The sequence below is a fragment of the Canis lupus genome, chromosome 1 (genome assembly GCF_048164855.1).
Source record: "Canis lupus baileyi chromosome 1, mCanLup2.hap1, whole genome shotgun sequence".
Taxonomy (NCBI): Eukaryota; Metazoa; Chordata; class Mammalia; order Carnivora; family Canidae; genus Canis; species Canis lupus.
The window spans coordinates 41518982-41807339 of record NC_132838.1 but is presented as its reverse complement, the minus strand read 5'-3'; the positions used below and the strand labels follow the sequence as shown (position 1 = coordinate 41807339).

Here is a 288358-nt window from a genome sequence, read left to right as displayed (position 1 = left end):
CAGCCCGGCTTTGTCACTATGATAGTTCTGTAATTCCGGGCAGGTCGCTGTACTCCTCTGGGCTCCCATTTCTTCAGCAATTCAACACATTTTCATGTAGCAGCCTCTGTTCTAGGCACTGAGAATATACAGGTGGACATGACTGATACGATGGCTTAGAATTTAGTCTGATTACGGAGATCATTAATAAATTAGCTTAAAACACCAGTGCGGGGGGACTTTTAGGAGAACAATTTATAATATCTAATTGAAATATGAATGCCTGTGACCCAGAAATTCTACATATGTGTGTGTACCTTAGAGAAATTCTTTAACATTTGCACAACCAGAAAGAATGGACATGAAAGAATTTAAATGCCAACTCACCAGAAAATGGATAATGTGTGACGTATACACAACTGTGCATAGCGGTGAAAATGAACAACATGGATATCTCATAAATAACTGGCTGGAAGAAGCATGCTGCAGAAAGATATGTAAAGGACAAAGCCATCTATGCAAAGTTAGAATAGGCAAAATAATATTACATATTATTAAGTGGCAAAGATGTATTTTTAAATGTATGGGAATGAGTCGCGCCAAATTCAGGTTAGTGCTTTCCTTGCAAACAAGGGAGCCCGCCAGTCTTGTGGCTGCTGACAGAAGATATGAGACATCTGGGTCAGACCACAGATTTTATTATTCACGGCAGCAGACAGTGTGAGCTTTGTGTTTACACCAGTTTTCCCTCCTCCCTTCTCAAGGGCACTGTTCAGAGATAGAGTTGGCAAGTCATGCTGATGGATTTGGATGTAGAGGATAAGAGAATGATGGGACTTTAGGATGCTTTCTAGATTTGGGGCTCCACCCAAAGGAGTTAAACTGAGGGCCCAGGCAAGCAGTAACAAGGGTGCATAAGTACTACTTGGAGTATATAAATGTAGAGATGCCTAATAGACACCTCAGGAGAGGTGCAAAAAACCAGTTGGGTGTAAGCGTTTAGGGGAGAGGTCACAGCTGGAGGTGTAGACTGGGAGGCTCCAGCAGATGGCAAGTACTTACAGCCCTGATATAGATGAGCCCACAAGAGAATGCTCTCCGTGCTTTCCTGACTCATCTGGTCAACAGAATCTCCTGGAGAACTTGTTAAACACGCAGATTCCCAGGTCCTGGGCAGATCTTACATTCCAAAATTTTATGATATACAGCTTATGTCATATATAAATGGTATATATTTATGACATAAATTGCATAAATTGTTTCACCAGTATTTACTGAGTGCCTCTTATGTTTCAAGTTCTGTGTTACATTGTGACAGGTAAAACTATAACAGCATTGTGTGGCCCTGAAGAAAGGCCTGGAGAGCCACCAAGATTTCATTGAACTGATGAACCTACATCCAAACTTGTCATTCTGGGGAAAAGATAATCCCTCTTTATTTAAGCCACTATAGTTGGAGATTTCTGCCCAAAACACTAGAAGTTAATATGCATGTTTTATTATTATATTTATAGATCTAGTAAGTGTAAATAAAATAAAAGTAATCACTTTGGGGAAGAGAGGCTTTGATTACTGGTGGACTAGTTGTATAAGCTAAACTACCTTAAACCATTAGTTTCATTTACAAGGAGCATTTTGTCAAAATTTTTTAAACATTTTACACTCCTTGGATAGTCTTATCATACTTGATTTTCTGTTTTAGCATTTGAAATAATTAACCTGGCAAGTCGAGAGCCAATTAAGCCAAATATTCTCAGATATTTATTTAAGCATCTTTTCTAAACCTAATAAACTTATAGTGAATTTGTTCCTTTTTAATTTATTTTTTAAGATTTTATTTATGTATTAGAGAGAAAAAGAGATAATGAGCAGGGAGGAGGGGCAGAGGGAGAGAGGAAGAGAGAGAGAAGCAGACTCCCTGATGAGCAGGGAGCCTGACTCAAGGCTCGATCGCCAGAACCCAGAGATCATGACCTGGGCTGAAGGCAGACGTTTAACCAACTGAGCCACCCAGGCATCCTGTTCTTTTTTTAATGTATAGATAATTTTTAAAACATTTTTATGAAAGTACAATTAACATACAGTGTTATACTAGTTTTGGGTGTACAATATAGTGATTCAACAATTTTCTGCATTTCTCAATGTTCATCAGAATAAGTGTTTTCTTAATCCCCTTCATCTATTTCACCCATCCACTCTCCTTTCTGGCAACCACCAGTTTGCTCTCTATAGTTAAGAGTCTAGTTTTTTTTTTTTTTTTTTAAGATTTATTTATTTATTTATTTGAGAGGGAGAGGGAAGGGAGTATGAGTGGGAGAGGCAGAGAGAGACAGACTCTGCACTGATCTTAGAGTCTGGTGTGGGGTTCAATTTCATGACCTTGAGATCATGACCTGAGCTGAAACCAAGAGTCAGATGCTTAACTTACTAAGCCACCCAGGTGCCTCAAGTCTGAGTTTTTTTGGTCTCTCTTTCTTCTTTGCTTATTTGTTTTGTTTCTTAAATTCCACATATGAGTGAAAAATCATATGGTATTTGTCTTTCTCTGACTGATTTACTTAGCATTATACCCTCTAGCTCCGTCCCTATTATTGCAAATGGCAAGATCTCATGCTTGCTTTTTTATGGCTGAGTAATATTCCATTGTGCATATACACATCTTCTCCATTCATCTCTTGCTGGATACTTAGCTTGCTTTCATATCTTGGCTGTTGTAAATAATGCTGCAAAAAAAATGCACAAAGGGATGCATGTATCTTTTTGAATCAGTGTTTTGGTTTTCTTTGAGTAAATATCCAGTAGTGGAATTACTGGATCATATGGTAACTTTATTTTTAATTGTTTGAGGGAACTCCCTATTGTTTTATAGTGAATCTGTGCTGGGTGGGGCACTGAGTGGTTCAGTCAGTTAAGCAACCAACTCTTGATTTTGGCTCAAGTCATGATCTCAGGGTCATGACATCAAGCCCTGAATTGAGCTCCATGCTCAGCACAGTCTGCTTGAGATTCTCTCTCTCCCTCGGCCCATCCCCCTGCTCAAACTCTCTCTTAAAATAAATAAAATCTTAAAAAAATAATAGTGAATCTGTGCTAATACTGTTAACGAGCACAATCAAATTTTCTTATACCTTTCAACTTAAAAGCACAAGCCTAAAATCAATTTCACATTTTAAATTGGCATAGTGAATTTTGTAAACATTTAAGTCACTTAAATAAGAAATATATACAAGATTATTCCTAAAATTAACATGAAAGTATCACAATTATGGGTTTATTTTCATCATCTCCATAGTTAATTCTAAACATTCCCAGATGTAAAAAAGTCACTTATTCAAGAAGAGAACAGATTTTCTACCTCAGGAGAGCCAAAGTTCCCAGGTCAAAGACTCATGACATCTCAGATAAGCCAACTTTGCATAGGAACCAGAGTCAGAAGGAAAATGAGCACGTTTGGCCCTTTTTGTGGTCTCTGTGACAACATGGAACCCCTTTTAGAGGTGTTTGAATTTAGAACTTTCATTCCAGTTACCTCTTAGTTTTTCTTTATTTTTAATTACTAAAGAAGGGAGACTGCAACTCCACCTTCACCCAAGTTAACAAACTTCATGTATTACTTCATTGGCTTCTATGTTTATTTGGCCCTCTGCAGACATCGCTAGCATTTTTTCTTGTTGCTCTAAGGGCATTTTAATGCTGTTCAGTTTAATCCTGAACATTGGTTCCGTGCCATGACTTTAAAGTCATGATAATAACGCAAACCATTCCTCTTCCTTGTGACTTTTTAGGAATTCCCAAAATGAGATTACAGCATCTCACATTTCATCAGAGCTACTGCATTTAACTGGACAGGATCTCTGCTTTGAGTTCTGTTCTCCCTGAAGCCTGTCACTGAACATCCTCTAAGCTAGCTGAGGCCACCCAAGGGGGATGCTGATCTGGTCTCAACCTCCGATGCATTGGCCCAATCTCTCCACTCCAGTGCAGGGAATCTACTCACCATCCCCACCTCCCATTCTTTTCACTGTGTGAAAGGTAGATAAGTACTTCCTTTTTGAATGTCTAGCCTCCTTTGTGTGAAACTTTGGGCACCACAGCAGGAGAGAGGAAGCAACAATTGTTTTAGACCTTTTATTGTTTGTAGATATGTGTGGATTGAAATATTACAGCTGTTCCCAGTTCTCCAAATTATCATGGAGCACTCTGCTGATAAGTTACATTTCTCATTACTCTCAGGCAAAATATTTGTTGATAACTAAGTTTCTCTTCCTGTTATAAATATTTCTAAAAGAAATTTACAAAAGGGTTTTAAAATATCCTATCAGTTTGAATACACTTTTGAAAACTGTAATATTTACAGATATCCTTTGGTGAATCATCTTCCTAAGGTGACTCATGCCCTTCTAATTTGCACATTGGACCTAGAGTGTCCTTTGTTTGGGTCTGAACATGTGCAATCATCCATTTCCCCTCAATTTCACTAATCAGAGAAGTCCCTTTCCTTTCATAGGGTTGAGCAAATAAGAAGCGAAAGTAAGGACTTGCCTTCTGTACCTCAGAGAAGTTTCTCTTTTCTGGGCGGAGGCAGAAACATTAAGGAAAAGAGAATTTTACTTCCTTTCTCTACATACTTGTATCGATTTCCTTGGTCCAAACTGACCCTGTATCTAAAAGTGGCATATGACAAATGTCAACTATCTCAATGTTAACCTTTCAGGAGAGAATCTTCATGCCTTTCACCATTTTTTTCAACTTTCCATCTCCCTCCTTTTGTTGTTACATCCAGCTTTATTCCCTAAGTTGAAAGTTCCTTGTTCTTAGGGAAGAGACTTCTAGTGCCTGTACACATCTGGATCTCCTCCCCTTCCAGGCACAGGAGAATGACACTTCCCCACCCTTTGGTGAGACCACGTAACTAGTCCCGGTCAATGGGCTGTGAGAGTGAAAAAGTCACTCCTGGCCCCCTCCCTGCATAAGAAGGCAATGTGCTTGAGGAGTGCTAGAGGTGGTGCGGTCACAGGAGAGCTGAGTCACCTCTATGGAGAATGATTGTCTTGGAGGGTTTCCAGGGCCTACAGAGGACTTTGCTTGCCCAAGAAATACAATTTTAGCATGTTTAGTCACTGAAGCGTTGGAGTTGTTAATTGCCACAGCCCAGTGGTTCTCTAAGTGTGGCACCTAAGCAGCAGCAGCATCACCTGGGAATCTGATAGAAATGCTGTCTCAGGCAACACCCAGTCCTACTAAGTCAGACACCCTGGAGGTGGGACCCAGCCATCTGCACCTGAACAATCCTTCCAAATGGAGACGATGCAGGCTGGCGTTTGATGACCACTGCTCTGACCCATCCTGGCTAAAATCGCTCTCAATTACAAATATCCTCCCGGCAAAGTGGGAATCCTCAAGTGAGTCCTATCAATGAGACACAAATTATTTTCTAAGTTTCTTCATTAACTACTCTTTCTCACAGTGATGAAATAACCCAATTATTCCCCCTCTGTTAGGGTCTCAGAACTACGAGAGGATCTATAATACATCTGCCAGATTACTCTTTCTACTTTGAATACATCAAGTAGAAGTGGTTACATGACTGCATTTAATGAACACATAGAAGAAAGGAGAAAAAAGTTTGAGGTTTCAGAGAGAAGAAAGAAAATTATCTTAACTTTTCCAGGCAGAGCTACTGGCTGGGGTCTATGCTGATCTGCCTAGATTATGACACAGCAGCAGAAATTAGCGTGGGGTGTGCTTGGGGCAGTGGGAGTGCCAGATATAACCGGTTTCCCTGGAAGGCTCCCCACCCCAGGAGCAGGCAGGATGAAATGCATTTTTACTTTTTTCCCCAAGTTCTTCTCCCTTCCTTTACTATCCAATAGGCTCCCTGCAAGCAAGTTAAACCTCCGGCCTTATTTCTCCTATGATTCCTATCTTTTCACCTTCAACACATCTCCTTGGGGGTACTCCAAGATAATCCAAGGAAATAAACTTGATCTCTGGTGCCTTCAGTAAATCTCGAACTTAACAACGGACTTAGGGGGCATTTTTAGACAAATGGTTTCTATTACTGAAAAAAAAATGCTTATTTATATGCAGCATTTCCATTCAGGTTTAATTCTAAGTGGTTTTGTTCCTTCATCTTTTTACCTTGAAAAATTCCAAGCACACAAAAAATAAAAATAGAAGTATAATGAGGGAGTGACATCAGCAAGGTAGCCAAATAACTATCCCTCATTGTATCCGTCCCTTCAACAAAAACAATTTAGCACCCACCCATGGGCAACAGTGCCTTTTTGGGAGCTGTGGGGTCACACTTTGAGTAGCAAGGATAGAAAAGTGACCTTCCTGGCTTTTCTTTTCCTTCATGACATTGACTTGACAAGAGTCCAGGCCTATTTCCTGTAAAATGATCCACATGCTTGGTTTTTCTGATTGTTTCAGTGTATCAATTAACTTGTTTCTCTAGCTTCTGTATTTACAGGCACACCTCATTTTATTGCACTTCACTTTTGTGCTTTGCAGATACATCATTTTCTAGAAATTGAAGGTTTGTGGCAACCCTGTGTCAAGCATGTCAGCATCATTTCTTCCAATAGCATTTACTCACTTCATGTCTCTGGGTTACATTTTGGTCATTCTCATGATATTTCAAACATTTTCATTACTATCATATTTGTTGTACTGATCTGTGACCACTGATTATGACTTGCTGAAAGCTCAGGTGATGGTTAGTATTTTTTAGCCAAAAACTATTTTTGGATTAAGGTATGTACATTGTTTTTTTTTTAGACATAATACTGTTGCACACCTAATAGACTACAGTATAGTATAAACAACTTTTATGTGCACTGGGAAAAAAATTCATTTGACTTGCATTATCATAATACTCACTTTTTTGCAATGGTCTGGAACCAGACCTGCAATATGTCCAAGGTATCCTGTACTGTAAACTGGAAGTTAGATTTTTGGGCTTGATTAGGTTCCCCTTGGACATTTGGGTCCAAAACATGATACTGAATCCTCCATATTGTATCCCAATGAGAGGCACTTAATGTCTGTTATCTTTCCATTTGGTGGTGTATAACCATTGAGACAATTAACAAGTGGGTCAAGGTGACAACCACATCCTCCCATTGTAATTTTTAAGGAAAAAGGTTAAAAATACATACAAACATACAAACTAAGTGCATGTCGAGTTGGTAACATTAACCACGCAGAGAAAAACAGTTCCCAGGGGTGATACCTGCCAAGGAGCTCTCTGACACGGAGAGGCTGATGCCCTCTGGGCCAACTTCAAATGGTTCTGCAGCTGCCACCTGAGCCCCAGCCAGGCTTCTCCTCTGAAGAGGAGGGCGTCTGTCTCTCGCCCACCCTTCTTACCTTTGCTCACCTAGGGATCCCAAAGTAGGACTGCCTTGTGATGACAGTGGTGCCAGCCATCACCACCACCAAAATAAAGACACCACCAGGTAGGAAAGCTGTGTACTAGGCACTGTACTAAACTCTGCGAGCTAAGTATGATTACCTCCATTTTTCACCTCTGCTAAGCAAGTTGCTCTAGGTTACCAAAGAAATAGAGGGGTTTTTTTTTCTTTAGATTGCAGGTCAAGCAGGGATATAAATCCAGGCCAGCCCCTCAGCTCCTGTGCCTTTTACACCCACTGCCACCCTTGTTTTACAGACATGACCGTGAGGTGATACTGCCACACGAGCCTGCACCATGTCCTCGTGTCTCTCTGATCTGCTAAAGAAAGTCTCCTCTCACCTATTATTATTAGGCCTTTATTACCAGGATCAGAATAATGTGTGCTGGAGGTGGAGGTGAAGCCTAAAGGAGGGGGAAAACCAGCTGAGTGGATGATGCTGAAAGATGAGAGAGAAAACCAGACCCCACAAGTGGAAAGGAACAAGGACTACAAGAGGGCCTGTGTAGGGATAATTTGTGGTAAAAGCTTGAGACAATTAACAAATGGGGAAGGTATACATTGGGTGCATCTACTGTACATTGTTGGTTAGATACCTATTTAGAGGATGATGGATAAGAGGGTTTTAAGTTTTGAAATTTCCTTTGCTGTTTTCTCAAATCAGACAATAAAGAGAGTAATCATTTATCAGGTATTATTGTATAAACGAGATCCATCTGATGTTTCTTTGTCTGCAGCCCTACACACCACTGGATTAAGTGGCTGGGCTGTATACACATCCCACTGGCGTCTTCAGGGAGCAGCGTCAGGCGCTCTCCTGGAACATTCACAAGAGTCTGTGGGCTTGGTATCTATCTCAGGGACAGACTCCAGGCCACATTAAGGTTTGTCTCATTAAATAGACCCCTGCAGAGTTATCTAGAACCCAATCAGATATGGCTAAAGTCAAGCCTAAATCCTTAAAACAGCCCAAGCTCAAGCTAAGATAGCAGATACATTTCTTCTACAGTTTAAGACCACTTAGTGCATTAAAGACAAGATTCTTAAAAGGTGTCATTTTATTTTCTTTGCCAAACATGCATAGTACCTAGTATTAATCATTGTAAGACTAACACCACTAACAATAGTAACAGCTAGCACTCTTAACCTACCATGCTAGGAACTCATGTGGCTGGGTTTTCCCTTAAGTGATTGTACTTTTTTTTTTCAGAATTTTTTTAAAGATTTTATTTATTAATGAGAGACAGAGAGAGAGAGTGGGCAGAGACACAGGCAGAGGGAGAAGCAGGCTCCATGCAGGGAGCCCGACATGGGACTTGATACCGGGACTTCGGATCACACCCTGGGCTGAAGGCGGCACTAAACCGCTGAGCCACCCAGGCTGCCCTTTAGAATTTTTCAAAAAGATTTTATTTATTTATTCCTGAGAGACAGAGAGAGAGAGGCAGAGACATAGGCAGAGGGAGAAGCAGGCTCCCTGTGGCAAGCCCAATGTGGAACTCGATCCTGGCACCCCGGGATCATGACCTGAGCCAAAGGCAGATGCTCAACCACTGAGTCACCCAGGCATCCCTCAAGTGACTCTGTACTTGAACGATGGCACTCAGACTCCCTCCATTGGCCAGATTCACTCTCTACCCTACATTCCAGAGGCATATTTCCCTTGTACACCTGAGTCCCCCCTGCAGGGTGAGTGAAAACCAGCACACAGCTCTCTGGTCTCCAACAGTCTCAAAACAGTAGCAACAGAAGTTTATAAATATAACGTCACTTTCTTTGCATTGTAATGCCAAAGTGTGTTTATTATTCTGGTACTTGGAACTCAGAATATCTTTTTCCTACTAAAAACAATCTGAAATACAGTGGTTGGGCTCCCATTCCAGCCCATGTATGTCCAATAAGGCCACAGTGTAGTTAAAACAATGCTGATTGACAATCAAGAGTATGGAGCAAATACCAGTCACAATACTAAAGATTTTTTTAATAGAAACACGATGTAAGAAAGTTTGCATTTTTAAAGTGTGTAGCCTTCAGGAAAGCACATTTAGAGAAAAACAAAACTACAGATGGAAGATTTTGAAGATTCTAAAGGAAACTTCTAAATCCTTCAAAGGACTTCAGAGGTTGAGAGCATAGGTTCTTGTAATATCTGATTATATTTTAAAGGAAAAAAAGTGCTCCTTTTCTGTGATACAGATTTGTCACAAGCTCTGACTCTTATCAAAAGTATGGGGCAGCCTGGGTGGCTCAGTGGTTTGGCGCTGACTTCGGCCCAGGGTGTGATCCTGGGGACCCGGGGTCGAGTCCCGCGTCGGGCTCCCTGCATGGAGCCTCTTCCTCCCTCTACCTGCTTCTCTGGCTCTCTCTCTTTTTCATGAATAAATAAATAAGATCTTAAAAGAAAAGTACAAAAGGCTTTTCCTAGGCTGTGTGACTCACATGAGGACTGAAAGGAAGCAGGAGATATTTTTTTTTTTCAGGAGAGATTTTTCTTGAGGAAGCTGAGAAAAAAATAGGAAGGGATAAAGAGGCATGTAGAAATTGCAAGGTGAAAAGTCATCTGAGCTATGAGTGTGCCCGTGAGTGCAACACCCCGGGAAGGGAAAGCAGGGTGATGGGCAGAAGCCAAGGTCTGGCATTCCCAACCTAACACCTCATACCCTACCTGTCCCAAATCACTTGACTGCCATCTGGAGAAAAGAGAAGTTTTTTATGGGCTGGAGTAGAAAAGAGGGGAGACGCAGTTTAGTGCTATGTATGGGAAACATTTTTTTTTAAAGATTTTATTTATTTATCCATGACACACACACACACACAGAGAGAGAGAGAGAGAGAGGCAGAGATAGAGGCAGAGGGAGGAGCAGGCTCCCTGGAGGGAGCCTGCTGTGGAACTCAATTCCAGGACCCTGGGATCACGACCTGAGCCAAAGGCAGACACTCAACTGCTGAGCCACCCAGGTGCCCCTGGAAAACAGTTATTAGGAAAAAGGAAACAAGCTCTGATTTGTAGTATCAGCCAATTGCAGTGGTAATTCTCCCACCAGAGGCGTTTTCCAGCCACAAACAGTTTAATAACTGACTGACAAAATTCCCAAGTACTTAACAACCCGCCTCTAGAAGCTAGTGTGAGCCAGCTCCAACACACCACTCGGTGATGCAACCAACGCTTTACACGTTCAGAGGGTTGCCAGTTGGATCCACCTACCGGAGCATGTGCTTCTTTGTTCTGTGACTGTGACATTTTAATTATTTTGATGGTTACTTATTAAAAACTGGCAGGATAAAAAAAAAAAACTGGCAGGATATCCATGGGGCTTAGTAAAAGAGTATAACTCGAAAGCATATTCTGGCCGAAAAGCCACCAGAAGTCAGAGGGCGGAGGCTATTTGATGAATCTAAATTTAAATCCAAGAATGGTCACAGCTGAGTTCTCAGGGCTACATTGAATGCTCTGATGACTCTTTACTGCTTAAAAGCTTTTAAAATGTAAGAGAAAAAAATCACCAGTGATTTTTCAGAAACAATTTTTAAAACTCAAAAACCAAGGCCTGTTCTTAGGAAAAGTTTAATGCATTTCCAGAGTGGATGAGAGTACCCGTTGCCCTCTTAATATATTTGTTCACCTAATCACACTCTTGGGAGCAGGGCTTCTCAGACTCCAAGAGCCAGATGATGTGGAAAGATTTCTTGAGCGGAGTGGAACAAGACCTAGCACCCATGGACAGAGCAGCCTGCAGACCCAAGAGAAACAAGAGAGGACCAAGGCCATCGTCTGCCAGCATCCCTGATGGGCTTCTGCCTACACGGTCACCATGATCTGATCCAGAGGTTTCCGTATTAGGTCGGGCACCGTGGCCTCCTGGCTGGGGTACCCCACGGGGAGCAGCATCAGCAGCTTTTCGTTTGCGGGGCGACCCAGGAGCACCCTCAGACGGGGGCCACAGTTGAGAGGAGTGGTAGTGACAGTCACCAGTCCCGCATTCTACAACAGGAGGGGAGAGAACACATTGGCAGGTCAGTGGGCGAAGTCACGGCTTTTTTTGTAGTCTGGGGACATTCTGGTCCCTATTAGGACTGCTTGTCCCATCACTTCCCTGAAACTGCTACCTTGGGCAATTGTATTTTGAACCTTACATCCTCTCCTCAATCTCCCGGTCCCACATTCTTTTAACCAAACAATGAGAAGCTTCTTGAAGAAGAAAAGTACTAGTCTGATTTTTTTCATTGATGGTTCAGAAATAGGAATGGTTATTTCGTGGAAAGAAATGTGGGGAATCCAAAGATACCAAAGGAACGGCCCCCAACCCAGGGAGTTCCTATGCTTCTAAAACCAACAATGGAGGCGGAGCATCATCCCCAGCTGAAAATACCTATTCCCAATGTCAGAAGACCCAGTGGCCCAGGGATCCGTTGGGGGGGGGGGAGGGATTACTCCATCAACTTCTCCAGATAATGAGCCCCTCTAGATAATAACCACCTAATAAAAATCATGTGCAGCTTCAAGATGCTTCCCCAGCAGACTATCTCCATCCTCTCTGTTTTCCCAGCCAGAGGATCACTGCTAAACCTGAGCCAGACGGAAGTTCTGGAACTGACTTTGAGAGTCCCACAGGAGAGGCTCTTTGGTCCATCACTATTCGATCTGTGCAGATGGAAACTTCAGCAAGATTTTCCTCTTTGCTCTCACAAACAGGACCTCCCCTCAGATTTATGCCAGAGGGGACACTAGAGGGCAGCAAACTCAACACTAACGCGACAAGGCTGCTCAGCGCTCAAAAATCTCTGTGAACTGAGCACCTCTTGCGTGACCCCAAGATGAATGAAGGGTGGGGCGGTGTGGTTCGACATTGCTCATCATTTCCTTTACTGCATGCTCACAGATCAGAAAGGAATTAAGACGCCACCTCCTCCAGGCCGACTTGTTGAGTAATCGAAGAGTGTATTTCATTTTTGCGTAACAATGACTATATTCTACAAGGTGTTTTCAGAATACACATTTCTCTTGGAAAAGCAGGTAAGTTTTTGGAAATAATTGTCCCTCGAAAGTATGATCACTCACTCTTCCAATCTTGTTGGCTTCATTTGTTTTTCTTTTGTGTGTTTCCTGTCTCTCTCCACCCCGGGACAGCAGTCCCCATCCAGAATGTGCACACAGTTCACAAGGCAGAGATCCCCAGCACCCCACGCCCCGGGGCCTGTCACACAGAAGGAGCTCAGAAACTATGGGTTGAGTGGATGAACTGAATCGTGTAAACGGTATACCTCAGTCCTGCTCTATTTCACACTTAACATCGCTCTAGCTACTCCGTAGCAGTTGCAATATAATGTCAACTCGACTTTCCAGGAAGAGTTCTATGATGGAGTCCTCTTCACAGCCTTTAATCATTCCATTGACGTAGACAACGTGAGCACAGCTAGGCAGTGTGGCCCCGGAAACCCTTGAAGCTTCTTGTCTTTACAGATGAAGGCAAACACCATGACCCTCTTTCCCAGCCTAAAGTGATGTCCTAAGTGAATTTCTGGAAGAATTCCAGCTTGTTGCACTATTATGCCCACCGTGTACCCAGGTTTCCCAGGTCACTTTTCACACCAGAGCCACCTTACCTAGGAATTCAACTTTAGATAAACAACTTCCAAATGTCTCCAAACTAGAAACTCAGCTGAAATTTGTGAATAAGGCCACTGTTTGGCCTTCAAGCACCACTTCTCTCTTTGGGGCAAGGTGGAGTGGGTAACAAACCTGCAGAGCAGCCAGGAGGATGCCGCAAGCAATGGAAACACTGATTTCATTGTAGTAGTGGACCTTTCTTTTACCATTTGCAGCAAAACCATGTACTTGTTTGAAAATCAGAATCAAAACAGGAGCTGTGTCCAAGTACTCCTTAATCCAGTTGGTTCTGAAGGGGACAAAAGATAATCCAGAGACAATTTGCTCTTAATGATTTTTTTTTTTTTTTTTTTTACAAACTTAGCTTATTTACATCTAAAATAAAAGCATTTTCTGGGGACATCTGGGTGGTACAGTCAGTTGAGTATCAACTCTTGGTTTCGGGTCAGGTCATGATCTCGGGGTCCTGGGATCAAGCCCCATGCTCAGCAGGGAGTCTGCTTGAGGATTTCTCTCCCTCTCCCCCTATCCCTCCCTCTCTTGCTCTCTTTCTCTAAAATAAATTAATCTTTAAAAAATATAAAATAAGAGCATTTTCTTGTCTTTCATATTTCAATTGAAAAAAGCAAGATTTTTATTTGTTTGTGTTTTACTCATATTTTTCTGTCCAGGCTCATTCAATCCTATGAAAATGTGTTAATAAGGGTGTAGTATGGCAAGGCACATGAAATGCTGAAAGATACAAAGATGGATCCTATAACCCAACAGGAAATATGTGAAATTTGGCAAACTGAAACCCGGTAAGTGGAATTAAAGAAATATAAGTCCAGTCATTAGGAGCCCTCCAAATGAAGTGTTGATAATTTTTGAATAAGCAGATTAGAAGAACATTTCCAAGTTTCCCTTGAGGTGGGGCACTGAAGACAGGATGAAAAGGGGGCACTGGGGAGGGCATCCTTCGAGCCAATGAGTAAAGGTCAATTTGGGACAGAGGATGATTGGCAGACCAGGGAGTTTTCAGAAGCTGGTAGACTGGAGGGCGGGGTGCATGGTGGAGCACAGGTGGCCCAGCAGGTTACATACAGACTGTACAGTTTCCTGGACTTCATTTGGTAGATAAAGGAAAGTGACCATAAGCTCTGAGCAGAAGCATTACATAATCAGCTCTGTTCCTGAAAAAGGCAGACTGGTGTGGGCAAGGGACCAGGAGAATTTGGGGGAGGTATAGAGGCTGGAACTGACAGGTCTAGTACAGGAACAAAGGAAAAGAAAAAGATGATGGCGAGGCTTAACCAAAATCACAGGTGCAGAGATGGTAATGCTGTCAGTCCGGTTGTGGAGAAAAGAAGGAGAACTTTCTGGGAGTGGGAGATAATTCGTGTGAGGTGTAAATATTAAGTTTAAATTTTTGCTTTCCATCTCAGGAGTGTATATCTTTCCCGATTCCATTACATTTGGCAAAAGCTTTATTCCAGCACAGATATTCAAAGTAGGACTCGTGCAATGTTATATATTAGAATTTTTCTTAGGATATGGATACATTAGGTAATTAATTAACAAGAGATGATTTCATTTTAAGCCTAGTTATGCTTCCCTGTTTTTTTTTTTTAAAGATTTTATTTATTCATTGATGAGTAGACAGAGAGAGAGGGAGACAGAGGCAGGGGAGAGGCAGGCTCCCCACGGAGCATGGAGACTGAGGTGGGACTCAGTCCCAGGATGCTGGGATCACAACCTGAGCTGAAAGCAGGGGCTCAACTGACTGAGCCACCCAAGCATCCCTGCTTCATTGTTTTAAAACACACTAAACTCACTTGTGCAGTTTTCCATGGTTCTTCTTACACTCTTAACTGCTACAGGTTACATTTCCAAAGTTACCCTACCATGCTTCAAGAAGCTTAGTCCCATTGGGCTATTACCAATCCTTTGCTCCTTACAAACAGGAAGAATGTTCATCATTAACCCAGAAGATAAACTCTGGACCTGATAGGTTTTGCCGTGTTGGGCCACCTACTGAATTTCCTGCGACTCAGTTCCCACATGTATAAAAGGCACTATGATATATTCACCTCATACAGTTATCATGAGACGGAGATAAGTAAAAAATATAAAGTGCTTAGAAAAGTACCCAACCTAGCACATACTACTGTGTGTGTGTTAGTATTATTACTACTATTATTATTTCACAGTGAATAATTTTTTAAAAATCTTTTAATACAAAATGAAGATTAAGCAATATACCTTGGTTCAAAGGCAGATTAGTAAGTAATTTTTAATGATTTTTGTACTTCTTTTTTTTTCTAGACATACATTGGTATCTAATGTTTCTGGTTTGTTCAATTTTACAAGAATTTATTATGACATCACATTAAAGCTAATCAAAATACAGCAACAAGACCTATGAAGAAAAGGACAGATAGCACCTTCTGCCTGGGGTGGAGGGCTTACACCAGCAAACAGAAAAATATAAAGTTTGCCAGGCGGGTTGGACCTAGGTTGTATATTGGGTCTTTAATGACAGCTACTGGTTTCAGAATTGACTCAAATAGAATGTCAGGACATATGTTCATTTGCAGTTCAACAAACATGTATTCAATTACCTACTATGCATCAGCACTATGCTAGATGGTATAGTTTAAGACATTTTAAATCTGGACCCCTAGAGTTCTTATGTATATATGTATGTGTACATATTGCCTGCAGAGAAAGTCTATCAGCTTCCTAAAAAATGGCCTATAAAATAAGAAGAAAAGTAAACTAATAACTAAAATGCTATGTGATAGAATGGCCACTTTCTTTTTTAAAAAAGATTTTATTTATTTATTCATGAGAGACAGAGAGAGAGGCAGAGACATAGGCAGAGGGAGAAGCAGGCTCCCTTTGGGAAGCCTGATGTGGGATTTGATCCCAGGACCCTGAGATCACACCCTGAGCCAAAGGCAGATGCTCAACCACTGAGCCACTCAAGTGTCCCCAAATGGCTATTTTCAATGCACAGAAGGTGTATATTAAGTGTTTTGAGCACAGAGATGAGAGAGTGACTAATTTTGCCTTTGTTGGGGACTAATTTTGCCTTTGTTGGGGAAATTTTGCAAGGGCCCAGCAGCATTTTGTAGGCACTGTGCATGCATAGGGCAGGACATCTCTCTAACTTAACTTTTACCCATCCCATTTTTCCCCATGAATATGCATAAGATTTTTATGTTTATTATTAATATCCTGCACTAGTTCCAGAGCATGAAAATAAGTTACAACTCCATGAGGCATCAATTTAATAGAATTTAAATATCTTATGAAAAAATATGTCCTCTGGAGCCAAATAAATGAAACAGGAGCAGAGCCAAGACATCCTCTTCCTATCACCCAGCCCTTACTGCTGAAAAAGAGGCCTCCCCTTCTCCCCAGGACTGCAATCTCATGGCCCTTTCTAGTATCACAGCCTCGTGTCACACTGGGATATCAGATAACACTCCAGAACTGGCCACTAACAGCCCATAGCTGAGATTCAGCAGCATGAGTGCCTCAGCATTTCCACTTCCAAGGATAGAGCAAGCTTCTCAGAAGTAAGAACCATCATCACTGGCCACCGTCCCTCCTCCCACTCAGCCTCAGAGCACATGGGAGACAAAGGAAATGGCCTTTTGGGGGGAGGCCAGTGTTTGTAAAGAGCTCTCGCTCGGTAAATGACGCCAATGAAGAGGATGAGTCTACACAACTGAACGGTGACTATTTTATTGACAGAGGTGACTGAACAGTTATGGAACGCGTCTGAGATATTACGAAGGCTGACTGCCCCTCAGTGGGGGAAAGAGGACTCCACAAATCACTCTTAGTTGCAGCTACTAGAAAAACTGAAAACTCGCTGGACCTACCCTAGTGCACCAAGGCACTGCATTAAATCTAATTACAGTGAGTTTCACCCCACTTCCCTCCAGAAGATAAGGAAGCCCACACGGTTACTAATGCCTAATAAATATTACATATGTACTAAATTTTTACTCTTACTATGTACTAAAACTAAAGCCTACTTAGTAAGATCACTTGGAAGATGTTATCACTTTAGCAAATGTAATCTACTTCAGTCAAGGTCCTGAGAAGTATTTTATGATCTTACATTCCAGATGGGAGAAAAGTGAAGTTCTCAAAGTTTTATTTACTATTACTTGGGTCAAAGCCTACTTATTTACCAAAGATGCATATGGCATTTACTATGTGTCATCACTGCTCTACATGCTTGCAAACATGCTTACAAATGTCATTTTCATAATGAAGCAAATCCTAGACATTCCCATTTTACAGATGAGAAAAATCAAGGCACAAGAGGTTAATAAGTCCATTAACATTTTGTACCTCAGCTTCTTCAGGTCTGTAACCCACTGGCGTCCCATCCTTTTCAAATAGTTTATTTCCTCCTCCTCCTCAATGATCTCTCGAATCTTGTGCTTCACATCCAGGTCTTTCACAATCACAAAGGTCCAGGGCTCCGTGTGGGCCCCACTTGGGGCGGTCCCTACCATCCATTAAATTAAAATCAGAAATTAAAACACAGGAAAATGTCAGAATGCTCATTAAGAATAAATATAGTAAGTCATAGTTGCTCAAAATGAAGTTCGATCACCTAGGGAACAAAGTGCTTGGCTGCAGACACTGCTATGTTGCTGCCACTCTGTTTCATTCTGTATCATTTAGGGGATGCAAACCAGCTAAACCGAGGTCAAGACTAGTGGTTCTAGGGTTATGGGAATTTACCATCACTCTCTATGTGGGGGAAACATTCCTAAATAACCGTACCATGACCACTAAGGAAACCCAGAAAGGAAGTTCTGACAGCCCAAATTCTCCAAAATGTTATTTGTTTTGATATTTTTAAAAAAAGGAAAAAGTCATGAAGCTTCTTGAAAATGATAAAAATGTAAATGGTAAACTGGCTTTTAAAACACTTATGAAATGAGGCACCTGGCTGGCTCAGTCCATTAAGCATCTGACTCTTGATTTCAGCTCAGGTCATGATCTCAGGGTAGTGAGATCGAGTCCCACGACCAGCTCCATGCTAAGCTTGAGATTCTCTCTCTCCCTCTGTTCCTCTCCCCGCTCACTCTCTCTCTCTCTCTCAAAACAAAAACAAAACTCACCTTTAAAATAATTAATTAATTAATTAATTAATTAATTAAATCTCTCATGAAAGGTAGCTTAACTGTAACTTGTTTGGTAGCTATATCAGAACAGTGAGTGTGGCATTGTGAGGTTTGTGGTCCTGCTGGGGACACATGAGATCTCTTGGCCCTGGTGCTCAATACACATAAGTCTGTCTTCAGCTCTCATGGGCTATGGGAACCCTCAACCCACACTTGGATCGGTTTCAGTATTCTGGGACAAAGCTTCCTAGTGTATCCCGGTACCTGAGGAGCTTGAATTCTCTTTCATATTCCAACTGGGGCCAGCTTCTGATGTGGGTATAATTCTGCTGTCCTAGAGATGGCCTGCTGTTCCTAATGAGAACCACAGTCCTACCCACAGGTAGGATATTTCAGAAGCAACTATTCCTATCTCCCTAGTGAATAATTTGATAATATAAACTCTATACCAAGGGGGTCAGGACTGCCTGCTTCATGGGGCTCTTGTTTACCTCCCACTGCTCCCTATGGTTGAGAGGGCACGATTGGATTGTGAAATGCAAGTCAAAAGCTAAACATAAAGCCCAAATTTCTGAAAAGAGTGATTCCAGTTCCCTTTGTATCCATGTTATTTGTTCACTAAATATTTGTGTCATTACACATTGGAAATCAAGTGTTCCCTAATGTTTTTCATTATGGCAAATTTATCTGCACAATATATGTATACACACACATATATAGACACATATATACACAGAGGGAACTTAGTGACTGCTATTGGTAGATACACAACTAGCCAGTGCATTTGCACTCTTAACTGAAATGAAATGCTTTATTGTTGCTTCCTTTCAACTTGAGCAATGGATTCACAATGGCCATATGATAATTTTTGCAAATGAACTTAAATGTGATTTATATAGGAATAATACTCCAATGCTCCAATAATACTCAAATAGAGGGATTTCTCTTACATCTCCTCCCCCTTTTTCCATAACTCTTTTATTTTCCTCTGTGGAGCTATCAATTTGTGTTGAAGATGGGTTTGCCTTGCTGTGGTTTACTTTGCAAATTCATATAGGTAAATGCCACTAGTTTACCTATACCTAGTTAACGGTACTAAAGCATCATGGTATGCAATATAAAAAATTTGGTTCCAAAAAGAGAAATGCATAAATATGAGTGTGTGTGTATGTGTGTACATGTGTTTCAAAAGGAGGAGAAAGTAAAGGGATGTTTCTCTTCCAGTGTATAATAGTATGCTCAGGAATTTTTATTTTTAATAAAAGAGCATAATATTAAACAATTTCAGAAGTTTTAAACTGTTGTCACAACTGCTCCCAGGAAGTTTGTAATAGTCACTAGTTTGTAGAAAGTGGACATCATTAGGCTTCTGGCAGCCAGTTAACACCTGGGTAAGACTTTATAGATAATTGTATCACTCTGGGCTTTATTCACTAAGTTTAAACTTTATTGCTCCTATGTTGTCACTTGCAGCTGACATTCTTAAAGACACAATGTGCAATTACAGACCTGCTGATTTGATGACATTATCAATGACTTCCATGGGGATTTGTTCATTACTTATGAATCTGACAGATCGTCTTTTATTGAGAAGTTCGTAAAATTCCTGGGATCTCTTAATCATTTCCTTCTCAGGATACCGGGTGTGGGAGAATGGAATATGTTCAACATTTTCCTCTGACTCTTGCCAGTCATCAACATCTGCAAATAAGAACAAGAAAGGCAGCAAATTAAATGATCTCTCTTGGTCATGAAGGGGAGCAGGGGATGCTGCACCAAAATATGCCTTTTTCGCATAAGGATAACATTGAGCTGATAATTTTTAAGAAACAACAGATGCAAGAGAAATTCTGAAAACCAGAGTAAAAGTTACCTTTTTGTAAGGGACATTTACCTTTACAAAGAATACTTCCATTCATAAACCTTCTCTGTACCATGAAGAAAAGGATGATTCTCACAAGAAATTCTTATCAGTGGAGAAAATGGACTTAAATCTGCACAACAACCTTACCCTTGTTTAAAATACTGTGCTCTCCTTGATAACTTCCCATAACCGGGCCCTCCTCCCCCAGCATCTTTCTTTTGTTGTTAGTTGAAGATGGTATTTAAGGTGGTGGCTTGGGCTATTTCAGGGACTTACTCAATTTTCCTGGGTCTGTTCCATGTATACAGGAGGTATACATACTATTAAACTCCTATTTGTTTTTCTCTTAATTTGTCTTTTATTGGGGTGGGGGCAGGGTCTCATCAAGAACCTAGAAGGGTAGAGGGAAAAATATTTTTCCTCCCCTACAGTCACAAGGTGGCCAATGGGGAGAAGGAAATAAAGTTCTCAAAAATGTTTGCAAGTTTATAATTTCAAAAGCATCAAGAAAAAATGAAAAGAATGGGTCTATAGAATCCTGAATTCTGATCTTGACTATTGACTACCCAAATTCCACACTGGTTATAAATCAAGAAAAAGAAAATTTTACCTACACAAAGATGAAGAATGAAAATTTCTATTAATGGTGAACTGGTATACTTGAAACACAATATCTTGTTAGCTGAAAATCATTAAGTCATGAAATAAAGTATTTTTAAAGTCTTTTAAAATATTAGTGAACTGCTGGCAACATAGTAAGAAATTCCTAGGCTAAAAAGGGGAATATGAACCTGCAGAGGCAAGTAAGCACAGAAGTCACATTTCCCTGATAGTATTTGACAATCTCTACATATTTGAATTTTTATTTTTATATATTCAAAGATTGTGGGAGACAGGAATCAAAACCTAGACCCACACACAATGGGAAGGCTAATAAGCTGGGACCCCAAGGGTACAGCCTTAAAGAAAGCATGGATCATAAATATATCATCCCTCAATGGTTTATATCCTTTGGTGGGTCCTGCCTTGAATGTGGCATTTAATGGTCCTGCCTAATACCTCTGGAAAATACCTCCATGGCCTAGCAGAAGCAAATGCCAATATACAAATAATTTTAAGTACAATTACTAGCAACCCACCAAACACAATCAAGCATAAAGAGAAAACATATTGAGCAAGAAACAACAGAAATGATATTTAAAAACATCTCCAAATATTAGAATTATCCAATTCAAAAGATAAAACAATTATGATTACTATGTTTAGAGGGGAAAAAATACAAACATATCTGTAGGAAAAGATAAAAGGTGACATAGAAAATATGAAAAAATAAACCTCTAGAACTGAAAAGTAAAGTGATAGAATTAAGAACTCAATGGATGGATTTAAAGCAGGATATATATACCTAAAGAAAAAATCAGTGAACTGGAAGATAACTCAGGAGAAAATATCTGGAATGGAGCAAGGAGAAACCAACAGATAGAAAACATAAAAAGCAAAGCAGGGTGAGGTATATATTAGAGGGAGACAACCGTTGAGAGGAAGAAGGAAGAACCATTGAAAACTCACTGCAATAGCCAGGGTGGGATAATGTGCAAAAAAAAAAACGACAAATTCTTGGAGTATCTTGGAGATACAAATCATGAGACCTGCTAAAGTGTATAGCTTGGAATGGTGGGAGAGAGGGACTAAGAATGAAGCCCAGGTGGTGGGCTTTAGCATCTGGGGAGACAGTGGGACTGTCTACTGAGATAGAGGATAAGTGATGAACCATCTGAGGGAAGAAGAGGTAAGAATCAGCAGTCCATCACATTTGAGAGGCTGTGAGCTGTTCAAGCAGAGATGTCTAGTGTGAAAGTAAAAGTCTGAGTCCAGAAGGTGTGATGTCACTTTGGGCACCCTCACATAAAGATGAGAATGACAACAGGAACAGAAGAAAAAGAACAAGAGGATCCAGTGCCTGGCCCTGACGATCTCGAACATTCCAGGTGGAATCCAGGTAAAGGATTAGGTTTCTCCTGCACTTGCATACACGTATTTCACTCTGAGTCTCTGAAGATTGACCAGGGAAGGGAAAGGCAAGAAGGAATGACTTCAAAGACACTGAAAACCTCAATGACAATACCATGTCAGTAAGTATCATGGTTTGCTCATTGCTGTTAGTGACAAAATTCCTTATACATTTTACTAGCCAGGGCAGCTTGGACCCAAACTATACACTATACACATGAGAAGGCCCAGTTACTTAGTTAAAAGGAAGTGGGTGTGATCGGGGAGTGGCAGCAAACACCTATCAGCTTTCTAGCAATGAATTCTGAACCGAACCCAGGTGTCAGTGTCAACCCTGAACTTATCAAATGTGTCAACAGAGACTTTCAACACCAGCATTACCTTCTATATCATTTGTTATGAAGTCTCACGGTCTCTGTCCTTAGTAAGTGGTAAATGAGCAAATGCATGAAATGCCTCATTAACTCTTTGAAGGGTAAGTTACCAACTCTTAATACTCATTCAGCATGTGTATAAACTTAAAGGCAGCCTAGGTGCATGGCGTGGCAGTTTCTGTAGTTTCAAAAATCCAAGGTAGGGGATGCCTGGGTGGCTCAGCGATTGAGCGTCTGCCTTTTGGTTCAGGATGTGATCCTGGAGTCCTGGGATTGAGTCCCGCATCAGGCTCCCCACAGGGACCCTGCTTCTCTCTCTGCCTGTGTCTCTCTCTCTCTCTCTGTCTCTCAAAAATAAATAAATTAAATAAATAAATAAATAAACAAACAAATAAATAAATAAATAAAATCTTTAAAGTCCAAGGTGAGCGTTCCCACTGTAGCAGAATGAAGCAGCTGCTGCCTGAACGTTGTCAGCAAGCAGGGCAGAGGAATGGCCTAAGCAGTGCTGGGTTGGAGTGTCCTGAAAGGCTTGCTCCTGGTGCTTCTCCCAGGGCAGATGGTCTGCATCTAGCCTGGTAAAGGAGGCAGGCGAGCCAGGTTAGGAGAGAAAGCACCCAGGGAATGGCAGGGCAGTGAACTGATACCAAAGGTACTACTTTTCTCCTTCCCCTTGACCTCTTAACTGCTCCAAGAAGAAAGAGAACAGCCTCTGTAACTCGAGTCATTCTGTTTCCATGCTAGACCAGCCAAGCCACTCTGGGGAATTCCTTCAAGCATAAAACCCATCTATTTCAAAACAAATGCTTGCTATTATGGTCTACTTTTTTGCTTTAAATCTGTGTTGCCACACTTGGGGTTTGCTGTTGACACCAGGAACAACTCCTCTTTTATCATTGCTTTAATGCCAAGGAACCCTTAACTGCACCATAATTAGGTTTGACAGCCAAGAAGTTCTAGGCCACGTGTATTCTCTAATGTTTAACACAAAGGTGGGTTTTGGGGCTGCATCTCTGTGTAAGTGGCTTTTATGTTTCTGCACTTCCACTTCCAAACCTTTGCAAATGAGCCAAATATTTTCTAGCTATGAAGCTTAAAGGCTAATTTGTGTCATGTCATCCTTGTTCCCTCCTCAGAATTTTGGGAAACATTGAGGAGCAATATTAAAGCTGAGGGTGATGCAGCTCAGGCAGGAGACAGATTCTGAAGGTGGAGACTGAGCAAGGTCACAGCTCAACCCCTGCTCTGAGAACACTTCCTTCCCAACTGCCTCAGCACTCATTCTGTTCCCACATGGGCCTGTCAGTCATTCAATTCCCTGCAGTATATTTCACTAGCAGCTCCTGAGGTGTGTGGGAACTGGGGAGTCTGGGGGTGTTCAGATGGAAAGTTTCTGGATAGAGCAATGCTATTGTAGGGGTTTGGGGCAGGCTGCCCCAAAAGGTGCCACAATGGCATATTGATTATTTGGAATTGAAGCTACTTGGAAAATAGCTGGTACAAGAAGGACACTCTGACCCTCCTCTGTCCCCCTGAAAGCAGAAAATAAATCTCTCATGAAAATAGAGAGAGATCCTTATCACCAGAGACAGGGACTTTAGAGCCAAGAAAGCTGTATAAACAAACCTGTTACTTTCCACTTGTCTACTACCTCAGCCTAAATTTTGTTTAGACTTCCTTCCTAATTGAAGGAATTCCTTCCTCAAACATTTGTTTTCTTTGTCCTGTCACTTCCTCTCAAATTTATTGTCTGTCTAAAATGTATAAAATCAGCCTGCCTTGGTCATTTCTTTGGGTCTCAATTTTATTATTGGGCCTCCGTGCATATGTAATTATTGTGGGGTTTTTTTCCTCCTATTAATTTGCCTCATGTCAACTTAATTCTAAGACCAATTTGAAGAACTTTGAAGGGTAAAGAGAAATTTTTCCTCCCCAGTACTATCCTAAATGAATTTGACAGAACTTGTTTCTGAGCCCCATCATCTCTTGCGGTATCCCCAGTGCCCTCCACCAGTGTTGATCCTCACTCTCCCCTAGGACCCATCCAGACTTGATCTCAAAGACAACGTCTCCATGCAGGTCCTTTCCCTTTGACAATTTCTCTCGTCTGAATTTACCTGTCCTTTGCCCTAAAGTCTTAAGGTCTTATAAGAGTCTTGGTAAACCAACCATTTAGAATTAACGATGTAAAAGTATTAATGGCTGTGTGTGTGTGTGTGTGTGTGTGTCAAAGGTTAATGAAATGAAAAGACAAAACTAAATTTATTGCTTCCTATGGCAAAGGAGAGTCTCTGTGAACACAGTAGAATGCTGACCTTTTATAGTGTTGTTGGCAGTGGTGTGCTACTAAACCAGCCCTAGGAGGACTTTGGGGAACCTGATTAATAGTGCTAGCCAATTTCCATTATGGAAATACTCTAATCATGTCCTGATTTCAAGCTGATGATTCCAAAATGGCCCCCCAAATTCCTGAATATTTAACAACTGGTCTTGTTCCTCCCGTTGGCTAGCTCTAGCACACCACTTGGTTGAAAAGCTTGGCATTCAGGGATTGGTGGACTCCCAGGAATGTAACAGGATTAATATAATCTGAGGGGGGCGACTGGGGGGAGTGTTACTTGTTTGAAACTGTTGTTGATTGATTGGCCCTTAGAGGGGCTGGTACTGAAGTGATTTCATCCCTGATTGGTTGGTTTTCAGAACAAGAAGAGGCCACTGATTGGTCAGTTTGCTAAACTTTCACTGATGTGAGTTGTCATTGATCTATTGAATAGGTTTGAAACTGGCTCTGACAGCTGCTTATTACCTCAGGCACATAAAAAACCGTCCTTTCCCAAGTCTGTGGGAACATTTGAATTCTCAGGGGTTACCCACACTACCCACACTAGATTATTTTAACACAGGCCTCTTTTTTTTTTTAATGGCAAACTACAAACTTTAAGGATGTTTATTACCTCAAAATATATATACAAATATATCATATATATATGCACACAGGGATGTATTAATTTGTGTATGAAATTTATAAAATCATATACATACACATACATTCATACTTATATACATATATCTACCCTTACCACTGAATTCACTTGTCTAACACATGCTTTTCCCTTGCTTCTGTCCTCCACTTCCTTTCCTGCCTTTCATTGTTATGATTGAGTTTTCCCCATTTTATCTTTCACTTGGAAGTTACACAGTGTATTAGGTTGAACCATATGAAATTGCTAACACAAGCCTTTCTTAGTAGTGATTGGACCATCTGGGACAACCAAAATTTCAATTAGGACAATAGGTTTTGAATGGTCCATAAGACTAAGTGAAGACAAATCCCCACCAACATTAAAACACATCCTGATGAGATGTGTTCCCTATATCTTCTCTTATTTCCATTTCTATGCACTTCATTGAATCAGGCCTGACTAGACTATGTTTATGCAGGATTTTTAGCTTGTTTTAGGGACACAATCTGAGGCTTTCTCTTTGTCATCTCTCCTCCTTAGACCTCTCCTACAGTTAAACAAGAAACTGAAAATATATATATATATATAAAAGAAACTGAAAGTAATAGCAGAACACATGTTTGACAATTGCCAAAGGAAGTCTGTCCTGAGGCCTAGTAAACAGAGCCACTCTGCACCCCTCCCAAGCTTCCCATACACATGCTGAATCAGATCTATGAACCCAGAGTGGGAATTCTTTGTGAGCCAAAGCTGGAGGAGGTTGCATTGGTACCCATTATTTTCCTTAACACACACTAGAATGGCTTATAATACTTATTGTTTTGTCTCTTAAAATTAATTTTCAGCATGGTTTGAATCTGGTATCCATTTGCTGTCATCAAAAGCAACTCCATGTTTCTTCAGTAATGGAATCATTTCTCTTATGTCCCACTCAGTCCTCTATAAGCCTGCAGTACCAGCAGTGAATCCTCTCTTAGACTGTGTCCACCCTTCCAGGGGTCAGGAGCAGGGAACTGGGTGGCAGAGAAGCCTGGGTTTAAATGTTGCTTCTCACCGATCACCTATGAGACCTCAGCAGGTACCACTTAAGCGAACAACAAAAATTCCAGCGAGAAACTGAACTCTACATTCAGAGCAGAGGTGCCCATGGGTGCTGAGGAGGCCACTAAATGTTCAAGTTATTCTTCTGTGTGAGGACTAGAGAATAAGAGGCAGAGGATTTTGCAAAAATGAATAAGTAGGCAGAGGACAGAACCAGATGGAGCCATATAGCTTTGTTATGTGTTCCCAACCTTTAGGCCCAGCCCCAGGTCCCTGCTTCCCCACCAACCTCACCAATCCCTCTTGTATCCCCCAAACTACCTCTGATCTCTCAGGAAATTTGAGAGCCTGCTGGTGGTCTCCTGCCCACTCTGTTCTAGCTTATTCTCCTATTAGAAAGGCAACCTAGCAACTGGCTGTGTGCCTGGACTACAGAGCAGACAGCCTGGGTCCTGGCTCTACCACTATCTGCTTGAGCAGGTAACTTAGCATAGTTTAGCCCCAATTTCCTTATCTGTAATATGGGAAAATAATAGTGGCTGCCTTGCTGTATTGACGTAAAGACTGAGTGGTTTACTATACATAACGTGTGATGCTGAGTAGACACAGCCCGTGTTCCATAGGAGCCTACTGTTGTCATTATCCTGGAGCTCCTTCCCCAGATGGTCTTCTCCGTGGTCCCTTTTTCACACCACAGGCCCTCTTACCTGCAGGTGCCCCAGATTCCCCTCAGCAACATCCCCTTAGGGGATTCATCAGTTTTCCAAGTTTCAAGTATCACCCTGGGCTGATGACTGTCCAATCAGTATCTATGGATCTCTCACCTGGACCACCTTTCGCTCTCTGCTTAGATGTGTCATCTTCTCAAATCCAGCACGTCTTTGTGTATGTTCAACCTCTTTTCTATGAATCCTCTCCCCTCCCCCATTTATGATAGCGTTGTTGTGCCTCCTCCAGCCTCCAGCTCTCATCCTCTCCTCCTCCCTCTATCCAGTTTATTACCAAACCCTGTTGTTCTTCCTTTAACTTTGCCCTGACTCACTCCTTCCCCTGCATTTCCACTGCCACCATCGTCCGGGCCATCCTTACCAGGGCAGACCATCACAACTGCTTCATAATGGATGTCCCTTTGTTCAGGAAAAGTGCTTCTCAACTGGGCACTTTGCAGAACTGACATTTGGGTGGGATGTCCTTCAGTGAAAGAAGGAGAGGCAGGCCTGCTAAGAGCTGCCTTGCTTGAATCCTGTGCAGTACCTTCAGCATTGCTGGCTCCCAGCACGGAGTGCCAGGTGAACCCCCGCCCCATATCCTGAGATTAGGGCAACTCTGAACACACATACGTGCACACAGGCACATCAGCACACTCACATGCATGTCCAGGTGGTCTTTTCGGAGGGCAGGAGCATCACTAGTCCAGCTGAGAATCACTGAGCCTCTTCTAAAATTGAATCCATCCCACCAACCCACCTCAGATGAATCTCAAACACCGATCACTCAAGCCTCCTCCAGAACCTCTCCCTGCTTGCCTGCTCCTTACCACCTCTTCATCCTCAGGTCAGCCACGACCGGGCCCATGCTCACCATCCCATTTCACATCCACCCTTCCCCCACCAGTGAGATCCCATCTTCTCAGCAACTTTCCCAGGAGTTCTGTCCCTGCTTTTATGCTCTTTCTGCTCCTTTTAGCTGAGATGCATCCTAACCATGACCATTCCAGTCCTATTAACTGGCCAGGCCTGACTTGTCCTTTCTCTGCTGCCCCACCACACCCCTGTGCCTCCTGGAAGCCCCTGATGATCAGTTTGGCTCTTCATTATGTTGCTTGTTTATTGGCTTGTCCTCTAAGTTGGACACCCAGCTTTGAGGACACAGCTGACGGGCCTCTCACCCACAGGAAGGGTAGAGAGCCCCTAGACCGATGCCAACTTTTACATTTCTAAGTGCTTGATCCAACCTCACCACCTCCCCCGTGACCACCATGAGCCTGTGATGTGCCCCTTCGGAAAGATTTAACAGCCAGAACAGGGTCAAGGAGAATGGCAATCTCGCCACAGCTGTTTACTGACTCTTTATCCAGAAATCAATCGGAGTGGTGCCAGCAGGTGCCAAGCCGACCACCTGAGAGAAATGATCTGTCTCTGTCACATGCTAATCCGCACAGCAGAGGGGGCTGCTGAAACAGACCTGCACGTGTTTCCTGCCCTCCCTAAGCCCTGTCACCCTCTGGCACCCATCAAAACAATGCAGAAGGTGGCAGCTATGCAGCTTTGCCCGTGTCCTTACCTTCTTCTACTTGCTGGAGGTCAGTACTGTCCTTTAGGTCCTCATCCACCCAGGGACGAGTCTGGGCCCTGGCTCTGTTCTCCCCCTTCCTCCCCTCCATGCTTCTTCCATCAGCATTTTTAAAGATCCATGCAATCAAAATGCAGACGACTGCTACCAAGACTGGAGTCAGGAAAAACATGGTCTGAGACCGACTCTAAACGGTGCACACTCTTCCCACACGGAATTTAAACAAACAGAGCCAGGAACGAGGAACGGTGGGGGCTGGGGTGAAGGAAGAGAGAGGTGTGCTGCCGGGGGAGGTGAACTCTCTGACTCAGGACTTTGCAAAGGAGCAAAGATCATGGCATGTGCATTCAGGGTGTGTTGGGGGGTTGGTAATGCACAAGTACATTCATTTTTTAAAATTGCGCTCAATCAGTATATTCTTAGACAATAACTGCCAGGATCTGAGTAAACACTTTAAGGCACCAGACCTTACTAACAGTGGTTGAAGGGGTTTGATCTTCCCGTTTTTCTCCCAGAGCAAGGTGCCTTCAACTTGCCTGAAGCTAGGAATCACCTGGGGAACTTGTTTTTAAAAGAGATTTTTAGGCACCAACTCAGACCTAGTGAAAGAAAATGTCCAGGAAAAAGGACTGGTGATCTGCATTTTAAAAACAGCATATTTGTAAAACAAATTCAAAAGGTTTTGAATTTTTTTTTTTAAATGAAGCCTGAGACAACAGATAGAGCAAAGACATTTTTGTGTTTTGCCTTAGAGAAATGCTTTTTGATCCAGGAAAAGTGATCCACAATCATTAAAAATGATGGTTTGGTTCATTATATGACTTAGGTAGGGTTTGTTTGTTTGTTTTTGTTTTTAAGCAACTGTCAGCATTTGTTTAGCAAATGTTGATTTGGGTCTGTGTAACAAAAATACCATAGGCAAAGCGGCTTAAACAGAAAATTTTTTCTCACCATTTTTGAAGCTGGGAAGTCCAAGATCAAGTGGGACCCAATCTGGTTCCTGGTGAAGTTATTCTCCTGACTTGAAGGTGGATGCTTTCCTCCTGTGACCTTACATGAGGGAAAAGGTAGACCATCTCTCTCATGTCTTTTTTGCCACTGTTGCTAATGAGGGCTCCACCCTCATGACCCCACAGAAACCTAAGTCACTCCCAAAGACCCTGCCTCCCCGTACCATCACATGGGGTGGGGGAGTCAGAGTTTCAACATCTGATTTTGGGGACAGGGGGACAGAAGCATCCAGTCTATAGTAGCAAGATACCCTACTATGTATAATACGATACCACTGGAATGAAAACAGCAGAAAATACCACATATTTATATGTGCTTATATATTCATAACATTTCATGAAGGATTATTCCATAAATTTAAAACAGTGATTATATCGGGACTTCTCTGTACTAGTTTGGCAACTTCTTCTGAGTCTATATTTACTTTTAAAAAAGTTTAGGAACAACAGTGGCTACTTCTTTTGGATGGACAGTGGTATTGGATAAAGTGGGGGACAAGGGTGGGAGAGAGAATTGTTACTGTATACTATTCTATAACGTTTAAATTTTTTAACTGTTATCATTATATTACCTATCCAAAAATTAAAATTATTTAAATAGTCCTTTTTTATTTTGTTTTATTTTATTATACATTTTAACTTTTTTTTTTTGTAATAGACAACTATTCTTTTGATACATGTTGTACTGGTTCTAACTCCAGAGAACTGTGTAAGATTGTGGGCCAAGTTTATGATGGAAAAACTGGACTCCATAGGCAACACTGTAGTTGGGATGGTACTACCTGCCTTACTCTTTTAAGGGAAGTCCCCTCCTGAGCTCCTCTGAAGGGACATCAGAGGTGGCCATGTGTAGTCCAATTTGATCCAACCCCACACCTGACCCAAGGCAGCTGGTCCACGTGATGTGTGGCAACCCATGCTGTGGCCAGCTCATCTTTTCATCCCACCAAAAGTACAGAATAAACAAACCATTCAGTAGCAAGAGAGGCACAGACCAAAAATGCAGACAGGCATAACCTGGAAGGAATAAACACCTTACAAGTCAAGAGGAAAGATAGAGGGGCCATTGGTGGTGAATGTCTCGGTCCCTGGTAGGTCCCATGTCTAGCTTTGTTTCAGCCCACATGGCTCTTATACTCAAAGAATAAGAGTGATCCTCTGTAATCACAGAGCCCAACTCATATCAGTGCCAGGACAAGATGAAGTCAAGGAAATGGGAGGGTGAGAATTTAGTATAGCATGGTGGTAGGTACAGAGCATGGGCAGCCGCAACCTCTTATCCATTTCAGGATGGAGCACCAATAGCACATGGTATGCAGTGGCTGGTTGGCTCTTTAAGGTATTCCTTAAACCTCCTTGGTTTCAGACCATATGCCCAGCAAAACAAGTCTTTAGGAGAACCATCAATAACCCTAAAGGATAAAAAAAACATAAGGACAACCATAGTAGATAGATATTTTTCATCATACTTGGCAACTAGCAGTGGGAAAAGAAAACTCTTACCCTGGATTGCTTGGCTTAAGGCAGAGAAGAAAAGTAAGATTATCATTTGTTCCCATATTCATTTCCTCATTCATTCATTCAACATATTTTTGAGGATCAACATGAAAGGTATTGCATTAGGTGCTAGCAATAAAATGGTGGGCAGAACAGACAATACATGCCATGGTGGAGCCATGGGCTAAGGGGGAGGCAGACAGGACCAAATGTCACAAATTAGTGTCACATTCCAACCCCAGAAGAACTATTTTTTTAAAAGACTTTTTTTTTTAATCTATTTATTCGTGAGAAACACACACACACACACAGAGAGAGAGAGAGAGGCAGAGACACAGGCAGAGGGAGAAGCAGGCTCCATGCAAGGAGCCCAACATGGGACTCGATCCCAGGTCTCCAGGATCACACACCCTGGGCTGCAGGCGGTGCTAAACCGCTGTGCCACTGGGGCTGCCCCAGAAGAACTATTAAGGGACAAACTAAAACTCTTTCAACTTCCATAGAACTATTAAGGGCCAAATCAGTAAGATCAGAGGTTTCCCAGAGGATGTAACAATTGAGCTGAGGTTGGAACCATGAGTGGGAGTCAGTTAAGTAATGAGACGAGGAAAAAACCTTCCAGTCAGCAGGGCACACATGGGCAAGGCCTGTGCTTTGGAAGGAGGTGGCACCTCTGGGGATTGAAATGGCAGCAGACACAGGAAATGCAGGGAGTCGATTGAGGTTAAGAAGTAGGTGCTAGATGATGCTGGGTTTTGTGGGTCACATAAACAAATTGTCATCCTTACCATAGATGGAATGGGAAACGGGAGGTGACAGATCAGCTGAGACTTATCAAGTGCTCACCAGTTCCTCTTGGCACTTTATACATATTAACTCACATATGCCTCACCACGACCTGTGCAATAGATGCCATCGTACAAATGAAGAAAAGGAAACACAAGGAGGTCAAGTAATATGCCCAAGGTCAGTGTTATATAAATGGGCCAGGAATAACCTCTGTATGTTAGCCTGAATCCCTCTGTGTCATTTACTTTTCTATAGCAAGATGGGATCATTAACCCAAAATGCACTGGAGCCAAACTGACTTGACTGGGGAAGGGAAGGTGGGATTTTATGAATTGAATGTTCATATGAATTGAATGTTCACACTTCTATGTGTGTTCCCTGCCCCAATTCATATGCTGAAACCCTGATTCCAGTGTGATGGTATTTGGAGATGGGGCCTTTGGAGGTAATGAGGCCATAGGGTAGAGTTCTTATTATGAGATTAGGGCTCCTCGAAGAGACCACAGAGCTAGCTGGCTCTCTCTCCACCATGTGAGTACACAGCATAAAAGTGGTTTATCAATGAACCAGGAAGCAAGTCCTCACCAAACACCAAATATACCTGCTCCTTGATCTTGGACTTCCCAGCCTCCAGAACTGTGAGAAATAAATGTTTGTTGTTGTAGCCCCTCAATCTGTGGTCTTTTTGTTACAGCAGCGTAAGCCAAGAAATGGCTTCCCATGGCTCCTGCTTAGCTTAGGAGGAACACAAACAAGAGGTTTAAAAATATGTACAACACAGAATAAAGGAATTTGGCAGGTGTTTTCAGGTAAAAGGTGAGAAGAAACAGTGCAGAGGGGCTGAGGCAGTGAATGGTGGTGCTATCTGAACGGGGGCACACAGCTCCCAAGCTTCAGGACCCGAGCCACCTTTTATCCCGAAGCACTTTGCGGTGCTGGAGTCCAAAGGGTAGCCTGCCTAAGACTCCTATTCTTATATTTCTGTGTAAATATCCCCATTCACTCAGTGTGAATCCCTACAATAGTCACCCGAGCAAAGCTGAGTGGATCTTCACGGTTCTTTACAACCAACACAATCCCATGATGAGGCTTCCCACTCATCATAAAGTCAGGACAGCAAAATTCTCCATAGTCACCATCAAGCTTTATAGTAAAGGTTTCTGGTAATATCATAGTTTCAAATCAATTTTACTTTAGAAACAGAGCTTGGGGTGCTAGGAGACAGAGATGACATGTTGATTTGGGGGAGGCCCATCACCTCTCTATTTTGAGTAGTCCTAAAGCATCCTGGGATAATTCTTGTCCCCATGCTTCACCTTATCAAGTTAGGAGGGGGGAATGAGTCCCGAGGGTAGATGCCATGCAGCATGGTATGAGACGCTTTACGCCATTTATGATGATTATTTTTTATTACTCACTTCAGATTCATTTTCCGTTTTAATTATCTCACTTCCACAGAGTGGCAGAAAACTTAATTTCACTATCAAGACAATTCAACCTATACCATTTTAAAATGGAGATGAGGGATCCCTGGGTGGCGCAGCGGTTTGGCGCCTGCCTTTGGCCCAGGGCGCGATCCTGGAGACCCGGGATCGAATCCCACGTCGGGCTCTCAGTGCATGGAGCCTGCTTCTCCCTCTACCTGTGTCTCTGCCTCTCTCCCTTTCTCTCTCTGTGACTATCATAAATAAATTAAAAAAGAAATTTTTAAAAAAAATGGAGATGACTAGAAATGTCTCTCTCCCTTCCTTGGCCTGGGAACCCTCAGTGTGTCCTGGTATCAGAGGAGAGCCATCTGGGCCTTGGTGTATGCCTTTTTCTTACTGGATTTCCCCAAAAAGTACAGTCTTAGACAACGGGCATGGTATGGGTGGCCTCCACATGAAACATCCTATCTCCCTCCTTCTGACCTCTCTCTTCCAAGCCCAGATCACAGGGCCCTTCTGGTTGAACCATTCTCAACCAATCTCCCTGCTCCTTTGAATAGTTCTAAAATCCCCTGGAATAGTCTCCTGTGCTCCTAGGGACTGGGGGAAGGATTACCTCTCTCATTCACTGTTTGCTTTATATGTGTGTACATCATTTGAATTTTTTTTTCAACCAGCATGTACTATTTTTTATTTTAATAAAATATAATAACATAAAACTTGTTATTTTAGCCCCTTTTAAGTGTATATAGTTCAGTGGCACCAAGTACATTCACAATGTTGTACACTCATCAGCACTACTTAGAAAACTGTTTCATCATCCCAAACAGAAACAATTAAGCAATAACCTCCCACTTTCTCTTTCCCAGCTCTTAGTAACCTCTACTCTACCTCTTGTGTCTGTGATTCTGACTCTAGATACCTCGTATAAGTGGAATTGTACAATATTTGTCATTGTGTGACCATTTCTTTCACTTAGCATAAGGTTCAAGGTTTATCCATGTGTTAGTAGGCTCAGAATGTCATTCCTTTTTATGGCTTATGTGTGCTATTTTTATAATTAACAAATAGATACTAAATCAATAACACATAAATGCTTTGCGAGATTTTAAAAAGACTATTATAATACCATCAGGTGAGTGCTATACCACATATGCTCTCAGGGTCCCTCATTCAGCCTGAGACAGGACAGGATTGCTGGAAAATATAAAGCTTTTACTGAGTTTTGACAATCTGAATGTTTTCTGGGACAGTGCTACTCAAGGAGCTTATGCCAGAATGATATAATCAACACATTGTTCTCTTCCTTTAGAAAGTCTTAATAAGGGACGCCTGTGTGGCTCGGTGGTTGGGTGTCTGCCTTCAGCTCAGGGTGTGGTCTGGGGTCCCAGGATCAAGTCCCATGTTGGGCTCCCTGCATGGAGCCTGCTTCTCCCTCTGCCTATGTTTCTGCCTCTCTCTCTCTCTCTCTGTGTCTTTCATGAATAAATAAATAAAATCTTAAAAAAAAAAGTCTTACTAAGAAAACAAAACAAAAACAAAAACAAAACAGTTACCCTGAATAGTGTGTATAGTAACTTGGTTGGTTTATCAGAATTCATATTCTAGTGTGTGCCATATATCCCATTTTATGACTGGTAATCAAGAGTGGATGGGCTGGCCAGTCTGCAGAGCATACTGTGAATAGCACTATTCTAGAAAACAGTTTCCCAGGACATGAGTTTTCATTTTCAGTGCTGATATTAAATCTGATTAATTCTGTCCCCATTTACTTCTGCTTCCCTAAGTCAAATAAGGTGAAAGAGAACTTTCCAGGAAAGTATTTTCTTGGGGCATTGAGTGAGGAGGTAACACAGTTCTAATGGTTCACACAACTGTTATCAAGCATTTCCATCACATGCTCATTCAGCAAGTGTTATAGCAAGTGTTGGAGCTAGAGGTTTAAAACAGGATGTGCCTGTGTCTACACCATAATCATATCTCAGTTTAAGTGTGAAGTTGGGGGCGGGAAAGGATTCAAAAATATTTATTATTTATTTATTTATTTATTTGTTTGTTTTTAAGTAAGCTCCAATCTCTCTACATCATCCACAAGAGTAAAGTACTGTAACCATCAAATGTTTATTGAAACTTTTTCCTATATGATGTCTCAGTAAGAACAGTAACCTGCACATAATTAGCTCCCAATAAATATAAATTCAAAGTTTTAAGAGTGGAAGTGATGCTTTTAAAATTGTATTAAGGAAGATTTGTATGACCACAAAATCAATGCCGATAAAGCCGCCAGGAAGGCCAGCTAAGCAGTGATTGCAGCCTCCCCAGAAGATAGCTCACAAAGTCTCATCCAGGGGACCCTGGGGCTGGGAAGGGCAAGTGGCAGCACACAGTATGAAGGAAGTGGATGTGATAAGGTCCCGGTATGGGTGTTAGAGAATGAGAATCAAAATTTACAATCCCTCTTCTGCAAGTAAATCACATGTTCCACCCATGCTTTTTTCTCACTCCTTCCTTGGCCTGGGGAAGAGAATGCGAGATTTCACAGGCTTCTTGTGCCATTTAACCCAGTGAGCATTGAAGTGGAGTCACTCATGATTTCCCTGAGAGAGAGAGACGCTTCATTAGAAAGAACTCTCAGGAAAAGAGCTTGAAAGAAAACCTGGGTATTGTTCCAGAACGTGATTCATAGAGTGAGACTGTCTCTGCCCCTATCAAAACAGAACTTCTGAGTTGGGGATTTTCCAAGTGTTTCTTTTCCTCCCCTAAGTAATATCCATGTGGTAGCACCAGGTCATGGATTGGAGTCTACAAGAGAAAGATAACGGGAATTCTCCAACCACTGGATTATGTTATCTTTTCAAAATCATATCTTTATTTGAAAGAACTTAGCTACAAACAAAGTACATCTATTCTAGACAAGATGACAAAAACTTTGTGATATTAGTCACAAATTTTTTAATAGAAAATGGCATGTTCCAGAGCTATATTATGTAGCATTTACCAATTCTTTATTTGCTTTCCCAATAGACATTTATTATCACCTTTCTGCAAAGTAAAAAACAAAAAAGTCAGAACTAGTGATTGTTTCTCAATCTTACTTCTCCTCTGAGAATAAATTATGCAGCATTATTTTAACAAAACAAGGTGGCTCTTGATAAAGGCATTGGTTGCTTGGCATTTAAGGTAATGCCTGGTATATTAGTTTCCCAGGATTTTTGTAACAAAGTACCCTAAATTGAGTAGCTTAAAACAACAGAAATGTACTGTTTTATAGTTCGGTAGGCTAGAAGTCTGAAACCAAGGTGTCAGCAGGATGGTGCTCCCTCTGAAGGCTCTAAGGGAGACTCTGTTCCAGACTTTTCTTTTGGCTTCTGGTGGTTGCCAGCAAACCTTGACACTCCTTGGTTTGTAGGCACTTCATTCCATTCTCTACCAACGGATATACATGGTGTACTCCCTGTGTGTTCTTACATCATCTTCCCTTTATAGGTGTCTGCCACTGTGTTTCTTCTTCTCTTTCTTAAAAGGACACCAGTCAGTTTGGATTAAGGCCCACCCTAATGACCTCATCTTGACTTGATCACATCTGCAAAGATACTATTCCCAAATAAAGTCAATTCACAGGTTCCAGGTAGACATGAAGACATCTCTTTTGGGACATTTCAACCTATAACACCTGGTAAAATGGAAGCAAAGATACTTCAGCCTGTTTCCTTTGAGAATAAGTTCAGTGTGAACTCTTAATCAGATCATGGAGTCTCCAGGTTTTAAGTTTTTCTCATAGTAAAGTGGGGGGAGCAGGAGAAATTGCATTCATTTCTCTCCTTGAAGACAAGGGTGTTCACTCAACCAACTTGTCTGTAATCAGATCCATGGAGGGTGTTAATCATCTTCAATGATTAACCTGTGCAGCTGGGACTTTGAGATTGCTCAATACAAATGTTGCCCATTTTATCAAGATTTTTTAAATGTTGGATTTTATTGGATTATATATTGGGTTGTATATTGGATCATATAAAACTTGATGTGAAGCTTGATGTGATTTACAATGTCCCTTTGTAATTGTTTTAGATATCACCATAGTTTTAATTTTGTTTTTTTTTTGTTGTTTTTTTTTAGTTTTAATTTTGTTAAATTGTGTTTTTAAATTTACATTTGCTAGTGTACATTTTATTTTTTCTCTAAAGAGTTAAATTTAGTATTTATTTAAAAAATAAATTTGTTTTCTAGAGAAACGCTTAAAAGCTAAAACACAAGAATTTAAAGGTAATTGTAATGATAAGGAAAAAAGCAAATCTCAGAAAAATTAGTCACTTGCATTTTATAATGTTTTCTTGAGAATCAGATCCTATGCATTCATAGCAACCAATTTTGGAATCGGAGTTTCAGTTTCTCAAATTGAACTATACTGTTAGTAGTGTTAAGAACAGTATGGCACACGGGGCACCTTGGTATCTCAGTTAAGCGGCCAACTCTTGCTTTTGGCTCAGGTCACGATCCCAGGATTGTGAGATCAGGCCCTGCATTGGGCTCCAAATTCAGCAGGGAGTCTTCTTGAGTATTCTATCTCTCCCTCTCCTTCTGTCGTCCTCCTTTAAAAAAAAAATAGCATGACACAATAATAAATCTTGATAAAATGGGCAATTCTCTGGAGAAAAAAACAAGACTCCAAAATTGATCAGGAAAAGGCAGTGACTATGATAAAAAATTAAAAACATGATCGAAGAATTTTGTTTTAAAAAAATGTATTCTAACTCTGATGGATCTTTTTAAACAATCGAAAAATAACATTAAGTTAAAAAATACTAAATATTAAATAAAAAGTCTCAGTGGATATATAAACATGAAAGCTATCCAATTTATTGAACAAAGTAGTATAATCCTGTTAACGAAGTTCAACAAAGATAGCAAACCAAATAAAAACAACAGAAAAAAAAAACTAATCTTGCTTATAAATTCCACTTGGAAATTTACAGAAAGAATTAGCAACTTAAATGTATTCATACATTTTATTTTATTTTTTTAATATTTTATTTATTTATTTGAGAGAAAGAGAGAGTACACGAGCTGAGGGAGAGGCAGGCTCCCTGCACAACCTCTGTCCCACACTGTGGCTGCACTGGTTCTGGTGCCTCTTAAAAAGAGCATCCCAGGAAGGAGAACTGCTGGGCCACAGAGTTGGCAAATGTTCAGCTTTACAAAATAATGCCAAACAGGGTTCCTGCAATACTATCAGCAGAGTAGAATGTTAAACAAAAATATTATTCCAGCATTTGTGGAAGACTTTATTAAGGTACCACTGCAGTGATGGTTTTGCATGAAGGGAGAGAGACTGGGCTCCACTCTGAATACAACAAAGACAAGTGGGGATTGATAGCCAGGATATGGGGTGGCTCAGTGGATAGAAAATTATTAAGAAAACACAGCAAGGCTAGGGGAATTCTTGCTAGACCCAAAAGGATTCTTGCTGAAGGCAGGCACGTGCCAAAGTTAGGAGATATCCAGGGTGGCTTGAAGAATTTGATCAGAAAGCAACGGTAGGAGATTTTCGCTAAACTGACCCAGCAGGATTCTTTCTAAAAGTTGGACTAAGAGAGTCAAGGACACAGCCCCAGATCTGGACCTGGCTGAAAAGAGGGCTCAGGGTAACCTGACTCAGTTTTGGTTAAGGAGAGAATCTTTGTCAATAAGTTTCCTTTATCCACATTTTCATCAACATATGACTCTGTCCTCATAGGGGACACCCATGGAGCAGTGTACACTTGCCTGGATGAGTGAGTTTCTGAAGGTCAGGTAGGAACCTCAGAAGGTATAGGGGACCGAAGGAAATCAAGCTGGAGTTGGTCTCCCCATTTCATGACCACCTCTCACCAGGGCACCTGGACCATAAAACATGTTTTATGTAAGAGAGTCATACAATAAATCAAGAGAAGAAAGTTTGATTAAATGGTTATTAAAAATTGAAAACAACTATATGTCAAAATAGCATATACAAAATTGAAACAATTAAATCAGAACACAGTTATCATGAAGATGACCAAGAGAAAATATACCTCACATATTAAAAGTATGAACAAACTGATACACAAAAATCAACTAGATTCAAATAGGCGAGAAAACAAGGACAGAAAAGTAGCACAGGAGAAATGTATTAGTCTAGAAATATAAGGAATGTTCAAATTCAATAGTAAAGTAATATAAATTACCAATAAGACACCGGGTTTAATTTACCAAATCAGTACACCAACCTGGCCAGACCTTAGCCTCCTCATTTGGACCATATTAAAATATGATACTCAAGTTTGCAAGACTAGGGTAGTCTTTCTTGTTTCATACACATCTAAGGTATTTCCAACATTTAGTAAATGTCTTTTGAAGAGTCATTTTAAACTAGAATTTTCTCTTTAAGAGTCAATCTTACAGAATCTGAAATACAGAAATAACTGTTTCTGCAAATTTTCATTTCACTATTATAACAAAGGATTAAAAACAACAATAAGCAAAGATGTACAAGTGATTAAACAAGCTGTGATATTATTAAAAAACAAATGAAGAGGTGCTTGGGTTGAGCGTCTGACTCTTGGTATCAGCTCAGGTCGTGATCTCAGGGTCATAAGATTGAGCCCCGTGTCTGGCTCTGCACTGAGCACACAGTCTTGAGGCTCTCTCTCCCTCTCCCTCTGTCCTCCCTTTGTGCTCTCACTCTCTCTCTCATAAATAAATAAATAAATAAATAAATAAATAAATAACAAATTAAGATCCTGTTTTATGAGTATTTAATAATATGAGCAAATGAGTAGGAAATCATATAAGTAAAATACATTAAATTGAAAAGAGTATTAAGTGAAAAATATATTACAAAATTTTAAATATAAAATATATTATAATATAAAATTTTAAATTACACTCTATGTGAATATTAGAAATATGTTAGAAAACTAAAGGATCAGAATGTTAATATTGATGATTTCTGAGTTGATTTGGTTTTTCGTGTTCTTAGTTATATTTTCTACATTTTCTGTATTTTCAGCCATCAATATGTAACATTCCTATAAGTTATAAGGGCTATATACTCACTAAAATATAAGCCTGAATACATAAGAATTCCTTTCGTGATGTTCTAGGATCTAGAATTACTTAGAAAACAGGTGTCACGTGATGGAGAATGCACATACTCTGCACCAAATTGCCAGGGTTTCAGTCCTGGACTCGCCACCTGCCAGCAGTGTCCTTGAGCAAGTTACTTCACCTCCTTGGGCCTCAGTTTCTTCCTCTGTAAAATAGGGCCAATAGGAGTCTGCACTTCCTGGGGTTGTGTGAGGAGTAACTGAATTAATACATGTAAGGGGCATAGAGCATGCGCTAGGAAAGATAGCTTTTATTATTATACAGGAAAAGAAGGAAGAGTTTTAGCTTGCATGCTCCTTGAAAGTAAGGCCAATTTCTCTTAGTTCTTTTTATCTTAAAACCCTCCACCTGCTCCCCAACCAAAAACCCTGACAACAGTGTGGAATCCATAACAATGTTCTCATAAAGTAAAGGGTTAGTAACTTCTTGCCATTCCTCATACTCCTTCACTTGAGCATTGCCAACCTCAGAAGTGACCTGCCTGGCACGGGCAGTCACTGTGTGAACATAGCTCCACCATCATCAACGTCACCTTCCTGTTGTAACATAGTACTATTATTCAAGATATTCAATGAGATATTAATGAAAGCAAATCTCAAATCAGCCACTTTGCTTTTCATGAGAATGTTCTGCATTTCTTTTGCCCTTAGATCAGCAACAATACCTGCTGCCTACACAAGGGCTGGATGTCAAGGGCCTCTCATTGGAAAAGAGCTACTTGGTCATGGGTGCTGGCAGAGAACCCTAGAATGTGACCCAGAAAAGGCGGTAGGAGTGTCTGCTATGGATTTCAAAAGTTGGTGAGCAGTATGTGAATAAGATCACATCCAAGGGGAGATGCTGACATCTAGAAGAGAATCAAGTTATCAGCGCAAAGTGACTTTGAGGATGGGCAGTAGGGAGCTGAAGTGGGGGAGGGGAGGGCAGAGAACAACATGAAAATTGTGGCGTGACATGAGGCATTCCCTTTTGAGAGTCCTGAGGGTGCTGCCAGGACTCAGCCCAGCTATCAGCTCTGGTTAGTCTTGCCTAATGTCACAGAGTCCACACCCAGTTGTCAGTTGGGCAGAGATCCAAAGGCTTGGGCCTCCAATCCAAATCTGGACAGTTTTGAAGAGTCATCCATCCCATCTTGATTCCCTGTAGGGCATCTCTTGAGATGGCATCATGGCCCAATGTCCCCCTCTGCCTGTCATGTCTCTCTCTCCCCCCTTCATGGCTGGTCCCAAGAGCTCCCCGATAAAGGCCTGCAGGAAAATCTCCACCTCAGAGTCTAGGACAGTCCCCCATCCACTCCCACAGAGCTTACACCCTAGTGGGAGATACAGAAAGTGAGCAAACAAGCAAGCCAATCAATAACTTCAGAAGAAAATGAGTACTAAAAGGAACATGAAACAAGGAAAATTGATAAGCAGGGACAGGATTGTGGGGGGAGCCAGGGACAGCCTCTGAGGAAAGGATTTTAGGTTGAGACAAAAAGCACTGGAGAAGTCAAAGGTCGGGACTAGCAGGTGTTTGCCTTGAGTAGAGTGATCCAGAGCAAGCTGGGGAACACAGAGGTAGAAAGAGCCTTTCCACACAGGAGCTGACAGGCATGACAAGGAGTGTGGGTTTCATCCTGGTTGAATGAAAAGACCCAGGAGGGTTTTAAGTGTTTCAGAGACCTGATCTAATTTAGGTTTTTAAAAGATTTTCTTGCTGGTTGGTGGAAAATAGATTGCAGAGAGGTAAGAATAGAAGCAGGGAGACTATTCAAGAGATTTCTCCTTGATCCAGGCCGCTACTTCTCAAAATACAAGTTGCAGCCCATTAATGGATAATGCAATCAGTACAATGGTTTTGAGCAAACTTTTTAAATGACACAACCTAGGCTAGATTTGAATAGAATAAAATAGAAGAGAAAGTTGAGTGTGTGACATTCAATAAGAATAAATATCGCTTCATGATACTTAATGGGGTTAGAAATAATTTTATACATGTTTATTGGCTCAAAATTAATTGATTGATATCTACAGGTTGTGTCAATCAACCAAGACCAGAAAAAATGACTTAAAAAGGAAGAAGAGTTGACAAAGGTCCAAGGGAGTGTGATGTCCTAGAGGAGTCAGTGGGGTCAGAGACACCTGTGAGAAGTAGCAGGGAAAACAGCACAGGGCCCAGAGGTATGAAGACCAGAGTAAAGACCCGAACAAGATGAAGTTGTCTGGGAGGGTAGAGAGAGGCTGGAGTGAGTGGCTGCCTCCATTACATTGGGCTTTGAAGCAGTATCAATCCCAGCAGAGGCAAAATGCTGTATTATTTAACAAAAAACAAAACAAAAAAATGAGGGTCTTGCTGGGGTAAGTCTGACCCAACCACAAAGATGGCAGACACAGATTTAGGGAGGGTCCCAGTTTCAATCCAGACCCACTATCTAAGCTCACTCAAAATGCAAGAGGAGCCCCCCGCTGTGATGGCAAGTTCCATGGTTCTCCCAAAAGCTGAAATGGAAGAGCAGTGATGTCCCAGGTTGCAGGACATGAGAGCCCTGTTGCTGGTAATAGTCAAGGCAAACTGAAGAACTCCATGAGCGGGCATTCCAGACGCTGAGGGGCATTATTTCACAAGTAAGTGTCACATGTCATTCATTCCACTGGATTCTCTTTTGTGAAAAAGTGCTTTGGACACATAAGTGGGAAAAATCTGGGAGCCTGTATCCTTTCTTGTGGGTTAAACTGTATGCCCCCAAAAGATAGGCTGAAGTCCTAATCTACAACACCTGACATGGTTTTTAAGTAGGATCATTCATTGTGGATGTAATTAGGTAAATTAAGGGGAGGTCACCCTGGAGTACAGTGGGCCCCAAATCTGATATGACTGGTGTCCTCAGAAGAGGAGGAGAGACACAGAGACACAGAGACACAGGAAGACAACCTGGTGATGACAGAGGCAGGCATATGAGTGATGTTTTCAGGCCATGGAAGGCCATGGATTGCTGGGAAGCACCGGGATCTAGAAGAGGCAAGGAAGGATTCCTCCCTACGAGCATCAGAGGGAATAGGGCCTTGCTTTCAGACTCTTGGCCTCCAGTGAGACAATAAATCTCATTCTGTTATTTTTAGTTCCAATACTTTGTTAAGGCAACCCTAGGAAATTAATACACTAGGCATCATTTTGGATGCAAAGTAACCAATGCCTTTTGGAAGGAATAGAGCTCTCAAGAGCCACAATTTGCATAATGCATACTGAAGACCTAGGAAGTCCATGCCTTGAGACTCACTGACTTAGAATATTACTTAAACTATTTTTTTTTAGTTGTTGGAAACAATAATAAACATTGACTATTTCACACACTTTCTTTGGATCAGGAATTTAGGAGTGGCTCAGCTGTGTGTTTATGTCCAGGAAGGGTCTCTCATGAGGCTACTTACCTGGAGTTATAGTTGGCTGCAGTCTGGCTGGCCCTGGAGGATCTTTTTATAAGATGGCTCACTCACAGGGCTTAGAGCAGGAGGGCTCAGTTCACTGCCATGTGGATCTCTCCAAAAGGCTGCTTGACTATTCTCTTTGGCAAAGCCAAAGACTGGTATTTTGTTTGTTTGTTTGAGTTTTTATTTTAATCAGCCTGTGCTCATCAGGCCAAGTACACTCTTTGCTCCCTATCACCTATTTCCCCAATCTCCCTACCCCCTCCCCTCTGGTCACCATCAGTTTGTTCTCTATAGTTAAGAGTCGACTTCTTGGTTTGCCTATCTCTCTTTCTCTTTTTTCCCCTTTGCTCATTGTTTGTTTCTTAAATTCCACATAGAAGTGATATCATATGGTATTTGTCTTTTTCTGACTGATTTATCTCACTTAGCATTATATACTCTAGCTCCAACCATCTCATTACAACTAGCAAGACTGCATCCTTTTTTATGGCTGAATAATAATCAATTGTATATATATACCACTTCTTCTTTATCCATTCATCAGTTGATAGACATTTGGGCTGCTTCCATATCTTGGCTACTGTAGATAATGCAGTTATAAACATGGGGGTACATGTAGCCTTTGAATTAGTGTTTTTGTAAACACCAATTAGTGCAACTGCTGGATCATAGGGTAGTTCTGTTTTTAACTTTTTGAGGAACCTCCAAACCATTTCCACAGTGACTACCCCAGTTTGCATTCCCACCAACAGTGCATAAGTGTTTCTTTTTTAACCACATCCTCGCCAACACCTGTCATTTCTTTTGTTTTTTATTTTATCCATTCTGACAGGCGTGAGGTGATATTTCATTGTAGTTTTTACTTGCATTTTACTGATGATAAGTGATGCTGAGCATCTTTTTCATGTGTCTGTTGGCCATCTGGATGTCTTTTTTGAAGAAATGTCTGTTCATGTCTTCTGGCCATTTCTTGATTGGATTATTTGGGGGCATGAGTTTTATAAGTTCTTTGTATATTTTCGGTTACTAACCTTTTATCAGATATGTCATTTGCAAATATTTTCTCCCATTTGGTAAGCTGCCTTTTAGTTTTGTTGTTTCCTTTCCTGTGCAGAAGTTTTTATTTCGATGTAGACTCAATAGTTTATTTTTTCTTTTGTTTCCCTTGCCTCAGGGGACCTATCTTGGAAAAAGTTGCCATGGCCAATGTCAGACAAATTACTGCTTGTACTTTTTTCTAGGATTTTTATGGTTTCAGGTCTCACACTTAGGTATTTAATCCATTTTGAATTTATTTTCATGTATAGTGTAAGAAAGTGGTCCAGTTTCTTTCTTTTGCTTGTAGCTCTCCAGTTTTCCCAACACCATTTGTTGAAGAGACTGTCCTTTCCCATTGGATAGTCTTTCTTGCTTTGTCAAAGATTATTATTTTTAAAAGATTTTTAAATTTATTTATTCGTGAGAGACACAGAAAGAGGCAGAGATATAGGCAGAGGGAGAAGTAGGCTCCTGCAGGGAGGCCAATATGGGACTCAATCCCAGGACCCTGGGATTACAGCCTGAGCCAAAGGCAGACGATGAACCACTGAGCCACCCAGGCATCCCCTGTCAAAAATGAATTAACCATATAATTGTAGGTTTGTTTCTGAATTTTCTATTCTGCTCCATTGATCTGTGTGTCTATTTTTGTGCCAGTAACATACTGTCTTGATCACTATAACATAAATTGTAACATAACTTGAAGTCCAAAACTGTGATACCTCCAACTTTGCTTTTCTTTTTCAAGATTGCTTTGGCTATCCTGGGTCTTTTGTGGTTCCACACAAGTTTTAGGATTATTTGTTCTAGCTCTGTGAAAAATGCTGTTGGTATTATGATAGGAATTGCATTAAATGTGCAGATTGCTTTGGGTGGTATAGACATTTAACAATATTTATTCTCCCAATCCATGAGCAAAGAATGTCTTCCGATTTCTTTGTGTAATCTTCAATTTCTTTCATCAGTGTTCTATAGTTTTCAGAGTATAGATCTTTTACCTGTTTGGTTAGGTTTATTCCTAGGTATCCTATTATTTTCAGTGCAATTGTAAATGAAATTGTTTTCTTAATTTCTCTTTCTGCTGCTTCATTATTGATATATAGAAATGTAACAGATTTCTGTACATTGATTTTGTATCTGCGATTTTACTGAATTTGTTTATCAATTTTAGAAGTTTTTTGATGGAGTCTTTTGTGGTTTCTATATATAGTATCATGTCATCTACAATTGGGAAAGTTTTACTTCTTCCTTACCCATTTGGATGCCATTTATTTCTTTTTCTTACCTGATTACCGTGGCTAGGACTCCCAGTACTATGTTGAATGAAGGTGGTTAGAGTGGACACTGTCTTGTTCCTGACCTTAGGGGAAAAGCTCTTAGTTTTTCCCCTTTGAAGATGATGTTAGCTATGGGTTTTTCATATATGGCCTTTATTATGTTGAGGTATGTTCCCTCTAACCCTGCTTTGTTGAGGGTTTTTATCATGAATGGATGTATGAATGTACTGTCAAATGCTTTTTCTATATCTATTGAAATGATCATATGTTTCTTATCTTTTCTCAATATATCACATTGATTGTTTTGCAAATATTGAACCACCCTTGCAACCTGGGAACAAATCCCACTTCATTGTGGTGAATGTTTTAATTTATTGTTGGATTCATTTTGTTACCATTTTGTTAAGGATGTTTTGCATCTATCAGAGATATTGGCCTGTAGTTCTTTTTTGTGTTGTGTCTTTATCTGGATTTGGTATCAGAGTAATGCTGGCCTTATAGAATGAATTTGGAAGTTTATCTTCCTTTTCTGTTTTTTGGAATAATTTGAAAAGAATAGGTATTAACTGTTCTTTAAATGTTTGGTAGAATTCACCTGTGAAGCTATCTGGTCCTGGACTTTTGTTTTTTGGGAGCTTTTTGATTACTTATTCAATTTCATTGCTGGTAATCAGTCTGTTCAGATTTTCTATTTCTTCTTGCTTCAGTTTTGGTAGGTTATATGTGTCTAAGAGATTATCTATTTCTTCTATATATACCAATTTGTTGGCTTATATAGTTTTTCATAACATCTTTTATAACTATTTATATTTTTGTGGTGTGGTCTCTCTCATTTGTGGTTTTATTTACCTGTGTTCTTTCTCTTTTTTCTCAGTAAGTCTGGCTGGAGATTTATCAATTGTATTGATTTTTTTTTTTCAAAGAATCAGCTCTTGATTTCATTGATCTGTTCTATTATTATTTTAGTTTCCATATCATTTATTTCAGCTCTAATCTTTGTTATTTTCTTCCTTCTGCTGGTTCTGGGGTTTTTGTTCTTCTTTTTCTAGCTCTTTTAGGTGTGAGGTTAGGTTGTTTGAGATTTTTCTTGCTTCTTGAGGTAGTTCTGTATTGCTGTAAACTTCCCTCTTAGAATAACTTTTGCTGCATTCCAAAAGTTTTGAACTGTTGTGTTTTTGATGTTATTTGTTTCTATGTACTTTTTAATTTTCTGGTTGACCTATTCATTGTTTAGTAGCAGGTTATTTAACTCCATGTATTTGTGCCCCTTCCAGATTTTTTCCTGTGGTTGACTTCTAGTTTCATAGCATTGTGCTTAGAAAAGATGCATGGTATGACTGTGATCTTTTTAAATTTATTGAGGTTTGTTTTGTGACCTACTATATGATCTATTCTGGAGAATAGATCCATGTGCACTTGAAAAGGAGGTGCATTCTGTTATTTTAGGATGTAATGTTCTGAATATATCTATTAAATCCATCTGGACCAGTGTATCATTCAAAGCTATGGTTCCCTTATTGATTTTCTGTTTAGATTATCTGTCCATTGATATAAGTGTGGTGTTAAAGTTCCTAACTATTATTATATAATTATCAATTTGTTCCTTTATGTTTATTATTCACTGTTTTATGTATTTAGGTTTCCCTATCCTGGGTGCATAAATCTTTACAATTGTTGTATCTTTTTGTTGGATTGTTCCCTTTATTAATATAGTGTCCTTAAACTATTCTTTAAAAACATGTTCTAATCCCAATATTTATCTTCTTTTCAGTTTGAATACTTTATTTGGTATACCACTTATATGATTCTGTATCCAGGTACCCATCCAGAAGGAAAGAAGTTAAACGGACAGTATTTCAGAGAGAATCCTGTAAAACTCAGAGGTTTGGATTTATGGCCTCAGACCAAGCTTCCACACTATTTCAAGGTTCACTAGGCAGTAATGATTTCTTTCCTTCTCCCTTGTCACCTGTCAGCGAGGCTGCCTGCCCCATTTGCCTGTTGGCAGCAGAGAACTCACAAGAGAAGGCCCCTCAATGGATAGTGTTTATGTCTTCACTTCACATCCTTAATCTGGGTAGGAAGAAGGGCAGAAAAGAGATCTTTTTTCTAGAGTGTACACACGTGAATGACAACAATGAGAACCAGGAACCATCACCCAGCAGATCCCAGTAGAATAAAATTAAATCAGAGGGTAAAGTGTTTCAACAGCCTGATAGAATCAAGCTGTCTTTTAACTAAGATGCTTCCGGATCATTCCTCCATCTGTTTAATAGAGCATTTACATCAATTACCACTGCACTGCGGTAAAACAGGATGCTAAAATCAGGACTGCCCCAAGAGATGGGGACAGTGTTGCTGAGCAGGCGGGCAGGACCAGGGCTCCCAGGAGCTGATGGTGGCTCCTCACTCAAACAAATCCATTTCCTCACAGGGATTTGAGATGGAACTCATAACAGGAACTTATTTCTTTGTCTGTCTTTCCCTTCTGGGGACTGAGGGTGGTTACCATAGAAATCAAGTCTATTCAGGAACTTGAAACTCATTACTGATTGCAAAAAAAAAGTTAGTTTTTAGGGTCAGAAACAACATCGGCAGGAGGGTAACTGAAGGAAATATAGAGATGCCTTCAGGGGTGACATAAAGTCCAAAGAAACCGTAGCATCCAGAATTCAGACTCTATAGCACCATGTTATCACTCACATTCTAAAACGACAGTTTTCCTAAGGAAGAATTACCAGTAAAGTCATTTGTAGCTCTGCAAGACCTACAGGAGCTGTCTGCCCTGTTGTAATTAGGCAGCTTGCCAGCAGCTCATGACAGAGCCAGAGCTTAACTTTGGATTTAAGCAGTACAAATTACTTAAAGAGGTTTGGGGCGCTGGGGGATTTTGCTGATTTCCCAGTGATTTTTTTTTCAGCAAATCTGTACTTATAGGAAAAAAATGAAATCTCAGTGGAAAGTATTACCCTGTATTCCTAATCTCCATACCTGACACTTACTGAGTGGGGATCAGTGGGAGAGAAAAGTGGATGGACGTGCTTCCCACCACCACGGTCCCAGAATCTTGAGGATCCCAGGTAAACCCAACCTCTCACTTACCCGTGACAAGTGGCTCACAAGGGTTGAGGCTCACACCATCTGTGGCCTGTAGACCCAAAACCTTAATCAGCTCTTCTGATTATTCAGCCCTGGAGATGAAATTCCTGCTCAGCCACTTACAGACTGTTTGACTTTAGGCAGGTCACTTAACGGCTCCAAAACCCTCTTTTTCTTATCCATAAAATGAAGACAACAAAACCTGTTCTTTCTTCTTGCCTCACAGATGATTGTGAAGCTCAAAGGACATACGCAAAGTAAGCGCTCCTAACTGGCAGACATAGGTACAAAGGGAAAACATTATCATGACTTCTCTGAGGGCAGGACTTCCTGTCTGCAGGCAGGACTAACCATCTCTGATGACGAATGAGGGGACGGCAGGCCAGGGCTCTTGAGTTCCTGTCAAGGAGATGCTAACAAAAATACCCAAACACTTTGGTCCTTTTTTTTTTTTTTTTTTTTTTTTAATACCTTAAGTTGCAGAGTTAGGGATGTCAGGCCACAGGTAGCAGAAGACTTAGAGTTGGTTCCCACAGCTGTGTTATCCACCTTCCTGAAAAGAAACATGTAGCCACATGTAGCTTCCCTTTTCCTGCTTCCTCCAAGTCCTCAGGCTCTTCTCATCAGCGCCCCCTCCCTGCCGGCCCCACTAGCACCTGCCAGCGAGGCTGCCTGCATCCCCTGCACCATCATTCCTGTTGCCTATCATGTTAGCCAGACTGGCATCTTCACCTAAAATGGAAGAGAAAGGACAGTTGCTGTAAGACATTCACAGTCTTCCCTGGATTTCCACTTGCTCTCTGTAAAATAGTGCCAAGAGTGTATCCATTAAAAAAAATATATTGTGAAATAATAAAGAAGCATTGCTATCAGTGTCATTATTTATGATGACGCCTGAGTAAATATATGAGCTAGGTGGTCATCTAGCATAATGCCTGCCATAATAGGCACTCAATAAATATTTATTGAAGGAATAAATGAGTGGGGAATATTCATGACTTTAAAAATATTTAGTAGTGAAACAATTCATTTAAAAAACTTTTATCTGGAACTCCAATATTTTGCTCAGCCAATTCAGCCTCTCAGTTCCCTACAGAAATTCCTCAGGCCCCTTCCAGGTGCCTCAGAACAGATAGAAAACCTATGACCTTATAGAATTATTAACATTTTTATTCTTGTATTTTGGCCTTTCCTCCATAATGAGATATCTACTTTTACATTTAAAAATTCGTCAGTTGGACTTGTTCAAAGAATGTTTTTGGCTTGTACCTGACACATTTTATCAAATTAGACTCTGAATTCCTCCATAATAAGTGTCACATAATTACACACAAATTGTATGTTCTGCTTAACATTCCTTAAAGCCATCCCATTTCACTGAACTTGTTAATAGAAGTGATTGTCAGAAAAACCAGAAAGCCAAAGGATCCTATCATGTGCCCAATTTTGCCAGGATTCTACAATCCTGTACTGATCTAAACAAGAAGTAACCCTATTTTCCCATGGATTCCAAATGCAGCAAGGGCACTTGAGTAGTTTCTTAAGCTGGATGAAAATATTTATATTTTTTGTGTGTCTTGGTAGGGAGCTGAAATGTATTCTCATGCTATTCATTGCAATGAAGATTTATACAATAAAAGAATTTCTTTTGCTGAAGGAGAGCTCAAGGGGGCCCTTTATCCATTTCTCATTCAAAGGCACAACAGTAGACCCTTGGCATTTGAGGAATTCCAAATAACAAATTCCATTACTGACTACGATTTCCTTCACAAAACTGTGTTAGTTCAATAGAAAAGAGCAAAGTGATCTCTTTGGACCCTTCCAGATGGCTGTCGCAAGCGAGGCAATAAATGGAGAATAGTTAAGTCCAGTAGAAATGGAGATGCTGGTAGTTAGTTAGGCTCACTTACTAGCTATGAGATTTGTTCCTACACGCCAGCTTTAAAGCACACCGATCCCTATCTCAGCCAATCTAAAACTTACTACATACTATGGGCTTTTCAGATCACTTGCAAATAATTCAAACTATGGAGGTTACATTTGAGATAGAGGTCTACTTTATTCTAAAACAAAAAATCATCTGAGATCCCATCCAAAGTGAGTTAATCCTCTAATCTCCTCATAAGACACCATCTATCAGTCAGCCAATATCTATCTACTTTGCCATTCCAACATCACAGTTGCTAATTCTGGAGCAAGTAAAGCATCTCTTCCAGAATGCGGTTCCAAAGTTCCAGCACCTTCTTTAAAGTCAATGGCACAAAATTCTGCTCCTGATGCCACAGATGTTTGTGGGTATTTTCCATCAATGTTTGCTTTCTTGTGTTTTATTTTAACTGGAAAAATAGAAAATTACACAATTAAATAATTATAAAAAGCATACACCATAGGCAAAGAGGTTTCAATTAAGAAATCATATAGGGCAGCCCCGGTGGTGCAGCGGTTTGGCACCGCCTGCAGCCTGGGGTGTGATCCTGGAGACCCAGGATCGAGTCCCACATCGGGCTTCCTGCATGGAGCCTGCTTCTCCCTCTGCCTGTGTCTCTGCCTCTCTCTTCGCTCTCTCTGAATGAATAAATAAATAAATCTTAAAAGAAAATTAAGAAATCATATAGAATGAAAATCCCTAGGATTTGAGGCAAACTCTGGTATCGGATGAGAAAATACCGTCATAATTGGAGTAGAGATTATACACAAGCCAATAAAAGTCTCCAACATCCCAATCATTACCAGGAATATAAACACATTCACTTATCTGAAATGATTCAGGAAACCTCTGTTGTTGAACTTTTTAAATAAAACATTTCAATAGTATTCTCTTAAGGTTTGTACCACATGTTCTATTGAAAGAATTTGAGACAATTTACACATCAACAAGTCAAGACACAAGATACTGAACACAGAAAAAAAGACCAGATTGTACCTAAAATAATGCACATTGTGGTCCCCAGAATAAGGCAACTTGGTGCCCGTTTGTAAAAATACCAGGTTGCAAGTTTTCTTATCTGCTAAAGCAAATTAAAAAGTCCACCAAAAAAAAAAATCCATTTTTATCCAGAGGTAGAATTTGGCACATTCATCACATTTTGAAAACGGGCAAGAGATTTTTTGTTTTTGTTTTTGAAAATTCAAAAGAACAAAGAAGCAAGCAAAGAATGTTCCCTTCCCAAAGACAACCACAGCCAACCAGTTTTGCATAGTGCCCTCAAGTCTCCTGGAATGATACAAGCATGTGAATAACAGTTCCTGCTCTCCCAACCTCCTTTCCTCTCTATTTTAGTAGTATTTACAGCAACCAAATCCCAGTCAATTTGCAGATTTCACACACCCCACTCTGCCTTCCCTGGAACTGGGTCCAGAGTCCAGGGCCTTCCACAGCACATGTGGAGAAGCATCCAGACAGATGCTGACTAAGATCACTGCCGCCCCGGGTCGGGACTGGGCAGTCCCTCACCACTCACAGCCTGCAGGCCTTCCTGCAGGACTTCCTGAGGTCCGATATCCAGGGGCTCCCTGCCTCCCATCCCTGCCTTCTGCAGGAAAATTTTGTCCCTTTAGCAGAGCCCTCCATGCCTATCATCCTGTCCCTTTCCTTACCTAAGAATTTCATTTCTAGTTTGAGGGAAGGAGACCTTCTTCAACCTCTGATAGTTCTCTAAACATTTTACCTGAACTCATAGTCCCTTGCATTCTCCTAACATTTTTAAAGAAGCCAAAGCCAAGAAGAGTCTTGCCAGCTATTTCCTGTTTTCTTCCTTGTTCCCATTCCTCTCCCAAGGGATGAGCAAGAGATTTCCTTAAGAACTAGAAGGGGGTTGGGGAGCATAGCAAATTATCCATTCCCTCCCCAGTGTGGCCCTCAGAACCCTGTATCCTCCAGCTTTTACCTCCACTGGCCAGCACCACCTGTCCCCTCCCTGCACTGCAGCCACAGGGGTCTTTCCACAATCCTTTGTACTCACCTGGCTCTTGATACTACAGGGCCTTTGCACATACTATTCACGCTCTCTGAAAGACTCTTTCCCTCTTCTCTAGTAATTAAGACTTTTCAGCTCATATGCCACTTCCTCAGGAGCCATTTCATGCCTGTTTGTCCCTTTTTAAAATATTCCAGAACACAGTATTCCCCTCCTACTAGCCATTATCCCATTTGGTACTTAATATTTATGTATCCTCCTCTCTTTCCAGCCAGTAAGCTCCATAAATTCAGACTGTCTGGCTTTGAGATCACTCTTGCTTTGCATAGAATCTGGCACTTAAATAAATGCTGAACTGAATGAATAAATGAATTAATGAAGAAAGAAAGAAGGAAAGAAGGAAATTAAATAAGTAAACTCAATGAATAAATGCTGAGTAAGTGAATGAATGTTCTCACTGTCTCCTTTCTCCTCGGCTCTCTGCTCTGCTCTTCCGTGAGCCCCTGTAATTTAGCTTTTGCATGTATCATGTGTCAGGGAGTTACATATTTGCCACTGAGTGGTAAAATAACATTCTGTATTGGGGTCTCTAGGGAGCTCAATTGGTTAAGCATCCAACTCTTGATTTTGGCAAAGGTCATGATCTCAGGGTCATGAGATCAAGCCCTGAATCAGGCTCCACACTCAGTGGGAATTTGCTTAAGATTCTGTCTCTCCCTCTGCACCCTCTCCAATAGATAAATAAATCTGAAAAAAAAATAACCTTCTATATCATGTTCCTTTAAACCTCCCATCTTGGCTACTCTTCGATGGTTGGACTCAGAAGCTGCTTGCTGAATTTTGGATTTACCACTGAACTCATTTGTGGATGCTATAGTTAGCCAACATCTTTCCAATAATTTCCTTCTTTTGTTTTATTAAGCCCTTGTAAGCATGAATTGTGCATTCCTACCTGAAAGCTTGAATACTTTTTGACCTTACTTTAGCCTGCAGTCTTAAGGGTCATGGGAATAAGAAATTTGAATTACATTCACTCTTCAGCTAAAGGAAGCTAAGTTTTCAGTTGAGTCTTGCAGATCATGCAATTAAGCATAATGAATGGCCTACTTTGTTTAATGACTGGCAGGCCTGTGAGTCATATCAGTATAATTAACTAATACACATACATGGTTGATGTGCACCTTGTCAAAGTAGTAGCCATAGTCACTTGCCAGAAAGTTCTTCAGTCTTCCAATCAGATAACTGATCTATATCCATCAGCACTCTTCAAAGATGAAAATTATGTCAATGAACTAGAGTGTAGGAGACCTTTGGCTAACTCTGGAAGTAGTTTTAGGCTGGAAGTTAGAGGTAGTGGCCCCAAAATTTATGTAGGAGAGAATTCAGGGCAGCAGTCTGGTTGGAAGTTGAAGATCAAAGCTGCTTTTGTGTAGAAAATGTCAAACGTCCACATCAAGTAATGGGGAGATGGGCTGACGAAGATTATGAGAGAAAAGGGGGAAGGCTAATGAGTCCGCGTTCCTCACTTCTTGGCTCCAACTGCCCTTTGACTTCTGAAAACAAACTGCTGGGTTTTTCTTCCTCTCATCCCAGCCCCCACCTGGAATAGTGTTAGCTTTTAATAATGGTGTTGCTACTTTGAAACTTCAGAGTCCACAATCTGCTTAACTCACTTGACAGTGCCTCCATCAGAAACAAAAGGAGCTCAGTAAATATGTCTTGATAAGGACAAATACAGTAATGTATAGTGGTTAAAAATAGGGTGTCCATATACATCTCTTGCATATATATTGAGAAATACATTTTACTTTGGGTGCCATTTAAGATTTAACACTTGCAGAAATATTTTTCTTTTCTCTGTTTATATTTTAGTAGGTTTTGCATGTCTGTCTGGTGCTCTCTCTCTGGCTATTTTGGTGCATCAAAAATTATTGAAAAAGTTTTAAAAGATTCTCCTCTCTTCTGTAGAAATCAACTCACTAAAATCTCCAAAGCCAGAAGGTAGTATTTTTCACAAATTCAAAAGGAGCTGCAGGCACAATACCAGTGATAAGTTACCAGGGTTCCAATGTGGTAAAGATATTTCATTCAATAGTGAAGAGATCATTCTCTGAGACATTTACTAACATTTCATGATGTGTAGTTTGGGTTTCTGAAAGCCTCAAGGTACCAACCTTGCAATTCAGGTAAATAGCCAGTGGGTGGGGTGAGCGGTACAATGAACCCCGAATCAGGGCTGCGATTAAGTTTCCATGTAATGTTGAAATTCACTTTTTATTTTTCCACTATGGAGCTTTTGGACAATTTTTTTTTGGACAATTTTTGGACAATTGACCCCACATGATCTTATTAGATGCAATATAAACAATGACACTTCATATCCCAAAGTTTTACATAGAATAAAATAAAATATAAGCCTTGAAAGTGTGATTGTTTGTGTCTCCATCTACCCAGCTAGACAGGAAATTCCTAGGGGCAGGCAGGACCACCTCTTGACATCCTTCTGCTCCCGATAGCATCAAGGACACTGGAAGGACTTTGTTTGCCCTGGAAGGTGCTCTGTAAATGCTCATTGAATTGATGTCTTCATCCTCGAAAGGAATCATGTCACAGTCATTAAATCTTGACTTGATCATGTCTGACCTGCCTACCTGTTCTCCTGGGCCCTTCTCTGGGGTCTCTGTCTTTCTGGAATGATGAGTGGGGCCATTCAGACATGCAGAAGAAAATGTAAGTGTTTTCTGAATTTAGTATGCAAACTGCTCTCCTCCTGAGGGTCCATCGCTACTCACTCAGAGAAGAAACCACTAAAACTCCAGTTCAGTTCAAGGATCTGATCATTGACATAGAGCCTTGCCACCCATAGTGACACTGGCCTTAGCTAGGAGCTTGTTCAAGTTTCAGATCCCACCCCAGACCTCTTGAGTTAGAATCTGTATTTTTTAAGATCCTAGGCAAACTTCCTTCCCATTATTTTTTTTGAGAGGCCCTGAAACAGGCCCTTTGGGCACAGCCTCTCCTAGATTCAACTGCTGGTCACTTAAGTAGCCTTTCTGTCCTCTGTCTCTTTGCCCTGGGTGCATCTGGCCAGAGAGTCCTCAGGGGTGAATGGGGTCTGTCACACGTGTGCCCCCGGCCTACTAGACCTTGCCCCACATCACAGTATGGTAGATCCCTCAGAGCCCAGACAAGACTCCTACTCAGCCCAGTTCATGGACACCCCGAACCCTAACAGAAGCCTCCTTGCCTTTAGCTGTAGAATCTTCCTCTGGTAGGACCAACAAATGACTCCCACCTGCTTTTGGGGCCTGCCTGGGCCACTTCAGAACCTCAGGGAAGCTTGGTAAAACCCTTCCTGAAAGCCTTCATCCACCTGACTACACTTAGCTACCATTTTGGCTTCCCTCCACCTGGTATAGAGGCAAATCACTGACCCTACAAGCCAGTGTCTTCCCCACCCCTCTACCACTGGGACTCCAAGTTAGTGAGAGGGCAGGATAATCTGACTTTCACATGCTCCTCAGTTCATCCAAAATATCTTCCCCATGGCCAAAGCTCAGAGAGGGGAAATCAGGAGACAGACATGGGAAGCTTCCTGTTTGCATCTTGTTATACATTTTTAATCCTCCCAGATTGGAAGCACATTAGATGAGAAGTAGGTGGATGCCCAAGGAAGATGAGAGCCATGCTCAAGTGTTCTGGAAGCTTCAGAGGCATACACATTCATCACTTTATTTGGTCACTCACAGAGCCCCCACATAATGGATTCTTGCCACCTCACTGCCAAATGGGCACCCCATTTCTTCTGGCTTTACTTGCTTGTATTAGGAACATGAACAGCAACCATCCCAACAAACCCTTGTATCACAGAGAAGCAGGGGAGATGGACTGAGATCATGGATGTCCAAAAAACTGTGTATACTGTCAACTGCTGAACAAGAGTGACCGCCTCTCACTGTTTGCTGCTTATAGTTAAGAGGCAGTTTTTTATGTTTAGTATCCCATTTTATCTTTACAACAATCTCTTGGGTTGGGTAAAACAAGTATGATTGGTTTTTGTTGCTGGTGGTAGTTAAGTTGTATAAAGTCTCCACAAACACTGAATTAGCAAATATGGAACCAATGTTCTTGGGAGAAATACCAGCTTCCGTTCCTGCCAGGGCCTGGTCACATCATTTTCATCAGCTAATCATTACATAAACATGCTTCATGTGTGCTCTGTTCAGAGACACCTTGTTTCACACATGCTTGGATGAAGCTCACCTAAGACAACACATTTTTTTCCACAAAGCACATCACAGACTCCTTGTACTCAGGAGCACCACACAGCATCAACACTAGGCTTGGGGCTGTTTTAAACAACAAAATCAAAATGCACGTTTCTTTTTTAACGTAGCACTAAGTAAACGCTGCAGAAAAGACACTTGTTCACAGTATGGAGCAGGAACAAGAAGGCAGAGAGCTGCCTTGTCTGACGTCATTTAAGAACGGGTGCATCAGGCAACTCGAGTGTTCCTCTGCTCTGCATGAGCCCTCTCATGATTGCTAAAGAGCCACAAGCAATGATTTGGGGGATTCAAATACATTTTAGAAGTGGGCAAACTCACAATACAGAATCCGTGAGTAATGAGGTTCCCCTGGAATATAACCCCCATTTCACAGGAGCAAAAACTAAAATGTTAAGTGATGACTTGTCCAAGGCCATGTTACAAGGGAGCAGCACGAGTAGGGTGTGAACCAAGGCTGTTGGTCCAGCTGCCGCTTTTCTCCCATGACCACTGGACTGATCTTCCCTGCAACTGCCAGCGGCCACTCACCAGGTCACCTGCTATAGGTTTGAATCCCTATGCACACTTCCAGGAGAGGAACCTCCCCTGATTTCCAGATGTGGTAGGCTAATGTGAGCCAGAGGAAACCTCAGAGACTATATTTTGGTTTCCTCTTAGACCGCCTCACAGAAGAAGAGGCTGAGGTTATTATGCTTAATCTGTACAAAGAAAAGTAATAATCAAATGTCGTGTTGCTTCTGATCACCTTTGAATCCTCTTCACCACGATTCCTACTGGGACAAAAGGAGAAATATTCTAAGACACTGCCGAGAGAGACAGCAGGAATACAAAAAGGGATAAAAGAGTTTAAACACAGAAAGAAGAAAAAAACCCTATGGGAAGAAGCCTCCCCCAATTCTCAGGTTCGTGAATTCCTACCCTAGTATCTTCTTTCTGCTATTTAAAGTGTTATCCCCCAGTCACATTTCAAACCGGGAACAGGTGATCATGTATCCAGTGGCAGCCTTCTGTCCCTGCCCTCTCATCTATTCTCAGTATGCTAACCAGTGTGACCCTTTAAAACATAAGTTAGATCATGGCACTCTGTCAACTCTTGGATAACTTCCCATTTTACCCAAAGCAAAAGGCAAAATCTTACAGGCCCCACATCATTTCATCTGCCGCTCACTCCCTAAACTCCTCTTCTCTTCTTCTCCCCTCATTCACTCTGCTTAGTGGCTCCCCTGAAAGTGTCTGGTCCCCTCCTATGTCAAGGCCTTTGCACTTGCAGTTCCCTGTTTGAAAGTTTACCTCTCCCTACCACACGTGGCTGCAGACTCGTTGCTAACCTCACTCAGGTCCCTGCCTATATTTAAAACTGCCTCTATTTAAAACTGTGGCCTCAAACATTTTTGGACTCTTTACCTCATTCTCTGCTTTATTTTTAATTTAATTTTATTTTTTTAAGATCTTATTTATTTATTCATGAGAGACACAGAGAGAGAGGCAGAGACATAGGCAGAGGGAGAAGCAGGCTCCACGCAGGAGCCCAATGTGGGACACGATCCTGGAACTCCAGGATCACATCCTGAGCCGAAGGCAGACTCTCAACCGTGGAGCCACCCAGGTGTCCTTATTTTATTTTTTTCATGGCACTTATCACCATCTGGCATTGTTGTAAGTCTCTCCCACCAAATCATAACCTTTGTGAAGGCAAGAAATGTTTGTCCATTTTTATGGGTCTTTTTATTCATAGAAAAGCTCCTGGTTCATTGGAATCTGAAAGTGCAGGTGGGGAAAGATGACTACATTTTTGGATTGGAAGGAGTTCTAAAAATGGCAATTCCCAGGGACATCTGGGTGGCCCAGACAGTTAAGTGTCGGACTTTTGGTTTTGGCTCAGATCATGATCTCAGGGTCATGGGACGGAGCCCTGTGTGAGGCTTTGTGCTCAGGGTGGAGTCTTTTTGAGAGTCTCTCTCCCCCTCCCTCTGCCCTTCCCGCTAATATTCTCTCTTTCTAAAATAAATAAATAAATCTTTTAAAAAATAAATGGCAATACCCACATTGCTCCTTGCTCTGCTTTCCCGCCAAGTAGCCAGTGTGTGCCCTGCTGTCCTGGATGCCCCAGCCTACAGCAGACAAGAGGGCAGGAGGAAGAGAGGAGGGGGCTGCAGATTCCTGCTCCTCTAGATGCTTAAAATGGGAAAGAAACCATTTACCAATGAGGATGTTCTTAAAACAAAGACTGGGCACTACAGGGTGTTTCCACTCTTTGCAACCTCAGAGAAAAGCTGATGAACCAAGCAAAGAGTGGGTTCTCATGGGAAAGTCTTTTGGACATCATCACAGAACAGTCACCTTGTAGCCATGAGATCTGGGTGGAGCAGGCTGTTTGGGGAGATCAGTGAGGCTGGGGGCTTCTTTGTCCCCCCCAGGCTCCCTTCTTGTTCTGTCCTGCCCCCCTTAGCAGCCACTGGGCTTGTCTCCAGTTGACCTCTTCTCCCCTTTGTTCTGAGCTTGCTGGGCGAACCGTGTGGATGGCTCTACCACTGGGCATGACTCACATCCCTGTAGGAACATTACCGGGCAGCGTCACACCCCATTTGTGTCCAGAGGGTCCCCATGGCTACGTGACAGGGGAGCTGTGTGAAGGAACCCGTGATGCGGGGGAGGCTGGCTCCCTCCTGCACTGTCCTTCACTGCGGACTACATGCAGCTCCTCTGAAGTCATTTGGCACAGCCCTGCCCCTCGGAGACAGCTGCCACCTGCCGCCTCTCCTGGCCAGAAACTCGGGGGAGCAGCTGAGGTTTGGAGATGATGCAGGGGAACAGGGACCCGAGACCGCAGGACCCTGGAGCCCCAGCCCCTCGGTAACAGAAGCCTGCTGGCAAGAGCACAGACCATTCCCTGGTTCTGTGACTGCTGCTCACTTAGGTTTTGAGGTGATTGGAAAGAACCAATGGTTCTTTATCTCCACTTTATGCTTGGCCCACATTTGAGATCAGTGATTATTGTCACTGACATCTTTTAAGCCAGGCTCCAGGCTATGTGCACCATGGCTGTGGTCACCCAGCCCTGGGACGTAGGCAGTCTCCTGGCCCCCACTTCACAGGTGAGGAACGGAAGCTTAGGAAAGTCTGGAAGTGTTGCCAAGGCACGGGGGCAGGTGCAGCCCTGGGACACTGTCACCTCCATGCTCCCAGTTCTCCTTCAGCACGGTCCACTTCATGTCCTTCTGAACACTGGAAGGAAAATCAGCAGACACCAGAGTCCTAAGTAGCCCCAGGGACAACCTGCAATGCAGATCTCAAATGGGAATTAAAAGGCGGGGGGAGAGGGGGATGTTTCTAGGTTCACAGCGTATTTTCTGCAAGTAAGGAGAATATTTTTGTCTTCCACAGAACCACAGACTGGGTGAAGACAGGCCACAGCCCTGAGGAAGAAACTTAAACTCTTTCAGAGTTTCTTTTCAGAGGAAAAGGGGAACTAATTTTTTAGAGTGCAATTAAGAAATCACTTTTAGGGCATCTGGGTGGCTCAGTGGTTGAGCAGTGGCCTTCGGCTCTGGGATCAAGCTCTGTGCTCTGCCGAGAGCCTGCTTCTCTCTCTCCCTCTGCCCCCTCCCTGCTTGTGCCCCCAACCCAAATAAAATCTTTAAAAAAGAAAAAAAAAAAGACTTTCAAGTGCAGAGACAAATCAGCAGCATGAAATAGATCTTGATCAGACCTTGCCGGGAGAAGCCTGCCTGTCAGGTGGAACTCAGCCAAGTGGAGAGGCGGTGACCTTGGAGCTTCGCTGGCAAGGCCTCTTTCTTTGCCTATAGCCAATAGTCCCTGCGCTTGTGGCCACATCTTCTGGACTTCAATCAATGGGGTGCCTGTGCACTTGAAACACCCAGATTTGGGAAAGAAATCACCCATGGCCTCCTGGAGGCTGGTGAAGGGTTGGGAAAGGGGGGAAACTGGCCCCGAGGCACAATTTACGGTGATCCCACTTGTCTCAGAGCTTGTCAGTAGGAAATCTCAATGGCCAGCTTTGATTTTTTTTTTTTTGAAAATCTTATTTATTTACTTGAGAAAGCACAAACAGCAGAGAGGGAGAAGCAGACTTCCATTGAACAAGGCACCCAATGCCGGGCTCCATTCCAGGATTCCAGGATCATGACCTGAGCCAAAGGCAGACGCTTAAATGACTGAGCCATCCAGACGCCCCACCAGGTTTGATTTTTGTTCAAAGGACAACTTGGGGGATGCTATCTCCCTCAGACCTCATAGAACTCTACCTTTTTTCCTCTCCACTGGCTTTCCCAGTGCCGAAATCCGTGAGGCTTGTTGCCTAATACACATGACTAGCACCAGCCTTCATGGTTTACTGTGATTGCCTGTCCATTTATCTATACTTCCTGATGGATTTGGAAGTATCTAGATGGCAAAAACTTACATACCTTTTATCTTATATATATGTATTTAGAGCCAAAGGAAGTGGGTGAGGGATGGGTGCGGGTAGAGAATCTTAAGCAGACTGCACACCCAGTGTGGAGCCCGATGTAGGGCTTGATCCCACAACCCTGAGATCAAGACCTGAGCCCGAAATCAAGAGTCAGACGCTTAGCAGACTGAGCCACCAGGCACCACACATATCTTTTATTTTTCAGCCTCTCATCCTGTACCTGACCCACAGAAATGCCATTCATGGGCCTCCAATGAAATAATAGATCAGCCTCAAAGCCCAGATCGCCTAAGCAAACACGGAATACTTTTCACAGAACCTGTCCCTGTCTGCACACTTCTGACAGAGAAGTGGAAAAAACAGAGCAAAGCATCCTCATGAGACAGAAAGTGGGAAATGTGTGGAGAAACGAAAAGCAATTTTCTTGTATGTCTTAGTCTTGTCTAGAGCAATTCCTACACAGGAGCAATGTCTCCCCACCACGGGAAACATGACCAATAAATCTCACGCATCAGCCTGTGCTTCCAAAAGCCTGTGTTGCTTCAGTGATTCCCTCATCTCAGAGTGAATAAAGAGAGCTCCCTCTGTCCCAACAATGAAGGCCCCATTGCCTTCCATGGTGGCTGTGTTAAGAGATTTTTTTTTTTTTTTTTTTAATGTAGCTGAGGCTGCTGGCCCGTTGGCACAAAGCCTTCAGTGTGTTGGCCTAACTTGGGAGTGCTCTCTCCCCGTACATTTGGGACTAAACTCAGAAAGTGGCATCAATCACGAAGTCCTCCTGTACGGCAGTGGCTGAGGACACTGAGGCAAAGACCCCCAGGCAGTGTTAACTGTAAGCCAAGCACACACTGGAGTGCAGTACAGAATTCTATTTGGAATGTTTATCTTAATACACAGAGTTGAGTTTGATACTTTTCTGAAGGATACAAAATATAATGCAGAAAAGGAAGCAGAACTATCTTAAACATTTACCAAACAAGCAACTTGATGAATAGAAATTACAAATTTCCTTTCGGTGCCTCCAAACGTATTGGATGTGGACTTTAAAAAAATTACAAAGTCTATACCTTTGTATCCTTAACATATTATTTATATTGAGTATAAGGCCATTATTCTTTTTTAAAATGAGATTTTTCTCTACATATATAACTACACAGTGCTTTCCCATCAAATAATTTGGACTCTGAGTTGCTCTGGCTGATTCTGGACATTAGGACAGAATCTGACCCTGACCTTCATTTATTTCACCGGGTGCTTACTGGGTGCCAGGCCCAGAAGGACATTTTGAAAGGATAACTGGTGACAGGATGCCTGCCCTTGTGGCATTTATATCTGTAAGGAATAAAGAAACAAGGGAGCAAGACTATGAGGCAAGACCAAGACCGGGGCACTGTGACAGAGGAAGTGGCCAGAGCAGGTGGCATGGATGGTGGCATCTGAGGAAGAATATGCCAGCCAAGGGAAGAGCCAAGAGCAAAGCAAACCACATGGAAGCAGCAGCAGCTTCCAAAGCTTCAGGGGCTTGTGGAGGCCCAGCCAGCAACAGGGCCAGAGTGCTCTGGTCCGGGGAAGCTAAGAAGTTGTTTGGGCACAAGTTCAAGTGTATTCTAGAAGGATGGAAAGCCACTGAAAGATTTTGGCAAGGAGACCACATGACTGACATGTAGTTTTTGGAGATCATTCTTTTTGTCTTGTTGTTGTTACATGCATGGACACATAATATGATTGCTTAGATGCATACAAACACAGAAGCACATGTAAAATCAACTCTGGGTTGCACCAATGCCAAATCCTGCTTTGGCATTTATTTGTTATTTTGATAATCGTGTAAGATGTTATTATTGGCAGAAATTGGGTGATGGGTACACAGGATCTCCTTGCACATTGTTTTTTACACCTTCCTGTGAATTTATAATTATTTCAAAAGAAAAAGTTAAAAAAAAAAATCATTCTGGTTCCAGGGTGGAGAATTGCTGGAAGGGAGGTTTTGCAACAAATATGGCAAGACACAAATGGTAGGGCTGGGAACAGAGGCAGAGGGAGAAAGAAGAAGGATTTAAAATGTATTTAAAAAGTAGAACAGGGGGATCCCTGGGTGGCTCAGTGGTTTAGCGCCTGCCTTTGGCACAGGGCGCAATCCTGGAGTAGCGGGATCGAGTCCCACATCAGGCTCCCAGCATGGAGCCTGCTTCTCCCTCTTCCTGTGTCTCTGCCTCTCTCTCTCTCTCTCTCTCTCTATGTCTATCATAAATAAATAAATAAATCATATATACATATATATATAAAGTAAAACAGGACCTCTTAGTGGATTAGATGTTATGGGCCCGGGGGCAATGGGGAAGGGGAGAGGATGAGTCAGGGAAACTGGCTGGTTGGTGCTTATAACACTATAATTTTTTTCTGGAAAAAAAAAAATCCTGGGGAGAGAAGTTGAAACTGGTTGTCACTTCAGAATAACAAACCTAAATAAGCATCTTGGACACAGTATGGACACTGGGAATAAAATAGTTAAAAGAGAGTAGATTTTTAGACAGTCCAGGAGTGAAAAGAAGTTAGAAACTCTGGACTCTGATCAAGGTTTTGCTCTGTATGGCCCTGGACAAGTCATTCATTCCCTTGGAGCCTCTTTTTCTCACCTGAAAAAAAAAATTGACTGAACAGAAGATCTCTAAAATTCTGCCTTAAAAATTCTAGAAACAATATGGAAGTTGGAAGACCCTTGTTTCATCTTTCCTGACTTCAGGCATGGTAAGTAGCACAACGAGCCTGTGTTTCCTCTGGACACCAATTCTCAGAGCATAAGTTGCTTTTAATTTTGTATCTATGCCAACTTTGCATTGCAATAAGAGCCCCCCTGTGACTCCTAGTCCAAGAGAATCAGCATTGTTGCAAAGTATCCCAACTCACGTAGGGGCAGTAATAAAATACACCCTGCATCCTGGAACCCTCTTCTATTTTGTTTAATTTAAGCTCTATGAGGTCGGCACCTGGATTAGCCTAGAGACATGGAGAAGCCACTGCTGACGGGGCCGAAACCATATCTGGGCTTCATGTATACGGTAGCTGTCCATTTAGTGTCTGGCTCACTGCCACCACCTGCCTCTGCCTTCTGCCTCCTTTGCTGCTGTAATTAGACTACGTTCCTCCCTTCTTGTCCTGAACTATGGGCAAGGTCATTTCCCTGGAGGCTGTATTTTGAGTGTGATTTGATTGATACACTGCATTTATCAAACTGTAGGTATTGCCTGTCCACCTAAATATCTCTGAAGAAGTACAACGAAAGGGGTCTTTAAAGAGCCACAGCCTCCAGAAGACCAGTAGCATGAGCCCTACATCTGCTTGAAAGCCTGATAGGAATCAAAACTGCTCAAGGACAGAATAGATGCATCCATCTTTCCCTGTACTCAGTGGGCATTTACTGAGGCCTGCTATGTGACCGGCGTGTACAAAGGGACCCAGGGAACACTTGCCACTTCAGGGAGTCTTGCTGAAGTCACGTGTCCCAGACAGAGAGACACCCCCCTTCCCCCCCGCCAAGAGAAACTCGATCCTGGGAGCCCTCCCGGCAAGCAAATCACTTTTCAGACTACTTGTGATTCGATTTTTCAGGTGAGGTCTCTGAGTGGCAATCATGCGAGCAGGAGCATATTGAGATAGTCAGTCACCTGCCCGTAACTGGGTGGTGGCCAAGTGGGGATCTGGCTCCAGTGTGCGCTAACCACTAGGACGTGCTGTCACTATCCCAAGGGGTAGTGTGAGCTGTGGGGGGCAGCCCGAGAAGCAGACCCCCACCTCGGACTCCTGCCCTTAGTTTTCCAGGCCTGAAGGTGGGTGGAATGAATTGCTGAAGGCTTTTGGCATTTAAATGCTGCCTGGACATGTGAAAGCCCCAAGCACCTTGGGTTGCTCTGTTGAGCTAAGCTGCAAAAACAGTATTCCACTGGGTGGGACAGAGTTGGGGACAGGTCACACAAGCCAACTGCTGTGTGCTGGACTTTGTAAGTGCTGTGCAGCTAGCAAACGATCAAGAGTACCAGGCTCGCTTCTAATCCCCCATTTGCAGACTCAAGTCAGCATAAAGCACGACCTCCCGAGGTCTGGGCTGCATCCGAGTGGGCCCACCGTAACAGCTCAAAAGTAGTGCACGTGCACAGCCACTGCCCCCTGTCCCCGCTACTTCCTGTTCCTGTGTCATCTCCTGCCACGGGGGATCACGAAGACATTGAGGTGGGAAGATCAGTAAACTTTGCCATTTTACGCTAGTTCTGGGTATTTTCAGAGGAGCCTCCAAGAGAATAAATGTGTTAAGCACCAGGTATTGGTACCGGTGTGTATGTAAGCAAGGGTAGGTGACAGAGTGGCTGCTTTTGTCCAGCCAGCCTAATGTGCTTTAAACGAGGTTCCCAAGGGGTAGCATCTCCGGCTGCATGAGTCTAAGGAACATTCCTCAGACTCTGGAGAGGAGTCTGTCGTGATGCTAAAGACTACCACTGGGCAGCTTTTCTGCTCTCCCAGCCCTGCCAGGCAGTTACAGGCTGTTCCACAGTGAATTATCCCCAAAGGTCCTCTAACATAATCCAAGTCTGATCAACACCCTTATCAAAGGAGATAGCCTACAAAGATTAAGGGTATCAGCATTATGCTGATTTCTTGAAATAAGCATCTGTGACGCTCAAATATTTAACTTACCTCAGCTATGGGGTCATATGATTCTAAAAGCAACTAGGATATAGCAATGATTTGGTTTCCCAGAACTGGTCATAGATACCTTGAGTCTGTCCATGAACCAGGGGCCCCAAGAGCCCCATGAGCAAGCTCGGCCACGCTTCTCTTCTGGTGCAGGAGCCTCCACCGAGTGTCACGTGGGCACTGAGTAAAGCCCAGGAGGCCTGGGGACAGCAGCCAACAGCAGTAGGCTTGGTAACAGGGAATGGATTCGTCATGTCACCTGTGAGGACAGAGCAGTGAAGGTACGTCTGAATGTCCAACGATCAATCATTATCTTGAAAAAGATTTCTATCTTGAAATGAACACTCACTTCCTTCTAAATTTCACTTCCTGGGCAACCCGGGTGGCTCAGTGGTTTAGCACCGCCTTCGGCCCAGGGCCTAATCCTGGAGACCCAGGATCGAGTCCCACGTCGGGCTCCCTGCATGGAGCCTGCTTCTCCCTCTGCCTGTGTCTCTGCCTCTGTCTATCTCTCTGTGTCTCTCATGAATAAATAAAGTCTTTAAAAAATTATTTAAATTTCATTTCCTAAAAAATAAAAATAAAAAAAAAATAAAAATAAATTTCACTTCCTGACTGGGTCCCAAAAGGTTAGCACCCACTCCAGCCAGTGCCCTGATTTTTAAAGCAAGAAAGGAGAGAAAGAGATGTCTCAGGAACAACTTCTTGTGATTACCTTATGAAATCACCTGAGTTTCTATTCATAATCAGAACACTGCTCAAAATGTCATCTAAAATGACAAACACACACACACATTGTCCCTAGCCCACACCAATGCATTACTTTTCTTCTGGGCATTAACATTACCCCACATATCTTATTATTTATATAATTGGTATTTTTTTCTAAATAATATTAATTAGGGATGTTGCCTGTGTGTTCTTATCGTGTTGCTTGGGGACTCAGAGCACAGGTGCTCAAAAATCTTTGTTGAGTGAATGAATAAGTGAATTAAAAGGCCAACATCAAGTCAGCCATAAATTGACTCAGAGTCCACCACTGGCTGGATATCAAGGGATTGCTTCTCTTTGGTGCCTTTTATGGACTGAATTATGTCTTCCCAAAACTCAAATATTGAAGCCCTAACTCCAAGAGTGGCTCTATTTGGAGATGGGCCTCTAAGGAGGTAATTCATGTTAAACGAGGTCATAAGGGTCTGAGCCTTGATTCAAAAGGATTACCATCCTTAACACCAGAGAGTACCCTCCACCCGACTCCTGCCACCATGTGAAGTGATGACAAGGTGGCAGCTGCCCACAAGCTAGGAAGGGGGCCTTCACCAAAACCCAACTACGTACTTGATCTCCAGCCTCTAGCTTCCAGAACTGCAATAAATCAACAGTTTAGGGAAGCCCTGTAATCTGTGGCATTTTGTAATGGCAACTGAGCTGATGAAGACAGTCCCCTCCCCATGGGCCTCCTCCTGAGACCTGGCAGTTTTTGTCTTTTAATCACCAAGGTCCTGGCTCTCATCCCTTGATGTCAACCTACAGAGGCCTAGTTCTAAGCAAAACATCTGTCCAGTTTCAGATGGACATGACTTCACTGTGTCATTCTTCCTATGGAGTCCCCATATTTTCTTTTCCTAAAACTAAAAGCATTCATAGCAAAGAGAAGTTATCAGTGAAAAGATGAGAAGACCCCAGGCTGCCACACAAGGAATCAAATCAGGGTCTGGGAATGAGGATTTCACCTTCAGGATACGCACATGTGGAAGCAAGGGAAATGGGGGAGTCCCGGAGATGCTGGCTCAGCAACCATGTGGCCCTGGGGATGAGGAGGCACTGGGCAGAGACCCCAGCATGGGACCCCGAAGGAGTTTCATTCAAGGCCATTCCATCCACAGTGGCCGGAGAATGTGGAACCCCAGGTCAGGGTGAGCCAGCCTAGCTGTACCCCCTGCCTGGCTTCTGTCTGCCCTGTGGCCCTTGCCACTCGGCCTCCCTGCCTTCTGCCCCCTGGTCACTGCTGCACATTCACGGCCTGTCCCTGTGGGTGTTTGCAAGTGCTTCAGCAGGATCCATCACCAACTAGTGACTTCCTCCTGATTCTCCAAAGCAAATTCCAGAAAGAGACATACTCTGGCTTATCTTTTTGCTCCTCTTGAGTAAGGCTGTAATCCCAAACCCTCATAAACTGACAGCTAGCCCAGGCCAATCAGCATGTCAATGCAGTCTCCTCCCACCGTGTGTCCTTAGCACACCATATGTGCCTGACAGCACAAGAACTACCCCCTCCCTGGGTCCCACATGTCAATCCCACTCCCACCTCACCATTGCTGTCCCACCCTAAACCAGGCCAGTTTGGTGCTGAGGAAGCATCTGATGTGTTACATTCAGATCCTCTGAAAAGAGAAAGTGTCAGACCCTGAAGACAAACCGTCTACTTCATAGTTTCACCTTGGACTTGAGCTACAGGATGTGGGAATTTGCCCCTGTGCTATCTTCCTTTTACAACTCTTTATATAGTCACTATACGGAGGTGAAATAATTATAAGTATTAAATAAGCAGAATTATTTGTTCTGGTTCTGGAGATACCTATTTCTAAAAATAGCCAAAGTCTGAAGGTCATTGTACAAAAGAGATGTGGCTTGGAAATTCCAATAGCCACATCTCCATCCCTCCCCCAGCAAATGCTACAAGCCAAACCACAATGAATGTCATTAACAGGAAATCTAAACGCTCTCCAGGGACACAAACACTTTCCTAACTTTCATCACTCCACCAACATCAGAGACACTAGGGCTGATCTGGCTTGAAACCACTTCAAGTTCTAAAAATGGCTCTTTAAAAAAAAACTATCATGGAAACCATCTAGACTGGGCTTCATACATGTTATTCCAAAAAAGAAAACCACTATCACTGTCCTTTCCCCCATCTCTTTTCCTCCTCCTCCTCCCTCTTATTCTGCAGGTCCTCTGAAATGTGAAGTCCCCAACCAGAACAAAAGGAAAGAATACAATTGCTCCCCACATTAATGGATGATGCGCTAGGGACGGCCAGGGATTTAAAGCTCTGTATGAGCATCTTCTTCCTGAGCCAGTAATTCCCCATTTGTCTGTTGAGTATGTCCATTTGAAAGATTTTTGAAATGTTTTATTTAACAAAAGCAACTTGTCCTTTAGCAATAAAAGTGAAGAGAATTGGCTTTTCTCCAGCCATTTCTTTTTTAAAAAAAAATTAAATGGGCAAATAGCTATTGAACCACCCAGAAATGAGCTCTTAGAATTCCTGCTATTGAACAAAAATTGCTCAAGAGACTAAAGAAGCCAACTGAAAGTGGGGAGAATCTACCATCACACTGACATGCATTCATTCACCATGTGCCTACCCTTAGGTAGAGGTGGAGAGAACACCAGACATGGCCACTGAACTCAAGGGGCATCCGTAATACCATGGATAGTAACAGCCAGCTCTTACTGAGCACCTATTCTGTGTTGACGACTTATGTATATTGCCCTGATCCTTATAACGATCTTCTAAGGCAGGTGACAGTTTAATTGAGGAACAGGTCATGCATATAAATGAATAAAATACAAATAAATATATGTAAAGTTTCAAACAATTTAATTGAGGAACAGGTCATGCATATAAATGAATAAAATATAAAGAAATACATGTAAAGTTTCAAACCAACCAAGTTACAAGAGTTTTGAGAAAGGAAGTTAACTAGGGTGCTCTTTTGAGGCTTCCAGAAAGCACGAGAGCAGGAGAGAAAGAGGAAGCCCTTCCAGGGAAGGGAGGGGCAGCCCAGGCCAAGCTTCAGGGTTTGTGGACCTGGATGGGAGGAAGGGGGATTTATGGGAGGCAGCATGGTGGATGAGTTCTTCCACTGGGTTGGCCAGATCTCTCATATTTCTCTCTGTGTAACTCTGGGCTAGAGGGCTCAAATATATTGCAGTTGGCTCAGAGTCCACAGAACCACCTTTTTTGGGCTGAGCTTGCCTCCCTCCCCAAGAAGCCTTCTGTATCATCTCCATCGTATGATATCTCTCCCTGACTGACTGCCTATAGCACTTATGATCTGAAGAGGCCAAATTATCATGTGGTGGTTTTTTGTTGTTGTTTTTTGTTTTAACCGTTTTCCTAATTTTTATTTAAATTTTAATTAGTTAACATTCAGTGCAATATTGGCTTCGGGAGTAGAATTCAGTGATTCATCACTTATATACAACACCAGTGTTCAATAACATCATAACAAGTATCCTATTTAATACCCATCCCCCATCTAGCCCATCCCCCATCCACCTCCCTCCATCAACCCTCAGTTTGTTCTCTATCATTAAGTCTCTTATGGTTTATTTCTCTCTCTCCTTTTTTTCTTTCCCCTTCCCATATGTTCATCTGTTTTGTTCTTTAGATTCCACATGAATGAAATTATATGATTTGCTTTTATAAAAAAGATTTTGATTTACTTATTCATGAGAGACACAGAGAGAGAGAGAGGCAGAGACACAGGCAGAGGGAGAAGCAGACTCCACGCAGGGAGCCTGATGTGGGACTCAATCCCAGGACCCCAGGATCATGCCCTGGGCTGAAGGTAGTACTAAACCGCTGAGCCACTGGGGCTGCCCTATGATTTGTCTTTGATTGATTTATTTCACTCAGCATAATACACTCTGGTTCCATCCATGTCATTGCAAATGGCAAGATTTCATTCTTTTTGATGTCTGAGTAATACTCCATGATATATATATATATATATATATATATATATATATATATATCCATATATATATATCACATCTTCTTTATCCATTCATTAGTTGATGGACATTTGAGCTCTCTCCACCATTTGGCTGCTGTTAATAATGCTGCTATAAACATCAGGGTGCTTGTATCCCTCCGAATCTGTATGTTTGTCTCCTTTGGGTAAATATGTAGTAGTGCAATTTCTAGATTGTAGGGTAGCTTTATTTTTAACTTTTTGAGGAACCTTCATACTGTTTTCCAGAATGGCTGCACCAGTTTGCATTCCCACCAACAGTGCAAGAGCGTTCCCCTTTCTCCACATACTCACCAACACTTGTTGTTTATGTGGTGATTTTTACAGTCCTATGTCCCTCTCCACTCCTTCATGTTGTACACATTTAGTGTTTCCAACAGGATGGCAATCTCCTGGAGATAAGAAATGGCATTTTACACTTTCCATCTTCTGCTCCCTAACTCTGGATTTGCCCAGGGCTCAACCCTTGGTCTTCTGATCTTCAGACTTATTTTTACTTATCATTTATTGGCAGCTGACCCTTCAACGTTTATTCCTAGTTGTTCTCTGTTCCCCAAGTTCTGCTCCTGAATTTCCAGTTGTCCATAGGATAATTCCACAGCCATGTCTTGCCCTCATCTCAATATAATATATCCAAAATTGAATAGTCCATATTCATGGCAGACCAGTTCCTATAGCCAACTTCCTCACCTTTGTCAAATATATTACAATATACTCAAATGTAAAATCCTTTTATATGATGAATAAAATGTTAATTTGGTTGAATCCCAATACACTATCTGGCTCTAGGTGGTCAATATCAACCAAGTGAGCACTAAGTCCAATAATTCAAATGCCTATACCATCTTTCTTATGTGGTTGTCACTTGTCCACCAGCCTCCACTACCTACAACATATCTGGGATTCCAGAAGTGAGCCCCAAATGTTCAGTATATTTTTACAATTGTTAAGTAAAGTTACTAGCCAAAATGATGCCTCCCCCCCAAAAAAGTAAGATCTAAAGTTTATAACTTTGCCAGTGGGAGAGTCTTCTCAAGGTTTCACTCAGAACCTGTTTATTCTTACCTTACTTTCAGTTTCAATAACTGTGGTTATCTGGTTTACAACACCATCATACAAGCATAAAAGTATGAGGGAGAAAGGTCCCCCACAGAGTTGAGTAGCTGAGGGAGGAGAGGATTTTAAAGCCATGAGAAAAGCTAAAAAAAATAGCAACCCAAAACCATCTCACATAAAGGCAGGAGGCCTCACGTCATTCTGAGAGCAATGCTATTTCAGAGGAGAGCATGAGTTATTATGTACAGTAATAGCAAATATTTGTCTAGTGTTTTACATTTTGCAAAATGGTTTTCAAACTATTTTGTCTGCTTCCTTAACCATCTCTTTTTTTCGTCCCTCTCTCATTCCCTCCCTTCCTTTTTTCCTCTCTTCACACTGCACACTTCAAACTAAAACCACTACACACACCCAGCCAGCCTAAGATGAACAGAATCCAATTCCTGAAAATGCATTACTCATTCACCCAGAGAAGACCATTCTGCAAAAATCCTTTAAAACTAATTACAAACTAAGGCTTCCAACCTCATAAACTCTATTTACTTTATTCCAAACCCTCTTTCGATATTTAAAAATGAACACATGTTTTATGGAGCTATAATCAGTGTGTTCATGCTATTTCAAGTTCTGTTTTTTTTAACTTACTTTTTTTTCAAATACGGTATCCATATTAATTAACACTTTCACACAGCATCTTATTAACTATCCTATATTCCATTACATTCCCATACCATAGTTTGCTAAATCTACAAAATACCCTTTAAAATACATTTTTAGCATGCTGCATGGTGAGGGATGCCATCTGCACTGACCTAATACAGGCCTCACCAGGGAGGAAACTCTGATATTTCATTTCTGTTTCACAGCCACTGCCACAAATCTTTGTGCAATAGCTGCCTCCAGCAAAATGCCAGATTGCACCTTGAGAACAGGGTTGGGTGGGGAAGCTAATTTCCACTCCTGTCTTTCACCTGTCTCTTTCGTTAGAAGGTCAGTCGAGGCAATTTTATCCCTGACAGAAGGAAGTCAGGCTGCCTGTTGTTGCTTTATTTTTATACCAACCCATGTTCTTCTGTGGCAAATGTCATATCAAAAACCAGATCAGGGGTCATTTAGCTCCCATGATGCTAGAACACACTAGTGTTCCTGAGCGGTAAATGTATGGAGTCCCCAAGCTTTTAGTATGGCCAGTAGAGACAAATTCCAAAAACTTAGCCAGTTGCTGCTCCCCACATTTATTCCACCTCAATGCCACTGACCTCCATCTGTACCACTTGGACATGGAATCCAAAGTCCTTGGAAACAACCAAGAGCCACCATCTGAAAGTAAACCCAGTAGAGGCATCTGAAGTAATTGACCATAAGAAACCTCTACAGGACACATGTTGTATGCTAGAACCTAGAAATGCAGACATAAATCATCCAGAGGTGTTTACTTTCTAATGGGGAGGACAAGAATACTTCTATAAGAAGCAAGCAGTGGTGAATGCTGTAGTGGAGATGTTCACTACATGTGAAGGGAGATGCAGCATCTACCCCTGCCCTTCTGTCATCTGGATATCTGAGAAGTCACTGCCTCCCTGTCCCCAGCCAGGCAGGTGGGTGGAGCTGACCACACCCCCAGCTCCCAGGAAGCAGGACAACCTGAGTAGCTTCTGATAGTTACTATTTCTCATCATCATGGCCTCAGCAACTGGTTCAGGGACAGACACGTGTTCCAAATAGTCAATATGGAAGGAGGAGATTTTCACTGGGAAGGAAAGATTTTCTTCCGATTGGAATCCATGCAAATGGCACCAACATCATGGAAGCAGCGCAGAGGAAAGGAGAGAGATTAGGACCAAATCACACCATGTGAATCCAGCCAGACCTCAGGCCAGGACCACAATTAGACCTTTCAGTTACTTGAGTCAATAAATTATCTTTATAAACTAAGCCTGCTTGATATGGATTTTGTCTGACTTGCAGCACAATAATAGAACTTGACTGTTGTTTGGTTGGGAAAACTGGCAGGCAAACAAGCTAGCTCTAATATGATGTGACAGGTGCCATCTCCAAGGAAGGAAAAACCAAGCAAAAAGAGTGATTCAGTCTGATTCAGAGGGAGAGACTCTCCTACATTAGGGGCAAGGAGAAAGAGTCTCCTGGTACAATATTGTCTTGTTAGAAGCTTTCATAAGCAACTAGGACATTCAGCCTTTAGAACTGTATAGATGCCATTTCACACTCAGATATGAAATCTTCAAGCCAGACAGGGTGTGCCGTCTAAGATGTCAGTTATATGTCAAAGTTGGAACCAGAACAGAAATCTTAATTTTTTTAATGATTTCCTTAATTTTAATCCAACAAGGCTTTTAAAAATATCTTTGTAAATTCAAAAAGTGGTTTGTCGTTTTAAAATTCTTATTATTCCCTTCATTTGTGACGCCCTAAATCTAGCTTTTTTCTATATTTGGGCTGATCTTTTTTTATTAATTCACAGAACAGGGGGTGGCGGCTGTAGACATTGTGCATGGTGGAAAAACACCATCTTGGGAGCAAATCCTCACGTTTCACAAACCCAAAGGCAGCAGGCTGTGCTATTAGATGTTAATATCTGAAAAGCCAGGGGAGGAGGTGTCAGATGATTTCAAGGCTCCATATCGCAGGTTAAGGAGGTGGACATTTCTGCAGTCATGAGTCCTTAAACAAAAGTATGTCAGTCCTGGAATTCAACCTGGAGGGCAGTGCACATCAGAGCAGAAAGGGTGAAGTTCTTGGATGGGGAGGGGATGGGGCAGTAGCTTCCTCCACAAAGTGGAGGAAGAAGAGGAAAGAAGTCCTAGGAATAGTATGTTCCACATTACGGTGGACAGATGAAAATGACAAGGAAAAACAATGGAAGAAACCAATTAAAAAAAAAAAAAAAGACAGAAAAAAAAAAGGTCCAAGCTAGGATTTAGAAAAATAAGGGAAAGACAGCTGAATATGCCACCCCAAATATGTCACTTTGGCATGGTGATTATTTTAAATTGTAAGCACTTGAAAAACAGCAAGTGCGGGGAGTGGCTTTCTCTCAACTCCCTTTATCTGCCCAAGGACAGATTGTTAGATTCTGAACTGGTAGACACTGATGATGCGTCAGAGTGAATCCCCAGTGATCTATGCTTCCCTCAAAAGAAAACAAAACTACATTACTCATAAGTTTCATGTAGAAATAGCCATGCCTCTAGAGGGAGAGTTATGTTTTCCATTGCTCCCTGTCACCTTGCATTTAAAGAAGATGCTAATGATACTGCTAGATGTATATGCAAACATGGAGGGTAGAGCTGGCTCAGTCCTCCCCCACAACCCCCAGCCTCAACAGGGCCAATGTCACCACCTAAAGATCCTTTGTTTCTGACTCTATTCCTCCAGGCGTTGGCTTCTCTAATGAGGAAAATTAAAACTCTGCTCACGTGCCTTTTGATAGAAACTGGCTAACTTTAACATCTTCTCTTTAGTTAGCCATAGAATTGAGAGTTTTGTACCTCAAACTTCCCAGGTTTTGAATAAGGAATTAAATAAACCCCTTCTGTGCTAAACTGTACAAACAAGCAGATGGGAGGGAGATGCAATTATGATTTTTAAAACCATTTTAAAAATCAATAATTTTTTCTCTTCTCAGCATACAAAACAAGTACAGCCCGGTGATGGCAGGGAAAGGCTTCAATTTTCTGGAAAAGGTAAAATGCACCTTCATGCACCTTCATGAGAGAGAGCACAAGGAGTTCAGAAGGTAAAGAAAATTGTCAAAAATTGTAGCATAAATACAAATACAACTCCCTGGGTGCATTACTGATGATCACAACAGATTCTGATTCTGTTCGAATTGTGAGGATCGAGGAATGGGCATCTTTAACAAGACACCATGCAATTCAGGGTAGGCAGCACGGGACCCAGCACTGGATCCAGTAGAGGGAAACCCCATCTAGAGAAATCTCTGGGAGGAAATGGTAGTAAGTCAGATAGTTTGACCCACCTCACTGAGGGAAAAAATGTCAGAAGCAGCCTGACCCTTGTCCCCTGGAGCTGACAGTTTACTAGTTACTAATGGTTGGTTAAGAAAGATGGTTCAAATTACATGAGACGATGCATTTTGTTTTCTTTGCTGTTTTAGAGTAAATGCCTCCCGTCTTTTTATTATGAAGTATTTTATTGTTTTTTTCCAGACACTTTCCAGTGTTAGTCAAACAGAACTTCTGATCAGCATGGCACAACCAGGATTTTAGAGTCACCTGAGAGAGTTCATGCCCAAAGCAAAGAACCTTGATTTTAGTTCTGGGATGTAAACACATGCTAATGGCAGGTAATATATAATCAAGCCCCCGGGGCTGTGAGCCTAGCAGGGCAAGAAGCATGATAAATTGCAGCTGACACTGTGTTAGTGTCAGGGAGACGTAGGAAAGGGTGGGGCCTGTGGCAAAGTAGAACAGGATACACCCCTGTGAAGAAGGCTCCAGTCGGCAGGCTCCCCGCCCGTGGTTGCCATGCAAGAATGTGGATCCAGGGTGGCCAGATTGCCCAATTTTTCAAGAGTAGTAAAAAATTGGATATTTTTTAGTGAAATCTCCTAGTTTGAAAACGCTGATGATTTTGATAAAACGTAACAGTGCTGCCCTGAGGAGGCATATGGGCAGGCTGGATTTGACTCTGAGCGGCTGTGTCATGTGGTTGCTGTCTGTAAAGATGCCCACTCCTGGTTGGTGTCTGTAGCGATGTCTCCGTAAAGCCACAAGCTCTGGTTTCTGTAGTGAGAGCAGTAGAAAACACACAAGGGCCGTTCATCTTGTGAACTCTTGAAAAGAGCTGGTCCAGGACTATTGCTCTAAGATAGGGATCAGAAAACTTCCTCTTGTTTTTTGTTTTTGTTTTTGTTTCAAGATTGTATTGCTTTACTAAAGAGAGAGAGAGAGAGAAAGAGAGCATGCACACAAGCAGGGGGAGGGGCAGAGGGAGAAGCAGACTCCCCACTGAGCAGGGATCCCAACTCAGGACTTGATCCCAGGACCCTGGCATCATGACTCCAGCCAAAGGCAGATGCTTAACCAACTCAGCCCCCCAGGCACCCAGAAAATTTCCTTTAAAAAGGCCAAATAGTAAATGTTTTAGGCTTTGCACACCATTGGGTCTCCTTTACAAGTGTTCAGCTCCTCCTTGTACCCCTGAAAGCAGCCATAGATGATTCATAAACTAACGTGTGCCGTCGGATTCCAATACAGCTTTGTAAAAACAGACTGCCAGGCTGGGGGCTGCAGTGTGCTGACCCTTTCTATAGGGTGTTTTTTCTGGGAATCCTTGACACTTATTTACTCAGTCTGGTTTGTCTAATAATTTTGGAAAGAGAAGATCTATTTGCAATTGTGCAAGCCAAAATTCATTGTGATAGGAAGCTTTCAGAAACAGTCTGACTCATCATGTGCCGCGTCTTTGAAATATCTCACACGGGTGGTGCGGTGAAGGGGAAAGTTCCCCCCACTACCCACCCCGGAATCCACCTGGCCTATGTCAGTCCCAACTCGGAGACCTGCTTCCCCACAGCCCCCAGCTCTCCTTGTTCCTGGGGCCGAACAAGCCTCACAGCCTCTATTATTTCCCACCAGACTGCTGGAGACCGCACTTAGCGCCTGGCATTCGTGGGATGCTATTGCCCAACACCAATAAAGCCACATGCTAAATTTAGCACAGCCCTGCCTGCCCAGTCACATAGAACTGTCACCTTGCAACACTTCCTGCTTGATTCCTGCTGATTTTCCCCTTGTCTGAGTGAAACTCAGACTTCTCACTTGCAATAAACGTTGTGGCTAGCTTTGATCTTTGTCCCCAGGGCCGCTGGAGCCCCTGGTTTATGCCAGCGGATCCCCCACTGCCCAGGAACAGCCAGCCCCCAGTGCTGGGAAGAATGGGAGGTTGTTGGGGCCCAAGGGCCAATAGACACATGTAGTCCTCCTCCGGTAGAGATGGTGCAGGGTGAGGGGGGTTGAAGATTAAATCAGGACCACAGATTTGAAGATAATCTCAATAATTGTCTCATCAGGGATGTCCCCCGGAGGGTGAGAAGTGAATCATGGCCAGGATCTAGGCGCACATACCAACACGTAAAGCCATTAGCACTCTGCAGATGCACCCACAGGGCCCATTGAGCCTGGAACTGCACAGACTGTCCTCTTGCCCTCCTTGTCGAACTACCCAGGGCCCTGACACATGCACAACACAGAAAAGCAAGAGTTGCCTGCTTGGTTTTGTAAGTGCCTGGTTCTATACAGCCTCTATTCTCCTGGCTCAGCCTTCACAAAGCAAGTCACTAATTCATAGGATTCGCTGTCAAGGTTAATCTGACATGAATACATCTCACCGAGTTCTGAAAAGCTGACACTAATATGTTGGTGGTGGCCATCAACTCGGCCTCCTCAGGGAATAGCCTGGAGTCCCTGCCTCACCCATGTGAAGGCTTCTAAGACCTGGGGAAATAAAAATATGGTTTGTCCTGGCAGCGACAGGGCCTGTCTGGGTGAGCTGAGATGGCCCACAGGGAACAGAAGAGTGTGCACGAGCTCTCTGACCCCTGGAGGTCACAGGAAGGCTAATTCCCAAGTATCCATGACAGTCACACTAAGCTGCTAGATGCCCTGAACCAAAGGCTTTTTGCATGAATCACTTATTCCTTCAGAAGGGTTGGTTGGTGTTAGCAGGCTTTATCTATCCCCTGTAACAGTGTGAGTAAGGCTTGGGGTATGCAGGGCCTATGCAGGGGAAGTCCATTAGCAGTGAAGCAATCCCTTTCCATCTCCTCGCCCTCAGGTCTGCTGATGAAAACATGCTTCTGGATCAGCAGCTGAGTGGGGGAGCCCTGTACTTTCATGGGCTATATTGGGATGAGGCCACTCGTTGTCACATAAAACCTTACCTGACTCTCTCCAGGGTATAATACAGAGAGCACCAGCCTATAGGTCAGAAGGTAGGATGTCCAGTAGCAGACTTGCCACCCATACATAACTCAGTAGCCCTGGGGATGTCAGTTAACCTCCTAGAACCTCGGTTTCTTACTTGTAAGGTGGTGTCTTTGGAAGGGAATCATCTTTAAACTCCATACTGGAATAACTCTAACATTTTCTACTGGTGCTTGCCTATAATGTTACTCCAGAGCACACAGCTAAATGGCTGGTATCTGAAAACCAGGACATGCTGGAGTCCCCAGAACATAAAAAGCAACCATTTAATCCAGCTCTTTTGCTCATGAGTAGTTTTCACTGAACGCTCTCTCTGACAGGACTTATGAACAGTTCAGCCTCACTCTGTCCCATAATCAGCTGTGAGTGGTAAAGAAGTAGGTCACTCTCAAGCTCTCATCTTGGCTGCCGATGGGCCTTTCATCTTACTTGACATCCTCTCTGCCAGATTGCCAAACCTCTAGGCGGAGTGTGTGTTCATTCTTGTAAATGAGAGATCTCCGTGCCCAGGAAGGCAGCAGCTCTGTTCTTCAAAATTGCCTAAGTTCAACTCCTCTTCCCTTGGACTGTGTTGGCCCCTGCCACACAGGGGCACTCTGGGCCAACTCACCAGTCAACTCTCCTCTTTGCTTGGATCTCCCATGGTGAGCCCTACCCTGCTCCTTGACAAGAGCTCCAGAAGGACAACTCAGCTTAGAAGCCTTTCTTTCAGTATCAATGCCCCATGCTTGCTGCCTCTCACCAACAGTCATTGGAGGGAACCAACTGCCAGTCAGATCTTCAGGCCCATGCCAGCCTGGCCACCATCTTGACTGCAACCTCCCATGAGACCCCAAGTCAGAACCACCCAGCTAAGCACTCTTAAATTCCTGCCCCACAGGAACTTTGTGAGATAATAGATGTGTGTGAAGCCACGAAGTTTTAGGATAATTTGTTAAACGGTAACAGAAAACAGATAATACAAGTCAAACTTCTAAGAGGCTTGGAATCCAAAGTCTAGATTATGGCTCTTGCATGGTGCCTGGGAATATTCCTGAGGATACTGCTTCTCTCAGCGGAGTATGAACAATGTCCATGAGTGAGAAGCCCAGGTACTCAGAGAAAGCCATGGGGGATGAAGAAATGTGGTGGGAATGCCAGTCAGCACTCTGTGCCAGTTGGTACCGTCATTCAGTGAGGCTAAATTCTCTAGCAGTCATCAATGAACCTAGTAGAGGCCCTGCATTTTTGCTGCTAAGGTGCTGGAGCTCTGCTATCATCTAGCCTAGACATTTACAATTGATATGAAAACTTGGTCTAAGACAGCCATGCTAACCCTTCCCCATTTTGTAGGGATGCCAGTAATTTCTTCTCAGACCCCCCAGTCTGTGGCCGTAAGCAGAAAATTTGGATTTAACAAAAAACAAACCAACCAAATGTGGATTTAACAAAGAAAAGCACAGTCTTGTCAAAATGGGCCTTCTTACAACATGTCAGGGGAACGCTCCGAAATTACTCTCTTCAGAATCTCTGTGAGAAAAAAAAATTGTTTTCTTTCACACAGCAGTAACAGTGTGAATTGTGTTGAATTACGACAGAAGAGGTCAAGAAAGATACCAGCAAATGTGATATTTAGCGTGAATGAAGATTTTTTTTGCAGATATGGTGTGTGACATTCTAGGTATGACAGTTGAATGATGACTGTTCCATCACTGGTGTCCCCGTTGGCCATTGGGCCCAGGGCTCTGCTCCAAGAAACACAGAGAGCGCTGTGTGGCTTCTTTGTTGTCACTGGTATCAAGAGAAGTTGGGGAAAAAGACGTTCCCCTGGAGCCTGTGTTTTCCAGTGCTTCCAAGGAACTGCAAGAAACAGAAAGAGACAGAGACACACACAGAGAGAAGTTTAATAAACTGGCAACATAAAGTTAACTCTAATTTCAAACCCCTTAAAATCTCTGGCAGGGCCCAGAGAATGGTGGGGCTGACAACACAAATGACATAGCTGGTGAGTGGTCTGTATCCTACAAATAAGCCCTGCTGGCCCCCAAGAAATTTTTTCTTATAACCCCAGACTGTTCCACAAAGTGATGTCTATAAAAGATCTGCTGTCACACCAAAAGTGTGAGTCACAGATCTTTGCCCGTAGTTTCCCATATGAATGGTGGCATGGTCCTAACAGTATCCGCCAGTAGGAGGAAGCTCAGACACTGTAGGAGACACTTGGCCACACACATACCCTCCACCTCCAGCAGCAAGATGGTCCTCATGGCACTGTCAGACTCTGTGCTCTGCCCCACTCCACCTTGTACCCAAGCCCCCCTGCTGCTACTTCTCCCGCTGGTCTGCTTTGCCAGCAGCCACTCCTTCAAGACTCTCGCATGACCACCTCTGCCTGTCCTTGCCTGTTGCCTGGAGGCCACCTCCACGACCTTGCTCTGCATGCACCTTCACTCATAGAGCAGTTGCTGTGCTGTGTGATGCTGATGGCACACACATCTACATCCTCTCCAGATCTGGAAACTAGTCCTAACGTTCCATGGTGGAGGCTTTCTGGTCTGGGCTGACTTGGCTGTGCTGGATGGTCTCTGATGGCCTGTTTTGCATTTCTGGGGCCTTGGCTGGAATGGTTGGGATCATTGGGACCACTTACCATCTAGATTGACCCAGCCTTGTCCACATGGTGGTGGAAGTTCCTAGCACCAAGACAGGGCAAGACTCAATGTGCAAGCACTTTTTAACCCTCTCCTTGTGTCACACTTGCTATTGTCCCATTGGCCAAACAAGTCACATGATGAAACCTTCACACTCAAGAAGGAACCATTGCAGAGAGGCATTAACAAGCCAGGACCACTCAGAGACAGACAGACTAACCCAAGAGACATCATGTCTCTTATTTTCCTATCTCAGATGGTCCTCAAGTATCTCCTTAATGAATGAATAAATCTGCTGATACTCTAACATGAATAAATATAACCAATTCTTTTTTATGTTAAAATAAATGCTTCATTTATGATTGATAAAATCTTTGGGATCAGATTAGACACACTAAACAAATGCTTAGAAGGAGGTAAGTAAGCTTGATGGGAAAAGTAGAACTTGCGTGGGGCAGGGAAGGATGTTTGCCATCAGGAGAGGCAGAAGGAGCACTATACATGTGAAGCATCATGCAGGCGCCACTGAAAGGCAGATCATTTTATTCTGTACATACAGAGTGTGCAGTCAGTCAGGGATCTAGCCGCTCTCGATCCACTCACTACCTGCCTTTCACTCCCCTGTTCTGAGCCAGTGAGCCTGAATCTAGAGAATCTACAGACTCTGTGTGGTTCAGCCAGTGGGAGGTATTGGCCAGAGTTCAGAGGGCGGAGGAGGAAGTGATGGGGTATTTCTCCCCTCTTGTTCCAGAGAAGCCACATTTTTGATGGAAATGGCATCCTAGACCACAGCCTATGTTCAACAGCCCCTCCGATAGCTGAGGCTCTCACCTGGTTCCAATATTATCACTTCCTCCTTTTGTCCAAGACCTAAAGGAGATACAAACAGACCAGCTATGTCATTTCTGAGGCCTACTCAAAATGGACATGCCATGCATTGTTAAAAAATTAATCCATCCATGAATGAATGGATAAAAACCATGTGGTACAATGAGATATCACTTTACAACCGGTGAGGATGGCTAAAATTAACAAGACAGAAAACAACAAATGTTGGTGAGGATGCAGGGAAAGGGGAACCCTCTTGTGCTGTTGATAGGAATGCAAGCTGGTACAGCCACTCTGGAAAACAGTGTAGTGGTTCCTTAAGAATTTAAAAATAGAGTTACCCTATGACCCAGCAATTGCACTACAGGGTATTTACCCCAAAGATACAGATGTAGTGAAACACCAGGACACCTGCACCCCATTGTTTGCAGCAGCCATGTCCACAATAGCCAAACTGTGGAAGGAGCCATGATATCCCTCAACAGTCGAATGGATAAAGATGTGATATATATGTATATGTCACATTATTATATATTATATATAATATATATTATATATATAATGGAATATTACTCAACCATCAGAATGGATGAATACTTACCATTTACATCAACGTGAATGGAACTAGAGGGTATTATGCTGAGTGAAATAAGTCAATCAGAGAAAGACAATTATATGGTCTCACTCATTTGTGGAATATAAGAAATAATGAAAGGGACTAGAATGCAAGGGAGGAAACTGAGTGGGGAAAAATTAAAGAGGAAGACAAACCGTGAGAGACTCCTAACTCTAGGAAATGAACAAAGGGTTGCAGAAGGTGAGGTGGGTGGGAGGATGGAGTAGCTGGGTGATGGGCATTAAGGAAGGCACATGATGAGATGAGCCTGGGTATTATACTATATGTTGGCAAATTGAATTTAAATACTTTTTTTTTTAAGAAAAACCATGTGGTATATACCTACAATGGAATATTATTCAGTCTCAAAAGGCAATGACATTCTGACAACATGGTTCCACTTGGATGAGCCTTAAGGACATTATGCTAGGTGAAATAAACCAAACACAAAAGGGCAAACAATTGCATAATTCCACTTACACCAGGTACCTAAAAGACAGGAAGCAGAATGGTGGTGACTCAAGGGCAGAAGGAAGGCAGAGTGAGAAGCGACTGTGTGAGAGGTATGGGGTTTCAGTTTGGAAAGATGGAGATGGTTGGTGGATGATGGTTACACAATAATGGGAATGTACTAAAAAGTGTAATCATGGATTTTTGAGTAAACATGACTTTTTACTTTAAACAGAAATTATTAAAAATTTCAAGAATGTGAGAGCAGAGCATTAAACCAGGTGTGAGAACCTTCTGAACACTGATCCCCGAGGGATCACACTGGCCACAGCCCCCAAGGAAACAGCCCTGGGTAAAGCTTCCCGTTGCTACCACCTATGGAGCTCCTTCTTCCCTGCGGGTTCCCAGAACCGTACAGGGACCTAGAGAGACAAGCCTTTCTCTCAACTTGGCCCAGTTAACCTGTGGAGGGTACCATTTTCTTCCCCCTCCCTCCCAGGAAACTCAAGTGAATGTTGATATTCTAATCCATGACTGAGAAGAAAAACTCCTCAAGAGAAAACAAGCACAGCACAAAGAAAGTGAGTGGAAACACTGGGCCCTTTTGAAGCTGGTCATATTATTAGTCACAGTCACAGTAACATCTATTCACAGTATAATTTCACCCATATTTGACTTTCACCAGCAGTCCTCTAAAACAGACATTAGATAAAATAGATATCCTCATTAACATATGAGGCAACGGACTTCAAAAAAAAAAAGTGATTTTCACAAGGTCACCCAGCTAGAAGGTAACAACAAAATCGAATCTGACTCTTCTGATTTTAAACCTGAAGATCTTTTCACTTGAGGTGGATCAAAAGAGATCAGCTTTGGGAAAATCATCTAGGAAGGTCCCTCCTGTTTCAGAAGGGGCTTACTAGGGTGCCCCCTTTAGGTCCCTCCCTGTTTCAGAAGGGGCTTACTAGGGTGCCCCCTTTAGGGAGGCACCAGTCCAAAGGTTCCCAAACTTTCTTGGTTTGTGGAACTCTTACTCTCCCAGAAACTTCTTCATGGCATCTCTTGGGTAAAAAAGATATCTAGCAGTTCCATTCTTTTAAGTTGTTAGGTACAAAAACCTTAATAAATACTTAAGTCTTCGTGTTTCATTGTCTTTTTGGAAAATAATACACAAATGGAAAGAAAAAAAATAATATATTTGTTTTATCCTTAAATAACCCTGTAAGCTTACTCCTGGATATGTATTCCTATTAGGCACTGCACAACCTCTCAAACCTTGGAACCAGGGCAGAGACCACCACTGTCATTTCCTGCTTCACACTGGTTTTCATGTAATACTTGCCTTTTATTGCAGCAACTACCAAAAATCCAGTTTTGCAAAAATATGCTGTCTTCAATAGAAATAAAGCATGATCTAATGTTAAAACTGTGAACTGCCTTGACCTAGTCATTCACTCTGTGTCTGATAGATATCACTGGCATCCCTCAAAATTTTAAAATATCTTGTGGTGCCCTGAGTTTTGAGGCACTCCTGGATGCTTCAGTCCCAGTTTGGGAAACATAGCCCCAGATCTAAATTTTGCACTTTGGGAAACAGGATTTCATGTATTCTAACAAGAATTCAGGCTTTACTATTAAAATATCCATACTAACCAAAGTGATCTAAAGATTCAATGCAATACCTTCCAAAATCCCAGTGACATTTTCTACAAAAATAGAAAAAAATGATCTTGAAATTCATAAGGAACCTCAGGAGATTCCAAATAGCCAAAGCAATCAAGAAAGAAGAACAGAGCTGGAGGTATCACACTTCCTGATTGCAAACTCTATCACAAAGTGATAGTAATCAAAACAAGTATGGTATTGGCATAAAAACAAATGCAAAAATCAATGAACAGAGTCCAGGCATAAACCCCTGCATATGTGATCAATTAATTTTTGATGAAGGAGTCGAGAATACACCAGGGGAAAGATAGTCTCTTTAATAAATAGTGTTGAGAAAACTAGATATCCACATATGAAAGACTGAAAAATGGACTCTTATACCACATAACCAGTCAATTTAAAGTGGATTAAAACTTGAATGTAAAGTCTGAAACCATAAAATTCCTAGAAGAAAACATAAAGGGTAAGCTCCCTGATATTGGTCTTGGCAGCAGTTTCTTAAATCTGATTACCAAAAAAAGCAAAAATAGACAAGTGGGACTACATCAAATAAAAAGTCTGCACAGCCAAAGAAACCATCAACAAAATGGAAAGTCAACCTATGGAGTGACAGAAAACATTTGCAAAGCACATATCTGATAAGGGGTTAATGTTCAAAATATACAAAAAACTCCTACAACTCAATAGCATAAAAACAAATAAGTCTAATTGAAAAATTGGCAAAGGCCCTTAACAGACATTTTTCCAAAGACGATACACAAATGGCCAACAAGCCATGAAAAGATACTCAAAAATCACTAATTTTTGAGGAAATATGAATCAGAATCACAAAATGAGATATCATCCCATACCTGTTAGCATGTTTATTGTCAAAAAAGATCAGAAATAAATGCTAGTGGGGATGTGGAGACAAGGGAATCCTTGTATGCTGTTGGCAGGAAGCTGGTGTGGCCACTGTGGAAAACAGTATGGAGGTTCCAGAAGAAATTAAAAATAGAACTACCATATGATTCAGTAATCCCACTTTCGGGTACATATCCAAAGGAAATGAAATCATTATCTCAAAGAGATATCTGTACTACCATGCTCACTGCAGGGCTATTCCCAAGCCAAGGTATAAAGACAATTTAAGTGTCTGTGATGAATGACAGATGAATGAATAAAGAAAATATAGTACATATACACAATGTGATATTATTCAGTCTTTAAAAAGAAGGAAATCTTGCCATTTACAACAACATGGATAAACCTAAAGCACATTATGCTAAGTAAAATTAGCCAGACAAAGATGAATACGGCACGGCATCACTTACATGTGGAATCAGGAGAAAAAAAAGTGGAACTTCTAGAAACAGAGAGTAGGAAAGTGGTTATGAGGGAGTGGAAATGGAGGAAGTAAGAAAAGATTGATCAAAGGGTCAAACTTTTAGTAAAATGAATAAAATAAGAGGATCTAATATTTAATACGGTGACTAGAAGAATAACACTATAATTGAAGTCTCTTAAGAAAGTAGAACTTGTGTACTCACCAAAAAATTATATTTTTAAAAGATAAAAGGTAAATACATGAGGTGACAGATGTATTAGTTTGATGGAGAGATCCTTTCACAATGCAAACGTGTATCAAATCATCACATTATACACTTTAAATATAATCCAGTTTCATTTGTCAATTATCCTTCAGTGAACCTGGAAAAAATAAAATAAAATAAATTACAGAAATAATAAAATTATGATTTTAGTATTTATTTCAGACTCAGCTCTCTTCCCAAAGTCTCACCTCTAAATGTGTATCGGCTCACTTCCCTGCTTGATTATGCACCTGCTACATCCCCCATATATTTAGAAATGACAACACCATTTCAATAGATTACCAGACTGTGACCTTCCACATAGTTACTTTCTTTTTCTCTGGAAAAGCACCAGAATGTTCTGCAGCAATTTTAAAGGATCAATTTTCAGTTTTTATAAAGAGATGAGTTAATTCTTTGTAAGCTTTAGCTTCCATAAATTTAGACTTGGTGCTGTCAGTCTTTTGGAGAAAATACCAGAGAAGTGTGCTTTACATAAGTCACCATTACATAAGTTTTCTTGAAGCTCGGGATATAGAATGACCAGGAAAAATATCTCAGAAAAGCCATTTCCGAACATGTAAAATTGACATGTAAAAATCACCACCATCTTAAAAGAAAAGAAAACAATAAACCAGAGAAATCCTCTATTCTCATCGGAATGGACAAAGATGAGGATCAGGCTCAGTGCCCCGGGGCTCACCTCTCTCCCTTCCTGGGCATTCTAGGATGTGTGGGTCCTGGAATGAGGCTGGTCTACTCTGGAGAGAAGCAAAGGGCATCTTTGCTTCTCCTCTAGGTTCATTTAAGGCAGATTTCATAAGACTGAGAAACCAGAGGCACAGATAAAGGATAAATGTTCACTTTTTTATGGTTTGGATCTTGCAAGTGAAACAAACTATAATGTTTTAAGAAAAAAAGAGACATTTTTAAAAGTTGCTGGGTCACATGACTAGGAATACAAACTAGAGGACTTAATGCAAATGCCCACCCACCCTCACCACACACACAAACTCCAGCAGCATAGGGCCTCCCATCCAATCCTACAGACTCACTCAGTTTCAAGTCAGATCCTTCTGAAGGGGCCTCTTGCCCTTTATTTGCTCCCGTTTAGCAGCAAATGCCCAGCAGTCAGCAGCATTGTTTCTCTCCCCAGGAAAGCTCTGTCCCTCTCCCCAGTCCGAAATCTGAAAGCTTCAAGGAAATTAAAACCATCTCTCCCACAAAGTAATCTTAGGGAAACACAACGAACTCCCTTTTTCCACAACACTTGAAACACCTGGGAGTATTGAATTCCATTGGACCCTTCCTTTCTCCAATATTCCACCTGAGAGGAGTGGGTGAGTGAAATGGGTGAGTGCATATCCACACTCCTTAATCTACACAAGTGCACATGCTATGATCTCAGCTCTTCCATTTCATAGAAAATGCTTTATCATGTAATCCAAATAGCACATTCTAAGGCAATTATTACATTACAGACTTTCTCCTGGGGAATCACCCTTGCCTTTAATATCCAAGCAAAATGGCACAGTGTAGTTGGAAAGGAAGGTACCAGGAAGTGCCACAGTAATACAGGTGCTTCTGATCTCTCTCTTGGGGGAGATACTTAAGCCCTTGACTGGAAGTCATGGGGATAGAAGCCCTGTTGTTGTTGTTTTTTTTTTTAAGTAATATAGGTGCTTTGTATTACTCAACAAAATGAATCTTTTTTGAGGACCTAATACGTAAAAAAACAAAAAACAAAACTCAACCTATAAAGGTACATAGAAATTTTTTAGGTTATGGTCTGGTTCTCAGGAGCTTTTATAACCCAGTGAAGTTTTTTTTTTTTTTTTTTTTTTCACTCTTGCACCAAATCTCAAAGCAGCAGCACACCATGGGCAGGCAGGAATTTGCCTCCTGTAGAGGCTGGGAGTGCAAAGACAGTGGTCAAAGTGGCTATGGCTGGTCAGGAATGAATCTAGGACTGGAAGTCAGTGCCTCATTCTCTAAAACATCAGTATGGCCTGCAGTAGGAATCATCATAGAAATTAGTAGATCAATTATCTGCTGTTTCTGCAGGCTTTCAGGACCATGTCACCTCCCTTCTCCTAGCTGTGAGCTTTTGTTATCACATTGCACCCACAGCAGGAATTGGCAAAGCTGTAAGTGCAACTGAAACCTCAGTGACATGAGATTTAGCTCTTCTGGGCTCAGTTTCTCCATGAAGAATGATCCCACCAGCATTGCTATGAAGCCTCAGACAAATCACACTGGATTCCCAACAATTTCAGATGAAATCAAGTGAACAATGAAAGTCCAGGAAAGAAAGAAAAGAAGGAGGCATCTTATCACACTCTCAGCAGGGGTGACTGGAAAGACAGGAAGACTCTGCTGTTGCCAGGCAACCCCCTCCCTCTCTGAGCCTCAGGTTGGGGCCCTGACTGTGGGAATGACTTCCTTTGTCCTCATGTGTGCCTCCCTGGCTCCCAAAATGTCCTCTGGCAGCTGAGATCACCCCATGTGTGAGACCAGAATCTCTATCCTGATTTGTGCTACTCTAGAAATATTTATTTCTAAGCTTCTTTCTTTCCCAGGAACTCAAAGCTCTTCTCTGTATGTCATGGATATTATACAATCTATATGCAGACAGCATATATGAACACATTACACATGCAAATTGAGCCAATTCCTTGGAAGTTCTCTGTTCCTTCCTCACCAGCTGCCAGATCTGGCAGGCCAGCTGACACCCAGCCAGACCATTTTATTCAACATTGCACAAAACCAGGGTTTGGCCCCTCTCTTCCTAAGAGTCACAAAATACAAAAGCTGGGAAAAGCCAGGGGTGGGGAAGGGGGTCTCTTAGTTCTCTCTTGACAACTCTAGCCCTTTCCTGGGGGTTAAATTAAGCATTTGGCTCTAGCTATTGTAAACCTGTCTTCCTTGTGATGGAGTACTTAACTTGTGACTTTATTCTTTGAGGAGCACTGAAACAGTGTCTAAAGAACAGCTGGAAATATATGAGAAAGAGGGCAGTCTCAGCCTCTGGGGAGAATGTCCATCACGGCCCAAGGTTTCTATGTGGCAGGAATAATTCTCCCATCTGATAGGAAACCTATGATGCAATCTAAGTGTTGCTTGAGATATTGGTTCCCAAGTCTTTCTTCTGGGGGTGGGAGGTCACCCTTTCCTTTAACATCCAAGAAAAATAGCTCCTGCCCATCCCACATTCATTATGAAGCCCAGTACCTCATATCTCCTGGGAGTTTCAGAGGGATTATATTCCTCTTGGTGTTCTCTCTCTCTCTCTTTCTCTCTCTCCCCCTCCCTCCCTCCTCTATCTTTTCCATTGAATTCTCCATCTTCAAGCAGCATCACTTCACCCACCCTAGGCTCTCCCTCTTCTTTCATTCCCCAAAGCACCGTCAACATAAGATTACTGTGTGCAGCGCAGTTCCGTGAAGATTGGGATAACGGAGGGAGAATTATAGAATAATTCACCTGATGTAAAATTGAGCATTAGACATCACAGTCCTAGATTTCCAGCCACCGCTGCCACAGACTTTCTCGTGGGCATGTTTTCCATTTATGGTTCTTCCCTCCTGACATTCATAGGGATCCTGTGGACTTCCCCTTCTAGTTCGTACCAATTGCCTCCTCTCTTTCAGGCTATGAGACCCTAATCAAGAAATCCTGCTACTTCGGGCAGCCCCGGTGGCGCAGTGGTTTAGCGCCGCCTGCAGCCTGGGGTGTGATCCTGGAGACCCAGGATCGAGTGCCACATCAGGCTTCCTGTATGGAGCTTGCTTCTCTTCTGCCTGTGTCTCTGCCTCTGTGTGTGTGTGTCTCTATGAATAAATAAACAAAATCTTTAAAGAAAAAAGAAATCCTGCTACCTGTAATACAGAAAAAGTTTAGGGTTTTTTCTAAACCTCTTACCCAGTCAAGTATTGTATTTTCTTCTGGATTAAAAATATTCTATTTGATTCTAATCTAAAAATTAGATTCATATTTTTTACCTAATCTAAAAATTAAGTATATATGTTCATTCTTACTTATATTCATCACTAGAAAAGTCTCCTCAAGAAAATCATCATGGAATCAATCACTTGCAAGATGAGAAGTCTTTGGACAGTATTGCTGCCCAAAACATAAATAGCACCTCTCATCTAGGATGGAGATATGTAGCAATCAGTGTTGCTGTATTTGTTTTTACTAACTTTTAAAATTCCAACTACGTTGTCATAATACTAATAAGATAACTAAAACTCCCAAGAAAGCAAGTCACTTAACATCTCTCAATGAAGTACAGGTTTGAGGGAAATCTGAAAAATGAAAGAGTAGGAATCAGATGATCTCCAAGATTTCCTCTAGTGAATACTCTTCATTATCTTCTCTTCCCTGCAGACTTGGAGACTGAAGTGGAAGAGGGAAATGGATGGGCAGGAAGCAAACTCAGTGGGTTTTAATGCACTGTATGTTGGAATGAATTTGAAAGAATCAACTGGAGAGTTTGTTAACTATAAACATAGCTTGCCAAGTCTCACTTTTGGATATTCTAATTTAGGAAATCAGGCATGAGTTCCGGTATCCACATTTTTAAAAACAAAATAAATTCCGTAGATAATTCTAATGAGCAACAAAGTTTAGGAACTACTGGATTGTATGACAACTGACAGTAATAATGCAGGTTAGAACTAAAATGCAGGTTAAAATAATCTATTTGAATACCAAAGAGGAAAATAATATTAATCTCTTACAACAGATTTTGTAAATGTATAGGGCACAAGACAGCACAAGCTGGCTTTTTCCAAAGACTACATCAAAAACCAAGAGTCTTTCCAAAGGGTGAATTAATTAAATATTAATTAAATGTAAGTTTCAGCAAACCCAAAAGCAGAGCTACAGTATACCTAAATACATTGCTTTGACTAACAACCAGGTCTCTTTAATATTTGAGTAACCTAACGTAACTCTTTAGCTGGCGTCCCCAAATTAAGGCATTCTAGGATAATTTAGGACAACTTTGCAAGTAATGTAATCCTTCTGGATTAAAAATAATCCAACCAATACTTTCCATTCACAAGCAAAAAAAACAGAATATATATTCTATTCTTATTTATATCATTATTAGAAAAATCTCTCAATAAAATTTAAAAATTTGAAGCACACACAAACCACAATGTTACTTGAAAGTCTTTACCTTTACATTAGACATAGCAAATATTCATAATTTCTGTAGATCTCAATTTTCCTGAAAATAATAGCAATTTCTTCATTAATGCGGAAAGGAATCATTAGAAAACAAGGAACTGAAAACTGCTTTTGAAAAAAACAAGTAAAACTTTTTTTCAAAATATATTTGTCTAGAGATGCCTGAGTGGCTCAGTGATTGAGTGTCTGCCTTTGGCTCAGGTTGTGATCCTGGGGTCCCGGGATTGAAAGCCACATCGGGCTCCCTGCAGGGAGCCTGCTTCTCCCTCTGCCTATGTCTCTGCCTCTCTCTGTGTCTCTCATGAATAAATAAGTAAAATATTTAAATATATATATACATATATATATATTTGTATTAGTCATCATTGCTTTATAGTAAATTACATCAAAATTTGGTGACTTAAGCCAATACATATTTACAATTTCACAGTTTCTGTGAATCACAATTCTGGAAGTGACTTGGCTGGGTGGTTCTGGGTCAGGGTCTCTCATGAGGTTGCAGTCAAGATGTTGGCCAAGTCATCTGAAGGCTTGACTGGGGCTGGAGGATCTGCTTTCAAGTTAGCTCACTCACAAGCCTAACAAGTTAGACCTGGCTGGTGGTAGAAAGTCCAAACTCCTCTCATTGACCTCTCTATGAGACTGCTTGAGTCCTTACAACATAGCAGCTGGCTTCTTCCAAAATGGGTCAATCCAAAAGTAAATAAGACAGAAGTAGCCAGGTCACTTATGACCCAACTTTGAAAGTCACGCTCTGTCATTTCCATAAGGTCCAACTGGTTGTACAAACCAGCCTTATTCAATGTGAAGGAGACTCACAAGGATGTGAATATCAGGAGGCAAGAATAACAGGGGACAAGAGGGGTATCCTGAAGACTGGTAACCACACTGCTTGAAACTAACAACAGACCTCAATAAACACTATATTTGATTGGGTCTAAAATACGACTGATTATATAAGACACATTTTTGTTTTATGTAACAATAAGAAAGAAAAAATGACCAATATTGGGAGACTCTCCAAATAAGGCTGGTCTACCAAAGGCTATGCCTTCAGTGTGGGAGTAAATGAAAATAAATCCCCAAAACAAAAAGGAGCAGCAGAAGTTCTCACAAGTCTCAACCTGCACTGGGTGAAGATGGGGGAAAAAAATATTCCCTAGAGAATTTGAACCCTAGCAGGTAGGACTCCCAACTGAGACAACTGTAAATAGAACTCTCTGCAGATCCTCTGTTAAGAAACTTGATTTCAATCCAGGTTGAATGCAATTTCTAGAGACTTTCTAATTTTAAAGGATGTTAAAATGTAGGAAAATAACGCAATTTAACATGAAGAAAGCACAGTAAGTCCTATCAGTGAAGATTCAGGTAAAATGTTCAGAAATAGTTTAGAGTCAGCATTCTTTAGGGCAAGATGACAAAAATGGAATCTTATTTTTGAAAAAAGAACAGAACCTTGGTCCATCTGCTGTGTTCTTTTGGCCAATACTGTGTCCTTTCTCACATCAGTTTCTTAGACTCAGCTAATTACAGAAGCAGAAAATGAAGAAAAGCAGAAAGTTAAGATGGGAATCACAGCAGAAATAGGATGAACTTTGAATTAGACCCACTGAGGTCCAGGCCTTCCTAGCTTTGTGATCTTGAGCAAGTTGCTTTACCTCTCTGGGTCTCTAGTCATATGACCTTTGGGTAAGGCCCAGGCAGTGATCTGCCTTGCAGAGTTGTAAGAATTAAATATTACAAGTATGAAACATCTAGCATGATTCTCATCATATTTGCTCAACAATGATAGCAATTAGTATGATTGCTATTTAACAGCTTCTAAGACTACACTCCTTTTTTGAAATTTTTTTAAAAGGCCTAACAAGGGCAGCCCCATGTGGCTCAGCAGTTTAGTGCTGCCTTCAGCCCAGGGCATGATCCTGGAGACCCAGGATCGAGTCCCACATTGTGCTCCCTGCATGGAGCCTACTTCTGTCTCTGCCCCTTTCTCTCTGTGTGTGTGTGTTTCTCATGAATAAATAAATAAAATCTTTAAAAATAATAAAAATAAATAAATAAAAGGCCTAATAAACAGGAGCCATAGGCACAAGGGAAGTCTACCTTCCTCCTACTGTTCATGCAACAACAACTTGTAAACATTGATGGGTTTCTCAGTCTTAATAGTACATGGGTCCTGGGCTCAAGGGTTAGTCCAGTTGCACTGCCTAAGCAGCCCTGCTTCCTTCCCAAAGAACTGGAAGGAGAATAGAGCTGGTCCTCAGGGCTGCCTTCCTCCAACCATCACCAAAAGGAGTCCCGCTAAGTCTCATCCTGGAGAAGTCACCTTCATTGATTTGGAGTGAATGGCTCTTCATTCTACAAACATTTACTAAGTATCTTCTAAATTCCAGATTCTACATCAGATTGCAAGGACACAGAGTTTAATTAATAAACATGGCCAGTACCTTTTGAGAGGCTGATGATCCTGTGGAGGAAAGGGTAGGAAGAACTAATCATGGCAGTGAAGTGCCCCCTGAGGGAGATGTAGGTGGAGGTTGTGGGAACAAGCAGGACATATTGACTGCCTGGCGAGGTCAGGGAAGGGTTCAAAGAGGAGGTGATGCTTGGCGAATCTTAAAAGATGAACAGTATTTTGCCAGAGGGATGCCATTAAGGTCTTAGGGGTTCAACATTTAACCTCATTTATTTTTTCCCTTCTCAAGTATGGAATCGATTGAGAAATAAGACATAATAGATGGACCAATGGAGGTCAAAATCTCAGGTTTATTTCTGAGAAAGCCAATCAGAGAACATGGTTCTAGACCTAACCTACAGCAAAAAAAGCAAGCCCCAAAAGAGTAACTTTATGGTGGAGAAACCTGAAAAAAAATCCATAAGCACAGTATAATCGTGAGAAAAACTTCAGACTAATTCCAGTTGAGGGACTTTCTACAAAATACCTAACCAGTTCTCCTCAAAACTGTCAATGTCATCAAAGCAAGGAAAATCTGAGAAACTGCTACAGCCAGGAGGAGCCCAAGGAGACATGACAAAAAAACTGCAAGGAGGTATCCTGGGTGGGATTGGGGAACAGAAGGAGACATTAGGTAAAAGCTAAGGATATCTAAGTAAACTATGGACTACGATTAGTAAAAATGTATCGATTTTGGCTCATTGGTTGTAATAAATCTCCCATACTAATGTAAGATGTTAATAATAGGAGAAAGGGGGGTACCTGGGTGGCTCAGTGGTTGAGCATCTGCCTTCGGCTCAGGACATGATTCCAGGGTCCTGGGATCGAGTTCCACTTCAGGCTCCCCTCAGGGAGCCTGCTTCTCCCTCTGCCTATGTCTCTGCCTCTCTCTGTGTGTCTCTCATGAATAAATAAATAGAATCTTTAAAAAAAATAATTGCAGAAAGGATGCAGAGTATATGGACCTCTCTGTATTATCTTCTCAAATTTTCTATAAATTTAACACTGTTTTAAAAAATATAGTGTCAAAAAGAAAAACAGAAGGAGCAGGTTGCCAGTGTACCCCAGGCTTCCATCCAAGTGTAGACAGTGAGGTGGATATTTGGGAACAGCAGAGCAGACCCCCTGACTCAGCACCGTTGCCCAGGACAATGAGGAAAGGAAACTGAATCTCCCAGAAGATTCTCACTGGCTGTGACCCCCCATTCATGTCACAGAAGCGGCCTCCACGCAGAGAGAAAGGTTGCAAGAGGCCAGACAGGTTTCCAGAGAGGCCTTTTGGCAGAGCAATCAGCACATGCATGTGGGAACTAAGCCTCCTGGACCCAAAGCCTGAGTTCTCCGAGCCTCTTGGTTTGGTGATCTGTAAGAGCGAGATGGTGATAGTAGACATCTCAGTGGGCTGACAGCTCAAATCAGATACTACAAGCAAAGTAGGTGGAACAGTCCCTGGTACACAGGGCTCAATAACAGCCCTGGTGTAAGCTGTTATTCATTACTCTCATGGAGACATAAGGCCAGGGAAACGGCGCCCTCGCTGGCCTAGCAGTCATCGTGGGGCAGGACACAGGGGGCCCGGGAAGCAGCTTCTCCACAGGCAGGGAAGTGAAAGGGAACGGGACACATCACTGCAGCCCAGTGTGCACATGGGAACTCGGGTGAGATCATACTGGAGCACAGCTGGACTCGGCCACCAAGCCAATGAAGACCAGGACTCAACTTTTCTAGGGCTAGACAAGAATGTTTAAAGCTATGGTAGGCAGACTTTTTCTATAAAGGGCCAAGGAGTAAATACTTTACGTTCTGTGGGACAAGAGGTGAAATCAAGGATATTATGTGTCCTTGTTATATAACTATAAATAAAAATATATGTATATACATATATAGTTGTGCATATTAGATATGCATATATTAGTGTTATATAACGAGAGAAAATTATCCATTAACAAAAGTGGATTTCAAGAAAAATAGCTAGAACAGTTTTTTAAGATTTTTTTAAATTTTTATTTTTTTAGAGAGAGAGATAGTGAGAGAGAGAGCACAACCTGTGGGTTGGATGGGGGAGGGACAAAGGGGGAGGGAGAAGCAGACTCCCCACTGAGCAGGGAGTCCAATGCGAGGCTCAAGCCTGGGCCCCTGGAATCATGACCTGAGCTAAAGGCAGACACTCAACTGACTGAGTCACCCAGGCACCCCAAGAACAGTTATTTTTGAACACCATAGGTATTTGAAAACAACTGAGTCTAGTGCAATTGCATAGCCAAATTCCACCCCATCTCAATTGCCAAGCCTCCTGTGAGCATAGGTTTCAAAATTAAAACAGCCAAGGTAAATTGTGGGATTCTTTGGTCTACAATTGTCAGCAAAATCATCCTCAGCAACTACTGAGTTAGAACATAGTGCTTCAGGTTTACTCTCCTATGCACTATAATTTGAAGTCTTTGGAATAGCTGGTTAATAAAAAGTAAAATGAAATGTCCCAGTATGGCAGAGGGGGCGGCATCCCAAATGCTGTCGAGTCACAATCACAACACTTCAATTTATAATGCACCAAGCAGCAAAGCATCATGTGAACTCCTGTCAACTGCTGTGCTGTTATAGCAGAGAGCCGCCAGAGACAACAGGTGGACAAGTGGGCGTGGCCAAATGGGCATGGCTGTGGTCCAATAAAACGTTATTTGTGGATACTGAATTTTGAATATCATGTCATTTTTCCATGTTGTGAAATGTCATTCTTCTCTTCATTTTCCCCCCAACCATTTGAAATTGGAAAAACTATGCTTAGTTTCAGGATCCTACCAAAACAGGAATCAGGCTGGATTCTGCTCACTGGCCAGACTACCCAATCCTGTTTTTTATTATTTTTTTATTTATTTTATTATTTTATTGAAATATAGTTGACACACAATGTTACAATAGTTTTGGGTGTACAAGGTAGTGATGCATTATGCTGTGCTCACCAGAAGTGTACTCACTACCTGTCACCATGCAATGTTATTACAATACCACTGACTCTATGCCCTGTGCTATGCATTTCATCCCCATCAAACCCACTTCTCTTTTAAAGGATGGTCCTAAATAAACACTGAATCCTATCAACTCATTAGCAAAACACATACCTAAAGTCTCTTCTCTTCATGTTTGAGGCTCTCTGTCTCCAGGCTTGGGAAACCCCTCTAAGTGACTCATCCATTTTCTGGTACCATTTGCGGCATCTCATCCCTCCTTCAACAGCAGGTGCTGTCTCAGATGGCAGCAGAAGGAAACTCAGAAAAATTCTTATCACTCTAAACTGAGGGGATCCCAGGCTCCCGCCACCAATGAGAAAGAGCTTCTTTTAGCCTCATGAGTATTGCCAGGACTTAATGAGCTCAATTCAGTTGCTATAACTCACTTGAACAGCATCCCCCATCTATGCAAGGTGTTACTCTAGACGGATGCTCTAGGCTCCCAACCTCCAGGAAAGGGACTTGCAATACGCTGGAGGAAAGTTACATGTAGACCACAAAGTATGTAATACACTATGGAAGCAATGCATCCACAGTTAGGTAGCCTTCGACTTGTAATCAAGTTGGTTTGTATATTGAAAGGAGTTTTGAAATGATAACAATAACCATAGGTGCCGCCATCCACAAACTGGTGCAGAATGAGGCATGGGTGCTGGATGAAAAGGGAAGAGGACAGGAAAGGAGAAAAGGGCCTGGAGCACACTCTCCTTCATCAATACCAAGCCTCGGAACTGGCCCAGGGGTGAGGGCTCAACTCCTTTGACAGAGAAGAGGAGTCCACAAAAGTGGTGGGTCTTCCAAGTCCACAGAGCTGGCAACTGCGCTTCATTGTTCCAGGCTGAGAAGTACAGGTCGGACAGACTTCTAGGACCACACTGGCTGAAACCACAGGGTTGACACTAGTTCACACTGGCAGTCTTGGGTTCCTCCTACTTAAGAAAGTAGGAATTGGTTTGGGTGCCCAGTAGAGTCTTATGTGTATTTTTTCAATGTAGCTAATAGCACCCTGTTCACTCTTAAGAGTCTCTGGCTGCACATCAATTAAATGGTCACCCTACGATTTGGTCTGTTACTGGAGGTAAAGAACTTAATTTTCTGGACATGTCTGCAAGTGTCTGCCAGCCTCCAGGACAAATAAGAGGGCGGGTGTCCCGGACCCAGCTGGAAGACTGCAGGCCCACTGGGATGGCCCAAAGCATGTGTTCAATCATGCATTTGTTTTCTTCATCCAGCTCTTTCCCAAAATATTGGTCAAGTTCAAAGAGTCTTTTTTTTTTTTTTTACACTATGCAGTCATGTTCTTCGTGCACACAAAGCTCACAGTTCATTTTCAAACTAAACCAGTTCCAGACCAAGAGCAGACTAGGTGTAGGCCACACCATTCAGTACATCTGTACCTGCCCCTTAGAACAGCCCACACCCTTCAAACAGTCCTGGAGAGCAGTGACACCAAAGCTTGAAAACCCTTTAATCCTTGAAACTCTGGCTTGACGTTGGGTACTCTTTGGGAAACCGAAAGGTTAAAAATGTTCAGTGTTGAAAATACTTGGTGTTGAGCAACAAGTATGAAAGTCTGGACAGAAGAAAGTAAAAGGTAAACATCAAATGGTCCCTGGAAATACAGTGTGACCCTGAGCATCCTGACATTCAGTCAATAAAGGGAGGACAGACAGTGGGTGACATTGCTTTGAGCAGGTTACCCAAAGCATGAAATGAGGGCTTCCTGGGGGTGTGGTAAGTACAGAATCCTGATCTCTATCCAAGAACCTGAGAACAAGGTCAGAAGCTACATCTCTAAAGACCCCAGACTATTCTAATACGCAACACATGCATGAAAGAAACTGATTTAGAACATTCTTTCCATTCTCTTTGTACACTTTATACTACCTTGTGGTTGCTTAATGGGCATTTTCCCAAGATTGGGAAATCAGATTGTCTGATTTCTGTCTGTCTTGAAGACAGATTTTGATTAATGATGGAAAGGATCAATCAATCAATCAGTCAAAGAGGGGCAAAGGAAAGTAAGGGAGGGAGGAATCAATCATGTGAATATCAATCTCTAGAAGAATTTCAAGTTGCTCTATAATGAATTGCCCTCTCCCCCTCAGATAACACAGCTGACTGGGCTCATGGAATTCAGAATGTTCCCCTGGTATTGTCCTGGTGGGTTACAGGCCTAATCTCTCAGTGACCTCGACTTCTGCTTGTCCTGTTTGCTCCAGTATGCCATCATATATCTTTTTCTATTCATGCCATGATGCAGAAAGGATTAGGAAGCACAGAAATTATTTCACCACAAATGTACTTGTTAGCCTTCCAATCAATATTCAGCACCCAATTCTAATGAGGGGGTCGGGGGGTGGGTGCAGGGACTCCACACAAACAAGTAACTCTCCCACAACAACTACATGTTATCCAATTCAACTCAATTCTGACGCTGTCTACCCAGAGATAGCATCAGATCCCACAGGTTAAGGACTCAATCCACAACACTGCCCCCTGCCCACCCTTCACACCCACTTCAAATGGCAATTGCAAGCCCAGGTAGTCAGCTCTGCTTCTAACTGACCAGCTATGGATAGAGCTTCCAACAACCCCCCACCCCCCACCTTGGATTCTGTTGATTTGCTAGAGTTGCTCACAAAATTCAGAAACATTTTACTTCGTAGATTAATGGTATATTGTAAAAGAATGTAACTCAGGAACAGCTAGATGGAAGAGAAGCATAGGGCAAGGTAAGGGGAAAAGGCAGAGCTTTCATGTCCTCTCTGAGACACCACTCTCCCAGCAGCTCCCTATGCTCACCAGTCTGGAAGCTCTCCAAACTCTGTCCTTTGGGTTTTTATAGAGGCTTCATTACACAGATGCGATGGATTAAATTATTGGCCATTGGTGATTGATTCAACCTTGAGCTCATCTCCGACCCCTGAGGTTAGGCGGTGGGACTGGAACATTCTGACCCTCTAATCCCATGGATAGTTCCTCTGGCCCCCAGCCCCCATCCCTGTGGTTACCTGGGGAGAGGTGGGTACTTTCCAAAAGAGACATCATCAAGAAGATCAGAGACGCCTTTATTGTTCCTATCACTTAGGAACTTTCAGGGGTTTTAGGAGCTCTGTGCCAGATATGGGGATGAAACCAAATATATCATTTTCATTATAAATCACAATATCACACCTACCTTCTCTTTCACTGGTTAATTTTGCCTGGAAAGTGCTTTCGGTTTGCTTGCTATTGAGTGGGGCAGGGAAGCAACCTTGTCATATCCACGTGTTCTTTGTCAAAGTCCAACAATCAATACCAGACTGGCTTATCACCAGAACAGATGGAAGGCTGTGTGTCTGCCCCATAGCTTCACTTCAGAAAAGGCTGAAGCTCCCGCACTACTCTGACCTGAAAACCTCGGATCTTATGCCTCTGGGCCATGTTTCCTGGAGGCTTCTGGGGTGTCAGCAATAAAAAGGCAAAGCGTGGGTGGGGGGAATCGGAGTGGAGGAGAGAACAGGAGAATAGAAAGTGCTGAGATGCTGCTTTTGCCACCAGCTGCTGCACTTCTGCAGCTCAGTCTCATCAGAAGATCTGAGAAGCCAACACATTTCAAACCTTTTATGTCTCTGTGAACTGTACAGCCCAAGGAAAGAAAATGGATGTGATTTTTTCCCTGTGAGTGAATCATTTTAAGACCAATTTGCCCTTTGGAGGCACCCGAGTGTGACTCCAGAAGGTGTGTGAGGCTATATTTAACCTCAACTCCAAACCCAGACCTCAACTGTGCTGTCAGGGTGGGCTGCTTGGCCTAGGAACCAGCCAGAATTGGCCTTGCCTCTCATCCATGGTGAGGTCAAGCCAGGCCAAACCTCCTGGGAGCCCTCTGAAGGATATTTTTTGGCAGCGATGCCACAGACACTCCTTTTTCCACAGCAAGGGCTGCAGCAGGCTAGCAGGCATGTCCCGGCCTGTTGTTTTCCCTGGGGAAAGAGAAAGAAGGCCATATGCTAACTTTTTGTGGGCTTACATAGCAGAGTCAGAACATATGTCAAGAGAGTTATGGAGATGCTGCCCGTTTAGCACAGCCTTTGTCCACACACTTTTTGGAGAACAAAAAGCCCCTATTAATTCAATCCACTTCCCTGCACTTGCCAGACACCAGTCAGCCCCCTGATGATTCTATCAAGCGTTTCTTTGTTGACTAGAGAAGATTGTGGGCCTTTCTTCATCTCTTCCAGATAGTGAGGGCCAAATGTTATCTATCACCATGGACGATAGCCTAAAAATATGGGCTATAACTATACAAGTTTTCTTTTTTAGTTAGCTGTAAAAAAATAATTTTCTCAGAATGATGAACATTGCAATGGTGAGTGGTAATGTCTGCCTGGTAATGTCTCTACAAGAGGAGAGATCCACATTCACATGATGAAGTCCTCCCTCAGATATATGGATGTATCTTGTTAGATTGTTCTTAAAATCCCATGACTCTGAAACAAAAAATGAAAGCCAAAATGTTACTGTGTGGTACAAGGTACAATTATAAGTTAGTTTCCTCTTTCTTCTTATTAGACATATTTCCAATGTTCTAAGAAAAGATTTTTAATACCACTATAATCTAAAGGAAGGAGCCATGCTGTCCTGACACTGGGAGAGCTATAAGCTATGCTATGCAAATGAATTAACTTAGTGATGGGTGCTTTGTTAGTGGTAGGCATGAAGGCAACATTTCCATGAATCCGGCAGTTGGAATCCAGCATCAAGAAGTCTTCTACTACATGGGTGGAGCTGTCCTCCCTGGTGAATATGCCTAAACCCTAAACCTACCTGGGCCTGAGCTAGATATGGGAGTAGAGGCTGGTGAGATATCTCTTATAAATCTTATTAAATGCCTTATTAAATCCTTATTAAAGGGTTCCAGAAAACTTCTTAAAAGTTTGAGAACCTCTTTCTCCAAAGAAGACATACAAATGGCCAACAGACGCATGAAAAAAATGCTCAATGTCACTCAGCATCAGAAAAATACAAATCAAAACCACAAGATACCACCTCACATCAATCAGAATAGCTAAAATTAACAACTCAGGAAACAACAGATGTTGGTGAAGATGCAGAGAAAGGGGAACTCTCTTACACTGTTGATGGGAATGCCAACTGGTATTGCCACTCAGGAAAACAGTATGGAGATTCTTTAAAAAGTTAAAAATAGAGCTATCCTATGACCCAGCAATTTTGTTACTAGGTATTTATTCAAAGGATACAAATATAGTGATCTAATGAGGAAACTTCACTGCAATATTTATAGCGTCAGTGTCTATAATAGCCAAAACATGGAAAGAGCCCATATGTCCATTGGGAGATGAATGGGTAAAGAACACGTGGTGTATACATACAATGGAGTATTACTTGGCAATCAAGAAGAGTGAAATCTTGCCATTTACAATGACATGGATGGAAATAGAGGGTATTATGCTAAGTAAAATAAGTTAGAGAAAGACAAATACCATGATTTTACCCATATGTGGAATTTAAGAAACAAAACAGATGAACATAGGAGAAGGGAAGGAAAAATAAAATAAGATAGAATTAGACAGAGAGACAAACCAGAAGAGGCTCTTAACTCTAGGAGTTTGTTTCCTAAACTGAGGGCTGCTGGAGGTGAGGTGGATGGGATGATGGGGTAACTGAGTGATGGGCATCAAAGAGGGCACTTGAAGTAATGAACACTGAGTGTTATATGCAACTGATGAATCACTAAATTCTTCCTCTGAAACTAATAATACAGTGTATGTTAATTAAATTGTATTTAAATAAAGAAATTTTCTTAAAAGTTTGAGAATCTCAACTTTAATGAGAGCTACCATCAACCATCCAGTCTTGGCAAAGTGATCTGGAAACAAGATTTGAAGAGAAAGAAAGGGAAATAATAAGCTGCTTTTGACCCATCTGATCCTGTCTTTGGTGCATAAAGTGATTATTGTCAGAAATCACTATGGGACTTGCCCCAGACTGGCTTAGCAAGTCATTTCTCCAAACTGTAGTTGCCCTGATTACAAATTGAGGATAGGGGACAGAGTAAGTGTTTGGATCTTTCTAGGTAGATCTATTAAATCACATAGACTTTGGGCACCTGGGTGGCTCAGTCAGTTAAGTGTTTGCCTTCTGTCCAGGTCATGACCCCAGGGTCCTGGTATCACGCCCCACATCAGCTTCCTCTCAGCAGGGACTCTGCTCCTCCCTCTCCCTCTGCTCCTGCTCTCTCTCTCTCTCTCTCTCTCTCTTGCACATGCACACCCACTTTCTTTAATAAATAAAATCTTTTAAAAAAATAAAAATAAAATAAATCACATAGGCTTCAAAGAGGAAGCTAATGAGAATATTCCCTTTTGCCAGCTTCCTGTTTTGAGCTTGAACAGCATATCCTGGACTAAGGAATATCCAAATATTTAGTGAAGTAGAAATGGCCACTCGGTATCTCTTTAGTCCAACATTTTTCTAAGGACTTTCATATATTATAGTCATTTTGAACAGATTATAAGTAGACTTTCCCAGAGTCTTTGCAGCTAGGGTTTCCTAAGGGATTAGGATTTACCACTCAAATGCACTCCTGTAAGCCTTGGAGGATGACCTAAGTGGGGAGGGAGGGAGGGCTCACAGGCATGGTTCAGTTTTGCAGCCAACAGGTTTGATGGTAGCTTTTGATCCCAGGATCAAGGCTGGGATGGTGTGTTTCTGGAACCAGTATTTGCAATGGCTACCCCCTGAACCTTGGAGTATGACTAAGGGATAGGACCAGAAGAACCTGGCATTTGCTACAGTGGTTTGCCGATTCCCCAGATTCCTGAAATTCCCTTAGTCTCTCTGTCCTGCATTCTTGTTCTCCTGAGAGTCATTCCTAGGAGCCCAGCCTACAATCCCACTCCTTTAGCCCTTCCGACAATTTTGTAAGCAGCTAATGCTCTGTATTAAATCCCTTTCTGCTTAAAATAGCTATAGTGGACTCTTTATCTGCAACTGAACACTGAGTCCCAGTAGAGATATGCTGGACTCCCACTACATGCCAGGTTCTGTGCTACCCGAGAGTATACAGACATTAATTCATCTGTATTGAGCACCTCCTGCGTGCCAGAGATCACTCTGATAATCCCTTTCCTTCAAGACCTTATTGGTGATAATTACATTTGGATATGCATAAAAATAATGACAGATGGTACATTATGATGCAACCAGTTAGTGTTATAAGAGGAGATCTAAATACAGTTATGGAGGAGCAGAAAAGAAAAAGCAAGAGTTGGATAGGCATCAGAATTGGGGTTGCACACCCCCTCAATGTCAGGCAGCTATCAACTGCTGCTGGCCTGCTTCCCACCTGCTCGGGCCTACCATCTTCCACTCCAGCCAGCTTGGTCTTCTCATGATTCTCACCTCTCTATCTTTGGTCATTTTAATCCCCAACACCTTGAGGGTTCCTCTTTGCCCACCAAAAATTTCTTTCTCATTCATCTCTACTTTCTCTGAATTCCTACAGCACTTGGGGGCTGTACTCACAGTTTTATCCTCAGTCTTTGTCATGTGGGCCCTAGAGAGTTTGTAACTGTCCCCAGTCTGCTTATTTAGCTTCACTAGCCCTTAGAAACAAGGGACTGTTCACCAAGCATGTGGCAGTCGCTGGATAAACAAGTGGGTAATATGATTTGTGAGTGGCCTCCACTTCATGATTCATCTGCTTTTTCGCAAGGCCCTCACCCTTGCTGGCCTGAGATGAGATCAACAGAAATAGGAGTTCAAGGAAGATGGGGGGACCAGTTTAAGAGCAAAGAGAGGACAAGAAAGGAAGGAAAAAGTACAAGTAATACACAAGAAAGCAAATGGAAAAGGGTAAGGAAAAATACTTTGCACCTGGCTGGCTCACTCAGAACATGTGACTCTTGATCTCAGGGTTGTGAACTTGAGACCCACATTGGGCGTTAAGCTTACTTTAAAAAAATAAATAAATAAAAACAAAAACTTTGCCTCTTAGGCTGAACAATACTTTTCTGTCTTCATTTGGTAGCATTTCCATCCTATGTGGTACAGTTTGACTTTCCAAGTGCCCATTCAGATTATATGAGTCATGTTGGATTCTTTTGATGCCCACATAAGTGTAAAAACAGAGTCCAAGTTCCCAAGAATGCCCCCAAATTAAAAACCTCAGCCTGCTATTTGTAATCCCCATCAGCTAAGGCTGTGCAAGGCACTGGCATTTTCTAAGCATCTGTTATAGTTCTATCATCTCAGTACAAAAAACAAAACCCTATCCATCCTTTTCTATCTACCATACTGCTAGGAAAATCAATCTGCCTTTCTTTCCTCTAGTAAGCTCAGAAAAATAGAATACTTCTCCTGGGAGCAAACTGGGGTTTGGAAGGCTTTGCAATATTTATTTAATCTACTCATCCTTCACATATGCCCATACAGTGTAGTATATTTGACCAATGAAAAGATCTTGTCAGCAGCTGACCTGCATAGTATGAGCATGGATAAATTCTAACCAGCACATGGAGACACATGGATCTTAAATGGGTCCAAGATTTTTTACCTTGGAACTCAATGGCCCTTGCTTTTAACACAGAGAGTATTGCTCATGCTATTGTGATTCTTCCCCAGGGACTCTTCCTAGACATCATTTATTCACCTAGATGCTCCCAAGACACAAGTTACTCCCTTGATGTTGGGTACTCCAGGAAGGCATCCTAACTCTCTGATGCCACTAGAGACTCATTCATCACATGCTTCTGATAGTTGCTCTTGAGAGCAGAAGGATACCACAGAGTTGTACTCATGCACCAAAGGTGAGGTGGGTCCCATCCCCACAGGCACACTGGGCCTTGCCTACTGGCCCCCTTCAGATTTCCAGCAGGCCACCCTTTACCCACCAGGGGTACTTCCCCTGGGGTTCTCATAATCAGTTCAGGCAAATATTTCCCTCATTTGTCAAACGACAAAAAGAAACAAATAAAACCAAGCACCAACAATAAAACCCAGGCCCAGATGGACTTAATACCTTAGTCAAGGTCATACTGCAAGATAAGTTCCAAACCCTCAAATTCTTTAGGAGTTCCCCATTTGGATAAAGTGAACACATTACAACATGCATGTGAAGGTCATTGTGACCTGACTCTCCGGCTTCACCCCTCTTGCCTCATGCTGACACCTCCAATCACTGATAGCCAAACTCGTGGTACCCATTCTAGCCAGACACTTGAGTTGTCCCATTCCCTTTGTTAGAACATCCTTCTCCAGTGTCTAATCCCACCACCTCCTATACCTTCTCCTGACTTATTCCTACTCATCTTTGGGGTCTCAGCATCTCATTTATTCAGTGAGCCAACCCACAGGCATCCTGCTAGTATTTACGCTCCATGCCCCACACCAGGTGCTAAGGATATGGCAAGGAACAAGTGGATCTGGTCCCTGCCCATCCAGAGTTTGTAGCCCAGTGAAGAGTCACAATTAAACAGGCAGTAATAAGATGCTGAGACATAGTGTAACAGAGTGTATACTCAGGCTTCTCCAAAAGAGTCAGAACCAATAGGCAAGAAGAGGTGTGTGTGTGCATGTGTGTGTGTATAAAGAGATTTACTATAAGTAATTGGCTCGCATAATTATGAATGTGGACAAGTCCTAAGATCACAAGTCCTCACTCATAGAGTGAGTCAGGAAGCTAGAGACCCCTGAGGGCCAATAGTTTCATTTGAGTCCAAATTTGAAAGCCCAAGAACAGGACAGCCAATGGTATAGTTCCTGCCCAAAGGCCAGCAGGCTAGAGATCCAGGGAGAGCCAGAGTTTCAGTTCTCATCCAAAGGCAGGCATATACATATATACATACATATGTATCCTATTGGTTGTTTCTCTGAAGAACCCTGACAGGCAATATTTGAGAATCATGGATTAAGGGTCGAAGATCTGGATCTGTCCCAACCCCATCATGGACCAGCTCTGGGAACTTCAGAAATTTCTGGGAAGGCCTAAAATTCTCTACAGAAATTCTCTTCAAGCTTTAAATCCCTGTCTATAAAGTGACAATAAAAAATACTTTGTGAGAAGTCACACCGGCCCTGCCTACCCCATAGAATTGATGTGTGTATCAAATGACACAGATGAAAATGTTTTTGACACTAAAATGCCACCCTGATATCGGTTATTAAACTCCAAGGGCGTATTTCTTACAGATGCTAGGCAACTATTTCCTTTCATTCACACTTTGCACAATTGGCCTCCAGGTGGGACAACAAAAAGAGGGCTCTGGGCTTCAGCTGCAGCGAACGAAGAGGGCCCGGCCTGAGGCCACCGGGAGTCAGGTCAAGGAGGTAATCAATACACTGCCGCCCGGGCTGTCCTTGAGGAGGCATGGGAGGGACACGGGGACACGGAGGGCACCTCGGGCTCAGTGTTGGCACGGAGACGGAGGAAGAAGGTGTGTGCCTTGGGTAGGAGACATGCGACCAGGAAAGCGACAAGCAGCACGGTGGCTTCTGAGCCCCCCTAGTGCCAGGCAGGCTGCTGGCCCAGGACACGGGGCCGGTGCTGGGTGTCCCCAGGCACCGCTGAGTGGCCGCCGTGGAATTGCCAGATCCAGCACAGCAGGAAATGTGGGCCATCTGCCCACGAGGCAGGGTGTCACCTGGGAAGGGTGTCCCCAGTGGGGCCTCCCTGGGTGTGAGCAGCCCGAGGAAGGGAAGGGGCAGCGGGGATTGGAGAGTCCGGCCGGGGCCTGCGGGATCCAAGAGGCTGTCAGCCAGTGCGGCTCCTGCGGCCTGACACTCGCTCCAGGCGTCCCCCTGGCTACCAGCACGGAGGCCAAACTGCGGGTTATGCGGAGCTCCTCGCTCCGGTTGCCTCGGGTGACTCTGCCTTTGCTCCTGCCCCGTGCACTGCGGAGAGCTCAGCAGTCATCATCGGAGGCTTCCCCAGGCCTCCGCCCCATCACCTTCTCGCCCCACATGGCACCACACCTGTAGGGCCACCAGGCCATTTAGCATTCTCCTGGTCTTCCAGGATGCCAGCTTGTATCCAGGCCAACAGACTGTTTCTGAGAACAAAACGCTTTCTTCTCACATTCAGCAGAGTCGCCCCAGTCCTCTAATACTGTAATTATAATTTAAAAAGTGTTCAGTATGAGGGCACCTGGGTGACTCCGTTGGTTAGGTGTCGGACTCTTGACTTCAGCTCATGCATGATCTCAGAGTCATGAGATCAAGCCCCAGGTCAGCCTCCCTGCTCAGCATGGAGCCTCCTTAAAATTCTGTCTCCCTTCCCACTCTGCCCCTCCCCTCCCCTCATAGGGCCTCATAGGCTCATAGGTGCATGTGCATATGCTCCACTTGGGTGCTTTCTCTCTCTCTCTCTTAAAAAAAAAAAAGTGTCCAGTGTGACTGACATGAGCTTATTTGACACCCGACTGCCCCACAGCCTGAGAATTCTTCATTTTCTCAAAGCTCCCTACCATATATTTTCATCATAAATATTGATCTCATACTCACCCCCTCAAGACTTGTCATACTTTTATATTTTCAAGACTGTTCTGTGTTAATATTTTCTTTCTTTTCCAGGATTACCTCCATTCCCCATATGCTCTTCCCCCTGGGTAGTCATAAAAATCAAAAGCCTTAATCAGTATTCACCATTAAGTACGCCAAATAGTTCAAGCACGTTTATGACTATGTGTCCAATGGGCACTGCCTACCCCATTTGTCTCCGTAATGGCATCTGCTCTGGATGCCACCTCCCAGAGGCAGAAGACTGTTTCCACGCTGCACCCCTGCCCAGGCCACACTCAGGTTTCTGGAAGTAAGATAAGTCTCATTCTATAATTCTATAGAATTCTTCAGATATAATGGGTAAACATCTGAGCTCAAGCAAGAAGTTCCATAGTAAAAAGAAATGATCCATGTTTGCACAAGCGGCATGTCAAAAGGAAGGAAGGGAAAGAAGAAGGGAGGGAAGGAGGGTGGAAATAAGTCATCACAGACTATCACAGGAAAGGGAGATGACAGATATTGTGCTTCTCCAAAATCACCTTGAGTATTCGATGATATCTGGTAAGTTCAGAGGCACGGACAGCCTCATTGCCAGTATTCCCCAGAACAGGGCCAGTCTCTATGCCAACAAGATGGCCAAATCCAGCTGGCATAGTAAGTATGGCCCTCAAATTAAAAATGGTTATTGCATTTCTACAGGGTTGTAAAAAAAAAGTGGCAGTGGGGTGAGAGGAAGTGGCAAGAGCCTGTCGAAAGCTCTGTGGCCCACAAAGCTTAAATTACCTATTATCTCACCCTTTCTAGAAAAAGTTTGCTCTGGACTTTTCCAAACATATCTGATCATCTTAAAACTCACTGTGGACACTGTCATGTGTACGGATCCCTGCCGTGGCAAGCCCGTCATAGCATTGTTTTTATGTTTTTACTTTTATTTTGTAATTTTGTAAAGATTTTATTTATTTGTCTGTTTGTTTAGAGAAAGCATGCATGCGAGCAGGGATAGGGGCAGAGGGAGAGGGAGAGAGAGAATCTCAAGCAGACTCTGAGCTGAGTGGGGAGCCAGACGTGGGACTTGATCTCAGAACCCTGAGATCATGACCTGAGCCAAAATTAGGAGTCAGACACTAAACCAGGTGAGCCACCCAAGTGCCCCATAGCATTGTTTTTAATCACGAGAAGTGATTATGGCCTACATCCATGAGCAATTGGACACCTCCCTTAGAATAAATGAAGTGGCCATGATTATTAAAACAGGAAATTCTCACATGTAAAAAGCATGGTGCAGATAGAGAAATGGAGTATGATACTATGTATATGAAGTTTTAAGTGTAGTATCACTTGTGGAACTTACATAAGTAGTAAAAATATAAAGGCACGCATGGGAAGGCTAAAGAGCAAATTTAGTTGCCTCTACAAAGGGAAGGATGGGTCAGCCAGGCCTTCGATTTTATCTAGAATAACAAATAGATAAATAGACAGATGATAGATTGCTATGGACAGAGATCAGTATTCCAATATCATTGCCTAGATTTTTCTGTATACCAGAAATAGTTTATTATAGTGATTTTTAAAAAATGACTGCTGATCTTCTTAATAGATATCTCAAGAAGCCAAAGCCTTTTAGGATTAATACGTGGATCCCATGAAAGAAACTCTATGTTTTCTGGTTCCTTTTTCAATGATGAATTTATTGAGTGATGAAGATTTTAAAAATCAGTTGGCTTTTTCTAATCTTAGGGAAAAAAGTCATCAAGGTCCGTGCTTGATCAAGAAGCTTCTCCACCTCTTCTCCCAGAAATCCTTTACCCCTTGGACTTTCTGGCTGAGAAAAGGAAACATTGCTTCTTTCTGGAAACAGCAGGAAATGCGGGTCAACATCTTTATTAAAAGGCTTTGGACAGGTGGAGACCAATTCAGGGGAGAGCCAGGAGAGATGGCCAGTGGGGTGGTGATGAGCAGCGGGTGGGGAGTTGAGAGACAGAGCAGGCCTGCCCTTTCCTGGCTCACAGCCTCAGCTCGCTGGGAGGGAAAAGAACGCAAGCGAGACAGCAGGAAGAAACCTACAGACGATGCTTCCAGAGACTGGGCTGCCAGAAAGAGGCAAGACCTGTGAATAAAACCTCGAGGCCAGAGGGAGGTCTCTGCTAATTGGAGTATATAATTTAAGAGATGAACATAGACAAAGCCCTCGAGGGACTGACTGCAGGTTTAATTAAAGATGATCTTCCATAACCTTGTCCTTCATTTAAGAACTCTTTCTGTGAGAAATGCTGAGGAAAAGACAGGTGCACCTCGCTGGATGGATCTCTCCTTCTTTGAACCTTGGATATGAAAGGCCATTTCCCACCTATAATTTGGCCCACTGGGATGGCTATTGGATTTAGGATTGTTGCTCAGCTGCCACCTCCATACCCCAGCCAAATGTGACCCCAAGAGGGAGAGATAACACAAATACATTTCAATATTAAAAAGTGGAAAGTCTAATACACAGGTAACGAAGATCAAAACACAAGGTTTTTCAGGTCCCCTAAGCATCTAACTACAGAATTTGAGAGCTTGAGAATTCTGGGATACAGACACTTGTCCTTCACAGGCTGATGCTCCAGGCTTGCTTCTAAAGACACCTCCTCCTTACAACCTCAGTGCCTGAAGATGTGCCATCCACTCCACTGAATTCCTCTGGCTTCCACACTTGTGGGTTTGCAGAATCAGATGAACCCCAGGAACCAATCAAGAAGGAAAAGGAAGGAGAAAGAACAAGAGTTTTAAGGGTGGTGATCACTATTTTTCCAACTGAAAATGAGCAAGAAAGAGTATTTTGAGTAGCTACGTGTAGTATCTTCCTAATTACAGACTAGTAATAAGGCACTTTTTATATAAAAGGCTTATATATGTGCATAATCTATTATTTTATTTTCCTAATTTCTAGATAAAGAGAGGAAGGGGCAAGCACCTAATGAGTTACCAAAATCACATAGAAAGTAAGCAGCGTGATTCCAAGCCCAACACTGTTGAGTGAGGGATTGATGAGCACCACATCTTCGCAGCCACTCAAGCTTCCAATCTAATAAACATACTGCCTTGTTTCTGCAAGTGTTTAGCCAGTGCTGGATCTTTTTGCGTTAATATTCATTTGCTCTTTTCTTTGCCTGGGGAAAATCACTTGCCCCAGGATACCATGATGAGTTGTGACAGATCCAAATGTTCTCCTTCTATCAACCTCCAAGGGCCCACCTGACACCCACAGGAAAGTCAAAATAAAGACCATACCTTTCCTCACCCACTTCCTTGCAGTTTTGTCTCTCACAGCCCCCAGTATATTTTCCTGAACTAGACCTTTCTCTGCAATGTTTGCATTGTGTCAAGTGTCTTGTGAACGAAATATTCAGAACAATGAACCAGAATCACAAGCTGCTGAATCTAGCACCCAGGGCCTACCTCAATACATGCTTGGTTTTGCTATTTTTTCCTCAATACTGAGAGATGCCCATACTTTGTTGGGGGAGGCCTATACCACAAGATGGGAGCCAAAAGATACGATGGCCCTACTTCCCTAGCCCAGATAACTGTCCCACTGGGTTTGATTTATAACCACACACAGCTTAACAGAATTTGTTTTGTAATCAGGTTGCCCACCTTGAAATAGAAGCTTCACCATCCACTGGATATATGGCATCAGGCTATGTATTCTCTCCAAGCCTCGGTTTCCTTACCTACATAATGGGTACATTATATAGGTAATATATAACTTGCTTCATGAGGCAAGTACAGCTTGAATCCAAGGGCATTAGCATAGCACACTCAGTGAAAGGTGGCTGATGTCGCCATCACTTGTTCAGGGTAAGGTCGGTGATGATGACAGCACCTCTCCCCCAACAACGAAAGCTTGAGCTTGGACAGAGTTTCTCTGCACATAGAGCATGTAGTGGTGGGAGCTAGACAGACAGGACATGCAGAGGCTGGATGCATGCTTCATGGAGCCACCTGAGATGAACACTACTGTTCTACTGTTCTTCTACAAGGGCCATCTTGGGCCTGCTCTAGCCACCTCTAGCCACCTCTGCTTTTCTGGAAAAAAAAATAGACCTCTCCCCCTCTCCCCATTCTTCACCATGTCTTTAGGGATATAGTTTTACCTTCTACACTCTCAGGGTCTGCCCTAACCCTTCCTGCTAGAACTGGATACTATTTTTGTCCTTTTTTTCACATTCCCCACAGGCACCCTTTCGGGATCAGGAAACTGAGTTTCAATTGACCATCAGCCTCTTCCCAGAGGAAAAATGCCTTCTCTGCCAGGGCCTGTTGGAATCTTCCAGTCGCCCTGCACAGTCACCCAGGCAGGCCCAAGCACACTGTCCAGGCAGTGCAGACCATGCTCAGCCAGCCCTGGACACAGGTGTGAGGTTCACAGAGGCACTGGGTAAGGCACCTTCCACAAATGTGTCTTACTCAAACTGTGTTTCCTCACTAAAAGTGAAGATGGACTTCTTGGCAGAAAGTACTCAGACATGGGGCACCTGGGTAGCTGGATCTGTCCAACAGTTGGTTTTGGCTCAGGTCATGATCTCATGCATTGTGGGATTGAGCCCTCCATCAGCGTTGTGCTCAACTTGAAGTCTTCTTAAGATTCTCTCTCCCTCTGCCTCTGTCCCTCCCCACTGTACTTTCTCTCTCTCCCTAATATAAATAAATCTTAAAAATAAAAAAAAGAAATAAAATACTCAGACACTATAGAAATGTAACCAATAGTAAGTTGTCTCCCCAACCCTTGACCCTATACTCTTATCCCAAGATCAGGATTGATGACAATGTATTCTTCTGCTTTTTAAAATGTATATAATCATATATATATTAATATATACATATTATTATTAATTATATATTAATATGATATGTTATATAATATATATTAATATAATAATATATTATTATTAATATACACACTGTTTTTAAAAGGTAGAATTACATTAAATCCTCTCTTTTGCCTCTTGAGAACAAACACCATGGATGTTGGTGTATCATTCTTCATAAAACTATCTAATGTGCATGAATTGGTTTCCATTTTTCTCTATTACAAAAACACTAATAAAAAAACTTTCTATGTATATTTGTACAAGTATTAGTTACATTTTAAAAAGTAGAACTATTGAATCAAGAAATAGTAACATTTTATATTTTAATAAATATTTCTAAGTTGCCCTCTTAAAGTCTGGTATCAGTTTATATGTCCACCCTGCTCAGTCTTTTGGCAGAGTTTGACCTTCTTTCAGCCTAGATTGTAATTGTAAATGGGATATTACTCTACTCACATCACAGGGCTGCCATAGGAGATAAATGACATTCAAATAACATTCGAATGACCATTGGTAGGGTCTTCATTACCAACATTTGCTAGCCCTCACAATTTCACACACCCAGACTCACACCACCCTAGCAAAGAATTTGACAAAAACAAAGATGACTACACTTTAAGGCTCCTACCAGGGGTATGTGCTGGTTAGCTTGAAGGAGAATGGATGCCCAGTTGATTGTGGGGCCTCTAGCACAGACGTGGGAGGATTGCAGGATGCTAGAGGAAGGAGGGCAGGGCAAGAGGCTGAAAAGCTCACCAATTGGTGCCTGCGGACTCCACCAACTCTACTAACCTAAGCTTGTTCCAAGAGGATTCTTTCTTTTGAAAGCCAGGGCCACCATTTAGGAGGAAGACAGAAGGAGCCATGGTATTATTTTTAAAACTTGATGTGTAGTATAGTGATATGTAGTAAAGTATGGGCTTTTCCCCCACCCATTGCTCTTAAAACTTCATTCGCCTTCTTGAGGAGACAATCCCCTCTGACAACTACAGGTAATTTAAAAGCTTTTATGGAGCTTTGGGTAGAACCCAGTAAAACTTCCAACCTTGGCCAGTTCAATATAAGCATCTGAAAAGTTAGTCATAAAACATCCTTTCCTAATCCACGGCAGACATTAACATTGACTTCTCCAATTACCAATGAATAACCCTCAAGGACTTTTCACTAAAACTGACAACACAAAAATTATGAGCCCCTTAGTAATGAAATTCGTATCTGAGGGAGATATTGGATTGATTATTGGTTAGGATTCTAAAGCCCCTTCATTTCTGCTTGTTTTTCTCTAGGCAGTCATCACTGAATGAACATTAAGTTTGATATTTATTGTTGGCAACAAAATGGGAATTCCATCTCTTCCAGGGTTTCTGCCTTCAGGCCCTGGAGCCCATTAGAAATATGGCTTTGTCTGGTTCACAATATGGGTGGCTGAGCCATTTTGAATCTCAGGTGGTGGCAGTGTGAGCAAGTACTTAGGCAGTGGTAATTGCTGCTGCTAACATTACGTGTGCAACTGATTTGTGTAGTGGCATTAAGAAGTATCTTTAGTGTTTCTGCTGTACAAAGATCATAAATTATGGGCCAGTGCTTTGGATTAAATGAGACTCATGATGAGACACGAGCAAAAACAGTTAAGAGCTTACTTCCTCTTAGAAGGTATACAATATTTTACAGAATTTAAATTCCCAGCCCAAATATAACACAATGGCTTTCTTTCTCTGCATGCTTATGAAACAAACAAACAAAAAATGCTCAAAAGAAGTGGTTTGTCAAGGGACAAGGTATTACCTTCTTTTCTTCCCCCCCCCGCCCCAGGGACAGGGGGAAAAGTATGGGCTTTTCCCCCACTCATTGCTCTGCACTGTACACCAGTATTCACATGCTTGTCTCAACTTGTTTTTTGATAACCTAAACAAGATGGCAGAAATGAGTGGGAGTGGGGGTTGGGGTGAGGATAGACCTTTCTGCAGGTGCCATTTCATACCTTTTCCCTGGCTAGGCAGTGGTGTTGGTAGTTGAAGCAGACTGTGGAGCTGAACATGTTGGGGGTGAATCTACTCCAGAGGCTTGTGATCATGGGAACCCAAGGGCAGGACCCATCACAACAAGCAGAAGAGGAAAGACACCTGAAATCTATCTCCTAAACAAGCCAACATATGCATGCCAGGGAGAACCAGCCCCTTCCAGGCTTCTTTGCCAGGCAGACAGGCCATTACTTGCTTCTGGGGCAGCGTGTCTGGGAGAACCTATCAACCACGGAAGGAATTCGGCAAAGTGGAACATCTGAGTATGAGATGGGGAAGAATGAGTTTGGGAATTTGTTCGGGAAGGTCTGAGGCCAAGGAGGTGCGGCTGGCCTTGTCACCAGCTATTCTGGGACTTCTGGGAACCCTGGCTTCCTGCATGACTGTGGCCTCCAATGTTCCAGGCTCTGATTTTTCAGAAGATCTAGGTATGGACATTTTGAGAACCCAGTGATAGCACAGACCCTCTTCCCTACCATGCCTGTCTGCCACTTTCTGTGTCCTTTCTTTCTGGTACTCTCTCTGGCACATGATCTCTCTGTGGCTCTGTGTGGCCCTGTCTCTCTCTCTCTCTCTTTCTCTCTGGCTCTCTCTCTCTCTCTCTCTCTCTCTCCTGTAAAGTTCCACGAGCTGTAGCTGTAGGAACACTTAGCTTAAAGATACTGGCAGGCAGTTCTCAGCACATCTGTCTGCAACAGAAAATAAGATTCGGAAGGGGAAAAAAACAACTAACTATGCTTTTTTTTCCCAAGAGTTTGGAGGTTTTGTTCAACTTCTCACTCATCACTAATTTCAGTAAGTTTCTAGGGCTTTGGCGTATTCTGTTAAAGTAATGCAAGCCTACACGATCTATTGTACAAATTTTGGTTCCTGCCTCTGTTGGGAGCACAGCTTAAAAGGGTAAGGCACTGTGCTAAGTGCTATAAAAACATTCCTTAAATATGCATTATCTTATTTATCTCCTTATCTATGAACAATCAGAAAGGGGGTTTTATCAGTAATATTCCCTTTTATAAATCTCATCAGCAGCAAGGGAGCACTTCCTGCTATTAACAATAGGAAAACCAAATAGTAAATCACTTAGTCTCAAGCCACCTGTGACCCAGAGGGGGTTACACTTTCTGTAAAGCACCCTGCGAACTGACAAGAACCATGAGCTCATTTTCTATTTTTGGTTTCAGAAACAACAGGGTGGACTACAATACACAAGGAAATTATGATCAAAAAACTACTTTTGCAGTGGAATTTGGGAATTTGACAATAGCAAGCGATAATGCGCTACTCCTATTATGCAGGCCCATACTGGAGAGAGATATGAGGCAAGAACTGACATTTGCTTGTATTCTCCATTTCACTCCAAGGAGTCATTTTTGTGTGAAGCAGGTGTGTCTCTCCGTCATGCATTTTCCCTGACCTCCACCAGCATTCCCTTTTTGCTACTAAGGAGGAGGAAGAGAGAAAGTGGCTTTTGTGAAAGTAAATTCTATCCACAGAACCACCATTTGTGGCATGGAATGTCTTTAACTTCTGACCCTACCCCCATTGAAAATGATTAATCAAGTTAGGGTCTAAATATAAGAAAGTATCTACTAGTTATAAGAATGATACAAATCACACTGATAGGGTCTCAGACTTGACCCTATTACAGGCTGACAAGTTAGCCTGCCTCAGTTTCATGGATGCACCAGACCCCACAATCCTGGGTCAGAGAGAAACAGAGTTTGTCAATTGGCAATAGTAGTTGCCCGAGTAACAACACTTTTTGATGTTGATTTCTCCCAGAGCCAAGGCCCATAGGGGTTTGCGAAGAAGGCTAGGTGATGGTTGTGCAGGCAGTGAGTTGCATTATAGGAGGGAAAACTCTGAATTTAGGGAGTCCACATTTTTTATAATGGGCAAACGCCTGCCTGCTCTTTGCCCTAGAGGGAAAAACTTATTTCTATCTTCCAATATTGACATTAATTAAAACATGCAGGAACATGACAGACCTGGGTAGAATTGTTTCCCAACAATGATCACACTGAATTAAAAATATGCATATAAATGAGATCAAGTCTATGTAGCCATGATGTTAAAAGTGCACATTTCTTTACCTTCATATGCTTGCTAGGATCATCTACCTCTAGAACCGACCAGAACAAGGTCAGACTAAAGGAGGCCATCCAGCAGAGTCACTTAACACCCTGCTTGAAGATCCTGAAGATGAAGGAAAACTGACCAGAGATAAAATAAATCTGGTCTTATTTATCCAATGGATCCAATGAAAGCACTAGAAAACTGGATTTCCAGGACCTAATTTGTAGCTATTTTAATATTAGTATTCTACTGAAATGCCTATCTGCCCTGTTGTAGTGGGAGCACCCACAGAGCCAAGAGAAGTGGTGAACTATCTAGTATTATAAAAACAACTTCTCCCCAGTCAAGATACACCATGGTGGCATAAGAACACCGAGGAAGTGAAACATTTCCTGCACTTGTGTCTGAATAGCGGTGCAAGCGGTCCAAGGAAACTCCGTGAAGTCCGGATAGGTCTTACTCATAGAGAACTATGAGAAGCCACCCAGTTTTTCACAGGGAAATTACAAACACACCGTAAGTGATATCCTGAATTCCAAAGGAAGCGGCACTAGTTCTTACTAATAACTGCAGGATCATCGTAAATTCAGGAAGAAAGCACTAGGGGAGAAAACCTGTATTCCTGTCAGTGTCCAACTTGCAACTGGCTTTCACAAAGTTCCAGTTACCAAATACATTAAATTCTTTTGCTTTTTTTTAGACAGACCACAGACAAGGGGTCCCCCCACCCCCACAGTACTTTCCACCAGGCCCTCTTAGCCCATTTGTGCCATTAGAGGGACCTGAGTGTAGTGACCCAAGACAGGGGCAAAAGGAGGAGACAATGGGGATGTGAAGTAGGGAGACAGCACCTCCAAAGTGGCTGCACTCAGAGAAGGTTCCTGAGAAGTGGGGGGAATCCCCAGGATCGTTGACTCAGAAGCAAAAATGATGTAAGGGTAGAGATGTGTCCATCAGCTGTGGGGCCTGCCTTTCCCCCAAGCTGTCAGGCACACACAGTAAAGGTCTTGCTGAGCAATACTGGAGGGACAGCAGAAAGAAAGGCAAATCCCAGCGGGCTGGGCGGGAGCAGTGCCTACCACAGAACTAAGCCATGGGGCAAACTTCAGCCCCCACTGCCAGCCTCGCCTGTGCCATGGAAGGGGAGGGGGGCAACCCCTAGATGCAATCCCACCCGCTTCTCTGAGTGGTGCACCAAGTGCCTGGGACAGATTGGCTACTCTAGGCAGTGGCCCTTTGGTCAGTGTCCCTTGGGGAGATGGTAGTCATCGCTCAACAATAGCTCATGTTCCCAACCATTGTGTCTTCTTGGAAAGAGCTGATACAATCATGTACTCATCTGTTAATAACTGATTCTGCACAGCACACAATCTCTTATGGGGATTTGAGGTAGCAAATGAAAATCGGATATCCCAGTGTTACAGGAATTGAGAAAGAATTTCCTCCAGATGTTCTTTCTCCCAATTTTACCTCCTCTGGAAACTGTTGGCAGGTACTCTATGCTGAGCTACCAAGGCCAAGTCCAGGAATTTTTTTGTCAGGGGAAAAGTGAAGAAGAGCCTGGGGACAGAGGGGAGCCCAGCTACAAAGTCTGGCTGTGCTGCTCCTCAGGAGCTGGGGGTCTCTGTTCTCAGGGGTGGGAGAGAACCCATAGGTGGCTGAGGACCCACTCTAACCACAGAGCCTCCCACTCCCCACCTCTCAGCTCTGGGGCTCCGATCACTTTAGATGCAGCTCCTGGCTTTCATTCCTGTGGGGGGAACTGAGAACAAACCCCCTGCAAGGGGCAGGAAAGCTAAATGGTCAAGGGGCTTAGAGGCAGACAGCAGCACTGGTCTTGAAGGTCCGCTCTGGGGCCATGGGAACTCCAGGAAATTGCTGAACGATTCTGAGTTTATCTTCTCTTCTATAAAATGAGGCTAATGCAATCTACCTCCATAAGATTAATGTTACGATTAAATGTGGTAAGGAAGGTAAGCACTCAGCACAGTAATAAATAAATGGGGACTATTATGATGATTTTTATAAAAGGATAAAGTTTAAACTTGGATTTCTCAATGCTCAAGTGGAAGACTAAGCCAGAAGTTGGGTACTTTGGGGTCATTCCCCTGGTGCTGGATTATAGTTTCTCTCCAGCAGAAGGTAGAACGAGAAATAGTCAATGTGCTAATGCCACAGCTGCCATCCACGGCAACAGCATCCATGTTGTGAGCTGAGGCCAGTGAGGTCAAACGTGTGTGCCAGACTCCACAAGAATGATCCAATGGGTCAGTTGGTGCTCAATCTGGGAGCTTAAAAAAAAAACCCTAAGGTCGGCTTCTTCAAATTGTGATTAAATTGGTCAGGACTTGCTTTTAAAACTCCTCAGGTGATGCAAATGTGCATTCAGGCCTAAGAACCACTATCCCAGCCAGGAAGGAAACAGTTTTCTTGAAGCTTTTGTCATATTTATTCAGTTGGCAAACATGTATTGATCCCTTTGATGGGCCAACTTCATGATTTGGTGCTTGATTTATAAGATTGGGTCCCAATCTCAAAGATCCTAGAGTCTAACAGAAGAGACAAACAGGTGAATAGACAGCAATAATGTGGTGTGTATATGCTGGGATGAGGTAGTAAATACTAAAAGCTCTGGACATCCTTAGGAAGCGATATAGACCAGCTTCCAGATAAAGCCCTTGGATGGTGCGGTTATTCCAGACTGAGGCAACAGTTTTTGCAAAGCCTCAGAGGAGAAAATATATATGCTCTAGAAACTCTAGTCATTCAACAGGACTGGATATTAGTGGAAGATCAAAAAAGGAGGCGGGAGAAGCAGGGACCAATTCCTTACAAGGAATGTGGAGAAGTTTGGGTTTTAAGTAAGGGGTGGAGTGATCCCAGCTGTCTTTCTGGCTACTGGGTGGAGAACAGATCAGAGGTAAGCAAGTCTGGACATGGGGAAACCAATTTCAAGATGGTTGCAGGAACCAAGGCAAGATTTAACAAGGGATAGATATGAGAGGTATGAGCAGAGGAAGAAGAGCCTGGTGAATGAGGGCGTGTTGAGGGCAGAGATGAGGAGCCAAGGAGGAGGTCCTGTTCAGAAGGAGTCAGGTGATGCCAGGCCTTGGGGAGGGAAGGAAGAGTATGTATTATGTGGCAGGATCAAAGGGCCTCTTGCTTCATCAGCTCATAACTTTGGGCTGGTCAGCCCTAGTAGAAATCCTGCAAATTCAGTATTTTTCTGTGTTTATAGGATGCACGGCATTCCAACAATAACTGGAATAGTTGGTTAATTTGAAATTTTCTTGAGAATTTTTATCAGATGGGTAAAAGGGAGTTCTAATTAAATGCAAAGCACATGGCCTGAGAGAGGGTTGAAATAGAAGCCAGGCAGGACCAAACACACAGAGCTCCTCCTCCATTTCCTTCCCAACCCAGGAATGTTGCTTTCAGCAACCTTGCTTTCATCAGGAGAGAACCAGGGTCAAATGCCTGAAAATACCTGGAAAGCGAAAAGCTAGGTATATGTGCTTGGTACCCCTGTCTGCAGAACATCTCACACAGAAAAACTATCATTTGAACAGGTTTGGCAATGCAAGTGTGTAAGCAGAGTCGTAAGCAGCTCCATTTATTTCAGTAAATAGCTTGTAAATAAATCATTGGTAAACATTACAAAATTAAATACATTTTCAAAAGCTTGCCAGTATACATAAAATTCACAAACATAGTTCTTTTAAAAAATAAAATATGTTCAGAGCACCCTTGATATAAAATGTCTGACTCCTGTCCTCTGACAGGGCCCCCTAGAGACATCTTACAGTAGATGGGGTTTCTGTGGGGAAGGCGGTGGAGGCCTCCTTGGGGAAGGGAAGAGTTTCTCCTCTGACCTTTTACCCAGCCCACATCGTCTGACGTTTGATCCTTCTCCAAGGAGCTGATCTATAACCAGGAGGCACAGGGCAGCCGCCCCACACCTCGCTCCAAGCAAGGAGACTGGGGTGCATCATTAGGGCCAAGAGCCAGAAGCCTCAGGACATGCCATTGAGAGGAGCCAGAAATGCAATTTCCACCATCCTTCCAAACCAGCGGATGCTCTTGCATCAACTTTCTTGAAGGAAGGTGAGGCTTTCTCACCTCCACATCACTCAACCCTCAGCTCACTCGCACCGCTCTAATGCTGCCCAGGCACAGAAATGACCAGATCGACTTCTAAGGAGGAAGATACTTAATTTGCTAGCTTCCACATGACCTGCTTTCGTGGAGAGAGAGTAATACACAGTATTTGGTTGAAAGCAGAGAATTCATTGCTACACAGTGCTTCCTTTCCCCATTGCAAAACACCACTCAGCATGGGCTTTTCTTTAGAAATCTGAATAGTTCTTCAAATTAAGGATTCATAAAACTTTAAAATACCACAAACGAGGCAATAAGTACATGACCTGGCAAAGCATCCCAATTAATGAAATAATATAAAGTCCATGAATTAAGCCCTTGACCAACTCAACTCCATGTGGTGTAGCTCATTAAAATAACAGATACACTGACTTCTTTCACTTTGGTGCATAAAGTGAATGCTGACGGTCAGCAGCATTCACATGAAGAATATCCAGTGGCCTCTTGAAAATACATGTGCTGTGACCTTCAATTAAAGGACAACCACAAGTTTATTCCATCAATGTGAAATAAAACTCACGTCTACAGTTCAACTTAGTCATGTGTGGATATATACAAGTACGAGAAATTCGGCATCTGAGACAGTTGTACAATTTAAGAAAAAGATTACCAAACTCGTAAGAAAACCACCATCCCTGTATAGTTAGGTCCTAAACCTTTGATTTTACAAAGAAAATGTTGCCTGGCCCAGCCCATTCTTGCATGTCTGCCTGGTTCAAAACCCCTGGTTGGGCTGAAACCAGAGTCATGATGTTCTTGCTATTAAAATAATACACTAATAGAACCTTTCAAAACAAAAAAGGAACACTCTTGAATAAATGTCTAATAGACACCCCCCTCCCCCAAAAAAAGTTTCTCATAAGGGCAACTATGCTTTAATAAATGTCTTCATGAAGCCCAAATCCCAGGACCCATCTTCGTCTCTGGGAGAGTTCCACCCTGTGTTAGAATTATCCGGTCTTCTTCTGCGGAGGGTTCAGTTTCCTCATGCCTCTTATCCGAGAGAGCAGCTCCTGGATAAATTCCTAAAAGAGATCAGAAGAAGTTAATATGACAAGCTCACTCTACTAAAATTGGGAATTAAAATATGCTTGAGGTCACTAAGGTCAGTGGCAGTTAATGTGAGTTGATGAGTTTGGTTGGAGGTATCAGTCCCAGCTGCCTTGATAGAGGACTTTTTTTTGTGTGTGTGAAGATTTTATTTATTTATTCACAAGAGACAGAGAGAGAGAGAGGCAGGGACAAAGGCAGAGGGAGACCTGAGCCAAAGGCAGACACTCAACCACTGAGCCACCCAGGTGTCCCAATAGAGGACATTTTTAAACAAATGAAGTGTGCTTAAACCTCACATCACGATCAATGCCTCACCCTGCTCTCTTCACTCACTGACCTTATCTATATGGCCTTTGAAGGCACATGTGGTTTAGATCAGCCTTCTCAACCTTTAATAAACCTTTAATATGAGCATACAAATCACCCAGGGAGCTTGTAGATTCTGATTTAGTAGGCTAGGTTGGGGCCGGAAATTCTGCATTTCTAACTGGCTGGCTGTGCCTATGTTAGTCTCTGGACCATACCTGGAACATCAGGGCTTGACCAGTGGTTCACAAATGTAAGTCCTCATTAGAATCACCAGGGGTACTTATTAAACCACAGAGTGCTGGGCCCCCAAATTTCTGATTCAGTAGTTCTGGGGCGGGGCCTGAGAATGTGCATCTCTAACACGTTCCCAAGTGACACCTGCTGTTGATTCCAGGATCATACTGAGACCACTGATCTAGATCTCAAAAGAATCTTTTGACTTTTTCTGACTGCAAATCAGTTTTTTTTAAAGCCAAACACATTTTACATTTACAATTCAGTACATTCAAACGCATATTTGAAATAAAAATCTCAAGAACGAATACTTAATATTTATAATACATCCTATATTTTCTCTTCTAATCTAATTTCATTTAAAGGGTAATGCTGAGGGAGATCCACTAAAATGATTTCATGTCCTAGTCATAGATGAACACCCAATGACTAAAGAACAGTCTAGAATGGTTCCTACTTTATACCATCAGGAATCTTTCACTGCTGCCTTCTGTTTAAAATGATTTGGCTACCTAAAAAGTCATATTTATTAAATAATAATTACTTTGTCTTCTTATTTTATATTTGTCACAAAGCAGACAGCCAGACTTTCTGATCAGCAAGTGGCGGTTGGTGAATGACAGGACTGGGTACATCAGGAATTTATCGAGAACAAAAATGCTAAGAAAACTTCCTTTCCATTTGGCCTTCTGAAAAACCACTCTCAAGCCCCCCTCCCAATCACAACCCTTAGTACAAGCTCCCAGGCCAAGTGATCCCAGAAAACTATTCTCCAGCTCGAAAACACAATAAGCTTAACATTTAGTATGTTGTTAGCCACCCAAAATTTTTTTTGATAATTTTTTGTGATTATAAATATATGCTTCTTCTAAACAACTTAAGAAAATACATGCCAGCAACAATTACTCCTTAGAATGAACCACTAATGTATTTTCTCCTATGAAAATGTTTTTTACCTAATTAAGATCACACCATATAAATAAGTTCTTTTCTTCAATTTAGCATTATGTAAGAATCTTTCTCCCACAACATTAAATAGCCTTCTAAAAAATAACTTCAATGATCTTTTATTATATAGCTGTTCTACAATCTGCTTAATTCCTCCATTACTAGAATACGTGGTTGGTTCCTGACTTTTTCAGAATTATAAACAATGCCACAAGAAACATCCCTGTGCATAAATCTGCAGTTTAGGGATGCCTGAGTGGCTCAGCGGTTAAGTGCCTGCCTTCAGCCCAGGGCATGATCCTGGAGTCCTGGGATCGAGTCCTGCATCCGGCTCCCTGAAGGGAGCCTGCTTCTCTCTCTGCCTGTGTCTCTGCCTCTCTCTCTGTGTCTCTCATGAATAAATAAAATATTTTTTTAAAAATCTGCAGTTTAGATTCTTCTCTTTGTAGAGCTTATCCAGAGAACGAGAACATTTTCATCACCACCATTTCTGACCTTGGGCAGAATGGAACACATGAAATAAAAGGAGGCCCTATTTTAACTTCCTGAACACTATTTTATCTAATTTAAAGAATTTTCTAGGATAAAATAATGCCAAATTTTCATACTTATATTCAATTTGCATTTTGTAAATTTAACACATTTCCTATTTCTCCTCTTGCTATGTGGTTTCGACAATATAATGTGAAACATACAGTTTCATTGTTTTGGGAATCTACTACTCAAATGATTCCTGTAAAAAGTTCCAGCATTTCAGTGTAGATCTCCTTCTTTTTTTTCAAGCAAAGGCAAGAATCACAAATCCTTTCACTTATCTTGTTGATAAGTAGCAATTCTTCTGCACTATTCCTATAACATTTTTTTCAAAAAGATCATTATAAAAATAAAGATCAAATATTAGAAGGAATAATATACCCTAAACTACAGACTTTTCTCCTTCAAGACAAAAGTAATTTGGTAATTTAAATAAAATACAAATTATCTCGAAGAACCAATCATAATGTACATTCATCTCAGTGATTAAAAACATCAATAAATAACTTGTATTTATATTTAACATCAATGAACTCTAAAATTTTATATTAACTAATTTTATGTCTACACATTAATATACTGTATTTTACATATTTCTAAATGTTCATTAAATTTGCATAATGAGGTACTCCACTAAGTTAAAAAAAATAGCAAGACCAATACTTATTCCCCATACAGAAACTTGCACAGAAGGATTTTAATGAGTACAGATGATCCTCAAAGAAGATCCAAGAATCTTTAATCAAAAATATTTTGAGGGGCGCCTGGGTGCCTCACTTGGTTAAGTGTCTGACTTCAGCTCAGGTCATGATCCCAGGGTCCTGGGATTGAGCCCCAGGGATGCTCAATCAGGGGCCTGCGAGGGGCCTCCTTTTCCCTCTGCCTCTGCTGCTCCCCCAATTTGTGTGCTCGCTCTCTCTCTCTCTCTCTCTCTGGTGCTTTCTCTCAAATAAATAAAATCATTTTTAAAAAATACTTTGATAGCTTTGTTCATATTACTCAAAAATTCTCTAGGTAACTAATAATATACCTCATTTACTTCTAAAACAGATCACTTAGACTTGGGTTGTGGACACTAATCAAGTCACAGAAAGGCTGCCCCTTTGAGGAAATGACACCTGATGTGAGATGTGAATTAACAAAGAGAGGCCAGCCTGGAGAAAGTTGAGGGTCTGGGTCACACAACACATGCAAAGGCCCTGCAGAGAAACAAGCACGGAAGTGGGTGTTCCTGGCACAGAAAGGCCAAGTCAAGTGGGGCAGGAGCCATGCTGGGGATGCTAGGGTCAGCTTGCCAGGGCCTCGCTGCCCACAATACAGTGCTGAGAGAGTATTCTTGATGCAATGGACAGCTTTTAAGTAGGGAAGCAACATCGTCTGATTTTGGCTTCTAAAAGCCCTCTGTGGGGATCCCTGGGTGGCTCAGAGGCTTAGTGCCTGCCTTTGGCCCATGGTGTGATCCTGGAGACCCGGGATCAAGTCCCACATCGGGGTCCCTATATGGAGCCTGCTTCTCCCTCTGCCTGTGTCTCTGCGCCTCTCTCTCTCTTCCTCTCTCTTTGTGTGTCTCTCATGAATAAATAAATAAAAATCTTTAAAAAAATAAAATAAAAGCCCTCTGTGGGGCAGCCCGGGTGGCTCAGCAGTTTAGAGCTGCCTTCAGCCCAGGGCATGATCCTGGAGACCTGGGATCGAGTCCCACATCGGGCTCCCTGAATGGAGCCTGCTTCTGCCTCTGCCTGTGTCTCTGCCTCTCTCTCTCTCTCTCTCTCTCTCATGAATAAATAAAAATCTTTTAAAAAAATAATAAAAAATAAAAGCCCCCTGTGACTGCCATGTAGAGTACAGGCTGTATAAAAACAAGATTGAAAGATAGGCTAGTTTGGGGATTTTGCAGAGATTCAGGCAAGGGATGCCCAGCCTTAAAGGCAATGAAAATTAAGCAGGATCCATTTCAGAGTCAGAGTCACTAGACTGTGTTGCTAGAATGAATGGGACCTCCAATAAAATGGGGAGATGGGACAAGGAAAAAGGGGGATTAAGGTAACCATTACGCTGAAATGAGAAAAACCCAGAGGGTACCTACTAGACACATGAGGATCTCAGGAAGACAGTTCAACATGACTTGGTGTCTTAGCTCAACGGCTGAAGTCATAAAGTTAGGCATCACTTGCATCTAAACTAGTGGCTTTCAGGACGCCTGGGTGGCTCAGTGGTTGAGTATCTGCCTTCAGATCAGGTCGGGATCCTGGGATCAAGTCCCACATAGGGCTCCCCATGGGGACCCAGCTTCTCCCTCTGCCTATGTTTCTGCCTCTCTTTCTCTCATGAGTAAATAAATAAAATCTTAAAAAAAATAAATAAATCAGTGGCTTTCAACTAAAAAACACAACTCCTAAAAAACTACATGTGATCCATACATAGTTACATCAGCTAGTTCACAAAGAAACAAGCCTGAAACAAAGGTTTCTTGAAAAGATGTAACTCTTACGATATGTGATACCCTTTGATATTTTATTTTGAAAAAAAAAAAAAAAGGGTCAAGGCCAACTCATAGGTTACCACCCATAGTTTGTAAATACAATGATCTAGACCAAGGCTAATGAATGCAGTAGCCCCCAACCACATAGACAAGTAGTATAAATATAATAATATAAATATAGATACATACTTATAGTATATTCATATGTAATAAATATGCCTATATTCTATAATATAAATGATACAGTGTAACTATTTAAATGTAAATGAATTAAGACAAATACAATTTAAAATTCAGTTCCTTATTCGCACTAGTCATATTCCAAATAGTCAGTAGCCATCTATGGCTAGTGGCCACCATACTAGACACTAGGGCTATAGAATATTTCCATCATTTCAAAAAAAAAGATTTTATAAAGATTGTGTTTATTTATTCATGAGAGACACAGAGAGAGAAAGAGGCAGAGACACAGGCAGAGGGAGAAGCAGGCTCCATGCAGGGAAGTCTGACATGGGACTCGATCCCGGGTCTCCAGGATCATGCCCTGGGCTGAAGGCAGTGCTAAACCACTGAGCCACCTGGGCTGCCCCATTTCAGAAAATTCTATTGGACAGCACAGGTGGCAATGCTTTGAATTGCAAGGCTCCATGAGATAAGCTTGGAAGAAAGTGTAAATAGAGAGGAAAAGAAGGCTGAAGACCAAGGCCAGAGGTCCCCTAGCAAGTGAGGTCTGGGAGAAATGCTGGGGCCAGTGAAGGAGACTGAAAAGGAGAAAGCAATGAGGAGGGGGAAATGCAAAAGAGTGTGCTGTTAAGAAGTCAAGAAAAGAACATGCTTCTAGAAAGAAGAGGTGCTCAATCAAGCCAGGTACCAATAAGAGGTTAAGTAAGTTAAGATAAATTCAAAACCATAGAGTTGCCAAGAAAGAGGCCATAGCGTCCTACTTGGGAGAAGTCCATAGAGTTGCCAAGAAAGAGGCCATAGTGTCCTACTTGGGAGAAGTTAGTAGACTGGCTGGGATGGAAACTCCCACCACTAAAACGTCCTCTGTGACTTTTTCTTGGTAAAAGATTTATTAAGGTATAAATGGCATGCCATAAACTACACATTTTAAGGCATACAACCACAAGTACACCATCTGTGCAATCAACATAATGGACACATTCAATTCCTTCAGAGGTATCTTCATGCCCTTTGGCAATCCCTCTCTCCTCCCTCTGCTCTTCTTATTCCCAGGAAAACTCTGTCACTATTAAATTAACTTGCATTTTCTAGAGTTTTATACAAATGGAACCATAATACTACATACTTTTTAGTCTTCTATTTTTGGGGTTTCTTTCATTCAACATAATTATTTTGAGATTCAGCAAAATTTTAATTGCACATTTATTTTCATTATTATTATTATTACTAAGTAGCATTTTGTTGTATTGGAGTACCAGTTTGTTTATCCACTCACCTGTTGATGGAAATTTGGGTTGTTTTCAGTATAGGGCTATTATAAACAAAGTTGTTTAAAATATCCATGTAAAACTCTGTATGGAACATGCTTTGATTTCTTTTGGGTAAATATCTAGGATTAGGATGGCTGAACTGCTGATTTATTTGTTTGTCTTTATGGCAATATCACTCTGTCTTCTAAGTATAGGTTTACAGGTCCTAAAATCAGGTAATGTTAGTCTGCCATCTTTGTTGATACATATTGTTTTGGCTATTCTAAGTCCTTTAAATTTCCTTAAGAATTTTAGAATCAATTCATTATTTTATACAAAACAAAAACAAACAAAAAACGCTGCTGGGATTTTGGTTGAGACTGCATTGAATTTATAAATCACTCTGTGGTAAAGACAATGAATGTTCTCAGCAACATTTTATAGTTCTCAGTGTACATCTTTTGTCATATTTATTCCTAAATGTTTAATATTGTTGATGTTACTAGAAGTGGTACATTTTTATTTCCAATCATTGCCAGCAATAGATTTTCATATATTTACCTCCTTTTCTGCAAGCTTGTTGAACTCACTTGTTAGTTCTAGCACCTTTCTGTAGACCTTTTGCAGATGTTCTTTCTAGAGTTTAGGGATTTCCCTTCTATTCCTAGGTTGGCTGAGAATTTTTAACCAGGAATAGGGAGATTTATCAATTGTATTGTTCTTTTCAGAGAATGAGCTTTTCTTTCACGGATTTTCTTTACTGGTTTTCTTTTTTATATTCACAGATTTCTGCTTTCATTTTCATTATTTTCTTTCTTCACCTTACTCTGAGTTTAATTTGTTCCTTTTTTCCCTAGTTCCCAGGATAGATTCTAAAGTCATTTGAAACCTTTCCCAATATAGACAGTGTTATATATTCACCTCTAAGCACTGCTTTGGATGCATCTCACAAATTTTGATATAATGAGTTTTCACTTCATTCATTTTGAAATAGTTTCCAATTTCACATTTGATTCCTTCTTTGGCCTAGCAGTTATTTAGAAATGTATCAGTTAGTTTCCAAATATTCGGAGATTTTTCCAGACACCCTTCTGTTACTGATTTCTAACTTAATTCCATTATTTAAAGAATGTACTTTGTATGACTTTAATCTTTTAAAATTTGAGACTTGCTTTGTGGCCTAGAACATGTCTATCTTGGTAAATATTCCATGTGCATTTATGTTCTGTGTGCCTATAATTATAGGCTAACTTCAGGTCTTTTACCACTGCATTTATTCGGCATCTTGCCATGTGACTTGTACACATACAGAACATGTCAAAAGAAGGGATGAATAAAGTGTCTCCCAAGATGCAATATTTCCACAAGAAAATGATTCCCTAATCACAAAAGACATGATCTTTTGTGACACTAAAAAAAAAAAAAAAAGGCATTTGTGACTCTTTTTCGACCTTTGAATCCCCAGTTGAAAGGAGGAGCGAGAATGGATGCAAGCCCCCTAGTGGACGTGGGTTGAATATTAGGATCTGGCACTGGTTGTGCTCAATCCAAACAAAACAAAGGGAATCAACATTTGCTGAAGGCCTTTTCTGTGTAGCCTATTTATATATATTGCCATATTTGATCTAATGTAGTTTTATTACCTCCATTTTACACATGAGAAAAAAATGGATGTCTAGTTCACTATAAGTCATTGTCTGAGGTCACAAAGCAAATATTTGAATCCAGGTCTCTTGAAGCCAATTGAGCTCAATAAATGGGTACCAAGCCCCCAGCATGTGCCAGATACTACACTACTTGCTGGGATGCAGAGGAAGGGAGAGGCCCTGGCCCAAAGGGGGCTCCCAGGCTAGCACGAAACAGGCTGTCAGTGTATGACACCAGTCACAATGCTAAGTGTGTATATGAGTGCTCCCTGGGCAGATGGATGGTGCACACTGCCCCTACCCAGTCCAGGCCTGGGACCACTCCTGCCTCTCCCACTCTGCCTCTCCTGGTGGATGACAGGCTAAAAGAAGGTCATGATTCCAAGAGACTGAAAGATGAGAAGCTCTGTGTCAATTCAAGGAATCTAGAATCTGGAATCACTGCTCTGGGGTGTCAGCCCAGCTTCCTCTCCCTCCTTCTCCTCTCCTTCTCCCTCCGTAAGGGTACATCTTTTATCAGCTGAACATACCTCTACTAGTGTCTAAGATCTGGCCATTCTCGTTTCCTAATGTTTGAAATAGTATTTCAGCTAACTGCTGGAATTTTACAAAGGCAAACAGGCATTGCTCTGACCCATCATTTCAAGACAACTGGCAACTATTTTTTAGGCCACCTCAGCAGCTTTTGTCCAAATGCTCTTCCTAATGCTCCCCGAGATCCCCAGTCTGCAACCCTGAGGGAAGTCTCACCCAGTTGCAACATTCCTGCGGGCTACCAAGGGCCAGGTTGTGCTCAACTGGGCAGGGCGCCAAGCCACAGCTGGACAAATAGCCTCACACAGCGGCCTTTAATAAAAGGCTGGGGCCCTATGTCCCCAGGACCATGAGTTGTATGGAAGGGACTATGTGTCCCCAGGACTGTGAATTATATGAGGGGGGAACCTGTGTCCCCAGGACTGTGAATTGTATAGTGACACAAGAAGCAGAGAGACAAAAGATAAAGATCTTGGGTTATAAACACCAAGAGGGCCCTTTGAAACAAATGCCTATAAAGATCTAAGATGGGTCCATTCCTACGTGGAGGGAGTTGCCCTCTGCACTCACACAGCAGGAAGCAGTGTAGCCATGTGGTTAAGAGTAGGACTTGGGAACCAGGGGACCAGGTTCAAATCCTTGTGCATCATTTAAGGGCTAATTATTTTCTCTATGTCTCAGTTTTTCTCACCATGAACTGAGAGTGATGATAATGAAGCATAACCTCAAGGTTGGTATATTTAATAGTTTTATGAATTAAAAGCTTTGAGAAGCTTGGGAAGATGCTTGGGCCACAGAGAGCGCCGTGAAAGTGCTTTCTGCCATCTTCATCATCATCATCGAGACTATACTGATTAAGAATATTTCCAGTCTGTACAAATTCTAATCAAGAACACTAAGGAAAATGTAGCCATCTCATCCTCCCCCCACATACACACCACCACCACACACAGCCATGTAGAAAAGGTTTGAAAATTGAGGCAGATGAGAAGTACGTTGGTGACATCCAGCAAGACCAAAGTGCTCAGGTCAGGGGGTAACATCAGGCTATAAGCAAAACAAGTGTTTCCTGGAAGAAGCTGTTGGTGACCCCAGCCAAGTACGTGTTTTTCCCTCTGTGGCTGTGGGTTTCCCCTGCTTCAGGCAACAAGGCTGTAATTGTTGAGAAAATCCACACTAGCCTCTCTCATCCTGCCTGGGCTGGGGTCTCAGCTCCCATTGCACCTTCCTCAAAGATTCCTGCCTTCGACTGTCCTCCCTGAGATCTGACCACAGCCTACCAGCCACTGCAGAGCCACTGCCACGGCACAACCCCTTCTCAAAAGGCCACAAAGGAGTATTTGCTCTTCACATCATGAAGTGTTTAAAATAGACTTGAAAACATTCCTCCAGGGGCACCTGGGTGGCTCAGTGATTGAGCATCTGCCTTTGGCTCAAGTCGTGATCCCGGAGTCCCAGAGTTGAGTCTCACGTTGGGCTTCCTGAAGGGAGCCTGCTTCTCCCTCTGCCTCTGTCTCTGCCTCTCTCTGTCTCTCATGAATAAATAAAAAAAAATTTGTAAAAAGTTCCTCAGTGGCATTTCCTAACCACCTACCTCCCTCTTTCATACACGCACATGCATACTCAGAGAGTCACACACTCACACTCAGGCACACTCACACTCCGAGGGGCACACACATTCACACACTCAAATAGGCACACTCAGGCACACATATGCCACACGTGCAGCAGCAAACATGCCACCTCCCACCTCCTTTAACTCTTCCTTCTCCTTCTGACTCCTCTGAGTCTTTGACTATGGCCTATATCACACTGCAGGGGAAATCCTTACCCTTCCCTCCACCTAACTATTCTCCCTTAAAACAATGGAAAAATGTGTCCCTTAATAAACACATTTTTAAAAAGATTTTATTTATTTATTTGACACAGAGAGAGAGAGAGCGAGCACATGCAGGGGGAGCAGCAGAGGCAGACAGAGAAGCAGACTCCCTGCTGAGCAGGGAGCCCAATGTGGGACTCAATCCTAGGACCCCAGGATCATAACCTGAGCCAAAGGCAGACACTTAACCTACTGAGCCACCCAGGTACCCCAATAAACACCTTTCTAAATGACCCTGGGCACCTACCCCCGACCTCAGTTCTAGGCACTATTTTTGTATCTGAGAATGCTCTGCATTCACCTTTTTACCCATGAACTCACCTAGGGACTAGTCTCCCCCACAGTATGTACCTTCTATTTTGTTTAGGATAATGCCATGCTCTCATGGGCATTAAATTCCTGTCTGGGGTTCAGATAACTCATACTTATGGGCACCTTTTATGTGACAAGCATTCTGGGCATTTTCATGGACTGCTTCATTTAATCATTACAACTGTCTTGTAACACAGGCTCAGAGAGGTTGCGAGGTTTGCCCAAGGTCACATAGCTACTGAATGGTCAGACCAAGATTCAAACCCTATTTATATAAAGCCATAAGAAATTTGGACTCACTTCCTGGGAGCAGATGGTACAATTCCCTCTCTCTGTACCATGATACCCAGGGGGGAAACTTTTTTCTTTATTAAGCAACCAAGACAGGTAATTTTAGTCTAATTACAAACCAAACTAAAATGACTTGAAATGTGTGTGATAAACACAGCAATCCTTTAATGTTTATATATGGGGGAAGGGCTGGCCAGATATGGAAAGGACTGTGTTTTACAGGTAAGCTCTGGAAATCTTTCCCCAGAGCAGGAACCTTCCTTCCTTTCTGCTCATAGTCTCTTTCCAATGCATAAACACCTCAAAAGCCCAAGTTGCTGCCTTCTACTCTAACTTATAAATTAGAAAAGAAGAAAAAGAGGAGGGAAGATGGAGCAAAAAGGGGAGAAAGAGAGGAGAAAAGGAAGAAGAGAGGGAAGCCAGAGTGTTGACCTTTCTGCTCAGCCAGCGCGGACTCCTCAAGGCTCCCCCACCACAGCGTGCTCCTGCTCAGGTCTCTTCATTGGACACTGCTAAGGACAACTTTTCCTTCCTTCCTTCCTTCCTTCCTTCCTTCCTTCCTTCCTTCCTTCCTTCCTTCCTTCCTCCCTCCCTCCCTCCCTCCCTTCCTTCCTCCCTCCCTCCCTCCCTTCCTTCCTCCCTTCCTTCCTTTCTCTTTCTTTTCTGCCTACCTGCTTGCTTTCAGTTATTGACTTTATTGAGGAATAATTTATGGGCAATAAATGTGAGAGTTCCTAGACTCAATTCCTGGGGGGGGGGGGGGGGCTTCCCCACATCAACAAGCAATTCTGACACCAGTAGGGTGAATCCAAGAATTCAATGTAATTCCAGCACTATCCACCTAGTGGTAACATCAGAGTCCACAGGTAAAGGTTTCCATCCCACAAAGAAGGCCCTCTACTTCAGATGCCAATCCCAAATCTAGGCTGTTAACCTGTGCTTCTGACAGACCGACTATGAACCAGAAGTTCCCCCAACCCCCTCCTTGGATTTGATTAATTTGCTAGAATTGCTTCCAGAACTCAGGAAAACCCATTTGCTCACCAGATTACCAATATATTACAAAGGATATTAAAGGATATGAATCAATAGCCAGATAGGGAAACACATGGGGTAAGATCCTGAACAAAAGAACTGTCCTCATGGAGCTTGGAGGCCAGCACAGTAGCACATGGAAGCATCCTAGTTCCCCAGCATGGAAACTCTCCGAACCCTGTCCTTGTAACAGAAGCTTCACTACTAGGCATGATTGATTAACTCACTGGCCATTGGCTCAATCTCTAGCCCCTCTTCCATCTCTGGAAATCAGGGGGTAAAACTGAAAGTTCAAACCTTAGAGTCATGGTTGGTTCCCCTGGCAACCAGCCCCCATCCTTCGGTGCTTTGCAAAAATCACTTCATTAACTAAACCCAGTTGTGGTAGAAAGGGGTTTGTTAGAAATAACAATTTGACCTTTATGGCTCTGAAGCTTTTCAGGAACTGAGGGCAAGAGCCCGAGTACTATAAAAAAAAAATGTACCCATTGCTCTTATGGCTCAGGACATTCTGAGGGTTTGGAGAGTTGTGCATCAGGAACTGTGAGGGAGGAATAGAATGCATATGAGAAACAGATTTTGATCATCTGAATGACCAAATATATATATTTCTTATAAATCACAGTATCACAAAACTGCTTCTATTTAAAGGTCAAATCATTTCCATCACTCCCCTAAATTTCTCATCTCCCTTTATAGCTCATCCTCCCTCTGTCCCAGCCCAATTTTCTGTCACTACAGTTTGCACTTTATGTAACTGGAATTATTCATCACATTCTCTTTTTGCCTGGCTTACTTCATTCCAATACTGTTTCTGAGACTCACCAATATTGTTGTGTGTGTTAGTCCTGCAGTCTTTTATATTGCTGACTAGTGTTCCATTGTAAAGATCTATCACGACATGTTTACCCATGCACCTGCTGATGGACATTTAGGTTGTTTCAAGTTTTGGACCATGGTGAATGAAGCTACATTGAATATCCATGTGCAAGTGTTTGCGTGGTCATATTTTTTCTTCCCTTTGGGTAAATATCTAGCAGTGCCATGGCAGAGCTGTGTAATGTATGTTTAACTTTTTATGAAGCCCCCAAATAGTTTTCTAAAGTGGTCGTACCATTTTACTTTCCTGCCAACAGGGGAGGAGAGTTCTTGATGTTCTACATCCTTGCTAACACTTGGTGTTGTCAGTCTTTTTAATTTTGGCCATTCTAGCAGGTGTGTATAGTGAGAAAATACTCCTTTTTTTCTTCCTTTCCCTTCCCTTCCCTCCCCTCCCCTCCCCTCCCCTCCCCTTCCCTTCCCTTCCCTCTCTTACCTTCTCTTACCTTCCCTTCCATTCCCTCCCCTCCCCTCCCCTTCCCCTCTTCCTCTCTTTCTTTCTTCTCTCTTTTTCTTTTAAGGAGGTTGCTTACTCTCCTCCACATTCTCTTTGTAAGTCTCTGATTTTCTCCCATCACTCCCTTTTGTCACCCACTTACTTCTGCCCCATGACCTGCTGATGGAATGGAAGCATTCTCCAAAGCTTGGTTCCCAGCCTCCTGAAGGCACTCTCAGCCAATCATTTCCTCACACTCTCAGGTCTCCTTTCTGTCATCCCCCTTGAGATCCAGGCCTGCATTTCCTGTTTCTCCCAGAGGTCTCCATAGGGATGTGACATAGGCACATCAGTCTCAAAATGACCAAAAGTGAACTCACTGTTACCTATCCCTGCTTCAAACCTGTCCCTCATCCAAAGGAATTCACATTTTTTATTATTGTGTCCTGAATGAATCAACACATAGATCTCATTTACATGCAAATTAATCTATAAGTTTAATGCAGTACCAACTGATATATAAATATTCAAGAAGAGTCAAGATATTTTTAATAAGAAAATTGTGGGTTCACCTGGCCCTTGCTAAGAACAAATTATAAAGCCCTGGCAAGGGGCACCTGGGTAGCTCAGTCGGTTAAACGTTGGCTCAGGTTTTGATCTCAGGGTCCTGGGATTGAGCCCCACATCGGGCTCCTTGAGCAGTGGGGGGCCTGCTTCTCCCTCTGTCCCTCCACTCCCCTTACCCCCACTCATGCTCTTTCTCTCTCTCTCAAATAAATAAAATATTTAAAATAAAATAAATCCCTGGCAGTTGTGACATTGTGTGGTGATAGACAAACAGCCAGAAGTTAAGTCCTGCATATTATGAAAATCTGATATACAACACCAGATGATTACATATCAGTAAGGGTAAGGACAGATTGTTCAATAAGTGGTGCTGGAACAACACAGCAAATGTAAAATTAGATCTCTATTTCACACCATACACAAAAATAAGTTCAAGATGATTTAAATATCTGAGTGTAAAAAGTAAAAGTGAAAAGTTTTAGAACAAAATATAAGAAGATTATCTTTTTTTCTTAGAGAGAGAGAGAGAGTATGTGTGTGTGTGTGTGTGTGTGTGTGTGTGTGTGTGTGTGGCTGGGTGGGGGAGATCGAAGGAAAGGGAGACAGAGAATCTTAAAAAGGCTCCGTGCCCAGGGTAGAGCTGACCCTGAGATCGTGACCTGAGCTGAAATCAAGAGCCAGGGGCTTAACCAGCTGAGCCACCCAAGAGCTCCAAGGAGACTATCTTTGACATAGGAGTAGTGAAAGATTTCTTAAGCATAAATCTTTTAAAAGCATAAGCTATAGAGGATGTCACTGGTAAATCTGATTTCAATTAAATGTTAAACTTCTGTACACAAAAGACAACACAACCAAAATAAGCTCCACAGTTTTTGAAATATATTTGCAACCTACGTAAAGGTCAAAGGACTGCCATCCATAATATATAAACAACTCTTAAAAATCAATTACAAAAACACAAATCAAAAGAAAGTAGACAAAGGATTCAAAATGGAAATTCCCAAATTAGGAAATATGAACAGCCAATAAGTACATGGAGAAAAAAATGGGTCCAATCTTACTAGCGAGCAGTCAGGAAATGGTATGTTAAAACAATAAGATACCATCATATTGACAAAAATTTTACAGTTGGGCAATACCGGGTATGAGAATGCTGAGGTCAAAAGAGAATTCTCGTACCCTGCTGGTAGGCATGCAAGCTGATGCAAACATTGAAGAGCAATTCCATTTCTTGGTATATTTCTTGGAAAAACTTTGTACGTGAGCCAAAAGATCAGGAGTTTTTATTGCATCACCATTCATAATGAAGAAAACTGGACACAGCCTAAGTGAGTCTCAGCAGAAGAATGGATACGTACATTAATACATAGGAACACTACACAGCAATGAAAATGAGTGAAGTAGAGCCTCCTATATCAACAGGAACAAATCTCAGAAATCTCATATTGAGCAAAATAAGCAAACTGAAGAAAATTTGCAAAACGTTACTTATACAGCATAAAGCATGCAGGATAATCAACGTGCAGATCTGTCATTCCTGCTTTTAGTTGCAAGAGTCCTAGCCCCCTTTCTTTTCCTAGCATGGCGTGTAATACAGGAGGTGCTCGCAAAGGTTTACAAAGCAAAGGAATACATGCATGGCCTAATTAAATCACACAGTTTTGTTAGGTAAGTGAAGAAGCAGAGAGAGGAAACACTAGAATCTCTGTGCACTAATTTGTGTGTGTGTGTGTGTGTGTGTGTGTTAGGCGGATTGTACAAAGTATCAATTGGCCCCAGCTAAGGAGCCTCGGTGTCCATCGAAAGCTGAATGGATAAAAAAGATGTGGTTTATGTATACAGTGGAATATTCCTCAGCCATTAGAAATGACAAATACCCACCATTTGCTTCGACGTGGATGGAACTGGAGGGTATTATGCTGAGTGAAATAAGTCAATCGGAGAAGAAAAAACATATGGTCTCATTCATTTGGGGAATATAAAAAATAGTGAAAGGGAATAGAGGGGAAAGGAGAAAAAATAAGTGGGAAATATCAGAAAGGGAGACAGAACATGAAAGACTCCTAACTCTGGGAAATGAAGGGGAGGGTGGTGGATGGGGAGGAGGGCGGGGGGTGGGGGTGACTGAGTGACGGGCACTGAGGTGGGCACTTGACGGGATGAGCACAGGGTGTTATTCTATATGTTGGCAAATTGAACACCAATAAAAAATAAATTTATAAAAAAAAAAATTGGCCCCTGCTACTGTGGAGGAAGAGCCTAACGGTTCTCCTTCAAGCACTGGGAAACCAGCCAAACTGGAGGAGCTAGGGGAGACAAGAAGCATTTGGGGAAGGGTGGAGCCTAGCATGCTTGTGTGCATGCATGCACACTCACACACACATGCACACATGCACAGAGAGATCAAAGAAGCAATAGAAAGAAAAGAAACATTGCCAGTGACCTCGTAAACCTGACTCAATACAACAGGCAGCCACCTGATTTATGAGAGACTTCTAAGAAAGAAAAAAAGCCAAAGCACGTTTCTGAAGGGATCTGCCGGCAGCTATGAAAACAGAAGGTCCTTCCTCGCTCCGGAGTTTCTGCCGTGCGGCGCTGTCACGGAGCACGGCATCCCAGGGCCACGCTCCCCTCTGAGCTCTCGTCCCCCCATCCCTCCTGGGCCCCGGGCTTTCAGCCTCCACACCCTTCCACCCGCTCCAGCCTGGACCAGAGGCGGCAGATGGACGCTCATTCTGTAATTATCACCGTGGCCAGGCGTCTGGGACCTTTCCCTTGTCCCTCAAAGGGATTCATCTGCTCCACTCATTGATGGACTGTGCTGCTTTAACAAAGATGGGTCCATCAGAAAGTGGGAAAAGGAGAAACCACAGTATCTCTGCAAATCACTGCTTTGTGCATAATTAAACCACACTCATGTCATTCTTTCAAGCATTTAGGGTCATTTAAAAAGACAAATGGATAGTATGTGGTAGCCCTTTAATCAGAAGTATTTCCCCACAAAAGGACTTATTGAAAGATATGCTTAAAACTGTTGCTCATTGTGTGGTGTCACCAATCACAATAATTATGTAGATCATGTGAGCTCCCACAAAGGGCGCCCAGCAGAACTCTGGATGCTCAATCTGCTTTTCAAAAAAATATCACCCCCAACCCCCGACGCAGAGTCCAGGGTAGAGAGCCAGCAGGTGAAGATTCCAGTCATGTGGTTCAGTGACTTCCCCCATGTACTGTCCCCTCTTTGTCACCCCAATCAATGCACCGGTCACTTCCTTAAAATGCATATTCACAAGGACCAGCTGCTCCAGGTGCTGAGTCTCACTGCGCAATGATAGTAAAACCAAGTCAACCTACACAACTTTTACAGAGCTAGCTGACACTTCTTCCAAAAAGCCTGACATCCACGCATCAGATATTGTGGGGATCAGGCAAAGCATGATCCGGGGAGGGAAAGAAGAATTTCCAAATCTGCTGAAGTTTAGAGAAGCGAGGCCAATGGAAGGGTAGCACCTGCCTGTTTTAAAAGTGATGGAAACAACTGAGAACCATTCCAAATGGCAAAATGTCCTCACCCGAAGAACCAGCTAAGCATTTAAAAATCACACTGTAAATTTTTATCAGCTTGCGTATCCAGGTCACACAGGAGGCCAAACATGCAGGCCAAACAGGCAGTGAGTCAGCACTGACAAACAGCTCTGGGGTGTCCCCAGCCCCGTGTGATGCCAGGATTTGCTCCTGCGATCTTAGGCACTTGAGCACCACAGGCGCCAATATCACTTACCCGTGAATATTTAACTTTCCCCTTCTTTTGTCAGGGGTTGGGAGGAGTGTTGTTTACCTTTAGAGAGGTTCATCTGCTCACAGTGCACACCAGAACTGATCTTATTTTTTATTATCTTAAAAGAGGTTTATGAATCTGTTATGGGTAAGAGTTTGTGCCTGCTGTCACTATAATCACTGCTGCCAACAGAAAATTCCTGAAGGTCTTAACTGCATCCTGGTTATTTTCTTCTTTCCTTTAACTTAAAACCACTTGACATTGTTTTGTACATTCATTTTCTTGACTATCTGCCTTCAGAGATTAATTTGTTGTGCTGGTGAAAGCAGTCCCATTAATCTATTTTAGAGACTCAGACCACTGCTCTTAGACTAATTATTTTGTACCTAGATTCTAACCTTTATTTGTATGCAGCAGAACAGTTCGCCTGCCCTCCCCATAGTCAACCTCACCAGCATTCAATTCTTCTTTCACTTACTAATAATTGGCTTCTCAGAACCTGTACACTTAATATTCAGACAATGTAAAATATAACCCACATAAATAATCCCACCACAGTAAATGATCGGTGGAGTAAATCCAGTAAAATTATAATCTCTAACTTTATAATCACTAAAAAAAGCTATAGTAATTTAGGGCCCCATTATCAATGAAGGAGAATATTTGCTACAAATACCCAAATTTTGTTGAAATGAATATTTGCTACAAATACCTAAATCTTGTTAAGATGAAATCTTACTGGATTTATGAACTGTGAGATTTGTTTTTGATTATGACTCCCTTGCTAAAGATACAGAAATCCAAAAGTCACGTGTCAAATTACTTTTAACTCGTGTTCTTTCTTCTATCTGGATAAGTCCAAATGCAAGAAGAGAATGTGGAGTTGTTTATAATTAGGGTTGATCAGCTTTTTTTTCTTTTTAAAGATTTTATTTATTTATTCGTGAGAGAGAGATAAAGAGAGGCAGAGACACAAGCAGAGGGAGAAGCAGGCTCCATGCAGGTAGACTGATGTGGGACTCGATCCCAGATCCCCAGGATCACGCCCTGGGCTGAAGGCAGCGCTAAACCGCTAAGCCATCAGGGCTGCCCGGTTGATCAGCTTTTAAAACATAATCATTCATTCTGAATTTAATGAAAGAAGAAAAGGCCATAAAATCACAATCAATCATTTGAAAATGCCAGCTGCTTAAAGGTCCACTGTCCTTTAAAGCCTGTACCTCCTCCATCATGTGTTTTAAAAAAAAATAACCATCAGTAATTACTGGGGGAAAAAACATCCAAAGCCATACCTATGTGGCTCTTCCTATTATACCATCTACTTCTTCTTTCCTTATGTCACAATTATTATTGTCATCAACATTATCATTCTTCTCATGGTCATCCTGCTTCTAAGAGTGTGTAGTAAAAAATTTCACCTTCCCAAAAAGAGTCTAGTCTTTGCCCTCAGTTCCTGGAAAGCAAGCTCTAAGATCTTGAATGTCTTGCCTGATAAAAGTATCTTTGTTTACTCCAGGGCCTTGGGCCATGCTAGAGAGTCTAACAGTGTGATTTTGGGTGGAGACTTTGGGTCATGTGATATCAGCTCCATATACCAAGGGACTGGAGATGAAAGTCAGCCACATGGCAGTCAACCAATCTATGTAAGCAAGTCCCAGTAAAAACTCTGGGCATTGAGGCTCAGGTGAGCTTTCCTGATTGGCAGTACTCTACACATTCTCACATATCATATCTGAATTAACCCTGTACCGGGCTCTACTGAGAGAGGGCAGCTGGAGGCTCTGTGTTTGAACTTGCCTGGCCTCTGTCCCATGTATCCTTCGCTTGGCTGATTTTCATCCGTAGCCTGTGACTGTAATAAAATGAAATTATGGAAAAAAAAATAAAAAATAAAAAATAAAATGAAATTATGGGTATAGAAATTCTTAGTGAGTGCCATGGGTCCTTCTAGCAAGTTATCAAGTTTGAGTATCACCTTGGTGACCCCTAAATTTACAATTAGTGTCAGAAATGAGTATGGGCTTGTGGACTGTTCCCTAACTCTACAAAGAGTGCTGAATTATGACCAAAAAAGAAATGCAGACTTTTGGGGCACCTGGGTGGCTCAGTGGTTGAGCATCTGCCTTTGGCTCAGGACATGATCCTGGGGTTCTGGGATTGAGTCACGCATCCAGCTCCCCATGGGAACTCTGCTTCTCCCTCTGCCTATGTCTCTGCCTCTCTGTGTCTTTCACAAATAAATAAAATCTTTAAAAATAAATAAATGCAGAATTCTGCTCCATGACTGCATGTCTTTGGCAGGCTTACTTAACCCTTCTGGGTTAATTTCCTCAACGAAACAATCTTAACCAAATTTATAAATATTCCAAAGTGGTGCTTGTGCTGACCTAGTAAGAATTCAGAGAAAGGCAGTGAGAAGTAGAGAAGTAGACAGATCACAGGATGTGGACTCAAAAATGGATCTACATGCTAGCTCTAGCACCTCCTGGCTCTTTCTTCCTGGGCAATGGAGGCCTGAGGCATAAAGAGCCTTAAAGAAAGTGTACGAGCAACCAACTGGCAGACTGTGACCAAAATCCTTTTGGTAAAGTTACTCTTGTTTCTGGTTAATAAATCCCAGTCCTTTATTACTTACCTGCCTATTCATGCTAAAACATAAAGCTTTCCTAGTCAATGGCTACAACCACTAGGAATGTCATTTTTGTTGATTCCAGGCTTTGTTTGGAAGGTCCCAATTTTCTCACTCTTCGGAAACATTGTTCTGAAGGTGACAGCTTCCAACAGGTGTATTTCAACTCATTAATCCAGCTCTCTTCCTCAACCCGGCCCCAAATTGCAGTCTTTTTTTTTTTTTTTTTTTCAGGAAACCCCATGAGAGCCCAGAAGAACAGGTTACCCTGCATGGAGTCACTCTGACCCATTAAAACGGAGTGAAATGATTACTTCCTTTGTCTTTCTCTAGCAAGTATGGATCCGTTCAATTCACATTCCATTAGGCGATTTGGTAACTAAGAAAACTATGGACTAAGCTGACATCCTGGCATATCTGTCCTTTTATTACTATTTTAATATCCTTTGAGCACTTAAGTCTCCTCAATTAACTTAATTGTGAACTTAGAAGAGACTTTTTTTTCAATGGATGCCCAGGTTCACTGCTTTATCTAGGCTCTAGATTAGTTATGGGTGCATAGATGTTCAATAAACATTTGTTGAGCAAACGAATAGAGAGAAAATTGCAAAATGGCAAGCCATGTCTCCTCTGGTCACACACACAGCCTTTCTGAGTTATTAATACCCAGTTTATCTTTTCTCTCCACTACAATCAGCTCAGAACAGGAGCTCTGAGCACTTTCATTACTTCCATGTATACATAACTGACCAATATTTTTGTAGGGCAGGTTAAAAATGCTAAATGGAGTGAGAATGATGTGAGCAGGATGAATTGACAATGGCCACCACAAATGTCCGTCAGGACAGTGAGATGCAATCCCCATGACACCATGGCGAAAAAAGGAGATCCCGTTCTCCTCCTGTCAACATGGGAGAACAGCGAAGCACATCTGCCTTTCCACAACCACTGGTCAATTTCTATTTGCAAACCACAATCAGACATCCATTTCCTGCACTGTCATGTGTATGGGACATTCCTATAATCCGAAAGATTATTGGGACCCAATGCCTCTCACCACCTACTCACAGACTTAGTCATCCTGCACAAAACCCTGATGCATATCAACCTACAGGCTCCGATTGCTAAAATGATATGTAATACGATAACCTCTATTTCAAAAATGAAATGCACAGAAAAAAAATATGACGTTTATCAGAGAGCAATGGCACAGCCATCATTCACTATAAAAAGAGATTTCTAGGCGTCCGTTGACTGGACTGACAACTCCCCTAACAGACGGTAAGACAAATGCCCTCAAACCCATACTAAATTCATTTTCTGTCTACCATATCAGTACAATAGAAGTGCTCCTATGTGATCCTAAGATTTGAAAACCATGCAAAGTAAGAATGAAAAATAGGAAAAGAGGCTCCTCCCCAGCCTGGCTAGCTGGCCCCAACACCTCACCTCAGATTTCTATAATGTCCACCAGGCTGTCACTTACTGATCATTCAAATCCAAACATTAACCAAAATTAAATTACTCCTTTTCTTCTTGCATTATATAGAAACATTATTTTTCTACATTTAAATCAGCTCTATTTATCATTATTATAAATCAGCTGATATTAAATCAGCTACATCAGAAATGTCATTTACTCAAGGGGAAAAAATTAAAATACCATTCTTACTAATCAGCCACAAATACATTAGTGTGGTGGCCACAATAATATTTCTGTGTTTTGAAGGGTCCAAGTCAGCAAAGATTTTCACATCAAGAGTCCACAGCTGGGAATATGAATCAAAATGAGAAAATGCAAATTCTTTTCTGATTAGCCAGAGTCCCACATAAAATGAGACCATGGACCCAAAGCATATGGCATGCCAAAGAAAATATCACCTCTGTGAAATTTGCAAATTCCTTAAAGTGTCCTCTTCAAATTGAAGAATTCAAGAATATCATTTTGGTGAACTGGGGCATTTTTCATTTTTAATATGTAATGGAGAAGTATTACCTTATATCAAACCAAATTCAACTAGCACGGGTCAAGCTTTATGTTATGTGCTCTTGTGCATATCCTGGTATCTCCAATTATTAACTATATCACCTTAGGCAAACGACATTGCCCTTTGATGTCTCAAATTTCTTACCTGATAACAATGGTGTAAACTTCACAGCTCTGTTGTGAAGAAGAAATAAGTTAATACATGTGATATACTTCGATCGGTCCCTGGCATGTGCTTAGTAATTATTTAGCTACTATTGTTATTATTGTTATTGTTATTATTATCTCTAAAATTATTATCAGTGCAAATGATTGTTACTCAAACCCAGAGAGGTGATTATTATCTCCATTTTATAGCAGAGAAAATGGAGGCTCAGAGAGGTTGAGAAAATCAAATAATTGTTACTAAAACCCAGAGAGGTGGTTTTTACCTCCATTTTATAGAGGAGGGAATGGAGGCTCTGAGAGGTTGAGAAAATCACTTTGAGTCACACACATGTAGTGCTGGTGCTGACATAAGACTCTTGGCTTAAGGGTGCCTAGGTAGCTCAGTCAACTGAGTGTCCAACTCTTGATTTTGACTCATGTCATGATCTCAGGATCCTGGGATGGAGCCCTAGGTGGGGTTCCACACTCAGTGAGGAGTCTGCTTGAGGATTTTTCTCCCTCTCCCCATCCCCACTCATGTGCACACTCTCTCTTTCTCTCTTTCTGGCTCTCTCTAGAATAAATAAACCTTAAAAAAAAAAAAAAAAAGACTTGTCTTCTTAAAGTCCAGTCTTCCCACCACCCACCCCACCTCTGCATGGAGACTACAAATAAATGTCCCTGAATCAGCAAAGACATCTTCCTTACATTTTTAACTTCAAAGTGACATAAAATTGTATGCAAAATCCTTTGATCAAAAAATAGCACCTTCAGAGATGACTACTTTAAAAAGAACATCATTAATTGGTAGTCACTTAGCTGAGATAGGACAAAGTCCTTTAATGTCCTAAATGTCTTTCCAAGTCAAGTAGCTTAGGAAGCCAGGCAGAGAGAAAGAATGAGCACAAGATCAGGTGTCTGAAACTCTGGGTTGAGTCCTCCCTTTGCTCACTGCTATAAGGTTGTAGAAAAAATAACCCAACTTTCTCCTTCAGGTCACCATTGTGAAGATTAAATAAGATAATTCTTGTTACTATGATTGAACTCTAGAGCTTTGGGAAAATAATAAGCTAGGATTTTTATCATCATAACCCAACTGCCAACCTTTTCTGAAATGACCTTTTTAATGGATAGATGAACTTGACTGTAATTCCTTAGCATTTTTCACCATTTCCATTTCTAGAAATCATGAGCTAAAGAAACAGAGATGTTCATACGTAAATGCCTTTCCTTCTTTCTTCTTTTGGAACTCCAAAAAATATTTAAATATCACATCTTTCATCTCTTAAAATTCCTTATAAAAACCAGATAAAAAAAAAACAGATAAAGAATACTTTTTGTTCTGGAGGAAGCAAGACTCACCATCTTTATTTAACTGTATGGCTGTTAAGAAGTGTGAATATTTTGCTTCCTAGATATTGTAACAACTGGAAAATCATGAAAAGTCTAACCTTTCTATCAAAATACCAAAACATGAACTGTCCTGCTAGGAGGAGAAGGGAAGGAGGAGAGAATGTTTGAGTAAATGGCATGCCTATACCTGCCCGTCTGGATCTAGTCTCCGCAGGAACCCTCCCACCCCCACATCACATGTGAATTCAATGACACAATCTATCACCTTTCTTGACTTTCCTACTGTTCTTGTCTAACCTTTCACAACATTTTAATATAACTCTCCAAATACCTAATTAATTTAACTCTTATATTAATTCCCCCAGACAACTATAAATAAAGAAGCTTTTTTCCAAAAGAACTCATAGTGAGGTCTATTGCCTCCATCCTGTCCTTGCTTCCAGAAAGCCTCTAATCAAACTATCAATTCCTCAAGGAGTTTAGATAGCAAGCAAAGACAAAACAAATCTCTCCAGTAAAAAGAGGTCTAAATAGCAACATTTTGAGTGGGGACTACTTCCTCCACACACACACCACTAAAAAAAAAAAATGGGGTTTGCAACCAGGTCACTCCATAGCGACACCCACCAACGGACAAGCTGTGCTCATGCTACACAATTAGTTTACCGGCTCCTAATACTCATACATAGACACACTGCCAAAAATCAGCAAAGACAGACAAAAACAGAAAGAAGAGATTCAGAGAAAAGAGATAATGCTGAGAGCAGAAAAATCTTTAAAAAAAAGGAAATTAAACATTTGATTAATATCCTCAAAGAGAAAAAATTATAAAACGTGTGAATGAAACAAGAAATACTAAAAATACAGTGAACAGAGATCAAGAAAGTGCTCTTAAATATTAAAAATAACACACTGAGAACTTAAAATAACAAAACTTTAAAAGGCTAGGAAATAAAGTCAGAAGTCTTTCACAAAGTAGAACAAAAACTCAAAGAGATGAACAACAAAAGGAAAAAAGATAAAAAAATTAGAGGATTCATCCAAAAGATGTAGCACCTAGATAATAGGAGAGCCAGTATTACAGAATAATGAGGAATAAATTGATGAAACAAATAATATTTTTTTAAGAACTGAAAGACATAAATCTTCAAACTAAAAGAGAGTGCAAAACACCCAGCACATGAGTAATAAAGGACGCACAGTAAAGCATATCACGGTAAAATTTCAAAGTATGGAGGTAATCTTAAAAGTTAATTGAGGAGGGACAAATAGGTCACATACAAAGGGCTAAGAATGGCATCAGATTTCATAATACTAGAAATAACAAACTAGGATAATGCCTTAAAATTGAGTTTTAATACTGAATTTTGTCCCAGAATTCTATACCATCCCAAATTATTAATCAAAATACATTTTCATACATGCGAGGATTCAAAAACTTTACCTTCTATGCATCCTTTCCCAAAAAGCTACTGGAGGACATACTTTCCAAAAATGAGGAAGATTGGGATTTAAGAAACAAAGCATCTAACAGGACAGCAGTGAACAGAAATCTTATTACAGTAGCTACTCAGTAGGCCCCAAAAATAACTTCACTAGATTATTGCATAGGGGTGCCAGGAGGAAACTTCTAGGGTAGGGGCATAGTAATGACAGGCTTGAGTATACAGAAAATATACTACATGTTTGACAAAGATATTGAAGAATTCAACAAAAAATAACAATAGGTACTAGACAAAAATAAAAGAAAAGATAGTATCAATTTCAGGGAAAACAAAGAGCTATATAAAGAAGGAGACATGGTTATATTTCACTGCTTGGCTTAGCAGTGAAAATATTTGTTTAAATCATAATACTATAAACCTTGACCACTGATTCAATAAAATACTAGTCAATACCTTTATTAAGGGAATGGAGGGAAATGAATCACTTGGAGAGTGAGAGAGCTATCATATTTCCCCATAAGCCAATAAATGAAAAAAATAAATAAGTAAACAGCAATTGCATATTTAGGAATACAAGAGTAAATAGCAGGAAAACAGCCAAAAACGTTGATGTATAAAACTATATGAATATAATATATAATATAATATAATATATATACCTTTAGGAAAAGGTACTGAGGAAGGGGAAAGGCAATGTTACTTTTTCTTTATAAGCCTAATTGTATTTTGGCTTTCAAAACTATGAATATGTATTACATTAATTTAAAAATATAATAACTTTATAATTTTAAAATTAATTTTAAAAATATCTATGACTACAAGATGCAATCAACATAAAAGAACACTGGAGATTATAAGAATAAAACTCAAATAACTAATTGGCCTCAAGCCAAATGATCACAAAACACCCTAGTCATTTAAATCTTACCCACTCTTGTGAAAGTATGCTTTCTTCTCATTTTGTAATTATATCACTTCAAAAATCAGAAGTCCTATCTCCATTACTTTAATGTTGCAAAAAATATCTTATGGATCTTGTGCCTTCTCTGATTCATCAGAGGAATAAATGAAAAGGAATTCCTTTACCAATCTTTTCATAACTGATCATATCCTTAATTTCTACACCATGCTTTCACTCTTTGAGTACACATTAATTGCTTTGGTCTAATCAAACTAATACCCATTTTTTATATTAATATTTATCCATTTGATGATAAATATGCAAACAAAGCATAATATTTCTCCTTCCAATAAAGGCAATTTTTCTGAATGACAGATTTCACTTAAAGCTTCTTAAAGATGCATAGCTATATACTAAAAGAATATATTCTCCAGTTATAAATCTAACACCTTTACTAAAATGATTTCCAACCCTCTCACAATTACCTTTGAATTTGGCTTTTAGGAATAATTGAGTGATGGGCATTTAAGGAGGGCACTTGATGTAATGAACACTGGGTGCTATAAGCAAATGATGAATCACTAAATTCTACCCCTGAAACTAGTATACATTATATGTTAACTAAATTGAATATAAATAAAGAATTAAAAAAAAACAAGCAACACATCCAATTCCATTAGTTTTTTTTTATAAATTTATTTTTTATTGGTGTTCAATTTGCCAACATATAGAATAACAGCCAGCGCTCATCCCGTCAAGTGCCCACCTCAGCGCCCACCACCCAGTCACCCCCACCCCCCGCCCACCTCCCCTAATTCGTTTCCCAGAGTTAGGAGTCTTTCATGTTCTGTCTCCCTTTCTGATATTTCCCACTTATTTTTTCTCCTTTCCCCTCTATTCCCTTCACTATTTTTTATATTCCCCAAATGAATGAGACCATATAATGTTTGTCCTTCTCCGATTGACTCATTTCACTCAGCATAATACCCTCCAGTTCCATCCATGTCAAAGCAAATCCAATTCCATTAGTTTTAAGTCTTCCTGAACCAGGTATGCTTGGGCATACATTTAAGGAAGTTAATACTAGTCAAGCATTGCACTTCACTTACGAGATAATAACTACTACTTAGTATATACATAACTGAAGCATATACTGTTGTTTAGCTTTAAAAATACACAAATTAAAAAAAATACACAAATTGGTTTCATAAAAACTAATGCAAACATGGCATTTAGGAAAAGCAATTTGTTTACCTCTGTTGGTTTGTAGCAGTCTACAAGAGCTTCCTAGAATAAAATACACAGAAAGTAAGTTTGATTATTTTAAAATTCAGTATCATTTTAAAAGTGAAATTAAAAATCATTTTCATTTTATCTTTATGGTATTATTCTAAACTTGATAAATCCAGATTTCATGTCAACAATCTAGAATCACACTTTGTTTCAGCACCTGTTGGATCATCTTGAAGATACCAAAAGTTGTACCTTCCTATGCAGGAGTGCCTTGCACTCTTCAGAACACACACTCACACCTTTCCTTTGGCCTATTAACATGGTTAATAATAAACTGTATATGCTTAAATTGAGACAGCTTGTGGGAAATGGTAATAATCACCCTGGACACAGAAGGCAGGGGGCCTGGCTGTAATTCAACCACAAATCAACTTGTCACACCTCTAGAAGCTTCAGTGTCCTCGCCTGGGAAACCAAAGTGGGTGGCCTACAGTAGGTAAAGCTCTCAATTTTAAAAACACTTTTATATATCATTACATTTTCTACAGAACTGGTACCTGCTTTATTTTTTCAACTTTCATAACTAGATGCTATCATGTCCCAACTAAATTTACCATCAAGAATTAATCATTAAGCTGAGACGGTTCACCACACGAGGGACACTAGTAATTATTAACATGTTGATCACATTAATACATTAAAATGTGCCCTTTAATTGCCTTTAGAGATCACTTGTCATTTGCGATAACCAACAGCCATTAACAGTAATTATCGGTGAACATTAAGAACAGTGACAGGTCAAAAGTTAATTGGTTTTAGAAACTCCCAAATGTAGATTTTAAAATGATAGATTTGACCTCCCGTGGGAAGGGAAATAAATGTTGTATTGCTCTAGACTAAGGAAACATCTCAACATCCATTGTTGTACTGGAATGCTACCAGGTGAACATACTCTAATGAAATGTCTTTTATTATGTTGTAAACAATCTTATCTAGAAATTTATTTCATACATGACATAATCCACAACTGTGAGACTAGAGTCCTGGACTTGGGTACTCCAGTTCTGGCTCAGCACCTCGCCTTCTCATACAACTGTGGAGCATCACTTCCATTCCTGGCAAATGGATTTCTGGAGGCAGAACCAGCTCTTCTTCCAAGAAGACGTAGCTACAGAAGCTCATATTCTTTAGGTGGTTTGAGAACTGACTGTAGTCAAGAACTGCTCTACCATCAGAGATGCAGTGCATGAGAACAGATACCTAGCACTACACTGCTTTCCTCTCAGCAAACTGCCATTGCTCAAGTCCTCGTGGTAACACCACAACAGGGCAGGATCAGTGTATGCCAGACTTGGAGATCCAAGTGGATTCAAGCATCCATGACTGGCAAGTTCTAGATTTTGAAAGCTGCTTACCCGTAATTTTAAAGCTCTCTCTTCTTCGCTGTCTGCATCAAGTAGATCATCAATGTCAATTTCTACTTCTGGCATTTCTTCTTCCTGGTTGGGCGGGGGCGGGGGGGCAAATGGGAAGGCATTCTATTTAGTGAGAAGTCATATTGCACCAAAATGATTTAACTTAAATAAATGACTACATCATCAATTAAGGGGGGGGGAGATCAACAATTAGGGGGAAGGAGAGACCAGAGGTAAGAGGAAGGAAAGAAGGAGAAGGGGAAGAGTAGGAGAAAGAGAGAAAGAGGGGAGAAAGGAGAAGCCAGAAGAAAGGCGAGGAAGATGGGGGCTGGGGTAAGTGGAAGGAAGGAGGGGGGGATGGAAGGGAGGGGGAAGAGGGAGCAAAGGAGATTTAAGAGTCATGAAGCAGTAGAAAGTAATATTTCAAAGATGGAAATTTCCCACATTCTGGTAGAAAACTACAATTATTAATATACCATGGGACTCAGCAGATTATAGAAAGAGCAGTGAGAGTTGCAGTTTCCTACCCAACCTCTACCTTAGCGTGGTGGCTTTGACCCCAGTTCCTGACATAGAGCTTCTAAATGCCTTAGGAAATTCTGAATTTCCCCAGGGAAATTTCCTGGCTGGTAGGAACATCTTTAGTCCTTTTTCTTTTTCAAAGATTTTATTCATTTATTCATGAGAGACACAGAGAGAGAGAGAGAGAGGCAGAAACATAGGAGAGGGAGAAGCAGGCTCCATGAAGGGAGCCAGATGTGGGACTTGATCCCGGAGTCCCAGGATCACGCCCTGAGCTGAAGGCAGAGGCCCAACCACTGAGCCACCCAGGCGTCCTGGAACATCTTTAATCCTAATGAGATGACTCTTGGTGGGCTTTTAGGGGCTGGTCATAAGAAAGACCAAACCATGATTAATAGTTTAGAACTTTCCACCATATCCCTGCCCCCTCCTTCCTGGAAGGAGAGAGGGGCTGGAAATGGAGGTGGGTACAGATGTGGCCTCTATCCAGGCTGAGGTTGCTGGAAGGATCCCAAGGCTGCACTCTGTGATCAGGATGCTGCAAAAGACCACACTGGATGTGCATGTCCTTTCCTCCCTCCATGGGTACAGCTTCCCTGACTGCCACCCCTGACCCCCATCCATGCTGGTGCTCTGTCACTCTATACCGCCTGTGCCCCACTTCCTATTTTTGTGCGTATGTGAAATCCTGGATAAAAGGAGAGTCATTTAGGAAGCCACAAACAGATGGTGGTACAGCTCTCAAGGGTCTACCAGACTTTCCACAGTGAAAGGACAGGTGGGGACTGAAACACCAACAAAGAAACCACTAGATTATAAAACAGCCAGCAGCCCACAAACACAGACCACAGCCAGAGACCTGCAGTGTGGACAGAACCTGCAGGGAACCTCCCCAAGCCAGTAAATGTCAAAGTAATCCCTTTGGTCCCTGGAGCAGAGCCCAGCACACACTGGGGTGTAAATTTGGTTAGAGATTAATTCTGTGGATTAATCCACAGTACACTGTGGCTTTAACAACTACCATAAAAGGCCAAAACACCCACAACCAGTTTCAGCTGGTTCTAGAAAAGCTAAGCAAAAGAGATAAACCCACAAGTTCCTATCGAAATGATCTATACAGAATCCTCCTCAGTTTCTCCACTCCTCCCCCAAAACAGTCCTTTGGCTTTGGCCATTAATATTTGAGGTGGACACAAAGTATATATTTAAGTCAAGGTTATTAATGTACTTGAACACAGGAAGTGGGACATAGAACCAGCTCAAGGAATCACAACCAAGGGAAGCTTGGCATCTGCTATTCCTCAATACACTAAGTAAAGAACGTTCTCCTCAGAACAGTGCAGCAATGGGTCTCCCTTCAAACATTCAGCTTTGATGCCCTGCCAAAGTTGGTCAAATGGGCCTTCACTTGTGCAGCAATGCAAAGTCCCACCCATGCAGGAAGCTCTCCCTCAGGCATGACATGTGACCCATTTTCCCCAACCTTCAAGATCCAGGTGAAGTTCACTAAGATGAAATACAATAAAAAATTCAGTTGCTCAGTCACATTACCCACATTTCAGTGCCCAGTGGCCACAGGTGGCCCATGGCTCCTGCACTGATGTAGAACCTGTCATTCCATTGGATAGGACTGACCTGGAGTCTGCTTAGCCCCTGGCCCAGATACTGGGAAGTAGAGCTTCCTTCCCTCTTAAAGGAGTGTGGTGGGAGTAAAGAAATGCCCAGCACCACAAGGTCACGAAGGGTCACTTGGCTTTCCAAGTGGGAAACTTGATGCAAATTGTCTTTACCAACTAATTGTAACAATCACTGGGCATAGACACTCTCTACCAACCTATGATCCTTCTCGTTGCCCCTCACACACCCGTCACTGGCTAAGAGGAATCTGAGCTCAGCATACACCAGGAGTGTGGCATAGGGGTGTGTTCTGAAGGTCAGTGACGCCAAAACCAAAGCCCGGGGACACAATGGCATAGAGACGTGGGCCATGGAGGTACATGTGGGAAAGTCCTGGGGAGCAAATACTGAGCCAGTATCACATATTGAATCCCATGTATATTTGGTATTTACAATTTACAATGAGGAGTGTAGAAATATTCTACATTCAATTGACATCGTCTTTAGCTCTATTTAATGTATACAACAGTATCACTGAATAAAGAACTTTAGTGATAGATGACATCATAGACAAGGGAGTAACCACAGCCACATCTCTCTCTGATGTGCTAGAGTTTAGTTGCATTTGAGAACTTCACCACATTAAAAATAGATCTCAAAACAGTGGTTATGGTGAAAGTAAGTGAAACAATCTCTTCAAGGTCCCTGGGCCAAGTCACCAGCTAACACATCCCTGCTTTAGTCAGAGGCCTTCCTGTTGGCACCCACAGAACAAGTCCCTCGATCATGACCACGCATCTTTCTGATCATACATCTGTTAAGAATCCACTACATGCAAGGCATTGTGGGTCACATACTGTGAGACTCTGTCGGGGAGGGACTGTCAGTCTCGGCTCCAAACAAAATAACATGCGATGGCAGCAAAAGAGAAAGACAAAACCCAAGTGCTTTAGTAATTAATGGAAGAGAAGACTTCCACCAAGGGCTGCCGAGATGGGTTTCACTAAGGAGTGTGTAAGGTGGCCATGCAGAGTGGACAGGGTTGTGGGGAAAGGGAGAACAGCCACAGAAAGCAAAATGGTACACAGGAAGCAAAAATACAATGTATGTCTTAAACATGGCGTGTAGAAAGGTCCTCGGCCTGGGAGTCAGACGCCCTGTGCTGCCAATTTAATGCCTATGGTGAGCAGACAGGTAACAGAAATGTGTGTAAGGCTGCCCGGGGGTGCTATAGGGAGGAGTGGGGAGCACGGCAAATTGGAGAAAACATGCCCCCAAGAAAGACAGCACAGAACACTCCATTCCTGCCCATTGTGACCTTCCTTTTGAGAACACGTGCTTAGTGCTGCCAGATTTTCTATCTTTTCAGGAGAAGCTGAAAATACAGATTTTAAATAGAAAACTATCACATTATTTTAAAAGTTGGTTAACAATTCCTGAAAATACTGTCAAGGACAAAGTCCATCACACTGCAGGCAGCAGTCTTCCCTCATCCTGCAGAGACTAGCCCACGGAAGGTTCTAGAGCAAGGGTAGGAAATGCTGGAAGGGGAGCCGGCCGATTCGCAGGGCCACGAGCAAGGGGGAGGAGGTGGGGAGATGAGGAGGCTGTGGACAAGCACACACTCATCCCAGCGTGAGCCACCCGGGCTTGAATGAGTTGTGGCAAGAACGAAAAGATGTTAAACCGTGAGTAACAGGGAGGGAAAACAGATGGCATTTGTTGATGAACTGGGCAGTGGATGAGGGAAAAGGAAAAGGTAGGAGAAGGTCTACGTTTTGAGGCCAAGAGGTGGTGGAGGAAAATGCGGTAATAGGGAGCACGTCTGGGGCCTTGAGGGCAGTTCACAACCGACAAGCAGCTCCGACCTAAGCCATCTGCGATACCCTCTCCCCGCAGTGCAAGAGCAGACGTGGGACCCCCACGCAGCCACCACAAAGGGACACATGGCAGTGCTGAGTGGCAGAGTCGGGCCTGTGCAGGCAGCAGCTGCAGCCTGGAGCCGGTGACCACGGCTGGGAGCGCACAACAGGCCCGGGCACGAGGATGCACTCATGCCACCCACGCAGGCTCCCGAGGCACGGCCGGCCTGTGGCAACACACACACCCTCGAGCACACACACCCTCTCACATGCACACGCACACTCACGCACAGACACGCACTGACACATATGCGTACACTCTCATATGCACATATGCACATACTTGTACACACTCATGCACACATTGTCACATGTGCATATACTCACATGCACACACTCTCACATACCCTCTCCCATGCACACACACACACACTTTCTCACATGTGTGTGTACACACTCATATACCACAAGCACACACACTTCTAACTTGTCAGAAAATTTATACCATGAACCGTGTCAAGTGTGGTGTCAAATGTGTTTATATTTTTAAGAAATACAAATGCTCGCTTCTCTCCACAGCAGTGATGGGGGCGGGAGTGCTTGAGCTACAACAGCTTGAAAATGGATTATGGTTTTCCAGCTCTGAGACACACAGCCTAACGGCTCCCTGGAAGTGCCAGAGGCTCACAGTTGTCAGCAGTCTCCATCTCCAATAGGGACGTGAGTGCCCCGGGATTAGAGCCTGTGACCCTAGGACACGGGGGCAGTACAGGTGGAGCAGTTGGGGCAGGGGTGGGGACCGTCTGTTCCCACAGCCGGCACCTCTGAGCACTCGCCCTGCTGCAAGCACACAGGGGAAATGGGCTTAGGAAGAACCTAAAAAGAACAGAAGTGAGTTGAATCTGAGGGATTCCACGCATTCCCTATGAAAATATTTACATTCCATGTTTTCACTTTAATGACAATCCCAAAAATTTCTGTAAGCAAGCATATTTATTCTAAGAACCATCTGGATGACCATCCTCTAACCTATAACTCCACTCTGTGTTTACACATTGGCATCAAGCAGAATTACTTTAACTGTCATGGGCTAATGAAGAAAAAGCCAGAGATTCAATACCAAATAGATTTAATACCCATTAGATTTATACCTCAGTGACGTCTGCACACCAGGTGAAGCCAGAAGACATCTCTCACAGGACACGCAGGGACAGGGCTGTGCCTCCTTCCTAACCTTGAAAAGAGTGACATTAGCCATCACACTAAATTCACATGGTGTGCTTGGATTCCATTGGCTGGGTGCTTTATGGCTAATTTGCAATTTCAATTTGATTTTATAATTGGAAGATAAGTGTGAAGAGTTATACTTGGTCTTAAGTGGTACCTATTTAAATATTATAATATTAAATGTTTAAACCAGCCCTGGAAACTGCAAGAAATCTTCTCCACTGAAAAAAGAGCCTAGCCTCCCCTACAGTACATCATTGTGGAATTTCAAAACACTGGGGATGAGGAGGAGATCCTAGAAGCAGGATTCAAGAAAGGAAACAGGTCACACATAGGCAATCAGAGAACTGGCATCATCAGGCAAGAGAGCAGTCATTTCAAAATCCTGAGGGGAAACGATTTCCAAACTGGATGCCTCCATGTCCACAAACTGCCAACTAAGAGGCAGAGAATTACCACAGATATTTCAAGACACGTCAGGTTTTACATCTTAATATATCTCTCTCCCTTTGGGGCACTCCGAGGGGCTGGAATAGGATGGCTTCACAGGGAACCAAAGTGGGGGAAACAAGTGTAGGTCATCCTAGCTCCAACACCCTTGGTGAGTGGTATGATACCATGCTACTAGTATTTCCCTAGTACCTACTTATTTTAAAATTCAAATAAGCTTCTGGGGTTGAAGCTGGCTCAGAGACAAACAGCAATATCTCCCAAACTCTTCCAGAAAGGAAAGAAAGAAAGAAAAGAAAGAAATGAAAGAAAAGAAAGGAAGGAAGGAAGGAAGGAAGGAAGGAAGGAAGGAAGGAAGGAAGGAAAGAAAGAAAAGAAGAAAGAAAGAAAAGAAAGAAAGAAAGAAAGAAAGAAAGAAAAAGAAAGAAAGAGAAAGAAAGAAAGAAAAAGGAAGGAAGGAAGGAAGGAAGGAAGGAAGGAAGGAAGGAAGGAAGGAAGGCTAACCAAACTTTATCCTGTAATGAAGGGATAATGAAGATAATGTCCACAGAGGATGCTATTCTTCTTTTTTTTTTTTCAAGATTTTATTCATTTATTTGAGAAAGGGAGAGAGAAAGAAAGAGAGAACACGCAAGAGCACAAGAGCAAGGGGAAGGAGAAGCTGACTCCCCGCTGACCAGGGAGCCTGATGTGGGCTTGATCCCAGGACCCTGAGATCACGACCTGAGCCAAAAACAGACGCTTAACCAACTGAGCCAGCCAGGTGCCCCAGAGGATGCTATTCTTGCCACCCAGAAGAGCAAGTCTGTACTTCCCTTTATCCCACACACCCCACAGCTAAAGTTCATTTCTGGAACACTCAGACCAACTGCCATAGAGAAGGGAAAAACCACAAGACATCCATTGTCACCACTCACATTCACCTAGCACCCCACACGGAGCGTCACCCCTTTCCTCTTGGTCAAGAAAACATGATGTGATATGAGTGAGCAATACTGATGTTATTTTACAAACACCATAAAATGTTTTAATTTGTCAATAGTTTCCTTGCTTGACTTAGTACTTTTTACTATTATCATTAAGCAAATGACTTGTGACACAGCTTCAAGTCATAGAAGCCCAGGGAAGAACTGTTAGCCTAACAATCAACAATACAAAATGAGTAGCAACTCATAGATAGAAAGATTCACACTGCTGGTCTTGTGAGATTATTCTAGAACCAGGCAGATCTACAGCAAAAGCTAAGAGTACAAGGCAGATCCATGCAACATCTATTGACTGAATACCTACTACCCACCAAGCACTTTCTAGATGCCAGAGAGAAAGAACAAATAACTGACAAAAATACCTGTTCTTGGGGCACCTGGGTGGCTCAATGGTTGAGCGTCTGCCTTTGGCTCATGTCATGATCCCAGGGTCCTGGGATGGAGTCCCGTATCAGGCTCCCCATAGGGAGCCTGCTTCTCCCTCTGCCTGTGTCTCTGCTTCTCTCTCTCTGTGTCTCTCATGAATAAATAAATACAGTCTTTAAAACAGAAAAAAAAAACCCTGTTCTTGTGGAGATCAAACCCCAATAGGGGACAACAGACAATAAACATGTAAGTACCATATACAGCATAGCAAATGGTAATAGATACTTTGAAGAAAAAAACAGGCACAGGGGAGGGACAGGGAATAGCAAGGCTAGAATTTTACAGAGGATGAGAAAAACAGCTGAATAATAGACCTTGAAGAGAGTGACAGAAGCCATGTCGATGTCTGGAGGAAAACAGAGCGGGAGAAGCAAGTGCCCAGGTGTATCAGAGAAGCTACGAGGAGCCAGGGGTCACTGTGGTAGGCTTGGGGTGAGGCCCCCCTAAAGACTGACACGTCCTCTGAGAGAGAAGCTGCTCTGAGCCTGGGCACAGTGGTGACGTGATCTGATTGACCTTTTGAAAAGAATCACCCTGGGCTGTGGGAGGCATGGGCGTGAACAGAGTCCACGTAGGAGGCAGCAGAATTCACCTGGTAAGAGACAATACGACCTTAGACCAGGCGACAGTAGCACAATATACATTCTCTTCTTATTTGGGTCACAGCTAATCCAGACCTCGAAGAGCAGACTGCACACACGCAGCTCCACGGGTTCCCGAGGCTGGCGGGGCTAGAGCATCCCACCAGGTGTGGGTATCGGGTGCACACCTATTAAGCAGGAGCAGTAGGTGAGTACCTTCATGGGCGGGAGCCACTGGGACACACACTTAGGGACTGAGGGCCAGCATTTGGGTGAGGAGGTGCCCAGGCTGAGAAAGCTAAGGAAAGGAGCTGCGTGGGAAAGCAACCGAACAGCACAGAGCCAAGCCAGGGAGGTGCTTTCTCAGATCTGAACCCCGTTTCCCGTCCTGCCCCCGCCCCATGTAAATTGTTCCTCACTGAAGGGCTACGCCAGGCTGGCCTCTGCCAAATCTCTGCCCTTCCCAAATCCCAAGTGTAGCAATTTATTTTCACAAATGAATATCTCTGGAGAGAGAAGCATAGCTCTCCAGACATGGATTTTGGGGGTTTTTTTGGGTTTTTTTTTTTTTGGTTTGTTTGTTTTTTTTAAAAAAAGAGGACTCAGAGTCAGGGTAGAACACAGGTGTTCTATGTCCTGCCCTTGGTCTCAATAGTTCATGAAACCACGTCTTTCTGTGATAAAAAGGACCCCAGGGAGTTTAGGTGAATAGAGCACAGAACGGGAATCCAGGAATGAAAGTGTCATCTTCCCACATATGCCCCAGGCTGCCCTGCTTCTCAGCACAGATGAGACCCCTTGCTGCACGGAGTTGGAGAGAGACCCAGGTTCAATTGCATTCCTGCCACTTACAACCTATGCGAGCTAGAGCAAGGTCACTCGTGCTCCTAACCCTTGTTTCCCATGCCTGTAAAATGGGGCCAAATACAAAAAGCCAGTACAATGGTGCCTGGGCACATCACACAAGCTGAACGATCAGTAACACAACCTTATATGTGGCTAAGGTTTCTGAGCACGTTTGACCAGCTGATCCTTCTTTTTAAAAATTTAATGTAAATGTCTCTTTCAGGGCATCTTAGACTCCTTGTGCCTGAAAATTGCAAGTAAAGACCTAACACATCACCAACTTGTTCAAAACCACAAGGATTAAAGGGAGGGGAGAATATAAGCAAAACCCCCCAGCGGCAGAACTTTTTGGAAACACCAACACTTTGCTCTGCATTTCTGCGTCTGAGCACTAAACATGTGCAGCTGGTCATGAACAACGCCAAAGTGACAAGAAAATCAGAAGCTAGTAACCTAATAAGGTATTTGAAGATAAGTGAGAGCTAAGGCAGTTCATAGAGATGGCAAGGACAGGCTTCTTAGCCATGGCATAACGGGTGTCCCGAAGGTTCTGGTTACACTGAACAGACAGCCACTATCCTCATGCTATCTGGGAGAGAATAAAGGGCTGTTCTGGAAGAGAGGATTGGTGTCACCCAAGGAGAGCAAGAGCCAATGGGTGCGCAGCCTGTTTCTAAGAAGTCACACTTCGCTGCATCCTGCTTCCCATCCATTCAGTAATACGGCTGAGACTGTCTTCTGATAGAAGATGATCAATACCCACCTTTTTAGAAAAACTGCTTCAGGGCCAAGCAGAACTCTCTAGGCTGGAAACACTCAGACCCAGGGTGTCACAAACACAAGTGCCTGTGACAGCTCAGTCCTTTATTATTATTATTATTATTATTATTATTATTATTATTTATTTGAGAGCAAGAAGGAAAGAGAGAGCACAAGCAAGGGGAGGGACAGAGGGGGAGGGAAAAGCAGGGAGCCTGATGCAGGGCTCAATCCCAGAACCCTGGGATCATGACCTGAGCCAAAGGCAGACGTTTAACCGATGAGCCATGCAGATGCCCAACAGCTCAGTTCTTAGAAGAAAGTCTTCCCACACCATCAAACCCATTACCACACTGCTCGCGACTGAATCATTCCAATGGGAATCTGGGTGACCAGAGCATTGGATTTCCAGAACACAGAATACTGAATGCGGACGTTTGCCCACCTCCCACCTTGGGAAAGCTCCTAAATCTGCAATGGTTAAATGTGTTCAGGGCTGACAGGTAGGCAGAAGACTGAGATGAGGCGGAACCACCATTAGGAAGAGATGCCAGGTACTGAAAAGAAGGTGTGATTCCCATATGGAGCTCGCCAGGTGCAGACCAGCAGGTGCGGTCCACTTGTGGTGTAAAAGACTATTGTTGAAATAGTTCTCAAGCCACCAAAAGACATGGAGGAACCTTATATACGTATTGCTAAGTGAAGGAAGCCAGTCTAAAAAGGCTACACAGCATATGATTCCAACTATATGACGTTCTGGAAAAGGCAAAACTATAGAGACAGTGGAAAGATCAGTGGTTGCCAAAGGCTTGGGGGAAAGGAGGGATGAACAGGTGATGCACAGGGCACTTCAGGGCAGTGAGATCGTATGACATTGTAATGGTGGATAAATGTCATTACTGTCAAGTCCCATAGGGAGGTACAACACAAAGAGTGAACCCTAATGAAAATTCTGGAGTCTGGCTAATAAAGAACTATCAATATTGGCTCATCAGTTTTAAGAAATACACCAGAGTAATACTAGCTTTAACAACAGAGGGCGTCTGGGTGGCTCAATTAATTAGGCATCTGCCTTCAGCTCAGGTCATGATCCCAGGGTCCTGGGATCGAGCCCCACGTGGAGCTCTCTGCTCAGCGGAGAGTCTGCTTCTCCCTTGTCCCCTTCTCCTGCTCTCTCTCTCTCATAAAGAAATTAAAAAAAAAAAAAAACAAAACAAAACAAAACAAAAAACTTTAACAACAGGTGAAGCAGGGGAAGGGGAGGGGATGCCAAGAGGGTGTATGGGGATAATTTCCACTCAGGTACCTTCTAGGGTACAGTGAGAGCTCCAGGCCACCCAACAGGACATTCTGCCTGAGGAGGAGAACTTGCCAGAAGTTCCTTTCATTACCTCCCTCATACAGGAGTAGAGGGAGGGGAGAGAGGAGCTCTTAATCTAAGGGCCACACTGGGATCAGAGGGCAGGTCCCTGAGCACCTGGGCCTCACTGCCTTTGGTCAAAGTCCAGTCTCAGAAAGAAAGGACAGCCCCCCCCCCCCAAAAAAAGTGACTTAACCAGCGCTTCTGTGTGACATGAACAGACCAAAAGGAGCACTGCTTCGTAAGCAATTCCCATGATCACTTCCATGTAATGAGTGCTACTCCGCATAGGCAACATCACCATTCCAGGAAGCGTGGCCCATGACCCCTCCTCCCTCTCTCCCCCTCATCTAATCCATCATCAAATCTATCAATTCTCTGGCTTAAATGGCTTCTGAATCTGCGTTTTTACCTCTTCCACTATCCCCAAATCTACGTTAAATCATCTCTTGCCTAAATTATTACAGTTCTCTCCCAACTGCTGCCACATATCCATTCTCATCCTTTCCTCTGTCCAATCTCCACTGAGTAGCCAAGGTAGCAAATTTAAGAACACTGAAAACCTGCTGAGAACCTTTCAGTGATTTCCTATCAGTCTTAAAAACCAAAATTTCTAGCACGGCCTATGAGCTGTGCTGGACGCCAGCACCCCCTGGCCCGTCCCCAATCTCTCAACATGCTACCCATCTAGGCCTCCACAGAGCCTTTGCACATGCATGTGTGGCATGCTTTTATTATCTGAAGTCAGCATCACTTTCTAAGGGAAAAAACCCTTGGTCTCACTTGTTCAAGGTCAACCTCCCAACCCCTGAAACTGTATGCCTAATACCACGTGCTTCTCTGTTGCATGTACCACACAGGTAAAAATTTACATTTGTTGGTGTCTGTCCCTAATCTGTAAGTCCATAGGGCAGTGCCTTTGCACAGTGCCCAGTAAACCCTTGATAATCATTCTTTAAATTCAGGAATGAACAATTCACTGAGTTAGGTATTATCCTCAGCACTATTTCACAGAATTGTGTGAGTATCTAGACTTGGGGGCTGAGGGCTTTGTTTCAAACTCAGACAACCTGACCCCAATATGTACAGCCTTGTGCCAACACATGTGCCATGCCTTTCAGAATGCAGCAGTGCTGAGCAAAAGATTTGTTCCTGCTGATGTCAGTGACTTTGGGAGTAGCAAGATAATGGCAGAGGCCTTTCAGAGGTGCTGGGTAGTAGCCAGAGAGCCCTCGAGGCACTGCTACACAGTCAAGGCTTCCAGCACCCCAGCCCATCAGAAATAGCCAAGGCACTCACCAATCTGGAATCCAGGAGGTGATTCCAAGTTTCCATGGAACACGCCCTTTGTGAAATACACATGAATGGATTCAGGGCTTTACGGCCAGTTTGGGAATGACTATCCATTTCCAGAGGACATGCTAAACCCCAGATGGAGGCCTGAGCCTCACCTGTTACAAACATGGTGGAGACGGTTTATGTAAATACTGTTGTTCTCTGCGCCTGTCCCAGAGAAGCCCATATCCACACCTGCAGATATGATCCAAAGGGACAGGCCACCAGGGTCTGGGCAAAGGACCAGTGTCTGTACTAGTCTACACTACCTACTAGTCCACAGTGGGAAAGGAGTGCTCCCAAGACTGGAAACAGGAACCGGACAGATCTACCCTGGGGTGCCAAGGATAAACCTTAAGTCTTAGGCAGGAAGGATTCAAGATTATAGTAGACGGAAAAAAGGCCAATTGCTCCACAGAAGCAAGTAATTAGAATCCTGACATCTTGAGAAATGGCTGTGATATATTGCCAGTCTCCTGAGGCTAAAAGAGAGTTTATTTAAGATCTGGTACTTTGGAAACTTAACTGATTTTTAATTGTAGGTCTAGTAATTTTTTTTTTTTTTGTTACTGCTCTCCTATAAAAGGACTCAATTTTTTAAATGTCAACTGGCTTCAACCATGACACTGAATACTCTGGGTGTACCTGAAGAGAATGTTAAAGTGTCCCCCACGGGACTCAATGGGGTAGCACAAAAGAAATCAAAGGTATGGAAAATTCTAGGCGTGTGATCAAAGCAGCAGGAATGAGTCAGAGTTCCTTCTTCGACTGTTGACTCCCCACTTGAAGGGCCTACTTCCAAAGCACTCTGCAGCTAGAAGCAGGAAGTTCTCTTTCTCAAGCCATGACTCACAGAACACCTGCCTCAGGAGTCCCTGTGCAGCCCAGTGAAAATGCAGATCCCTGGCAGCCCCAGAGCCACTGGACCCCAACGTGGGAGGAGGAACTCCGAGTGTACACAAGTGACAAGAGCCACAGAGGATTCACAAACCAAGAAGTTTGCAAACCACTGCTTCGGAAGGTTTTGAGTGTCTTGCAGAAAGGGAAGACATTCCGTGACAGCAAGTGAAAACAGGAAGGAGGAGTCACTACTCCTCACATATGGTCACTGATTTCTGCTCCTCATTTAGAACCTTCATTCTACATTATGGGCTGGGTGCTGAGGGTTCCAGCATTAACAAGACATTTGACCGCCCCCCGCCTCACAGTTTGGGGAGCAAGACAGAGGCAAATGGTGGAACCCTGCCCGGCTGTGGAAGCACAACTCAGTCACACAAGTGAGAACCGGCTGTTTCATCCTAAGTCAGAGCCACAAGAGGATGGATCCCTGCCCCCAGGCCACTGTTGCTCAATCACTGCTCATCTCTGCTTCTCCTAGGCCCTCTGTGAACAGATGGCACTGCTGGGCTCACCTGAGTGCTCCTTGGCTCCTGCTGGGCCTCCATTTTGAAAAGGACTCAAAAGACCCATCTTTCTCTGCGTTTGTAATTGCCCAGGTCTTACACACAGGATGAGACGAGGTCAGTGGGAATGTCGAGGAGAAACAAAGTTCTGGCACGGGACCGAGCCCTTCACACACCTCTCACCAAGGAGCAGCCCTCCTCTCCCTGCAGAGGGCGGGTTTCTGGCATCCTGTAGCCAGAGCACATGCAAAACCCGAGAGCCAGTCCTCCTCCTCCTAGCCTGTAGCAACAGGGAGATAGATGTCATAACCAGATTGTTTCTACACTGGAAAGCAATGCTTCAACCACTTGGATACCCACCACCAGACACCCCATAACAGTCTGGAAATCAGCAATTTGCCAATCCTATAAAACAATCCTTTAACTCTAGGGCCACCTGCATCCATCTCCCTAATCTCCCAGATTCTAGGCAAGCAGCCAACACTCAATACAATTCAAACACTTACTGCCTTCTACACACCAGCCAAGTGCCCTCTGGAGCCAGAGATCCACTGGTGTGGATCTCCTGGGAGTGACCGCCAATGCAAGGAGGCACACGGCATCACTTCCTAGATAAACACCAGGAGCTAGAAGGTCAGTCTTCACCTGAATTGGATCCGTAAGCTTTGCGCAGTGGCAGTATCATAGCTAATGAGGTTTATCCAAGGCGCAGTTATTGCTAATTGAATTGGATCTGTAGCAAGTCCTGCTTGAATTCAACAGGCCAGAACTGAGCCTATGGCTCTCCTGACTTTTTCCACCTATCCTTTCCCTCTCTGAGATCTGAGGAAAGCAAGTACAGGAGGTAATCCTTGCAAACACTGGAGTGAGATTTGAGCCCCCCGCCCCCCCCCCCAAGGTTATGTGCCCGGGAACTAAAAGGGTGAAGCAGGTGAAGCCAGTGGCAGCTGTTCGAGCCTCAGATTGTGGTGGGTGGGAGGTTATGTTTATGGGGGTGGGGAGGAAAAAAAGAGAGCATCCAGACCTTCCTTGTGCCTAGAAATTCTCATTGTCTTCCAAGATGCTCTCAGCCCTGATTAAGACAGAGTTTCACCTTTGATTTCAGGCAAGTAGCACAAAATATAACTCCAAAAACGCCGATTCTGGTATTCTGATTCAATCTCAAAGTAAGCTTCAGCTAGGAAGACGGCAAGTTGTTACCTCATCTACATCTGTCACTTTTGCTACTGGAATAGACACTCATTTTAGAACACAAGTAACGGCAGATGCACAGAAAGGGATGCCATGCTTTATTTTTAATTTCTACAAGCCAACTGATTGAACTACAGATCTATTTTTTAAAGGAAAAAAACGGTGGCCAATAACAAAGGTGCAAATGCCTTATACCGATCTACATTTTTATTCCCAGAAAGAGGTGTTACATGGTCAAGTATGTCCCAAAATCTTATTTAATTTTTTCCGGGCAGGGAACAATTTGGATTAAAGATGACATACTCAAACAAAAAAATAAAAATAAAAAACAAAAGAATCCTTGGAACAGAAATGAAGACTCAAGAATCTGATGCCCGGCTCCTCTGCTAACTTTTGACATAAATGAGAGAGGAAAACAGAATGGCTCACACCTAGTGGGCATTCCATAATTGTCCGTTGAGTGACCGACTGCATGATTTATTCTGAGCCCCAATGGCTCTTTGCACTAGCAAGCTAATTCGATTGTTATAAAGGCAAGCAGGGTTGACGATTTATGACTGCCCTGTTACCCCAAATGACCATAAATCCTTGCCAACCTCTAGGCTGTTCCAAGCAGCCCAGTTAGTAGTTCAGCAGCCATGATAACAATATATTGTGATGATTCCCTTCTGAAGGCTTTGGTGGTACTCTTATTTAGAAAGTGAATGTCTACCACGACTACAGTCCTCAGCCTCTATACCATACAACAGGAGAATCTCATTTCTCTACTCACAGAGACAGGTCCTGCAGCCCAGACAGGGCCTAGGCTGAAGGATCTCAAGCCTTCTATCCCAGTATCCAGTGCACAACAGGGGATGGGCTGAAGGTCATTTGGGATGACCACTGCCCATGACCTGACACTGCATTAGTACCTGGATCTCCTGTCCTCTGGCCTCCCACAGCTCTGCAGTCATTAGCACATTAAATTTCATCATGATCACTAGCCCAGTATAACCCATCAAGGTGCGTATCTGTTGTCTCTGCTAGCAAACGAAAAGCTCCTTGAGGGCAGGGACTGTGTTTTGTTTATTTTGTAAGCCTTATGTGTATCCAGCCCACATGCATGTGCAGTGAATTTTTATTGAGTGAATAAACTGAAGTTCTCACCAAAATAAAATACTTAGGCCTAGAACTACCTTTAGACACATTTTCTAGAATACTGAGGTTAAGAATAAGAGGAACTCATGTAAATGCATGAATACTTAATTTCCTCTTGAAATTGACCCAGAATTGGAGATAAAGTGGTCATGTAGGTTTATGTAAGACAGGCTATAAATAGCAACTGCTCTAGGTGTATAAGTAAAGAAATGCAGAGGGAAAGTAGACACATATTCTTTTTATAACTCTTGCCTTCATCGACCGAGAGACGAGACAGACAGCCTCTTGGATCAATTATTATATTTATGAAATGGCTCAGTCTCACCTTTAAATTTCTTGTCAATAATTGTATTCAATGTGCATTAGTACTTAAATGAGTAGACTTTCCCCTTCACTCGCTGAGATGCCAAAGAATAGCAAATATCTACCCCCAAGCAATTTTTTTAATTTATATTTTTTATTGAACTTTAGTCAACTTGACATACAATATTGTATTAGTTTCAGGTGTACAACGCGGTGACTCAACATTTATATACATTACAAAGTGATCGCCATGGTAAATGTTGCTACCATCTGTCACCATACAAAGTTGTCACATATTACTAACCATATTCCTATATGCTATACGTTGTATCCCTACATGTTATTTATTTATTTTACAACTGGAAGTTTGTACCTTTTGCTCCCCTTTACCTATTTTGCCCATATCCCACCCCTCCCCATCCCTACCTTGCTCTAGCAACCACTGCACTGTTCTCTGTATTTATGAATCTCTTATGGCCTTCATTATTGTCCATTTATTGTGTTTTTCAGATTCTACATATAAATGAAATCCCAGGGTATTTGTCTTTCTCTGACTTATTTCACTTAGCATAACACTCTCTGGGTCCATGGCAAATGGCAAAATTTCATTCTTTTTGTGGTTGAGTAATATTCCATTGTATATAAATACCACATCTTCTTCATCCATTCAACTACCAATGGACACAGGCTGCTGCCATATCTTGGCTATTATAATCAGGGTGCAATGTACATAGGGGTTGGAGGGCTAATCCCTGAGGCTACCTCTGGGTAAATTTAAAAGTGTGAGAACCAGCAAAGGGCCTGGAAAAAGTTTGGTGGCTGGAAAGCCAGAAGAAGAACTTGCCTTAAGGAGGAGGGAATGAAATCCACTGCACCAAACCCTGAAAGTAAGACAAGGACCAAGCCTAGGGCATTGGATTGAACAACATGGAAGTCATGGTTACCTAACAAAGCAGCTTTGGAGTAGTGCTGGGATGGAAACCAGAGTCAGTTCAAGATATAATGGGAGACTGGGACTGGGTTTGGTGTTTAAGAATGCAGTCATCCCACCTACCGTCTGCAGTTTCAAAAACCTGTAGCCACCTGCAGTCTAGAAGCAGATGACCCTCCTTCTGACCAAGCAGCAGAAAGTTAAGAGCAGCCTAACACTATGTCACAACATCTACGTCACTCGCCTCCCCTCATCTCATCACGCAGGCATCATATCAATTCACACATCACCAGAAGCAGGGTGAGTGCAGTGCAATAAGATATGGTGAGAAAGAGAGAGACAGAGAAAGACCACCTCCACAGAACTTTTATCACAGTATATTGTTGTAACTAACTGTTCTATCTCATTATTAGTTCTTGTTGCGAACCTTTATCGTGCCTAACATATGAATCAAACTTTACCACAAGTAGGTATGCATAGAGGAAAAAGACTGTACGTGCAGGGCTTGGTATTGTGCACAACTGCAGGCAGCCACAACAGGTCTTGGAATGTACCCCTTGCAAAAGAGGGGGGCTACTGTGTCAAAAACGTTCTCAAGGCGTTTTGAAGAAAAGGGAAGGGTTGCTCACTGGAGAAAGTGCAATCAAGAAAGAATTTTCTTCTTTTTTTTTAAGGATGAAAAAATAATGGCATGTTTATGCTTTGCAGGGAGTGAAAGATGCAGGAAAGTGAGGAGAAATTACCAGAACACTATCCCTGAGTAGGCAAGAAGGGCAGAGTCCACTGCAGAAGTGAAGGTGCCTTTCCTGGGCTGCAGGCAGCTCATCTACAGCACCAGGAGGTGAGCAATGTGTGTGGAGCCTCCAATTGCCCCTATTTTCTCAATGGGAAACAGACGTTAAGCCAAGCACACCAGGGGTGTGGCCCCAGCTCTGCCAATCACAAGCTGTGTGACCTGAAGCTCTCTGCACCTCTATGTCCTCATCCCTAAAATGGGAATAAATAACAATAGGACTTTCCTCGCTGGGCTGTCCCAAGGATTAAACAGTGTGTCCTTTGCCTAACACACTGTCCGCCCTTCTAGTAAATGCTTCACAAACGAGAGCTACAATAAGTCTGAGGAAGCCAACAGCTGGCCCTGGCGGGAAAACAGATCAGTCTTTGTCCAAATTCCTTATCATACCTGAGCAATGCCTTTGTCTACAGAGCTCAAAATATAGGTTTTATTACGCAGCTGTTCAGGGCTCCTGGCCTCTGTCCAGATGACTGCTTAGTAACCACCTGATCTACACACTCTAAGAATCAGTAAATCAGTCCCAGAGCAGCAACTATTATGTCTATTGATTAATAATAAAAAAGACAAAGTCTTGAACCACGAATCAGCTATGAATGAGTGACTTAGAGCCAATGTGTTTATTTTAAGAAAACTGTATAAAACACAAATTATCACCAAGTATGACCCTAGGTCTCGTCAAGAAGTACAAAATTGGGTAAGACGGTCCTCTCCTTTTCAAAATAATAATAGTTCATATTAGTACCACTGTAGCAGGCACTGTGCCAATAACTCTTCCAATCGAGAGTTTAATTATTTCTCATCTCAACGCTTGTAGCAGCTGTTATTATTACAAATGAGGACATGAAGACTTTGGGAGGTTATAGGATTTGTCCTGGGTCAGGCAGCTTGACCTAAAGGTGGTTTGAACCAAACTATCTTTCTTCCCTCTTCAACCTGAAAGCAAAATGGGAAACTAAGATTCAGCTAAGAGCCCTGCTAAACAGTGACCCTGGGGATCCCTGGGTGGCTCAGCGGTTTGGTGCCTGCCTTCGGCCCAGGGCATGATCTGGAGTCCCGGGATCGAGTCCCACATCAGGCTCCCTGCCTGTGTCTCTGCCTGTGTCTCTGCCTCTCTCTCTCTCTGTGTGTCTCTCATGAATAAATAAATAAAATCTTAAAAAACAAACAAACAGTGACCTTCTTGGCCTTCACCTTCCTGTGGCTTCCTGGAGGTGTTCTGGTAGGAGGGGAGGAAGTAGGGGACTGGAATCCAGAACAGATCTCTGTGATTCAATTCAATGAACTAGGATGAAGCGGGGCAGGGGCGGGGGGCCGGTGCGGAGATGGGGTGGTCACTGTAAGATTCGGTAGAGAACCAGTCAGAATTAAGATTCCAAGCTTTGGTTGGAAAAGTGTCTGTAAAGGTGTCTGTGGCTTTCAAACTCTTTCCAGAGGTATGTGGGGAAAATAAAGTATTCAATATTGGTCTGAAGAAAGGTATTAAGGGTTCCAAATAGGAGGGGCCCAGAATGTGAAGTCAGAAAATGTTCCCACTGAAAGAGAAGCTTAAAACAATCAATATCAACATGATGAGCTTAGCCACCACCAGAAAGCCCTCCGACATACAAAATGGTTTGGTAATATATTGCAGATGAGACTTGGGTATTTTCCTAATCCTCCATGAGAAGACTCGAACTGGTGCCAAATTTAATCAGGGACACTAGGTATCTTCCTTATCCAATCAAGAGACCAGAGTCCCCCCTCAAATCCAATAACCATGACCATGAAAAATGGGATGAGGATGTCAATTAAGTCATCAAAGAACACAGCAAATCTTCTCTATCGCATTATGACCACTATCTGAGTGGGCACTGTGTCAACAGAAAGAAATATAGGGCAATAGGGAGTGAACGCAAGACACTTTAAATGTATCGCTCTTCATCTGGCACTTTTGGGGGGAACGGATTGCACAGGCCCTCAAGGATTGATTTCAGTTATATCCAGAAAAACTAACTCAAAGAAGTGGGAATTTTGTGAGCGAACAAAGGGTAATTAAAATATCCTGTAAGGAGGTAGCTCCCTTTGCTCTGTTCACCACCAATCAAGCTTCTGATCTCCATTCTTGTCTCTCGGTTACACTGCTCACCAGGACAGCATGCCCCCAGCAAAGGACCACTGTTGCCTCCCTGCTAGACATCACACCCATCCGCTGGCAGGTCCTGTCAATCCTACCTCCAAAGAGCACTGCATGGCCCACCTCACCCCATCCCCATCGCAAACACCTTGGTCCAGACCACATGACCCCCTCCCACCTCCTAACTCTCTCTTGACCTTTGGTACTGCCAGCTCAGCTTCCCATTCCCCACACAGCAGCCACACAGGTCGTTTCAAAATTCTAATCTGCCTTCAATCATTCAGGAACAAAATTTACAGGTTTCAGAAGGTGCTGTATACACATTTGTCTGACCATCTGATTAAGCTATTACCAAAAGAAGGAAGATTTGAATAAATAGATTATCTCACCATAAAACCAACAAAATCAAAAGTTGATTAATCTGTTCTAAATTAGGAACCCTTAATGCTTTAAGTCCATACATACAAAGTTAAATTCTGACAACAAATTGTAGCAATCACCTAATGAAACAAATAAGCCCCCATAATAAACAGATCTCTCTCTCTCTCTCCCTCTTCTCTCTCTCTCTCTCTCTCTCTCTCTCCTGTGACTGAATCTGTGTTAGAGTATAATATTCTACTTTAGTTTTCTCACATTGCTAAGTTGTCTGTGTGAGTGAAAAAATACTGGAGATGATCAGATTTAAATGTGGTTATTCAGTGTAAAATATAACTTGAGGTTTAAAACAGAAATACTGCAAAGAGTAATTAGTTGTGGAAATGTAAATCATACCATGAAGAAAGGCATGTAAAAAATAATGAACAAATCAAGCATAAGTTAAATTTTAAAATTCAAGGCATTTTGTTTTGAGGCATCTTTGAGCTCGCCAAGCAGACACTATAAGCAAAACTACTCTACTGAGATGAAAGAATTTATGGGCAACAAGTTATGGTCACAATTAAATTGTGGCAGACACGGCCAAGGAATGCTGAAGGGATCTCGTCCCTTTATGAATCTTTTGATGGATGAATGCGTGGGTATGGCAACCAGTAGGCAGCAGAACAATGTGGGAATGATGGTAATGGGAGGAAGCAGTACCGCTATCATAGAAGACTTGGCTTGAGCATAAACAATGGTTGTGTTCACAAGCAGTATCAACTGTTTCTGCACGTCCCCCTCCACAGCACCTGTTTTGCTAGGGTATAAAAATCAGGTTGTGCACATTTTCATTTTGAACTGTTTTGTTAAATAAGCTTTTGTAATAGTAAATAAAATAAATCATTCCTCTGCTTCAATGCTTTCTAACTAAGCTTAAAATTCTGACTCCCTGAATTAACCCACAAAGTTCTCCAAGTCTCCAGCTTCTGCTGCCATATGACCTATAATGGTTTCCCATCCTTGGCTCTCCTCCTTACCCCAGGCTAGCTGATTTCTCAGCTTTCTAGAATCTTCTGGAGGGGGCCCTTCCCTGCCCCCTATTTCTCTTCCTTATTCTCTGGAGCACTTCCCTTTTCTTTTCTTTCTCTCAAACCACTATCATTTTGTTCATTAGCCACCCTACCATAGAACCATAGAACCCCAGCTCCTAGCTCAGTGCTAAGCACAGAGGGACCAGTCCCCCAATGGCTTATTTATGCCTTCTACGATGATTACTGAAGCACGAGCTTATCTACACAATGACAGCCTACATAAGAGTCAGGATTAAAGGCCACATAAACCCCGAACACACAAAAGGTCTCAGCAAAAGCCCCATAAAATAATCAAGTTAACTGAGGGACTTTTCACGTAAATCACTCCCCTTGGGGGCCCACCTCTAAATTACTTAGGACATTTTCTTTTCAGACAGATAGTTATTTCCTTCAAAGTGGATGAGTTAATTGTTCCTGAGAGCTTTGGTAGACCATGATGAAGGAAATCTCTATTTGTTAAGCTCCCTGGGATTAATGTCTTTTCCCCCTGACTAAATAAAATAATTATTTTAAATGAGGATGGAGATGTGGCATGGAACAATTCTTTTGAAAAGCAACAGTAATAATTAGGCAATACTTCCTTTACCAGCAAAAATCACTCTCTGGCCACAAGTACTCTAGCAGCCCCTTCCAGATACACGGTAAGTCTGTTTTGCTTCTCCCTCTAAAGTTAGATATGGAGTAAGATTTGCCGTGGCCAATGAACTAGGAGGTAGGAGTGATGTGTGCGCTTTCTGGTGGAAGCTTTTGGAACCATTGGGTACCTCTCAGGGCCCCTGCCCTACCTTGCTATAGGAGCATGTTTCCAGATGGACTCTCATGGGTCTGGGACCCTGACTGACGGTGAGGAGCAGAACCCCCACACCAGTCAACACTGCATACACAGCTTGAATGGGAAATCAGATGTTATTATTTTTAGCTGTTGAAATTTTGGGTCACTCCTGACTACAAAACAACCTAGCCTATATTGACCAACACAGTGAGCTGATTTGTCATTGATCGCCAGGATAATAAATGATCATCAGGATCCTATCATAGACAGGAAGCTGCAGAACCACCACGCAACAGCAGCCTTACACAGTGGAACCTGGAATCCCCAGGAGGGAGCTAGGTTAGAACCTCAACATCTTCCAATCAACAGGTACTTATTGGTATGCATTATCCATCAGACAGTGCACTAAGTGTGAGGGATACAGTGAACTGTTGCTAGAAAATGCCTATGGGTGCTGTGAGGTGGGTCCCCCCAGCAAGCTGAACAAAATCAGGAAAGCAATGAGGTGGCTGGCAAGGCCAAGAGTACAGAATTTGTGGCCTGGGCCTCCGGAGGAGCAGCTGTGAATGTGTATGAGGACAGTGTGGGTGACTCAAAGATCAGAACTATCACAGGCACTTTCCTAAGTGCTCCCATGCAGTCACTCCCTGCATCCCCCCCAGAGCTCCATGTGACAGGTGGCACCACTGCTGTCATTTCCTAGGCAAGGAAAGTGACACAGAAAAGAAGTTAAATTAAAAAAATAAATAAATAAGCCAAATAAATATCCCAACTAACCCAACAGGTAGGGAAGTGAAGAACACATACGTTGGAAATTAGGAATGGTAACAAAAATCTGGAATTAAAACAGAGAAAAGCCTGCAGCACAGTGTGACAGCCAAGGCCCTACCACAGGTGGCCTGGTTAGCTGAGAGAAGTTGCTGCTGCCCCACCAAGGAAGTAAGGGCATGAAAGGGGAACTGGCCATCCCCAGCCATGGTGGATGAGTCAGGACCCTGACTTCTTGCTCCTGCATCTCCCAGCTGGGCCGAGTGTGCCCAGCTTTGGTCTGCTCAAAGACATAAATTCATTCATCTATTAGTTCATTCACAAATCCTCTGGGGCACCTGCCACATGTGAGTCACTATGTACACTCTGAGATACAACAGTGAATAAACCAGTGCCGTGGCTGTTCCAAAGAAGCCTTTCTTTCTAGTGCAGAAAACAGACCTAAACTGTGAGTGGGGGCTCCTGGACAAAACAGGGGTCTCTTATCTACATTTTGGCAGAGAGAAGCTCAAAACCTGCGGAGTTGATGTCACTAAAACACAAGCTGTGGTGAATCACACCCTGTTGTCATGGAGGGAATGGGGTGGGGGAGGGTACATAGGGATAGACTTCCATATTCACCAGAAGGTGAGTTCAGGGACTCATCCAGAAGTCAGACTTGCCTGTGAGCGGGAGGCAGAGCCAGCAAGAGAGAGGGCTCCTCCATGCTCCAGCTCCACCTAAAAGTCTCTCTAGCTCAACATAGGAACAGGCCAAATGCTGAGCATCACATATTACCTGGGATACCTGAGCACCTGGTCCAGCATTTACTACACTCCAACATGTGAGCACACCTGCAAATTCATTCCTGGAGAGCCCAGACATTAACTTCTGAGTCCATCTAGATCAAAGAAGAACATTATGTTTAACCTGCCCAATTTAGCTCATCAACTTTTGACAACTAATCTTCTAGAGCCTGAAGAATCACTGACCTGACATCAAAATGGACCGTTCAAACATGAGAAATTTGTGAAGAGTCAAAAAGTGGGCATTACACCATAGCACATCTTTTTCAAAGATGGTTTTCTTCCTAAGATGTTTAAGATAAATAGGCTTAAAAAATTAAATTAAATTAAATTAAATTAAATTAAATTAAATTAAAATGGCTTTTAACTGTTTGCATCAAGATGAATTTTATATAAACCACTGTAACTTTTCTGTTTCATTCACTTATTTCAAGAAATACCCAGTTTGATGACTCAGGTAAACCCCCACTCAGATGTTAGAGAATAGGTTTGTAATGACTCTATATACCATGACATTTGGAAGCACTTTTCTGAACATTAACTTGCCTGAAATCCTAAGACAAAATACAAAATTTTATTTTCCATTCTATTTCTTTTCTGTCAAGGTAGAGAGATAAAGTTGAATTTATAAACCCATTTTCACCAACTCATTTTCCTTTTTATAATTTTAGGGCTAACTGTACTATAGAAAATTCAACTGAAATTTATAACTAACATTAGCCACAGTTGCTTGCTAATAGTCCAAGATAACTCATACCAAAAAAAAAAAAAAAATCATTCCCTTTCAAAAGTGCAAATTCTATGTTACCACAGTAAACATGAAAGCTATCACCCACAAACCAGCAGAATATTTACGCTTTAAGTGGGTATTTATAGATTTCTACAATTATATTGTGCTTAGTTGGTGATAGGTACTATACAGTACACTTTACACATATCATATTATCTCATTTACTATATAAGGGGGTACGCACCTATAAGGTAGGTGCATGCCTGTATTATTTCCATTTTATAGTTGGGCAAATAGAGAGGTTGAATAACTTGTTGTTCCAAGGCACACAGCTCGGAACTGACAGAGCCAGATTCAAACCCAGCAGTTCTGGATGGGGACTATGCCTCCTTGGCCACTAAACTAGAATTGTTCCATTGCTGACCATACAGATCTACACACACCAGCCCTTTGGTGAGACTGCTTAACTCAGTCAAATAACAAAAACCAAGTTTTCTCTTTCTTTAATATCATTTGCACCTGGGCTAGTTAGCTGTACAACCCATATCAGACTTAGCATTTCCAAAAAAACTAATTCATATTCTTCCCCTGCATCCTATTTCCCACTTTATCTAGCAAGTGCTATGAGAGGAGAAGAAGAAAGGGATAAATATATGGCAAATCATTTACTGCACAAAGTAATTTTATTTCAAGTCTCAAATTAGAGAAGCAACGAAAAAGAAAACCTGTCATAGCTCCAAATCAAAAATAAATCAAGTCACATTAATGAAAGATCTTAACAAAGATACACTCAAAGCATGCTCTGTTTGTCAGAAAGATGGCTCACACAGACTCTAAGCAAACCTCAGTGGCTCAGCTCTCCAGCGTGCCACAATTAAGGCAAAGGACAAAGCATATTATTATATCTAGAAACAAGACAACTAGGCTTGTATGTGACATTTTTCCTAATCAAGGTATAAGCAAGAAAACCATTATGTGCCAGAAACCGTTTTGCAACTTGGGAAGTGGAATACTTGGGGATGCAGGGACAAATGGGAGGAGCTAGGGCAGCAGAAAAGAACAATGTTAATCCACAGTTAAATATTCAAGACAAGATTTTTATTTATCTATCCATGAGAGACACAGAGACAGAGAGAGGCAGAGACACAGGCAGAGGGAGAAGCAGGCTCCATGCAGGGAGCCCGACATGGGACTTGATCCCAGGTCTCCAGGATCACACCCTGGGCTGAAGGCAGTGCTAAACTGCTGAGCCACCCGGGCTGCCCAAGACAAGATTTTAAAAATGTGCTGCCATACGATTAAAATGTCTCCTCTCAAGACAACCTCAATCTCAGAGCAGAAAGGATGAGAAAGGTCCACTGGAGCACCCCTTACCCCAAAAAGCGCCAAATAACCACTGCCAAGGAGAGGCTCAGGTCATGGTGAGCTAGGCAATGCTCATTCAGAATCTCTCCTAAAATGCCAGCCTCACTGGAAGCAGCCAGCCACTTCCTGGCAAATAGATGAAAATAGAGGGAAAAAATGCAGTTCTGGGGGTGCCTGGGTGGCTCAGTCAGTTAAGTGTCTAACTCTTGAATTCAGCTCAGGTCATGGTCTCAGGGTCGTGAGATGGAGTCCTGCCTGCATCAGGCTCCATGCTGGGCATGGAACCTGCTTAAGATTCTCTCTCCCTCTTGCTTTGCCCCTCCCCACACTGCACACATGCTCTGTCTCTCTAAAAAAAAAAAAGTAATTAATTAAAAATTTGCAATTCTGAAGACAGAGCCACTTTATTTCACCTAATACACACACACACACACACACACACACACACACACACACTTACTCCTAAATGTAAATCTGACCATTAGTTCCTAAGAGAGAAGCTATAGTTTCTCTACCTCCTTTTCACCCAAATCAACCTAAACTTTGACACTCTGTCCTGATTTCAGATGTACTGTGACAAGAATATGGACACTGATAAATTTTCCTACCGACGATGCAGATTGGCACTGTCACCTCCTATTTCACCCAGAGCCCCTCTTCAACCTGAGGATGTGGTCCAGGATCACTGTTCAGCAAAACCGCATCACTCCAAATGGCTCTGTGACCAGGTTTCCCTCAAATTTAAACCTGTGGTTTGCCCACTCCCCTTACCCCAGCCACCCCCGTGGGGACAGTCCTAGATCTCCACAAAACCACCCTGGCATTACTCATCTCAAGGAGCTTACACAGACTGCTCCCCTTGTGTCACCCACTGAAGTGATCTCAGGATGGTCCTCAAGACACATACTCAAAACAAGTATTCCAAGAAGGGTTTGTATGGCTGTGACAATATTTACATTAGGAAAAAAAAAGAAGCTCGTGAGATTTACCTGCAAGTTCCATATGCAACACCAGATAAAATATAAAACTATGCCATGTCTTATACTCCAAAGGGCTTGTGTTTCATTAAAGCGCTTTCCTCAAACACTACCAGGTGTAGCTCTCGTGACTACCCTTTCATAAAGGCAGAACTAAAATCCCCATTTACAGATGAAGAAACTGAGGCTCAGAGAGGTTCCTTTCTATGCCCACAGAGACAACCCACATCTCTCTCTGTCTATACTACTCTGCCTCAACTATAATAATAGCGAACATTTCCTGAGTGCTTACTATCTACGAGACACTATGATAAGTGCTTTATTACAAAGAACACCTCTGTTAATTCTCACAACATCTTGTTACCCCCAATTTTACAGATGAAGAACCCAAAGAACAGAGAGAGGCCAAGTAACTTCCCTAAGACCACACAGTCAGTACGTGACTCAAATCCTCGGCTCCCTCACACACTATGCATGGTGTCATTCTGGAGTTTCATCACACCTATTGTAAAAAATAATAAGGTTGTTTCACCTCATGTATGTAAGAGTCATCATGAATAGTGCCAATTATTTGTATCAGTCTGAAAAGCAACAAGACTTAACATGAAACAAATATTCGGATTCGGTAAATCTACACAGTTAGTTTTCGTTTAAAGAGATAGACCGCTGTGGCCAAGCTGCTAGCTCTAGACATTTATTGGGACTCTGCACCTGGGCAGTCCATCTCCTTACTGTGAGGATGAAGGCCTCTGGGCAGGCAGTCCCTGTTCCCTGGGTCTCTCCACATGCCTCCTCACGCTGGCTCTACTCTCCAGACAGGCAGACACCAAAGGCCTCTTTTCCTCTCAAGAGGAAGTAGATTGGAAAGGTATTTTAGGAAGTAGAACATAGCTTTGAAAAGGACTGCACTCATAGTAACAGACAGACTCTAGAAAGCTAACAAGTACAGCTGGCTGACTTTCCCTGGAGAGCTTGCTTTGCCTGCAGCATCCACATTTGGATCCAGTCATCCAAGAGGTACATCCAAGAGGAGCTCATTTTTCTCCTTCTCTGCAAATGAAGACATTAGTCACCTGTGAGATTTGAAAATCCAAATATCAGAGAGTGTACCTAGATGCCTTCATGTCTCCTCGAGCTGAGTCAGGGGTGTTGAGACAAACCACTGCTAGCTAGGTCTTCCTCTTAGATGATCACTTCCGTGCAGTAACACAATAACCAAGGGCATAAAGATCTGCTAGTGTTTCCGATACAGTATTTTGTATCACCATGATAATTTTGAAAGCCAGGCACAATTGTATCTTTAATGATTCCGAAAAATAAAAGAGGAAACAAAGCAATCAAGGTGATGCATCTATTACTATGTTTAGATTAGGCATACAGTCATCTCTTTGGTTGAGATACTTCCCATAGGTCCATAAATCAATCATACTGACTTTTTTTTCAATCATACTGATTTAATTCAAATTGAAGAAGTGAACTAAAAGAGCCACTCTTGCATATTAGGAGAATAACAAATCTCTGCCTGCTGTAACTCCTTTCCCCTCCAGTTATAGCCCAGAGTCTCCAGAGATTCGAGAGCTGGTCCTGCCCCCTCTGTGATCCCATATAGAGATTCCACTGACCCTGTGGCCCCAACACACTCCCCCGCCCACACATGGCACTGCCTTTAGCCTCCTACAAGAACTGGGTTTTCAGGAAGACCATCTGGACTCTTCACACAGGTCTCCTCACAGGGCTCCCAGGTGGGCCCAAGACAGGTCACTGGAAGCCTTTCCAGTGTGGTACCTGCCCCTGATCACAGTATGCAGATAGACAAGGAAGGCACAAAGCCTCTGCACAAAAGCCCCACAGTATCTGCTGGTGTGGTGAGAGGCCATCCTAGGTGCCAGGAGACACACACATCAAGTCCTCTAGGGGATTATGGTCACAGCACTCAGCTGGGGGGAAAGCATGTTCACAAGCAAGGTAAAACCTTAGACTGATGAGCCACTAGACAACTACACAGAAAACAGGAAAAACATGGATTGCAAAGAGAAGCTCATCTTCCTGGCTGGAGATGGGGCCCTGGTGGTAAGGTGTGTCCCCATCTCCTCAGTGGACAGGAGGACCACTGTGGTTCTGATGCAGGTCTGATCGGCCCCATTACAGTAGCTCTCCACCCGCCCCCCAGCTCCCTCTCCCGGAAAGAGAGGGACAGGAGCACACAAAATGGAGAAGAGAAAGCAAGGCTAGGCATGAAATCACTGCATCGTCACAAAAGCCCCATTACCCTGGAACTCCACACATGACCACGTGTTAACACTCTTCGCTGTCAACAGACAGAGGCCAGTCCTCAGTCATACTAGCAAGAAGTCTCACTTCTTATCTACCAAGATTGTTCCCTTCCCAATATAGACCTGGCCTGAAGGCGTCATTAAGTAAGACCCAGATATAGGCACCAATTATCATTCATCTCTTCTCCCCAGATCGCTCCACAGAAACAACAGGTAGAGAAGTAGTAGTTCTACTGAAACTGTCAAGATGCATCTCTTGAAGCAGAAGCTCATGCCCATCCTGGTCAGCACATAGTATCAGAGAAAGGTCTGCATCCTTTCCTCTGAGTGTTAAGACTGGTTTAGTGGTGTCTGAAGGGTAATGTGGTGTCAGAAACTTCTACCACAAAACCACCCAGCAATAGATCTGCTGGGATGTAGGTCCAAGTTTGTAGGCTAGGTCACACGGGCATTAGAATTTCTGGTAAAGAGAAAGCAGCAAACAGGACATGGAGTCAGGAACACAGGAAGCCAGAAGGCAAGGGCTAGCTGACACATAGGACAGAGGTGGGTTACTTACCAGTAGGACTGCTTTAAATAATTGGCCATTCCTAGTGATCTGGCTTCCCACTGCCCGGGGTGGTCTCATTAGTCAGCATGAAGACCACCTCCTCGCCTGCAAGGTCCTCCACAGCACAAGATTCTCCTGATTCAGCCCCTCCTTCCAGCCCTCTGCTAAACACACACCTGTGGCAATGACAGGGACCTGCCCTTACATGAGCCTCACTCCCAATAACAGCTTAAAAGAAAATCTCATTTCTAGGACATGAAAGGGTGTGTCTGAATGTGAACTAGTTGAAGATGATCACAAAACTCTAGTGGCTCCAAGACACCAATCCACTGATCCACCAAAACATCACAGAAAGGAACAGATTATGAATTAGACCAAGAACAAATCCTTCAAAGAAAGTTGTCACAATTGCTGAGCCCAATTACTTATTCGGTATTTTAAATAAGATTGCACAGATAAGGGCGCCTGGGTAGATCAGTCAGTTAAGCATCTGCCTTCAGCTCAGGTCATGATCCCAGGGTCCTGGGATTGAGCCCCAGGTCAGGCTCCAAGCTCAGCAGGGAGTCTGCTTCTCCCACTCCCTCTGCTCCTCCCCCTGCTCCTGCATGCTCATGTGCTTGCTTTCTCCCTCTCTCTCAAATAAATAAATAAAATCTTAAAAAAAAAAAAAAAAAGATTGCACAGATAGAAATGGGATGTTGCTTTTCTGTTATCTCTTTAGCACCAAGACATACAATCAAGAGGAAAGGTCAATTTAAACCGATTGATAAGCCATGAAGCAAGAAACAAGACAAGAGGTAGTTGCCAAGGGAGACAGACACAAATTATACCAAGGGTATCTTGCCTCAAGCTTAGTTTTTAGGAGCAATTCCTGGCATGGTAACTTAAGGAGGCCATGGGCACCCTTGTAGAGATGGTGATCTGCTCCAGACTGTCCTGTCCAGATCAGCCAGTAGGGCTGGCTGCAAGCGTTGCATGGGGTCCACCCCCAACCCCACACCCCTCCCCTATAGGAGCCCCACAGGGTCCCAAGGGTTCACTGCTATCATGAGAACTCCTTCCCTCCCCACCCCACACACACACAAAAAAAGGTAATCAATCAAAGGATAAACCTACAAGAAAGGGGAAAAACAAAACCAGAAGCCATGTGATTTTCAACAGTATTCAAACAGTAGAGTTTTGAATTCCTCTTTAGTAGAATAACTTATGAGTTAGGTGTGGCAGGTTTGGGGATCCTGTTGCCAGAGAGAGAACCCCTTCAGGAGCCACCAAGGCAATTAAGACCAGCAAACCAAACATCAGTTGAAAATACCACAGGTATGCTTGTGGTTAAAACTGCATTTCCCGAAACAGGCCAGGGGTATGACATCCAGGTTTTATTTTAACTGATTCTAAGAAAAACACCAGCCTTAAACCTAGCAGAGTGAAAAGCCATGTGTTATGGTTACCCAATAACACATGGTTAGATGCTATAAAATGATTAAGCATTAGAACAGGGAAAGCACACAAAGTAAAAGTTCCAATAATTACCTACTCCCCTGTCCTGGGGGCACCAAATCACCACCCAGAAAATGTCAGAGCAGCTTTCTTGCATTTAGGAATGCTCCACACTTGGGAGCTTGCCTTTATTTGTGCTTTTAATTGGTAAAGTAATATATTACAAAGGAAGTCACTAAGCAATCATAAAGAGCAAGGAGTTAAAGATTTATAAAGGCTCACAATGGTAATGAACTCGCTTTTTTCAAAAAAGACACCCAGCATATCAAAGTTCTGGAGTCTTAGTAAATGACCACTCTGACCTCACAAAAAGAAGAGGTGAATTCTGTGTCCATTGTGATCCCACTGAAAGCAGATCCAAAAGATCTAGCCACAAGGGACAATTCTTGTTCCACCAGCTCTTCTTGCCTCTCAGTCAGTTACTGGATCTCTGTGTGCCTGGTTTCTACCCTTTTAAAATGAGGGTGTAAAAATACCCACCTCCAAGATTTGTTAGGCAAAAAAGAGTTAATGTGGGAAAAGCCTTACAATAGAGCCCAGAATCTAGTAAACCCTACGCTGACTATTATTATTGTTGGTTTGGGTTTTATTTGGTCAAGAGTGATTAAATGCCATAGCAGCTCCATAAGCAAAGTTCAAGCCACTAATAATAGGTCTCAAATAGAATGAGACTCTCTTCGCTATTTATTATCAAATGATATTCCAGGAAATCACACTTATTTAAAACACATTTACTCAACAGAGGACACAGTATATTAGAAACCAAAGTTCCTACCCTCTTACAGTCAAATTGAGGGATTAGACGCAGACCCATCACACCATGGGAAGCACAGGGTAAGTGCCAGCTGAGAGGTATAGCATTTATTCTCATTGATTTATAAATATTAAGAAGTTCTAGGTAAGCAGATTGGTTTCAGCCTAGAATGAAAAAAATCATGGAAATGAGATTTCAGTTGTGCTTTGGAGGGTGAGTACGATCTTCACTGAGAAAAAAGAGGGTTTGGTGAAGGAATATGGGAATGGCATGAGTAAAACTCACAGCGCCATCTTGAATTTGAAATGAGAGACTGGAGTGCTTAAGAATCTCAGGTCTACAGTCAGACTGTCTCAGTCCAAATCCTCATCCAACTACATACTGGCTGTGTGACCATGGCCAGCTACTCATCCTTTTTGTGCCTCAGTTTCCTAATTGGTCTCCCTCACAGGTACTCTCTTGAAGACTGAATAAGATAAAGCCTGGAAAGAGAATACAGTTCCTGCATACAGCAGAACTCGAGGTTGGCAATTGTGAGATAGGAAGCAATGTCAGGGAGGCTGCCAAGAGATCCCCCTGTCTGAAGAAGAGGGCTGAAGTTGAACCTGGGAGGTGGTGCAACATCATGTTGGAAGAGTTACAAAAGAGGCTTTGGGGAGCTCAGCTTCCATTCAGGAGGAGATCTGAGCTACCTCATAGCAGTCCGTTTTCTGATGGTTCACCTGGCAGTTCTGGGCAGCTCCCAAGAAGGCCAGAGAATCTGGGAACAGGAATCCAATAGTAAATGCCAGAGTCCACATGTGAGCAGTAAGGAGCTGGGGGCTAAGTCCAGGAACCATCACAAGAATGGAAAAGAAGTGCAGGTATAAGGGACTGGGGATTAGGTGGCTCACAGTGGGTGGGACATGAGAGGTGCCAAAGACAAACTCCACTAGATGCGATGTGATATCCTGAATTAGGTCCTGCTAGGGAAAAAGGACATAAGTGAAAAAAAAAAAAAAAAACAGGGAAATCCGAATAAAGACTGTAGTGTAGCTAATACTATTGTACTAGTGTGGACTTTTTGAGTTTGATAAGTGTACATGGTAAGATGTTAACATCAGGAGCAGACAGGTGACGAGGAAATGGGAAAGCTCATCAGAACTGTCTCTGCAACTCTTCTGTAAATCTAAAATTATTTCAAAAACAAACAAAACCCAAGTCTTTTGGGGTGATTCACCACACCATCAATAAAAAGAGGGAAGCCACAGCAAGTGCCAGTTTGGCCTTAAGGTGATCTGATTGAGTGATGCAGACAACAACATGGCTGACGCGAGGACAAGGAGATACTCAAGCATGGATGTGAGAACACGACCTCATGCCCACATCCAGCCAGGTGGTGAATCTGGATGAATCTGGCCTCTTAGGGACAAGGAGTGGCCTGACTGTCCCCTCAAATAACTATGTTCACATTCCTTGTCAGGAGCCCATATCCCCACCCATGACACACAGCACCCACACACCCACTGCTTCCTGTCACAGCAACCGTGCCCACCAGGAGAGATGTCAGATAGCATTTCCAAAGAACTTTATCTTCAGACTAAGGAGCTTCTATTTTGAGGCCCATAATAAACCGAGTCTTCTTAAGGAAAGAAATATCCATTACACCAACTCTCAATAGTCCAAACGAAGAATAATCACCAGCTCGTGAGCAGCAGAACTGGGCTTCGATTCAGGTCTACCTTGCTCTGCAGGCCATGCCTTCCCATCACACCACAGGGCCTCATAGGTAGGCCTGTATGGTCTCCCACACTAACAGACACACACTAAAATACAGCTTTACCAAAGAGCTCCACCATGTCATCCAGGAATCAATTCCCCAGGGTTAGAAAGATCTTCTAGAAAGCTGTCTAGTCTCACTGGCCCAAGGGAATCAAATATTTCCTATCTATAGTAATGTGAACGATTAGTTCTGAATGTCAGAAATGCCATAGAATGAGTATATATGCATATATATACACACATACGGGTTTTCCATATATACACACCTATGAATAAATACGTTAAAAACCCTGTATAATAGATATCCTTTATAGGTGGGTGATGCATCAGTAAAATAAATTTTTCATAAAAAAATAGGACCTACTGAACACCAACCATATAACAAGTGCCAATAAACAGTTGCTGATTTTACTTAATGATACAGTGGTCTTTAAATTAATCCCCACAAATAAAACATGTCTTGTGTTAAATTAATGAAACCGGGAATCGGGCTGTTTTCATAAGAATGAAATTGGAGAGCAACAGGAGAAAGAGACTATATTAGAGTCTGGTTTGGGGCCTGAGGAGCCCATGTCCCTCCACTTTCAAATGTGTATGTCAGTGGTAGATTCTGTACCGGGACTTGAGAAATCTGAGCAGCAGAGACCTGGGACTCTCCATCCACCAGGCTGTGGATGGAATTAAAGTGTCAGGCAGGGAGGTCAGAATAGATATGGGGTCTCTTTTAACTACAAGCTTCTGGGATTCTCTTCAAGAGCTATTTAGGTTGTTGTTAATGCTCATATAAGATGGCACAATATCCTTCAGCTATGAGGTGCTGGGTGTGTGCTGGAGAGGACTCACAGCTCACAAGAGACAGCTGTTAACCTTCCAGGAATTTTATGAGCCAGCTAGCAAGCACAGTCATTAAAAATTAAATTATTGGGCAGCCCGGGTTGCTCAGTGGTTCAGCGCTGACTTCGGCCCAGGACGTTATCCTGGAGACCCAGGATGGAGTCCCATGTCAGGCTCCCTGCGTGGAGCCTACTTCTCCCTCTGCCTGTGTCTCTGCCTCTGTGTGTGTGTGTGTGTGTGTGTGTGTGTGTGTGTGTGTCTCATGAATAAATAAAATCTTTTTTAAAAATTAAAATTAAATTATCGAAACATCCAAGTAAGTTAGTTACAAGTAAAATAAAGTTAATAAATACTCAAAACTTAGCACTTTTTAACAGCTTCATTACCTTTCACTCCTACAGACGTTCTGGAGGTTACTTACATCCATTGTATGGTCTGGAGGAAATAGTCCTCCCTGTTCCACACTCAGTGACCTCACAATGGTGGCCTGAGATCAACCATGGAGGAGGCCCCACACCAACCAAATCTATGAATGCTATAAATCGGGGTTGGTTGGTTTTTTCCCTGAGAACCAGCTGTTGAACATTTACCAGCAACCCACTGGATATTTGTGTCCTTCAGAGACAAATGGGAAACTGTGCTGTGTTGGGCAGGGGAAAGGAGTTAGGGAAGGCAGGGAGGTAGCGGGGCAGGGGTGGTGGGAGAGTGGAGAGAGTAAGGGGAGAGAGGGCAACAGGAAAGAAAGCAAGAAGGGGGAGACAGGAAATGGGGGAGAAAGAAAGAGAGAAGGCAGACAGAGAGCAGGAGAAAATATTTACTATCCTGAAGGAAACCATGGTTCTCTATAAGCAAATTCTTTCAGAGAACCAACACTGGGACTCCTTTTCTGAAAATCTCTCTAATGTATCACTCGTGTCTGCCTTCTGAAGCAGAGGCTACCAACAGAATTAATATTTTCTTAATGACTCAGGTCAGCCCTGTGAGCAGACGTTCCATTGTGCTGCATTACCCTCCAGGCTACTGGCATGCAGAGAGCTCTTTTTGTCTTCTATGAGACGGCTCCAATCTTCTGAGCTTTTTATAGATTCTCTGTCAACCCCCTTACTGTCAGGCTGTCAGCTGTCACTTGTAGACTTTCTCCCAGTACTTAGAGCAAGCAGCCTGGTGTGCTGCTTCGAAATCCTGGCGAACTAAGAAGTCAGGAGGCCAAGCTTGTTAGAACTGTGGCTAAGTAAGAGTAAATGCGCCCTCCTAGCCCTCAGAGTCTCTCTAATAAATAAAGCACATAAAATCCAGGGCAGCTCCCCGGGTTCTCAAAGTTACCCATCTGCTTTCTCACAGGTTCTTTTCTATGCTCCAAATGGTTGAGGTTACAGAATTAGTGACCTCTGGAGAACTGAAGTTTCACTAAATATACAAAACATTCAATGAGACAAACTAAAAACTAAACAGAACACTAATACAAAAATGAATAAAAGTTCTGTCGTGTAAGCGACAGTCGATAACACAGACACCCTGTTCTCTTGCAAGCCTCTTTCCTTTGCTGAGGCAGGGGGCAGAGCCAGCATGGCCATGGCCCAGCTTCTTCCAGTGTCCACAAAGGGCTCTCGAACAGGCAGAGCTGGAAACCATCAGAAACAGGCAGCAGTAGGCAAGAAAGAGTTGGCAGAGGCAGCTCCACCTTTCAGCAGGTAATGCCAAGGGCTGGCCCTGGCTTAGGCCATCTACCCACCCCCACACTCCTCATTCATATCCCTGGCAAGGAGCAGAGAGACATGAACCAGGGCCCTACCATAACTGAGCAAGATGGTGGCTAAAGAGAAGCCATCAACAGACAGGTCCCCCACCCCAGTGGACAGGTACCAGAGCAACAGCAGCGCTCAGCATGCCACCCACTCGTAATACAATCTGATGTAAAGACTCTAACTGGCCCCTTCTGGGCACAATGCCAACCTCCTGAAAATGCGTGTCTCCATTGCACTGAATGTGGTCTTTGGGCTGGCACTAAATTCTGAAAACAAGAAAAGTATTTAACTGCTCATTGAATTCACCAGATGAAATAATGTGCTTTTAAAAAAAAATTAACCTTTTTTCTTTTCTAGGGCTCTATTTGTTTTAAAATATTCTGATAGCAACATAAAAGTTCTAATATTTAAGCCTAGTGCCTATTTAACCAGACTGTCACACAAAAATATTTTAAATAACTATAATAGAACAACAAAACTATCCTAGAAATAGAAGAAAATTCCAAAATTACCCTTCTTGTACTGAGTATTCAACTTGTAAAGAAAGAAGCATTTAACTTGTAAGGAAAGAAACAGCAAATATTCTAAAATTAAAAATAGAAGCTCTATACAGAATCCCATTATTTAATAGTTCTACTTTATGCCCGGCACATAGTAGGCCCATACAAAATATTTATTGGATAGCTAGAGGGATGGATGAATAGATACAGTAGTACTACTAACTGGAGAGTCTGAAGTTAACTGACTTTCCCTAGGACTTTCATCAGCAGGATGGATCCAAAACCATATTGGGGCATGTTGGAGAAATATAATTAACTAGTCAAGTAAAGTCTTTTCTAAAATGAAATCTGAGTATCTTTTCTTTGAGCCTGAGCCTAGAGATTATAAATACTCTTGCCTAAAGGCAAGTTCAGACCTGCCCCCTGCATAGTTTATATTTACTAAGCATCCACCATTTTAGTGCTTGGGCCATTGTGCCAGGAAATGGAAATGGGAGTACTGTGAGCAAGACGGGAAGGCCCAATCCAACATTAAAACACACTCATCAGAATCTCTAAAAGACCCACACAGACAAGGTCCCCTGATTTATGACTATAGTGCATTGGGGAGAAGATGATCTCCCATGAATGCTGCAGGGTCAACTGGAGGGGAAAAAAAAATAAATCTTGATCCCTACCTTATACCATACACAAAAATCAATTTCAGATAGAGCACAGATCTAAATATAACAGGTAAAACAATGAAGCATCCAAAAGATAACATACGAGAACATCTTCATGACCTTGGAGAAAAGATTTCTCAAACAGGATGCAAAATGCCCTAACCATAGAGCAAAAAAATGGAAAATTTAACAATATTAAGAACTTCTACTTATCAAAAGACGCAACATTAAGGGACGCCTGAGTGGCTCAACGGTTGAGTGCCCACCTTCAGCTCAGGGCATGATCCTGGGTCCGGGAATTAAATTCTACATCGGGCTCCCTGCAGGGAGCCTGCTTCTCCCTCGGCCTGTGTCTCTGCCTCTCTCTGTGTGTCTTTCATGAATAAATAAAATCTTAAAAAAAAAGACATTAAAAGAGTGAAAAAGACAACTCACATGATAGGAGAAAACGTCCAACAACACGTATTTCTGACAAAAGACTGATAGCTAGGATATATAAAGGTTAGTAGTCAGGATACATAAAAGTCAGTAAGACAGACAACCCGGCTCAACATCTTACTTTTCAGTGGGCAAAAGATTTGAACAGGCACTTCACAAAGAGGATACCCAAAGTATCAATAAGTATATGAAAAGGGACTGACTGAACTTTATAAGTCCTCAGGTAAAGGCAAACACCACAACGTGGTAGTATACCTAACAGTTAAAATGAAAAGAGAAAACACCAAGTGTTGGCAAGGATGGGAAACAACTGGCACCTTCATATACTGCAGTGGGAATGTAAGTCAGTATAATTACTTTCAGCTGCCATATAAAATCATCTGGAAATATGTAGCAAAGCTGAACATATGCACACCCGCTAAGCCAGCAATTTCACCACTATGTATATAACCCCACAGAAACGCAGACATATGTTCACCAAAAGACATGCAATAATGTTCACAGCAGCTCGATTCAGAATAGTCCCAAACTGGAAACCCCTCCAATGCCCATCAAAAGCAGAACAGATTAGAAAGAAGTGTGATGTACTCACACATGGGATATACTATATGATAACTAAAATGAACAAACCTCAGTGGCACGCAACAATGTGGGCATATCGCACCTACTTAATACCAAACAAAAGAAACAGGCGTAAAATTCATTAAAGAGACAGAGTCAACCAGATTCCCTTACAGTGGGGTAGGGAGCTCATGATGGAAAGGGGACACAACAGATACTCCTGTGGTGGCAGCAGTGTTCCATTTCTTGATCTGGAGAATGGTTACCGCATGGGTTCAGTATGAGAAAATTCATCAACCAACCTATTCAGGAAGTGTGCACTTTGTATGTTATGCTTTAAAAAAAAAGGTAATTCCAAAAAAAATTTCATTCATGATATTATCTCACATTTCTCTCCGTCCCTAGTCCCTCAACCATGTCTAAGGTCCAGACTGCCTCAGAGTCTTAGCAGGAACTGAGCCCCCAGGAGAAAGCTCATGCTCCCAGGGCCTTTGCACGGCTGCGGTCATCTCTCATCATGTAGGTCCAGGTTCACATGTAACAATTTGCCCAGGGAGGTCTTTCCTTGGTCCCACCAAGCAGGCCATAGTCATTTTACCCCTTATCCTATATTCTATTGGCCTGTTTTATTTCTTTCGCAGCACTTCTAATGAGACAAATCCACTTTGGTTTACTCATTATATTTGTTTTTAGAGCACAGTGACTTTGCCCCTTCGGTTCACTGCAGTTTCGCTGGCACCTCTACCCTTAGCATTTAAAACTGTGTCTGGCATATTTACGCAACTGATTTGAAACTTATATCCACATAAGAGCTTGCCTGCAAATGTTTATACCAGGTTTATTCATAATTGCCAAAAACCTGAAGCAACGAAAATGTCCTTCGATAACCAAACAGACAAATAAACAGTGGTACATTTATACAATGGGATATTATTCAGTTTTTAAAAGAGCTGAGCTATCAAGTCACAAAAAGACAGAGATGAATATTAAATGCATATTGCTAAGTGAAAGAAGCCAGTCTGAAAAGGCTATCTACTTATGATTCCAATGATATGGCATTCTAGAAAAGGCAAAACTGTGGCAATGCTATGTAGATCAGTTTTTATCAGGGGCCTGGCGAGAAGTGGAAAGTGTTGAATGGGGGAAGCACAGGAGATGTTTTAGGGTGATGACACTATTCGATGTGATACTGTGAGAGAGTATACATGACAAGATGCAGTTGTCAAAACCCACAGAACTTTATAGCACAAAGAGTAAGTGTGATGTGCGCACATTTAAAAAAATCATTTTGGAGACTTGGGGAATGCTAGGAAGGAATACAGAATATGACAAAGCAATCTAACTATGCTACAAATGTAGGAAACAACCTCACTGCTGACCTAAGTAACTGAATATGAGTGTGGAGCCTATAAAGCCAAGTGCAAAAGAAACTGCATGTGGCCCTTCACTCTACTTGATCATGTTGTTTCTCTTTTTTTAAAAAAGATGTTATTTATTTATTCATGAGAGACACAGAGAGAGAGAGGCAGAGACAGAGGCAGAGGGAGAAGCAGGCTCCATGCAGGGACCCTGATGCGGACTCGATCCCAGACTCCAGGATCAGGCCCTGGGCTGAAGGCAGGTGCCAAACCACTGAGCAACCCAGGGATCCCCGATCATGTGGTTTCTCATGGTGGTCCAGCCACCCAGAAAGATACAGACACCTTGATTTCTAAAAGTGTTATCAGCACCTGGTCTGCAAAGGTAAAGAATCAAATAGGATCAAAATTGTGAACTTACTCTTTCCTTAATTATTTGCAATTAAAAATAAAAACCGCATGGCTGCCTCAAAAAGAAGAGAAGGCAAAGTACCATGAAAGCTTCTCTTAACATCATAAAGCCCTAGAACAGGACAGCTCGTGTCATTGAAGAGCAAGGAGCCCTTTTCTTACCACTGACAGCAGTCATAGCCACGCCTACTCTTTTTAAAAATAACCTTAGATTTCTCATATAAAAAGAACACATGCTCATTGTACAAAACATAAATAAAATAAAAATTATCCATAATGACACTAAAAAACACTATTAATATTTATCACGTATCTTTGCAGTCCGTTTTCTAGATACATATGAAAGATACCCTATGGAAAAGATTTTTATCCAGAATGAATGTTACATGGTAATAGACATATTATCACTTAACTCAAATGCAATAATTCTCTTGAACTGAAAAAACAATTCTCTTAAAGCAGCCCAATAAAATTTTTCATTCTGAGACACTGTCTAGGTTATTCTACAGTCATAAAGCCTGGTGTGTGACCAAAATTTTCAACCACAGCTGAAACCCCCTCAAAAAAAGTTTCAAAATAAAAACTCCAAAAGCCTCTGTTCTCTTTTTGGCCAAAGAGCGTACCTTTAACTCAAATATCTGTAGTAACAAGGCTGCATCGATCATGGCAAAAAAGAGCATAGCTGTGGCTAATGGTTCTTTTATAAATATCCTGCGCTTTTCCTGGGATGATTTTTTAACATTATTAATCCTCAAAACATCCCTGAGAGGGCTATATCATTTAAAAGGGGAAATTAAAGGAAGCCAAGGATGACAACCCATAACCACACCGTGAATAAAGGCAGGTGCAGGGAGCCCGCCTCATCCTTCAGGGCAGACCAAGCCCCCTCCTGCCCCAGCCAGATGGGAGCACCTCCTTTATAGTGCGATGCCCTGCACTGGGCCTGGATGTTAAGCATTTAAAAGGAACCCATGATAGTAAACAACAGGGATCTCCTAAATGAGACAACCTATTTCCTACCACCAGCAGGAAGCCATATCTAGGAGCTGTTCCATTTGGTTTGGCTTTATAAAGTGGGGCTAGAGGGGGAAAAGCCTGAATTCCTTAAGAGCCACACCACACCCACCAGGCCGGCTTCCCACCAGCAGAGGCAGGTGGGCCAGTGTCTTCCTCATGATGGCTGACTCGAGAATTCACCCTTCACTAAATGTTTCATATGTACTCTGTATCTCATGCTTTGCCCTCCTTCCCTGGCTTAAGCTGCTTTAGGCAAGGCAATTTACAGTAAGGTGTCAATGATAAACAGACCGATTCCTCATTTTCTTCTTCTTTAGAGTAATGTTAACTCAAATTTGGGATATTTCACTTATAAAATGGAACCCACTCTCCCTCTCTGAAGTTTCACATGCAAATATCCTAGAGGTCTGAGACCTGACTGGCAGCTAAATGCTTTTAAAGAAAGTCTTAGGCTAGTTTAGGTAATGTTCTATTTACCTAAATATACACGTTTTTATTTGAACGTCCATCCATATAAACTGGTTCTGGCAGAAGATTGCTGAATGCTGAACCATCTGGGGTTTGATGAAGAAATGGAACATTCTAGCTTAATGAAAGGCACTTGCCTACCGGAGATAGTACATGTTTTTTGTTTTTTTGTTTTTTTGTTTTTTTTTTTTTTAGTTGTAATATTTGTAGGCTACTTTCATTATAGCAAGCATAATCATGTTTTAGCACAAATCAATGACTCATTTTCTCTTGACTTGTCAGAGAGCTGCCACACCCTATCACAAACAGCACAAACAGAAGAAAAACCAGTTGACTAATTAGAATTGTTATGTAGAGTATTAGCTCATAAGAACTGAACAGAAAAAATCATCTTTACCAATCTGAAATCTCAACACCTTACCTATTTGTCTTGAAACAGAATTGATTCTATTAACATTTGCAGAAATGAACAGAACATCTATGTCAATTGTACTACTGACATAAAACATAAAAGATATGTACTCACTTCGGCAGCACATATACTAAAAAACATAAAAGACACTAACAGATGATTGAACAAGCAGCTCAGGACAAAAATATCCTTTAGTAGAAGCAAAAGAAGTTATGAAGGCCTTTGCACATTTTATTTAGAAGCATTATTAGAAGCATATTTCTTTACTTCTATCATGTGACAGGTAATATCTGATGCTTTCAAACATGCAGGATAAAATACTTACTTTGTAACCAATGTTTTATTTAAAGTGAGTTTCTAACTTTTAACTTCAAAATTCCATCCATGTGGACACCAGGAGAACGTAACAGCTCTAATACGAACTGTTGATGCAGACTTTACAATCCAAGAAATAAGTAGCACGCTTCCTATGATAAATACTTGAAAATCGATGGATTTGAGTTTTTCTAAAGAAATAGCTGAATCCTGTTAATGGTTCATCTAATAAACTGCAAACATAGAATGGAATCCTATAAACTGTTTGGCTAAGATGAAGCATATTTGAAAATGTATCAAATAATTAAGCAAAAGAGCCTTTTGCCCAGTATATGGGGCAAACGTGCTAGAATGGGTTCAGATGACCAGGGTTATGGGAGAAGATATTTGCAAATGACCTATCAGATAAAGGACTAGTATCCAAGATCTATAAAGAACTTATTAAACTCAACAGCAAAGAAACAAACCATCCAATCATGAAATGGGCAAAAGACATGAACAGAAATCTCATAGAGGAAGACATAGACATGGCCAACAAGCACATGAGAGAATGCTCCGCATCACTTGGCATCAGGGAAATACAAATCAAAACCACAACGAGATACCACCTCACACCAGTGAGAATGGGGAAAATTAACAAGGCAGGAAACAACAACTGTTGGAGAGGATGTGGTGAAAAGGGAACCCTCTTACACTGTTGGTGGGAATGTGAACTGGTGCAGCCACTCTGGAAAAATGCGTGGAGGTTCCTCAAAGAGTTAAAAAAGATCTGCCCTACAACCCAGCAATTGCACTGCTGGGGATTTACCCCAAAGATACAGATGCAGTGAAATGCCGGGACACCTGCACCCCAATGTTTCTAGCAGCAATGTCCACAATAGCCAAACTGTGGAAGGAGCCTCGGTGTCCATCAACAGATTAATGGATAAAGAAGGTGTGGTCTATGTGTACAATGGAATATTCCTCAGCCATTAGAAATGACAAATACTCACCATTTGCTTCAACATGGATGGAACTGGAGGGTATTATGCTGAGTGAAATAAGTCAATCAGAGAAGGACAAACATTATATGGTCTCATTCATTTGGGGAATATAAAAAATAGTGAAAGGGAATAAAGGGGAAAGGAGAAAAAATGAGTGGGAAATATCAGAAAGGGAGACAGAACATGAAAAACTCCTAACTCTGGGAAACGAACAAGGGATGGTGGAAAGGAGGTGGGTGGGGGTGGGGGTGACTGGGTGACAGGCACTGAGTGGGGGGACTTGATGGGATGAGCACTGGGTGTTATGCTATATGTTGGCAAATTGAACTCCAATTAAAAACAATGTAAAAAAATATATAAAATATATATATAAACTAAAAAAAAAAAAAAAAAAAACAAATGACCAGAGTTGAGGAGTGACACTGATGCTCTTTGTTTCCAAGTGTGAGTCTTCCTCTTTTTTCCTGCAGGCAATTTAAACTTGAGCATGAAACTAAGCCTCTTTGAGCCTCAGTTCTGTTGGGGTTTTTTTGTTGTTGATTTTTTTTTTTATTTGTTTGAGAGAAAGAGAGAGAGAGAGCCCAAGTGAAAGGAATGGTAGAGGGAGAGGCAGACCCCTGGCTGAGCAGGTAGCCCAACACAGGGCTCTATCCCCAGACCTTGAGATCATGACCTGAGCCCAAGTCAGATGCATAAAGGCCTGAGCCACCCAGGTGCTACTGCGCTTCAGTTCTGTTGTTTTAAAAATGAGGCAGTTGGGCAGCCTGAGTGGCCCTGCGGTTTGGCGCCGCCTTCAGCCGGGGATGTGATCCTAGAGACCCTGGATCGAGTCCCACATCAGGCTCCCTGCATGGAGCCTCCTTCTCCCTCTGCCTGTGTCTCTGCCTCTCTCTCTCTCTATCTCTCTCGCTCTCTCTCTTATGAATAAATAAATAAAATCTTAAAAAAAAAATGAGGCAGCTACTGGGGTACCTGGGCAGCTCAGTCCATTAAGCATCTGACACTTGATTTTGGCTCAGGTCATGATCTCAGGGTTGTGGAAGTGAGCCTGCGCCCAGGAGGAAGTCTGTTTGAGATTCTCTCTCCCCCTATGCCCCTCCACTCCATATGTGTGCTTCCCTCACCTCTCTAAAATAAATCTTTAAAAACACGAAGTAGCTACTTATATCACAGAGTCTTTGTGTAGATTGAATGGGATTATCTGCTGGTGCTTTATGGATTCTGTCATCATACAAAATAAACAAATATTATGAAGAGCAAAAAATTTTGCTTTCCAATTCCCACCACAACGGTCCATGAAAATCTTAATTTCTTTTTTCTATCCTGTCATGCATGTTCTAAAACTAACTACAAAATGTCATTCTAGGAGTAAATTCCCCAGTGAAAATTAATTTATTTATACATATTTATTCTAACTCTTATTTAGACTACTTTGTACCCTTTACCTTTTAAAAATTTTACTTCCAAAACCTGTTACTATTTTCCCTCTCAGATGCTCATTTTGTATCTCAAAACAAGGTAAGATAAATACCACTATTAGTTAATTATGAGCTGCCAAGATAAAGGACAAATAATTAGAATGGGAAAAGCCCCCCAACAGCCAATATTATAAATTATACATTGAAAATTTTTAAGTTGAATATGCCAGCTCTTAAAAGTTAACCCAATTACATTTTTTTTTTCAAAAAGGCAGATAGATACCTATGATATCTGCACTGCGAAGTTTTCAAATTTAACTTAGAAGTCAATAGTAGGACATGCTGGAGGAGGGAAGGAGGGCTTTTGTTTTGTTTAAAGATTTTATTTATTTATTCATGAGAGACACAGAGAAAGAGAGGCAGACACAGGAAAAGGGAGAGGCAGGCTCCCTGCTGAGAGCCCGAAGGGAGATCCCAGGATCTCAGGATGAGGAGCCAAAGGCGGACACTCAACCACTGAGCCACCCAGACATCCTGAGGAGGGTGTTTTAAAAAGGTTTCTCAATTTGATTCTTCCTATCCAAAGCACATCACATAAGAGATCATGCCAAGAGAAGGATAGATACTACATTCTCACTTTAGTTACTGGAATTAGCTATGCAATTAGATGATCCCTTGGTGAACTAGCCTAATGCTTGTCTCAGGTTTGCTTTAAGAGAGAAAGACTCTTCTACCACTTTAAATATCACCCTCTTTTTAATAAATCTCATTTTTGGCAGCGCAGGGCTACCTTTATTATAGAAGCTCTACACGGTAGAGCTTAAAAACCCCAGGCCACCCTCCTTTTTTCAGATAAGAAAAGAAAACCTGAAAACAGAAGTCTATCACGAATATGACTTGCCAAGGTCATCAAGCTAATTAAGCAGCAGCCCAACCAGATCAAGTCTCACAGGGTCTTCCCATGTCATCCTGGGAACAATCGACATGTTTTGATTCCATAGATTTAATAGATGCCAACGAGGTCCCACAGTCCAAAAATAATATATCCCGCCCTGCTTTATCGATTTCTGAAGTTTGGCTGTTAAGAGATTACTTTCTCTTAACTTAAAACTTCACTTCCTATTAAAATAAAAGATAATTAAAGTATGTTTAGTCATTTACATTATAATGTGAGCAAATTTATCATACCTTTTCCTGAAAACAGGCTTTCAGTAAAGGAAGAAGCACAGAGCCACTTTGCAGGAAATAAACGTACTGAGTACACTAATATGACTGTGAACAGGACATAATCTCCACCCTCAAAGGGCTTGCAATCATATTGACACCTCCATTCTTCCCCTGTAACAGAAAACGTTCCTTTCTTTTTCTTTTTTTTTCTTTTTTTTTTTAATTTTTATTTATTTATGATAGTCACACACAGAGAGAGAGAGAGGCAGAGACACAGGCAGAGGGAGAAGCAGGCTCCATGCACCGGGAGCCCGACGTGGGATTCGATCCCGGGTCTCCAGGATCGCGCCCTGGGCCAAAGGCAGGCGCCAAACCTCTGCGCCACCCAGGGATCCCCGGTTCCTTTCTTTTTCTTTTCCTCTTACTCAATTTTAAAGGATCAAGGCTTCTTATTCCCCTTTCTTCATCTTTGCAAGTATCTGTTGGAATGAATGAACCAATGAACCAACCAATCAATCAATCAATCAATACTCCAAAGTCCCTTCCACAGTTTGCCCTAAAGATCCTTAAAAAAAGGAAAAGCCCTTCTTTGATCATTTTTTTCCTCAACCATAAAGTAGTGTTTTCGAGGCTAATCCACAATCTGGTCTCTTCTTTATTCTAAGCTTTTACAGTGTGGAACAGATTTCCAGAGCACCAGTGCTGACTCAGAAAAACCTGATGAGACTTTGTTGGCCTCAACTTTGAAAGCATAGGCAGGAATCCTGGCTCTCATTTCTTGTCCTATTAAGACTTGTGTAAGCCTGTTGCTCTGAATCTTATCTGCTGATGGAAAAGCACTCACCCCTTCTTTGCCCAACAAGCATTTCCACTCTCAAAGAACTGAACAATGGCTGTGCAAATAAAATAGGATTCTTGTACATACTGAAAAATTAAAATTATAGAGAAGTGTGGCAGTAAACTGTGATTACTTCCTTGGAAGACTTTCATCCCCCTGCCTCTGTGCTTTATCCCATTACAACTTCCTTTCTGTTCACAGCTTCAAAGGACTGCAAATATAATTCACAACCAGGGAAGAGAGCCGAAACTTTGAGTCAACAATGAAAGAGCAGACTTCTAACACAGGCAGAGACGCATTAGATTAGCCATGTTAATTTGGGACGTGTCTTTCTGAAATGTGCAATTCCAGAAGATGGTCTGGAGGGCCAGCTTCTGTTACACTGACTTGACAACCAGGTGCTGGACATCTCAGTACACCCAGGTGTGTAAGAGACACTGGGGCTGCAGGGATCACAAGATCCTGCCCTCACAAAGTTGCGAGACAGGATCACAGCAAGTGTTCCAAAAAAGGGGTAAACACAAGCCAGCGAAGGCCTGTCACCCAGCCTGCCAGTGAAGAGATACATCAGAGAAGCTTCATAGTGGAGATCCCCCAAGGGTGAGCTTGAAGAACAGCTAACAGATGGACAAGTAAGGTAGGAGAGGCAGGGAGAGATGTTCTGGCAGAGGGAAAAGCAAGCTTGAAGGGGTTCCTGTCTGCCCTGCAGTAGAATCTCAAGGCTCCGGGACAGAGGCAAAAGATAAGGCTACAGAGGTGGGGAGCGCGAGCCCCTGAGCCCTTGCTGTGGCCTAAGGGCTCATGCTTTGTCATGAAGGCAGCAAGAGTAAATAGGATCCAGTCTGGATTTCAGAAAAACACTTTGAATTGCCACAGTGAGGGGTAGCTGGAGGGGAAGGCTCTGACGGAGGAGGTCCCAGCCCAGGAACCAGAGACAGGTGTCTGTTCCTATCCCTTTCCTTGAGAGTGAAGTGGCCTCTGCCCAAGGCCTTGCTGCTCAAGCCCTCTATACCTCAGTTTCTTTTCCTACCTTGCAGAGTTACTGCAAGAATGGGGTATGCAGTGAGCACTCAATGAATGGAGCTGCTGGGAGCAGTGGCAGTATAGTAGCTATGTGCCTCTGGAGTCAGCATGACCTTAGACAGGGATGGGTAACAACTTCTCTGGGCTCGCTTCTTCCACCACAAAATGAAGAAACGAAGATACCACCACCCCTCCTAAAGTTATTGTAAAGTCTGATTGTGGGAGAGAGAATGTACAAGTCACCTGGCCCTCTGCGTGGAGCTATATTAGTGGCAGAGGTAAGCCGCCCTAACAGCAGCAAAGCAGGGGGCTGCTGCGGGCGGTGGTACCAGGCCACGTGGTGGTAGTGATTGGAGAGAACTGAGGTGGGAAGTGTCCATCAGTGAGAAATTTTGAGGTGTTGCACTAATGTGGCGGCAGCGAGAAGTCAAGGCACTAGGTTGCAAAGCTGTAAGGCGCGAGCGTCAACAAGACTTCGTGGCTGCCAGGTGTTCCATGCAGGGCAGAGGCAAGGGGGAGGGATGCCAGCAGGCTCTCTGGCTGGGACATCCGTGGATCACAGCACCTGCCATTCACCAGAGAAGGGAAGAAGGTAAACTCATTTGCAGACCAGTCAGCCATGAGGCTCCCATAGAATATCGAAGTGCAGTTGTCCATTGCAAAACTCTCTGAATATGTCTGGTCCTCAGAAAACAGATCTGGGCTAAAAATACAGATTGAAGAGTTGTCAGCATATGGCCAGCAACCGAAGCCACGGGAATATTCGTATCATCCAGAAAGAACGTGAGAGAGCAGAGGAAAAAAAAAAAAAACTAAAAGGCAGAGCAAGGCCCCAGAGACAGACCCTGTGCAACATCAGGCCAAAGAGATGGGCACAGAAAGAAAACCCAGAAGGGGGCTTGAAGAGTAGCTAGAGAAGAGTGTGAGACCCCCAGAGGCTGCCTCCGAAGCCAAAGGCTTCCACGGGGAGTGGCAAGGGTGCTCAACGAGGCAGGAGGCCAAGGCAAATAAAGACTCACACAAACCTCCCAGATTGAGAAACAGCAAGGTCCTCAGGGCAGCTGTGGTGGATAAACAGCATCTGTCATGGGTGGAGAAAGATCTGGAAAAAAGAGATGGAAAGAGGAGAAGGAGTAGCAACCACAGCCAAACAGGATTGAGGAAGAGGAGTGTTTCTCATGGCAGGTGATCGCCGTCGCTGTTTCTAGCAGGGGAGAAAGACTTGGGTTTGTGCACATGCTGGAGTGCCTGGGCCCGTGGGGAGCTGGGGTGCCTGGGCCCGTGGGGAGCAGGGCTGCAAAGCCATCCACGGCTGGAGGGTGATGGAGGGAAGAAGCCCCCTGATGGCTGCACCTACTGGCACAGGAGGGGGCCGGGGCCGGGGACCAGGCTGAAGGGAAGGGAAGAGCTCAGAAAAGTGGCCTGGAAAAGACAGGTGATGGTTTGAAATGGCCAAGTAGGGCACGGGAGACCAGGCAGTAAACGGCAAAATGAAATCGCGCGCACAGTGCAGGCACGCATTACGTGGGAAGAGACGGTTCAGACTTTACTCTTCCCTCATCTAGAAAGAGAGACTCTAAGGAGAGCTATCGATTAGGCAAGGTTTGCCCCTTGCTGCAAGGTCGTTTCAGAGCTGGGGGAAAAGCAGAAGACCCCAGAAGCAAACATGAATCCGAGGTGAGAACCACAGGCAGTGGTCGTTTGCCAAGGGCCACAGCAGCCAAGGAAGAGCAGGTGGGCAAGAAATCCAAGGAACATCAGATTCTCGAAAGAATTCTCTTGATCTAAGCTGACAAATCAATGCACTGCAACCACGATCTGTAAATTCCTGTTTGGAGCAAATAAGTCAACAAGGGTAGGTGTTACTTTTCAACAACGCTGAAACACAATAGTAATAATGCAAGAGTAGGATATGGATTACTGTAACAAAACCATAAATCTACTTTGTTGTCTTGTGACTCTAATAAAGAAATGCCACCAACTAATTCAATGCTGAAACATCAATGACTTATAAAACGTTTTCTGATGATTGACTCATTTTCGTTCATTCAAACAAATACTTCATAGTTGAAGAATTGTGCTCTGCCATACGAGGCCACCACAAAGAAAATCAACACCGATTGAAGTCTAATTTCTCCATATAGACATGAAAACCCAGAGGAACTTCCAGAATAAGGACGATTCCAGGAGAAAGGGGAATGATACAAGAGACTACTTGCCCACGTTCAAGTTCAAACATGTACCAACATCCCTGACCCCAAAGTATCCACACATCCTTCTCCAAATTCTACCACCAAATAGATGGGAGTGCCTTGTTTTCTCTTCCTTCCTGTCCTCTGCCCACATCATAGAGGATAAGCAATAGTTAATGTCTGGTTATGGTTCGAGGTACGACAGCGACTATGAGCCTATCACATTCCAGCTACTGTGTTCCATGGCTTTCCCATCCGGTCCTCACAACAACCCTACAAAGAGGACAGGGTGATCCCCTTAAACATAAGGGGCGGTGAGGCTAAGAGAGATTGAGGACCTTGCCTACTCTCTCACCACTTCTAAACACTGGGGCCATCATGTGACTTCAGGTTCTTCTAGCTGAGGAGCATTTACTCTCTTAACGACCGCCTCAGCCCTAAATTTTCCTAACTACTGTTCACAAGGGAAATGTGTAAAGTACTTTTCTTCCCTTGGCAATTTAGAATTATTTTATTCATAGACTTCTAGTATGTTTACTTTATTCCTTAATATTTTACAGATTGAGTTTACGGAGGTTTAAAAAAAAAAAAGCAGTTTTTTTTAAAAAAGGCTACTCACTCTCCAATACCCAAACAAATGGAGATCCACCAGATAAGCCACAAAACAAGTTCTAAGCAATAGTTTCTACCTTCTGGCTCAGGTACTAAGAAAGCAGCAAAATGGGGAAATGTGACATCGTAGGGTGGGAATCTGTATACAAAACCAGGACCTGAACTTAAAACTAGAAGCCTGATCCAGGTACAAGAACAACTGCCCTGACGGTGGTGTCTCCCCTACATGCAAGATCAGTAAATTGAGAGGTTCCAACAGCCACGCCTGGGGAGTGGGGAGTTTATGGAAGTTCACAGGTGCCTGGTTCTGTCCTGCCTTGAGAAGCAGTTCAGTGCAGTGGGAAAGGTGTATCTGAATTCCTGGACATGCAGGGTGTAAACTACAAAATGAAATCGTGCACACAGTGCATGCAATCTACATTTCGGTTGTAAGCCCTGGGGCAACTTTCTGACATCTCTGTGACTCAGTTTCTATATCCATAAAATGTGAATATCAGAAATTATTACTAGGACTACATGAATCATACCTGATGCATAGAGCACACTTAATAAACACCAGCTAATTCTATCACACATGTTTAGGCTTTTTCCTCTCTGGAGGAATATATTTTTTTAGGATTTATTTATAGATTCTAGAGAGACAAAGGAAGTAGGGGCTGAGGGAAAAAGAGAGAATCTCAAGTAGAGTCCCCGCTAAGCACAGAGCCCAACTTGGGACTAGATCTCATGACCCTGAGACCATGACCTGAGCTGAAATCAAGAGTAGGACACTTAACCGACTGAGCCTCTGGAGGGGTATCTTTAAAACTGCATGCCACTGTCCAAACTTGTGTTATGAAATCTATCTACTTATTTATTTTTAGAGAGAAAGAGAGCATGAGCTGGGGGGAGGGACAGAGTGAGAGTGAGAATCTTAAGCAGGCTCCACGCCCAGCACAGAGCCAGATGCAGGGCTCAATCCCATAACCCTGAGATCATGACCTGAGCCAAACTTAAGTGACTGAGCCCCCCAGGCATCCCTGAAACCAATTTAGAGGGTCACAACCAGCAATTCTGGAAAATGAAATAGAACAGAACATAGTATTTAAGCATTAATAAAGTCATATTTTGTATTACCTTTGTAATTTTTTCTTTAGAATACATAGTAATATTAAGTGGTGCTTTGTGAATCCATGTGTCTGTGAGTCCGGCAGCAATCTAAAGGGTATTTCTTACTAGGCTCACCATCAAAAAATTTGGAAAAACATGACCTACAGAATGAGTATGACAGGGAGTCAGGGAAGATAAAAAGGTATCATACGCCAGAAACCACATTTTAAAATGCAGACAGCTGCCACAAAAGGAAAGCCCTCCTAACTGGACCCTCAGGATAACCCAGGAAATGCCCTCAGCACACAAGTCTATTTACGGTGAGGCTGCTACAGGCATTTTAATAATCTGAGGTTAACAACAGGCTTTTATTTCCAAAGCAAATCAAATTGCAAAACTGGAAGTACAGATGTTATCTTTGATGCTGGGGCAAGATGAGAAAAAATGATATGACTTATCCAGTAAGCCATCTTGCAATACTTGTCAAAGTAGACACTATGCCAGATTCCAAATGCTCTTAAAAACTGTCTGGGTTTGGAAGAGATATGAAAATCTCTTTCTTAAAACAGAAATTCTTAAATGTGGATATAGATTCATCCTAACAGTTCCATTATAACCAAATCTCTAGCTGAAAATTTATCTATACAAGAAGATGAAATGGAGAACTATAAACACAACTAAGCATTTTAGAATTTATAAAAACATTTATCTCTATATCCAAAAGGCTACTTGATGTGGTGTTCAGCGATCCTGCCCTTAGAGTGGGTAAGGAGGGCCATGGTCCTAAGCCCTAATTCTCCCACACCCATCTTCCTGCAGATGTGCTATGACCGACTGGACCCACCCAACCAAAACTACTGTTCCTCTGTCTGGTTTTAGGCTCTGCTGCAGATCCCCAAAGTTTCCTGATCCAATATGAAGCCACTTCCAGGACATGAACAGGCTCCTCCCAGATCTGTCCTCCCAAGGGGGCCTCTACCACTGGTCTGAGGCAAAGGTATGATTGAGGGGTGACAAAGGGTATAGACAGAGATTGGGTATGCAAGTGGACAAAATGCTCTTCACCAGGTGAGACTGTACCATGGGTGGGAAGAAAAGGAAGCAGACCCTAGACCACAGGATTCTCCAGCTCTACATTCCAGCTTTGAGCTCTGGGAAGTTTGAGCATTCATAAGTCAAACCTAGCCTTCCAGACCACTATGAGATATCATTTCAAGGCAGGTAGATAGAATAAATTTTTTCTAATGCTTATTACATATTCATTATTTATAGATATTTAGGCATATGCTATGCGGGCCTCCATGTGTTCTCTTGCACGGACCTTGCAAACTTAAGAGGCAGGCCCGGTGGTTAGCATATGGGCTCAGAGCCACACTGCCATGGTTCATACTCCCACTCCCACTCCCACACCCTGCCCTCACCAACTCAGCGAGCTTGGGAAAGCCTCTTCTTACTGTGTGTCTCAGTTTCTTGGTCTGGAAAGCAGAGACAACAGCACCCTTCATAAAGTTGTTGCAAAGACTAAATCAATTAGTCCATACAGACTGTGAGAACAGCACCTAATAATTGCTCCACGGATGCTGTCTTTGTATTATTCTCCATACAAAATTGGTCACTGCAAACTTCTAGATAAGACCACAGCTAGAAACTTATTCTGTGTACTTCTTCTTTCCTACTCCTAATTTTAAATATCATGTTTTATGCCTCTCCAAAAGATCACTATTTTCCATTCTAAAAAGGACAAGTCATCCAACTGCTGACCTGCCTAATATAAGTTCTTCTGAAATTAAATATGGGTTCATCATCTCCCCCAACTTGGCAGAAAGCTCAGGCCTCTGGCCAGTTTGAAGTCTGGCAAATTTGCTTTCTGTTTCAATTGCATGCCATAAAAATTTGACATTACCAATTTTAAGTGTAAAAGGAACATTCCCTACCCTTTATATGCATGAGATTCAGCGCTATTAGCCAGGGTAGGTCCTTCTTGATTAAGAAAGTAAAGGCTGACATGCTGGAAGCCATCAGCAAGGAAAGGCTACCAGACCAGAGAAGCTAAGCTAAAAATAGAGCCCCCCCAGTGGAGAAATAGATGGAAGAAAATAATTCTTTATATGGCTACTTACAAGTCCACACATTTTTTATCATTAAAGTAAGATGTATCATCAGCTTGGTAATTACAAACTGCCAACAACCTTCTCAATGACCAATATCCCTTCAACCTAAAATGACAAACAACTTGAAGAGAAACACTTGCCACATCGTAATGACATGCTGGCAGCACATAGCCCTCTCTCATATCTCTAGTTGTTTGCTGTACGTCAGAAGGTCTAAAATAGGAGAAGAGATGCACAAGGAAAAGATTCAAGGTCATGTTTGCCCTTTAAAATATGTACCTAACCTCATGTTCAATTTAGTGAACATCCAATCTACCATTTCTCCCAATTATTCTGAAGAATTTTTCAAATATTTGATTTGCCAACCTGCTAAGGGGCCAGAACTCTCTAGTTTTCGCAACTACACCTAATTAGTCTCCCATAAAAGGAGGACTGCTAAAGTGCTGTTAATTTCAACAGTAGTTTTTCTATTAAATCTTCTCCAAATCCAAAATGGAGTATAAAGGTCAGTGTGAAATAAATGACAATGAACTGGACTCTACAGAGGCAAGACTGGGCACATCCATCCACCCAACAGCAATCCCATCTAAATCAAATGCAGTGTTTCTTGAAAGAGTTTCGCCAACTTCCCATTAAAAAAAAAAATCCCAGGAACATTTCCTATGTTGGCCAGTTTTTATTTAGGCAATTAAAATGGCTTTTTGGAAGAGCCAGGCTGGAGAAACAACATATTTTTACAAGCCCATTAGTCATATAGCCAAGCTTCATTATATCCTAATCATTCATCAGTAGTCCCTAATAAGGATGCTGTTGCCTCGTGCAATGAGAATACTAAGGAAAGGATGTGTTCACAATAGGCTATAAAATGTGTGAAAAACAGAATACCCCAAACCAGTAGAAAAGCCAATGAGTTCATCTGGCTTTCATTTTTTGCTGAACGGCTTAACAGCTGTATGGACACAAACCTGGCTATAACTTAGAAGCTATATCCTTAATTATTAATTCCCTTCATTCTCCCACCCTTCCCAAACTCCACGCCCTTAAGAGAAGTACAATACTTCATTCAGAATCGCTGTTATTAAAGACTCTCCTGGGGAATCATTTTGGCTTCGATCATTTTTCTAGCAGGCGTTTGTTACGGCTTATTCTAAATGTTTCTCCTAACATCAGGCATCTACGCGTCCGTCGGACCTGAGCGCGAACCCTAGCCCCTGAACCGTGGGAGGTCACGCTGTCGGGGCGGGCGGAGGGGAAGCCGGTGGATCCCGGGCATCCAGCACACCACCCACAGAGCTACCTTCCTTTCACCCAGGCCCCCTTCCAGGTTTGCCAAAGGCTCTCACTCTGCGCCCATCAATGGGAGCAACCGAGCTCGGCCAGGAAAAAAAAAAAGAAAAGAAAAGAAAGCTGCCTCAACAAAGCCCAACAAAGCCCGTTTACCAAGCCCAGCTTGGGTAAATGCAAGGATGAATTATGGGGACACGCGTCGGGGCTGGCTGCAAAAGGGAACGCTCTCATCTCATGATTTTGATATAGAATTTCAGGAATCCAGGGGTCCTCTGAGATCCCCTGGGCCTCTCCTCTCCGTTAGGCAGCTTACAGGTCCCTTCCCCGTTCCCTCCCCACAAAAATCAGGACGGCCAAGACCTCGCCAGGGAGGACTGCTCTGGGGTTAGGCGCCGCTGGGGTGAGCCCTCCCGAGCTCCGCTGCGTGTAGCTGCAGCTGGAGCCTAGAAGCGCCCCGGGCTCTGAGAAAAGCAACGCGCTTAGCGAGACCCAGTGCTCCCCGCAGCCATCCAGGGGGCACGGCTCGCCGGGCACACGGCATCTGCACCCGGACAGGAGCTTCCCGACGGTCGCGCCCCAGCGCCAGGGGGCACCCCGGAGAGAGGACGCCTGCGCCTCGCTCCCCGCGCCGGGTCCCCAGGAGGCAGCGGTGCGCACCCGAGAGCCGAGCCCCGGAGCACCCCGGTGCGGGCACCGCGGGGCGAGGGAGCCCCGACCCTCCCGGCCCCGCGCTCGGCTACCTCGCAGCCGTACAGCTGACCCAGCTGCTCCACGATCCACTCCTCCAGCACCAGCCGCTTCCGAAGCTCCTTGCGATCGTATTTCACTGTCACTTTTCCCTGCTGGTGGCGCCGCTGCTGCTGCTGCTGCTGCTGCTGCTGAACCTGCCCCGCAGCGGCCGCCGGGGCCACGGGCGCCGAGTCCTCCCGGGAGGAGCCTGAGCCGCTGCTGGAGCCCGGGCTGCCGCCGGCGCCGCCCCGGGGGCTCTGGAAGAAAACCCGCGCGCCGCCGCCGCCGCCGGCCCCACCGGCCGCCTCGCTGCCGCCCGTCGCCACCGACATGTCCCCGCGCGCCGGAGCCCGAGTGCGGCCCGGAGGAGCGGGGCAGAGCGCGCGCGGCGCCGCTAGCACCTCGGGCCGGGCAGCGGCATGCGACGGGCTCGGCCGCACCTGCTCCGCGCGCCGCGCACGCCCGGCAGCCCCGCTCCAGGGGAGGTCGGGAGGAGCGGCGGCTCCGAGGAGGACGGGCGGGGAGGGCGGGGGAGAGGCGGGGCGGGGACGGCGGCCTTAAAGACGCCGCGGAGGACCCTCGGCGTCCCGCGGGGGGGGGGGGGGGGGGGGCTCTGGCGCCCGGCAGGCCCGCGGCCCGGGGCGTGGGAGGTGCGCGCGGAGGCGGCCGTGTGTGCGCGGAGGCGCGCGCGGCCGCCCGTGTGTGGACCCCGGAGAGGACGGGCTTGGCTCGCGGCCGGGCGGTGGCCCCGCGCGGTGGCCGCGGCCTCTCCTCCCGGAGACGCGCCCCTGCGCCCCCCGCGCGCCGCTGCCCCGGGGCGCACGACACCCGCCCCCCCAGCCGCCCGGGCACAGCGCTGCGGGGCGCAGGGGCCGCGGAGGGGCCGAGCCGCAGGTTCCCGGGGAGCCTCTTCGGATGGGGGCCGGGGCCGGGGGCGGGGGCGGGGGGGGCGTCTCTCTCCCTCCTGTCCCCACCCCCCAGCTCCAAACACATTCCCATTCATGCCACTTCCTCTCTCGGATTGTGAGAAAAATGGACTAGGCGATGTTTGTGCAATCAGACAATCAAAAAGCCTGAGAAATTCCCTTCAGACCAGTTTTTCTCTCCTCGCAAAGTGTCTGTTTATTAATGTATCTTTATATCTAAAGGACTGAAGGCTTGATCCGTCGCTCGGCTAAGAGGCTGGGGTTATTTCTCTACAGACAACAAACATTTCTCTAAAGGAGTCAGTGCTATGTACTGGTCTTGCATTTCTAGTATTGCATTCCCCGGCTAGCCAGCTTTCCTCTCCCTCAATACCACTGCCAAGCTACCTCTTTTTACCAGGGAAAAGCAATTGCACTAATCTACTCTAAAATCATGCAGCCAAGTAGAGTTACAAATGAATGAGCTTATTATAAGGTTAAGGGCAAAGAGGTGGGGAGGGAAGCCGTAAACAGAAAACAGCATGTGTATGTGTGTAACATTATAGGGAGACACTAATGTATGTCCCTTGTACGTAACATTACATTTCTGTGCAGGCAACTGAAAGAAACCACAAAGATGCTCAAATACAGTAAGTAGCCTTTAGGAACTTCTTGAAAAAGCTGGTGAGGTTTACTGGCAGCCACTCAAAAAAGTTTCTCAGAGGTAAAATAGATAAAGTTCATTTCTTCTGAACGTTTTCTAAGGTACAGAGGATTCTATGTGGGATTCTAGACCAACTGCCATAAAGTGAAATAAAAGAAGTAACCAGCAACTTTCTCCCCAGCTTTTCTGGCTCTGAGATCAACCTAGATTTTGTGCGCAGGTCTGCTCTACGTAGATTTATTTTTTGTTTAATATTTTACTTAAACTCAATTTTTCTACATATAGTATAACATCCAGGGCTCATCTCCTCACTTGCCCTCCTTGATGCCCATCACTCAATCACCCCATCACCCCACCCACTTCCCCTTCTGCAACCCTTTGTTTCCCAGATTTAGGAGTCTACCATGGTTTGTCTTCCTCTCTAATACTTCCCCACTCAGTTCCCCTCTTTTCTCTTATAGTCCCTTTTACTATTTCTTATATCTTACCCATATCTAAGATCAGCATTGTTCCTTCCCTTTGAGGTTTTCACCAAGAGTCTGAGATTTTCCCAGGGAGTCCTATGCCTGAAGCTCATCATCAGGAAAGGGCAGTCCCTGAAGAGTGAAAGGAAAGGATCTAGTGGGGGACTGTGTGAAATGGGATGGCTGGTGTGGGGGCCCTGGAGTCCTAGCACAATGAGAAGGGGTCAAGGCTGACACATCTCTGCCCCGTGGAAGTGGTCAACTGTCCTCAGGTAGGTTCCCCACCCAACTTTTCACAGACAACAGAGATAGAACTACCATGATTGGCCCCCAGAGACTGATGACTATTTTTCAGGTCACCTCCACCCCCACCTGCCTGGGGCATCAGAGGTTGTTCTAAATCCAGAACACAGAGCCAAGAGGTTGAGCACCTCTGTTGGCCAGGAGGAAGAGGATAGAAGGCACTGGGGATAGGTGACAGTCTCCCCACACAGAACAAGCTTGTCTCTCTCCAGACATCTGGCACTTGTCCAAGTTAGCTCACACCAGCTTTAACCAACTGAACCAACCAGGATAATTTCAATCAAAACCAAAACAGCTAAAATTATAGTTAATGAAGGAGAAACTATTCAAAATCTCTCCCACATTCTGGCACTAGGACCTGGCTCTACCAATACTTTGAAAATGGCAGAGTAGAAAACTCCAGCTCATTCCAACTCCTTTGAGTCTTTGGACAATGAATTCAGTCATTCAAGAACAACTTCAAAGAACTTATAAAAATTCACTACGTTTTTTTCTGAGAAATTCTTGGGTCAATTTTTTTCTTCACTGTGTAGGATAGTTTTTCCTTTGTGCTTAAAACTCAGCTTTCACTTACAACCTCAAAAATGACACGCACTAAGAGACAAATAAGGAGAAACTTGGGTTTTAGGCATCTTCACTTGTAAAAAAACAGCCAGTGATGAATCAGTAGTCTCTTTACATAGATGCATACATTGACCTTCACTTGCCCAAATGAGTCACCTTGACTTGCAATTAGGAACTGAACTAACATGAAAGTCCCTCTTCTTGTAAAATCCACTTGCTCTACCCAAGACATACACTTGACATGAACAGCCCACCACACAGACACACACAGACACACAGACACACACACACACACACTTTAATTTCGTGTTTCAAAATACTTGGGAATAAGGGGTTTGTTCTCAGGCAGAGACCCTTTCAGAGATGACTCAGTTCAACAAAACCAGCCGTATTTCTCATCTTCAAGACTATACATTTTTGTTCAGGGCAAACACTTTCATTTCTAACCCATTTAGACAAGATTTTTCACACATCCTGGTTAATCAAAAACAATGACTGACTTTTAGTGAATTGAATGGTCTGAGAACACAAGAAATGAGCTTTTACCTTAAGGCAATGACTCACTGCTGTGAAAGCAACCTAAGGCAGATTCGTCAATATCCTTTCTTCGTAGCTTTGCATTTGCTTAAATTGCTCTCTGATTTGGAGAAAGTTTCTTTTAGGAATTGTATATAGTTCCTTCATCTCTGAAAACATGCCCAAAGTTTGTTAGATAAAGTGACTTTATAAGGGATGCCAGCTTTCTTCATTCCTCCAGGGAAACAAGGATTAAATACAAATATTTATACTCAGATGCAAATTTCCTTACTCCTTACAGACTAGATGTCGCAATAATTATGCAACACCTCGTAACCTACCTTGAGGCTGTGATAATGACAGTCCCCAAGGCCCACAACACCTAAACAGAGAACTCTTATCTTGACTAGGAAATGTCAGTGATAGGGTACCCACACCTGAATTCTCTCAAACATGTGGTAAAACCAAAAGACAAATCAAAAATAATTTCAAGTCTAGTTTTCATCATAAAAGTAGAATAAATTTAATCTGTCCCTTTGGATTCTATCAGTTACCCACAGCATTTTCTGTTTTCAGAATACAGTCCATTATTTCATTATTCTTTACGCAGTGATAATACTAATGTTGTTAATAGTCTATCAATGTTATTTTTCTTTTGGCTACTGTTTCATCCTTTTTTTTCTTCTCCTAACTCTGGGATTTTGATTGTACTGTGCATTACAAATTGGAATCATAATTCCAAAATAAACTTAGCTGTTACATGAATAACCAGAGCAACAGCAGTCACTGTCACAATTCTAAAATTTTGTCTCGGCACTTACCAGAAATTCTTACCCGACTGTTCAGAGAGGATGGGGGTAGTGGGTGGGAATCCATGGCTTCACCTCATCCCTTCTAACAGAGACTAAATATTCCACACCTTCCTATTAACATAAGCCTAGCTTGTAACTATTTTGCCTTTCTGTAACACTAGTAGCAAATTTGTTTCTGGAGGAGCCAATTATTCCCTGTCTAGCCAACAGCTTCTTGCCCTCCCCATTTCATTGCCAAACATTTTGGAAGAGCTGCCCATCCCCATGTGTCTGTCTTCCCCTCTCACCATCCAGTCCGCCACAGCCCAGCTGCCACCATTGGACTAAAGGTCCCAACCAAGGTCACCAAGGAACCCTATGTTGCTCAATTCAATGTGTGCTTTCCAGCTCTTACCTAACTTGACCTCCTGCCATATTTGACGATCTTGAACCTCTCCTTGCTTTTCAAGCTCTCTCCTCTCTTGGTTCCCATGCCAACACCCTAGTTTTCCTCCCACCTCTTTGACCGGGTCTTGTGAGCTCCTTTTCCAATATTCCTGTCTTAAAGGTAAATGGTTCCCCAGATTCTACTCTCTTCTCTTTGCTCATTCACATCCTCTCTCCAGGTGATTTTGTCTCCTGATAAAGCTTCCACTTTGACAACCTACCATCTACCCGCCACCAACTCCCTAAATCATGAGCTAGCTCAGGTTTCTGGTCCAACCTTCAGATCAGCAGGTATACCATATTTAGTGCCAATGCACATGCAAATATGTTTGTAGTTGAAGTAGCAAACGTACGCTTTTATCAGTTAATTAGAGAAGAAAATATAATAGCACCCCCTTATCCACAGGGGGTATGTTCTCAGACCCCCAATGGATACCTGAAACCACAGATAATACCAAATACCAAACCCTATATACACTGTGTTTTTTTCTATGCACACATACTTATCATAAAGTTTAATTTATAAAGGAGGCATGGTAAGAGATTAGAAGCAATAACTAATAATGAAATAAAACAATTACAAACACATGCCATAATAAAAGTATGTTAATGTGGTGTCTCTGTCTCAAAATATCTTATTTATCCTGCACTCAGGCTTCTTGTGATAATGTGAGATGATAAAATGCCTGTGTGATGAGATGACATGTAGGGATTGACATAGGCACTATGACATAGCATTAGGGCTGCTACTGACCTTCTGACAACGACATCACCTACTTCTGGACTGCAGTTGACCATAGGTAACTGAAACCACAGATAAGAAAGGACTACAGTACTATGGTGAGTATGTTTTTGGCCAGGGACTGCACCGTAAAGGGTGCTCTAGCTCAGGATTTTCCAAACATTCAAAAGAAGTACACTTATGTCATGATCCAAATATATATCTACACACATAACTTACACATATTACATGTAATACACCTGCTACACATCTTTTTCTATTCTGTTCTCTTTCATTATTTGGAAGGAATGCTGGTTACAACCTACCAAGTTGACTTCCCAACCCACTGAAGGGTTGCAGCCCAGAGTTTGGAAAGCGCTGCTGTCAGCCAGAGCTGTGCCTATGAGAACAAATCCTGGCTCTCCTTAGTCCCTATGGCACACTCTGGGCGGGTTATTTATTTCCCTGGAGCTCTCTTTCTGTCATTATTAGGTTATCAAGTGTTCGGGTAAACAACTTCGACCCAAAATGGCTGACACAGGGCATGTGTGTGATCCTCCTCCTGAAAATGCCACCAAAAAAAAAAGAAAAAAAAACCCTAAAGAGGAAAAATATTCTAGATATAAAGATATACCCTTTGCTGGCCCTCCTCCCTGGACATGGTAAAAGGCCTGGACAGTAAAGATAAGGAGGACAGTAAGGATCCATAAAACCTCCAGTTTGAGGACAAGTATGTTGTGGTTACCAGCATAAGCCCTGTGTCCCAACTTCCTGGATTGGATCTGCCCTCTGCCACTTAGGCAGCTTGTGACCTTGGCAAGTCACTTAACCTCTCTGTGCCTTCACTTCTCCATCTTGAAAATGATTGGTAGTGCTTGCCTAACAGGTTGTTCTGGGGGAAAATGAATCACTGCAAATAAAGCACCTAAAACAGTGCCTGTTGTTATGTGTGAACACCAAATGCCATAAACATAGCAGAGAGGACTGATTCACTATGCTTCCAACAATGTCCTAAAGAAATTATCGCCACAGGCACATCTTGACTTTGAGGATGTGACGCAAGCAGTGGGAAATCATCTCCATAGACATCCTGCTGCAACTCACTGTATAGAATGATTCAGTAATTGTCATCATTGGTGAATCCCAATACAGGAAGGTAAACATGTATCTCCAACTGCTTACTCAGTTGGGACTTCCACTTGGATGTCTTGCAGCCACGCCAAGTTAACAAATTCAAACCAAAACACCATCTTCCCAAGCTGACCCTGCTTGGCTTCCAGTTTTCCTTTTGTCGGGATGGTTTAACAGCATTCACTTCTTATTACACCTAGAAATCCTTTATCTTACCCACTGTGTCCAATCAATGAATGAGCAAACCCCAATGATCACATGCTTTCCTGTGCCTGATCTGCCCCCTCCTCTGTCCACACCCTCCTGCCTGGGTTTCTCCTGTGGCCTCCTCACTTGTCTACACACCCTGCCTTCCATGCATTCTTTCTATTGCTCCAACAGAGAGCTTTATGTTGCTGTTGTTTTTTTATGATTTTTTATTTGTTCATGAGAGACAGAGAAAGGGGCAGAGACATCAGCAGAGGGAGAAGCAGACTCCCTGCTGGGAGCCTGATGCTGGACTCAATCCCAGGACCCCGGGATCACCAACCCAGTGAAGGCAAAGCCTCAACCACTGAGCCACTCACATACCCCCATAGAGAGCTTTCTAAACACAAATGCCGGGACAACTGGTGGCTCAATGACTTAAACATCTGCCTTTGGCTGGGGTCATCATCCTGGGTCCTTGGGATAGAGTCCTGCATCCGGCTCCACAAAGGGAGCCTGCTTCTCCCTCTGCCCGTCTCCGCCCTCTGTGTCTCATGAATAAATAAAATCTTTTTTAAAAAGTCATTTAATAAATAAATAAAGCAAATGCGATCATATCATATGCTTAAAACTCCCTCCATATTCCCTGTTCCCCTCAGGGTACAGTTCAAACAACTTCGCATTGCATGTAAGGCTTTTCTTGCTTTCTTTTCCAGTGTCTGTTCAAATACTCCCCACCACACCCCTAGACACATACACCTCATTCTGCTCAATACCTTACACAGCCTGGGGTTCCCAAGTATGGAACACTCCCTGTCTACTTTTGTCTGTGCCTACAACCTCATGTCCCAGTTCCCCATGGCACTTAGCCTAACCCCTGGGGTTAGTCACTTCCCTGACTAAGCTCTTCTTGGTTTCCTAACAATGTGTCACTCTCATATTTGCCCCTTGGCCACCACCTCTCTATCACACCTTCCATCAAGCCCTTTTGTGATCAAGTCTCTGCTCTGCTCAAATGTCACCTCCTCAGACAGCCTTCTCTCTGCAGCTCTGTCCCCTCTCTTTATTTCTCTTCCTTACTCTTAGGACCACTTGAAAATTACATATATGATTATATCAGATGTTATATTTTACATATTACATCTGTATTACATAATAGCGTATATTATATGATGACAGAAGGTGTCTTTTGGGTCATCTGTCCCTCCCACTAGATTATAAACCTCTAAAAACAAGTATGTAACCAAGTAGTCTGTATTCTTGGGACCAAGAACAGTGCTTACAATATGGTGGGCACCCCAAAACAGTACATGAGAGAAACTTTCTCTACTTTCTGCCTCTACACATTTTTTTCTTGATTCTCCAATATAAATATACAACAATGCAGATCTCATCACTCCTCAGTCCAGGCCCAGTCTGGTATTGGCTGTTCTTGTAAGTCATAGGAAGTCACACTTCTCCCCTCTACAGAGACACTCCCAGGGATCTTACTAGGTTTCCATAGTAAGCAAAGGCAACGGTTGCCACCCAAACCTCCCAAGATCTTGAGCTGGATCTCTAGTCACCTCTTGCTTTAGCAGTTAGTCTCAGCTTTTGAGCACCTTGTCGGTTTGAGGCTATTATGAGACATGGCTGAAGCATCAGGTGTAAACTCAAATTGTCATTCCAACTCTGCTCTTATCAGGTTCTGCCATCAGCAGGACATAATCTCCCCAAGTTGTTTTCAAAAGTCGGACTGAGCCTTGAGGCCACCAGCTTAGGCCACCTGAGAGGAAGCACCAATTTTGTTTTTCCCCAGGACCTCGTAGACAGAGGTGTAGTCCTGCAGCACACAACTGAGCTGCAGCTGGAGCTGCCTTCGACACAGCAAGCGAGTCTGAGAACCCACGGACTGGTCCAAGGCCTGCCCTCTGACACCAGGCCATACCAAGGTCCTATGGCAGTGTCAAATGCCCCAGAAATTTTCTAAACACCAATTCTTGAGCTCTATACTTACCTCAGCATGGACCAGAAACAAACAGTTCACCAGCTGGCACCAGTTCAGGAACCATGCCCTGAAAAGCCTGTGCCATTTTGTAATTATGGACAGTGTATAAACTTTAACAGCTATAATAATAGCAATAATAATTGGGCATTGTCCTTTAGCTAGAGAAAATGAGACACTGTTTTTTTTTTCCTCCTCTGGAAATCTTTGATAAAAATCGAGCTGAGTCTAAAGTGATTAAAGTGATTAAAGTGATTTAAGTGATTAAAACAGTATGATATTAGCATAAAAACGGACACATAGATCCATGGAACAGAATAGAGAGCCCAGAAATAAACCCACATATATGTGGCCAATTAATTTATGACAAAAGAACCAAGAATACACAATAAGGAAAGTACACTCTCTTCATAAGTGGCATTGGGAAAACTGGGCAGCCACATGCAAAAGAATGAAACAAGATCAGTGTCTTATACACACAAAAATTAACTCCAAATGGATTAAAGACTTGAATGTAAGACCTGACACTAAAAAACTCTTAGAAGAAAACATAGGCAGTAAATTGCTTGATATTGGTCTTGGTGATATGTGTGTGTGTTTTTTTTTTTTAATCTGACAGCAAAAGCAAAACCTAATAAGTAGGACCATATCAAAATAAAGCACCTCTTCATACCAAAGGAAATCATCAACAAAATGAAAAAGCAACATGCTGAATGGAAGAAAATATTTGCAAACATATAACTGATAAGGGGCTAATATCTAAATTATAAAAAGAGCTCATACAACTCAAGAACAACAACAAAAAAAATCCAATTTAAAAAATGGGCAGAGGGGTAGCCCGGGTGGCTCAGCGGTTTACCGCCACCTTCAGCCCAGGGCGTAATCCTGGAGATCCCAGGATCGAGTCCCAAGTCAGGCTCCCTGTATGGAGCCTGCTTCTCCCTCTGCCTGTGTCTCTGCCTCTCTCTCTCTCTCTCTCTCTCTGTCTGTCTCTCTCTCTGTCTCTCATGAATAAATAAATAAAATCTTTTAAAAAATTAAAAATGGGCAGAGGATCTGAACATTTTTCCAAAGTAGACATACAGACAGCCAACGGGCACATGAAAAGATGCTCAACGTCAGTAATCCAGAGAAATCCAAATCAAAACCATAAGATATCACATCCCACCTGTTAAAATGAGAATTTCAGAAAGACAAGAAATAGTGAGTGTTGATGAGGATGTGGAGAAATAGGAATCCTCATGAGCTGTTGGTGGGAATTAACTGGTGCCTCCACTAGGGAGAACAGTCCAGAGGTTCCTCAAAAAATCAAAAATAGAACTACTATATGATCCACAATTCCACTTCTGGGTATTTATCCACAGAAAACAAAAACACTAGCTAAAAATACCCGCACATTCATGTTTATTGCAGCATTATTTACAATAACCAAGATATGAAAACAAGCTAAGTGGCCACTGATGAATAAAGAAAATATGAGAAAGATCTATTTGCACACCATTGCTGTAGAGGACGGTGCGAGAGCCCTTGTGTTAGAAATCAACATCCCTGTTCCCATATGTGTCTCTCATGACTGTGGAGATCATCATGTTGTGTTGACTGTGTTGTATTGTCTGCTGCATTGTGTTACAATGAGCTCCATCCCAGTGGACAGGAGGCAGGTTATTCATGAAAGGCTTGACATTCCCAGTGTCAATTGTCTCAAGACCCAGAAGGCCCTTCTGGAAACTGAACTCTTTCGATGCTGCAGAGGGAGATGGGGAAAAAGGTCTTTCCCTGGCCTTGTAATTGCACTGGAGAAGATGTCTCCACCTAGTTCTGCTCTGCTTACAGGTGTCCTCCATGGGGAATTGGACCCACAACAAGGTCGCTAGTCTTATCTGGAGCAGATGACCCAAGGTGATAATATTTTGAGTCTAACAATACCAAAAGCTACCCATCACTGACATCTACTAGGTGTCGGGCATTTTATTATAAATGCTCTCTCATTAAACTTCTCACAATCCCACGTGATAATCTACCTGCAATGTTGATGACTATGTTCATTTGAAAGGTTAAAAAAAAAAATAGCTACGAGAAGCTAAGTAACCCCTACCTCCAATCTAAAGTTTTATAATGGAGCTCAGATATTATTTTGTATCTTCCAGCCTCGTTGATAGTAAAATCTGACTTGAATGTCTCCAGGCTGCCCTCAGTTCGATGAAGGGGTGTTAGGGCAGAGCTGTGTTTAGGACAAGGCCACAAGGTGATAGGCACAAAGGATCCCCTTTCCTTCCATTCTGGCTTGGCTTGGAGTCATCATGAGGGACCCTCAGGGGACAGGCAGCTTTAGAGGAGCATGAGCCCACCCCTCCTAAGATTGCGAGTCTACTTCCAAATCTAGAGGAGCCGGGTTTTGTTTTTTATTGATGAGGGCACTTTCCCTTTCCCCTTCTCTGCTTTGAAAACTGACAACCTCTGAAATAGATCAGCAATTATATATAGCATCTGCTGGATGTTCAGTCCCATGTTCCCTGCCATGTGGGAGGCAAACCCGACGCTGCACCCTCCCCACACCAATTAAGCCAAAGGCTCCAGAGGCCAGAATTGGGTGCTGGTGCACCATTTCACATTCCCAGGTGATTCCTCTATGCTACTAGAGTGGAGGACCACTGCTGCAGACCATATGGGGACAATCTCACATGTGACAACTTTCTCAATATTCTTCCATTCTTTTCCACCCTTAAGTACTCTCTCCTCTGTAGTTTTGCTCCACAAAAACCTCAGAATCATCATCATCAACCCTCCAAGAGTGCTTAATCAAGTAAGTCAATTTCTTTTAAAAATGTGCTATTCGGTCACAGTGTGAGTTTCATTGTACAATCTGAAAATGGTAAAGCAATTTGACAAATGTTTTGAAATATAAAGATTAGATATTTATTGACAGACAAAACACCTTGATTATAGAATAATAAAGAGATCAGATATAGTTACATGATTCTATAAATATAAGTAAATCTATTATACCACCAAAAAATCTAATTACCTAACTAGACGAAAAAAAAAAACCAATAACCTCACAGAGTATAGTGTCTCAGAACCTCGTGTAGAGAATTATACTGATCCTAAGAAATCATAACATGTTGAAAAGTAGAAAATGGCATTTCTTTCTAGCTTTCTTATTTAGATAACAGAAAAATCTATTGCACTTTGTTGCATATATAATGTTTGAAAAACAGACCAAATTATAATGTTATATGTCATGGTGCAGGAATAATTCTGCAACCCAGAAAATGAACCAAGCAGGAAGTGTGCATAATGCCCTCAGTGTAGACAACAAAGCAATAAGCTGCAGAATAAGTAATAAATGGCATTAACCTCCTCTGCCCTTACTGCCCAACCCACAGAAAGAGAAAATTATTAAAAATTCCACAAATGCCCTTTGGCTGTCTGAACCCTTCTGAAGGTTTTATATAGAAAAGCCTAGAAATGCTGTAGAGCATAATGAATGAAGATAAGCCTCAAGGTACTTCCAAAACTGTCACTGTATATATCGTAGGGCTGCAATTATAATCACAGCCATCATTTCAGAAAATAAAAATGCTAGTAAATTCATGCTTCTGGTGAACCAGGAAATGTGTAGTCTTTCTGGGAAGAGGGTAAGAATCTAATTTACTTGTTGTGCTGTATCCCGTATTCCATCTTGTAAAATCAGTCAAGCTGGACAAGAACCGGGCAGACCCCACACCCGGGGAGGTCAGCTAGGCCATCTGCATTTGCTAATCCTGGTGTGTAGCTGTGGGTGGGCTCCAGGCTGTGAGCCATGTGTCCTCCTTCCTGATTTCTGGGTCCCCTACCTCCCCCAGGTGCATATTCCAAGTGCCCTCTCCCTCCATCACAACCCTTCACCGGCAGAGCTTCTCACAAGGCTTTCCCCTGTCATATGCCTCCCATTCCTCACATCCTCCCCACCCCCAACTTCCCAACCCCAACCACCATCCCCCATCCCCACCCACCCATCTCCTACTCCCTACCCCCATCCTCCACCAGCCCTCTAGCTCATCCTTCAGCACCAAGGTGGCACTACTGACTGGGATAAACTTGCCATATGATAATGACACAAGGCAACATGCCTGTATTGAGTTGGACAGTGTCCACGCTCCCCAAAATTCGTATCCTCCCTAGAACCTCAGAATGTGATTCTATTGGACAATGGATCATTGTAGACGTAATTACCTAAGGTGAAGTCATAATGAAGTAGGGTAGGCCCTTGATCTGACATGTCTGGTGTCCTTATAAGAGGAAAAGAGACCCAGGGATGCAGACACCCACAGAGGAAGACCAGAGACGAAGAGAAGACCGTGGATGACAGAGGCAGAGATTGGAGCGATGCATCTCCGAGCCAAGGAACACCAGGGATTGCCAGGAACCCCTAGAACCTAGAAGAGTCAAGGAAGGATATTTGCCCAGAGCCTTCCGAGAGATCATGGCCCTGCCAACATCTTCATTTTTTAACTTTGAGCTTCCAGAACAGGAAAAGAATACATTTCTGTGCTTTCAAGCCACTACTTTGTTCGTCTACCCCTTGGAACTAATACAGAGCCTTTAAAAGTAAGTGTGCACCTGGCAGCTAACTATAGCCTCCTGCAGACTTGAGTTGGAAAATAAGTTTCTTCTCAAATGGCAGCCGTTGCTTCATGGAGCCACTTAGCATGAGGCTTGGAGCTGGGCTGTAAGGCTATGTCCAGGCTCTGCAAGGAAGAATGACATTGGGTACTGGCATTGTCTGTCATGAACCCCAAAGAGAGAGTGACAGCTCATGCCTGCCCTGCTGGTGGCACTTCCCAGGCTCATAGCCCACATTTTCTGGACAGCGACTCCCACAATCACCACAATCTTACCACCTTTAAAAGCTTTCTGTTTTTCACTTTATAGGAAAATAAAGAAATAAATACAAAATAACACAAGTAGAAGTTAACTTTTTCAAATAGATCTAATCGTTTTTTTAAAGGTGGAATTACTAATTCTTATGCAAATGCACTAAATGTCAGTTGATTTCTTAATTCATGGAAACCAGATCCAATACCTAGTTAATAGACAAAAGAATGTTGCAGAAAGGCTTGGCAAGAAAGGACCAGCTTATAAAAGTTTAATATATAAGGTACAAAGTCAAGATGGTTCCTTAAAATTTGTGAGGCTGGAAAAACATGGTCTCTAACCAATAGGATTAAGATGATAAAATCTGGGCAGCCCGGGTGGCTCAGCGGTTAAGGGCCACCTTCAGCCCAGGGCCTGATCCTGGATCTCCAGGATCGGGATCAAGTCCCACGTCAGGTTCCCTGCATGGAGCCTGCTTCTCCCTCTGCCTGTGTCTCTCATGAATAAATAAATAAAATCTTAAAAAAAAAAAAAAAAAAAGATGGGGCAGCCCTGGTGGCTCAGCGGTTTAGCCCCGCCTTCAGCCCAGGGCATGATCCCAGGGACCCGGGATCAAGTCCTACGTCGGGCTCCTTGCATGGAGCCTGCTTCTCCCTCTGCTTGTGTCTCTGCCTCTCTTTCTCTCTCTCTGTGTCTCTCATGAATAAATAAATAAAATATTTTTTTAAAAAAGATGATAAAATCTCAGAAGAAAAACAAAGATTGATTTGGCTTACTATATTAGCTTGGTACCACTACCTCGCATGATATTTGGCAAGTAGTAGATTTAATAGTGAATACATGACTACATATGTTAATTTTCTTTAAAAAAAACATATATTTAAATACCAAATGCTATTTGGACATAAAAATACCATCTTAATAAGCTGTAACTCATTATACTCTTCCAGTCAAGCTTTTAAGAAGGAACACTGAGAATCATGTCAATGTTCTAAAAGTCAATATTCAAGGAGAATATTAATACTATCACTGTAATAACAACAGCAATACTTACATACGCTACTAAATGCCAGCTACTGTCATGATTGCTTCTTTTACATCTACTAACTATTCAATCCTCACAACTCATCATTTTGTAGATGAGGCAACAGAAACACAGAGAGGTCAAGTAACTTGCTCAAATTACACAGCTAGTAAGAGCCACGCTGATCAGAGTCATTCCTCCAGCAGATATTTGTGAAATACTCATTCCGTGCAAGTCTGGCCATCACGCTGAGACAAAAAGCACCACGGAACCTCTGCAGGGAAAATTCTTCCTGGTCACAACACACTCACATTCCTGCAAACCCAAGATTCTGACACTTGACAGCATCCTTCATAAAGCTAATGTTCAAACTCAGCAAGCTTTCACTCATTCAATTCTCTCTCCCTACCGAGTCAGGCAAGTATAGCAGATCCTTTCCAATGAAACACGTCATGAACAGGATACAAATCATGGTGTAATTGGAAAGGACCTGGAGATGTGGCTTGTCTTCCCACAAGGGGAAGGTAGGGTTTGCAAATAAATTAATTTAGTTTATATAAAAAGCTGAACTGTTTGTTTGCTTAAATAGCTATCTTTCCAGATGTCATCTTTCCCCTGAACATGGTTAGAATGACCAGACTGAAATTAACTTTTAAACAGACAGGCAGGGCACAGAAGTGATGATTCTATTTGCAGGATCAAGTGATGACTTCCTTTTGCCAAACCTCCTGGAAGTTCTACTAAATTTTTTTAGTGCAAAGGAGAAATTAGAATGGGAATGAGGGGTTTTTGCTAATGGGGATGTTTTACCTGATGTGGCCAAGATAATGTGTGGTTCGTGTTATTTATGGACTCCTTGAACTGCCCTGCAGGACACCTCCTAGGCTATCACTAGTTGGCTGAGTCTTTATTGACATTAAATGATATCTTAAAACTATTTAGAAAAACTTTAATCAACACATTTATTTTCGGGGGAAATAGACACTATGCATGAATTTTATGTGACACTTGTCCCCATCTGACCCATAAGCCACACACTTTGCTTATGTATCTGCTTATATATCAGTAATGCAGTGTGTGTTCCTTAAAATACTTCATTTCTATGGCAAAAACCCAAAATACATAATGGTTCCACCACTATAGAAGTCTGTTCTGTGCTCCCATACTAATTCTGGACAGATGAACAGCCCTCCTCCATAGCAGATCCCTCCATACAGTCACTTAAAAGAGACTCAGACTATGAAAACTTTATCATCTTCAATTGTGACTTTCTAGGTAGTCTCAGGTGTGGAAATCAATCCTTCAGAAAAGGAAAGCATGGAGACAGCATGGAGTTGATTTCCATAGACCAAGCCAGGAAATGGCACACATCACATTCTATTGGGTGGGACTAAGTCACATGGGCCACTCCTAATTGCAAGGTGTGAAATTTTGATTTATAAGAAATATATATTTGGTTATTTAGATGGCCAAAATATATTTCTCATATATATTTGGAGTTACTCCACAGTTCCTGTCTCACAGCTGCCAAAGCCCTTGCAATGTCCTAGGTGTTGAGGGTGGTAAAGGTATCTTTTATTACATTAACAAGATGGCTTTGGGAATCTCACCTGGAGATGGGGACTGGTTGCCAATGGAGCCAGTCCTGTGATTAGAAGGTTGGAAATTTTGGTCTCACTCCCTAACCTCTGGGGAGAAGTGAGAGGCTAGAGGTTGAATTAATTGCCAATGGCCAATGATTTAATAAACCATGCCTAAGTAATGAGGCCTCTGTAAAAAACTCCAAAGGTCACGGTTCAGAGAACTTCCAGGTTGATAAACACTTTGGAGATTTGGGAAGAGTAGAGCCCCAAGGATGGTATGAAAGCTACACACTCTTTCCCCACAACTTACTTTTTGCCTCTCCTCCATCAGTCTTTTCCTGAGGTATAGCCCCTTCTAATAAACCAGTGATCTCATAGGTATAATGCTTCTCTGAATCCCATGAGCCAGTCTAGAAAATAAATCAAACCCAAGGAGGAATGGAAACCTCTGATTGATAGCCAGTCTGTCAGAAATACTGGTGACAACCTGAACTTGAAACTGGCATCTGAAGTTGGGGTAGGGGTGGGGAGTAGGGATAATTTTATACAACTAAATCCTTAACCTGTGAGATCTGATCCTATATCTAGGTAGATAGTGTCAGAATTGAATTGAGTTGAGTTGAATTCTCACCTGCTGGTAAGAGAATTTCTTGGTGTTCTGTGGAAAACACACACATAGACACACGCACTGGAATTGGGTCCAGGAACCCACAAGGCAAGGACACCTGGGAAATAGAATTCAGCCATGAAGTCTCCAGGGAAAAAAGAGGAACACAGGTTCTGATGAGCCACTAGTAGTCTTGCTGTGAGATTAAACTGTCTAAACTATGAGATTAAATAGTCTAAACTGGGCAGCCCCGGTGGCGCTGCGGTTTGGCGCTGCCTGCAGCCTGGGGTGTGAACCTGGAAACCTGGAATCGAGTCCCACGTCGGGCTCCCTGCATGGGGTCTGCTTCTCCCTCTGCCTGAGTCTCTGTCTCTCTCTCTGTGTGTCTATGAATAGATGAATAAAATCTTTTAAAAGATTATAAATAAATAAAGTCTAAACTGTGAGATTATGGGTAAATGCTGAACCTTATTTCCCACTTGCAGTAAAGATGTTCCATTCTGAACAATGTAGGCTTCAGGAAGAGTTTTGGTTACTACTTTAAAGTTCCAATTTAGGGCTTTTCTGGACAAATAAAAACTGACAAAACTCTTAACTATTGCCATATATTAGGCCCTGGAGTTGGAGAAACCTCATTGGAATCTGGGCCTTGTCACTTAGTAGCTGGTTATCTGGGCAAAATATTAAATTTTCTTAGCCTCAGTAAAATGGGTACAAGAATAGTAGCTATCACATAGAGAGGTCTTATGAGGATGAAATGAGATCATACGGTTTGACTCTGTGTTATAGGGTGATTAATGTGGGACCTGGCACAATGTCTCCCACATTCTCCTGGGAGTTCTACACAAATTGACAGGATTCTCTCATTTCTCTGATTAGCGCAGTGTTACACAAAGTCACTCTCTGCTCAGAACACAAGCACGCATCAACACTTTACATCTCTTGAAAGCATCCAGTCTCAAAAATATCCTCTTGTGGGGGTGGGGAGGGCTTTGGTTAAACTCTGCCTGGGCCGGCTGTATCACATGGGGAGGGTGCATGGTACAAATGAAACTCTGGAGCCCTCGTTCAAAGAGTAGTAATAATTGCAAGGCAACATCAGCAGAGCCTTAAACCCAGCATGAGGCCCTTCCAAGCATGGGTGCTGTGTGACCTGCCCTAAGGCCTGCCCCGAGCTCCACCTCTCACCTCCCCAGAACTGATTAGGAATTTCCCCAGCAATACAGTGGCTGAGTTGGTTAGAAGGGTTGACATCAGCTTCACAGTGTGAGACCATGCTAGTCAGGAACAAGTTCACCGCTTACTTCTGTCACCTTCTTCTGATTCCAGGCGTGCAGGTTCTGAGCAGAGAACTTGACCCCCGTTCCCTTCAAAGTGGCACCAGGCTCCGGCTCCCCAGGGGCCGGGGGGCTCCTCCCCTCTGGCAGCAAGCTTTCCCGACCTGCAGGCCCCAGGGCCCAAGGAGGCGGGGGCCTCCCACCCACCTGTGCAGTAAGTGCAGAGAATGCGCTTCACATTCACCAAGGTCTATTCCAGCCCGCAAGGACACGTCTTCAGGTTTTCCGGAGAATCCAGACATACAGATTTTTTTTTTTTTTAATGTGAAATCTCCTAATTCTAAAATATTGACAACTGAATAAAAGTTTAGGAAACCGGGCAGCCTGGGTGGCTCAGCGGTTTAGCACCGCCTTCAGCCCAGGGTGTGATCCTGGGGACCCGGGATCGAGTCCCACGTCGGGCTCCCTGCATGGAGCCTGCTGCTCCCTCTGCCTGTGTCTCTGCCTGTGTGTGTGTGTGTGTGTGTGTGTGTGTGTGTGTGTGTGTATGAATAAATAGTCTTTAAAAAAATATATTAAAAAGTTTAGGAAACCGGCAGGTAGAACAGAAGACATCTATGAGCCTGAAACTTCTGGTCCCCGAGTTCTTCTGGTCCAAGGACCCTATCCGCGGACCCTAACCACCTCGGAGACACTTCCGGTCACCTGCCCACACCCCTGCCCACACCCTGCCCCCGTCAGGCACACTGGCGTCCCCCCCTGCCGCTGGTCTTACCTGTGCACTGAGCGTCTTACGATGGCCGGGTGCCCCCCCGCCCCCCGCCACCCCGGGGAGCAGAGGAGGCCGCGGGGTGCTGCGGCATCCTTGCTTGGCAGGTGAGTCTGGGGAGCCTGGGAAAGGAAGAAGGGGGGAAGGTGGAGCCCGCGGTGCCCTAACAGCCCCCGGGGAAGCCGGCCTGGATGAGGCCTGCTGGCCTGGGCAGTGGGGGGGCCGTGGTAAGAAGGGGTAGCGCAGGGGACAAGAGCATGAGAGAGAGGATGAGAAAACCTGGACCCATTGTGCAGAGAGGCCTCAGCGGAGAGACAGCACAGGACAAGCCGCACTTCAGGGCTTCCCCAAGGCCATCTGTGGGTGTCCGGGCCACATCAGAGACCTGGTCACTAGAAGAGCCTTTGGCTCCAGGTAGATGGATTGCGCCCCTGGAGAACAGTGTTCCCTCCCAGACGTTCCCTACCCACGATCAAGATCAAGAATGGGACTCCTGAAAAAAAAAAAAAAAAGAATGGGACTCCTGATTGGGAGCTAGTGTTGCTAGCTGCTGGCTGGGGGCCCCCAGCCTCTTGCCCAGGGTAAGAGGCTTGGAACACTCTCCTACCTGGCAGCCCCAGGAGGAGCAAACACTTTAGAATGTGTTCATTCTTTCACTGTGGGTTTCTGTTTGATTAATTTCTCATTCCCAGGAAGTGCCCATGGGAGTTTCAATAACACAATAGCTCTTGTTGAGGTGTGGGAAGAATGGAATGGGGGTGACAAGTTTGTAAGACACCTGATTGACACCAGGAATAGGAAAAGGCGGCTGGCACCATTGTGTCCCAGAGGTATGCTGTGCCACTAAGAGCCTGTTGAGCAGGCCAGCCTGGGGAGACCGGGGAAGAAAGGGCAGGAGCTAGAGGGCAAGCTGACCCTGCCCTGTGGGCTCAGGCTGGGGGCTTTCTAACCCAGACCAGGGGGTGTCAGACATTAGAAGAGAGAGGTCAGGGCCGTGTCTAAGACCTGGAGTTGAACATGAGCCTCAGAGAACATCTGAGCTTCCAAGGAGGACTGAAAGAACTAGAACCTTCTGTGGCCCCTTAGACCCTAAGGGCTTAGATAAGATACCAGCACTGCTTCAGACTGCCTAAGGCCACTCTCAACAGATACTTAGCCAAGTTTCACCTGCTACGGGAGCATTAGTAAACTAAAATCCTAAGTGATTTGAGGTGAGCAGAAACAGGTGTTTTATGTACCCTTATACTGGAATTATTGATCACTTTCCCAAAAATTTATTCATGCAATACGTGGAGCCAAGTGAAAATTTGGCAACTATGGCATTTTGCAGATTCACTCAAAGTAAATGAGGTACATTTTCTTGCCTAAATTACCCCGTCTGGTTTGAACACTGAATACATTAACCATACAGATTTTAGCTTTCATTTCTCTCTAAATCATATAGATACATGGCAAATGTTTAAATTAGAGATGGCTTGTGTTAGCAAACATTTTATAGGAGATGTGCATACGCTTAAAGTAATTGTTTCAATTTTGTCTTTCTAGAGTCATAGGATTAATCCTTCCAGAATTTCGGGCAGTGTTTTCCATACTCCTTGCCTCTAAAGCAATGCAGAATTTCCACTGATTAACTAAATGCTTCAAATACACTATTTAGAACTGTAAAAATCCATGTTATAATCATGCCAGTGTGTGAGAGTGTAGAGAAAGAAGAAGCTAGAGAAAGGAAAAAAAGAGGAGAGGGGGAAGGTGCAGGGTCTCAGGCAGGTGATGCAAACTTCCCTGGCCAGCCAGGGAAAACAGATGGCAGTGGGCCTGGCACCTTTTCCAAGGCCAGAGGGAGGTAGCCCAGGACCTCATTCTAGCTGTGTTTGTCTCCAGGTTATTCAGGAGATACTCTGCTTTGTCAGCATGTAGGGTCTGTCTTGCGTAAATTAGCTTTGGCGGTTTCACCTACTCATTCAGGTAATGGTGTCAAAGAGGTTCCCCACGTGAGGTCATGTGTGTCTGGGGCTAGACACATGGGCTTGTGTGTGTCTGGGGTTCCTTTGGTCTATTGGTCTGTATGTCTGGGGCTACTTTGGTCTATTGATGTTGTGAATGACTCGTGTTTTCTCCACTTCCTACCCCCTTCCTCCCCACTTTCAGCATGTAAGACCTGTCTTGTACAAGTTAGCTTTGGCATTTTCACTTGCTCATTCAGTGACGGTGTGGGATGGTGTGTGTCTGGGGTTACTTTGGTCTCTTGGTCTATGTGTCTGGGGCTATTTGGTCTGTAGATGTTGTGAATGACTCATGTTCTCCCCCACCTACACCACCACCTCATTGAAATGCAGACTTCACTGCTTTTGGTGGTTTTGCCTTTGTATGGACTTCTCAGCACATTTTCTCTCCTTCTAGGATTGATGAAGAATGTCTTCTGCAAGGTTCTTCAAAGTCATGACCTCCCCAGCAGAGCAATCAGACATGATAGTAATGTAAGAAGTGTGGAGGTCCAGGTTGACCTGAGGTAGGTGGCAGTAATAATGCACCTGACGGAGGGGGGTGAGGGTGGCTAAGGGGAGGGAGCAAAAGGAGTATTGGGGTGAAGCAGGTAGGGTGAGCATGCTGTGAAGAAGTTCCAGGGGTCCAGGCACAAGTGAAGCAGGAAACTGAGGCAATCTCTCTATGCTAAGCATTTGAACAAACCATGATGGTTTTTCCTTCATATCATTGATTTTTACTTCTACCATATGAACAGTCATACTCTATATATTGCTAAAAATAGTTAGAACTGAAAACATAAGACTGTAGATTCAGAGAACCAGTAAAATCAAACTGCACATGCCATGTGTATTATTTATTGCTGCACAGCAAATTACCTCAAAACTTAGTGGTTTAAAACAAATATAAGCATTTTTCATCTCACACAGATTGTGTAGGCCAGGATTTGGGGAGCAACTTGGCTGAGCTGATCTAGCTCCAGTCTTTCCTGAATTAAAGTCAAGACATCAACTGAGGTTGCAATCATCTGAAGACTTGGCTAAGAATGGAGCATCAACTTCCAAGAGGGTTCATTCACATTGTTGTCAAGTTGGTGCTAGCTGTTAGCAGGAGGCCTCAATTCATTGCCACATGGAGCTCTCCAAAGGGTTTCTCCAGGTCCTCACAACCTGGAGGCTGGCTTCTCCCAGAGCAAGTGATCTAATAGAGCAAGGTAGAAACCAGAATGTCTTTTATAATATAGCCTTGGAAGTTATACCACATCACACCTTCTATTGTTTAACATGGGATTTCTCTCTTATTTAGTGTGGGAGGGGACAACACAGAAGCATAAATACCAGGCGGCAAGAGCCATTGGAGGCCATCTTGGAGGCTGGCTGCCATACCATGGAAAATACATGCCTATGTAAGAATTCAGTTAACACAAATACATTCTTGGGGGAAAATGATCACCTGAAGTCTTCAGAAAATTTGTTCAAGTTACAATTCCATCCTGCATTTGAATCACAAACACTTGTGGCAGGAGTGACCAAACCATACGATCCTTTCAGCTTCCTGCCTACCTGTGAGAGAAGAGGGCTGAGGCTTCATAAAATACTCAAAGGTGACTGCAGGGAGGAAAAAGGCAGGAATACCATCGTTCTCTTTTGTTTCAATTTGCTGGAACGTATATCACCACATGTTTGAAAAAATACCACAAGGATAAAAGACTGCTCTTAATCAACAAATCAAAGCTCAGGAATAATTGAGATCCATTGAAACTCAGTTCCGATATAAAAACCAAAGGAGCAATTTGCTAACATAACACAGATGAGAAGCGATAGCATCAAACTCAGAGAAATGAAAGCAGATAGAGGAATGAAGAAAAAATGTTCTGATGTTAACAAAGTCACTTACACTCAGTGTGATTGGAAATTCTAAGCTATGGTGGCCAAAGTGAGAAGGAGTAACATTATTACATTCTATTAAGTGGCAATGCATTCAAGGAAAGTTTCAATTAATTGCAACTGACATCTATAACTCAATGATTATGTGCAATGCACTGGTACTCATTACCTATAGAAGAGATCTAAAGACATAAAAATTTGGTCCCAGTGCTCAGGAGGTTTATACTTTAGAGAGAGAGATAAATACATACACAAATAACTGAACCATGAATGCCCAAAGAAAAGTATAGGCAAGGGATCTGGGGAGTATTGAATGAAGATGATCCAAGGAAAGCTTCCCAGAAGAGGTAGCAAATGAATAAGGCATTGCAGAGTGCACAGGCTATAGATAGAGAGGACCACGGGGAAGAGGGAATGGGAAATAGAGTGCTTCTGCTGAAGAGCTTGAACAATGAAACAGAGGTTGGCAAATGCAGGATTGGTTTGCAGGAACAACCTAGACTGTCTCTAGACTAAGAGATTAGAAGTCATCAAGGTGGAGGATTGTCCTTGGTGGGAGAAGAGAGTGAGAGTGTACATTGGGCTTAGAACCTGAAGGGATGATTAATGCCATGAATTTATGCGAAAGCTATGGAAACCAGACTGACAAGATTCAAATCCCAACTCTGTCATTTACCAGTTTGCGTGAACTTGAACAAATTACTTAAACTCTCTGTACCTCAATTTTTCACCTGAAAAAGGGAATGATAATAGTATCTACGTTATAGGTTACGAGATTCAATGACTCCATATATGTAATGTACCACAGCAGTGCCTGGAACAATGGGCCATCATCACTATCATCATCACTATCATTTGTTCTGTGACTGGAAGGTAGGGACCGTGGAATGTTGCAAAAGTAGAATGGAAAGGACTAATGACCTATCGGATGTGAGATTAGGAAGTGAGAGGAGTCCAAACACACAGTTAAATTTATATTCCCAGGTGAACTATAAGGATGAAGATTGTACTGGTCATGCATGATAAACACAGTTAAGCTGAAGAAACAAATTAAAGCCTCCAAATCCAGGCTTAATACAGTAATGAATTATTTCTCACCTGGCAGACATCCCCTACACTGGTTGGTGGGAGGTTTTGCTCCACTGGGTCTCCCAGGGACCTGATGAACACCCACCATCTTGGAGCTCCACCTCTGGAATAGTAGCCTCTTTGGTCACTGTAACAGGGGATAAGATTGGTGTCACTCACAGTCCAGAACTAGTGCATGGCCCCACCTAACTGTGGGTCCACAGGGCTTTCAGGGAATTACATGGATATTCAGTGAGCAGTAAATGCCTTTGCCACAGGATGAATGAATGGGTTTGAACAAGAAAATAATAAACTTGGTTTTGGATGTTGTATTAGTCCGCTAGGGCTGCCATAAGAAAATGCCAATGATTGGATGATTTAAACAATGGAAACTTACTTCTCACAATTGTGGAGGCTCGAAGCCCAAAGTCAAGGTGCCAGTAGCTTTGTTTTCCCCTGAGACCTCTCTCTTTCGTTTACAGATGTCCTCCTTCTTGCTGTGTCCTGGCTTGGTCTTTTTCTTCTGTGCCCATCCTGGTGTCTCTGTGTGTATCCAAATTTCCTCTTCCTACAGGAACACCAGTCAGGTTGGATTAGAGGCTCACTCAACAGCTTCACTGTGACTTGATCACCTCTTTGAAGGCTCTATCTCCAAGTATAGCCATAGTCTGAAGAATGAGAAGTTGGGGCTTCAACATATGAATGGTTGGGGTTGGGGGGGCTACAATTCAACCCATAACAGGTGTGCTGAGTGTGACCTAACTGAAGCAAGCATCTAACATTTGTCTTAAGAATAAATCATTTTTGTTAGATGTTGGAAAGTTTTACCCTCAGTCAAATCAATCCATTCAACCTAAGAAGCAGTGATTATAAATGTTACTTCTACTTCTGTTCAGTTGTTGACAGAACCAACAAGTTAAATATCCTAACCATGAAACAAAAGGAAAAAATTTGTTACATAAAGAAAGAAAAATCTGACCTGTGGAATAGGCACATGTTATCGAAGAATGGAACTCATTCACAGCTGGGAAATCAGCAATGGATTTAACCTGGCATTCATTAAAGAAATTGAGGCCACACTGATGATTCTAATTAAAATAAAATTAATCTCCATGTCACACAGTAAACACTGACAGAAGGCAACACGTCCGCGCTTATTTCCTTGCGGCTTTCATTAACTCATGACTGGAATCTCTAGCAGAGATTTGCCATGTCTGAGTCTACAGGCTGCCCACATTTTAAAGGACAGTTTAAAATTCAATCATGCAAAGTAAGCAAAAAACCAGACAGATGACTGAGTTTCTCTCTGTTCATTCACTTGTTCTGGCACCAGAGAAAAATAGCTGGTAACTAGAATTATAAGAAAAGGTGCCTCGTGAACCTTCAGTGAAACTCTAGTCGGGTAAAATATCCTACTTTAGGAAAACCAGGTAAATAAATACACTGGATATATTGTGAGCTACAATTCTAAAAATACAGTATTAGGCCAGAGTGGTTCATTTGTAGATTTTTGACTGGCTCTTAAAGATGCTGCAAAATCTCCAACAGTCTCTATCTCTGCCCCTACATTTCAGCCCTGGGCTCTCTGACCCTGTACTTGGTCCATGTACATAGGTTGTCTCCTGTGTTTTGAGAGGAAAATATCTTCCACATTTTAGGTTTCTCAATGCCTCTGCTAAGACTGAATATAGCTGGCCTGTGGGATATCCATATTACTGTAACATTAGGCAAGAGTTTATGTGTTAAATGCTTTCCAACAGTCACTCAGTTAAATCCCCACCCCTTCAAGGGAGCTTGACCAAAATCATCTTTTTCTTCCCCTAACCAGCAAAGTGAAACAGGAAGTTAAGACCAGGCTAAGAGCCAGAAAGGCCCTGATGGACAGTGACTATCTTCTTCGGGTATGCCTTCCTGTGGTATTTGTGAAGAGTGCTCTGTGTTGTAGGTCCAGTATCACCTCCAGACCTCCAACCACCACTAAATGTATATCTATGGTCACGCTTCAGTATGTCATCAACACTTGCTAATGGGGGACCAAGAGCAGTACTGAGCGTCCAAGAACCCACCTCCCAGAAGGTTACAAATGGATAAGCCATGGCAGGAAGGAGTGGGAATCACATCACAAATACTGGTAGGCTTGGAGAACAAGCAAGAGCCAATTTTGGTAGTTGTAAAAACCTCAGGTCCCACATAGACGACTTCTTTTCTGTTGGTTGAGGATCACCAGACTACATGACTTCTCCTGTCCCCTCTGGTCTCTAGGCAGTCAGTGATGTCTTCCCAAACAATTGGAAGAAGAGACTAAAAGCAGAGCAACAGTCAGGAGGCCATTTGTGGCTGCAACCCAGAGCAGAGGAGATGAGGGCCTGAACTATGCCACCTAAGGGAAAAGAGAAGAGAGGACAGCCTGCAGCTAGGAAGGGGTAGACTTGGGATTTCACATCTGGCTGACCATGGGATGAGAATGAAGATGGAGGAAAAAGAAGGATCAGAGATGACTCCCTCCCAGTCCCAGCCCTCTGTTTTCCAGTCATATCACTGACAAGGCAAGAGGGCAAGATGTTGGTATTGATTTCTATCTCCAGTAGATTATATTGCAAGTTCCTATGGGAAGATTCTTTTCTCTTTTTTTTTTTTTAAGATTTATTTATTTATTTTAGATAAAGAAAGAGAGAGCATATGGGGGAGGGGCAGAAGGAGAGGGAGTAAGAAAATCCCAGACTCCATGCTGAGTGCGGAGCCCAACACAGGACTCAATCCCACAACCCTGAGGTCATGACCTGAGCTGAAACCAAGAGTTGGGTGCCCAATCAACTAAGCCAGCCAGGTGCCCCTCCACTGGAAAGATTCTTAAAGGTGAAAAAGTAAATAGACCCTTGGCTCAGAAGTGAAGCTAAAATGGAAATTTCAAGATGGGACTCATACAGACATCCAGTCTGTGAATAGGATCTTGGAGGTCAATACGTGCCTTGTAAGGCACCACCCTGTGATGGCATTCAGAAGTGAGGTCTGTCAGTAAATCTTCAACTGGACCTTTGTTGTTTTTCTAGCTCTGAACAGATATATTAAGGAGACTTTTCAGTACTAAGATTACTACTAGGAAGAAACAAAACCCAAGACTGAAGCCAATGTCTAAATATTTTCAATCTATCTTGCTGCCCAAAACATTGTCCCAAGGAATAACTTTGTGTGGTGCTACTGCTTCACCACCTGTATGGGATATCTCTTATTTACCACTCTGAACCCCCTCAACCCCACCTGTCTTTTGTTTCAGCCTCCACTGGGGCATCCACTGACAGCTCCAGTCAGTTCTACCTACACCCAAGGCTCTTACCACCCAAACCAGCACCTCTCTGTGGCTGCAGAGTGGGATGCCTTAGGAACCCACTTGGTGCCCCTCAAATCTCTAATCTGGAAGATGAGAGAGTTAACACATCTTACAGGCAAACCCACAGAAGTTGGCGGGCAGTCCTTCCCCTTTCTCCCCCTGATGAGTACTCTCAAGATGCATTTCAGATGGCTCCTCAGGGGTCCCCATGATCTGGGGACCAGTGAACATGGCTGCAGGCAACTAACTCAATAACACAGCCACTCTTCTTTCCTGGGGATCATACTCCCCGGTAAAATCCTCAACAAACCTTCCATTCCTCTTCTGCCTTCTACCTCATTCTGAAAATTGGTTTGTATAACCCAGATCAAATTATTTCCAGCAGAGTAACAAACTGAGAGATATGCAACATGGTTTATTTTAGATTTTATATTCTAAAATTCATGATTTCAGGGGCACCTGGTTGGCACAGTCAGTTGAGTATCTGACTCTTGGTTTTGGCTCAGGTGGTGATCTCAGGGTCGTGAGATTGAGCCCCCATCGGGCTGCACACTTAGTGAAGAATCTGCTTGAGATTCGCTCTCCTTCTCCTTCTCCTTCTGCCCCTCCCCCCTGCTCGAGCTCTCTCTGTCTCTCTCTCTCTCTCAAATAAATAAATCTTAAAAAATAAAATTCATGGTTTCAGAATGTATATATCAGACAACTAATTCAGTACATTGTGCCGAATAACCCCTTTTATAGAATATTAAGATATCTTCCAGCATTTTCAGTAATTTATTCATCTAATAGTTCATTTGTTGTACATTGCTACAGTAAATATACCCTCCTTCTCTTTCCCTTGTTGTCCTGTTTACAATGACTGTCTATACTTTATTTTTCTCTCTCTGTTAATTTCCTCCTTCCTCCAACTGGTCATACTCAGAGCCAACAGCTTGCACAAAGTCCCTAAATAGGATCCAGGTAATCACATACTTTGAGGGCCCTGGTCAAAACCCATCTGTCAGGCTCCAGCCCCTGGCCCTTTTAGAAAGAAGCAGATTAAGTTAGAAACCCAAGGACCAAGGAGAGCAATTATCAACCAGCTCTGGGCTGGGCACTGACCTGTCCAAGGAAGTAGAAAGGACTTCTGAGCAGAGGGAGACACATCAAGACCCCTTGGTGACAGGAAGTTCACACTCGTTCATTGTACAGATGTTATTGCATACCCACTATGTCCTAGGGGATGCACCACAGACCAAGACAGACAACTTCATGTGTTTGTAGGTTTTATCATCTAGTAAGGCCACATGATGCTGCTTTTCATGGCCAGGGCCTCCAAGAAGGCATAAGACCATAAGGTGATTATTCTAAGAGCTCTTGTAGACTCCAGCATCTCACTCCTTGTCCTTTAGACCAACCTCCACCTGTTGGCCACATCAGTCAGCCCTATCAGAGGCTTCTCAGCCCACTCCCACAGAGGCAGGACTGGCCCAGAGCAATGTCATGGCATAGATCCTGTTTTCGGAGATCCCTTGGTGAGTCCACACTGGGTCTCCTCTCTAGAAAGTATTGTCTGGGGATGAGAGCCTCTGTCACCCAGCAGAAACCTAGGGTCCCAATCTGGGAAACCACCAACTTCTATGTTTTCTGTCCCACCAGTCTGCCCCTGTCCTGTCCCCTGGAATCAGTAACTTCCAGAATTTTTCGTCTAAATCTCGACTCACAGAAAGAAAAATATTTTACATAGTATTAAGGAAACTTCTTACCAATCCAATTACAAACACATTTCAAAGTTATTTTTACAATCTTGCTGTTCAAAAACCACAAGCTATAGTAAGCCATTCAAAGGTGTATTTGTGGTGGGGACATTTTATGGAAAAAGAAAATGGTTATTGTTAGACCAACAAGTAGAAGAAAAGGAATGTTTGGATAAAGGTCACTAGATTCTTAACGACACTCCCTGACAGTAACTTGAGTGGATAGGTAACCAGTTTCCTTGAACAAGTCTTAATACTGTTAACTTCAGAAAATCTTCCATGCTTTAAGCTTTATCAGGAATGCTAGTTTCTTCCCAGAAAAAAATCATAGACTCCATCACTTTGGGATCCCGAACAATTTTCTCTTTATAGTTACAACCCAGAAAATTCTTGCATGCATCATTGAAACAGAAGTCTAAAGATAATGATTCTTGCCCTTACCATGCAAAAAGAGTTTGAGTTTTCCTCTTATTTTCAATTTCCTAAAAAAAAAAATTTTTTTTCTTACTTTACAACACACTGGTGGTTCCCAATTTGCAGGATACAAAATGCTGCTGAGAACTATTCTGCTTGTGAGCCAAAGGGAAAAATAATGCCAGGCACTTACTTTACAATATTGTGATTTACTTACAAGAATGATGGCATTTGAAATCATTGTTGTCCTTGAAATGTGGAAGCCTTCACTTAAATGTTTGATGTTTCCCATTACTTGCCATGGCCAAAACGTCTCCCAGGAAACACATCTGAAATTATATAATAGAAGCCAATATTAAAAGATAAGAAAGTTCACAGCAGCTTTACTTACAATAGCTGAAAACTGGAAATAGCCTAAATGTCCATCAACATTAGAATGATTGGCGTAGGGTAGCTTGGGTGGCTCAGCAGTTTAGTGCCACCTTCAGCCCAGGGCATGATCCTGGAGGCCCGGGATGGAGTCCCATGTCGGGCTCCCTGCATGGAGCCTGCTCGTCCCTCTGCCTGTGTCTCTGCCTCTCTCTCTCTCTCTCTGTGTGTCTCTCAGGAATAAATAAATAAAATCTTAAAAAAAAAAAAAAGAATGGTTGGTATGGACAGAAGCATTGTGATAAACAAAGGAATACTCCTCATCATTTCAAAAACAAACAGAAAAAACCTACTGGCACCCACAGCCAGGATGACTCTCATAATCATTATGAAAACAAAGTAAACGAGACACGAATGAGAACACACTGTATGATCCTATTTATATGAAGTTACGGAATAGGCAAAAATAAATCAGTGGTGACCTCTGTTTAGAGAGAGGTAAGAACTCAGAAGGGGCATGATGAAATTTTCCAAGTGCTGCAAACATTGGTTTTAATCTGGTAGCAGTTACATGGAGATGAATGTATATAAAATTGTGTGCTTTTATACGTTATATCCCCCCCAAAATTAAAAACACAAGGAATATGCTCTAAAGGAATTCACTTTAAAGGCAACTTTTTAGGAGCAAGTATATGATCAGTCTTAAGTTTCATTAACAGCATCTCATGCTTCATAATGCCATGTACCTTTGCAGCATGCTTTGCCTGTGGTCCCCTCACATAAATATGCATGGCTTATTACTGGCTCATTCCATCCTCACCTTATCTCTGCATGGTGCAAAGAGTCAGGCATTCTCATTCTGATTATATAAATAAATAAACTGAGGTTCAAAGAGATGAAAAGACTTATTCAAATGACACAACTCCTCATGACCAACTAGAACTACACGTTGGTCACCTGAACCCAAATCAAACAATCCTTCCACAACCATCAGCCATGTCTCCTTCATCCAAGAATGCAAGGACCCTAGGAAAGCTTTCATTGTCATCTCCCCCTGATTCTCCCTGGACTCTTACTTAAAGGAATGATTGATGACTGGCAATTATCTGGTAACTACTCTAAAAATGAATAAAGTGAAACCTCATTTAAAGCCCTGAAGGGGAGCTTTAATGCACTTGCCCAGAACCCAACAGGAAGAAACCTACCTTGCATTTCTTACTGAGAAGAAGGGAGAGTTTCTCCTGACCCCGCAACAACCCAGCCAATTAAAACTGCCATAATTCAGCCAGTGAGAAGTCTCCAAAACTCCAAACTCTTGCTCTTCTTCAATGGACTTTTCTTCCAACCAGCGCTTCCTACCTATCTCCTTTCCCCTATAAAGGCAAGTCCCTCTCTTTTGTTCTCCGGACTTCCCTATGGGTCACTACAGTTTGCCAACCTGATCTGCAATTCCTCTGCAATTCCTGAATAAATGCATTTTGCTGAAAAATTAACAGGCTATTTATTCTTAAGGCTGACACTAAATAAAGCTACCACGTGTTACACACATATTATATGCAAGTAATGTGTTTCCCATGGTCATGATTGGTTTACTCCTCTCAACAAACTGATGGGTATATTTATCACCACTTTATAATGGAAGTAACTGAGAGTTACAGAGACTGGATAACCTGCCCAAGGTCACACAGCAGGTCAATGGGAGGACTGGGAGGCCTCAAATAGGGTTCTGCCCAACTTCAAGTTCTGAGTTTAAACAGTAATGCTCCTGCCTCTGTTAGGACACTTCTGCTTCCTCTGCTGAGTTTTAACACGAAGCAATTTTCCTTAAATGCATGCAACTGTATTCCATCTCAAGCCTGTTTATTGACCTCCAGGTCTGCAGCCTATGGATATAACTGTCACCTAGAATAACTCTGGTGTTTGGATCCCAAGAAAAGAAATCTCTCTTGATGCACAACAAAGATATTGATGTGGTTGGAAGCAGCAGAGAACTTGAAAAGTCATCATTCTTGTCAACATTTAAGTAAACCTATTTTTTGTACAAAACTAGAGAAAAATTGTTCTATGTTTCCATAGAGGCAGTACCAACTAAAACGTTAAATGCAAATTTCACCTTCACAAAAGAATATTTATGTTTTAAAAATGGAGCCTACACTTTAGTATTGAGAGTTTTGAGGGGAGACTTTTCTATGTGCTTCTCAAATATTCACCTGGGTCCTGTAGGTCATCCAAATCATGGTGGAGACCTCCCCTCAGTTCTGTATGATTTGTTGGTGAGAAAGAGAGACACTCTTGGCCTTCAGAAGCTGGCCTGACATGCACAGCTAGGCTCTGATGTTCTTCTGTTGGACATAAATAATTTCACAGTACATCGATACCAGAAAAAGCAATTGTGTGACCAGGATGGATCAAGACAAAACAAGACCTCCTTATAATCATTGGAACTCCATTCCAACATAATTTTCTTCCAGTCTGTATCAGGCCCCCTTTGGGCTAGGCTTTCTTTTCTTTTCTTTTTTTTTTTCTTTTAATTTATTTATTCATGAAAGACACAGAGAGAGAGGCAGAGACATAGGCAGAGAGAGAAGCAGGCTCCCCGTGGGGAGCCTAATGCAAGACTCAATCCCAGGACCCCGGGGATCACAACCTGAGCCAAAATCAGGTGCTCAATCACTGAGCCACCCAGGTACCCCAGGCTTTCTCCTCTTATTGAGCCCTGCACTGTCTCATTCTGCACCTTAGTCCTTGCTATTCTCCCCCCCAAGGACATCCCACCAGGTTGATATGACCAAATTCCATCTGCCATGCTTCAAGGCCTAGTTCTCAGGCTTCCTTTCCCTCATGCCTTTCTCATACTGTCCCCGCCAAGATGTATCCTGCCTTCTCTGAGCCTCAAGGCACCAGCTCTGGACCTCCATCTTTCACTTGTCACAACTTGCCCCCATTAGGTAATTCAGTTCACCTGAAGGACTCGGCTTCTCCAAGTCTAATTCCTATATGCTTCCTCCAGAGCAAACAGTGCAGTAACTAGGCATGGTGGAGTATTTAACAAATACTTATTGAACAAGTGGAAGACTGTGAAGTCATTGCATATGAAAAGACACATAGCACTGGAATAACATATCTGTGTTCTCTCTTTACTGTTTCTTCCTTTGTTCTGCTTATTTACTTGTGGTGTCGTCCTTCTAAACTAAAATAGCCTCCATTCCCAAAGCTCCATCTTTAAAGTCCACCTTTTCCAAGAAATCTGTCTCATTCTTCTCTCCATCTTAGTTCCTATAAAATAACAATCTTGGACAAGAACAGATGAAAATACAAGAAATTTAAAAGCCACAGTTCAGGAGGAGGTGGGATTTTACATCATGTCAAGATGCTGTGAACTTTACTAAGAATTGACAAGTGTGTTGAAGACCATGGTGGGATTCATGTCACCTCTAATCTGGTCTTCCCACTGCTGACTATCAGGGTCCTTCTTGAGACCCTAACTCAGTCAGCATGCTGCTATCTCTTTATTAGTTCAGGTGGCTGAGACTCAAGCTGCCTCCTCCCCTGGCAGAGTGACCCTTCTCACCTGTCATTAGGGCTGTTCTCCCCCAGGTGCCTAAGAGTCAAGCATCACCCTGCCACCTCCTCATCATCACCTTTTTTGCTGCCCAGGAAGCAAGCATAGATAGACAGCCTTTCTTTACAAAGTGTTTTCTCAGTGAGAAAACAGGTGCTAGCTAAGCAAACACAGAACAACCACAAAGATTCCAGAAGTTCTTATGGCCATGGTTCCTGATCTCTGGGACATAGCCCTCCACTTCTGAGCTTGAGCTTGGGGCTCACCTCTCCCCTCATCCTCCTCTCTTCCATGAAGGCCCACAAGCCCTTGCCTTCACCACTGCCCCTGTTTCTAAGACAGTAAAGTGGAACAGCCATGACCCCTTCTATCAAGTGGACAATCCTTTGTCCATTTCTACTTAAGAAAAAATAATTAGAAATGACGTCACAGTTGCCAGGTGGGAGAATTCGATTTCTTATTAGAAATAATCACTCAACTGCTACACGCTGGTTACAGGGAAGAGTAGAATCTCCTTCCCTAGGAAGCTTTTTTTTTTTTTTTTTCTTAAGGAGGGGCAGGGGCAGAAGGAGAGAGAATTTTAAGCAGGTTCCACACTCAGTGCAGAGCTCAATGTGGGGCTCAATCTCACAACCCTGAGATCCTAAGTGGAAGTCAAGAGTTGGATGCTTAACTGAGCCACCCTGGCACCCCACCTGGAAGCTTTTTAAATGGGGAGAATTTCATGTCTCTGGAACAATTAGCTATGTCTGCCCAAAGCCAGGGAAATAAAGGAACCAGTTGTGCAGAGTCCTCCTACTTCTTAGCAGCCACCTTTTATTTTGACAGTTTTCTCTTATTTATTTGAATAACCATTCCATCCAGCCCAACAAAGTGTCTCCTCCATCACTGATTTGTCATAACACACGTCAAAGCAGTTGGGAATATCCCAACAGAAACACCTTTAGGAAACCAAGAGTCACAAAGCAACGGATTCACTCTGTCAGAGAGGCCAGTGGGTGGGCTGGCAGTTACTAAGGAAGCTGTTTTTACCTGGATGGGTTCCCAGGGAATTGGGCAGAATGGCTCAAAAGGGGGGAGACTCTGCCCCCAAGAAGGGGAGGATCATTCAATCACTCAAACATGGACGAAATGTTCAACTCCCCACCAGGCTGAAAGAACGGAGGAGTTCTGTACCCAGAGAATCAGTCTTCTTCCTGGTGAGCAAACATTTTGGCATTGTTCTAGAGAAATCCGTTATAGGAACAATAAATTTTAAAAGGGAAGAGAGCTTCTGTAGCACAAGAGCTCATACAGCCGTGGCTTGAATCCGGCTCCAGCACTACTTTACAACTCGTCCCAGTTATAAAACCTCAGGAAGCTTCATTATCCCAGTTTATAAATAAGAATAAAATAGTACCCACCTGACAGCATTGTCATGAGGTTTTAAGGCAAGGAATCCATGCGAAGTACTTAGCCCAGAGTTGCCTGCACAAAGTCCAAGGTAAACAAATGTTGGCTGTTAGTATTGTCATGTTTGCTATGGTTATTATTTTGTCCTGAATATGATGTTCCCTGGAAGTTCCAGCCTTGGAGGGGGAGGGTGGCAGGTTGAAAAGAGGGAGGAGGGGATCCCTGGGTGGCTCAGCGGTTTGGCACCCGCCTTCGGCCCAGGGCCCAATACTGGAGTCCCGGGATCGAGTTCCGCATCGGGCTCCCAGCATGGAGCCTGCTTCTCCCTCTGCCTGTGTCTCTGCCTCTCTCTCTCTCTCTCTCTCTCATAAATAAATACAAATAAAATCTTTAAAAAAAAAATAAAAGAGGGAGGATTTGTCTTTGGACTAAACTGGGAAGTAGCAGTGAATTAAGAAAAATCAGGGGCACCTGGGTGGCACTGTTGATTAAGCGTCTGACTCTTGGTTTCAGCTCAGGTCTGATCTTAGGATCTTAGGATTCTGGGATTCAGCCCCTTGTGGGGCTCTGCACTCATCATGGAGTCTGCTTAAGACTCTTTCTCCCTTCCCTTCTGCCTCTTTCCCTGAGCTTGCATGCACATGCATGTGTGCTTACTTTCTCTCTCCAGAATAGATATATTTTTTTAAGATCTTATTTGAGAGAGAGAGTAAGAGTGGGGGTGGGGAGGAAGAAGGAGGGCAGGCTCTTCCCTGAGCACAGAGCCCAAGGCAGGGCCAAGGCCAGGTGAGAGGCTAAGGCTGCCCAGAGGCAGGGGAAGGCAAGCTTAAGTCCTTGGAGGAATGGCTCCCGGCAGGGCTCCAGGTAGACTTGATCCCAGGACCCTAGGATCATGACCTGAGCCAAAGGCAGATGCTTAACTGACTGAGCCACCCAGGCACCTCAATAAATAAATATTTTTTTTTTAAATCAAAGTGGCCACACATGCACATATACCAGCCACTGGTATCACAGTCCCTACATTCCACAGCTGGACTTCTCAGGACTAATTATCTTACAGTATGACAAGAGGAAGACTGACTTGGACAATAGCCCCAAACCTTTAAAGAATTCTCTGAGCCTTTTCTTCTCAAGGTGCTAACTCTCAAGTTTTAAAATAACACAATTTTATTCGAGCACCACATTAAAAGCCTTGCATTAAACTAGACCTCAGAGTCTCAATAAATAACTTAACTTTACATCTACCCATCTGAGATGCTAGCAAGCCTTGGTTGGAGTAGCTATCTCCCTTCCAGGGTAAGCAATAAACCCAGTTTTATCTTATAAGAAAAATAAAACAGACTTAACACAAAACAGAAAGCACAACAGTTGGGTGTGCATTAACTCTAAGGCATCCCTGTTTCCCCTACTGAAGAGAGTCAGGGTGTCAGACTCCTAAAATGCCCCTCTTTGAGGTCTTATAAAAAATATTTCCATGTTCCATGTCATTTTTGACAGTTTAACTATGAAATGTGTGGGCAGATTGAAATGGAGACTCAAAACTGGTTGGGTTCCAAAGAAAATTACCATAAATTGGAAATCTGAATATAGCTATTCATCTGTGGGCCTTGGGATATGAATAGATCATTAATTAGGGCCAGAAACAAAATGGTGCTGTCTCAGACACTATGGCAAAAAGCAAAGACTTTTCCTAACAAGCAGGAGGTCCTTGGCGGCAGGGGCTATGGCTGGTGCCCAACCCAGCTCCAGGCACATGGAAGATGATCCACAAATGAGGAGTGAATGAAAACAAGATTGGAGTAAAAGATTAGGGTTTGAGTCCCTCCTCTACCTCTGCCAGACAGCACAATCCTAGAAAAACCCTCCCAAATTCCAAATATCCACCTCTATCAAATAGGAACTAAAAACAACACACATCTCTTAAAATCATTATAAGAATTATAATAAGCTAATTCAGATAAAAAAATTTTTACAAGCTACAAATAGTTTGAAGAAGGAGAAGAAAGGAGAAGAAAGAAGGGAAATTAACATTCTCTTAATGCCTGTTACTTGCAAGCATACTAACAAAGACTTTTCCTATAGGTTACCTTGTGTAATAGAATAACAATGTGAATTACTACTAAGTATTCATTAGTGAATATGTGTTGATTGACTTATTTTCTTTTTTTTTCCTCTGAGAAGTACTAGATTTAAGTTGTTCTTTATTTTTTATATTTTTGTAAATTTATTTTTTATTGGTGTTCAATTTGCCAGATAGACTTATTTTCTAAGTGGATTCAGTTCTTTTCCCTGAATCCATCATCCCTTTGCTGGTGAAGTGGCCTGCTCCTAGACTAGAACTGCTCAAATCCTGCCTGTGGCTCCCACTTCATGGGATAAGCCACATCCTACGATGGGGATGCTAGGAGCTCGGGGTGCACCTCGGGGTGCAACAAGCACCCGAAATGCTGGGAAGCCAGGGGAAACGTGGGTAACTCAATTCAGGGGAATTATATCATGGTCTCTCATAAAATTCGGAGGGCTTTTGGTTTCTGACAGCCTCTTTTAAATCTAAGTTTGCCTTGGCAGGTAAAATGAACAAGTCGAACGAGCTGTGAACAAATAGTTCGATAATGAACCTGAAAAAAGATAAGCCAATTTACCTTTAAGGCTCAAACAGAACTTCTATAAAAATCTGTTAGTCTTCCTCCTCATCTTACCTGTTTTTCAACCACTCCCGCATTCCCCTTCTAGAAGATGGCAAAAGTATGTGCTAGCAAGTAAGATACCTAGATTTATTCAAGAAAGGACAACCATCCACCTCCCAGAAATGCTGTAGGAACTAAACTAGACAATATATTTAGATAAAAACAATAACTTTCGGAGTGCCTGGTTGGTGCAGTGGTTGAGCATCTACCTTTGGCTCAGGTCCTGATCCCTGGGTCCCGGGATCAAGTCCCACATCAGGCTCCCCATGGGGAGCCTGCTCTCCCTCTGCCTGTGTCTCTCATGAACAAATAAATAAAATCTTTAAAAATAATAATAATAATAATAACTCTCATTTATTAAGCACTTGCCATGTGCCAAGCGCCGTGTGAGGTGCTTTATGTGTGCTGATGCAATTTCTGTGAAATAGATATTATTATCCCCATTCTACAAATAAGGAAACAGAGATTCAAAGATAAATAATTTGTCCAAGGTAAGAAAGGTGTATTAAATAACAGACCTAGGAATGAAATCAAATCTGACTCTCAAATCTGTTCTTAACCAATACCCCGACTCTGTGGCCCACCCATAGCTTCTTACACTTACAACCACTCAGTACATGTCATGCCTGCTCTCTCCCCACAGAACTGCCAGCAAGGGAAAGCTTAATCACCTTCTTTCATGAAAACTTGCCAGTCAATTTGAGTGTGTGTGTATGAATATGTGTGTGTACAAATATATACGTGTGTGTGATCACTACTGATCTCTCAGACCACTGATGTACTTGGAAATCCTTTTTCTCACAAAGGCACAAACTAGACAATCTGAGTCACTCAGATTCCAATCACTTTTTTGGGCATAGAAGAATAAACAATGGTTTACAGTATCTGGAAGACTTGTTTGAATTCTGATTCCACCTCCTGGCCACATCAGTGGGTTTTCCAGCTGCACATAATAGAAACTATCTCTAGCAGGAAAAGCCTGTTGAAAGGGGGTCCCTCAGGACGGATGGGAGAACTGGAGATCCAGGCTTGCCACCGCAGAGACCAGAGCGAGCAAGTCCCAGCCGGGATCCCCCATAGAACATTCTGCTTGGAAAACCACACTCGCCCCACTGGGGACTCGCTCCAACGCTGCTGCTGTGAATAATGCACGTGGGGCCTCTATTTCTAAGACCGAAGCATTAGTCACCTGGCTCAGGTCTGAAGCCTGCCACCTCGCTGCCAGGGAACTGAAAGACAAAATACTGCCCTCACACTTCCCACTATGGAGCTAGATAGGTCGCCGGTGTCCCATAAACATTAGCTCCCTTCCCACCTTTCTCCTCCCAGCCCCATCCCTGAGGATTAATGAAGCTCACTGAGTCTACCAGACTGGCAAAGAGCCCAGCCACCAGCCAGCCTCTGCAAAGAACAAGCTGGTTGACAGAGAGCCATCCCCTCTTGACCCTTGCCCTCTCTTTGCTGGATGGGGCGGGGGGGGGGGGGGGGGGGGGGGGGGGGTTGCTTTCCCGGGGTGGCAGGATGTAAGATTTGTACAGCCTCTGAACAGTGTTAAACCACCCATCACAAAGGATGTTATTAGCACTCTGCTAGAAGTTTAATAACAGAAAGGCAGCAAATCAGTGCAGGAAGTATTCTGAGAATTTCTTTCAGAAGTAACAAGGAATGCAAAGAGAGCATTGCATTTGGTTTCAAGTCAAGCGAGTTCAAACCCAAGGTCTCTAACGCAGGTATCTACTTTTCAATTCACCTTTCTATGGAGAAAACGGAGAAAAGGAGGAAGTAATTTTCCTGACCAACTTGCAAGACTCAGGAGCCAAGTGGTTGCCATGGATAATGCTGCCCAAACAGGAGTCTGGCGTGGCAAGGGTAGAAATATGGTTGCATAAGGGAAGGGCAGAGAGGTGGAAGGCACCGAAGCTTCCACCCCACCTTTCTCTGCTCTGGCAAAAAGGCAGATCTGATATTGGTCTCCCCGGCCCTGTGCCCCCAGCATGCCTGCGTGTACAGGCTTCTTTCTCCCTATAAACGGAGTGCTGTGCAGAATTCTGCCTTCTTAAAGCTAGGTTCCCTCTCTCTGCAGAGCTTTCCTGCAGAGCTGGTCCTGATTCATAAGCTTAAACAAAAAAAAATGTATCCTCTTGCTATTTCTTTTCCTTTCACTCCGGATATATATCATCCTGGGTCTCACTGTGGGATAGCTAATGTGGTGGACACACTATAAGAGAAATCACACTTCATCCCAGATGACCACAAATATTCTCATCCGTTAGCACATAAATAGAGGGATCGTCTTGCAAGAATGAACTTCTGCTTTGCCCACCCCATCCTGGAATGAAGCAATCGTGTTTACAGAAGAAAACTCACAGCACAAGGTTCTGCTTCTTTCTGAAGCTGAAAGTAGCTTGATCAAAATGAATGACAAAAAAAAAAAAATGAATGAATGACAGCTCGAATTTGCAATGGAGAAATAGCTTAGTTGTTCCTAAGTATGCACCACAGTGGAATGAAATGATACTTCTTCCCCTTTTAAGATACTTCAGGCCACCTCTTTTCTCAGAAGTCCAATTCTTGAATTAAAAAATAGTTATAATTTGTATAGCCAGCAACATTCTTAATTCCAAGATGCAAGTTTCCTAGTTGCATTTTCTCCCATATTGTCTACTGGAATCAGATAACTTGCCAGCTGCAATGTCAGAAAGGAAAGAGAGAAAAAAACAAAAGATCCACAGTTATTACTGGATATCCATTGCCACTCAGGTAGGTTTTTAAAAACACAAACTATGGATCTTTTCAAAACCCAGACTTTAAGAATAAACAATGACCTGTTTCTGGCAAGACAGTATGTAGAGAGTTGTGGAAAAAATCATTCATTGAGCAATAATTTTATAAATCATCTTCAGAGAAGCTGTACTATAGAACTTTGCTCTATACATAGGATCAGAGACTTTCAGAGCCGAATGAAGCCTCATCTCATACCTGGATGAGCAAATTGATCTGTGCCAGTCAAATGGTCTGTCCCAGCGCTTATCAAAACCCATGTTCAGCTGCCCGGGCTCAAGAGGCCAACACTCAAGAGAGGAGTTTTGACTCTGAAGGAATGTGCGGTTTATACAGGAGGCCAGCCACCTGGGGAGAAAGCAAACTCTTATCCAAAGACCACCTTACTCTGTGCTTTCTGCCTAACCCAGGGATTTTTAAAGGGGTTTAATCAGTTAAGGGAGTGCAGTGGTCTGTGACATTCCCCCATTATGGGCAGACTGATGAGTTATCTGGGTGCTTGGAGGTTGTATGAGAAGTGCTGGTTTCGTGGCTCCGGGAAAGGGATAGGGGGACATTATGCAAGAAGGATTGGTTCCTTGATACCCAGGGGTTGTGCAAGAGTCCTCTGTCCTTTCTGCAAAGGACAGCGCAGTCTACAGATGCACAGAGGGAGGTCAATAAAGTCATTTCTGTGACCATAAAAAAGAAAAACATTTTGTGAACAGACTGCTGGGCTAATCAGAAAAGTAAGGGGGCCTCAAACAGACTTGCTGGCTTCTGTGGCCTAGGTACATTCTGGTCCTTTATTCCCTGAGGCCAGTGGTCTGCAAATCTCAAAGAAAGTAAATTAGTTCTTTTCCACATCAGGAACCATAAGTCAGCAAGCAAGGAGTGTGTTACCTTGAAGCAAGTCAACCCTTACGACCAGACAGATTGCTGTTAAAACAGGTCCCTTAGCAATAGTGACCAAGGAAGAAAAGGGACCCATCCACCTCTGACACTGGTGTCCTTCCACTGCACCAGCTGTGTACAGCAAGAATTAATATATTACCACTCAACTTGCTACATGGTAGGGGAGATCCATCAAAGGCACCAAGCCAGGACAAACAAAGGTTACCTAATAGAGACAGGTCAGAAATTGTTTGGCTGGGAGACAGCTATTTCTGGCAGTGATAGATTTTAGTTTAATTTGTATTAGAGTGACAAAGATACATGGATTTATCTTTAATCTCCACTCTGTAAGACCATTAGCTTTTCATTGTCAGACATACCCATTTGTTTAGTGTTCTGGTCAACCCTAATTTGTGTTTATAAATATTTCATCAAGTTTTTAAAATTTGTTTTGAATCTAAAATCATTAATATTATTATGACCTCAACTTATAACCAGGTTGCAGTCAAACTTTCATTTGCCCACTATTTTTATTTTTTAAGGATTTTTATTTTTAAGTCATCTCTACACCAAACCTGGGGCTTGAATTCACAAGCCCAAGACCAAGAATCACATGGCCTATCCACTGAGCCAGGCAGGAGCCCCTGACTGCCAGTTTTAGAACTGGGAACTTGCCCTCTATCAGAAACCATCCTACACGTGGGAACTGGATTCCCAGCTCATTCTTCCCAGGGCTCTCGATCCATATTGCACTACAGCAGCTCCACAAGCTCACTGAGCCCACTGGGCTTATGATTAAGAGGTCCTCTCCTTCCTGCACCCTCTTTCCTATGGAGGACAACACTATTCTCTTCCTTTCCTTCTTCCAGCCCTCACTTTAAAAAAAAGTTTTTTAATTAAAAAATGGAAACCAGATATGAAATTCCAACTGTCTGATCAAAACAAGAACCAATTCTATAGTGTTCATGAACCAATTTTTTTTTTCATTCGGATTCCTCCTACTGCTAAGTGAGAAGAACCTCTCCCAAACTCTCATTCTCCTCAGATCAATGGGCAGTGGACCTTGTGCTTTAGAAATTGAGGAAAATTTTGTATTACAAATCTGGTAGACAAAGAAGTTTCCTGAAAATTCCACCACTTTTCTCCTCACTCCAAGATATTTAGTTAAATAGCTTATTTATGCCACAGTGTATACAGGTATATACAGGCATATAGCGGCTTCAGAGTCAGACCAAACATGAGTTTAAATCCCTGCCCTATATCAGATTGGATAAAAAAGCAAGACCCAACGATATGCTGTCTGCAAGAGACTCACTTAGACCCAAAGACACCTCCAGATTGAAAGTAAGAGAGTAAAAAACCACTTATCATGCTAATGGACATCAAACGAAAGCTAGGGTGGCAATCTTTATATCAGACAAATTAGATTTTAAACCAAAGACAGTAATAAGAGATAAGGAAGGACACTATATCATAATTAAAGGGTCTATCCAATAAGAAGGTCTAACAATTGTAAATATTGATGCCCCTAACATGGGAGCAGCCAATTATATAAACCAATTAATAATAAAATTAAATAAATGGATAAAGAAGATGTGGTATATATACATATATATAATATTAATATATAATAATATTAATATAGAATTATTATAATTATACTAAGATAATATATATTATATATAATGTATATATGTAATATATATACCACATTCTATATATAATAGAATACTACTTAATTCTCAAAAAAATGAAATCTTGCCATTTGCAATGACATGGATGAAACTAGAGGATATTACGCTAAGCAAAAATAAGTCAATCAGAGAAACACAGTTATGATCTCATTCGTATGTGGAATTTAAGGAACAAAACTCCTAATTTACATTGCAACTGGTAAATGCCCTGTCACCAATATGTTCATCCCAATTAGAAGGTAGAGGAAGACTTTTTTAAAAGTACTCACCAGGGGCACCTGGGTGGCTCAGTCAGTTAAGCATCTGTCTTCCACTCAAGTCATGAGCTCAGGGTCCTGGGATTGAGCCCTGCATCAGACTCCCTGCTCAGCAGGGGAGCCTGCTTCTCCCTTTCCCTCTGCCCCTCCCCTCTACTTGTGCTCTCTCTCATTATCTCTCTCTCAAAAAAAATAAATAAAATCCTTAATAAATAAATAAATAGTACTCACCAAAGAACAGCAGTCTTTCAAAGATTTCTTTCAAGTTTAATTCTTCATGGTCTCACGGGGTGAAGAGAAGGGGTGTCAGCTCTCTTTCCTAGGAGGAGAGAGCAAGAATGAAGGAATGGCAAGCTCTGCTTTCCCAACCTGATTGGGACCCTCCAGCTCACCAAGCCCTATTCGCATCACAGATCAGTTTCCCAAGTACATCGAGAGGAACAATCACAAATACTTTTTGCTCCTAGGAGTACCTTGAAAACACTTCATCTGCCTATTCTTCATCCTGTCATCAAGAGTACTTGTAAGGGGCATAGGGATTTTCCCTATGCTAACTAGGAGGGCCATTCACTGAATCATGTGCAATTATTTTACAAAATTATTCATTCTCTTCTCTTGGTAAACTCTTCTGATTTGTCAAAACCTACCTCAGATACCACCACCTCTGCGAGGCTTTTCAGGACTTCTCATTCATTCAACAGACATTCATTAAGCACCTGTGATATGCTAATCGCCATGCTTTGTGTTGGAAGTACAGCGCTGAGCAGGATGGAAATGGCTCCTCCTCTGTGAATTTCACGTCTAGTACAAGGTGACATAGAGGCTTATGACAGTGAGATTCAACCTTATGGGAAATCGGAGAGGGCTTCTTTGAGGAAGCAGTGTTTTCCACGTTTTCTGTATTGTGCTTGCCTGCCATAGCAGTCATCACAGAGTTTGGAGACTAGGGACCCAATCTAACTGTGCATCAAAGATAGGGACACATGTCAATAACATACTAACCACAAAGCCTGGTGCATGGCAGTCTCCATTAAGAGATGTATGACCCAGCCCTGGCCCCTGCCCTGCATCACAAGTAGACCACAGTCACCTGGGAAAGACAAACATCTGTGATATCCCAACTGATATCAAATACATGTCATGGGTGAGGTGAGTTTTGGGGGGGATACTTAGAAATGGCTCTGTGCAACCCACCAGCAGGCCAGGGGTGTTACTTAGCTCTTGGGTCATCAGCCTCTGGTCCTGACAGAGGAACAGCCATAAAACAATGCCTTCAATTTGAGTGGTCCAACTTTGAGATTAGAAGGAACCCACACTTAAAAAATACTAAAGAGCCTCCCTGCCCCTAGCATGTCCCTCTCCCACTCATTGCCAGCAGCTAAGGTCCCAGATGCAGAGCTGTGTTGTTCTCTCCCTAGTGTGACTGCAGGGGGTGAGAAGTCAAGTCAGTACCCTTATCAGCCTTGTAAACTAAGTCCCGTGTGCAAGAGTGTTTCTTGGCCTTTCTAGAGCAGTCGCCTTCTTATCTCAGTTATTTTATCCCACACAAGGAGAGAACTCCTGGGGGCCATCGAATCTTCTCTGAGACCAGCACAATCTCCAGAGAATTTGCTGTCTTTCTAAAGAGCACACAGAATTAATTAGTATGAAATTAATTATGGAGGGCTGAAAACAATTGCCAACAGATAAGCTGCTTTAAACTGGCTTGTTCATACTCAAATTGTGTGTTCTTCATGAGACACTGCTCCATCAAGGAACTCTCTCCAGCATCAGGCTTAACAATGACTTCGAAAGTGTTGATGGGGCCGGAGCCAGCAGGATCTGAACAAATTCCCCTTTCTAAATATAGTCTCAGTGACATTTGAACTCCTACCAGCTGGGATGGGGCCAAACTATTAATAGCCAAAAAGAGGATGACTTGATAAGAAGTTCTAGAAAATCAAGACCAGAATAAATTTCTCGTTTGAGGACCTACTATTTTAAAATACTTATTTATTTGTTCATGCATCCCTTTACTCACTTATTCATGGATTTTACAACATTCCCCATGCCAGACACTGCTAGGTGACAGGGACACAGAGTCCTATATGCACAGCTCTCAATGCATCTCAGGAGAAAGAGATTCAAACACTTGGGAGAAAAATGAGGAATCCATGTGTGTCACCTCACAGAAGCACCTAGGAGAGGTTCCTCAGAGAGGTGACAAGGAGCTGGATAGTAAATGGAAGACAGAAATTCACCCGCCAAAATAAGGAGAGGCATTGCAGATAGAAGGACACACGAGTAAAACACTTACCTTGTGTAATCTTCAATTTCTTTAGGTATAAAGTGAGAGAAGACATACCCCCAACCTAATGACATTCCTGAGGGAATTAGAGAGCTATAGTGAGCACAACGCCTGACAATCATACGGCACTCCCAGGGCTCAGGCTTCAGAGGATCCTGGTTCCCAACAGTGGGGGGTGGATTGATGGAGGTTCTTTCTTATTCTTACCCATTGCTGTTGGTGGTCTGAGTGTGTGTTTCTAGCATGCATGGCTCAGAATTAGCCGGTAGCCAAGGAATAGAACAAAGCTTAGCAGTGGAAGCAAACTGATGAATCATTAAGTCATAGACCATGCAGACAAAGCAGCAGGCTTTGTCTGTTGTTTTTTAAAGATTTTATTTATTTATTTGAGAGAGACAGAGAGAGAAAGAACATGAGTCAGGAGGGGGGGAGCAGAGGGAGAAGCGGACTCCCCACTGAGCAGGGAGACTGATGTAAGGCTCCATCCCAAGACTCCAAGATCATGACCTGAACCAAAGGCACACCCTTCACCCACTGAGCCACCCAGGTGCCCCACAAAGCAGCAGTCTTGAAACTAGAATTGTTTGTTGTAAGCCCACATCCACCCCTTAACAAAGTGCCTTCAAGCACTGGACTCCACTTCTCTCTTTTGGTTTAAGTGTGGTAAAATACACATAAAATTTGCCATCTTAATTTTTAAGTATACAGTTCAGTGGTATTAAGTATCTTCACTTACTGTGCAGTCATTACCACCATCCATCCTCATAATTCTTTGTCTTCTAAAACTGAAATTCTACACCTATTGAATAACAGCTCTCCATTCTCTCCTACCTCCAGCTCCTGGCAACTGCCATTACACTTCCTGTCTTTATGATTTTGACTACTCTAAACTTCCTCATATAGGTGGAATTACACAATATTCTGTGTGCATGTTTGTGTATGTGACTGGTTTATTTTACTTAGCATAATGTCCTCAAGATTCATGTGTTTCCTTCTTTTTTAAGGCTGAATAATATTCCAGGGTGTGTATGTATACCACATTTTGCTTATCTTTTCATCCACCAATGGACATAAGTTGCTTCCATGTTTTAGTTATTGTGAGTAATGGTGCAATGAACGTGGTATACAAATACTTCTTTGAGACCCTGCTTTCAGTTCTTGTGCGTATATATTCAGAAGTGGAGTTACCAGATCATATAATAACTCTAATTTTTAATTTTTTGAGAAAATGCCATACTGGTTTCCACAGCAGATATACCATTTTTACATTCCAACCAACAGTGCACAAGGGTTCCAATTTCTCCACGTTCTCGCCAACACTTGATTTTGGTTCTTTTGCTTTCTTTTTTCTTTTTTTTAAAGATTTTTTATTTATTTACTTGAGAGAGAGAGAGCAGAAATGAGCTGAGGGGCAGGTGGAGATGGAGAATCAGATTCCTCACTGAGCAGGGAGACTAATGCAGGGTTCGATCCTGGGACTCTGGAATCATGATCTGAGCCGAAGGCAGATGCTGAACCTCTGAGCCACCGGGGCACCCCTGCTTTCCTTTTCTAATATTTTATTTTTAAGTAATCTCTACACCCAGAGGCTCGAATTCTCAACCCTGAGATCAAGAGTCTCATGCTCTTCCAGTTGAGCCAGCCAGGTGCCCCTTTTTTTGTTCTTTTGATAGTAGACATTCTAATGGGTGTGATGTGGTATCTCATCATAATTTTGATTTGTGACGTTGAACATCTTTTAATGTTTACTGGCCATTTCTGTATCTTCTTTGGAGAAATGTATGTCCAAGTCCTTTGCCCATTTTTAAATTGGGTTGTTTGTCTTTTTGTTGTTGAGTTTTAGGAGTTTCCTATATATTCTAGATTTTAATTATCATTTATAGATTTGCAAATATGTTCTCCCATTTTGGGGGTTGCCTTTTTCCTCTTTTGATGCACAATTTTTAAAATTTTTATGAAGTCAAATTTGTCTATTTTTTCTTTCATTACCTATGCCTTTGGTGTCATATCCAAAAAATCATTGCAAATCCAATGTCAAGAAGTATTTGTCCTATTTTTTTCCCAGGGTTCTGTTGTTTTAGGTCTTATATTGAGTTAATTTTTGTGCATGGTGTGAGGTAAGGATCCAGCTTCATTCTTTTGCATATGGATACCCAGTTTTCTTGGTACCATTTGTTGAAAAGCAGGTGTCTCTTTTTATTACCACTTTGAACTTCACATGTTACCTGGTTTGATCTAACAATCATGCCAGGCAAATACAATGAGTATTTTTATTTCTTTACTTTTAAGTGCATATCTTTATTGCTGAGGGACTGAGAAATTAAATCCCTTGTCTAAATCATACAGTTCATTAGCGGGAGAACAGGAACTAATATTATGGACAGCACAATCTTCTTCATTCCCATTAGATCATGTTTTTCTGAACTTTTTAATTGGCTATTGCTAGGATGGGGAGTAGGAAGGAATAGCCAAGGTTAAATCAAGAAGGAAAGTATATAAAGCCCAAACCACATTCTTTAATTAGAAGTTTTCTCTTTGTGCTTCAGTTTCCTTGGATGTCAAATGAGATTGTTAGCAAGAATTCCAAATGTTTCCCCTAAAGTATCACTAATGGCAGAAAAATGTGAACAAGCATTTGCTTTACATCTAAAGGCCAAGACATCCAACCCAGGCACGGCTCTGCAAGACAGAAGATTCTTTAAAATCCCTTGTTTTCACTGAAAAAAAAAAAAAAAATCATGTGCAGGTCTGCATTTTGCTCCATAATATACTTGGATTTGTTTTTAATATTAGTAAGCTTATCCCATACAAATTTCTGGCTAAAATAGATTCTCCAGGGCAATATGTGGCCTTTTCCTGTGGCTTTTTTTTTTTTTGTACTCCCTGTCACTCAGCAGCTGCACACACCTCAGTGTGAGATGCAGACAATTATAAATCTCTTAAATCTCCATCCCCACATCTTATCATCCCGTACTTGGGCTTCAAAAAAAAAAAGGTATGAAATCATACTCACATTTGATAATGAGTATTGAGGAGTGAACAATTAAAGTAATGATTCTTACATTTACATAAGCTCCACAATGAGCAGAACCTGCCCCACCCCCCCTACCCACACCAGCCTGGCCCAGGACCCAAGTATCTCCTGAGAAAGGATCAGTCAGATACCAGGTAAAGAGTTGTCTACCTGAAAGTCATACTTGCTGCATGCCGAATGAACGACTATCCTATTGATTTTCAGTGTAGAGTGCAACAACTAGGACTTCAGATTAGATGTGAATCACTACTCTATCACTCACTAAGCACTAAACTAGTCTATTGTGAACTTCTTATGAAAAACATCTAGGCTTCTTTTGATAGCTCTGAGTAACCGAAAGGAATCCTAAAACTGTCTTTAAGCTCTTCCTTTCATGGAAGTCCCTCGTGCATGGATAGGCATCTGCTCAGTTTGGTCAATTTTCATATGTCAAAGCTACAGTTATAGCTGCTGAGACTTTCCAGTTTTTCAATTTTCTAGACGGGCAGCACTTAGATTAAGATGGAGGGTGATAGTTAATGAAATCTTTTTTTAACCTAAGAGATGTTTCATTTGCCTAGATTTTCATTATTTCTGAACTGTAGGGTAGTTTAGTGTATTACAAAAGGTCATAAAGACATTTATTTGTTCCCTTGAAATTACGTTAACTAAGAAAAAAGAGTATAGGACAGTATATAAACCCTTATCACAGAAACAGATACTGAAAGGTAATCTATGGGCCCTGTGTAGCATTGAACATTCATGAGATCCTGGCATCTATGAAGTTGCTTATATTTCCAGGGTTTTGGTTTTTTTTTAAAGATTGTATTTATTTATTCATGAGAGACACAAAGAGAGAGAGGCAGAGACACAGGCAGAGGGAGAAGCAGGCTCCATGCAGGGAGGCCGATGTGGGACTTAATCTCAAGACCCCAGGATCATGCCCTGAGCCAAAGGCAGACGCTCAACCACAGTTTTTAAAAAGTATCATCTCTGTGAGAGTTAAAAATGGTTTAATTAAATCATATAATTTTAATTAATTATATTTCAATTATTACTCATTCATCTTTACCCATCTCCAATATTTATTATAGTCAAATGTACATTTCTCTGAAACTAAATTTTCCTTGGGCACTGAAGTCACTGTGTGTATCGTGCCCCAAGGTTAATTCATTTCCAGGGGTCATTTCCCCTAAGTATTGTGAAAGACTGTAGTGTTGACAGACACTGTAAATAAGAACATTTTTTCATTCACCAAATACGAAAATCCTGGAAGCACTTCTTATTGTTTGAGAATCCACAGCAAAAAAATAAAGTTTTTTGTCTCTGTTTTTGTTTGTTTTGTTTTATTAATGTGACTCATTAAGCTTTATAAGAACAATCCAGATGAGGGTAACAAAACCATCTACAACCACTTTCCCAAACCATGCCCATTCACCTAGCTGAAGACTAAAGAACATTTTTTCACTTGGTTGCCATGAAAGACTAACTACTTTCACCTGCAGGCCTCTGCTCACACTTTTTTCTCACCCTCTAAAAAGACTGGCTACATTCAACCTGTCTTCCACTTCACCATTTAATGGAAGTGCCCTCTGGTGTTACTCTTAATTTTAGCAACCAAAATCATTGGTTTCTGTGTCCTGATCCAAAGTGCTTAATAGCAGGAGTTTTATACTTAAGTAGCATCCAGAGATACATTAAAAGTATGACTTGAAAAGAGAGAAGAAAGAAAATGAAAAGAAAGAAGAAAGAAAGAAAGAAAGAAAGAAGAAAGAAAGAAAGAAAGAAAGAAAGAAAGAAAGAAGAAAGAAAGAAAGAAAGAAAGAAAGAAAGAAAGAAAGAAAGAAAGAAAGAAGAAAGAAAGAAAGAAAGAAAGAAAGAAAGAAAGAAAGAAAGAAAGAAAGAAAGATGGATGCCTAGAAGCCAGACTCTCTAACCCACTTACTTAATAAAATGCTGATAAATATCTTCTTCCAGTGCCTCACACTCTCCAGTAGTGGACTTGGAGGTAGGACAACTCCCTCAAAAAAAAAAAAAAAAAAAAAAAATCAGGACCCAGAGAAATCAAATGACTTGCCAAGGTAATATAATGAGTAGGTTTATCATGCAGATCCTCTGCTACCATATAATAAAAAGTGCTAAAATTTCCAAACTACTTTTCACGAGCCAGATACTATGCTAAGTCTTTTATATACATTCTCTTATCTGAACCTCACAGCAAATGTTCTGAAGTAGGTACTATCATTATACATATTTTACAGAAAGAGAAAAATAAGCTATGGAAGAGGGGTTGAGGAAACTTATATGCTCAGGGTCACACAAATATAGGTTTTGAATTAGGTAGCATGATTCCAGAACCTATGCTTGAAACCACTATTATGCTTGAAGCCTTCATAGAAATGTATGCATAGTTGGAGGTATGTAGCTATATAGACACAAATAATGGATCTGCACGTACTTATGTATGTATGATATACCGAAGGGCAAGATACAGAGAAACAGATGAAGGAAGAAATTCATGGATTGAGATGGATTTAGTGGACACAGTTTTTTTGAGTAGGCAACTCTACACTATACTGCCTGAGGATGTTTTGCACTCACGCACAAACATAAGGAAGCGGTTACTTAGGTAAGGTTAGGTTGGGATGGGGTGATGGAGAGCTGCTGAGGTGGCTCGCAAAATTCTGCTTCTTAACCTGGATGGTGGATACATGGGTGTTTGCCTTACAACATGTCATTTAACTCACTAAGCCATACCAGAAAATAAATAACATCATAATGGCATGTACCTGGGGCCGATGGGAGGAAGCAGTTCCTAACAACCATCCCATCTTCTTTCCAGTGTGCCTTTCTATACTATAGAGACATAAAAACCAAAAACTGTATTTCCCAGACTCCTTCATAACCAGAGTCCTGGATGTGATTTTGATTCTGTCAATCAAATGTGGCAAAGTTGGAGCAGAGGCCAGGCTTCTGTTGTTCCTTCTGGCAAGCCTGGTTGTGGAGACATGTGGTATTTCTGTAGGAGCATTAGCAGAGGTCCTGGGCTCTGATCACTGGCTTTGACGTGTTGAGAGCAGGGCACGTGGCACATGGCATCCATTTGTGCAGATCATCGCAGGCTCGGTGTGGCTCTGGAGACAGCACCAGCAGCTGTGGCTTCTGATTGTGGTGACCTCCTGCTTACAGTAGTTTCTTATCCTTGTCTTGGTGGCTTCCTAATTGTAGCAGTAGCAGGATGGTAATGGAACCAGCAGCTTTTTCATCATAGAAGGAGTAACCTTCTTTGTGGTTTATGCAGGCTCTGGACAGACTCATGGGGCAAAGCAAACAAACATTGAAGTCCAGAACTTGCCAAAGGCAGGGACACTGATAAACCCCCTCTTCTTTGGGTGGGAGTCCTGAGAGACTAAACCCTAGGTTAAGATGAACTACAGTAAACCTGTCCTCCAACAGACTACAGTCCAGCTTCAAAGAGTCTATATAGCCAAAAATATCTTAATTCCTAAAATGTAATGAAAGCAATTCTGGATTCAGAGCTACCAAGTACCTGAAAGAAGTCATTTATGGAGGAAGGAAATAATCATCCTAGACTTCTAATTCTTTCAGCAATAGTTTTCAAAATATAATGCCCAGCACACTGACAAAGATAGCCAAGCACAGGGGGAAATAAAATAACAAGAATGAGAACCAGCAGAAACATACAACAGAAACAGAAAACACACCAAAGATCTAGATCAGTGCTTAAATGGAAGTATAATGCAAGCCACAAATGTGGGTCACATATGCAACTTTAAATTTTCTAGTAACCACATATAAAGAGTAAAAAGAAACAAATGAAATCAGTTCTTAAAACTGTTTTATTTAAATCAGTTTAACTCAAATTTTTATTTAACCTGAACTTTTATTTCAACATGTAATCAACATAAAAATTAATAATGAGATAGTTGACATTTTTATACTATTCAAAAATCTAGTGTGCATGTTACACTTGTAGTACATCCCAATTCAGACTAGCCATGTTTCAAGTGTTCATTAGCTGAATGTGGCTAGTAACTTGTATATTGGATCTTGTAGCTTTAGGTTTTAGAATAACAGGCAGGAGTGTTGAAATACCTATGCTTAATGAACTTTTAAAAAGTGAGGTTGAGGGATACCTGGATGGCTCAGTGGTTAAGCCTCTGCCTTTGGCTCAGGGCATGATCCTGGAGTCTCCAGATCGAGTCCCACATTGGGTTCCCTGCATGGAGTCTGCTTCTCCCTCTGTCTGTGTCTCTGCCTCTCTCTCTCTCTCTCTGTGACTATCATAAATAAATTTAAAAAAATTTAAAAAAAAATAGATTTAGATCTGGAAATTATATAAAAGTAAAATAAGATATTTGAAATATGGAATAATCTATCATTTTAAAATTGAATAGCTGAAATTAAGAACTCAGCAAATTCCTTTAATAGCAGATTATACATGGCTCAAGAGAGAATTGTCAACTGGAAGGTGAATCAGAAGAAATTATCCAGAATAAGGCACAGAAAGACCAAAGAGTAGAAAAATATAGAAGAGTGAGAGACAGAGCAAACACCATGAAATGGTTCACCCCACATTTAACTGTCATCCTAAAGGGAGAGGTAAAAGAAAAGAGGGACAAGGTCATATTTGGAAAGATAATAGCTGAGAATTTTTCAAAACTGTTTACAAGTCTATTGTCAATTTGATTGTCTTCCCACTAAAGGTAACTGTATTAATCGTTGCTTTTAGATTTTTTCCCCTTTCTCTCTTTGAGGATCTCAAAGATTTTCTGCAATTTCACCATATTGTACCTTCAAGTGAATTTATTTTTCTATATCCTACTTGGTATTTCTTGTGTTTCCAGAAATTGAGGATTAATGTCAATTAAGTCAGGAGTTTCCTTTGGCAGAGCATCATCTATAGGGTATCTCTGCAGCCTATTTGAGGTTGTGCTCTAGAGGGATATTATGTTTGATTCTGCTAGATGCGCATGGATCTCTACCAGCCAGAAATTTTTTTAGGTTATTTTGTGGCTTGAGATACCTGGATCGGTCAGCCAGGCAGAGTAAATTCTAAACTGAAAGCCAAATAAGGACAGCTTATAGTTATTCATTCTTAGGATAGTCTTTTGTTTATTTTCTTTTTACACACAGAACCCAGGCCAAGACAGAGAAATGTGCCTGCTGTGTTCTTTTGTAGTATCTCCTTGTGCACCTGAGCAGATTTTTTTTTCCTAACCCACCTTTTTACTATACCTCAGCTTTATATGTGGTCTCAGTTCCAACTCCTCACCTTGATAAAGCCCATAGCCTAATCCCTGTCCCTAACTAGGAATAAAATCTAAAACCCTGGCATACCGAGGCCAACAACCTCCACCTTCCCTACCTTCCCACCAACCTTTGGAAAACTCAGTGTCCACCCTTAGCTTACCATTCTGCTTTTTAGCATTTTTTTTTTCATGTTTGGCCCCTATAAATTTCCCTCTCATGCAAACTCAGTTAGTTGTACTTTTTTTTTTTTTAAGATTTTATTTATTTATTCATGAGAGACACAGAGAGGGAGAGGGAGAGGCAGAGACACAGGCAGAGGGAGAAGCAGGCTCCATGCAGAGAGCCTGACATGGGACTCGATCCCGGGACTCCAGAATCACACCCTGGGCGGAAGGCAGGCACTTAACTGCTGAGCCACCCAAGGATCCCCAGTTAGTTGTACTTTTTAAAAAGGATTTATATATTCCTCCCACCTTGGAGATGGGGAGCCAAAACTCTAAACCTAAAATGCCATACCTCTCAGTTAAAGACGGATAAATTTATCCTGAATCTTAACCAGTTAAAACACATAGGAATAGCATCAATGAATGATTCTCATGTGGTCTTATCCAGGTTAAACTTGAAGGGAATAAAATCTAACCTGACCTATGTCAGCTGAGTGGAATTTATTTATAGCAACATAAAGATAAACATTACATTTTTCTCAATATTTCCCCCTTCCCTTCTCCCCATATAAGCAAGTAGGTTTTGGGGCTCCTTTCTTCAGGAGAGATTCACAGCAGAGTAGAAAAATAGAAAAGACTCCTTTCTTTTTTCTAAAATCCTAAGCTCTGAGAGAAAGGCCTAAACAGTGTCTTCAAGAAACATCAAGAGATTTCCCCCCTACTAGAGGGAACCCAAGGGGATGGTGACAAATGAGTCAAAGAACTCTTAGACAAATGTTCATTATATGAAGAGCAGCAGTGCACCACCATCTGACACCCCTGTTTACAATTCATGTATTTCTCCCACAGGTTTCTTCTCTTTTTCCTCCCCTCCTCCACCTCCTCCTTCTTCTCCAGGGCATGTCCCTGACTACTCATGCTATGGCCCAATCAATTCTCTCTTCTGCCAATGGCTACCAAACAAGTGATTAGCCCTGCCTTTGAGAGAAAATGAGCATCACCTTCAGTAACTTTGACTCACTCGTGGAGTACCGGTGACTGGTTAAATGTTTTCTAGGAGGGAAGCAGAGAGGCTATTAAGATGGTGAAGATGAGGGGTCCTGGGTTGCTCAGTTGGCTGGGCATCTGACTCTTGATCTTGAGTGGGGTCATGATCTCAAGGTCATGAGATCAAGCCTCATGTTGGCCTCCACACTGAGCATGGAGCCTGCTTAAGATTCTCTTTCTGTCTCTCCCGCCCCCATCCCATTCACATGATTTCCCTGTAAAATAGATAGATAGATAGATAGATAGATAGATAGATAGATAGATAGCAGAGATTAATCTTTTTTTGGCTCAAAATGGAGACCAAGAAGGGCCCTTACCAAAAAAAAAAAAAGAAAAGTAAGAGAGAATTCAAATAACATCGGGTAAGAATATTCTTTAAGCAGAAACCGAACAGAAAGCAAGCACACTGCTTTGAAATAAGGTTTACTGTTACAAAGAGTTAAGAAATATTTTTTTTTAGTTAAGAAATATTTTGACAATAGTTAAAACGGATGACATTCTCTGACAAAAGCAATTTTTTTAAGTATTCAATATTGTGGGGAAAATGTAATATACACAAAAAATCAGAAAAACTGGAAAATAAAATTATCGGATTAGTAAATACAGATGTAATTAAATGTTTAGCACATTTCTGCTACTAAAGCAAAACATTTTCATGAAAATGTATATTACTAGCTATTAATATTATGCCCATACATCTTTCTTTACAGATAAATATTAATTCCCTTAATTAATAATTTTCATCCATTACTGCAGAAATCAGAGACTTAACTGTTGTTTGTCATTGTTGCTGCTGTTCTTTGCTTGTTAGTTTGTTAGGAGGAGCAGGAACCTTACCAAGAATGCTTTGCAAAAAAAATTTGAAATCATTTGATTTCTAACAGAAAATTTTCCTAGTTTTCTTGCTCCATTGTTGCTATGCCACATGGTGTCTGCCCACTGTAGCTGAACAGTCAATTATGCAGTTTCTAGGCAGAAAAATGCTCACATTGCACGGAAGTGTCTAAGCATCCCATGGTAACTCTGGTAATATGTATTTTCATTGTTCATTTGAACTCGTAAAGGTACAATTCTCCTGCTCTTACATGTTTTCCTATAGCGCCACCCTGCATGGTAAAGCCAAAATTAATGATTTCTCCTCAAAGGCAAAGTTTTACTACAATTTACACAGTTATGTATATTTTTAAATGTATTTTAAACTATTTAAAAAATATTTGTTACATTTCTATATTAGACTTTCTCATTCTTAAAAACCTTAATTTCTTGTGAAATTAAGAAGGAAAGTCTGGGTGCTGCAGATGAGGAAGAGGAACAGAGGGAGGAGGACTGTCCTGAATTGGTTCCTATTGAGACGAAGCTAAGAGAGGAGGAGGAAAAGTCTGGTCCCGGCACTATGATCCCGTCACACTTATCACCGGCTATTTAGGTAACTAACCTGATCAGAAAATGCCATAAATGCTGGCATCCTGCGAATTTGGGAGCTGCCGGTGCCTCTTCACCTTAGGCACCGGGGTCTTCTGGCAGACAGCAAATATCTCTGAGGTACTAGGAAGACAACACTTCTGAACTATATTTTGACAGAGGAACACAGTAAAAGAGTAGCAGTTATTTTAAATGAATTTGGGGAAGGAAGTGCAGTAGAGAAATCTTTAGCTAACAGCCAAGGCGGAGAGTTCTATGGAAAATGGTTGGACCTTAGAAACAGTTGCCCCTGCTGTTCAGTAAAGGACAATGGCCTTAGGACTACTGAGAATTTGATGCAGAAGGAGAAATTTGAGTACATACTACTAGAGACCATTGGGTTAACAGCTATGGCTGCTGGAGCTTCTATGTGTGGGTTGATGCTGAATTAGGAGTTGATATTTATCTTGATGGCATCATAACTGTTGTGATTTCAAAATATGGATTAAAACAATTAGAAGGGACGCCTGGGTGGCTCAACGGTTGAGCGTCTGCCTTTGACCTAGGGGATGATCGTGGGGACCCAGGATCGAGTCCCACATTAGGCTCCCTGTATGGGACCTGCTTCTCCCTCTGCCTATGTCTCTGCCTCTCTCTCTCTCTCTCTCTCTCTCTGTCTCTCATGACTGGTTGAATAAAATCTTAATTAATAAATAAATAAATAAATAAATAAATAAATAAATAAATAAATAAATAAATAAAACAATTAGAAGAAGAAAAACCTGATGGCCTTATCAATGGAGCTTCTAGGCAAATTGCTTTGGCAGATATCATCATCATTAATAAAACGGTTTCAGAAAAGGATTTAAGCAAATTAAGAATAGCCATTAGAGGGATCCCTGGGTGGTGTAGCGGTTTAGCGCCTACCTTTGGCCCAGGGTGCAATCCTGGAGACCCAGGATCGAATCCCACGTCGGGCTCCCAGTGCATGGAGCCTGCTTCTCCCTCTGCCTCTCTCTCTCTCTCTCTCTCTCTCTCTGTGTGACTATCATAAATAAATAAAAATTAAAAAAAAAGAATAGCCATTAGATCAATAAATAGACTAGGAAAAATTTTAGAAACACAAAGATAGAGTTGATCTCTTGAACACATTAGATCTTCATGCCTTTGACAGTCTTTCTAGACCAAGTTTGCAGAAAAAACTTCAGCACGTGCCAACAACACAGCCTCACCTTGATCAGAGCATCATTACGGTGACATTTGAAGTACCAGGAAATCCAAAGGAAGAAAATCTGAATGTATTTATTTAGAATCTTCCATGGGAGAAGAATGTGAGAAACAAGGACGACGACTGCATTGAGGTCCTATGGGGCTAAAGAGGCTGGTATCAAAGACAAATCAAAACAGGCAATTGTCCAGGGATCCTGAGACAACAGTTTATAGCTACTGTAACTGAAACAGAGAAGTAGTGGACAACACATTTCAAAGAAGATCAAGTCTGTCCATAACACTAGAAGCATTTCTTATCCCAGAGATCAGGTGTCAATTTGGGGGTAAGTTTCCTACTGGGTGTATTTAAAGCATCTATTCTATGCATCACTTCTGCTATGAATTCCAGCGTACTTTAAATAGCGTTTATTTTATGGAACACGTAAGATGTAGCAAATAAGTACGCAAAAATTTGACATTCATACAATAAAATATAATGTCTCTGGGGGAAAAAAAGAAGTAAACAGTAGTGGACTGTATCTTATCCTAGCATTCCTAATGGACTGGCAGATTTATAAATATTCTTTACAATTTTTAGAAATACATGCTTCCTCATAGTAAAGTTTTAGGTGTGGCACAGGGCACACTTACCAACTGACCCAAATATCATGAGTTCCTCTGTTAAAGGAAGCCAAAAGGAGATAAATCTAGGTTTGGTAAGTAAATAAATATACATACAAATATATAAAAATTTTAAGATGGAACAATTCACTAAGTTTCTGTTAGAGTCCTAAAAATATCTGGTTATACCTGATTAAGTCAGCTCAGTTTGTTTTTCCAGGTGCTGTTGCTCTACAATGTGGCTATTTATTTCTCAAAGCCTAGAATTAACATTAGTGTTTCCAATGACTAAAGGGAATTGGATACTTGATTAACTATCAGACTTATAATAAATTGACCATTATGTCGGCTGATTTTATAAAATTTATAAAAGATAAAAATGATCCTACGTGAAAGTGATGTAATCCAGCTCCAACCCTCACTTAGTCTCTCATAGCTAAAGTGTGGTGGCTGAAAAAAAAAAAAAAAATCACTCCATTTTGTCCGCTCTGAAACCTGAAGGTAGTGCTGCTTAGAAATATGATTCTCTATAGAATTTACAGGTTGCTAAGAGGATACATAGCTGCAGCAAAATCATTCATCTGTTTTTACTTCCATAGCCTGGGAACACGCCTTATAATTTGCCAAATGCCCAGGTGCTTCTTATACACTTCCATCAATAAGGGACTTGAAATTACTTGCATTCAAAAAGAAGGGGAGGATCGCCTATAAATTATATCGCAACAACTTTGATTTTTATAAAAGGTGGAGGGAAGGAAAACTAGCAGTACCTGAACAAAAGAAAACGAACAAACTCCTCATACCCATAAGCACATCTATCGTTTGAAAAAGTGTTTAAAATTTTCCTCGAACTCCATGAACTATAACTGTTAACAATAGCCTAGCACAAGATCAACCAGATGGATCTAATGTTGCTAGAACATTAAGAATCTCTGCCTGACCTTGCATCAAGATGTAAAACTGCACTTAGCATGTTTGCTACCATAATACCTCTGTGTCACAGGGTCTACAGGGTCCTGTGGCCCAAGAAGCAGGTCCAGGCCACACACTCACCCGTGTATGCCTATGGCTGCTTCCCTGCTGGCAGCAGACATGAGTAGTTACAACAGAGGCCTATGCCCTATTTAATATCTGCAGAGAATCTGTGCACCAGGTTCACACCCCTGAATCCTCAGCTTTTAGGGTCAATACTCAACTCTGTCATTTGATCCAGGAAAGGGCCCTCTTTTACATTGTACTTGGAGAAAAGAGAAGACGCCGTAAGTACTTGAAATTCCCTACTGCACAGCCCTCAACCCAACAACTGCAAAGATTTCTCATTACTGCTACAAATCCAGGGAATGTGAAATAATCACTCTGTGGGTACTTGAACCAAATGTCATCAAGCGAAGAGTACCTGGGACACCTGTGTTTTCATGACCTGACCCTCACCCCTCATCATGTACAACATACACACTACCCTGCACCACAGCAGTTACAGGATGGCCCCTGCTCCCCAGTGTGTATGTACCCCTGTAAATGACCACGTGGCCCTGAGGGGAAGGCCAGCAGGAAACATTGCTCTAGCTGCAGACCTGAAGGGTCCCTCCTGATTAGAAGCTGGCTTCTGCTTCTACTAAAGGGTTCCCGCTCTGAGAAGTAACTCAGCTGTGGAAGCTGAACGAAAGATCCAGACTTGCTCTCTGGCTGCCTCTTTCAGCTTTCTCCTCATGCATCCTGGGGCTTGGTCTTTGTTTTTATTGTTTAAATCTAGCAGCCCCAAAATAGCTGGGTAGTCCAGCTATTTTGCCTCTCCAATCACGGTGTTCTTTGAGACCAAGGGATGGAGAGCTGTCTGTGGGGCAGGGCCAGGGCTGGCATTCCAGCCTCTAGCGTCAATTCAATCATCGCCGCCTCTCTGTTCTGATACTTGAGCACCTGTATCTCAAACCTCTTATTTCAGGATTTTTCACCCCAAATACGTGCTACTGGGTACCTATTTCTGCAATACCATCTCCTGCTGCCAAGCGTGGCCATCAAACAGGGACATCACTGAGCTTCTTGACAATGCTGGTGCCCTTTTCATCAGGCATTCTTTATGGGTTTGTTAAAGAAAGAGATCCCTGGGGCAGCCTGGGTGGCTCAGCAGTTTAGCACCGCCTTCGGCCTAGGTGGTGTGATCCTGGGAACCCGGGATTGACTCCTGCATGGGGCTCCCTGCATGGGTTCTGCTTCTCTCTCTGCCTCTCTCTCTCTCTCTCTCTCTGTCTCTCATGAGTAAATGAATAAAATCTTTAAGAAAGAAAGGAAGAAAGAAAGGAAGAAAGGAAAGAAGAAAGAAAGAAAGAAAGAAAGAAAGAAAGAAAGAAAGAAAGAAAGAAAGAAAGAAAGAAAGAAAGAAAGAAAGAAAGAAGAAAGGGAAGGAAGGAAGGAAGGAAGGAAGGAAGGAAGGAAGGAAGGAAGGAAGGAAGGAAGGAAGGGAGAAATCCCCAGACCTCCCCAATGGATTTATTTTGTGGACCATTTCCGGTTTTTTTCCTTTTTGATCGGGATTGTTAGCTTTGCTTTGCTTACTATATCATTCTGATATAGTTTTCTGAGCCTTGTAATCCCTTCTTTGACTATCTGCTTGGAAGTTCCAGATATTCTAGTCCGCACAACACAGGCCATCCCTTTCTTCAACTTTCCAAGACCCATCTTTGTAGCAGATCAGCAACATCTTCCATGGTCATAGTAAATTTTGTGACCCACAATCGTGACCCCTCCGTTCTGTGACTTTGGAGCCTACCCTCACCCTGCCCCCACCGTACTGCAGTTCCCCAGGAGCAGTCCCTCATCTTCCGACAGGACACTGGGCTACATCCTGACAGTCCTCTGGCATGTAGACCTCTCCTTCCTGCAGCAAGCCTGCCATTTCCCCAGATTGGTTAAGGACTGAGGGATGCTGGGTATCAGCCTGGTAGACACAGGGGACTTAGCAAAGGCTGAGCAGTTTCTTGCCAGGCAGAGGCCTCCTGACCTTATTCCAACACAGGAAGAGCACCAGCCTTTACCTGAAGAAGGGGCAGGCCGTGCCCTGACAGCCCAGCGCTACAGAGATAACGCTGTGCTGACACATGGATGGGACAGAGGTCCTGCCACTCTCCTCTTCCAACTCCAAACACTACCTGTGTCTTTCCTTCACAGAGGCTCTCTTTCTTTCCTTTGAATTCTCCATCACACCTCAGCCCACGGTTGGATGACCGTGGTATGAGATTTGAGGCCACATCAATGGAAACCTGTTTCTGTGAAGATGATCAGGTCCAGTGTGTCATTCAAAGCCCTTGTTTCCTTGTTGATCTTCTGCTTAGATGATCTATCCATTGCAGTAGTGGGGTGTGTATGTTTCCGACTATGACTGTATTATTATCAGTATGTTTCTTTATATTGGGTATAAATTGGTTTATATAATTGGCTGCTCCCACCTGAGGGCCATCAATATTTACAATTGTTAGATCTTCTTGTTGGATAGACACTTTTGTTATGATACAGTGTTCTTCTCATCTATTATTAGTTTTTGGTTTAAAATCTAATTTGTCGGGGATCCCTGGGTGGCTCAGTGGTTTAAAGCCTGCCTTCAGGGGATCCCTGGGTGGCTGGGGATCCCTGGGTGGCTCAGTGGTTTAGCGCCTGCCTTTGGCCCAGGCCGCGATCCTGGAGTCCCAGGATCGAATCCCACGTCAGGCTCCTGGCATGGAGCCTGCTTCTCCCTCCTCCTGTGTCTCTGCCTCTCTCTCTCTCTCTCTCTCATAAATAAATAAATAAATAAATAAATAAATAAATAAATAAATAAATAAATAAATAAATAAATAAATCTTTAAAAAAATAAAATAAAATAAAGCCTGCCTTCAGCCCAGAGTATGATCCTGGAGTCCCAGGATTGAGTCCCACATCAGGCTCCCTGCATGGAACCTGCTTCTTTCTCTGCCTGTGTCTCTGCCTCTGTGTGTGTATGTGTCTCTCATGAATAAATAAATAAAATATTTTTAAAAAATAAAAAGTAAATAAAATCTAATTTGTCTTCCATTAGGATTGCTACCCACCTTACTTTGATGTCCATTGGCATGATACAGGGCTCTCTACTCCCTCACTTTCAATGTGCAGGTGTCTTTTGGTCTAAAATGAGTCTCTTGTAGACAACATATCAATGGGTCTTGCTGTTTTATCCAATATGATACACTGTGTCTTTTGATTGGGGCATTTAGACCATTTACACTTACAAGAAATATTGAAAGATATAAATTTAGGGCCATTTTATTAGCTGTAGAGTCACTATTTCTCTATATTGTCTGTTTCCTCCTGGTGTGTGTTACGTTTAAGATCTCTTGTCACTTAAAGGATCCTCCTTAATATTTCTTCCAGGGCTTGGTTATTAAACAAATTCCTTGAATTTCTGTTTCTCTTGAAAGATTTTTATCTCTAGTCCTATTTCAACAACTGCCTTGCTGGAGAAAGTATTCTTGGATGCATATTTTTCTAATTTATCACATCATATATATGTGGGGCAGGGCCAGGGCTGCCAGGATGCCAGTCCTTTTTCTCCTGCCAGGACTTGAGTATAGGACTCCTGCCAGACTAATGTTTCTACCCTTGTAGTTTATGAACCTCTTGTCCCGAGGTGCTTTTGTGATTCTCCCTTTTCTCTAGAGGTGCAAGTTTCTGTGTTATATGTTGAGATGTTGACCTATTTTTCTTGACTTTGGGAGGGGATCTCTGTGCCTCCTGGACTTAAATACCTGTTTCCTTCCCCAGATTAGGGAACTTCTCAGCTATCATGTGCTCAAAGATACCTTCCTCTATCCCCTGTCCCCACATTCCTCTTCTTTTGGGATCCCAATTATTCCGACATTGTTTTGCTTTAGGATATGATTTATTATCTTGAATTCTCTCATCATGCTCTTGTAGTTGTCTATCTTTTTCTCAGCTTCATTATTCTCCATCATTTTGTCTTTTCTGTCATAGATTCTCTCTTCTACCTCATTTATCCTAGCAGTTGTAGCCTCCATTTTTATTGCAGCTCATTAATAGCCTTTTAATTTCAACTTGATTAGATTTTGGCTCTTTTTTCCCCTAGAGAGGGATTCTCTAGTGTCTTCTATGCTGTTATCAAGCCCAGCTAATCTGTTTATAATCATTAATCTGAACTCTAGTACCAATCTTACTAATATCCATTCTTATTAGGTCCCTACCAGTCAGTAATGCTTCTTATTCTCTTTTTTGAGGTGAGTCTTTGCCTTGTTGTTCTGTCCAGAGAAGAATAGATGAACAAGAGAACAAAATGCTGAAGTGGCAACAATCACCCATAAATATCGAGTGCTTCATGAATTTGCATGTTGTCCTTGCACAGGGGTATGCTAATCTTCTCTGTATCATCCAGTTTCTTGACTTTAGGAGGTGCCAAAGCAAGCACCAGGTTGATATTGTGACTCTGGATTCAGTTGTGAGGACCCAGAGAAGGGGAAAGAGATGATCCATTTATTTTTGGGAAATGGGATGGTGAATTTTACCTGTCCAAGTGGACAATATTTTGGATGCAATTAACATTTCAATTGGTGAACTTCAAGTAAAGGAGAATGCCCTCCCTCACGTTGGTAGGCTTTGTCAAATCGGTTGAAGGCCTGAAAAGAACAAGAGACTGACCTCCCCCCAGTAGAGGGAACTCTCCTGCTGATTGCCTTCAGATTTCATCTGCACCATTCTTCTCCTGGCCTTTAGTAGGCTGGCCCCTGCTGCAGATGTGGAGTTGATGGAGTTGTGGAGTTGATGTGCTCCACAGGCACATGAGTAAATAAATCCCTTATTATCTCTCTGTCTCCACATCATACTGGTTGTATTTCTCTGGAGAATTCTGACTAAAACAGGATGGTAAGGAAGACTTCATGGCAGGTAATTTTCTACCCATCTTTCTTGGGCCACAGGCTATCGGCCTGTGTGATCCACAATACCTGACAGAAGAAGGTGCCAGAACAGAAAGCCTGGAGGCATTATGGCGAGAACCTTAGAATATTGAAAAGGAAGAGATTTCAGGAAGTGAAATGGGAGTTCTGTGGAAATCCCTTAGAAGTCATGAGTGTCAAACAGAAAAATCACTTGGAACACATACACACATAGACACACATTCACACATGCACACACAGGGTGATCGCATCCCAAAGGCGCTGATTCAGCTGCCTGCCATTTCCTGCACCACAGGGAGGATTGAGGTCTGTAGAGGTACGTGTGAAGCCTCCCGATTCCAGACCTCAGCTGCTCTCCTCTCTAGGAGGGCCTGGGCTGACCCTGCTGGTGAGGTAGCAGGGGGGAGAAGCTGTGCAAGGCTGGAACACGCAGAGGCAGAAGGGAACAGAGAGGGAGGACTTGCCTTTAAACAATGACCAGGAGCTGTTTTGAGGCATTTACCTTGTTACATCACATTCTGAGGTGTAAATATTTATGTTCCCATATTTCATAACCATACACATTTTTGAAACAAACTAAACGTCTAAGGACATCGTGAGGCCTGTATCAAACCCTTTTCTTCCAGAACCACATGACAGCAAGTGGCCACACTGATGTGCTTCCAGGTTTCCTGATGTCCCCTGAGCCCACACACTTTAGAATGTATTTCCCACAGACCAGGACATTTTCCTGGGTCACCACAGGATCATCTCACTGTAGGTCTCATGGTACCTGAGTGCCACCTCGTCCTCAGCCTCTGCCCCATTTCTTTCAGCAATGTCTGTTATGATCACAGATTGGTGGACTTAGGCATTTTTCATTTCCTGGATGTGCGGAAGATGAGGGTCAGAGTGTTTTATTTACCTTTTGGTTAATTGCTTTAATTTTTAAATGTAGGTAAAGAGATTTAGATTTACAAGGCCACGGTGAGTGTATGTATCCAGAAGTCCTCAAATATATATTTGTAAGCTTTGTTCCTCCCATGTACTCGTCCATCCTTGTGTCATTTCTTGGTGTTAGTTCAGGCTATGTAGTCTCAAGTTGAGAGAAGCAGAAATCTCTTAACATCTTGTATATATTGTACTTCAGTTGGATAGCATATTGCTCATTTTTTACTATGACACACAAGATGACAGCAAACAACCATACAGCTCCATGCTTTTTGATGGCCATGTTTTCCAGCCAGAAACTAACACTGCTATTATCATGCAGTAGGATGAACACATCAACCACTGTCTGGATAGGGTGAAATACAGGCAAGGAGTGATTCCATTTCTACTCTTACAAATATTTAAGAGAAATCCTATGATTCCATTTCCTGTCCACCACTTGCTATAGGTATCTTTCCCGTTTTGTGAGTTTGACGTGTGTGTAAGGATCCTATTGTGCTTTATGTTATTTTGATTACTTTGCATATACTCATGATTTCCAAGATTTATATACACTGTGACTTGTGATACAAATTTGCCCAACTCTTAGGAGAACTATATTTTTATGTGTTGGAGCTCCTTGTATATTCTGGATACCGATCCTTGTTTTGGTTTTTTTTTTTTTTTTTTAAGATTTCATTTATTTATTCATGAGAGGCAAGAGAGAGAAAGGCAGAGACATAGGCAGAGAGAGAAGTAGGCTTCGTGCAGGGGGCCCAATGCAGGACTTGATTCCAGGATTCCAGGATCATGTCCTGGGCCAAGGGCAGGCGCTCAACCGCTGAGCCGCCCAGTCGTCCCAATACCGATCATTGTTAAGGGGAAATAAATCAACTGTAAGAAGCAGATTTGTTTCTGATGTAAGACTCTATATGCACTGAAGAAGGATACAGAAGAGTCAGTCAGGCATGGGGGGCCTGGGGAAATCATCAAGATTCTCACATGCTTCATTCCCAGATTATTTGTTTGCATCTGGCGTGTCAGGATCCTGACAGATGAATGCTTGAAAGTTGATTTCTAAGCAATCCTTAAATTCTGTGTCCACAGGAAATCTAGCAGAATTACCACTTATATTTACCCCATATAGTGAAAGAGAGCAAAAAAAGAGTCCAGGGCGTGGCTCCAGGTGGAGGAATGGGCGGGGATCCAGTAGGGCTCCTAGACCTCCAGGCCAATACAGAGAAGTTTGAGGTACTTCCTGTTTGAAGGCCCCTTCCCTAACCACCTGAGTCATGGAGACCTTGGAAGTTGGGCCTACAGGAGGGGCTAGCCGCCAAGGAGAACAGAGCAGGACCAGGAGGGGCCAAGGGTTGCTGAGGAGGGCACAGCATATGGGGCAAAGGATTGCTCAAGACCAGAGGCTGACTTTTTTCCTGTGGCGGGGCTAGGTAAGTTCTCTCAATCTGCTGGACAAGATGAAGTGTGAGCGTGAGGCCAGCAGATAAACCAGCGTATCCTGGCAGTTTGCCTTCAATGGGCAGATAACCCACCTCTTTGACTCAGAGAATGGAGAGTGGACAGTGGTTCAGCCTGCAGGCCAACAGTTTCAGGGCACATTGGACAGTGACCAACTCCCTCATGAAGGTCTCCAATGGAGACTATAAGAGCTGGATGGAACACCCATTGATGCACTGGGATGAGAAGCTGGAGACAACAGGCAACTCAGATTGGAAGATTGGATAGAGTGGTGTTCTCTTGAAATGGGCTTGACCTACCCCACTCAGTGTGTGTGTGTCTGTGTCTGTGTGTGTGTGTGTGTGTGTGTGTGTGATTGTGTGTTTTTGTAAGTGATAGAGAGCTAGAGAGAGAGGGATATTGATCCATCCATCGTGAATTCTTCTTGGCCGAATAATAGCCACAGGTCTGTTCTAGCATCCTTCCTTTCCCTTCTCCCCTCCTGGCATCTCTCTCCACTGCACACACCTTTGGTTTTCTCACTGTGGATTTCTTATTGGCCCCTATCCTAAAGGGATCATTCTGTTTCCAGAGATTTTCTTCTTATCTTATTCTTTTCTGAGCAATCATCATCATGATTGTTTTTCATCTCACCTGGTCTATTTCTTGAAATCCTTCAATGCCAACTGAAATGTTAGCTTCTGAACAAGATATCCATCACCATCCATATTTGTCACCTCCTCTTCTGTCCTGGCAGGAGTTATTGTTTATATGGAAACCCTTGCTTCTCCCATTAGCTGTTTGATCTGTATGAGCCCACCCTCTGTCTTCTTTCCTTTCCCAGCACCTGTTACAGTAGCTACCACAAAGTTGGCTACAGGAGGCCCTGTATCATAGCATTACCTGAAGGAGCAGGAGCTAAGGACTCATCCCCTCAGTTTTGGAGCCTTGTCTACAAGGGCTTTCATTATTGTGTTTCCATGTCAGGAGCATCAGCCACAACTCCCATATTAGCCCAAGTCAAGCCACAGCCATCAGACCAATCACCTCAATCCTCCCTGTGCTCCTCACTGGCTCAATCCTCTTTGGAATCTAAGGCAGTGTCCTTTATGCAACAGGTAATATGGACAGAATTGAATGGGAAGTGAAAGGCAGATAGCCTGAGGCAAGCACAGAGAAAGGTGAATAGCCAGGCCTCTCCTTGGCCTATCGTCTGAACCTTCTCACTCTGAAAATGAGACCTTGTGCATACGACCGTATTAGGTTCTCCAAGAAAGAGAATCATCAGGAGCTGCTGCTGTAGATGTTGACGTAGATAATTATTACAGGCGATTGGCTCACGATTATGGAGGTATATGAAGTCTCATTATTCACTGTCTGTGAGCTGGAGAAACAGGAAAGCTGGTGTTGGGGTTCCAGTGCAAACATGAAGGCCTGAGATCAGGGTATCACTGTTGTAAATCTAGGTCCTGGTCCAAAGAACCAAATACCAGGAGTCCTAATGACCAACGTCTGAGGAGGGGGTGGGTAGGATGCCCCAGGCAAACAGAGCAAATTCACCTTTCCTCTGCCTTCTGTTCTGCTCAGGCCCTCGTGGATTGGGTGAGGACAGTCTTCTTTACTCAGTCAACTAATTCAGATGCTAATCTCTTCCAGAAACACTCTCATAGACAAACCCAGAAAGAATGTTTTCCCAGCTATTGGGGCATTCCTTAGCACAATCAAGTTAATATATAAAAGGAAGCAGGACCAAGACCTTACATTGCTTGATAGTAATGTCCTAGGCAAGCTCAGCCTTGAGTTCTGATAGCTCTTCACTGTCAAAGGCCAGTGGGAAAGCACAGGGGCCCTCACCAAGGTTTAGGTCCTATTGATGCTAAATGGATTTAGCAAATTCAGGCTTAGCTCAGACCAGCTTTTCAATTGGGGAGGGACCCACGTGAGGGCATTTGTAGAGGCAGTGGGAACACAAGGCATAGACAACACTCTGGTTGGGGGGAGAGCAGCCTGCTGGCTGCACTTGATATGTCCTAGAGATAAAGGACCTCTCCATGGTGCATACAGGAGAGTCCAGAGTCTGACCCCAAGAAGAGGAGGGGGAAGGCCTTTGCAGACCCAACCAAAGGGCTGGCTTTTAGGGCTACATCCCACACAACTCTGCTTGGGAGGTGGCAGGGAAGAAAGGCCAATGGGGAGACTCTCCCTTTAGGCCTTTAGGAGGCCAGATCTCCATGGAGCCCTGGGATTCCTGGCTCAGCCCCGGTGCTCTTGCCTTCAGCCGGCCTCCTATAGAGCCCAGATCTCAAGCTCATTGAACTGCCCCACCTTGAGCAGACTCAGGAGGTAGATGGGATTGAGCTGCTTTGGAGTTGGATGCTGTATCCTGACCCAGCCAGGAAAGAATGTGGCAGGGCAAGGACAGCTACTGGGATGAGGAGAGGCCAAAGAAAAGGGAAGAATGATCTGTGGCTCCAACCTTCTCCAGGGCTACAAGAACCAGGATCCATGTCCCTGTCTTTGGGTAGGGCTTCCAGCTGTAGGGTGGGCCAGGAGGATCTAAGTAAAGGGAACTAGTCCTGGCTCTAGTCCTGAACCCCATTGTCCAGTGGGTGGCCTGGAGCTGACTCTGTGTTGTGCTAATGAGGGAAAAGTTTAAACAAACACCTATTTCTCTTGTAGAGGCTGAAATTGCTACCAAGGAGGCCCTGACGATATACTCTCCAACATCCACTCTCCCTCCTGGTGGGTGATCTTTCTACCTTCATATCAATCCCTATGGCAAACACAGAATCCTCCAGATCATCCTGATTATGGCAGGAATGGAGCATCTCATTGCCTTCATTTCGGGACATGATGATCTTTCTCTGCACCTTTTCTTAACAATAATACTATTTTCTCTTGGAGCTAATTGTTGGGATTCCTACATTTGCCTTAACTGTTTAAACAAGAATTCTGTACTAAGAGATTATTGTCCAAGGTCTCATTTGATCAGAAATCAGATCCTTGTTAGTATCATGATCCTGTTTTTGCTTAAAAAATTACTATAGGACAGTATATAAGAGAGAACCTCAAGGATTCTTTCTTGGGGCACTTAGGTGGCTCAGCGGTTGAGCACTGGTTGAGCTCGGGTGGTAACCCTGGGGTCCTGGGATTGAGTCCTGCTTCAGGCTTCCCATGGGGAGGCCTGCTTCTCTCTGCCTGTGTCTCTGCCTCTCTCATGAATAAATAAATAAAAACCTTTAAAAAAAAAAAAGATTCTTTCTCTCTTTTGAGATACAACCTCAAGTCTTTTAAATAAAACAAGATTAGAGAGTGGAGCTAAGGTGGCAGAGTAGCAGGAGGACCCTAGGCTTGCCTCATCCCTCAAACACAACTAGATAAATATCAAATCATTCTGAACACCCAAGAAAGCGATCTGAGAACTGAAGGAACGACCTACACAACTAGAGGGAGAGAAGAGGCCACATGGTGGAAGGTAGCAGTTGTGGAGGTGTGGTTTGGGGGAGAAGAGGACTGCAACTGTGGCAGGGAAGAGGAAGATCTGGCCATGGAGAGAAGTGGCAGAGAGAGAGAAAGACAGAGGGAGAAGGGAGCACACAGGCGACTGCACAGGGAAAACACTTCTCCAAACCACTGAGCCACCCGGGCTGCCCTCATTTTTAAATTAAATTCAATTAATTAAAATACAGTCTGCAGGAAGTTTCAGAGGTAGAGTTCAGTGATTCATCATGACATAATACCCAGTGCCGGGGATCCCTGGGTGGCTCAGCGGTTTAGCGCCTGCCTTTGGCCCAGGGCGCGATCCTGGAGTCCCGGGATCGAGTCCCACGTTGGGCTCCCAGCATGGAGCCTGCTTCTCCCTCCTCCTGTATCTCTGCCTCTCTCTCTCTCTCTCTCTCTATCATGAATAAATAAATAAATAAATCTTTAAAAAAAAATACCTAGTGCCCATCACCCCATGGACCCATCTTTATGCCCACCACTCAGTTACCCCATCCACCACGCCCTTCCCTTCCAGGAACCCCCCCCCCCCGCCTATATTTATAAGTTTCCTATGATTCAGAGTCTCTCGTGGTTTGTCTCCCTTTCTGATTTCATCTTTCTATTTTTGTCACCCTGGAGGGATTATTTTGTCATCATAGAGGATCTATGATTAGATTTTAGTTCTTTTATTTCTCCAGAAAAGGATTCTCTAGTATTTTCTATGCTCTTTTGAAGCCCAGCTAGTCTGTTTACAATCATTAATCTGAACTCTAGTTCTAATATCTTATTTATATACATACCAATTAGGTCCCTACCAGTCAGTACTGCCTCTTGTTCTCTTTTTTGAGGTAAGTTGTTCTTACCTTCAGTGTCTTTCTGGTAATACTATGTACAAGAGAAGAGGGTTGGCGGACTTGGAAAGGAGCAAGGATGGCAGAGTGAGATGTTCCACTGCCAGCCGGCCGTTGGGCACGGGGCGATAAAGCCCCCGGAAGGTGCAGGGCTTCTGGTGGGTTTGAGGAAGAGCATTTTCTTTGGCTTCCAGGTGCTATGGTATTCATCTTGAGAAGAAAACAAAATTCTGAACTCAGGATTTGGCAAGGATTCTCTGTTGTCTCCTGGAGTAGGTAGTCCTCCTTTTATCCAGCCACTTTCCCTATTCTTAAATGTGGATCTCTCTTCTCTATACATTTTACCTCCATGATTTGGATCAGAAAAGGCTGCTTTTCTTTTTATTCCACTTCTCAGATTCAACCTTGAGAAGCTCCTAGGATGCAATTGTCTTGCTGAGTTCTCCAAGAAGAAAGAAGCAACTGACCTGCTTGTTCTGCTTTTTTTTTTTTTGCCTAATTATAAAGAAATTATTTTGGAAGCTGAAGCTGATGTTAAATTTGAAACAGGTGCTTTTAGATGTTGGTATTTGTGAATTCTTTACCTTTTGTTCCAAACAAGAAGACTAAATAAATAGCAAGTATGGATGACATCAGGTTTTTTTTTTTTTTTTACTGTCTTCTAGTTTCAGCTACTGTCATAAGCACAGTTGAGTCTACAAGGAGTAAATTCCACATGTGCATTCTAATATGAAATGAAAGAGATGGTTAAAAACTACAGATATTAAATATCTAAATCTTGACTCATCCTGTGAAGTACATTTGCTGGAAAAGAACAAAGGTCCAATTTTGCAGTAAAACCTTTGATGTGACAAAGAAGCATAAAGACAAGATAATGTGAGGTTAACAGAATCTCTGTAAAATACACATCTTTACATGTGTAAATCTACATTTTGGACAAGAAGAGGGATTTTTCTCCTAGAAAAGAAAGCTGTTGTTGGCTTCTATCTCAGAAGTCTTTGGAGATTTTTAAATGATTTTTCATTCTTCTAAGGAAGGATCACATTGTACATTTGCTAATTCTATGAATGCATGCTTGGGTTTATTGAAAGGTTGGAAAAGGGAAACAAAACAGCTAGCTTCAAGTCCAGTTGGAACCCTGTTCACCTCCTTCAGATGAGAGAGGCTGCTATATTGCAACTTCATTATAACTTCATTCTGTTTTTAGACTCTTACATATACTTGAGACTTGGGTTTTCCATGCTGCGAAGACAGGAACAAAGGTGGCTTAAGTGGTTTTTCTGCCCAGAAAATATGGCAGATCCTCTAGTATGACCTGCCTTCAACTTTGGGCATGGAAGAATGGGTGTGTGTGTTGGGGGGGGGTTACCAGAGAAAAAGAAGCAAAAATGCCTTATGCAGCTCCTTCTGACTTTATGGCATTTTATATTCTGTAGCTCCAGTTTTCTAAAAACATAACATTTTTCCTTTGACCCAAGATGGGCACTTGGATGTTTGGTTTATTTTTCCAAGTGAGGTGTAATGTTAGGCTATAAAGGCTGGGACTCAGGTAACTTTCCCCAGTTGGAACTGAACTTTCTCATCAAAGAGTGGACTTCATTTGCAATGTTCCCAAATTTGTGGTTGATTTAGAAGAAATTCAGGGTCTAGAAAAAACCTCGAACAAGAATTTGCCAAGGCAGAGTGCTGAACAGGAGAGGCACTGAATGTAGGAAAGGACACAGAATGTCCAAGTGCTGCACCATGTGGTCTGGTTCGAGGTCTCTGGAATGTAAGGCCACGAGTTCTAGTGGTCTAAAATTGAACAGCAGCTCATCCAAAGGCAGCCTGCACAAAGGCAGGGTTGCGCAGCTGGACCCTACTCTCCTGGGCTCCTTGGTAGCTTCGCCAGCCTGGAGAAAGAACAGGTTTGTCTCAGTGGCTGAGGAAATCCTCAGTTGGTGATCCCGGGGCTGCCCTCTGCCAGCACTCCTACCCGAGCCCAGCCCTCGCCAAGCGGCAGGCACTTGAACCCAGTCATCTCCCCAGCCCTGGGCCCGGCCACCTTCACAAACCTCCTCCCTCCTGAAGCAAATCACTGAGTCAGCCCAGGCCGTGTTACCAATGGTCTGAGCTCAAGGCTAAAGTGAGGCATAGATCGATCTGCTCCCTTGACTCAGGTTCTAATTCTCCCTCTCCTGGCAGGCCTTCAGGGACCTGCTGCGGCATCTGACAGAAGGCAAGGACCTACACTTGACAACTGTAACCTTGGGGAATGCTGCAGGCACAGATCCTTCCTTTCCTGCCCTCCCACCTCCTGGCCAGCAGCACACGGAGTGCTGGGCATGATGATCCCTTCCCCCACCCCATCCATTCCTGGTGCTGCTCAACTGTGAGCACATGCAGGGCCTCAGTTCCCCCATCTCCCAGGTCAGCTCTGCTCAAAGCAGGGGCTGCTCAGTGGCTCAGGATCTGAGGTCCTCGGGAAGCCGGCTGCCAGGCACTACACCAACCTGAGCCAGAATTCCTACCCGTGCACGCAGAACTGGCCCCCTTCTAGTCTTGTCCTCCTCAGTCTCTACAGCTCACCCTTGCTTTCCATGCAAAAACCTGAGCCCCATTCTGGGGGGGACATAGCACTACTCTCTGGCACTTAGAGCTGCTCTGCAGAGGCCTTCCCACTCCCTCTTGCTGGGCTTAGACTCTGGACCCTCTCTTTGGAAGCCCCTGAATGGAGTCCTCTCCCCTTTGAGATATCACAAGGAGCCTGCAGGCTGCTGTCATTCAAAGGTGAATACCGCCTGGGTTGGGTCCTTCCTGTCCCACACCACCCTCTCTGGGCCCAGATTGACTCTCCATAGAGACTCAGGTCTGCCCAGGCCCGGCTTGGTCAATCCTCTTAGTATCCCCAGGCCTTAAATTTTGGGGGGGCCCTCTCTCTTGCCAGGTACCTGAACCATGAGCGTGTGTCAGCACTCAGGGCTGAGCATATCCAGATTATTGCTAACAAGTGATGTGAGACCTCTTTCACTTGGTCTCGTTGCTCTGTGAGAAGGTTCGGCGAGTGAGCAGGTGCAGCCTGGGGATTCCCCTGTCCCTGTCCTCGCCCCAGGCCATGGGTCCCTCCCTTCCCTCCCATTGTGCTGCCGGTACCTGTCCCTTTAAAGGACCCCGACATGGATGCCAAGGAGGATGGCACAGTAGAGGAACAGGAGGAAGATCCAGGTGCTGGGTGCGCTGCCCGAGGCCCCGGATGGGGCCATGTCTTGAGGCCTGCTTTGTGGCACTGAAATGAAAACACAAGAGTGAGAGCCCCAGTCCGGTACCCAGCTTCTCCCAAGAAGCTTCCTCAGTGCCCACAGCCCCAAGGCCATCCTACCAGGCAGACAGTGTCTATCATCCCATTGTGGCAGCTGGGGTGATAAGTCCTGATGTCTGGAGGGAGGGAAGGGACACATCCTGTCCCCTAGGGGCTCCTATAGCCTTAGGGGAAGCAGGGGTGGCCATATAAGTTGTTCCATTGTGACAGGACCAGAAGTGCTGGAGGATGAGGATGCTGACAGCGACCACAGGTGGCACTAACAGACTTCCAGCAATGCCCCAGGTGACGAGAAAAGATCAGCGATTCTCAGAAAAGGGAACAGTAAGAAGACAATCTCTGGAGCCATACTGACACCCCCCTGTTTGAGGTCAGCAGGAAATCTAAGAAATACCAGAGGACTACAGGTGGGTACAGCCAGGAGGTGATTCCAGGAGAGGAGAAGGGAAAGGAAGGATGCTAGAACAGACCTGGGGCCATTATTCCACCAAGAAAAGTCACCATGGATGGATTAATCTCTCTCTCTTCCTCTCTCTCTCTCTCTCTCTCTCTCTCTCACACACACACACACACACACACTCACAGACAGACACACTGAGTGGGGTAGGTCAAACCCGTTTCAAGAGAACACCATTCCATCCAATCTTCTGAGTTACCTGTTGTCTCCAGCTTCTCATCCCAGTGGTTCATTATGTATTCCATCCAGCTCTTACAATCTCCATTGGAGACCTTTGTGAGGAAGTTGGTCACATCTCTGTCACTGTCCAATGTTCCCTGAAACTGTCGGCCTGCAGGTTGAAGCACTGTCCACTTTCCATTCTCTGAGTCAAAGAGGTGGGTTATCTGCCCATTGAAGGCAAACTGCCAGGATGCACTGGTGTATCTGCTGGCCCCACGAACACACTTCATCTCACCATGCAGGTCGAGAGAACCTACCCCGCCCCGCCACAGGAAAGAAGTCAGCCTCTGGTCTTAAACAATCTTTTCTTTGCACCTGTGCTTTCCTCTCCTCAGTTCCCCTCCAATCCTCCCAGTCCTATTCTGTTCTCCTTGTCTGCCTGGCTGTTGGGCTGCTCGTGTAGGCCCAACTTCCAAGGTTTCCATGAACACCATAGCTCCCTGGGCCTACCAAACTGCTCCGCTTCCATCCTGGGCCTTTCACACTTACCATTCTTAGGGTAAATCTCTGCTTTGATGTCACGCACTTTCTTTTGGAGCTCTTCCATCAGGTCATTCAGAGTTTCTTTCTGTGTCTCCCTAAACCCTGTATCATTCATCCTCGTCCTCATAGGACCAACAAGTGTGATCTCCTTGCTCTGACAGTTGTAGGAAAGAAACAGGTTTCTTTTGACGTAGCCTCGAACCTCACACCATGGTCGTCCAGCACTGGACTGAGGTTTGACGGAGAATTCACAAAAAAGAGAAGTAGCACCTGTGAAGTAAAAACGCAGGTAGTGGTTAGAGTTGGAAGAGGAGAGTGGCAGGACCTCTGTCCCATCCATGCGTCAGCATAGCATCATCTCTGTAGCGCTGGGCTGTCAAGACATGGCCTGCCCCTGCAAAACCGCATCTTCTTTGATAAGTGAGAGGTCACGATGATGGGTCACAGGATTTACTATAGCTGTGGAGATAGTGACCATCTGCCATTACTATTGACCTGGAAGCTTTAAAAAAAGGTTGTCCTCACTGCACAGTCTCGAATATCAGGAATTGCCAAGGAAGACAGCAGAAGAAGGGATTAAAAGGTTCAGAGACATGCATATGACAGATAACATATGGTAAGAGATACCAAAAACAAAACTAAAAATATATCCACCAACTATACTCACGGACAGGTCTGAAAGACTTTCTATATTAAACTCATAAAGAATGCATGGTGAGACAGGCACCAGCATTGTCAAGGAGCTCAGTTATGGTTGTAGTTGATGGCCAAGCTTGGCAGTAGGAGACGGTTTTGCAGAGATAGATGCCCAGTAGCATGTATTTGGGGAGATAAATCCTGAAATAAGAGATTTGGGATACAGGTGCTCAAGTGTCAGAGCAGGGAGACAGCAATGATTGAAATGACCCTAGAGGGTGGAATGCCAGCCCTGGCCCTGCCCCACAAACTGCTCTCCATCCCTTTGACTCACAGAACACCGTGATTGGAGAGGCAAAATAGCTGGACAGCCAACCCAGGGGCCGCTAGATTTAATAAAAACAAAGACCAAGCCCCAGAGGTCATGAGGATGAGGCTGAAGGCAGCTACCCAATAGCAAGTCTGGGTCTTTTGCCCAGGTTTCAGAGCTGAGCCGCTTCTCAGAGCTGGAACCCTTTAGTAGAAGCAGAAGCCAACGTCGATGAGTAGGGACCCTTCAGGTCTGCAGCTAGAGCAATGCTTCCTGCTCACCTTCCCCAAAAAGCCACGTGCTCATTACAGGTCTAGGTACACAGTGGGGAGCAGAGGCCATCCGGACATTCAGAGTGCGACCTAGTGTGTGAGCTGACATCATCGTCGGGGATCCAAGTGTCAATATGGCCTCGTGTAACTGATGTAGTGCAGGGTAATGTGTGTGTTGTACATGGTGAGGGGTGAGGGTCAGGTCATGAAAACACAGGTGTCCCAGGTACTCTTCGCTTGATGTCATTTGATTCAAGTACCCACAGTGATTATTATTTGTAGCAGTAATGAGAAATCTTTGCAGTTGTTGGGTTGAGGGCTGTGCAGTAGGGAATTTCAAGTACAATATTCTTATGGTGTCTTCTCTTTTCTCCAAGTACAATGTAAAAGAGGGCCCTTTCCTGGATCAAATGACAGAGTTGAATATTGACCTTAAAAGCTGAGGATTCAAGGGTGTGAACCTGGTGCACAGATTCTCTGCAGATATTAAATAGGGCATAGGCCTGTTGTAACTACTCATGTCTGCTGCCAGCAGGGAAGCAGCCATAGGCATACACGGGTGAGTGTGTGGCCTGGACCTGCTTCTTGGGCCACAGGACCCTGTAGACCCTGTGACACAGAGGTATTGTAGTAGCAAACATGCTAAGTGCAGTTTTATTTACATCTTGATGCAAGGTCAGGCAGAGACCCCTAGTGATGGCAGCTGGGAATGACATTTAAAAGTTTGCAGGTGGCCAAGTTCAAAAAGGTTGTTGCCTGTGTTTTCTCCTCTAGGATTTTGATGGATTGTCTCACATTTAGATCTTTCATCCATTTTGAGTTTATCTCTGTGTATGTATGGCCACAGTGACTTCTTGCAAGATACATCTATGAAGGCAAGGGAAACAAAAGCAAAAATGAACTATTGGGACTTAAGATAAAAATCTTCTGCACAGCAAAAGAAACAGTCAACAAAACTAAAAGACAACCTACAGAATGGGAGAAGATATTTGCAAATGACGTATCAGATAAAGGGCTAGTTTCCAAGATCTATAAAGAACTTATTAAACTCAACAGCAAAGGAACAATCCAATCATGAAATGGGCAAAAGACGAACAGAAATCTCACAGAGGAAGACATAGACATGGCCAACATGCACATGAGAAAATGCTCTGCATCACTTGCCATCAGGGAAATACAAATCAAAACCACCATGAGATACCACCTCACCCCAGTGAGAATGGGGAAAATCAACAAGACAGGAAACCACAAATGTTTGAGAGGATGTGGAGAAAGGGGAACTCTCCCACTGTTGATGAGAATGTGAACTGGTGCAGCCACTCTGGAAAACTGTGTGGAGGTTCCTCAAAGAGTTAAAAATAGAGCTACCCTACGACCCAGCAATTGCACTGCTGGGGACTTACCCCAAAGATATAGATGCAGTGAAAGACACCTGCACCCCAATGTTTATAGCAGCAATGTCCAAAATAGCCAAACTGTGGAAGGAGCCTCGGTGTTCATCGACAGATGAATGGATAAAGAAGATGTGGTCTATGTATACAATGGAATATTCCTCAGCCGTTAGAAACAACAAATACCCACCATTTGCTTCGACGTGGATGGAACTGGAGGGTATTATGCTGAGTGAAGTCAATCGGAGGAGAAACACTATATGGTCTCACTCGTTCAGGGAATATAAAAAATAGTGAAAGGGGAAAGGAGAGAAAATGAGTGGGGAAATATCAGAGAGGGTGACAAAACATGAGAGACTCCTAACTCTGGTAAATGAACAAGGGGTAGTGGAAGGGGAGGTGGGCGGGGGGTGGGGTGACTGGGTGTCAGGCACTTGAGGGGGGCACCTGATGGGAAGAGCACTGGGTGTTATACGATATGTTGAAAAATCAAACTCCAATTAAAAAAATTAAAATACAAAAGTTTGCAGCTGGAACGCCTGGGCTGCTCAGCGGTTGAGGGTCCGCTTTCGGCTCAGAGCGGGATCCTGGAGACCCGGAGTCGAGTCCCACATCGGGCTCCCTGCATGGAGCCTGCTTCTCTCTGCTGTGCCTCTGCCCCCTGACTCTCTGCGCTTCACATGAAAAACTAAGTAAAATCTTTAAAAAGTAAAAATACAAGTTGGCAGGTACAGCCCAGGGACCTGCAGCGAGGAGGTCCGCGGTCCTGAGCTGGGACGTGCAGGCTGGCGAGCGGCTGGTGAAGGAGCGCCAGGCGCGGCATATCCCTGGACCCTCTGCCAGAGTCTCCGGGAAGTCTAAGGGCGGCCAGAAGTGGGGATGGGGACTCCCGAGCCCTCGCCGGGGTGGCGCAGAGTCGGGGGGCTGAGTGGGGACCGCGCCCTGCGCCACCGCCCGGTCCTGCCCCCAGCTGGCGGCTCGGGGCTCGGGCTCGGCTCCCCGAGGCGCAGGAGGGGGCCCGGGGCGAGCGCGGACCCTCAGGGCCGGCCCTGCTCCCTCCCCCGGGCCCCGGGCGCCCAGAGCCTGGCCGGACTTGGCCGCCAAAGTCGCCTCTTTCAGGTCCCGGAGGGCGACGAGCGCCCGCGGCCGCCGCCGAGCCCGGGGAGCCTGCGCGGGGTCCCTCGGACGCGCGGCTGCACCCCCCTCCCCTCCCCCACCCTCCTCCCCATCCTCCTCCCCCCACCCCCCGCCCCAAGGTTCCCGAAACCCCGGGACTCACCTGTCGCCTGGCCTGACGCCCCCCCGCGGGGCCAGTACAGCAGGACCAGGAGCCCGAAGGGCACAAAGCGCCGCCGGATGCGGGGGGCCGCAGGGAGCGGCTTCCCGGGCCGGCGCACTCCCCAGCCGGGGCTGCGCGGGGCTCGGGGGCCGAGCGGGGCCGGGCTGCCCGCGGGCGCCCCAGGGCTTTGCGCCGGAGCACAGGTCCTGCTCCTTGCAGGCTCCACCGGGACGGACTCGTGCTCAGTGCTAATGACTCTTCCAGCGGTCTCTGCCCTGCGCGCGGAGGCCAGGCTGCCAGGGCAGATTTGAGCGCGGACTGGCGCGTTGCTGCAGGAGCCCATCGATCCGCTGCCCGGGACGTGCTACACGTACAGCGGAGCGCCGCGGTGCCAAGTCCGGGCAGCACACAGGGGAAATGGGCGGGGCCTCAGTCAGGTGACCAGGGCACGGAGATCCGCCGCTCTCTAAAAAAAAGGCTTACAATATTACTCAGCCAAAAGAAAAAAAATTACTCAGCCATTAGAAACGACAAATACCATTTGCTTCGACGTGGGTGGAACTGGAGTGTATTATGCTGAGTGAAGTAAGCCAATCGGAGAAGGACAAACATATGGTCTCATTCATTTGGGGAAAATAAAAAATAGTGAAAGGGAGTAAAGGGGAAAGGAGAAAAAATGAGTGGGAAATATCAGAAAGGGAGACAGAACATGAGAGACTCCTAACTCTGGGAAAGGAACAAGGGGTGGTGGAAAGGGAGGTGGGCAGGGGATGGGGGTGACTGGGTGATGGGCACTGAGAGGGGCACTTGATGGGATGAGCACTGGGTGTTATTCTATATGTTGGCAAATAGAACACCAATAAAAAATTTTTTTAAATTAAAAAGACAAAGGAAAATGAAAAAAAGGGGGGGGGGGCTTAGAGGAATGACTCACCCTCCTATCTCAACTTTTAATGTTGTTCTGCAGTGAACCTAGAATACCCTGATTCTCTGGCCTTTTATTTTTGATCTTTACGTTTCATTTTCAGGGTGGGCTCTTGGAAGTGATTGTATGTGCACTGGATTATTTTTTAATCTAACTTGTGACTTTCAGTCCTTTAATTGGAGGGTTTTTTAGTACTTTATCTTTATTGTGATCACTAATAAAGTAGGAGTTATCTCAGCCATCATAGTTTTCATGTAACATGCTTTAAAGATTCCCGCTCCATGTCTGCATTCCTTTTACTGTACTGAGTTTTGTTTTTTGGGTGTTTTTTTTTAAGATTTTACTTATTTGTTCATGAGAGACACAGTGAGAGAGAGGTAGAGACACAGGCTGAGAGAGAAGTAGGCTCCATGCAGGGAGCCAGATGCTGGAGTCCATCCCAGCACTGGATCCCAGGACTCCAGGATCAGGCCCTGGGCCAAAGTCAGGCGCTCAACTGCTGAGCCACCCAGGCGACCCTGGAGCCTCCATTTTATATTCCATCTCATTGAAAGTCTTTTTGAGTACAACTTGATTTGATTTTGGTTCTTTTATTTCCCCAGAAAGGAATTCTCTACTGTCTTCTATGCTCTTTTCAAGCCCAGATAATCTATTTATAATCATTAATCTGAACTCTAGTTTCAACACCTTACAAATATCCATTCTGATTAGGTCCCCTCTGAAAACCTCTGGGGAAGAGTCTGCCAGATTTTGCTGACAAAACTCTTCAGGGACATGGGAGAGGGTGAGATTAAGAGGGGTACAGTTATGGATATGACATATTTACAGAATTCTTCCTTGGGGGGAGCCCCCACCTCCTCCTTAGTTCTCCTCCCCAGGCTCCTCCACTGTCTGGAGTCCTTTGTTTGGTAACTGGCAACCTCTGGCAGCAAGGACAGAAATGGCATCCCAAGGAGAGGAGCAAGACTCATAG

At 42.8% G+C, this 288358-nt stretch overlaps 3 protein-coding genes, 4 long non-coding RNA genes and 3 pseudogenes across 14 annotated transcripts; 3 read left to right on the top strand and 7 right to left on the bottom strand.

Moving 5' to 3' along the window:
* Positions 1 to 11060: 11060 nt before the first annotated feature.
* IYD (iodotyrosine deiodinase) lies at positions 11061 to 28977 on the bottom strand. Its single transcript, XM_072827667.1, has 5 exons — positions 28676 to 28977; positions 19650 to 19841; positions 17356 to 17515; positions 13138 to 13294; positions 11061 to 11379 (listed from the first exon to the last, which is right to left on the bottom strand). The coding sequence occupies exons 1-5, from the start codon at positions 28854 to 28856 to the stop codon at positions 11197 to 11199; spliced, it is 873 nt and encodes a 290-aa protein (XP_072683768.1). The 5' UTR covers positions 28857 to 28977; the 3' UTR covers positions 11061 to 11196.
* A 46458-nt stretch (positions 28978 to 75435) lies between these two features.
* Positions 75436 to 90481, bottom strand: LOC140634105 (uncharacterized). The gene is made up of 3 exons (XR_012031648.1): positions 87192 to 90481; positions 82935 to 82973; positions 75436 to 81312 (listed from the first exon to the last, which is right to left on the bottom strand). It is a non-coding gene; the product is annotated as an uncharacterized lncRNA (long non-coding RNA).
* A 10463-nt stretch (positions 90482 to 100944) lies between these two features.
* LOC140616025 (uncharacterized) lies at positions 100945 to 111476 on the bottom strand. Its single transcript, XR_012016537.1, has 3 exons — positions 109401 to 111476; positions 108873 to 109005; positions 100945 to 102367 (listed from the first exon to the last, which is right to left on the bottom strand). It is a non-coding gene; the product is annotated as an uncharacterized lncRNA (long non-coding RNA).
* Positions 111477 to 121944: 10468 nt separating this feature from the next.
* Positions 121945 to 208113, bottom strand: PPP1R14C (protein phosphatase 1 regulatory inhibitor subunit 14C). 5 transcript variants are annotated; one of them, XM_072827621.1, is made up of 7 exons: positions 207672 to 208113; positions 151966 to 152049; positions 150572 to 150604; positions 145617 to 145645; positions 142653 to 142707; positions 135681 to 135736; positions 121945 to 123530 (listed from the first exon to the last, which is right to left on the bottom strand). In XM_072827621.1, exons 1-7 carry the CDS (start codon positions 207990 to 207992, stop codon positions 123500 to 123502), a joined length of 609 nt encoding a protein of 202 aa, XP_072683722.1. In that variant the 5' UTR covers positions 207993 to 208113; the 3' UTR covers positions 121945 to 123499. The 5 variants fall into 5 exon arrangements, with proteins under 5 accessions (XP_072683722.1, XP_072683753.1, XP_072683732.1 ...); XM_072827652.1 differs by lacking the exon at positions 142653 to 142707 and having other exon boundaries at positions 207672 to 208111; XM_072827631.1 differs by lacking the exon at positions 135681 to 135736 and having other exon boundaries at positions 207672 to 208093.
* On the top strand, positions 166001 to 166068 carry LOC140609112 (U4 spliceosomal RNA; annotated as a pseudogene).
* A 17629-nt stretch (positions 208114 to 225742) lies between the features above and the next one.
* Positions 225743 to 232806, top strand: LOC140615995 (uncharacterized). The gene is made up of 3 exons (XR_012016525.1): positions 225743 to 225898; positions 228854 to 228962; positions 231873 to 232806. It is a non-coding gene; the product is annotated as an uncharacterized lncRNA (long non-coding RNA).
* Positions 229281 to 242262, bottom strand: LOC140615915 (uncharacterized). Of its 4 annotated transcripts, XR_012016492.1 has the most exons (6): positions 237591 to 237655; positions 237086 to 237197; positions 233457 to 233770; positions 231788 to 232058; positions 231421 to 231538; positions 229281 to 229636 (listed from the first exon to the last, which is right to left on the bottom strand). It is a non-coding gene; the product is annotated as an uncharacterized lncRNA (long non-coding RNA). The 4 variants fall into 4 exon arrangements; XR_012016468.1 differs by lacking the exons at positions 233457 to 233770; positions 237591 to 237655 and adding an exon at positions 242203 to 242262; XR_012016457.1 differs by lacking the exon at positions 233457 to 233770.
* Positions 242263 to 244583: 2321 nt separating this feature from the next.
* LOC140604577 (zinc-regulated GTPase metalloprotein activator 1B-like) lies at positions 244584 to 265177 on the top strand (annotated as a pseudogene).
* A 5642-nt stretch (positions 265178 to 270819) lies between these two features.
* LOC140608899 (U6 spliceosomal RNA) lies at positions 270820 to 270919 on the bottom strand (annotated as a pseudogene).
* Positions 270920 to 277931: 7012 nt separating this feature from the next.
* On the bottom strand, positions 277932 to 286880 carry LOC140634100 (UL16-binding protein 1-like). The gene is made up of 5 exons (XM_072827602.1): positions 286461 to 286880; positions 282579 to 282842; positions 282067 to 282342; positions 281245 to 281377; positions 277932 to 280004 (listed from the first exon to the last, which is right to left on the bottom strand). The coding sequence occupies exons 1-4, from the start codon at positions 286801 to 286803 to the stop codon at positions 281253 to 281255; spliced, it is 1008 nt and encodes a 335-aa protein (XP_072683703.1). The 5' UTR covers positions 286804 to 286880; the 3' UTR covers positions 277932 to 280004; positions 281245 to 281252.
* Between the last annotated feature and the right edge of the window lie 1478 nt (positions 286881 to 288358).

Excerpts from the sequence above, each read along its gene's own strand:
- IYD (XM_072827667.1), bottom strand. The coding sequence starts at position 28,856 with ATGTTTTTCCTGACTCCAGTCTTGGTAGCAGTCGTCTGCATTTTGATT. Across the intron at positions 17,516-19,649 it reads TAATGTCATCAAATCAGCAG|GGACCGCCCCAAGTGGGGCC; the intron begins GTCTGTAATTGC and ends AATGGATGGTAG. Across the intron at positions 11,380-13,137 it reads TCCTCCTGGCTGCTCTGCAG|AATGCGGGACTGGTGACTGT; the intron begins GTTTGTTACCCA and ends CTCCTGTTGTAG.
- LOC140634100 (XM_072827602.1), bottom strand. The coding sequence starts at position 286,803 with ATGGGCTCCTGCAGCAACGCGCCAGTCCGCGCTCAAATCTGCCCTGGC. Across the intron at positions 282,843-286,460 it reads GGCGTCAGGCCAGGCGACAG|GTGCTACTTCTCTTTTTTGT; the intron begins GTGAGTCCCGGG and ends TTTACTTCACAG. Across the intron at positions 282,343-282,578 it reads AGAGATTTACCCTAAGAATG|GTTCTCTCGACCTGCATGGT; the intron begins GTAAGTGTGAAA and ends GGGGCGGGGTAG.
- PPP1R14C (XM_072827621.1), bottom strand. The coding sequence starts at position 207,992 with ATGTCGGTGGCGACGGGCGGCAGCGAGGCGGCCGGTGGGGCCGGCGGC. Across the intron at positions 150,605-151,965 it reads AGAGAGCTTTAAAATTACGG|GAAGCTCTTGTAGACTGCTA; the intron begins GTAAGCAGCTTT and ends ATTTTATTCTAG. Across the intron at positions 123,531-135,680 it reads CTGAGCCATAAGAGCAATGG|GAATTTATCCAGGAGCTGCT; the intron begins GTACATTTTTTT and ends GATCTCTTTTAG.